Source organism: Trichosurus vulpecula, chromosome 2, assembly GCF_011100635.1.
Source record: "Trichosurus vulpecula isolate mTriVul1 chromosome 2, mTriVul1.pri, whole genome shotgun sequence".
NCBI classification, from domain to species: domain Eukaryota; kingdom Metazoa; phylum Chordata; class Mammalia; order Diprotodontia; family Phalangeridae; genus Trichosurus; species Trichosurus vulpecula.
In genome coordinates, this window is record NC_050574.1 from 249,625,083 (window position 1) to 249,840,062 (window position 214,980).

General features: G+C 38.6%; 2 protein-coding genes across 3 annotated transcripts; one reads left to right on the forward strand and one right to left on the reverse strand.

Moving 5' to 3' along the window:
- The first annotated feature begins 71,948 nt into the window (after positions 1–71,948).
- Positions 71,949–93,196, forward strand: C2H2orf88 (chromosome 2 C2orf88 homolog). 2 transcript variants are annotated; one of them, XM_036745574.1, is made up of 3 exons: positions 72,538–72,617; positions 83,048–83,113; positions 90,740–93,196. In XM_036745574.1, the coding sequence occupies exon 3, from the start codon at positions 90,918–90,920 to the stop codon at positions 91,185–91,187; it is 270 nt and encodes an 89-aa protein (XP_036601469.1). In that variant the 5' UTR covers positions 72,538–72,617; positions 83,048–83,113; positions 90,740–90,917; the 3' UTR covers positions 91,188–93,196. The 2 variants fall into 2 exon arrangements, with proteins under 2 accessions (XP_036601470.1, XP_036601469.1); XM_036745575.1 differs by lacking the exons at positions 72,538–72,617; positions 83,048–83,113 and adding an exon at positions 71,949–71,968.
- A 7,398-nt stretch (positions 93,197–100,594) lies between these two features.
- HIBCH (3-hydroxyisobutyryl-CoA hydrolase) lies at positions 100,595–206,443 on the reverse strand. Its single transcript, XM_036745573.1, has 14 exons — positions 206,215–206,443; positions 195,442–195,484; positions 182,561–182,701; positions 182,248–182,332; positions 166,180–166,260; positions 165,379–165,431; positions 142,496–142,574; positions 139,751–139,896; positions 129,356–129,442; positions 128,002–128,060; positions 126,361–126,442; positions 113,479–113,598; positions 112,678–112,711; positions 100,595–100,908 (listed from the first exon to the last, which is right to left on the reverse strand). The coding sequence occupies exons 1-14, from the start codon at positions 206,247–206,249 to the stop codon at positions 100,793–100,795; spliced, it is 1,161 nt and encodes a 386-aa protein (XP_036601468.1). The 5' UTR covers positions 206,250–206,443; the 3' UTR covers positions 100,595–100,792.
- Between the last annotated feature and the right edge of the window lie 8,537 nt (positions 206,444–214,980).

Sequence of the window (214,980 nt, forward strand, 5' to 3'; positions counted from 1 at the left end):
TTAAGGAGCAAGGAGGATGAGGGAGGTCAGGTGGTGGTGGCAAAGTCCCTAAGATGTCTTAGTTTTGGGTGTTCTCTCCTTGTATTATGGTGGTGATATTCATAGTGTTGGGACCAGTCAACGTCGTGCATCTTCTGGCTCACAAGGCCACACACACAGGGGTTACTAGTTCAGAAAACACAAAATGATGACATACTGGCCGGTCCAGTATAATGCTCTTTATTTGAATCACATCAGCTCAGAGTATTCCTGGTTTCCTTTTCTGCCCAAAGGTATCCCCACAAGAGCAGGCTGAGACCCCAGACTTCCCCCAGATTCTATTGAGTCCTAGGCACAATTGAGAATTAGACAGAGATGGTGAGAACATCACTGAAGTTAATGAAACTGAGGTGATAATAATAGCAAGAGATGACAAGATAAGCAACAATTCAGATTATCTGGCTTAAGTGATGACTACACTACTTAAATCAACACAAGTATTATTGTCAGAGATTAGATTCAACACCCAAAAGATTCAGTATTGATTTTGAATAGAAACAAAGTCAGACTGATTTTATTAGCACTTTCAACAAATTCTCTGAGCTTCTGAGATGAGTCAGTAGGTGGCAGCACTTTCTGCTGAGGTCCATCATTAGTTTGTCTTCCGAAATTATAGTTCTGCCAAAAGCTAGAAGTTGGAAATATGAGGTATGCTACATTGTGGACCAGGTACCTCCCATTGTGTCCAGGTATTCTATTAACAAAGGTCAATGGTAGGAGGTAAGATCAGAATAATTTATATATGACTCCTAATGTTCCATAAGGACTCTCTTTACCATGGTGTTAGAGAATTAGAAAGCATTCCTTCTAATTTAGAACACTATACAGCTATCTTCTTTGTACTTGCTTTCTAATTTACATTATAGCTCTCTGTTTACATACCTTTGCTTCTCTACACAACTGAAATCTCTTTGAAGTCAACGGGCCATGATTTGTGAACCCTTTTCTTTTTTTCAGCGGCATAGTGCCCTACACATAACAGGTGATAAATGCTTATCAAACTGAATTGACTTGAGTTTTATAGCAAGGGCAAATAATTGTGGCTACTAGAAGAGCAGAACTGCAGAATCTGGAAGTTAGAAAGGCCCTCAGAAGTCACTTATCCCAGCCCAAACATGAGCAGAATGCCTTAAAAGTGTCCATTCAGGATTCTATTGAAGGCACCACCTCTTAAAGACACCTATTTCATTTTTGGAAAACTCTAATTGCTTAAGAAAAATTACGTATAGCCTATTCCACCTTTTGCTTACAGTTCTGCATTCTGGAGTCAAGCATCATCACAATGATGGCCCTTTAAAGGCTAAAAACCCCCAGTTCATTATCCTCATATGGCATGGTTTTGAGGACATTCATCGACCTAGTCACTCTCTTCTACAATGTGTTCCATTTTGTCAATGTCCTTTCTAACATATAGCAGGACTGCTACAATCTCGATTATATCATTTATTATTATATTATTAGATATATTAGATTATATCATCAAATCTCAATATAATAATCTCAATTCAGAGTATAATAGGACAATCTCCTTTGTTCTGGACATAATGCTTCTGTTACTACCCCTTGAACGATGTTAGGGTTTTTTAACTACCCGCATCACAATATTAATTCATGTTGAGTTAGTTCACTAAAAGCCCCAAATGTTTTTCACATAAATTATTGTTTAGCCTTACTTATATCCTTTCTTTTCTTGTACTATTTTTAAAAATTCACTAATTTTTAAAATTCTGCTGTTTAATTAATAGAACTTTGAAGTCAAGTATGGGTTCTACTCTGAACTTTCATCAGAGAATGAAAGTGGCCCTGGATCCTTGAAGACTGTGCCAGCAGTGCTACAACCTCTACCAAACTTAAAAGACGCTGGTAACTACCCTGGTGACTGACCATGCCTACCATCCAAGGACAAGCCCAGCTAAGAATAGAGTGGCCAACCAGCAGGCTAGCACTAAGGTATTGAATTATTTGTCAATGGAAACCCAAGAAAAAAATACAAATGGAATGTAGTCCCCCCCTACTTCTGTAATGATGGTAGCAGAGGGGAGAAAAAGGGAACAGAGGGTACCGCCATCTTGAAACCATCTCTCAATGATAGTTTCACTGTTGGTTTTCTAAATAGGAGGCAGTTTTGCAAAGACCAGGAAGGTAATACGCTACTGGAGGAACCTACACTCGTGATATAAATGAAGCCAGAAGACACAAAGAAGTTTGAGAGGCAAATAAGGAGGTTGTTAGAATTGATTTCTTCATACCCCAAGGGTAACAAGAAATATCACATTGGATCCTTGGTCATCATGCTTTGTAGTGCTTATGGTGAACACAAGCAAAAAAGACCACCTTTGTGAAGATAATTGCAGGTAATGTGACAACATCTTGGCTTGGAGCATTTTGTCAAATTCTTCATAGAATAATGCTCCAAACCAAGTCAGCATATACCTTGATGACTTCATACTTGATGACTTCAATACAAAAGGTGGGCACAGGAGAAGACAGTGAAAAATATGTTGGAAAATATGATTCAGGATTTAGCAATGACAAAAGATCTAAAGCTTATAGACTTATCAGAAGCCTTACCCCTATATATCATGAATAGTTAATAAAGTAAAAAGTCATAAGGTTCTGGATATGGAGAAAATCAAATAACATCACACACAAAAACTTGATACAGGCATACTTTGGAGATATTACAGGTATGGTTCCAGACCACTGCAACAAAATGAATATTGCAATAAAGTAGTCACATGAATTTTTTGGTTTCTTAGTGCATATAAAATTATATTTATACTATGCTATAGTCTATTGAGTGTGCAATAGTATTATGTCTAAAAAATGTACATACCTTAATTAAAAATGTGTTATTGCTAAAAAAAATTAACCATCATCTGAACCTTCAGTGAGTTGTAATCTTTTGGCTGGTAGTGGGTCTGGCCTCAGTGTTGATACCTGCTGACTTAGAGTGGTGGGTGCTGAAGGTTGGAGGTGGCTGTGGCAATTTCTTAAAATAAGACAATGAAGTTTGCCAAATGGATAGACTCTTCCTTTCCCCTGAACACTTATAGGCCGTCGTAGGGTGATTAATTGACCTAATTTCAGTATTGTTGTGTCTCAGGGAATAGGGAGGCCTGAGAAGAGGGAGAGAGATGGGACTGGCCAGTTTGTGGAGTCAGAGCATTTATATCATTTATCAATTCAATTCACCATCTTATATGGGCATGGTTCTCCAAAACAATTGCATTAGTATTTTATCAAAGATGGCTGATCACAGATCACTATAACAGAATTAATAATAACAAAAAAACCTTGAAATATTGTGTTAATTACCAAAATGTGACAAAGAGACATGACATGAAAATATGATGTTGGAAAAATGCTACCAATAGACTTGATGGATTCAGGGTTGCCACAAACCTTCAATTTGTAAAAAGCACAATATTTGCAAAGCACAATAAAGTGAAGCACAATAAAACGAAGTAATCTCATGTTAATACTTAAAGAGAAAAGGGAAATGACTGATTACTCATGGGGGAAATAATTTGATATCACCTGTATGCAGTTTGGGAGTCAAATTAGTGAGAATAAAGATCAAAATCATTGCCAAAAAGTGACAAAATTTGTCATCAAATTTCAAGTTCCCCAATCATACTTAAACAATATTTAGATTTCTGCTTTCATTAGGAAGCATTCTAAGTCCCTGAAGTTGTCTCTGGTTTCATAGAACAAACTGACTCAATAGCTTATCATTTGACATTTTGCATCCAGCTAGCCTTTTCTTGTGATTATGTTCTTCAGATTCTATGATTCCTGAGAAAAAGTGCGTTATTTGATCTGTAAATATTTCATCATAAGTTTTATCACTTAGAGCAGTGGCCATTTGTTAATGAAAAAGGCATTTATTATTTTAAAATTCCACTGCTTGTCAGTGACAAAGAAGAAAAATGAATTAACTAAAACTCTTCTAAGTGACACAGACTATAAATCTAATATTTAGTCAACCATGATTTTCTTCCACCAAATCCATTATATAAAGGAAGTTCATAAAAATAACATGCAGGTTTATGATTCATAGCGCATATTAGTTTCTAATCATTGAGCCTAATCAGGGGCATTCTGTCCTTTTTCAGTTTTCTTTCAGGTGTTTACTGTCCTTTTTAAATAGCTCTTTGTTGTGATGAAGATCATGACATCAGAATCACTTGGGGAATAAGTACTCTTAATTCTTCCCACTACCAGTAAGTTCTTCCACCTCCCCTTTCCCCGCTTGTTATTCATTCCTGTGAAGAATGCTATCTAGTTGGTTAATATGCTTTAAAAATCTTATTTTTGAACCTTTCTAAAATGAGTTGCTTTGGTCATTAGTTATAAATATAGCAAGATCATATAATAAAAACATATCTATTAATAATTTTATAAAATGACTTTGTGAGGACAAATAAAATTCTGAATTGATAAAATTTCCACATTTTCTCTGTGTCCTCACACTCCTCTGATCTCTCCTCAGCATTTGACACTACTGTCAGGACACTTCGTAGAATTCCTTCCCTTAGGTTTCATACTATTCTCTTCTGGTTCTCCAGAACCAGCTCTATCTCTTACCATAGCTCTCCTTCCTCTTCCCACTCTTTAACTGGAGCTGTTCCGGAGATTAATTTACCAAATATCCCATTTTCATCATGTCACTGCCTTTATCAAAACACTTCGATGGCTCTCCATGGCGTATAGGACAAAGCTCAAACTCTCTAGCCTAATATTTAGTATCCTCCATAATCAGGCCTCAACTTCCATTTCTAGGCTCATCTTCACTGTCCCCTATGTGAACTCTACTGCATTAAGAAGAATCCATTCCTCGTCGCCTGAATGCTTTTCCTCTCATGCCTTCTACACTTTTGTTCCCACTAATTCTTTTTGCTGAAATGCCTGTCCCCTGCTTCTCTCTTCCTATTCAAATCATGCTCATCTTTCAAGGTCATCTCTCAAGTCTCACTCTAGTTCAGTTACCTCCCCCTCCCCTTACTATCTTAACTACTTATTTGGCCCTTAATTACATGCTACTTTGTGACATTTTCTGTGTTATTATCTTATGTTCTTGTTTAATTCTTGTTCTTTAATTTTTTACCTACCCATGTATGCCCTGTCTCTTAAATTAGCTTGTAAGCATATTGATGGCAGGGGTTATGTATCATATTTCTTGGTGTTCCATGAAAACACCTAACATAGTACTTTGTACATAATAAAAACAAAACTGACAATACTTTCTGATTTACAAAGTACTTTGCTCTCACACATTCTATGAGGTGGAGAATGTGAGTATTATTGTCATTCATATCTTATACATGTTGCTTGTGGACCAGCTAGCACTATCCCCCCATGTATTTGGATATATGTTTGTGGAGATATTTTCTGAGAAGTATGACTTAAGTTTCCAACTCAGGTCAAAACAGTGGACTTGTAAAGTCTAGAAAGCATAGCTCTCAATACTCATTAATTACTAGACTCATAGAAACCTTGGTTAACCAAAAACATAGAATTTGCAAAAGTATTTAATTGGAACAGAAAAGGATTTTTAAAAAATCAAATATTTGCAGCAACCATTCCTGAAAAAAGTGTTTTCCCTCTTACCATCATAGTTTGGAGAGAAAGCTTCCAGACACCATTCAGGTTCCCACTTTCAAAGTCAAGTCAACAAGCATTTGTCAAGCACTTGCTAGGTCTCTGTGAAGCACTGGGGAAACAAAGAGAGAAAAAGCAGTCCTTGCTTTCAAAGAGCACACGTTCTAGTGGGGAAAACAACGTGTAAATAACCATGTACAAACAAAATAGATAAAAGGTAAATTGGCAGTGTTCTTAGAGGAAAGGCACTAGTGGGGTTGGAGGAGGACTCACACAAGGTGGCCCTTGAGTCTAGTCTTGAAGGAAGCCAGAGAAGCCATGAGGGAGATCATTCCAGTCATTAGGGACAGCCAGTATTCCCAAGGAGGCCAGTGTCACTGGATTAAAGAGTATGTAGCAGGGAGTATGTGTAAGAGGACTGGAAAGGTTGGAAGAGGTTAGCTTTGAATGCCAAGCTGAGCTGGAGAAGAAAAAAATCTCTTAAATGTAAGAATGGTTTAAAGAAAAGTTATTGAACCCCTTTGTGTGGTGGGAACAACAGCCTGAGAACATGACCTATGGCATCACAGTTATTGTAAATTCCCACGGGAAATTTTACATGTACCCACCCATGTGACCATGAGCCATCTCTTGGCATGAAGGCTTCTTTGTTCTATTTCCATATAATATCTGGCCTGGCCTAAGTGTGGCATAGAGATCTACCAGTGTCCTGCTGCCACCCAGGATGGGCTTTGTGAGTGAGCTCCCCCCAATAAAACTACTCTACAACCATTATGGTGCAGGCTGTCCCTCTTTCTTTGTTATCTCAGTATTCTCTTGGAGGTGGGACTGTCCCTCTAGATGGTTTACATTGATACACTCTTCCATAAAAATTATTTAAAAGAGTCAACCATCTATCTTGAAAGGGTTAGACTTTTCCCTTTTGAAAAAAGGCAGAGCATGAGATCAAATAACTTCAAAAGATATCTTTCAGCCCCAAGTTCTTAAGAGTCTGTGTGTGTATAATGAGAATAAGCCTAATGTAACGCCCATGAAAATTACAAGTGCTATTTTAGAATATTTATTTTTATAAGAATGTAATATGGGGAAATTACTTCTAAATATAGACATCTGATTTGCCTACCCAGGCCTGTGTAGCTTAATGAATAACAGTTATATGTCCATACATCACAATCTAGTGAGATATATCTCACTTATCGGACTTAAGTAAAAAGAAGTAGCATTGAAAAATGATGTAATAAAAGAGAGTTACCATATTTTAATATTCAGTGGATTAAAGTTACAAGAGGAGAACAACACAGTGGCCAGAAAGTCTCAGTTAGTAGTTAGAGATCACAGACAGCATGGGGGAAGGATAGTAATAATTATAAATAATGTTGGCTAGTATTTTTATAGTTTTTAAGATTTTCAGAGTGCTTTATATAGGCTATCTCATTTGATCCTCACAACATCCCTATGAGGTTAGTGCTAAAGACATTATTATTCGCATTTTATAGATGAATAAACTAAAGCAAAAAGATAGATAAAAATTAAAGGCAACTGTTTTAACCTTATGATAAATTTAGCCATCTACCATATCATTTAAAAATAACTGGATATTCTAATATGGAAAATGTCATCAGTGACAGTGGCAGTCACTCTTCACTCAACAACTTGTAAAACTTAAACTCTATCCAACTCTATCCATGGCATGGAAATACTATAACAGGCATGGTCATTTCAATATAAAAATTTTCCAATGTGCATCTTACTGTTTCATTTCAGTAATTTACATCAGGTTATATGAGGTTTTTCTTTTAAAAAAGATAATAGAAATTATAGGAAGAATGGACATCACATTACATACTTATGGCAGTTTCTATGCTGATTATTGATAGGGGACTTTTCAGATTAATTACAAGGTGTTCCTAAAGTCTGGACACACAGGCAAAAATGCATATTTTGAAATATTTGGAATATTAACAGACCTTAGCCCCTTGACTTCTTTTTCTTGGGTATGCTAAAGGAGAAGGTGTACTCAATGAAAATCACAGATGCAACACACTTGACTGAATGCAGTGAGTGAATGTGCTAAAACTGATGGCAATGTGGAGTTATTGCATCAAGTTCACATGAATCTTGCAAAGCGCATCAACCTTTGCATCACAAATGATGGAAATCATATTGAAGATGTTATTCGTTAATATTCCAATTAAGTAAAATGTTGTTGAAAATTTCATTCATTTCATTTCTTGAAAATATGCATTTTTGCCTATGTGTCCAGACTTTAGAAACACCCTATACTAGTAACTGACCACATGCATGGTTTGGTGGAACTAGGAAGAAGGGAGAGTGTTTGAATATCTCAGGCATTTGTCTGAGTAACTTAAGTGCTTTTCCCATACGTAAGATTTTTTCTATATTGAACTGATAAGCTTAGATCTATAAAACTTCCAATATTGAAGAAATTAATGATTTCTCTTTATTTCTGCTCTTTGATGGAGGAGGACTAAAATAACTCAATAAACAACTTACTTGTAAAGGACAGAGACTGAAGGGAAGGGTCATGTACTGTATACTTTAGTAATTTGGAAAGCTTTTATGAAATATGATTTATATAATAAAGTTATGGCTTGGCTTTTACTCCACTTTGAGCAATGTAGTTTAATCATTAAATGATCAATGAATGTATAAATGTTCTGGACTCTGTCCCAAGAGAAGCTTGAAAACCATTGCATAATAACAAGAGACTAAGCCATTACAACTTCACGGTTAGTGTAAATGGTGGGAAAACTTGCAAATGATTTCAGGATGTTCAGTTTTATTGAAGTTTTCATGTTTCCTTCACTGAAAATGTCAATGAATCTACAAAAGAAAGAGCTGGCTTTTGGATGGGTAAAAATTGATCTTCAAAAGAACATCAGGCTGAGGTAGAGAGGGTGGTATATGTAAAGAAGACAGATGCAAACTTCTTAGGGTTATTGATTTTATCTAAGTTTTTCTGCTTTACTGGAGGGAGGAGGGGAGGACATTGAGTTGACTTATGGGCCTGGTCCCACAAAACACACATAGGACTGCTCTACCTACTTCCAGTCAACCATGTGGGAGCTTTGGTGGTCATGTATAAAAAGACTGTCCCCACCTTCAGGTCCCTTTTCCTTTTTAGCTTTGGATCCTGTCAAGACAGTTTTGAGCCACTTTTTTCAAGGAGTTGGGGGAGTATAAGTTTGACCCCATCTCCCACCCTCATCATCATGAGGCTGTGAACTAATATCAACGAAAGCATATATCTTGCTTAAGCAAGCCTAATCTTGGGTTTGGATGGCTTTTCTGTGTTTATTTTTCCTGATGGTAGACAATACATCTTGAGGTTAGTATATCCAGTTTTGGAGGTGACCTTGTGAGTTTAAGAAGTCAAGATGTCCTGAGTCCCATCAGATTTGACTGAATGTCGACAAAAGGAGGAGCCCAGCAACTGCTCCAACCCTCTTGGAAATGATGACCACTTACAACAGGGTTGTACCAAACCTGGCCTGTTTTACTAGATGACATACACCAGGAGTCATTTAAACAATACAGAAATGAGATGAAATATGAATATAAAATGTCTAATCAGCAGTCCTGGAAACTGCCTTATGATCTTAAAGGTTTGAATATCAGCCTCCTAAGTGAGTATAATGCAGTTATAAATTGTTATGAATCCTGTTTTAAGTTGTTCTATCAATGGGCACTGTGAATATTTTGTGTCTATTCACATTTATTTTGTCTATAGCAATTAACTACCCCTCCCCTACATATCTGATTTATGTTGTACATTAGTACCTTTCTATTCTCACCTTTGGGAAAACACAGTTATGAGCCAAAACCTAATCCCTAAAAAATGTGTCCCTATGATGTCATGGTGGGGCTTCAGTGAGCAAAAAAAGTGTGAGAAAGGGAGCCTAACCCGACTGCCATGAAAGGCCAGGCTCCCATAGGATTGTACTCAGTATGGACTACATGCATGGGTCCCTTAGAGAAAGGGACTTGGTAGAGAGAATCAGTGCCTAGCAGTAATTCCTTACCATAATGTGATTTCATTTCCTATATTTCAAAGTGCCATCTCCATTTTAAAACTTCATAAAAACCAAGGCATGACCCAGGTTTTGCCACCCCAAGCCGACTTGCTCTGACTTTATCAGTGTCAATTTGGGGCAATCTTTAGCTTTGTTTTTATTCTGTGTTACGAGTTCAGCTCAGATCAAATTGTGATCTTTTCTGAATATGTTTTTGATAGATAATTTTCCAAAATGCTATGCTTAAATGTCTTCCCTTCAACTGTAACTTTGACATTTGTTCAAGAAGATAAATCAGGTTTTTCTAGTCCAATTCACTCTAGATACTTTTAGTAATTGTACCAATGATAACCATTCTCACATTATTCTTTTGTATTCTTAGTGCTATATTTACTGACATAAAAAAATAAGTTTAAAAAAATTGACATGGGGGGTGGAGCCAAGATGGTGGCTGGAAAGCAGGGACTTGCTTGAGCTCTCCCCCAGGTCCCTCCAAACACCTATAAAAATGGCTCTGAACAAATTCTGGAGCTGTGGAACCCATGTAATAACAGAGGGAAGAAGGGCTCCAGCCCAGGAAAGCCTGGATGGTCGCAGGGAAGTGTCTACTGCACAGAGCTGGGAGCAGAGCAGAGCCCAGCATGGGCTGCGCCAGGACCAACCAGACTGGGAGCCAGACAGAACAGGCATAGCACCCTGAATCAGTGAATTGTGGCAGTTACCAGACTTCTCAACCCACAAATGCCAAAGACAACAAAGAAGGTTAGTGGGTAGAACTGAGTGAAAGGAGTGTGCAGTTGGCCCCAGCCCTGGGGGCACAGAAGTGTTGCAGCTCTGGGGCTGCTTCCAGCTGCAGGTGCTTCTGGCCCCAGGCACTCCAGGTGGGAGGAATTAAGTGGCAGATCAGAGCAGGAGTGCAGAGCCTGCTTGGATCTTAGTCGTGGTCTGGGTTGGCAGTTCTTGAGGGAGGAGGAGAGCTGGTGTGGGAGAGCTTGCTGTGTAGAAATAGCTCTGAAAACAACAGCGCAGCCCCTCAAGCTTGGGACAAAGTACTCTTTGCTCTACAATCAGTCATACCTTTACAAAAAGCTCAAGGGTCAAGTAGTTGGCTGGGAACATGAACAGGCAGCAAAAACAGACCCAAATTCAGAATCAGACTTTGGAATCTTTTTTGGTGACCAAGTAGACCAAAACATACAGCCAGAAGAAGTCAACAAGGTCAAAGAGCCTACATCAAAAGCCTCCAAGAAAAATATGAATTGGTTTCAGGCCAAGGAAGAGCTCAAAAAGGATTTGGAAAAGTAAGTTAGAGAAGCAGAGGAAAAATTTAGAAGAATAATGAGAATGATACAAGAAAATCATGAAAAAAGTCAATGACTTGCTAAAGGAGACCCAAAAAATACTGAAAAAATAACACCTTAAAAAATAGACCAACTCAAATGGCAAAAGAACTCCAAAAAGCCAATGAGGAGAAGAATGCCTTGAAAGGCAGAATTAGCAAAATGAAAAGGAGGTCCAAAAGACCACTGAAGAAAATACTACTTTAAAAATTAGATTGGAGCAAGTGGAAGCTAGTAACTTTATGAGAAATCAAGATATTATAAAACAGAACCAAAGGAATGAAAAAATGGAAGACAATGTGAAATATCTCATTGGAAAAATCACTGACCTGGAAAATAGATCCAGGAGATATAATTTAACAATTATTGGACTACCTGAAAGCCATGATCAAAAAAAGAGCCTAGATATCATCTTTCAAGAAATTATCAAGGAGAACTGCCCAGATATTCTAGATCCAGAGGGTAAAATAGAAATTGAAAGGATCCACTAATCACCTCCTGAAAAAGATCACCAAAAGAAAACTAGGAATATTGTTGCCAAATTCCAGAGCTCCCAGATCAAGGAAAAAATACTGCAAGCAGCCAGAAAGAAACAATTTGGGTATTGTGGAAACATAATCAGTATAATACAAGATCTAGCAGCTTCTACATTAAGGGATCAAAGGGCTTGGAATATGATATTCTGGAGATCAATGGAGCTACGATTAAAACCAAGAATCACCTACCCAGCAAAACTGAGTATAATGCTCCAAGTAAAAATATGGATTTTCAATAAAATAGAGGACTTTCAAGCTTTCTCAGTGAAAAGATCAGAGTTGAATAGAAAATTTGACTTTCAAACACAAGAATCAAGAGAAGCATGAAAAAGTAAACAAGAAAGAGAAATCATAAGGGACTTACTAAAGTTTAACTGTTTTGTTTACATTCCTACATGGAAAGATGATGTGTGTAATTCAGGAGACCTCAGTATTAGGGGAGCTGAAGGAAATATATATATAGATAGATAGATAGATATAGATATATACACATATAGATATAGATATACACATAGACAGAGGGCATGGGGTGAGTTGAATATGAAGGGATGATATCTAAAAAAATCAAATTAAGGGAAGAGAGAAGAATATATTGAGAGAGGGAGAAAGGGAGAGATAGAATGGGGTAAATTATCTTACATAAAAAGTGGCAAGAAAAAGCAGTTCTGTTGGAAGGGAAGAGGGGGCAGGTAATGGGGAATGAATGAATCTTGCTCTCATTGGATTTGACTTGAGGAGGGATTACCATACACACTCAATTTGGTATCTTACCCCACAGGAAAGTAGGGGGAAGGGGATAAAAAGGGGAGCAATGGAAAGGAGGGCAGAAAGGGGGAAGAAGTAATCAAAAGTAAACACTTTTGAAAAGGGACAGGGTCAAGGGAGAAAGTTGAATAAAGGGGGACAGGATAGAAGGGAGGGAAGTATAGTTAGTCTTTCACAACATGACTATTTATGGGACTGTTTTGCATAATGATATATGTGTGGCCTGTGTTGAATTGCTTGCTTTCTTAGGGAGAGTGGGTGGGGAGGGAGGAGGGAAGAGAATTTGGAACTCAAAGTTTTAAAAACAGATGCTCAAAAAAAAGGTTGTTTTTGCATGCAATGGGAAAATAACATATACAGGCAATTGGGGCATAGAAATCTATCTTGCCCTACAAGAAAGTAAGGGGAAAAGGGATGGGGGGGAATGCGAAGGGGGCTGATAGAAGGGAGGGCTGACTGGGGAACAAGGCAATCAGAATATATGCCATCTTGGAGTGGCGGCGGAGGGTAGAAATGGGGAGAAAATTTGTAACTCAAAATCTTGTGTGGAAATAAATGCTGCAAACTAAAAAATATCAAATTTCAAAATTTCAAAATTAAAAAATATTGACATCATATTTGTTCCAAATAAATCTAGTTATCTTTTATCCGAAATGCTAGCATAGTAACCACAGTGGGAAATTCCTACTGCAACAACCCCCTTCTCGACTCACCTGACCAGCTCACTCAACTACTGTCACACCAGGTCTCCAGAGGGATGGCTCTTACTACTGCTAGCACTCTAGCACTAACCCTGTAGGTGTCTATCCTGCTAAATGAAAGCTCATGAGCCCCATCAGGGCACTTCCCCTTACTTGGTTAGTTCTTTAGCAAAAGCATTTGCTCAAACAATAAGGATAGTAATTACAAAGCATTTTCCCCAAACATCAGGTGAATCCTTTCTCACAGACACACTTGGAGTTCGTTCAGGAGTGGAGTATTGAGGAACATGTATAGTGTACACGTGGGACTGAGGCAATTCACAACTCTGGTACTGTGGGGCCTCAATATCCTTTCTCTCCAGGGTCTTTATCAAGCTCACTATGAATTCTTCTGTGGTACAGCTGGGTTGGTTCTTTACAAGGCACAGTATCTCCACTGGATCAACATCTCAGCTGGGCTGTACCTCTGAGGGTGCATTTAGTGGCTGTGCTGGCTCCTTACCAGAATGCCCTACTACTCAGGCCAGGATGGCTCTTCAGCCACTGTTGTCTTCTTAAAATGCAGCATCTCTACTGGACAGATTGATCTTCACATCTCCTGGATCTGATCTTTGGTAGGCCTCTGTTGTCTTTTTTTGCTGGGGAATACCAGGCTCTTGTCAGCAGGAGTGCGACAAAGCTCTTTCATCTAGGACAAAGACCTTTAGCTTAGCTTTGAATCACCAGAAGCATCTTCCCTTAGACTCCCTCAGAGACTGAACTGGGAGGTTCGTGGCAGGAAGGAGATCACCTTTCCTTGGAACAAATTTTTCCTAGCTCAGAAATCCCTTCCTTCCTTAAACCACTACAGGTTTCCATAGAGTAATTAATTTCAGTTCAGTTGTTTTTACCTCAAAGATGGGGGATACAGTCTAGGGCCAGGAGGCACATTCATGGTCTTGCTAGCTCTTTCACGTGCAATTAAGATATTCATTCCTCCCACCTTTTCTAGGGTAGGGCATGTCTGTTTTCCATTTGAAAGCTTTGCCCTTTACCTTGGAATGTCTTCTAGCCTCTGCAGACCTTCAGCTTTTATTGCTGTCTCCTGGGACACCCATTCCCCACCCCGCCCCATACTTTATGGTATTCCTCAAACTTTCTGTATTTCACTGTATTCTTTAATCTGATTTTCTCAACCACTTGACCTGATCTCTCAGCTGCCTTCACTTCTGTCACCTTTTTATTAGGTATATGCTTAAAAATTTATTCAAGATTTCATTTATACTTAAAATGCTGATTTTTAGTACCCAAAAGCCATCGATTACCATATTTATACTGTTTATAACATTTCTCAATCTTTTTTAGCAGAAAGTACTTTTCTTCAATGTTTGCATTCCACCTCCAAGACAGCCTGTGAAATATGTGCCTTTACTGCTCTTGAGCCTTCTTTTTCCAGTAAAGACAGTTTGGATATCCTGCATGCAGCCCTAAATGCGCTCTTTATAATTCCTGTGAAAGATAAGAATAAACAGAATCTCCTTTTAAATTATGGTCTCTTGGGATTTTCTGACCTCCTGCCACATTCTGCATGTTAATACTTACTGAGTACATTCTCAGAAAATTTCTTAATCCCCTACATTTGCACTTTGTATCTGCTTCCCAGAGCCAGGTTGGGGGAAGGTGGAATGTTTCTATGGGTGTACCATTCTGGATTCTTATGAGCAAAAATATTTCCCACTTGGGCCAGACTGTTTCATTGGGTCTTTGTGTCAGTTTGCCCTGAACACCCTTTGTCACTAACCAGGGACACCTGTTTAGGGCTTAGAAGAACATCTCTTTTGTTCTGCTTCTTTCCAGAGTCTGCTTCCCGAGTGGAATTTAATCAGTTTCCTCTCCATTCTTGATTACCAAACACTAAGGTATGGTCCTCAGAATATTGGGTTTTCCTCCTTCCCCAACCTGAATCTTTTGTTCTTCCTTTTTTCCTGTTACAGTGTCTTACTTTCTTCTCTACATAGAAATTAAAATCCCCATAGTTCTGGGAGTGGGAAAAGCTTAGTTCTGCTCCTTATCAAGGGCTCTTTCCCCCAGCACTGATATCCCCAGATCATCCTGTTCAGGGTCCCGTTTTCTCATCCTTACATCTGCTCCAAGAAACCCCGTTTTGTTCCTTCTGAACACCTTTGAAACCTAGTATAACCAGAACCAAAGCTAGGATGAGCAAAAAGGGCTTTGCTCCAGGCTCCACTTCCTCCTCCCAGTCCCCATGCCACCAGCCTCTGCTCCCAGGGGAGCTACTGGCAAAGGCAACCTCAGGGGAGGGCAAAAGGGCAGTTACCAGGTGTCAAAGTTGGGGGACAGAGGGAACAATTTTCCCCTTCTCCCACCACTGCTTTACTCTAATAGGAATGTTTAGGGACTACTTGCCTTTTCCTTATCTTTAAAAAGCCCCTTTCTCTCGGTCTCTATGGTTTCTCCTTACACATCCCTATTCAGTTTAGACTTATTTCTTTTCCCTATCCTCCATTTTCCTTGCCCACTGTGGCCTCTGCATTCTTTATCTATTGTTAAACTCTCCTTCAACTTAGATTTTCTTCTTCTTACATTTCTTCTATTTCATGGAGCCCCCTGAAACTTAGCTTTCTCTTGAAAACACCACACCTTTTGACACCCTTTCCAAGGTTGACTGCTCCTTCTTTCATACTAACTGACAACCAAGATTCTCTCTATCTTCCCTTCACATCTCTCCTCACTTTCTATGTTAGGTCACCTCCTACCCAAGGTTGTTCAATGCAGGCTGGACCCTACTTCAGTATATTTTTGGTGTTACCCAAATTATCTATCCCTGTTGAAAAGCAACTTGGGAAGTTTGGTGGGAAGCCCATCTCATGATGGGCTGATATGTAGCTTCGAAATAAATATTTCGGAGAAAAAAATACACAGGAGAAAAATCTCTTCCCATGGGTTCACAAGAAAACCATTTCCTTTCTCCCCTCCCCCAATTGGTATGACTAGTGACATGGGGTGGAGAGCAGAGAGCAGAAAGGGAATGAATCATCAAGAAAGGTGTCTCGAGTAACTAGATCACTGATTGCAAATATGATCCCTTGTATACTGCTTCAGAAATAAACTTATGAGTTACTTGATAGATTGACCCTTCAAATCATGCTATTTTTCAGGAACAAACCCTCAACTTCTTATCAGTTTAATATTGTAAAAAAATGAAATATTGAAAAAATGTAGTTTCACTTGGAACTTCACAGAACCATTTAAGTACACCTAAGGAATACATGATACCATCAATATGGGTACTCCTATTGGTAAAATCTAGAAGACCATCTGAACCTTCCCATCCTGTGTGATTCTTGTTCGTGTTTTCCCATATCCTGCATAGAGAATCTACTCACCATGTTGAACGCTCTACCCAATATGATGGACACCTTCCTATAAGGTGTTTTTTTTAATCCCTCCTTTCTCTACCTGACTAGCCCACCTTGATTTACAATTATACATTTCTTAGATGATATCTAGTGTATAGGCTATCTTTGGAAATATACAGCAACGTATCACCTGCAATTTTAGTTCTTTATAGAGAGTGTAGTGTTCTAGGATTCACAATCCTACTGCATCATCAGGAAAAAAATTTTGCTAAAAAGGTTGGGTTTTATCTTAGGGAGGAGCTGTAATTGTTGAAATACTGCATAATTTCCCAAATATAATCTGTTTTTCTCACCTACCTGTTCAGTGTTGAGGCCAGCACATTGTATATCTGGAGTGCCTAGCCTGATACAATAATATGTAACTTTATAGACGAGCCATCTGACTGTGTCATATTATTGCCAATAAGGATTCTTCATCCTTTGCTTTTTCCTGTGTGGATTTTTAGACTGATTTGTTTTATGTAGTCATGTATCTCATTGTTGACGGCATGGGGACTTGATCCAATCAGTACCATATTATGATGAAAAATGGTTTTGGATAATCTCCCTAATAACAGAGAATTCACTTTTCATTTAGTCCTTGCATAGGACATTTTCTATAACAATGGCAAGTGCCTTTAGTGAACATAAGTCTGGTGTATGCCTTGATTGACATTAATAATTAAAAAAACTTTTTCTCTGTGGTTTCATTTTTTCATTCTAAAATTTGAATAAAGTTACTAATTTTCCAGTCGATTAAAATCTGCCCCTCACTCTTCCCCACAAAAATTGAACAGTTTCCCTCCCCCATCAAATAAAATCTTTTTAAACATGCATATTCCAACCAAAAAATAATCCCCACTTTGACCATGCCCAAAAATGCCTTGTCTCTTTCTGCATTTCAAGTTCATCTCCTTTCCAGCCAGAAGTGAGTGGAATATTACATCTTCATTCTTTTGGACTCATGGTTTATCATTGCTTTGGTCAGAATTCTAAAGTCTTTCAAAGTTGTTTTTCTCTATAATGTTGTTGTCTTGTATAAATTAATTTCCTAGTTTAGCTCTCTTTGTTTTATAGAGATCTTTCCAATATCCTCTGAAACTGCCTATTTTGTTGTTTCTTATGAAATGATAACATTCTGTTACATTAATATACTATAATTTATTTAGCTATTCCCCAATAGGAAGAAATGCCCTTTGTTTCCAATTTGTGAGTAATTTGAAAAGAGCTGCTACAAATATTTTTGTACATATAGGTCCTCTTTCTTTTTCTTTGGTTGCTTTAGGAAATAGGCCTAGAAGTGGTATTACTGAGTCAAAAACTAAATGCAGTTTAGGAATTTGAAGGCATAGTTCAAAATTGCTTTCCAAAAGAGTTGGACCAATTCATAGCTCTACCAACTTTAGTAGGCATATTTTCCAGTAACCACTCCAACAATTATTATTTTCCTCTGTTGTCATCTTTTCTAGTCTTATGAGTGAAGGTATGACCTCAAATTTGCTTTAATTTGCATTTCTATAGTTATTAATTATTTAGAACATTTTTTCATATGGTTGTTCATAGTTTGGATTTCCTACTTTGAAGACTGCCTATTGTTATCCTTTGATGCTACTACAGAAGGCAAAGGAGCTAAGATTACAACCAATAATAATCTACCCAGCAAAACTGAATATAATCCTTCAGGGGCAGGGAAATGTATATTTAATGAAATAGAGGGATTTCAAGAATTCCTGATGAAAATACCAGGGCTGAATAGAAAATTTGACTTTCAAGTACAACAGTCAAGAAGAACATAAAAAGGCAAAATGAAAGATAAATCATAAAGGACTTAATAAGGTTAAACTGTTTTCATTCCTATATGGGAAGATAATACATGTAACTCCTAAGAATTTTATTATTATTAGGACAGTTAGAAGAAATATACATAGACACAGGGCAGAGACGTGAATCAATTATGTTGGAATGATCTCAAAAAAAAACAAAGTGTGAGAAAGAGAGATGCACTGGGAGAAGGGAGAAGGGAGAGAAAGAATAGGAAAAGTTATCATATAAAAAGGCAGAAGAGGAGAGCATTTACAGTGGTGGGGAAGGGGAGAGCACAACATTTGAACCTCACATCAGAATTAGTTCAAATAGGGAAGAATACACACACACACACACACACACACACACACACACACACACACACACTCAGGTATAGAAATCTATCTTACCCAACAGGGAAGGGGATATGAGAAGGGGAATGGTGATAAAAATATTTTCTTTCTCTGATTTGCCTGTCCCCGGTTTAGGCATAAGATCATGTTTGTATCATAAAAAGAGATTAGAAGGGTGCCTTTCTTTCTTGTTGTTGCACACAACTTATATAATATTGGAATTAATATTTGATAGATTTCACTTGTCCTGAAGCTTTTTGAGGGAGTTCATTTATGGCTCTTTCCATTTATTTTTCTGATATTAGATTATCTGAGTATCATTAACATAAGTATTTTATATTTTTGTAAGTATTCATCTCTAACTTATTAGTTTTGTTGTCATATGATTGGGCAAAATAGCTTCTGATAACTTCTTTTATTTCCTCTTCAATTATTATAATTCTTTTTCATTTTTGATATAAACTATCTGATTTTCCTCTCACTTCTTAAAAAAATCAGATTGATTATATATTTGTTTTGTTTGTTCAGAAAGCTGGCTCCTAATTTTATTTATCAATTCAATGACCTTTTCGCCTTCCAGTTTTATAATTCTCTATTTTAATTTCAATATTTCTACCCTGTTATTTAGTTGATATTTTTTATTTGTTGTTCAATTTTTGTCTGTGTGTTCAATTCATTGATTTGTTCTTTTTTTCTTGCTTATGAAATTGTACAGAAACATAAATTTTAACCTAATGTATTATTTAGTTGTATCCCATAAGTTTCTTTATGTTGCTCAGTATTATCATTTTCTTTTATGCAATTTAGTATTTTTCTGTTAATTGTTCTTTTACCCACAAGTTCTTTAGAATTGTGTTACATTGTCTCCAAATACTTGCTTGATCTTTCCTTAAGCATCCTTTAATGAACTTATTTTTAATTGAATTTTGATCCATAAATGGTATGTTTAGAATTTTTGCTTTTCTACATTTTTGGTAAGATCATTATGCTGCAATACATGGTCGGTTTTTGTAAAAGTGGCGTGTACAAGTACGAAGTATATAAATTGCTTTCTATTCCCATTCAGTAATTGCCAGAGATCCATCATTTCTATTTTTTCTAAAGTTCTATTCAGGTCCTTAACTTCTTTCTTGTTATCGTTTGGTTAGAATTGTCTAAGTCTGAAGAAAGTACAAGGTCTCCCACTATTCTAATTTGACTATCTATTTCTCCCTCTAATTTGATTAACTTTTCCTTTAAGTACTTAGATGCTATGCCATTTGGCACACACACACACACACACATGCACACATACATACACACACACAAATAGTTCCTGTAATCATAATATACTTTCCCTGCTTATTTTTTATCATGTCTATATTTACTATAGCTTTATCTGAAATTATGATTGCTAGCCTCACTTCTTTTAGTCCCCCTGAAGAATAATTTATTTTTTCCAACTCCTTTTTTAAATTATGAAAATCTTGTGTTTCTTATCAACATTTTGTCAGATTCTATTTTCTAATCAATTCTGCTGTCCTCTTTTGTTTGGGAGGTAAATTCATTCCATTCATCCCATCACATTCTGGGTTATTATTGTTGAATATGTTTTCCCTCTATCTCATTCTCTTGTACTTCTTCTCTTTGATACTATTCCCCTCTTTACAAACAAGTAGAAAGTGATAAAAGAGGAGTTTGCCTGACACTTGTGATTTATACATAAAATGGCCTTTTTCTCTCTATTGCAGTTCTTCTCTTCTCCTTGTCCTTACTTTGATCACAAATAATTAAAAAGTAAAGAGTAAACTTTTTTCTTTTGTTTAATTCCCTTGTCATGTTCTTCTCTCCAAGATAAAAATTTGTCTTGCTTATGAATATTCCATTAATTATACTAACCTTATGTTTCCCCTTTGAGTCCCATGTATTTATCTCTATGTGTATAGGGAGTGGGGGGATTGGAGGGGTGGGTGAGTGTTAAGTTCAATCTTCTTTATCCAGTTCAGATAAAAGTAAGGTTCATAAATGTCCATTACCTCTGCCCCTTCTTCCATGATTAAATACTCCTTTTCTTATGTACCTTTATTATCTGAAAGTGGTTTCCATCATCTCACTCTTCCTTTCTCCCCCAATATAGTTTCTTGCTCTTCCCATTTTTGTCTTCATGTAAGACCACCAAAACAGGACAAATCACCTATAGACCCTCTGTCATTTTTATCTTTTTCTATGATCTAAGAAGGCATCTGCTTCTTATCTCTATGTTAGCATCTAAACAGTTCATCCTCACATATTCCATTCTAATTTAACAACTATGCGAACCTTTTCGTTTTTCATTTGATGCCTGCATTTCCACTTCAAAATACAACTCAGTTATGGCCTTTTTCATCATGAATGTTTGGAAATCCTCTATTCTGTTAAAGATACATTTCTCTCTGTAGGATTGTGCCTAGCTTTTTCTACATTTGGAAAAATCTGCATGGCTCTGGAGGAGAATGTGAAGCTGGTGACCTAAAACAGCCCTCCCTCACTCAAATCAAAGTCAACTGCAAGTCATATCATCATCTCCCTGATGTCATGGTCCTGTTCAATAAATTGCTCTGCAAAGTGAATCAATCAGTATACAACTTCAACAATAGAACATTAGTGTCTCAATTTTCTCACATTCTCTATAAAATTTGTCCTTTTCCTTTTCTGTCATAGTAGCCAATTTGATAGGTGTGAGGAGATACCTCAGAATTGCTTGCATTTGCATTTATTTTTCTAATCAATAGCAATTTAGAGCATTTTCTTATATATTGCTTTGATTACTCCATATGATAATTGCCAATTCATATTCTTTAACCATTTATCAATTGAGGAACGGCTCTTATTTCTATGAATCTGACTCAGTTCTCTATATATTTGAGAAATGAGGTTTATCAGAGAAATTTGCTGTACATTTTTTTCAGTTTGATTTCTATGTATTTCCCTCAATCCTATTTCCCCATTTATCATTCTCTCTCTCTCTCTCTCTCTCTCTCTCTCTCTCTCTCTCTCTCTCTCTTTCTCCCCCCTCCTTTTTCTCTCCCTCTCTCTCTCTCCTTTTACTCTGTGCATTCTCATGCATTCTCAAAAGTGTTTTGCTTCTTACTTGTACCTCCCCCAACCTTCCCTTTCTTCTATCAGTGCCCCCCCCATATACACACACTTTTATCCCCTTCCCCATCCTACTTTCTTGTATGGTAAGGTAGACTTTTATGCTCAACTGAGTGTGTATATTATTCCCTCTTTGAACCAATTCCAATAAGAGTAAAGTTCACATGCTACCCTCAACTCCCCCATTTCCCCCTCCACTGTAAAAACTCTTTTATACCTCTTTTATGTCAAATAATTTACCCCATTCTACCTCTCCCTTTTCCCCTCTCTCAGTACATTCCTCTTTCTGACCCCTTAATTTTATTTTTTTAGATGATCCTCCCATCATATTCAACTCACACCCTTTTTGCCCTCTCACTATGTATACTCCTTTTAACTGCTCTTATAATGAAAAAATTCTTAGGAGTTACAAGTATCATTTTCCCAAACAGAAAGGTAAACAGTTTAACCTTATTGAATCCCTTATAATTTCTTTTTCTTGTTTGGCTTTTTCTGCTTAAGTCTTGTATTTGAAAGTCAAATTTTCTACTCAGTTCTGGTCTTTTCATCAGGAATGCTTGAAATTCCTTTATTTCATTTGAATAGCCATTTTTCCTAATTTTTTTTCTTAATAGGTTATCCTTCAGTATCACCCTTTATTTTTTGCCTTTTGGAATGTAGTATTCCCAGATCTTCTCTTTAAAATGGCAGTGGTCAAGACTTATGTGATCTTTACTGTGACTCCTTGGTACTTGAATTTTTCTGGCTGTTTCTATTTTTTCTTTGAACTGAAAGATCTGGATTTTGGCTATGGCATTCCTGGGAGTTTCATTTTGAAATTTCTATCAGGCATGACTAATAGAAGAACAACAAACATTTTTCCATTTTCACTTTGCTCTCTGGTTCTAAGAATCCTAGGCAGTTTTCTCTTTTTTCTTTCCAAATTTCAGCTCACTTTTTAAACATACTGTATCATAATAAATATATTTACTATGATATATAAAAAGATATTTCAAAACATTCAAAAGTGTAATATAGGCTTTATTTTCATTCTCACTGAGAAATATTATACTATATAAACAACTCAAAATGCATAAAGTTTATTGTTTGATGTACTTATATCTGAAACTATATTGTATGGCTATTTAGTGGTAGCATCACCACCAATTTTTAAAACCTAGCTGGTCTTCATCCCCCTGTATATTATAATAATTTTTAAAGCTCTTTCCAAATTAATAAGTTTTGTTTATGTGAGCAATCCTTAAATCTTTTACCTTTTGACACCATGATGTTATTGAATAAAAAGCTAGCTGATTCATCACAAATGGAAAAAGATCTTTAGTGGCCTCTTTTGGTGACTATTTCTATCTCATATTATTCAGCAAATTTTTATTTCATCCATAGGAAAGGTTTCATATAGACTATAGTAAAAACAAAATCCCAACAGTATTTTCTTACCCTCAGTCTGGAGCTTGGTCTTACCAAGAATCATGGTCTATAACAAACTACCATCTAAGCATAAATTCTTTATATTTTTCCATCAAGATGTGATCAGTTAATATCAAATGAATAATATCAAATGGGAATTAAATCATTCAGAGAATTCAGGGTAGCTGATATTAATTTTACTCTCAGATATTTTGATTCACAGATATTGTCATAAACTATTCACCTAAGATCTATAAGTCATCATTTCAAGAAATCTTTGCTTAAAATGCCACAAAAGGCATAAACTCTGTAATTTGATTGCTGTTCAATTCAGTTCAGTTCAGTTGTTTAATTTTCAGGTGAGGTTTGTATGGAGAAAACTGTGTTCTTCTGCTTACCCATTTCGTAATTTATACTTTCAATACTTGTGATTCCATCCACCCCACAACTAAGATCCATTGATTTACATTTGGTGTCTTTTTTCTTCCTAAAAAGAAGTAAACAAAATGACTGTTTTTGGGAGCACCTTCTTGATGGAAGGCAAGTAGAAGACTGATATTCTTGATCTGAATCCATTCACCAATGCAAACTCCTTTCTGGAATACACATTGCAATTAAATCAGAATCATTGTTTACACTCAACACAAATCATTTTTATGGTAAATCATTGTTCTTGTCTTTACATTATGATTTGATTATGATGTCAGATAATCCTTCTTGGTTCCTTGCTGAAGGGTCTTCACAATGGTTTAATTTCCAAGCAATTATTCTTATAGATATTCAAAGGTATTTGCCACTGTTAAGGAGTATGTCTAGCACAGAGTCCTCATGTAAAAGAATTCCTTATTTCCCCCTCTGGGGCAGCTAGGTGGTGCAGTTGATAGAGTGCTAGGCCTGGAGTCAAGAAGACTCATTTTTGTGAATTCAAACTTGGCCTCAGACACTTACTAGCTCTGTGACCCTGGGCAAGTCACATAACCCTGTTTGTCTCTGTTCCTTATCTGTAAAAATGAGCTGGAGAAGAAAACGGGAAACCACTTCAGTATCTTTGCCAAGAAAACACCAAGTGGGATCACAAAGAATCAGACATGACTGAAAAATGACTGACCCACAATTTCCCCTCCAAACAGAGGTCCTTTTTATATATGTTGCTGTTTGCATGTGCCATTGTCCTAATTAAACCCCAAATTAAGCCCCCAAACACCCAAGACACCTTGGAGCCTTCCTGCAACTCCAGACTGAGGGTAAGAAAATACTGTTGGGATTTTTTTTTACTATAGACTATATGAAACCTTTCCTATGGATGAAATAAAAATTTGCTGAATAATATGAGATAAAAATAGTCACCAAAGAATGTCAGCTGGATGCTGCTGCTGCTCTTGGATCTCATTCCCCTCCCACCCCGGTGAGACAGACCTTTCCTGTTGTGCTGGTAAGCTGTTTGCCTGCTCCTAGATCAATTCTGAGGTGATTTTCTAATTGTTTGGAAGGTGATTTGGGAGGGCTTCAGAGGGTTCCTTCCTCACCCTGCCATCTTGGCACCAGAAGTCCTCAGACAGATAATTCTTTAGTTTATCTCTCATTGACCTATTTTCCAGGTCAGTATATGTAGATATAGACCTAGTTATAGATATAGATATATCTAGATCTACATATAGAAATTTATCAATATACATACTATATATATGTGTATATATATATATATATATATTCCTTCTGGTTTTTTTCAATCTTTTGATTTTGTTTCAATATTCCTCATTGTCTTATTGAGTTGTTTCTGTCTGGCCCATTCTAATTTTCAGGGCATTCAGTTCTTGGGTGAGATTTTCCATCATATGTCCCAAGGTAGTGAGTTCTCCTTGTCATTTTCTTCTCCCCAGCTAGTCTATTTTGTACCTCTTCTTTCATTTCTTCCAAACAATATTATAATCCTTGTGGCCAGGATACTTTTTTTTCTGTGAGGCTCTACCTGGCCTTGTGGAGTTGTTATCCTCTTTGGAGGACACTCACAGGGTATTTCATCATGTTATTAAGTTTTACTTGTTTGTTTATCTCACTGGCCTTAGTGTCTAGGTTAGAGGCTTGTGCTTGGGAAAAGCTCCGTGACTTAATGTCACGGGCAGGGTCCTTCTGGCTCTGAGCATGGTGGACCAAACTAGTTCCCTTTTTCAAGGGACTCAGGGGCTGCTCCTGTGCTAGGTTCTTCTTGGGTTTTTTCTTGCAGATCTCTGAAGTTCACTGGGCTCCTGCCAGCCTTCAGAGACTCCAGGGCTGTACTATGCCTAGGGCCTTTCCTCTGCCACTGGTACCATTTGGATCCTTGCTGGAGCTCCTTATGCCCTGAAGGTGAGACTTCCATTGCCCTGGACTTAAGAGATACCTTAGGCTGGACTTGGGCCTCTGGACACCAGTGTAACCCTCCTGGAATCCTAGGGGCTTCCTTGTACTCCACTTTCCACCAAATCCAGCTTGTCTTTTTCAAGGTTCTGTAGGATTCAGGGGTCTTCTGTGGGTCCCTGGGCTTGATTGTAGAGTCTATAGGTGACTCATTTCTTTATAAACTGATGTGTTTCTAAGCTCCACAGGATCTTTGCAGATGATCTAAGCTCTTCCTTGGCCTAGGCTGCCATCTTTCCACAGTCTCCCAGTGGTTGTACTTAAAGGAACCTTATATGAGCTTAACATATACATGAGAAACTCTTTGTTATAGAAGAGTCTTTGAAGCTGTATTTTGTCTAACTGGTCAATTTATTTTTAAAAAGTCATTCAACAAATTGTATTCTCTGTACCTTTCAGTTAATTTGTGAGCTCAAAAATGTGGTCTGTTGTAAGAAATTGTATGCAAAAGTCTGTTTGTTCTTTTTCCTATTTCACCAAGAATACTCTCAATATATTATGCATAGATCATTCTCATAAAGACTTATAACATCAGAAAAAAGTCACATGAGAAGATAATAGTTTTTTAATGTCATCTTAATTACATTTCTTAGTGTTAATATCTATGATAGTTTCCATTCTTTTGGTATCTTCCCCTTCCCTGAGAAATCTTTTTAAACTGAACCCTACATGTTTTCAAATTGCGTTGTCTGAAACATGGATTTTTCTAGGTCTGGTCCAGCCTCTCTTCCTCACTTTGTCTTCTTAAGTGTCATTTTGACTTTCACATATAGTGCTTAGGTGACTCACATATGAAGAGTCCAAATTTGTCAGTTCTACTATATATACCCTTTTGGGGTACCTTGATAATACTCTTCTATTTCCCTTCTATTTTTTTGTTCTCCAAAGAATTTTATCTGTAAATATTCTTGAGACGATTTGGCTTGAGGCTTACGCCAAGGTTTCTGCAGACTTTTCTATTTCCTTTAGTTTTTATGGATATCTTTTCTTTTTATATCATCTTCATTTCTAAATATTTTCCTTCCCCATTCTCCATCCAGAAGAATGTTTTAACAGTTCTTAAAAGCTGACCAACGTATCAAACATGTCTAATAACATATGCAGCACTCTACTTCCATAGTCTCCCAAGTCTGCAAGAAATGAGAGAGATATGTTTTCTCCTCTCTTCTCTAGGCTAAGCTTGACCGTTTGTAGGCTTGTTTCCAGGTCCACTGCTTTTTGCTATTTCATAAGGTTATAGGATTTTGTTCCTTCATGGTGATTTACAAAAGAAATTCAGTCTAAACCAATTTGCTCTTGGCTGCCACATCTCACCTCTTGGCAAGATCAGGTGTATGGATGCTGGCTGTGGTGATTTCCAGCCTCCTTTTCTTCATGGTCAATACTTAATATCAAACTTCTAAAGGAAATGGTGAAGGTCAAGTTCAATATTTGACTTTTTCCATTTCCCATTTATCAGCTTTGGTAGCTTATTTGAAAAAAGTCAGATTGAAGCTACTATAATTGTATGCTGTGTTTTCTCACCTTTATCTTCTCCCATCTCCCTGCACTTCCTGATAGAATGTAAAGTCCTTGCAATCAAGGAATATCTAATTTTCATCTTTGTGTCTGGGGACTTTCTCCAGTCGTCCTAATCTATATCTTGCCACTGGACCCAAATGGCCCTGGAGGAGAAAGTGAGACTGGTGACTTTGCACAGCCCTCCCTCACTTAAATCCAATTCACTTGCAAGTCATGGCATCACCTTGCTAGTGTCATGGTCTCTTCGAGAAGGAAGTACAAATAACAACTACAACAACAATCTTTGCATCCCCTGTGCCTAATACAGTGCCTGGCATATAATGATTCCTTAATATAAATGATTGATTGGTTGACTGATTTGGGAGTTGATTCATAATCATTGGTCTCCCTAGTCAATAGTCTGATTATATACAGAGAATTTATTCTGATGTTATCCATATCAGTAACTCATTTATTGTCAGTTAAGATACAGTCAATCTGCAGCTAGGTGGCATAGTGGATAGAGTGTCTGGCCTGGAGTCAATAAGACTCACCTTTGTCAGTTCAAATCTGCCTCAAGATGGTTACCAGCTGTGTGACCTTGGGCAAGTCACTTAGCCCTGTTTGCCTCAGTTTCTTCATCTGTAAAAGGAGACAGAGAAGAAAATGGCAAACCACTCCAGTATCTTTGCCAAGAAAACCTCAAATAGGGTCGCAAAGAGTTGGACACGACTGAAATGATTCAACACCAACAAATTTAGGGTCAATAGATTGTAAGCCTGTGGCCTCTTTTGCTTATTAAGCCTAAATCATATTTTTTGTTTCAACTATGAAAAAAGAGAAGTATCATTATTCAGTTTAAGATTTTATTTAGTTTATTACTTAGTTTGAAAGGAATAACATGTCTCTATAACAGATTAAATAAATGTTAAGTAAAAATAAGACATATTGTCATTAAATGAAATAGTCATTTAAAATGCCTCACTGGATAATGTCCTTTTGGCCCAGCAATAGAAAATCCCTAAATGATGCCTTGTTCCCACGTTTAAGGAAATTCCATGATAGAGTTTTTTTCATCAAGAAACCATTTTGCCTCAGCATTCTAAATATGTCCTGAAAGAAGGGTAGCTCAAGTTTTTGATGCAGAATTCCTCTTATTCTCTAGTGATCAAATATCTCCCCACAATATTTAATATTGTTTTATTGTTCACTAAAATATCTATTTGCTATTTTTAAAAAACTATGAAACTTTTTGAATGAAACATCATTTGAAATGAACTATTTGAAACCAGTTCTTACAATCCAGCTAAATCAGTGCTTGAGATAAGGACCCTGGGATCTTAGAGTTAGAGCTCAGAAGAGATCAAAAAGGTCCTCTACTCCAGGGGCATCAAACAAGGCCAGGCCCACAGCACTACCAAGTGGGGCCTGAACCAGATCAAAATGTCATTGGGGAATATTTAACAAAATCAATAAAATTACAATAAAACATGGATAACATTAGAGTTTAAAACTAAGTCAAGACGCTCCTCACAAGGATCCTCATGTACAGGTTAGTGCCCTCCATTTCTCTTTGTGTTTGACACCACTGTGGTACACCCAATCCTGTTATAGATAAGGAAACTGAGGAGCAGCAGCTCGCCCAAGATTCTGGAAAATAATAGCAAGACTAGGATTCTACCAGCTTCTCTGGCTTCAAACTCAAAGTACTTCCCACTGCACCACTCTGGCCCCCAGGGACGGGAAAGGAAAGAGACTGTAGTCCACCCACCTATGGACTCAGGAAGGCTAAGAGAGAGAGGAAGGAAAAGTAGGAGGAAGGCTTCACATCTACTTAGAAGTAGGGAATCTAAAATGAAAACTGTCCTCTAAATAAGAGGGGATGTGGCTCAGCAGTGTTGGACTTGGAATCAGGGAGACCTGGATTGGAATCCTGACATTTGTTGTTCCATTTAGCCTCAGTTGTTCATGTTTTAAATGTTGATAGTAATTGAGGTACCTACATCGCAAGGTTGTTGTGAGGATTAAATGAAATGATTGTAAAGTGCTTTGCAAAACTTTAAATACCTCTCTCTTACTCTCTCTCTGTCTCTGTCACTCTCTTTCTCTGTCCCTGTCCCTCTCTGTCTCTCTGTCTCAGTCTCTGTCTCGGTCTCTCTCTCTGCCTCTGTCTCTGTCTCTGTCTCTGTCTCTCTCTCTGTCTCTCTCTCTCTGTCTCTCTCTGTCTCTCTCTTCTCTCTCTCTGTCTCTCTCTCTCTCTCTCTCTCTCTCTGTCTCTCTCTCTCTCTGCTATTATTCCCTCCCACTGCCTGACTTCCTGAAAGCAGTTTCGTGAGGTGTAAAATGAGGGGGCTGGAGTAAATGATCTTTGTTGTCCCTTCTAGCTCTAACATCCCATGTTTCCAAGGCACTGAGCACAAAGTGATGAATTTAGAGAATAGTGTGATATTAGATATTTATTCTTGTCAAAGAAGTGTTTGACTGTGGAAGCTTCTGTGATGGTGCTGATTTGAGAGCAGATGGTTGGAGAGAAGCATTAAGGCTTGAGATATTATTTCTGGGTGTTAGAAACCATAAAACCAAATTCTGCATGTAAACCAAAAGCACTCCCAAGTTTATTAGTATCTTGAGGATTGCATGAAAAAGTAGCACTCATGAATGGAGCTACAGAACATTATATATGAGCTTGAGTAATTTACAAAGTTAAACCTGAACAAGCATACTGTTATACTAATAATACCATACTCAATCTCACTGGACTTATTTTTTAAATATCTTATATATTCGAGAGGCACCCAGAACATACATTAGATGATTCATTGAGTACATTACTGTATTGCTTTATAAATATATTTTTACTTCCCACATATAACTGCTGGAATGTTTCTAATACAGCAAAATTTGAACAGTAACATGGATATTTTTCCTTTTCTTCTACATTTTGAGCAATATCTATTTTCAGGGTGGGTTTATAAATAAATTGCCTTATTCAAATGTATTTCTGGCTTTGTACAAGCCCTGGCAGGAAGAATTGTATCAACCTTTAATATCTTCTCTAGATAGAAGAAATATCTTAAATAATTTTCTTCTAAAACAACCAATTAAACCCACAACTATTTGTGCAATGAAAAATGGATTTCTAAGGAAGGTGACAGTGCAAAGTAATGCATGTATGCATGGTATGTTCTAAATATAGTACTACTCAGTTGGGTGCAACATCTGTCCGAGTCGAAAACAAAAACAGCAATGTTAGTCAGGGGTCTGAGTTAATAGGAAAGAAGTAGAAAGAAGTAAAGCAGCGATCATTCACCAGATTCCAGAGGGATGATACCTTAGCACATACTGTAGTATAGTGAGATAGGGTAACCAACCAACTGCATAAACTGGCTCATAAATATACCTGCAGGAGAAGTGGCTGAGGGGACCCAGAAATTAGAAGTAGCCTTTGGCACAGCAGTCAATTAGACACAGTTTGTTTTTCAGGGCCCTATTTCAATGTTTCGCTCAACCTATATTTATATTGTGTTTCTTCCCATCCACTCCAACTGACCTACTGGTCATCTTTTGTGATAATCCCTGATTGTCCAGAATCCCTGGGTAGTACTCTGTGAGGTAGAGTTCTCTCTCTATAACCTCCCCCATACCCCTGAATGCCAACTGAAACCTGCTTTCAGCTAGCAGGTAAATAGAAAGAGTCCCACAAATTAACCCAAAATGTTCATTTCAATTGAAATTTTTTTAAACATTTACTGTGTACTAAGGCACTGTGCTAAGCACTGAATATAGAAAAAATTGAAACAGTCTCTGCCCTTGTAGAGCTTACATTCTAGGGGCTTTGGTGTGTGGGAGGATGCAACATGAAGACAGAAAAGAGAGCATAAGGTAACTTGATGAGGCAGAGAGACCCCTAAACAATAGGAGATTGGGATGAGGGAAGTCTTTATAAGGAAGGTGGCACCCGAGAGGATGAGCACTAAAAGATAATAAGGATTCTCAGAAGTCAAGATGATGAGGTTATTCATTACAGAATGCAGAAAACTGTTGTACAAATGCATAGAGGTAGGAATAGTGTTGGCGAACTGGGGAAATTAGGGAATTGGGGAAACAGACTGGAACATAGGGCTAGTGAAGGGAAGAAGTAATATGGAATAAGTCTCAAAAGAGTTGAGAGGCAAATTACGGAGAGGTTTAACCCACCAGACTGATGCATTTGTATTTTGTCCTAGAAGCAATGGGGAGTCACAGAAGGTTTATGAGGAGGGAAGGCATATGGTCAGGACTTTGCCTCCAAAAGATTATTTTAGAAGCTGGGTGTAGGGTGAGTTAAAGATGGGAGAGAATGGAAGCAGGGAGAGCAGTAGAAGGCTACTATAATGGTACAGGTGAGAAATGAAATGTCCTGAATTAAGATAATGATTATGTGAAGGGGAGACAGATATAACAGACATTGTGGAAGGAGAATTGATAAGAACATCAACTGATTGGATAAGGAAGTGAAGAAGAGAGAGGAGTCAAGGATAGGTTTGAGGTTACAAACCAGAGAACTGGAAGGATAGTGTCAATAATAACTGATTTACACTATTGATTAGAGAAATGCAAATTAAAACAACTCTAAGATACCACCTCACACCTATCAGATTGGTTAATATGACAAAAAAAGGAAAGCGATAGATTTTGGAGAGGATGTGGGAAAACTGAGACATTGATGCACTGTTGGTGGAGTCATGAACTGATCCAGCCATTCTGGAGAGCAATTTGGAGCTATGCCCAAAGGACTATAAAACTGTGCATACCCTTTGATCCAGCAATACCACTGCTAGGTCTGTATCCCAAAGATATAAAAAAGGGGCGGAGGGGGGGAAGGACCTCTATGTACAAAATATTTATAGCAGCTCTTTTTGTGATGGCTAAGAATTGGAAATCAAAGTGATGCTCAATTGGGGAATGGCTAAACAAACCATGGTATATGATTGTAATGGAATGTTATTTTGCTATAAGAAATGAAAAGTGGGGCAGCTAGGTGGTGCAGTGAGTAGAGCAGGCCCTAGAGTCAGGAGGACCTGAGTTCAAATCCGGCCTCAGACATTTGACATGTGTACTAGCTGTGCGACCTTGGGCAAGTCACTTAACCCCAATTGCCCTGCCAAAAAAACAAAAAACACAAAGAAATGAAAAGCAAGATGATTTCAGAAAAACTTGGAAAGACTTACATGAACTGATGCAAAATGAAGTGAACAGAACCAGGAGAATGTTATACATAGTAGCAGCAATATTGCTCAATGTAGAATTGTGAATGACTTGGCTATTTTCAGCAATACAATGATCCAAGAAAACCCCAAAGGACTAATGACAAAGCATTCTATCCACCTCCAGAGAAAGAACCGAGATTGTTCGAATATAAACTGAAGCATGCTATTTTTCACTTTCTTTCATTCTTTTTCTTTTGAGTCTTCTTGTACATGATTTTAATATGATTGTACATGTATAACCTATTTTTATATATGATTTATATGATTGCACGTATATAGCCTATATATGATTGCTTACCATCTTGGGGAGGAAGGAGGCAAGAAAGGGAGGGAAGGAAAGATAAAAATTTGGAACTCAAAACTTTTTTTAAAAAAAGCCAAATGTTAAAAAATTGTTTTAACATGTAATTGGGGGGAAAATAAAATATATTTTTGAAAAATATTTTTCTTTCTGAGGCAGAAATAGAAATTTAACAGAAATTAATATTGTTTAACAGAAATAACATGCTTTGGATATATATTCTTGGAAAGTCATGTAATTCTATGATTTGTCATTAAACTACTAATCTTGAAGTAAAAAAAAAGAATAATTGATGTAAGATGTGGCATTTTTTCATAGAGACAGTTTAAGCCCATCATGATTGCTGTTTTTCTTGTTCAGGCATTTTTCATTCACGTCCAACTCTTCGTGACCCCATTTGAGATTTTATTGGCAAAGACACTGGAGCAGTTTGCCATTTCCTTTTCCAGCTCATTTTTATAGATGAGGAAACTGAGGCAAACAGGATTAAGTGACTTGCCCAGGACTTGCCACAGCTATTACTTGTCAGAGGCCATATTTGAACTCAGGTCTTCCTGACCCCGGTCTGACACTACCCACTGTGCTTCCTGTCCTCAAATTATTTTATATCAACTTATCTGTCTACATGTTTTAGCCCAAAGTGACACATAGGCTTCTTAAAGACAAAGACTTTGTTGGCATTGTTTCTATACGGCAATGCCTTACACAGAGTAGGCATTTAATAAGTATTTATTGGATGGGATTGTTGAATTGACAAAAATAGGGAATTCGGGAAGCAGAGCTATCTCATAGGAAAAGTTTGTTTGGGGAACTGTTGAATTTGAGGTGATCAGACACCAGAAATGATACTCAGTAAACAGTTTAAAAAGCTTGATGTGGAAGGGAACAGTACATTTCTTATTCCTTTTTTGGTTCTTATATCCTACCATATCAATGAGTATGAATAAGTTTTATAATTTCACAAATATCCATTAAGTATAAGCTAATTTTCCCAAAATTAGAGTAATATGGATTTTCCTCCTGTGGTGGATAAATGACTAATTGTTTGTAATATTTCAGAACATCAGCTTTGTCTGAAATGGATACTGGGGACAAAAACAAAAAGTCTTCAAAGTTGTAGAATGAAGATATCCGTTAGCTCTTTTCAAATATTCTAAAGAGCTATTATCTCTATATATTAACCACGAAAGACACTTGAAATGACATGTAACAATGGGCCTTTGTGAGTCAGCAAGGGAACTGGGAATAGAATATGAGTCTTACATCCACTGTTCTGCCTTCGAAGCAACACTTATACTCAGCATGAGAAGACAAGATTTATTGAGTTAAAACTTTACTAAAATAGTGATAGGCTTATAGAAGTCAAGGATCATCTCTTCTCTGGCTGGGAAATAGCTGAACACAATGCAGTGTTCCTGAGAGCCCTAAGTAACTATTGTTTGATGCTGACAAAGAAATTTCTTTCCTTTGAATGAGACTGGAAAAGAAACCTCGCCTGAGTAGTGGAACACACACTATCATAATACCTATCATTGAGTGAAAATGCATTTGTGAGCAAATCTGGTCCTGCCTGGCAACCGTTTCTAGGCAAAAGGTGGCAGACAGCCAGCTGCTGCTGATGTCTCACAGTGGGCTTTCATCTTCAATTGAACGACCCATATAGGATTGATATCTTCTTTGGATTATTTGGATCCCATTGCATAAGGTAAAATATCTTTTAACAGCTGTTAGATACTAAATTATTTCTCTTTTATTGATTGGTGCAATAAAAAAGAGAATTTTATTGCTTTTTGCTCCTAGCTATGAGTGTACCATAACTAAGTATTTCTAACTACATGAGATACAATGGCTTAATGTTTTAAAAATCTAACATGTACATCCCTCTCTTTCAAGACTGGAAGCACATTCTTTAAAAAAATCACCAATCTCCTAGTACCCCAAGACTTAGTGATTACCAGATCACATTAGTAGAATAACACTTTTTAACTCAGAACCTGCAAGTATACATTGTGCCTCCTTATATGACTGTCCTTGACCTATATTCCACTCCTCACTCCTGTTCCTTTCTTTCCCCTTATATTTCCAATCCCTTGACCCAGCTCTGCCCTCCCCCCCGACACACACACACGTACCAGTGCTGACAGTAGCCTAACAAAAGATGCCAGAGAAAAAGATACAGGAACCATGCCAGAGTGAAAAGCAGAGAGGTCCTATTGTGGGTGACTGGAGTCAGGGTCAGACCAGGACAAATGACACTCATGAACTTTGGTGAATGTGATGGACAATACCTCCTAATACCAGCTGGCATCAACCCCATTTTTTTTCTCCTGAAAAAATAAAGCACTATTTTTCTATGGTTATATCTTGTAAAATATTTGTGTGTATATGTAAATATGTACACACATCCATTTATATAGAGAGAATCAATGTACTATAGTGGATAGAGTGTTGGGCCTGGAAGACCTAGGTCCAAATCCCAACTCTAACACTTCCTAGGCACTACCTGTGACCCTGAATAAGTCACAAGCTCCTTATACCTCAGGCTACTCCCTAGGGGTTACCTACCAAGTCATAGACAGCTTAGTGGAAGAAATTGTCACACTGGTAGGCTCCTCCACTGATGAAATCACAGATCCTTTGCATTTTCATATGTAAATAGCGAACATGGTCAAAGCACATATGATTTTATCATCCTTGAACACAGAGTCAAAAACCCTGGGGATTACCTAGTATGTAGTTGTCAGCAAAATATACATGATTTATTCATACAGGCTGTATCTATAAATGTCTACATGTGTGACCATGGGCAAAGCACATATGATCTCCATGGGCAAATTAAGGTTCAGACACACATCTAAAATCACTGCTCTGTGCTGAACCTTTTACAAATGTTTCTCATTTAGAAATAGATATTAAATCTTCAAAGAATAATAATTCTATCCAGCTTTCAGTATTTCCCATTTGCTTCCTTTGCAATGAGCCTATCTTTTGTACTTTGTAAAGTTCAGAACTTTAATTTAGTCCACTTAAAATTATAATTTAGTCAACTTAAAAGAGGACTTGATTTTAATTTGTGGAAATTCCCTCATTCTCTGTTAATATGAGTAAAAACTTCATAAGGCTAAAAACCATGTAGGCTATAAATGTTATGTCATTCATGTGTATAATTATGTGGATGTACACAGACATATGTGGGTAGTATGCATACTTGTCAAGATCTGAGAGTATGTTGCATTGTTATAGTCTATGTAAATTACTATTAAAAATAAGTGTTTTACTATGGATGGTAAGAGTACTATTTACTTATTGAAAACGTATAAAAACTGACTTTCTCTTACCCTGTTTGTAGTTTACACTGAATTCAGAAACTTTTTTTCTTTAAAATCTGCAAAGAATGTAGGACATTGAATTGTCTGTATTTTCAGTGAAAAATTTCATTCTTATTTGATTTAGTTCCTCCCGATAGAAGCCTTTGATTTCTGAGGAGAAACCAATGCCCTCGGCTCTGTTTTTGTGTTGGTCTTTGATGAACAGACACCTACTCTTAGGACTTTGCTTATCCAATAGCATCACATAAAATAAAAGCATGTGACAGTAACCCCTAGAACATCACCCTAGAGAAAAAACTCAATCTAAGGGGAAAAAAAGGCTTAATTCTCCAACTCAGAAATGAGACTACTAGCTTACATATGACAGAGGAAAAAAAGTCAAGTCCAATAATGCAAGAATGAATAAAAGTTGGAGATGCAATAAATAGTTCTGACCAGCCAGCGCTGTATATATCCAAGGTTCTGAACTAACACTTGCGCTGCTTCCTTTGTCTCTAACAACAATTCCATTCACATTGCATAAATTGTTCCTCCATTTCCCAGTTGATGGGAACTAACACCCTTAGTTTGCAGGTCTTTGCCACTATAAAGAACAGATAATGTTTGTACGTATAGGTCCTTTTCCTCTTTCTTCCATTGCTTTAAAAAATAAGCCATGTCGTGGTTATTACTTTAAGGTTTGCAAAGTGTTTTACAAACATCTCATTTCTTCAACAGCCCTGGGAGGTAGGTGCTATTATTATCCACATTTTACAGATGAGGAAACTGAGGCTGCTAGTAAGTGTCTGAGGTAAGATTTGAATTCAGGTCTTCCTGATTCCAGGTCTAGCACTCTATCCACTAAACCATAAAAATAGAGTATATTTTTATGAATCAATGTCACATTGCCAACTGGGTGGCAGTGGATAGAGCACCTGACCTGAAGTCAGGACCTGAGTTCAAATGTGAGCTCAGACACAATAGCTGGGCTACCCCTCTGTTTGCCTCTGTTTCCTCATCTGTAAAATGCAGATAATAGCCCCTATGTCCCAGGGTTCTTATAAGGGTCAAATAAGAAAATAATTTTAAAATGCTTAGCACAGTGCCTGGTATGTGGTAAATCCTATAAAACTATATAGTTTTAATCTATATAGTATATAGTATATACTATACAGTATATAATCTATATAGTAAAATCCTATAAAAATATTTTATTATCTTTGCAGAAATTTTATTTGTAATCCCCAGTACAATTTATTTACTGAATTCTTAAGGCTATTATCAAATTTTCATTTGTATTACAAGAATTTTCATCTGCTAATTTTAGGGGACAGAGAGCTTCTGGTATATGATCCTAGATGCCTGATCATGTCTTCCTTTGTGTCTGGTAGGTGCTAAATTTGTCTTACCAGCAATGACACATTGAATAGTTTCTACTCTATCATTATGAGCTGCATCAATCAATAAGAGCTCCTTGGTTGATGTTCTGTATATGTCTGTTGGCAATGACCTAATCTTGTATCATTATCATGAACCTCTGTTTCTATACATGAATTTATATGGTAGCCTTTTGTTCAATGTTTCTTTGTTGACATATTGTTGGTTAAGTTAATGTAGATGTCACTCATAGAATGCCTCTTGATTCCACTCTTGGATCTTAACCATTACATAGGTTTTGTTCAAGGATAAATCACTTTTAATTATACTCAATAAATTCAGTGGCCTACAGCTAAGACTTACTATTGCTTTGTGACATGAAATGCTTAATTTTTCATCTGTTTATCATGGGCTCTGAGAGCATCTGTCAATCTTCTTCCTTGTTGATGTGGCCATCTTTCTGTAGCTGCTTGCCATGACAAACCTGGTGTTTCTTAACATCAGGTCCCATTTGTCGGCCACTTTGCCATACCAAATTATACCTTTCAATTGGTATTGTATAGCTGTTAATGGCTCTAATGTGTTCTTCCATTAAGCTTTGACTTCAGGGTTCCGGGTAGCCTTTTAGTACACACAGCCTCAGCTGTGGAAGCTTTCATGCTCAGTAGGTCTTGTCTAGAGAAGAGCAAGTTATTTGTAAGTATTACCTTCATTCCTTGGTTCAATTTGTTGTCCAGCTTCCAGAGCAAATCCTTCCTTGGAACACATTAAAATTTTACACTTTCCAAGTCCAAATGACACTTTAGAGACATAGCATTGTAGAAGCTCCTGTGAAATGAGGCATAGTAAACTGTTTGATGTGTTTTTCAGTATATCCTTAACTAGATGTTATATATGTATGTTAAATGTAGTGCTTAAAATAGTGTTTTTGGTAAGATTCTCTCTTTGCCTTGCAAGTCACATTCAGTTCTATTCAGGAGGGATGCTAATGATGTTAAGGCCAGGCTAGGCATAACCATAGCAAACTTTAACTATCCCTGGTAGATGCCATGTTTTCAATTCCATTGGCCAGCTAATTACAATCCGATAGCCAGATACTAGCCACTGCCTATTTTTGCACAGGTAACAAATAAGAATGCTTTTTACATTTTTAAATACAATAAAATTTTATTTTAACATGTAAAAATTATTCTTAGCTTATAGGCATACAAAAATAGGTGGTAGGCCACATGTGGTCTGCAGGTTTCTATTTTATATCAATTGCTTTTGATGGTATTATGTTGTGGTGTGTTTTAAATAGTGAACAGAATTCCATGGGAATATCAAATATTCTAGTGTTCTCACTATGCTTGTATCTCCAATATTTTATATATATATTTGCAGTATATGGCTAAGCCATGAGTGAGGAAATTTGGCAAAAGCTTTGTGATAATCAATAAAAGTGGTATAAATATTATGGTATTTTGCATTGGCTAATTAAAAAATTATTGAATCTGTTATAGTTGCTCTATATGCCTCTTTCTGATCAACCTTTTTGTTCCTCAGCCAATACACTGTTTTCCTTTGTTTGTAGACTTTATAAATAATACAAACTGTGAATTATTTGTATAAAGTATATAAAAATGTAATTAGCCTGTGTTCAGAGGTGTCACTGGTGTTCTCATATTTTGGTAACAAATATGTGATACCTTCTGCTAAGAAAAATGGAATGAGACTTGCATCAGAGAAAGCAGGTGCAAATAATCCATGTGCTACTATGAAGCATTTGAGCCAATGATTAAGGATTTTTTCTGTTCTGCCACTTTCTAGTTTTGCAGGAAAACCAAAATTTCAATAACTTCCCCTTATGTAACCATACTGTTTCTTATTACTTTCAAGTTCCCCAAGCTTTTTGTTTCATGTTTAATCCAATTCCTGTTTTCGTTTCTACTGAACTTCTTTTACCAATTAGAAATTTCCTGCTTTTTCCTTCTTAGGGAGTTCTCTCTCTCCTCTAGTTTCTTTGAGTCTCAAGTTCCGTAGTTTAGCTTTCATATCTATATTACAGCGTAGATTGATACTGAATTTTTTATCTCATTCTTTGGGCTTCTTGAACTCCTCCTATCACCTTGAGCTTTCAGCTTTTGCCCCCAGTTGGTGACAGAGACAGCTAAGTGGCTTGGTAGATGAGTGCTGGCCTTAGTGTCTGGAACACAGCCTGCCTCAGACATTTGCTGACATTGTGACAGTGAGCAAGTCTTAACTGCCCTGTTCCTCAGTTTCCTCATTTGCAAAATGAAGATATCAATAGTACCTACCTCACAGGGTTGTCATAAAGATCAAATGAGATTATATATTTAGAGGGGTACACAAAGGTTAGTTATTATTGTTATTGATTAAGGGTATCAAGAATTTCTGATTTATATTTATTTTCTGGATTCCATCCTCCTAATTTGTTTCTCAATACATTAAATTAGGCAATGATACTGTGTTCAAGTTTTCTACTGTGCATAATGAGTAGGTACTGAGATAGTTTTATGTTTCCACCTATGGTCCTTACTGTGGCAATGGGCAGAGAATATACTTTTATCTGAAGGTAATTAAATATTTTACACTTTGTCAAATACTATGGAAGAACATATTCATTCATGATATTTATAGCATATACCATCTTTTATGTATTACCCTGTTTTAGTATATTTGGTTTCTTTGTTAGATTCATGCCTTCAAACTAAAAGGGATGTTTTTTGCCATTCCGTTCAAAGCGGAAAGGTGATGAAGTCAGAATACGTGAGGCTGCTTTTATTTTTGGGACATGATCAATGTGAGGATTTCTTTTGGTTGATTATGCATATTTGTTATGAGTTTTGTTTTTCCTTGTTGTTATTCTTTTTCTAATGGGAAAGGAGGTGGGAAGGAGAAATTTTTGTTCATTAAAAAATAAAATTTAATTTAAAAAAGAAATTCTAGTCAAAAGTATGCCTATCTTCTTTTCAAAATCATTTGAGACAGCAGCATTAGTTTCAATCATCCATTTCATTCTTAGGGAGAATTTTTGGAATTTATCTTATGCAGATTTTTAATGCCTTCAGCTTCTTCTATTTTTTCTTCAGATTTAAATAACTTCTCAGTTTCCATTCTTATGTCATCTAATCTGGATTTAGAAATAAATATTTCTTACAATTGATCCTTAATTAATATATATGGTATCCCAAAAGTCTAAATGCAGTTTTAAGCTATTAAAAATGCATGAAGACTTTTGGAATATTGTTGTGTAACTTGCAACTCAAAATAGCATTAAAAAAAGTAATGTGAAGTTCTTACAAAGACTTATTTCCAATTTTGTTATAATGTAATCCTGGTGTATAATAAAAACATATCTTCAGTCTATTTCATGTTTACTTCTGATCATTTTAATGGTTAAAGCCATTTGTGCCAAAGCATTTCCAGGTATTTGGTATTTCTTAATATATCTTAATCTTAATAAATATCTTAATCTAGTAAAATAAATTTGCTCCAGCTAATGGTATTTTTTAAATGTTCTAAATCTCTCCCTACTGTGGTCAATCCTCCATTCAACTATCAAATTCATCTTGCTAAAAGGCAGATCTGACCATGTCACCACCCCCACACCCCAATTCAACAAACTCCAGTGGCTCCTTATTGCCTCCAAGATCAAATACAAAATCTTCTGTTTGGTTTTTAAAGCCCTTTATAACCTGGTTGTTTCCTGCCTTTCTAATCTTCTTACATCTTTACTCCTTCCTGTGTGTGGTACAGTCAGATGAACAGGCCTCCTTGATTTCTCTCATACATAATACTCCATCTCCTATATGCGCACATTTTTTTCTGGCTGTCTCACACACCTGGTGTCATCTCACTCTTCCTCTGCTTCTCTGGCTTCCTTCAAGTGCCAGCTAAAATCTTACCTTCTATAATAAACTTTTCCCAATTCCTGTTAATGCTGGTGCCTTGCCTCTGTTGCTTATCAACCATCTATTCTGTATGTAACTTGTTCATTCATAGTTGTTTATGTGTTGTCCCCACCATTTGACTGTGGGCTCCTTGAAAGCAAGGACTTTTTTTGTACATCTTTGTATCCCCAGTACTTAGCACAGTGCCTGGGACATAGTAGGTCTTATAATGCTTACTGATTTGACTTCTCTTCCAAGGTACTTGTGATAATTTTCTTGTGATAACGACTCAGCTGTCTTCTGTGTCAAGCTAATTATCATCATAGTTCCAAAGAGGATTAGCCTGCAACCCTATCCTATCCCACTCCCTTCTATTTCCTAGATTCATAGGACCATTCACACCCTCCAGGGTGCTAACTCAATCAGTGACATTGTCAGAGCCCAAATGATCTATTTTTCATAGCTCCCACCAAGTCTTCACAGCTACCATGGCAGTCTCAGGATGCACAGAGTCCCCATTATTAATCACCAGAGCTGGCATTTCCTTATTTTGTTGTCATGCTCCCCAGCCACAGCCTCATGGGTTGATGACGGGGTGGATTTTAGGAGAATTTTGAATATGACCTAATGGAATCTCTGAACCACAATGAAGATTTGGGGATTTCCAACTCATCATGAAGAGAGAAAGATGCCTTTCTTCTTGTCATTCCAGCTTTTCTCCCCTTTCCCTCTGACTGTCTCCCTGTACAGACTTGGACTGGAAAAATAAGTCACTGTGGTTTGGCTTTGAGTTTCCCAAACACTGTTCGGGCTGGTGCACTTGATCTTTGCTGAAGTAATTGTGGGAGAGAGCTGGACTGTGTTCTTTCCTCCTATTCCACCATCTTTGTTTGTCTGTTCCCATATTTCTCCATTCTTATTTTACTGCTGGATCCTGAATGTCAGGTAGGTGGGCAAGGCCCTTGACCATAGCTTTGTGATAAGTTTCCTTAAGCATTTACTCCCATAAGATAAGATGCTCCATTGTCTTGGATTAGGTTTTCTTCATAAACAAGGTTCAAAGATAGGAATTGGGGAGGAAACAGCTGCTTATGTGAAATTAAATGATATATTTAGATGTATGTAAAGCCAGGAGCTCAGGGCAAAAGAGCTGATTTCCTGGACTACATGGTATGCTTTGTTAAGGGAAGTACATCAGACTGAAGTAGAATATTGTGTGAATAAATTTGTATTTGCTGTAATATCCATGCCATTTCTGCCACCTGATCAAATCTAGTGCTTCAAAATCTAAAAGCATTCTCATTCTCATTGCTCTTGACCCCAATGTCCACCATACCTCAGAGGTTCTTCCCAATTCCCATCTGTCCATAGTTCTTCCCAATTGACATCTGTATTACTTAAATAATTGTGTAAAAAGTGGTTTGGAGAAGGGAGAAATTGGAAGCAGGTAGGCTAGATAAGAAGCTATTACATTAGTATCATCAAGAAGTAATAAAGGACTGAACTAAAGTGATGTCTACAGGAATAGATAAAATGAATGGGTGTGAACTATGTTGTGGGTATGGAGTCTATAAGATTTGATTGAATGGTATAGGAAGGCACTAAGAGAAGAGTCTAAAATGATTCTCAGGAACTGGGAGAAGTAAGGAATAGGAACTTTGTAGGAGGGGCTAGTTTCAAGGGAAAGAAAATGAGTTCTGTTTTGGACAGGTCAAGTTTGAGATGCCAATGGTATATCCAGGAGGGAATGTCCAGGAAGGAGTTAATGATGTGCGACTGGAGTTCAAATGAATTGTATCTATACATCTATCTGCATACAGCTGATACTTGAACCTGCTGGAAGCTGATGAGATCACTAAGGGATAAAGTGTGGAAAGAAAGCTGGCCAAGAAAGAGCCCTGGGAGACACTACTGGGGCAGGCAATGGATGATGATCAAAAGCATAATAGCAAGAAGCAAGTACTCAGATAGGTAGGAAGAGAATCAGGAGAGAGCAGGGCCATGGCAGGCAAGGAAGGAGAGAGTACACAGGGAGAGGGAGGTATGGAGAAGAGAGCAGTATTGGTAAACAATATCAAGAACTGCAGAGGGTTCAAGGAGTAGCAATACAGAGGGAGAAATGGATGGGTAAAGGATCATGATGAGGGGAATTTCTGAGTTTAAGATCATGGAGGTGGCCTTTTTGTGGGTAGAACTTCATAGGGTGTTGCGAGGCTCAAATGAGATTGTGTTTGTACAACATTCTGCAAATCTTAAAATCCTATGTAAATGTCAGTTGGTGTTACTCTATTTTGTAAGTTGAAAGAGAGGATTCTTAGAAAGAAATGCTCTTCTTGTGGATTATGTGCAGAAGGAAAATTCATAAAGAAAAAAGAGAACTTTGACGATGTCCTTGTATCACAACCAACAAGAGCAGGGCTAAACAGAATGACAGAAACAATATTTAAATGACATTAATTTGTATCCCCGTTACTGGGTTTCCTTCTACTCAGGTAAAGGCCCTTAGCCATTCCGTACCTTCACATGCCCAGGCATAAGCTAGGAAAGTCTTCTAAAGCACTTGCCAAGATGTCATTAGGACAATTGATTTTATCAGAGAGATTTGGAAGACACTTCAATTACCCACCCATCTGCTGAAGCTCCTGCTGCCAAAAAACAGAGTAGCTAATAGCTTCTTGATTTGCCTTAATGATAATTTAATTCTTCAGTGGTTGGAGGAACCAAAAAATGGGGAATTATATTCTGGATCTTATTCTTGGTAAAATGGAAGAACTGGTTGCTTAGGGCTTTGGGGACTAAGGAGGCAACAATACACTGGTTCAGACCACACCTGAATATTGTGTTCAATTCTTTATGCCACAATTTTGGAAGGACAATGATCAGCTGGGAAAAGGCAACCTGAATAGTGAAAAGGCTTTTTTTTAATCCCATGGCACGTGAGATATGTTGGAAGAATGGGGGATGTTTAGCCTGGAGAAGAGAAGATGCAAGGGGGACATGAGGGCTGTCTTCAAGTATTTGAAGGGCTGCCATTTGGGAAACAGATGTGTGATTTGTTCTGTTTGGCTGAACTGGATAGAATAAAGAATGAAGAATGAAGGAATAAGCTTCAAATAGGAATGAGAAATGAAGGAATAAGCTTCAAATGTAAACATTTAGGGTTTAGGGTCTGGAGAAACTTTTTAATTTCAGTTGTTCAGGAATGGAATGAACTGACTCAGCAGAAGAGTAGTTTAAGCAAAGGCTGAATGTTGACTTGTTGGGTATATTCAGTGGGTATTCTTTTTGTCGTGGGAAGCTCCTCTCAGCTTTGAGATTTTGTGGTTATTTGTTTTATAAATAGAAGCCAAACTGTGTCTTTAGTAGAGAGATACAGTAAGATCTCAACTATTTGGAACTGTTAGGAAACATCATTTCGGATGACTAGATTTTCCAGATAGCTGAGGATTGATCTATTGGGTGCTGGAGCTTTTATTTAATGAAAAATCACTCTAAAATGTACTATAAACTTTCAAACCTTGAAGAGTTGGTCAGTCAGTTAATAAGCATTTATTAAGTGCCTGCTATGTGCACGAGCACTCAAAGAAAGAGGCAGTCTCTGCTCTCAAGCAATTCATAGTCCATAGTGAGGGAGATAATATACAAACAACTATGTACAAAGAAGCTATATTTAAGATAAATTGGAGATGATCAATGGAGGGAAGGTACTAGAATTAAGGGGGATCAGGAAAGGCTTCTCATAGAAGATGGGATGTTATTTGAGATTTGAAAAAAGCCAGGAGGCAGAGATGAGGAGGTAGAGCCTTCCAGGCAAGGGGAACAGCCAGAGAAAATGCCCAGAGCTGGGAGATGGAGGGTCTTGGATGCCAGTGTCACTGGGCCAAAGAGTATGTGGGGGTGAGTGAGGTGTAAGAAGACTGGAAAGGTAGGAGGAGGTCAGGTTATGAAGAGGTGTGAATGCTAAACAGAGCATTTTGCTTTATCCTAGGGGTATTAGGGAAGCACTGGAGTTTAATAAAGCAGAGGGTGGTATGGTCAGATCTGCTCTTTAGAAAAAGATAGTATGCAACATACTGCAATGTTTTCTTCATGGGTTGGGGTCATTGTTATGATATGCAGGAGTTATCGTGGGAATGCAGATGTTGAAGGGACATAGGGATGTGTACCGTCAATGACTTTGGAACTTCCTTAGAAGTTTCTATTCCAGCCTTTTTGTTGTTGCTGCTATCATTTGCCTCTTCCCCATCATAGGACCATTTTTATACTTGAGAAGGGGAGGAGATAAGCTACAATCAATAACAATCTAGGTAATTTCCTCTGTAATCTGTCTTAACACAACAGCAACCCTCCAAGAGCCATCCCCCGAACTCTTCTGCTTCCTCCTGCTCCCTTTTTATATATGCTCTCAATCTCTAATTAGATTGTTAAGTCCTCTAAGTCACAGGATGAGTATATTTTATACTTCCTTGTGTTCCTCTCAGGTCCAGACACATGAATTCAAATTTATTAGGGTTTTTGTATTTGTTTGTTTGGTCAAGACCTGGGACCTTCATGCAGACAAGCAGCCTGTTTGTAATTTACACAGAAAATTAAGTGACTTATCCATGATGTGGGTCAGAGGCAGAGCTTGAGCCTTATGTCTTCCTGATTCCAGGACCTAGTTCTCGATCATTATGCCACACTGTCATAAAAGTAGGTTACCAGTACATGTTTGATTGATTGATCCTAATATTGACTAATATTAATCACTCTAATCACTAATCACTTTAAGGCTTGCAAAACACTTTCTTCATAACAACCCTGTGATGTATAATGCCAGTATTATCTCCATCTTACAGGCGAGGAAACTGAGGTCAGAGTGATTTGTTCAAAGTCACTTCAATCTAGTTAAGTGGCAGAACAGTAATTCAAAGCCAGGGTTTCCTTCTCCAAGGCTGGTGCACACTAGTTCCCTTTGACCAGATTCCTATGTTTATATTTAGGGCACCCTCTTCTTGGTATCAGGATACCTTGTAAACCAAATTAGAGATCAGGTTGCTTAATGAGTATGGAATCAGAGCCAGGGACAGTAGATAATTTTAAGAGAGATTTCAGCCCTGCCCTACCATGGCTGAATATTCATGTTTTCCAGATGTAGTATGTTACTCCCCCTAGACTGTGCTTGAGAAACGTTGACAGGTTATCATTCCCCAACCCTCCTTTTTCTCTAGACAACTTGAACTACCATCTCCTATTTGTACTTTTTCTCTAACCTTTAACTTACTTTCATAACATGTTACAATTTCCAAGTTTATAGATTAATTCTCATTGATTACATTTTAGGCAGCCTGCTCTCTAGGAATCATGGGAAGAAGTGACCACTTTGTCATAGAATGTTTAATAAAAACAAAGAAGCCTGGGAATAGTGGGACATATACCCTAGGTTCTGAAAGAAAAGATTTCAAAGAAAGGGGAAAGGATTCCATTGTCTAAAATTCTAAAAGTGAATTCAGCTACAGTGGATGGGAAGTTCTCAAGAATGAAACTCTAAAGACATAAAGAGAAACAATCAGGAAAGAAAAAAAGAGAATTACCTAAAGAGACTAACGTAGATGCTCAGGGAACATAGATTGTAAAAACAAATGTACAAAGTGTGGAAGTAAGGTTGGCTAATGGAGGATGTATATGTGTGTATATACACATGTATGTATGTATATGTATATATAATGTACATTATATATGTATGTGTGTACACACACACACACACACACACACACACACACACATACAACCCCACTCTTGAAACAGTCCTGCAAGAAGACAGTCAGGAGGGCTCTGCCTCAGAATGAGCTGAAGACAAGAAAAGCTAAAGGAAACAAAAGATGGTGGTGTTTGCTGTTTGGTTGTGTTCTGTCATTCTAAAAGTGATAAGAGGAGAAGAGGAAGAATAAAGAAGGCATGAGACTGATGGTCAGTGTATGGATGGGACAAAGATAACTGATGATGGAGAGAAAACAAGACAGCTCAAGAGTTATTTTGCTTCTGTTTTCTTTGCCAAGGAGAATGACCTTTGCACTGGAAAGGATAGAACAAAAATGGCTGAGAGGGAATTGATACCTCAAATAAGTAAGGAGACAGTAAGAGAACACCTAAGCGCTCTTCATGAGTTCAAGGCACCAACCCAGATGAACTATATATCCTCAGACTGAAAGACCTAATAGATGTGATACTGAGCCACTGTGAAAGATGATGGAGAATGAGAGAAATATAGCAGAACAGGACAAGGGCAAATGTCTGGATGTTCAAAAATAGGAAGGTGGTGGAGTCTTCAAACTATAAGACAGTGAGCTTGATTTCAATTCCTGAAAAGACTGTGCAATATATTATTAAAGGAGTAACTAGTGCACATTTAGAGGAGGAAGCGATAGTCACAAAGATCCAGCCTGGTTTTATCAGTGACAGGTCAATACACTAGCCTGCCTTCCTTCATTCCTTCCTTCCTTGCGTCCTTCCTTCCTTCCTTCCTTCCTTCCTTCCTTCCCTTCTTCCTTCCCTCCTTCTTTCCCTCCTTCCTTGCGTCCTTCCTTTCTTCCTTCCTTCCTTTCTTGCTTACTTTCATCAAGGTTATTCATCTAACAGATCAGGTGGATACTGTTAATATAGATTGTCTAGATTTTAGCAAGGCAAAAAAAGCAGCTAGGTGCCTCAGTGGATAGAGCATTGAGCCTATATAGTCAAGAAGACCTGAGTTCAAATCTGAACTTACTTTACTAGCTATGTGAATCTGGGCAAGTCACTTAACCATTATCTAACTCTTCAACAATATAATGGGGATAATAATAGCACCTACCTCCCGGGGTTATTGTTAAGGATCAAATGAGATAATATTTGCAAAGCACTTAATACAGCACCTGGCACATAGTAGGTGCTTAATAAATGCTTGTTTATTTCCTCCCAAGGCAGTTGACAAAACCTCTCATGATATTCTTGTGGAAAAGATGGAGATTAATGGTTTGATAACAGTTAGGTAGAATCCTCCAGGGATCAGTACCTGGCTCTATGCTATTTAACATTTTTATCAAAAACATATTAACATATATAACAACTCTGGGTGAAAAACATGTACAGGATTTGTATTGTTAACATTTTCTCTATCACTTTCTTGAGCCTAGACAGTCATCAAAACAAAGAATTGAACCCTGATCTTGGCCATGTGGCCATACCCCTGGACTTGGATTAAAAAAAATGGCATGTTTATCAGATCTGCAAATGATGTGAAGCTAAGAGGAATAGTGAATACATTTGATGACATCAGGATTCCAGAAGATCTTGATGAGCTAGAACAATGAGTTAAATTTAAGCTAAAATTTAATCCAGAAAAATGTAAGGTCTTATTTGAGTTAAAAAAACAAAACAGTACAAGATAAGAGCCGTGATGGTCGAACTGCAGTTTGAAAGGGATGGGGGTGGGGAGGGGAGGGTTAAGAGATTCCAAGCAACATTCTGTGAAGCAATAGTGCGCCATGGCCAGCAAGCAAGCTAATGCGATACTATTGCGCAGCATGAAGAGAGGAAGATAGGGACCCAGCCCACTGTATTCTATCTGTGAGACCACATCTGGAGCAGCGAGTTCCAATCCAGATGCCACAGTTCAGAAAGGACACTGATGATCTGGAGGATGTTCACAGGGGAGCACCCAGAGTAGGGAAGGGTATCAAGTCCGTGACATATGAGGCAGAATTAAAGGAACTGAGTGGGGGGAGGGAGGGCGCGGCTTGGGCTGACGAAGAGTGTTAGGTAACTTGGGAGGTACTCGATTGCTGTCTTCGGGGCTATCATTGTGAAAGAAAAAGCATACTTGTTCTGTTTGGCTACAGAGGACAGAACCAGGAGCCATGAGTGGAAGTTGCGAAGAGAAAATTTTAGCTTTGATGTAAAGAAAAACTCCTTAACAATCAGAATTAGTCAAAAGTAAAATGGTATGCCTTGGGAAATCAGGTTGGGGCGGGGGAGAGGTGGGGGAGGTGGCGGTGTCACTTTCACATGCATTCTCTAATCAGAGACTGGATGACCACTCTTCAGGTGCGTTGAGGAGGAGAGGAAAACCTTTCCCAGGTCTGGGTTTGACTAGATACCACCAGGATCCCTTTCCAGTCTGAAATCCTAGGGTACTGTAGCATATAGCATGACACCTTAAATTTATCAGTAAGTACTTTCTGCAGCTAGGGGACATAGTGGATAGAGTGCCTGGCCTATAGTCAGGAAAACCTGAGTTCAAATTTGGCCTCAGACACTTAATAGCTGTGCACCTTTGGGAAAGTCTCTTAGCTTCTGTTTAACTCAGTTTCCTCAATTGTAAGATGGGGATAATAGCAGTACCTTCCTGGCAGGGTTATTTTGAGGATCAAATGAGATAATTGTTTTTTTAAAAAATGTACTTAGCATAATATCTGCCACATGGTTGTGGTTATTCAGTTGTTTCAGCCATGTTCGACTCTTCATGACTCCATTTGGGATTTTCTTAGCAAAGATACTGGAGTGAGTTGCTATTTCCTTCTCCAGGTGATTTTACAGATGAAGAAACTGAGGCAAACAGGGTTAAGTGACTTGCCTAGGGTCACACAGCTAGTAAATGTCTGAGGCTAGATTTGAACTCATGTCTTCCTGACTCTAGGCCCTCTAGAGTACTTCTATCCACTCTGCCATCTAGCTGCTACATAGCAGGTATTATATAAATGTTTATTCTCTCCACTTTCCCCCCACCCCTCTCCATATCTCATTGTGGGATAGGTTATTTTGAATCATAGACTTATAAAACTCAAAGAGATTTTAAAAGGCATTCACTCTAATCCTCTCATTCTATCAATAAGGAAGCTAGTGCTCCTAGAAGGAAATTGGTCCAAGGTGACAGAGATCCAAGAAGATTGCAACTCCATCCATCTGTAATATATGAATTCATGTGAGCATCATTCAGTGAAGATGACACTTGTTGACTTTGTGCCTAGGTTTGGGAGTCCATTTTGTCTTTTGGACTAAAGACCTCAGTCCATTAATTACACGGGCCATTCTAAGATTTTAGCAAGCTTCCTTCAAGATTTAGCTCACACTGACCTACCATTCCCCACCCCGCATGGGCACATGCCCCCATGGTGTTATTTTCACCATCAGGCCCCTCTCCTGAGTCCCACACCTTTACACATGCACACATCATTGTATCAACCCAACACCATCTGTCTGAAGTAGACCAGGGTGCCACAGAGAACCAACTGTGTGATCACCAGATTTGCTGCTACAATTCCTAGTAACAGAACAGTGCTGTGAGTTTGAGAAGGGCTAAAACTAAGAATTACTCTTTAGTGATGATTAGAGGTCTGAGTTAGAGCCTAAGGGCCTACCTAGCTTTAATACAGGGTCTTTTGTGATAGATATTTTGATTGCTCAGAGGCTTTTTTCACGTGGTTCCAGGTCCAGGTCTGTGTTCTGGCTGGTTGATGTTATTGGAATTTTGACCCGTAAATTAGTGAGATGTTGCCATAATCACTTTGGTTAATTATTCACTTAACCTTTCCTGGTAAACACCTTTAAATTAATAATAAATCAGAACTTGGCGTGCTGTTATAAAAAATTCGTTCTGGAATGAATAGAACAGGACTAAAGAATTTGGAAAAAGACTTAAGCCTTTACTTATAAAAGTCGGAGTTGGAGATATGAGATAGAAATACAGAGATCCAAAGTCAAGTCTATTATCTATTGAAATAGAATGAACTTTTTAAAAATGTGTTTTTCTATTATTTCTATCTATTTCTTTAAAAACTACAATGTTCTTTCCCTCCTCGACTTATCCTGTATCTACATATCTGTGTGTATATTATGTTGCTGTTGTTGCTGTCATCATTCAGTGGTTTCGGTCGTGTCCAACCCTTTGTGACCCTATTTGGCGTTTTCTTGGCAAAGATAATGGAGTGGCTTGCCATTTCCTTCTCCAGCTCATTTTACAGATGAGGAAACTGAGGCAAACAGGGTTAAGTGACTTGCCTGGGTCACACAGTCAGCAGGTTCTGAGGCTGGATTTGAACTCAGGTCTTCCTGACTCCAGGCCCAGCACTCCATCTCCTGTGCCACCTAGCTGCCTCCATATGTGTGGTACCCCATCATTTTTTTGTTTTTGTATCCCCAGCACCCAAAATAGTGTCTCACATGTGGCAGGTGCTCGATAAATGTTAAATTGCATTCAAGGTGTAATTGACTCCACTGCCCTTGTCCAACCTCATCATGACTTTGCCCATCTGATACTTAACACACATGTGGTCATATCCTATAAAGGTTGCTTTGAGTGAGTTGTTAAACTAAGACAAGGAAGAGAAGTCAGTGGGGGGTAAAGGTAAAGTGAGGGTGCAAAGGTGGAAGCTAATTAATGGATTGGTGTTAGAGAGACAGCCTGGGGAAACTGGAGCACGGAAATGGGAATAGAGTGGTTCAAGCTTGATGGAGTTAAGAACCTGCTTTGGGAGTCTCTTTCCTCATAGCTGGCCTGCTTCCCTTGTGTAAGTAGGTCCTTTTTGTCAGCTATATTGATTGGGAAAGGAAAGTAGGGAGGTGGGGGAGGGGGGCAGGGCGTGGTATCATAGAGGAAGTGACTAGCAAAAAGGCCTCAAAAGGTGGTGGGGGTGGGGGGAATGGGGCGATTTGTAAGCATATATTCAATGGAAACTGTCTGTGTCTCCTTTTTTATGAACTACATATGCATAATTAATAGGTACTTTATCATTTTGTACCAAAATCAATTTCCCATTTACTTGAAATCATCACACTAAATGTATTAGTGGTGCCATTATAAGTCTCAAGAGTTATAAATCACTGAAAAAGAAAGAGATAGAAAGTAGCCAGCAAGAGAAGCACCAAGAAAACACAGAAAAACTTAGGAAAGAGAATAGACTAGACAGGCGATTGAATAGGCTTATGAATGAGAATAATGGTCTGCAAAACCTCTTTTATACTAATCCTCCTCCATTTCCAGACTCACTAACTTTATCTAAGCCATTCTCATCTTGCCTTTAGGTTATTAATGCAGCTCCTCTGTCTCTCTGCCTTGAGGCACCCCCATCCCCATTCATTATTCACAGAACAATCAAATTCCTCCTTTTCGGACATGATTTTTATTTATCAGATGAAGACTAGTCAGTGGCTCCCTATTGCCTCTACCTTGCTTTTGAAATCTAAGCTCTCCAGTCTGGCATTCAAAAAGAGTATTCTTTCCTCCTTTCTGTGATAATAAATAGTATGACATCTTAAACTCATCAGTAAGCACTTTCTCTAGATAGGTGGCACAATGGATAGACTCACTCTCATGACACCAAATTATCCTGGTTTTCCTCCTCCCTGACTTATTATTTCTTCTCCATAGCCTTTGATGGGTCAGTATCCATCCTCTGAACCTTCAACATGGGGATCCCCCAAGGCTCAGTCCTGGGACCTCTTCTTTTCTTTCTATCCTCTTCTTTGATGGTTTCATCAGTCATCATATAGATAATTCCCTCATATGCCCAATGCTATAACCTCTCCTGTATCACCAAATGCCTCCTGGATATCTCCACCTGGATGTTCCATAGGCATCTCAAATGCAGCATGTATATAACAGGGACTCATCTTCCCTTTAGGACCTTGGGTAGTACAGTAAATAGGGAGCATAAGACTTGGAGTTAAGAAGACCTGAGTTCAAGTCTTTCCTTAGATATTTAATTAACTGTGTGACCCTGAGCAACTCAACCCATCTGCCTCAACTCCTTTATCTGTTCATTGGATATAATAATAGCACCTCCCTCCCAATATTGTTGTGTGGATAAGAGGAGATTTTGTGAAGCGTAAACCTTAAAGTGCTTTATAAATTCTATTATTATCCTCAACCCTTCACATACACTCACTCTACATATCCAATCTATTGTCAAATCGTATCATCTCTGCCTTCATGACACCTATGTCTGATGTGTCCTCTCCACTCACATAGCTACAACCCTAATGACAGCCCTCACTGCTTCTCAGCTGGATTAACCTCCTACTTGTTCTCCATTCTTCCAGTCTCTCCTTTCTCTAAACTTACCCCACACACAGGCAACAAAGTAATCTTCCTGAAGGACAGGACTGATTTCACTCTCCCTGCTCCAAAAATTTCAGTAGTTCCTTATTGTTCTGAGAAGAAAATAGAAGCTTCTGGTCTTGGCATTTAAAGTCCTCTCTATACTCCAGTCCTATTTCATGTTACTCCCCTTCACATACTTTATATTCTAGCCAAGAGAAATTACTTACTAGCTGTTCCCTAAACCTGACATTCTCCTAACACCATGCATTCATACAAGTTTGGAATGTCCCATCCTGAATGGGGCCTATTTTCCTCATTACCACCAGCAACAACTGCTGATCACCTGCCACCCTACAGTCATAGGAGCCCTAAACATGGCAGCACCTCCCCTACCAGTCCTAATTCCACAGCCCAACTCTCAGAGCCAACATCCCAGAAGGCAACTCGGGTGGACAAGGGGCCAGCCAGCCACCCCCATTAACTGCCGACCAAACACCTGTCACACATGGGGCAGGCAAGCTTCCTTATCTGAAGGCTCAAGGCACCCTGAGGGAGAGCCAGGAGGAGGCAGGTGCCAGGCAAGCCAAACCACCACCTTGACTACTGTCTATCCTTTGACTCTAGTGGAGAGAGTCCTAGGACCCTGAACCCAAAAGCCTTGGAAATAACAATGCTTCCAGCCCGGTGCTCTCAGCCATCATCCTGGGAAGCCGCCCCAGGGAAGATGAAACCTGGCAACTGCTCCTGCAGCCACAGCTGCTGAAGACTTGGAAAAGCAAGTTCTTGCCACCAAAATCTTGGGCTCTCTTCAACAGTTCAACGTCGTAAGCTTGGTATAATTTTATCAGTAGAAATGGCATTAAAGAAGGAGCATTAACAGCTGCTTGGCCACTGTGCCCTAAGGCCCATCTGACTTGCAGCTGAAACCTTTCGTATGCATTGTCTCCCTTCTTAGAACATGAACTTGAGAGGGGCGGCTGTCTTACTTTCCTATTTGTATCCCCAGCACTTTGCACGTAGTGCTTAATAAATGCTTTACTCGTTCACTCATTCCTCGGAATCCTTATTTTCCTTCAATGTGCTACCTCCACTCATTTCTCCCAGTTTTCCCAGTTCTTAGTGCCTTTTCCCTCTTCAAGTTTCCCTGTATATTGAATCTGTGTGCATGTTTCTGTATCCCCAGCACCCAGACTACTAGCCTTAGTATAGCGGGTGCTTGATAAATGTTCCATTGAATTGCATTTCAGCTACTCTGTCACCGACTCCACTGCCCCCTTTTCACCTCTATCCTCCCTTTGCCCATCTTGTTAGTGTAGATGTGGTCTCATCCCAAAATGATCCATGTGCTTATGGTTCTGTGTCGCCGCTCTACAACATTCTGACCATCTTGTCCTCTCTACTGACCTTTGGACTTCTAATGTTTAGGAGGCTTATTGAAGACACTCTGCCTGCCCTTGGCCAAAATCTTTCTCCCACTGACCTGTCACACTCATTTCAATACCTTAAGGACCCATTCTTTTGTTAATGCGGGTTCTCAATCCATTGGAGTGGATTACAGCCCCTCTACAATTTAAGTGACACTTTTCGAGAATTGTTGTGGATCACAAAAAGTCATCACCTTGAGGCCAATTTGGTAATGAGCCTTTCTCGGCTTAGCTAGGAGAGTCCTTGCATAGACAGGTTCTGTTGCTGGGCCCATGTTCAAAACCCCAGCTTGCTATGACCTGCTGAGCCTTCATTCCACTGAAAGTCTTCAGAAATGCAGACCAGGAGGCACAGAGTAGGACTTCAAATGGACTTGTCACACAGCCTGAAATTTCTACCTTAGACCAGCTGACAAAGGAAAGGAAGCTGACCTTGGAGTTGGGAGACTTGGGTTTGCAACTACAGTTTGTGGCTTTGGGTAGCTCTCTTGATTCTCCACCCCCCCCAATCTGTAAAAGGAGGGTAATAGTACCTAGCATGTCCACCTCACAGAGCTGTGGAAACGATCAACTAGGAAATTGTATCTGAAGGGCTCTGTACACTGTTAAAGGACTCAGACATGTGGCCTGTCTTTTTGATGACCCTCCTTGCCCATCCCACAAATCTGGGGGTAGGAGGAAGCAAGAGGGTGTAGAGGCCACTGCCAGGGCAGGGGGTTTAAAAGAAGGACTGAGTTCTAAAGCAAAGCAATGAGATTGGGTTAAGGTTTGCCTAGGCCTTTCCCTTCTCTGGCTGCCTTGGGGAATATGTGATACCCAGGCAGCTTGGAATCATGGAGGGAAGCCCTTCAGACTCGCCCAGCATTAAAGGTACAGAAACCAAACTAAGTGCATATGCCTGGAGACCAGAGAAAGAGGGCTGGAGGGGTACAGCTCCATGCTCACCTGGAAGCAAAATCACACCATGACCAACAGGATGCTCCAAGTTCCTACACTGGAAGCTGCTCTTCACTGCAGATTTGGGAGAGGGAGGAACCTTGGGTGAAAATCTGCCTAGGAATGATGGGGAAATGATCTCGTCCTATCTTCTGCCTTGGTTGTTGTGGGAAACAGAAAGGAAGCAAGTGCAGTCTGGGAAAGTACATACTGGGCTTTCTAATATCAGCTTGCTTTGATTTATTTTTACCACATTTAAATCTTTCTACAGTATGTCTTGTAAGTGACCCTTAAATGAGACACCATAGGAACAGGATAAAGAGGGAGGGAGCCAGTGGGAGGAGGACCTGAACTGTGAGACTGAGACTGAGACTGGATTGGATATTGCCGGCACAACCCTGCCCAGACCAGTGCAGAGTGTAGACAAATGGGAACCAAGCCAGGGGCTCTGGGAGGGGGCTTCAGATACCCCAACCCACCCCCTGAAGCCAGCCAGACACTGCACATCCCATGATCACCACTAAATTAGAGAAGGACATGCCTTTGAGTAAACCACATCTCTTTGAGGGTTAACATATCAAATATACTAGCCATTATCATACTTTAGTGTTAATTAGCTTACTTGTCTGCATTTCTTCTCAGAGTTGAGATCAATCCACTAAGGGACTAGAACTGATGGGGAGGGAGGAGGTTGGGAGAAGCAACTGCAAATGTGGTTCAGTGAGGCCAAGCTTTGGGCGGGGCACTGGGCATTGTGACAGACCGCCCTCCTTCTCCCTGGCCTTTCCATTCCTATTTAAACCTGGAGGAAAAGGGCTTATCAAAGCAGCCTGGAGTGCAGCATTAAGGCAAAATGAAACAGGTAGGCAGGCTCTCAGTGACCAGAGCGCCTATATTGGGAGGTGGATCTGGAAGGGACCTTACAGGTCATCTAGTGGACTCAATCCTTGTTTAGCCCACTCGTTGTGGGTTAAATGATGAGAGAGAATGTGATTTGCAGAGTCGCACAGGTAACAAAGGTGGGATTTGAATTTAGACTAGATGGTTCCAAGTACAGTACTCTTATATCTACCCCTTCCTGCCTCTTATAGAGTAAGACTTTTGCCTGGGCCTAAGCCCACCCAGTTCAGGGCAAGGTGGGTGATGCCCCGCCTTCCCCACCTTCCATTGGACTCAGCCTACACATAACTGCTGATCTTATTTTCCTTAATCACAACTCTGTCCGTGTCATACTCTCTTCAACAGGCCCTTGGGAATCCTGATCGCCTGCCTTGAGGCAAAATAGAAATTTCTCTGGCTGACTTTTATAGCTCTCAATAATTTGTCTCCTCATCATACACTACTGCTCTTGCTCTCAGCTAGGGTCCAGTGGAATTGGCCATCTCTTCACATGTGGTTCCCCATCTCCCACCTCCATGCTTTTGCACTTAATATCTCCCATTCCTGAAGTGTTCTCTCTCCTCACCTCTGCCTCATTGAATGCTCCCCTTTCCTCAAGATGCAATTCAAGTACCACCTTTTAAAAGAAACCTGCCCTGTTCCCCCCAACTACTCCCTCTCTACTTTGTATTTATTTGTATATATATGTCTGTGTGTGTGTGTACATGCTATTTCCTCCAATATGTGTAAGCTCCTTGAGAATTATTTCAATTTTTTTCTTTGTACAGTGCCAGATACATAGGAAGCACTTGATTTTTTGCTTGTTGATTGATTCAGCAGGCAGTTGAAAATTCAGAATTAGATCTTAGGGAATTTAGAGATAGATATTTGGGAGTCATTTATATAGAGCTAATAATTGAAATCATAAAAGTAAATAAGACTCTTAAGAGAAGGAAGGGCCCAAGACAAAGCCTTGGGGTCCTCTTACATTTCCTCAAGAAAAAGAAAGGCTAAAAAAGTATCGTGGGAGAGGTAGAAGAACCACCATGACAGAGCAGTATCATAGACACTGAGTGCCCAGAGAGGATCCTATGGATGGAAAGGGCCCACAGTGTCAAATGATGCCCAGAGATTGAGGTGGACACAATCCTGAGAAGAGGCCATTGGAGTCTTTCCATGTTAATAAAAGAGCAATTCCCGTAGATTGGATATTGAGTCCAAATTTGTCTTCCTATTATTTCCACACACTCTTGAGTTTTGCCTTTGGCAGCCCCATTGAACAACTCTCCCACATGATGATCCTCCAAATAACATGTCAGGATGATGGAAAGAGCATCAGAAAAAGGAGTTCTGAGCTCAGCTCAGCCCCTGACAAGCCCCATGACTTCAAACAGTTAGCTCACCTCTCACTTACAAAAAAATACCACATTATGTTATTACTGTGATTTCACTTCCTAACTGTAACGCTCTATGAGAAGGGAGCTACTGCTAGTCTTTTCCTTTCTAAATTAAAATCTCCAATTCCTTGAACTGACGAGGATGTCACCTATCCCCCCAAATGACTAGTGACATAACTTTAAAATGCCTATAAAAAACACATTGTGGCCCAGGGAGAAAAAAAAGTAGAAATTAGGTTTTATGACAAGATGAACTTTAATAAAATTATTTTATCTACTGGAAAATCATGAAACAATGGAAAATGAGTCAGAAGAAGGGGAGTATCTGAAGTGTCACATATGTAGGAATAAAAAGAGGCTATGTAGTACTATGTTCTCTTTCAGTACAGCTTCCATGTAGGAAATCATTCTTCCCCCCACACTCTGCATTAATAAATATGTTTTTAAACTATTATTTCTAGGTTGGTGACCACACCGAAAATGATATGGAAAATTAGAGTAGGGAGACAAAGATGAGTAAAAAGGGGGAAACTTTTCTTATCAGCAAAAATTAAAGGGATTGAGAATTGTTTATAAGAAACAAAGAGAACTCTGAGGAGTGGTTTGATTGCATCTTCAAAATGATGCACTTTTATAAGGCACATTTTTATGTACCAATTAATTATTCTCCATGACTATAAAAGGGCAGCTAGGTGGCACAATGGATAGAGTGCCAGGCCTGGAGTCAGGAAGACCTGAGTTCAGATCCAACCTCAGATATGTGCTGGCTGTGTGACCCTGGGCAAGTCATTTTACCCTGTTTGTCTCAGTTTCCTCATCTGTAAAATGAGCTGGAGAAGGAAGTGACAAACCACTTCAGTACCTTTACCAAGAAAATCCTAAATGGAGTCATGAAGAGTCAGACGTGACTGAAAAACAGCAACAATAAAAATGTTTATAGAAATCTGATTAGAAGAAAAATGTTGAATTAAAATAAGAAAAAAATTAGTTTTGGCATAAGAAATCTTCTTGACCCATTATGGTAGGTAATGAAATCTTAGAATAGACTAAACTGTGTTTATAGGTCTTCACCAAGAAAGCAGACATTCACCTGCCTGACAGTAAGCAGTTAATGAAATAATGGCTCAAGATCCCTTCTAAGAGTCTACAAAAATTAGTTTAATACAATAGGTCTTTCATAGAAACAGCTCTAAAACTATAAAGACCACTAAAACAGGCCAACAGTGCCTTGGGAGTCAGGAAGACCTGAGTTTGAATATCTCCTCAAACACATACTACCTTCTTGGCTCTAGCAAACCACTTAACTCCCTCATCCTCAGTCAAATGATGATACCAGTGAACAAGTGGGATGAGAAGGATGGGGGGTAGAGAGAGAGTTTGTGGATCAGAGAAGTAGAATTTCCCATACCTTTAACCCATTTACCCCCAAGTTGAGTTGAGTACTCTGGGTGACCAAGAAAGTTGGCTCACAAATAGATTTAAGTACTAGACAGGGGAAGAACCCAATCATTTCTATTCCTGATCCATTCAGGTTTGGAACTCTGAAGGCCCATTTTGTGACCTTACAGTGAATCAGACTTGGTCATTTTTAAAGTTCCTTCCAACTCTTAAGAATTTATGAATCATGAAAATTTGTTCATCCTGCTCTGAAGAAGTATTTGAATCTGTCAGCAAAATCTGACAATGTAACTCTTTTTCTTTAATATGAATAATATACAAACTGGAGCAATTAGTAATTACAGGAAAATAGCATTATCTTCCAGTAGATGTGAAGTGATAAGCATTTTGGGCAGGCTGATAAATTCTTATATTAGAAATCTAATCTACCTGTGATAATGGTGCATTTTAAGAAGAGAAAGGCTGAATTTCTAATAAGTGCATCTAACTAGAAAATATTGAAAATATTCACCTGCATATCTTAACTGTTTCAATATTGTGAAAAATGAAAATATCAAAGTTTTTTCATATTTATTGTGGTTATAGGTTCAAATTCTGCCCTGCCACTTAGTGACTGACTGAACATTGGCAAATCGAGACTCACTCTAGACATGCTACCTGTAATGGGACTATAACCTTCCCACTCCTAATGTGGACCTCGTCCCTGGATCCTTCCACCACGATGGGTTTGCCTGGACCCAGGCCTTCACTTCCAGTCAGTTCCACACCACATCAACCACCTGTTTGACTCCTTTCCTCTCTCCAGAACCTCTTTATGTGTTGTCCTCTTCCATTAGAATATAAACTCCTTGCGGGCAGGGACTATCTTATTGCTTGTAATTGTATCCCCAGGGTTTAGCAACCACAGTTGACACATAGTCATTTAACATTTACATAGCCCTTGAAGGTTTGCATGTGGCATCTCATTTGATCCTTACCACAACCATATGAACCAGGGGCTATTGTCGTCGTTTTACTGAGGCTGAGGGAGTTAAGTGATTTGCTAGAGTCACACAACTGCTATATGTTTGAGGCAAGATTCAAATTCGGGTCTTCCTGGCTCCCAATCCAGCCCTCCATCCACTAAGCCACCTCACTGCCCTGTAATGGTTGTGTGGCTCCCAGCAGTGTTCCAAATCTCAGGACCAGGAAAAGAGAATGTGGATAGTGGGAATACCCCAGGGTTAGGGTTTAGAAACATGAGCAGCAACAGGATGACTTAACTGCTCTCAACCTCAATTTCCTAATCTGTGCCATGCAAATCACAAAGATGATAATTAATAATAATAATAATACCTGAGGTATTACAGGGTTGTTGTCAAGCTCAAATGAGATGGTATATTTAAAGCATTGGATAAACCATTATTATCTATCTCCTAATATATATATGTGTGTGTGTGTGTGTGTGTGTGTGTGTGTGTGTGTGTGTATATATATATATATGTTGTTATTTAGTGCTTTTCAGTCATGTCTGACTGTGACCACTCAGGGGGTTTTCTTGGCAAATATACTGGAGTGGCTTGCCATTTCTTCCTCCAGCTCACTTTACAGATGAGGAAAACTGAAGCAAACAGGGTTAAGTGACTTGCCAAGGGACACACAGTTAGTAAGTGTCTGAGGCCAAATTTGAACTCAGGTCTCCCTGATTCCAGACCCAGCACTCAAGTCACTGTGCCACCTACCTGCCCCTGTGTGTGTGTGTGTGTGTGTGTGCGTGTGTGTGTGTGTAAGACCTTGAAATTTATGCTCTTCAGATTATCACAATGTAGCATCTAGGTGCCACTGATGCCAAGCACTAGAAGGTAACCCGGACCATCTAGCATGGTGGGTGGAGTTCCAAGATTATGGTTGTTGAAATATCATTGAAATATACTACTGCACTCTGGTCCATAAGGTCTTGAAATACTGAATTCTGAGGATGATGCCCAAACCAAAAGCATAAGTCAATCGAAAGCACACAGGTCAGGCTGGAAAATAGCCTTCCATTAATAGCCTTCCATGCTTGGATCATGTTGTATACCCCTAGGAGTATAATTTGGTGAATATCACTGTCACTGCCAATTAACCCAGTTTGATCAAGTATTGAGTACCCCAGATGTGAATGATATTTAGGTGCTTTGAGCATGGCAGAGACAGAACTCCTTGCTCCTCACAACAAAACTCCCTAGCACTTTTATGAGAAGTGCAGGACTGGACAAACCATTCTGCTGGTTCTTTTTAAGAAATAAAAAACACATCAATGCAGAACCCCAGTCTCAAGCCTAATCAGTAAGCAGATTCCTGGCTGGTTTTGGTGCTGCTGGGAATAGGCTAATCCCATAATCATAATGAGATGGTAGCTTTTCTACCTTGATAGTGCTAAAAACATCCTGACAGCCTCACTTCTGATGGGGGAACTCTGAACTGGGGTCTGGCAGGAGATCAAAGCTGGTTATAACATGTTTTTTTTTTTCCTCTGGCAGTGCTCAGTGTGGAACGTGAACTGCCTTGAGTCTTACACTTATTATCCAAAACCAACCAACAGATCCCTAGTACCACTTGGAAGAGGGGGGAGCAGGTAATATTCAGACTTAACATTTCACAATGTTTTACCACATATTTGGTCAAACAGGTTCAGTGTCCTGGCTCACAGGTCCAGACTGAACTAGGTGCCTATCTATTGTTTCTATTGACATTTGGATGTATGGGATTATAGGACGACTGACTCATGCCAGGAAAAGACTAAGTTTCTAAATTTCTCAGAAGCCTCAGACTCCATCAAAGCTGTGACTTGTAATACCTGCTGCTTTGGAAGGTCAATTTCAAGGGTCAGGAATAGGTAAACTGAGGCAGGCTGTTAGGATGGATAATTCTGGACAGATTTCAGTGTAGGCTGATCTGTGGATGGCCGAAAATCACAGTGATATTCGAGCAGGCTTCAGGCATGAGCCAAACCTGGTACCCCCTAAACGCAAAGGCTCCCCTCAACCATGTATTGAACCAAGAGGTAGACCAGAATAGTGAGAGATGATGAATGATGATTATCTCATGGCTTCAGATTTGATTGAATGCAGCTTGGTTTGGGGTATTTTTTTTTAATTTCCATAATAAGTATATATCAATGCAACATTTTTGCAGTCGGGCTGACATAGGGGGTCTTCATTTTGCAACCTTTCTTCTCCAACTACCTTCCTCATTTCCAAAAGAAGGTGAGAATACCCAGAAGTAAAAAAAAAGGGGGGGATTGTAACTCAACCTCTCTTTCCCTCCCTCCTTTCCTCCCTCTTCCTCCCTCTCACTTTCTTTCTTTCCTTTTCCCTCTCCCTCTCTTTCTTCCTCTCTCTCTCTCTCTCTCTCTCTCCTCCCCCTCCTTCCTTCCCTGTCTCTCTGTCTCTCTCTGTCCCCCTCCCTACCCCCTCCATTGCCTTCTGTGACACTGCTCTCTCCATCCAGGTCTTTTGTTCCTACCTATCTGACTGTTCCTTCTAATTCTCTTTTGTTTGTTCATTATCCATCTCCCACTGCCTGAACCTGGTGCCTTATTCTGGGCCATCTTTCATTTCCTCTCTTCATTCTTTCTCTTACAGATCTCACCTATTTGGTTTATTTATCTCCTCTTCTCAGATGACTCCCAAATCTATATCTCCAGTCCTAATCTCTCTACCCCAGTCCTCTACTGACAATTGATTGCTGGACATCTCCAGTGAACATCCCATTAGCATCTCCAATTCAAACATGCCCCCAAAAGAACCTCATTATTTTCTCTCCTAAAACCATCTCCTCCTCTAACACTATCTTCCCAACCAGCCAAGTTTGTAACCTCAGAGTCATCCCTTATTCTTACCTCTTCCTCATTCCCAACCTCTCATAACCAGTCATTTAAATAATTTGCCAAGAATTGTCGATTCTGCCTCCACATCTTTTGCATCCCCTTCCTTTCTCTCCTCATACACATTTGCCACTATAGTTCAGGCCCTCTTCACCTCTTACCTAGACCATTTCATAGCGTTTTTATCTTCTTTCAAGGTACGGTTCAGCTCCATCTCCAAGCAGCCTTCTTTGAGCCCTACCTCCAATTCACGTTATCTCCCAGTGATTTACTTATCTGTGTGCATGTAGTACTCCCCCAATAGAATATAAGCTCCCTGAGGGCAGGGATGATTTATATTTTATCTTCTTTTATCCAATTCCTAGGACAGTATCTTGCACATCTAAAGGTCTCAGTGAATGTTTGCTGAATTGGATTGTTTCTGGGGAGTTCCCAAAGGTAGAGTTTCACAAACAATTTGCATTAGTCCAGAAATATCAGGAGATTCTCTGCCTGTAGGATGAATGAATCTGAGTAATTAATCATGTGCTTGAGACCAAGGTAGCTGGATGTACCCACTTCCAGAGCAGCTTATTTTCTGCAAGGCTTCAAATTCACCCCTGTACATAGCAGAATGTTAGCGTCTGGCCCCACTGCTGCTAAGGCAATGAGGCCTTTAGGAATTTGGCCATTGTCTCAGTGGAAGGTTATAGGGTCAAAGATTTGGAGCTGGAAGACCTTAGCAGTAATCCAGTCCACCCCAATCATTTCACAGATGAGGAAACCGAGGCCCAAAGGGGTTAAGTGATTTGTATAAGATTATACAGATAGTAAACAACAGAGCCAGGTCCTTTGACTTCAAAGTGGGTACTCTTTCCAGTACACCAAGATGGAGGAGCAGAGTTTGTTTTGGTTTGGCATGAGATACCCTTGAACTCCACCCCTAAGGGCCCTGGATGTGTGGATGATTTAGGAGCAGTATCGTGGTTCTGAGGAAAAGACCCTCTCCTAGAAAAGCGGGACTGGGGCCCCAGTTGTGAACCAGTTGGGATTCCATAGCCAATCAAACCAGACTTCCTAAAGCAAGCACTCACAGGTGTTAGTCAGAAGGTCAGTGAAGAGTTTTTAGCAGGATCTAAATCTGGGAAAGCTGGCACTGAGTAGGCTTGGGAGAACATATGAGAACTCACTTTGAAAGAGGAAAGGTGAGGTCAGTGAAATGATGGTTTGTCTGACACAGTATACTTTTAAGGGAGCAGCTCGTGGGGCACGGTGTTCTGATGCACTGGTATTGCTGGGGACCCAAGCCCTCCCTTCTCTCTCCTTTGCCTGTCAGCTTCCTCTTTGAACAATGCATCAGGTCTGAACATCCTCAAAAGGTAACTGCCTCTGGAATCGGAGGACCTGAGTTCAGATTCTGCCTTGGTTCCTCAGTAGCTGCATAATCTGCATCAAGTCACTTAACTCCTCTGGGCCTCCGTTTCTTCATCTATGAAATGAGGTGGGATATATATATACACACACACACACTAGATTGTCCCTATACTAGATTATCCCTAAGGTCTTCCATCTCTCTGAATTCCATGTTTTTAATATGGGGCATTGGATTTCATTGAGGCAGGCACAAGTGAACATCTCACACGGTCTTATTACTTGGTCCTTGGCCAGCTCAGGATGATACAGCTTGCAACAAATGTCTCTCCTAACAGAGTCATACACTTATTTCACCAGGTATCTTGTCCCAAATCATCAGCTTTATTTTTTCCCTCTTAATAGTATTTTTTCCAATTACATGTAAAGATAGTTTTCAACATTCATTTTTGCAAGATTTTGAGATCCAAATTTTTCTCCTTTCCCTCCTCCCTCCCCAAGACAGCAAACAATCTAGTATAGGTTATACATGTACAATCATGTTAAACATATTTCCACATTAGTCATGTTGTGAAAGAACAATCAGAACTAAAGGGAAAAACCATGAGGAAGATAAAACAGACAAAAAAAGTGAAAATAGCATGTTTTGATCTGCATTCAGAGTCCATAGTTCTTTCTCTGGATATGGATAGCATTTTCCATCATGAGTCTTTTGGAATTGTCTTAGATCATTGTCTTGATGAGAAGAGCTAAGTCTATCAGAGCTGATCATGGCACAATGTTACTGTTACTGTGTAGAATGTTCTCCTGGTTCTGCTCCCCTCACTCAGCATCAGTTCATATGAGTCTTTTTTTCTTCTGAAGTCTGCCTGCTCATCATTTCTTATGGAATAATAGTATTCCATTACATTTATATACCACAACTTGTTCAGCCATTCTCCAGTTGATGGGCATCCCCTTAATTTCCAATTCTTTGCCACAACAAAAAGAGCTGCTATAAATATTTTTGTACATGGGTCTTTTTCCCCTTTTTTTGATCTCTTTGGGATATAGACCCAGTAGCGATCATCAGCTTTCTTTATTCAATTGTTCATGAAACAAATATTATTATTATAATTAATTATGCAATCATTAAATTATTAAGCACATATGATGTGCTGGATGCTGGGGGGAAGGAATTTTAATTTTTGTTGTTTAGTTGTGTCTGACTCTTCGTGGCCCCATACTGTCCATGAGGTTGTCTTGGCAGAGATATTAGAGTAATTTGCTATTTCCTTCTCCAGAGGATTAAGGCAAACAGAGGTTAAGTGACTTGCCCAGGGTCACACAGCTGGTATCTGAGACCAGATTTGAACTTCCTGACTCCAGACCCTATCCACTGAGCCAGCCAGCTGCCCTGGGTATTTTAATACGTCAGTGGATTTATGATCTCATCACAGTGGGGCGATCAGAACCTATCTCAGATTTTTTTATCCTTGGTGATCTTGTCCACATCCTCCCATAACTTTTATAGATTGTCTAACCCAAGGATGGGGAACCTGCAGCCTTAAGGTCACATGGGGCCTTTTAGTTCCTCGGTTGTGGCCTTTTGACTGAGTCCAAGTTTTACAGAATAAATCCTTTTATTTGTTCTGTGAAGTTTGGATTCAGTCAAAGGCCTACACTTGAGGATCTAGAGGTCACAGGTTCCCCACCCCTGGCCTAACCCAACGTAGTGGAGACCTTCCTCCAGGTCTTTGGCCATTGTCCATGTAGTCATGCATTACTCAGAATGCCCATCTGTTATCCCTAGTGCTCTCTACATTACTGGCCTTTTCTGATCATACATCTCCTGAGTGATATAGTTTATGTCACTTCTTGCACATATGTCAATCATAAATAATGTCACAGCCTATTGAAATTTTTCTATTATCCTTCAGGTCATCTGTAGTTTTGAAATTTTGGAGATTGTTTTCCAAAATTTAAACCAATAAAGCTTCACCTGAAGGAAGTCCATAGAGTTTCAGCACAATGGTTATAGCGTTTAAACAATATTTTTATCTTCCAGAGGTCAGCTTGAAAGATATAAGAATAAGTCCTGGGGTGGGCTGGAGCCAACTTGAACAGTTTGAGGGGTCAATTGTTAAATTTTCAGTGTGGACATTTATACACCTCAGAAATTGGAAAATTTGGCAAATTAGGGCTTAATTTATTGTTTTATTGATTGTCCAGACGTAAGAAAGTGATGGAGACAATGTTAATAACTCAGATTACATTTGAAAAGTGTATTGTCAGTACTTGTATTTTTGCTTGTCTTGTTTTGGTTTTAGAGAGAGGATTGTTAAAACATTTATCAACATTCCCCTGATAAGTACAATGGTACCTTTTAGGGGAACTAGAGCTATTACCATATTGCTTATCATTTATCTCCCTCTTGGAAGGGAGATGCCCCAACTTCTACTTAGGGAGGCATTGTGCTAGAGTGGGAATGCAGTTAGATGGACAATCTATAGAATTCATTTGCCCATACATGTATATTTGGACCAACAGTGGAAATGCACAAGGAAACGCTTGCACTGTTAAACTGAAGAGGGACAATGAGCCGGATTAACTCTGGAAAATTGCAAAGCTTCTTTAATGATCCCAAGCTTCTCAAAGACAAAGACTCATAATTTTAATATCCTACCAGCAGTGTTTAGATGGTTTAGACTATGATCTCCAAAGAATTAAAAATGAGTATCACTCGGAAGGCAACGGAAAGATGTATGGTGGGTGCAAGCAGCTTGGGACATATAACAAATATAGAAAGATCCTCTTTCCAAAGAAGATAGTTGTACAAGATTAGTCATGTGTTGAAAGTGGGAGTAACCAGCACATAGGCCATGGGTTCGATTGATAACCCTCTGGTGTCAAGAGAAAGCAAGTAAGAAGCCTGATGGCAAATTTGTGGGAGGATATGGCCAAAAAGTTCTTAGGCTAGGCAGGCATGGATGGGCTTCAATTGGCAACTAAGCAAGGAACATCTTCATTGAGATTACAGATCCATTTGAGTAATTTGAGTCTTAAAGAAATATTCAATTTCTGAAATAGATATACATAGGTCATCTATTTTTTAAACTTTGTTCATCTAGGCTTAAGAAAACAATATGAAGAAAGTTCCTATCATGAATCATAAAATAAAACAATACTATTATTCTTTCTAAACATAGGAGGAAGAGGTTTTGTTGTCGTTCAGTTATTTCAGTTGTATCCAATTCTCCATGACCCGATTTGGGGTTCTCTTGGTAAAAAATACTGGAGTGGTTTGCCATTTCTTTCTCCAGCTCATTTTACAGATAAGGAAACTGAGGTAAACAGGCTTAAGTGACTTGCCCAGCGTCACACAGCTAATAAGTGTCTGAGACTGGATTTGAACTCAGGAAGATGAGCCTTCCTGACTCCAGGCCCAGTGCTCTACCCCGTGCCACCTTGCTGCCCTCAGTTATAAACTACTTGAGGGCTAATTACCCAGTAATTCCTCGACCATTCTAGAGATCTGGTTTCCCTAGTTCTCTACCTTAAGTTTGTTCTGCTCTCCAATATGAATGACTGGGCAGGGGAAAAGCCATGGTTTCTTCTATCTGCCTAACCATATTCTGGCCCTTTCATGTTGAAGTGCACCCTTTTGTCACCAACAAGGTAAATTCCAAGACCAGACTGAACATTGTGAAGCCTGCTTTTATCTTTTCCTGTTGTTTATTCCTATAACTCACCTCAGTTTTCTCATCTGTAAAAGAGGGTGGTTAGGCTAGATAATTGCTAAGGTTCCTTCCAACTGATTCTCTGGCTACTAATCAATCCATTATAGGGTGCTAAGATTGAACATTTCAAAGAACATTCTTGGGGTTTTAGCCATTTGCCCTTGTTAAAGTGACAATGGTTTTCTCAGAACAGTCCTTGCGAGGTAAGTAGTGCACCTAATAATATATTCATTTTACACATGAGGAAACTGAAACACAGAAAGGTTGTGTCACATGGCTGGAAAACATTAGAGACGGGATGGGGACCTGGAGTTGGAAGACCCAGGGCTTCCCAATCGCAACCACCTTTCCCCTGCTCCTCCCACCACGCTAGGCTGGCACTGTGAAGGGAAAGGCTTGCTACATCATAGTGAGCTCCTTAGCTCTCTGGTGCCAGAGGAGCAGAAGAGGCATCTAGTTCAAGATGTGAGGACTCTTGCCCTTCTTTTATAACTGACTGTGAAGAATGCCAGTGAGGCCAAATTTCTGTAATGCTTTCTGATCATTGCAAATAATTCTTAGAATGAGGGGGAAGGGTGGCATTAGTTCTGTTGACCTTTGATTTTTTTTGAGAATGAGAATGTAAATGTCAAATGTCTCAAATGGAAAATGTATTTCAATCCTTTTTAACAAGAGGGAGGACAAGATAAATTAATTTTCTCAAGTGTTTAAACCCTGCAGATGAGAGCACATATGCTTTGTTTACTTGCAGTGAGAGTCAAGCTAAATCTTGCGGTCAAATCCCAAGCCGCAGGGCCCCTCCTTGTTGCATCACTGGAGTAGTACAAAAGTTTGAGGTTTTCAGCCAGATGACTTGTCTGCCGACCTCTGTTACACACATTGGGAAGGAAGTGTTGCTTAAAAAAATAATGCATTGCCATGGCTATTAGACGTAAAGGATTGGTGCTGGGCAGAAAGGAGAAAAAAGATAGATCCTCTTCTAATATGACCCTAAATCAGTTGGTGTTCCCACTGGACTGACTCCTTGGGAGCAGGGGCTAGTTTCTTTGTGTTTGTATCTCTAGCACCTGGCACAATGCCAGGCACAAAGTGGGTGACCAATAATTGCTTGTTGGTTGACTTATACTGGATAGTTTGACTTAGAAGAGGTATAGCCTCTCCTTAGTGCTCTAGAACTCTGGCATATGAGAAAAGGAGAAGTGGACAGTGAGGGCAGGAGAAAGAAAGAAAACACTGGGGGTCGCAGGGAGGAGAGGATTGAGAAACAGATGGCATATATAGCACTTAAAGGTTTGCAAAGTACATGTTTACAAAGGGAGGCAAGTGCTATTTTCTTATTTGGTGGTGGTGTTCAATTGTGTCTGACTCTTCATGACTCCATTTGGGGTTTTCTTGGCAGAGATACTGGAATGATTTCAATTTCCTTCTCCAGCTCATTTTTACAGATGAGGAAACTGAGATAAACAGGGTTAAGTGACTTAGCCAAGGTCACACAGCTAGGAATTGTCTAAAGCCAGATATGAACTGATATGAACCAGATATGAAGCCACCCATATCTGAGTTTTACAGAGGACGAATTAATCGATGCCGAGGGATTAATTGACTTGCCTAGTCTCATAAAGCTACTAAGTGTTTGCGGCAGGATTCAAACTTGAACCTTCCTGATACTATGCCATGCTGCCTCTTAGAGAAAGAGAATGGTTCAGTTACAGTGGCCCTAAAAACCTCCCTGGCTTGGCTCCAGGTCATCCAGATCAATTCTGGAAGCACAGATTTCCTCCAGGGTTGAACTTAGCTGTGTTTTGTCCTGATTGTCGTCCTCGATATCATGGATGGCCTGATATCAACCTGGAGCTGCCCTGGCCTGGATCCCAACCTGCAAAATGGAATCAAAGGGCCCTCCTCTGCTTATCCACCTCTGTCCTATTCTGTATTGTCCCATTCCAAACTATTGTTCCAGTTACATAGCAAGCAATGCTACAACCTGGTGATATAAAGAAGATAGATACTTAAGATGGCCCTGTCACCAGGTAGGTTTAAGATTTCTGATATTTTGTTGTGTGGGGATAAGTGTGGTGGAGGAGGAGTTGAGAGGGAAACTTGTCCTTTGTTTGCCCATGGTGAAAATACAGTAATGTTTATCATTAATATAAAATCCACTCAGAATTCTGAGAAAACCATTTTTTTCCTAGTGTCTGCCATTTCTTTGCCATGGCATATGATCCTTCCATACCTCTTCTGCCTTCTCTTCCAGCATTGGACTTAGGATATTACACTATCATTATATACCCCAGTCATCCAGCCTTAGAATCATCTTGGACCCCTACTTCATCCTTAACACCTTCCCCTCATACCCCTGCTGAGGAGTCACCCAATTCTATTGATTTGCAGCATGTTTCAAAGCCAGCTCTGCTTCCATCCCAGCCACTCCAGCAGCCTGCCTCCAGTATCTCTTTCAAATCTGCCTTTCATACTGATATCCAAGTAATCTCCCTAACAGTGCTCTGATCAGATCATCTTCTACTCAAAAACCGTCAGTAATTTAACACTTCCTATCCAATAAAGTTTAAATGTCCTTAGCACAGTGCTTGGCACATAGTAAGGACTTAATAAATGTTTCTCACTACATTCCAGCCTTAACTTTTGAAGCACCTGACAGTCTAGTTCCAACCTGCCATGGCATCTTACCAGGGAATGAATGCTGGATTCGAGTCAGAGGAAACAGGTTGGCATCACTGTGGTACCAAAGCTTGGAGTGTGTGACGTTTGGCAAGTCACTTTGAGTCTGTTTCATCCTCTGTTACATGAAGGAGGTGGGGGGGGTCATACTAGATGACCTTCCAAGGTCCCTTCCAGCTCTAAATCTCTGATTCTACCTTTCTATCTTTATTCATTTGTTCCCAACTGAACCATTCTCTACAGTTCTTGTCAGACCTTCTGGCACCTTTACTTAGGTGTCTTCCATGTCAAGAATGCCCCTCTCCATTGGCTTGTCTGTTGCCTCTCCCAAGGCCAAGATCAACTCTTCCCACGGAGCAGATCTTTGTGGCCCTGTTCCCCCATCCTTCTCAAAAGGGAGGTGATCTCTCCTTCCTCACATTTGTCAGAGTACTTTATCTGGAGCTTTGTCCGTTCTCCTTTTTATTAGTCATTTGTTTGAGCTCCCTGTCCCCTGCACCCCATTAGATGATAAATTTCTTGAGAGTGGTAGGGGTTGTGTTGTTTTTTTTTTCATTTTTATATCAAAAGTTTGTAAATCGAGAGCTCAAAGAGACCTTAGGGGTTACCCCATTTCACACATACAGAAACTTGGTCCCAGAAAAATTGTGTCCCAGGCCCTCTAACTCCAGGTCTAGCTCTTTGCACCACCAACCCCACCCCCTCACCCCCACTGCCGCACCACGTTCTGCCTCAACACCTTGCACGTAGTAGGTGTTTAATAAACGTGTTGAATTGAATCTAACTGAACAATAGCACACTCCACACCCCCAAGATTAGTCCTCTGCTGTGCCTCCTTGCTTTCCTCCTGAGGTCACCCTCTGCAGCTGGGTTCCTTCCAGGACGGGCTTGGCAGTGGTAACAATAACTAGCCTTTACATAGCTCTTTCATGTTTATAAAGGGTTTCACGTGCTCTCTCATCTGATCCGCACAACAACCGGGTGAAGTAGGTGCTATTATTAGCTATTACAGACGAGGAAACAGACTGAGAGAGTTAAGTGCTATGTCAGGGTCACACAGCCAGTAAGTGTCTGAGTCAGGATTCGAACTCGGGTTTTCCTGAGCTCCTTGCTTTATCCGTGATACCACCAGACGTGTATCTTCCAAAGGCTCACACCTGTTGCAGTGAGTGTGGGTGGGACGAGGATGCGGGATGCCAGGTGGTTTGGATGGAGATGTTCTCGAATTCTGCGGTCAGCTGCCTCTGCAGGGGGGGGGACGTGGCCCAGGCAAGGGCAGCGAGCCGGGGCAGGGGCAGTGGCAGCATCGCCTCTGGCGCCCGGGGCTCGCTGCGGGCTCCGCGAGCTTCGACCCTGCCCTCCGCGGCCCAGCAGGGGGCGCTGCAGAGCCTCGGCTGGCCCGGGCGCTCCAGGAGCGCACAGAGCGGGAGCCACCTGCGCTGGCCGGCCGCTGCGGCTTGCGCCGGCCAAGAGCCGGGGAGGAGAGCGGGCTGGGCTGGAGGCGGCGCCCGAGCGGGCAGAAGGACGCCCCGTCCTCCAGACGCAGCCCCCGTCTGAGCCCGGGGCGGCTCCATCAGCGGCTGCTGCAGCTTCGCCCGCTCCCTGCCCACCTGCCCAGCCGGGCGCCCCCTCCCTCCTCTCCGCCCGTGACGCCGACAGAACCTTGGCCCCAGCTGGGATCCGGAGCTGCTCGGCCCGGGGGCCCGGCCCGGCCCGACCCAGCGCTATGAACACAGCCCGCCGCAGACGGGGCTCCCCGGGCCTGGCCCGAGCCCCCCGTGTGCCCCCGCAGCAGCTGTCCGGGCCGCGGGCGAGTAAGTGAACATCTGGAGTGCACGCGCGTGTGTGTGTCTGTGTGTCCGTGGCCGCCGTCCGTCCGTCTTCACCAACTTGGCACTGATCTGCCCGGGGCCGGGAGCCAGGCAGGTGGTGCGGAGGGCCGGGTGCACGGGCCCCGGGTGGTTCCGAGCCCCCCAGACACTGGCACTAGAGGGTGGTTATGCCCTACTCTGCAGATGCCCCTTCTTCTTCCCCTCCGGTGGTAACTGATCCTGTAAGGAGGCATCTGACATCTACAAAGCTTTAGATACTAAAAACATCTTATCCGTGTGGCAGGGCTGCTGTTGAGGATTGCACTGAATGCGCTGGGTGGGATACGGGCAGTTTGTTCCATGAGGACGGTGATCAGACAGATCCAGCAAGCAGTTACGAGGCAGATGTGAAGGAAAACTGAGGCCGATCTAGCCGATTCATCAGCCTTTGAGGGTGGTCCCGGGAAATGCCAGCATCCTATGCATCGAACATACAGTGGAAGTTCGGGAGCTGTTTCCATTGCATTCATCCTTTCAGTATGTCACGTTTGTTAGAAACTGATGCATAGAATGCTTGCCATAGTGCATGTTTCAATTTAGTGTAGTACCAAGGCGTGAAAAATCGACTTTTAAGATAATGAAGTATAAACCAGAACCTCATTACTTGTTTCTTTCTTCTTTCTTTTGGGTTAACTTTAAAGTGCTGTACAATAAGCTTTCATCAGGAGAAAATGGAAGATTAAGTAAGACCAAGTCTTGGGGAAAATCTGTGAAACACAATTAAAAATAAACCATTATTTCATTTTCCTGATCTTCCCTGATGCAAAAATTACTTATCCAAACTGTCACACAATACAGAAATCCTTTCTATAACATTACCGACTGGTGACCAGCCACTCAGTTTTTGTTTGAACACCTTCTAGGATGGGCCGCTCATTTCGTTTTGGCAACCCGTCTCATTTATTTTGGACAGTTACTAGTAAATTTTTTTTACATTAAGCTGAACTCTTCCTTCCTGTCCTTCCACTCATTGATCCAATTGGAGGAACATAAAATAAATTTAATCCCTCTTCCATATTATAGTCATTCAAATACTTAAAAAATGATAATCATACCGTCTCTTCAATTGTTGATATCTCTGGATGAGCTTGTCAGTGTCTCTTTAAAAGTGGCTACACATGACTGAATTTACTACTCCACACATGGTCTTAGCTTTTTTAGTAGCTACATCTCGCTGTTGTCTCTCAGAGAGCTTTTATTCAACTACAGCCCTCAAGGCTTTTTAATATGAACTTCTTCTTCTGCTAAGTCTGCTCTTTCCTCTACTTACAGAATTTGTTTTTTAAACTTAAACATATTTCCCCATCCCACTTAAATTTCATCTTGCTAGTTTTGGCTAATTGTCTCCAACTTGCCAACTTCTAAAGTCTTAATTCTCTCATTTACCCTCTACAGAGCCACTAGCTCTGTCATCCAAGATCTGATCATTTCTTTCTCTTCATCAGCATTTATGAAAATGTTGAACAGCATAGGGCATAGACTCCTCAGGCCTCCTTCTAGACTGGCATAAATCGATTAAGCAGCTCTTTGAATAGGGTGTTCAAGTCTGAATCTTTTGTTGTTCAGTCATGATGGACTCTTTGTGACCCCATTTAGGGCTTTCTCTGCAAAGATAGTGGAGTAGTTTGCCATTTCCTTCCCCAGCTCATTTTATAGATGAGCAACTGAAGCAAACAGGGTTAAGTGACTTGCCCAGGGTCTCACACCTAGTAAGTGTCTGAGGATGAGTCTTCCTGAATCCAGAACTGGCACTCTATTGACCATGCCACCTAACTGCCAAGTCTGAATCTATCTCCCTCTTATTTCAAACAATACCACAAAACACTGTAAAATCCCTTGCTAAAATCAATCACATGCTTAAAAAAAGGAAAGGAATGTAGTTTGTTCTTGGTACATTCATAGTGGTTGCTATTGATCACATCTTTTCAGAGTGCTCACAAATCATTTGTTTAATAATCCATTTAGACTTCTGGAAGAGTGGTTTTCTGCGGGTCCATTCTTTTTTGAAAATTGGGAGGTAGGGTGGGTAGAGAGGATTTGCCTTTTTCCAGGGTTTTGACAAGTTTTCCTTTCTCCACGATTTAAAAAAAAAAGATTACTGATCATACTTCTATTATCACAGCTGCAAGTTCTTTCTGTACCTAAAGGTATAATTTGTCTGAGCCTCAGGATATGAAGTGATTGTAAGTGGCTAGGTGCTGGCTTCTCTGTTCATTGTCTCACCTGTCTTGCATACCTTGTTGGATAAGGGTTACAAGTAAGTCAGTCTTTGCTGTGGTGGTTCTACCTGCTTCCAGTCTGAAGATCACTCTCCTTGAGAAAAACAGGGTGGTATAGTAGAAAGAATACTGGATTTGAAATCAGGAGAGTCTTTGGTTCAAACTCCAATTCTGAGACTTTTGAACTATGCTATGGACATCTCATAGTGGTTTGAATTCATTGCACAGCACTCTGCCCCGCAACTGGGCTCTATGTTTTGGCCCTCAGTCCCAGAAGTGAGAGACCTGTTCTCTGGAAATTGAACCCAGTCACTAAACCTTGCTTTTTCCAGCTGTAAATGGGGATAATAATGCATGTAATATCTCGCCCCAGGCTTGTTGGGAGGAACAAATGAAAAAAGGTACACAAAGCACTTTTTAACTTAAAAATCCTCTGTAAGTGACAGCTATTTGGTGATGGTGATAATGATGAAGATGAAAAAGATGGAAAGAAAATAGTTCATCATAGATTTTGAGTTGGAAGGGATTTTAGAGATTATCTAATCCAGGGGCAGGGAATCTAGGGGCTGGAAACGCAAACACAAATATAAGATAGTCATCATTCCCCCTCATTTCTCCCACTTAAAGAGCTTATGTGCTCCTGGAGAGATACAACATGTACAAAGATAAGTAAATGCAAGATAATTTGAAGGTGGAGAGAACATTTGTGACTAGTGGATAAGAAAAGGTTTCTCATAGAAGGTGGAACCTGGAAAGAGACTAAAAATTCTAGGAAGTGAGTTGAGGAAGTGAATTCCAGACACAGAGAACAGTGTGTTCAATAGCATAGAGCCTGGAGATGGAGTGGGGAATCTGAGGACCGATGGGCAGTATGGTGGGAACATAGACTACATGAAGGGAGAGGGAAGAATAATGTGAAATAAGGCTGGAAAGGTAAGTTGGAGCCAGGCTGAGGCATGTGGCTTTTATCCTAGAGGAAATAGAGAGTTGATGAAAATTTTTGAGCAGGAGAAGGACATGTTTAGACCAGTTACTAGGAGGTATATTTTGGGAGATGTATATGAAGCATGGGTTGGAAAATGGAAGAGACCAGAAAGCAGGGAGGCTGATAAGGAGGTAACCATAATGATCCAGGTGAGAGATGCTGAAGGACTCAACTAGAATAGTGGTTACGTGAGTAGAGAGAAGGGAAAGGATGCTGGAGATATTGTGGAAGCAGAATTGCCGATCCTTAGCAACAGATTAACTATAGGGGTTGTGGAAGGAAAGGAAAGAGTCAAGAATGAGTGCAAGTGCCTGGAGAATGGCTGGTGGTGTTTACAACAAAGTAGAAGGTCATGTAGCACAAAGACAAAGAAATGGCCATGTGGCATTTATCAGTTAAGATTCATATTACTAACCTCAGAGCAAGTTCATTTGACGACTGGGGTCCCATACCAGACTGTGAAGGGTTGAGAAATGAGGATGAGTGGTGAGGAAATGGAAGCAGCAGACTTTTTCTAGGAATTTGGCTGTGAAAGGGGAAAGAAATGTAGGGTGACAGCTTAGGAGGATGCCGGGGAATGGGTGCAAGTTTAAGGATGAAAATGTGTGCATGAGATCAAGTGGTTATTATCCTGGATGGGATGGGATCATGGGCATGAATAGGGGGTTTGGCCTCACCGGGAAAGAAAGCCACTTCTTTCCTCAGAAACCAGAGTAGTAGAGGAGAATTGTGGGGGCAATGGACAGGGGCTTTGGGGTTTGAAGCAGGACAGAAGAGGACGCTCATGAAAGCCTTGATTTTCTAAGTGCAGGGAAGGCAAAGCACTCTATGGAGAAAGGGTGGGTTGGGGGATCAGAGCGGTCTAAGGGGCTTGTGAGGAGGGAAGAAAAAGTTTAAAAGAGACACTTGAGGAAGTATGAAAGGACTGCCATATAACAGGGAGGACCCATTTGAGTTTAAGTTACCCAGGCTAACCTGGCAGTATGGCTTTCTCCAGTGAAATGCAGCAGCACAGTAGGAGGGGAGAACAGGAATGAAGGGCTTAACCCACGGTTGGGACTTGCTAAGGCATGACAAGTGATAGGACAAGGAATCTAAGATTAAATAAGTATTAAATAAGAAACTAAGCCTACTAGTGCTGTTTGGGGCTTCGTGGATTTTGAAACAACTATTGGCAGTAACTTGGTGTGGGGATGGCTTTTAATTTTTATTAATCAATTTCAGCAACCCAGTAAGCATTAAGTATGAAATTCTTAAAAGTAATGAGATATACTGTTGTTGGTCTTGTGGTGTTTATGGCTTAATCAAAGAAATGACGCTGGCATATAAAACAACTTTTGTTGTTTTTCAGTCAGATCTGACTCTTTGTGAGCCCATTTGGGATTTTCTTGGCAGAGATCCTGGAGTGGTTTGTCATTTCCTTGCCCAGCTCATTTTACAGATGAGGAAACTGAGGTAAAGAAGGTTAAGTGACTTATCCAAGGTCACACAGTTAGTAAGCATCTGAGGTTAGATTTGAACTCTGCCCTTCCTGGCTCTCTGCCTAGTGCTCCATCCACTGTATCCAACTACTTTCCAGCTAAATTAGTTTATTGGACAGTATGTTGCAGCATTTCAGAGGCAGAAGCACTAGGCTGCTTGCATCATTGATCTGACTCAGTGAAGAAGTTTTTAAGATCTCACTCAGGAGATCTTAACCTAGGGTCTGCAAACTTTTTTTTAATTGTTATCGATATCTTAGTAAAACTGGTTTCCTTTGCAATCTTATGCATTTTATTTTATGCATTAAAAAACATCATTCGGAGAAGGGGCCTACAGGCTTTGCTAGCCCATGGTCACAGAGATCTAGGACACGCAAAAAAGAAGTATCCCCTTCCTCGGTGTTTTCCAGACATATACTCTCATCTTCACCAATTGCTGCCCCCTCATTGGCAAAGGCATGTTTCTGCTGAATTGCTGAGACACCCCCATACAAATTAGGCTTGGTTTATTTTTTCCCTATTAATACATGGTATATTTTATCCTGACAGTCTTTTCAACAGATACCCCTCCTCCCTTCTCATAAATCAAGGCAGTCATAGCCTCCTCATAGAGCATGGGAGCTGATAGTACGTGTCACTTCCTGTTTCTTTACTTTATCATTTATTAACAGAAGGATATATGCTTTAGATTTAGTGATTGGGACCCACCCTTGTCTCCTATATTTGAACTGGGTCTTGTTGCATTAGGTTGTGCTTTGCCTGTAGGCTGAGATTTTTAAAGCCGAAATGCCAGTTGTGAAACCAAGACGGCAAAAGTGTGTTTGTCTGTGACTACTTCTGAGAACAGTTGCCTTCATTTATGGTATGTGGAGCATGATGAGGTCTCAGGGGCGGGGAGGGGTGAGGGATACTGATTTCATGCTGTGGGCCTGCCAGTTGCAGAGGAAACGAGGATTTATTCCCAAGGCTGCTGTTACAGCCTCTTTCATCTTGGCATTTCTCTTAAACAAGGAGCACTATCCACTCATCTGAGATGTCAAGAGAAAAGAATGGGACAAAAAAACTTATAGGATTATAGAGATAACCTCCGCACCCTTCCAGAATCTGTCTGTGCCTCAATTTCCTTACCTTCCAAATGGAGCAAACAGTACCTTACCTCCGTACCCCAGGGGAGGGTCAAGAGGATCAGCTAAGTTAATAATGTATGTGAAAGTGCTGGTAAACTGCCAAGCCTATAAAGCCATAAGGTGGTAATAGGGAACTGAATAAAGCTTTTCTTTGTCATAAGGAGGAAATTTGAACATGCGTCCCTGGACTGTTTGTGTTTGGGGACTCTAAAGTTTTAAGGTAGCATTGTGAATGGGGTGGGGGGTGGGATCTGTGCCAGTTCTGATCCCAGTTCTGACTCATGCCCAGGCTCAGCTTCAGCTACGGATCAAAAGAATGGCTCATTTGTATCCCACTAAACAATGATGACCATGTTCTGACACGGCCCCCTTGCTCCTATATGTCTGCTCCTTGAAGGCACAGCCCTTACATAAGCGCTTTTCAGTATGTGGAGCAAAGATCAGCTGTTTCATATACCAGACACCGTATTATCATTTAGCCAGAACATCAGTAACACATAATGTCGCCATGTGGGACATAGAGTCCCAAGAAACGTTCTTAGTCAGGGGTCCAAGTCCTTTTGGGGAAGAGCAGCTACTTTTTATTTCCTGAATTTCAGGAAGGAGAGGGGGTGAGCTAAGTCATTGATTTAGAGCTGGGAGGAACTTCAGAGGTCATTCAGCCCAATCCCTTCTTTTTCTAGATGTGGCAGCCAAGGCCTGGAAAAGTTGTTAGAGGCAGCTTAGGGGGTGAAGTAAAGAGTGCTGCACTTAAAGTCAGGAAGACCAGAGTTCAGATTTAGCCTAAGACATTCACCAGCTGTGGGACCCTGGGCAAGTCATTAAATCTGCTTCAGTTTTTTCATCTGTAAAATGGGTGTGATAATAGCGCCTCCTTCTCGAGGTTGTTGTGTGAGGTATCTGTAAAGGGCTTTGCAAACCTTAAGGTGCAATATAAATGCTAGCTATTAACATTGCTGTTCCTCCTGTTACTAGTGTTAAGTTAGATACCCAAGGTCACACAGATCTAAGGCCAGGATTAGAGCCTAGGTTTCCTGACTCCAAATCCAGTACCCTCCTCCAAAATAATTGAAAGCTGTGGGGGAGGGGAGATTGTGTAGATCAATGAGTAGTTAAGTCCCTGAGCCAGCTTGGGGGTGGGGGTGGGGAGAGGAGGTGGCAACAGACAGCCTGGATCAAGGATTTCTGCATTATAAGCGGTTAAAAAAATCTGGCTTTTATGACTTGAAGTTGAGAGAGGAAGGGGTCGGGTGCTCCTTCTCGTTGTTATCTCACCTACTAGAAATCCCAGTGAATTTAGGAGAAAGTAGGATGTGGCAGTGACTTGGTCCATCAGGTAAAGCTTACATGGGGTAGGTCACCATGTAGGATTCAAATGCCAGGTGTTTTTAGGTTGCAAGCTGGGGGTGGGGGTGGGGGTGGGGGGAGAGATTAAATCTTGTAATATAAGAACAAAGACATTTATAAGATCACTTGGAAGTGAATGGACCTTGGTTTAAGTCCCGATTCTATGTATCACTCTCTGCATTACTTTGGGCAAGATATGCCCTTCTCTGAATCTTTTAATTTCCACATTTGTAAAATGAAGTAGAATAATTTGTTACACAGGATATATCTCTGGAAGGAGGGAAACGGGGAAATTTTAAGCAACGTGGAAACAAAACATAGCATAATTTTTTTAAATGTAGTTGGACCAGATATCTCTTAAGTGTCTACCATCTCTACAACCTTTGTCTGAGTATTAGACTAGTGGATGTTTCCATGAATATTAGGTGATTTAGGCAAAAATCTGGTAGGAGTAAAGAGATGGAAAAACTCTGCCCTCCCTCTTTGCCACCAATGGGCACTTGGAAAAAATTTATCTTAACGCCCCAACTATGAGCAATTGCACATGTCCTCTTTGTTTTGGAAGGAAAAGCTGAGAAGTCTCTGCTGTGATGTACCGTTTGTGACTCTCAGATAACCATAATGTACACTACATTTTTAGCTGTGTGTATTTTTTCCAGGAAGCAGGGGAGAAGGAAACTTCTTTCTAGTAGCTGAAAGTATGAGTTTATTCTTATTTGACATAGTCCAGATATGTGAAAACTTCCCATGATGTTAGTCTATGCATGGGCCAAGCCCCCATGACATTTTCTTAAAAGTGTTAGCTGAATAGAAGACCTGATGTGTGCTTATAGGACTTTCAGTAACCCAATGCAATTCCATTGACCAACCCCTCCATTCTTAGCCCTGCTATGCACCTATTGTTCAGTCCAGTTGGTTTAGTATATAAGGTGCTTTGCAAACCTGCTTTATTTTGCAGACTATGGGGTAAAGGACAAAGGACAAGAGATAGGTACCAGTCTCCAAAATATATTTGAATAAGATTCTTAATCATGTACTTTATAGAGAACTAGTTATTTTTACATGTCTAGAGCTCCCCCTTCCTGTTGGAGTCTGGCATGATTTAGGCCTAGTTTATGTCCAGGTACTTTTGCAGTGGGTCCTGAGGCCAACTTTTCCCCTTGAATCTGGTTATGAGCCAAGAAGGCTTAGTGGAAGGTCACATCTCCAGAAACAGTTTACCTTATCGCCTGTTTATTTGCTTCCTTTAAGGACCTGGTGAAGGAAGATTATTTTGCTGGCTCTGTGGCCTAGAGAGTGCTCCGTCCTCCCTCTCTACAACTGAAGATGCTGTTTGTGGCTTAGCATTTAATGTTCTTACTGTTCAGGAGTGTTCAGTGCCTTTACAGAGCACCTTAAAAAAATCTTTGAAAAGAAGAATTCTTTTCCCATCCCACCTCACACATGGAGAGGGAGCCACTTTTAGTATTTTGGCAAGTGCAAAAGACCATTTAATCTGGAGAAAAACAAAGCATGGGCCCTTTGTAGGCATGTGAACTACTGGAAGTAGGATAACCTTAATTATGCAGTTTATCATGATTCCCAAATGCAGCACGATTTTCATTATATCATGCTCTGTAAATGTTAGTTTTTAGTGGTAAGGGGATCTTTTAACTTTTAGTTCTTTAAAGGGTCTGAGGAGGGGCAGCTAGGTGGTGCAGTGAGTAGAGTACTGGCTCTGGAGGACCTGAGTTCAAATCCAGCCTCAGACACTTACTAGTCGTGTGACCTTGGGCAAGTCACTTAGCCCCAATTGCCCTGCCTTCCCTCCTCCAAAAAAAAAAGACTAAAAATAATAATAATAATAAATAAATAAAGGGTCTGAGGAGTAGCCCTGAAGTCATATGAAGCTTATAAAAATGGGTTTTAATTTTTTGTTGTTAACTACATATATGCCAGTTTCATTCTATTTTTTCAAGGGAACTAAAAGGCCATGAACCCAGCCTTTAGCGTATTAGTACTTAAAACATGATGCACTCAACCACTTTGTCCCCTTTTAACAAGATGAACACAGAATACCTAGAAACTGAACCGTCTCACGTGTATTTAGCACATACTGTCCTAGGAATCAAATGGATAACCTGTTGGACTGTTGACTTAGATTAATGGTTAGCACTTTTCTTGGAGTCTTTTCCTGCCATGTGAAATACTATAAAAACTAACAGCAACAACAAACCCCTTCACGTACAATAAGCCAGCCTCTTACTGAGCGGATTAATGGTTATAAAGCACAGCTGGTCTTCAGTGAGATATAAGTTTAGATTATAATCACCTTTTAAAATAATAAGCCACTCAGTATTTATTAGGCACTGGCCAAGTATTCCACACTGAGTTAGGCACAGTGGTACACCATTTGTGGTGGAGAACTTCTAGACCCTAACTATGTTTCGAGGATTTTAAATTTTTCATTAATGAGGAAAAGCCAAAGGAGTCTGTGCTTAGAGGCTGCAGAATCTCTACAATAATAGCTAGCATTTAAATACATTTTAAAGGTTTACAAAGCACTTTCCATAACTTATCTCATTTACTCCTTACAACAGCCCTGTGAGGTAGGTGCTATTCTTATCCCCATTTTCTAGGCTGTGGCTTGCCGGGGTCACATATCAATTAAGGTAAGATTTGAATTCAATTCTTCCTAACTCCCAAGTCCAACAGTCTCTACATTGCATTACCTAGCCACCTTCACCTAAAAGTTTTGAGCAGCTTGCCAATCACAACGTTTTTAGTTCTGTCCCCTCACCTCAGAACTGCCTTGATAACGTGTAGCATGGGGATGGCCATTTTTGGCTGCATGCGTTATCTTTAGGCAATTACTGGTCTAGTTTGCTGCTGTTAGTACACAGCAGTGACCTCTGCCCAAGCTACTACAAAACGGCTGTGACAAGAACGTACAAATGTGATGATGTCTAGGGCCAGTTTTGGGGGGAGTAGTTTGGGGAGGCCTCCAGCACCATCTCTACTTTCTAGGGGTTGGTGAAGGCAAACATCAGATTCACAGCTGGTCAAGGGGAAGGGCCCATGAACTGAAAGTAGAACATTTATTTATAGCTTGTGCTTACCAGTATACTGATAGTGCTAGCATATGCTTTCTGTGTTGACATGAGGAATGCCAGGCGTGGGAAGGCTCCTCCCACCCCTCTTTTTGCTTCTTTGAATTTCCTTCTGTTTGTTGCAGGTAGTCTGCTAAACGGCAGTAATATCAGAGTGATACAGAAGGTGAGGAAGGAGCCCCATTCTGTGGGTACGTAGCACCCTTACTGCTTTGTTGTGGCCCTGTGTGTGGTACTGTGGTTCAGATCTGAGGTCATGGAAGTAACTCTCTGAAGGATCGGATTTTAATCTGCATGTTTTGGTGCTACCTATGCACCCAGCCTCAGGGCCATCAACGTCCCTGAGACGTGGACTCCCATTTGGGGTATGACTGTGATAGAATTAAGGTTTGGATGGAGTCACTCAGGGAAAATGTCACCCACAGATATTTGTGTGCAGAGGTTGTGGCAGGGTCTATGGGTAAGATTTTCACTCTCAATGGTACTTAACATTTATGTAACGCCAAAGGTATAAACTCAGTGCAGCATATGGAGCTCAGTGTCCAAAGGACTGCTGACCAGCATAATCGTGCATGGGGTGGAGGGGCCTCTGGCCATTTAGGCAAGAAGTGGCTTTACCGTCAGACAGTAGCAGGCCCTTTTAGAGACCTGAGTCCACAAGCAGGAGAGAAGAATTACAGTAGGAATATAAAGTAGGGAACCATAATATGGTTTCCCTAAAAGTAGAGAATGAGGGCAGTAACAAAAACAGGACTTTTAAACTGAAACTACCAAAAGAGATCATTAAGGAGCTGCAACTTGCAAGGTGGGCAAGATGTAATCATAGAACGGCCTTCAGGATGTGGTCATTGAGATGATTAAGACCCACCTGTCCATGCTTTGGTCCAAGAGTTCTGCATTATCAAAACAACTTGTTTTGTGACCAGTGGAAAGGCATCGTGGTTCTTAGGGGTTGCAAGGAAAATTCTGCTTTTTTTAATGACTCCTTTAGGTACCATGCTGGTAACAAGGAAGGGAGATTACACTGGTTAGTCACTACGGGGAGTAATTCTACTTTGCTTTTCCTGAGACAGTATCCATCAGTTCATTTGTGCCTTTTAAACAATGGCGTCAACATACTTTTGGTCATTTTGGCCTTTAATGCCTCAAAGCAGAAATACTACTTATGCTTGGTGAAATCGTAGCCAGGTCCTTTATACTGCCAAGGCCTGTGTGCCTTGTTTGTATCAGGCCTCCCAGACCGCTCCACCCCTTGGCTCCAGGCCTGCCCTCTAGAACTAGACAGTTCAATCTGCTCCACCATCTACAGGAGTGGGCTCCAGACTTTTGTCTGATTGTACATCCTTATCTCATATGCCTTGTGTTCCTTTAAATTCTACCTGGTTAATAAATCAATCCCATTAGATAATACTTCTTACCCCAAATAGCTGTAATAGTTTTGCCAAGTAGCTGTAATAGTTTTATCTCCTATTTGGTGATTTATTGGTTCCTATTTTTAATGCGGCTCTAGATGGAGGCTTAAAGTCTAAAGAAAAACAGAAACAAAAAACACTATGCCTTGTGTAGTTCTTGCTGGTAAAAATATACAGCCAAGCAACATGTAAAGGCCACAAAAATCTCCTTACAGAGTTGGAAGCTCTTACGTATCTCCTTTTGCCTTGTTAGGTCACAATACTGCCCTAGAACTTGGATTTCTTCCGGTGGCCCTCCCTCTAATTCCCCAGATGTGGTGACAGTGGTTTTTCACCTGTCACTGAACTTCATGAATTCTAGTTATTCACTTACCCCCAAAAGCTACACAAAATAGGTCTAATCCTTCTTTCCACCTGACAGCCTGTAACAGCAAGCACCCTGACATACCCAGGATGGCCTGCTAGCACAGGTTCTTAGATCAGCTTTTCTAGGAAGGACTGCTCAAAAAGGGGTTATCAATCCTACTTTTAGTTACATTCACTAGTTTAGGGGGAAAAGTCAGCACCCTGAAGGTCAGAGAAAATACAAGCAGAGAAATTGGCACAAAGACCAACAGACAGGCCTCCTAACTGCCTGAACCAAAGCAATATTGCTATACACTTTACATATACCACTGGATAGAGAAAGCCTTTACATTTGAGTAGTTGGGGCGGCGGTGGGGGGGGGGGGTCTGAACACATGGCTAATCAGAGTCTCAACCAGGGAAACACAAGGTCCTTCTTATAAGCGAGCGCCCCAAGCAAAATATCAACTCAGAGCATATGTACACTTCTCAGAGCCAGAAGGCATCACAACCTTGACTCAGTACCTAATTAGAAATAAGCAGAAAGTGTGAAAACCTTCCTACAAGCAAGCCTCCCCTAAGTAAGCTTCCCTTAATGGGCTCCACATGAGCCTGTAAATGGGTGGAGAAGATCTTCATATCCCATTAATATTACACAGCCCTAGCATTTGAAGCCTGCTGAAAAATATGAAATGATAGGGTTAGGCCAGCTGATCTTCTAAGGTCCCTTCCAGGTCTAAATCTATGATGCTATGATTCCCCCCAAGGCTTGTCTCCTGCAGGCTGTAAACATCCTGCAACCAACCTTCCTCTGATATAGTTAGTTGTCTCCCCCGTGTACCATGTCCAGTGATCAGGCAGCCCATTCTGCTGTTTCAGTAACTTTGGTTGTTGGAAGGTTTTTCCCTAGGTTGAGCTGAAATCAGCTTCCTTGTAACTGCCAATCATTTCCTTTCAGGAAAAGACCTTGGGCTGCTTATGGAACAGAGCCACCTGCTTAGCTAACAGCATATGGAAAGAAGATTATTTATTGCACTTTTAAGTGATAATATTAACTCATTCAGAATGATACTTTGTTCTCTAAAATGGATTTCTTCCTCTAAGTTCTGGCCCAGATCCCATGAGATAATTTCACAGTACTGGAAATAGTGGTGTGCTGGTAGATGTTTAAGAATTGGCTCTCAAAAAAAAGCACACGTATATTTGTCTATAATTGACCTGCATTCTTAAATCTAGACAATCAACAAAATAAATCAAACCCCAATTTCAAGGGTTTACGATTTCTGAGGTGTAAATGCTCATACTGAAAATTTAACAATCAGCTCTTTTGGGTGTGTATGAACTGGCTTCAGGATACTTCTGATTGGAAGGGACCTTAGAGATAGTAAATTTAGTCCAATTTTCCAGTGCAGGAGTCTGACGGGTAATTAATTATCTAACTGGGAATGCTTCCAATGATGAGGAAGCCCATTCATTTTTTTCAACTGCTCCATTAGAAACTTCTTCCTCATATTGACATTTTATTAATGAGGTAAGATTTGCAGATCACAGAGCTGGGAGGGACCTTCTTCAATCCCTTCATTTTACAGTTTTAGAGACTGAGGCCCAGGCAGGGCCCAATGTTGGAATTCAGAGCCAGGTCCCTTTAACTTCCAAGTCCTGTGCCCTGTCAGCTGTATCACTCTGCCCCGCTCTGACTTCCCCTTATTGGGCTTGGTTCTGCTTTCTGATATTACACAGATTAATTCTACTCCATCTTCTACAGCCGTGCTCTCCAAACCTTTGGGGTCATGCACATCTACAGTAAAAAGTGTTTAAGCATTCACTACACAACGTGTCAATTTACTGATTTATAAATTTACATACATGTACTACTGTACTAGTAATTGTATACTTCATAATTTGATGCAAAAAGATAAATTTTAAACCGATGAGATAAAGATATTTGATCCTAGGTCCTGGAGGCAACAGGAGTTTGAGAAGGAGAGGGACATGGTCAGTCGGCCCTATAGAGGGGATGATTTGGAGTGGGAAGAGACTTGTGTCAAGGAAACCAACTCCAAGAGTGTTGAAATTACCTAGACGTGATAATGGCCTGAACTAGGGTGGTAATGGTGCCATGTAGAGAAGAGGGGACACACGCAAGAAACGAAGAGATGGAAATGGCTAGATTTGACAACCGATATGTGGTGGGGTAGGCCTTTGTGGGGAAAGATAATGCTCACAACCCATCCATGCCTGCTCACTCTGTCCCACCAAAAATGGGAGGGGGAAGGGGCTACTCACTGGCCTCTGCTACAACCACAAGGTGATCTTAGGGGGGATGGGGAAGCAGAGTGAGGAAGTGTTGTGGGACAATGGGTAGAGGTCATGATACTGGAAATGTTTATGATTGCCTATTGTGGGATGTCACTGATATTCCTTTTCATTGATCCACATACCCTTTGGGGTCATGCAGTTGGCATCCACTTTGGATCGTACTGTTCTCTACAGGCTACTCTCCCATAAACATGTCAGATATTTTTTTTCTTTTCCAAGCTAAAAATTCCACATTCCTTCAAAAGCCCAGGATGACAGCTTTTGATACATCCTTTTGATAATATTTGAAGATAAGCGACACCTTGGGTTTTTAGCAGCAACTTCATTTTAAGTTTGTGAAACAAATTGTGTTTCTTTCAGCATAACTCACTAAAAAGAATCCTTATGTAGGAAACAAGCCCAAAAGGGAATAATTTACTATAATTGAGTACAGTTAACATATTTAGTAAAATGATAAGGAGAATTTAGCAACTCCTGTGGCTCACTTTAAAAATCTGAAGTTAGAGCATTACACAAAGTGTGAACCTGTTAGGGCTTAGTCATTAGACAGACACACACAAACGTGTGCTTAGCTTGTTGTATTGTGTCATATGTTCTCTCTGTCAGCTTTTACCTTTGGGTTTTGAGGGGGGGTGGTGGATGGGAATGGGAAGCCAACTGAGTTTTTCCCAATATACATTTTTAAAGCTATCAGATAGGTTCTGAGTCATGACTCGTGTTGTAGGCAATAGATTACCATTAAGTTTCTTTTCCTTGAATCTTTGCCCAAGATTTAGATATTCAGAAGAATATTAGAAAATTGAGAATAGGGGCAGTTAGGTGGCACAGAGAGTAGAGCACCAGCCCTGGAGTCAGGAGGACCTGAGTTCAAATCCGACCTCAGACTATAGACACATTTACTGGCTGTGTGACCTTGGGCAAGTCACTTAACCCCAATTGCCCTGCCTTTTCCCCCCTCCAAAAAACAAACAAAAAAAGAAAATTGAGAATAATGCCAAATGAAATCAATTTAGTGATCAGAATCTGAGTTGGAAGGGACCTTCGAGGTCATCCAGCCCAAGCACCCTGAAACATAAATCCCCAGTATAAATTCCTGAAGGTCAACCCAGCCTCCACTTACAGGTCTCCCATGACATGGAACAGAAGCTGCATACCAGAAAATGACCTTTTGGGGCAGCCCAATCCATTTTGTGACAGTTTGAATTTCTCAATTTTTCCTCCTCTAAGGCCCCAATCTTCTTCTGCAGTGTTCACCTACAGCTCCTGTTCTGCCCTCCAGCGCCATGTAAACACGGTAGATTTGAACTTAGAAACACTAGATTTGTACTTAGAAAATATGAGTTCAAATTCCAGCTCTTTTATTTCCTACCTTTTCACCTCAGCCCAAACACTTCCCCTCAGTTTCCTCATCTGAAATTTCTGGAGCCAGATGGTGTGACCTCTAAAGAAAGACCTTCCCAGATCTGAGTCCTATGATCCTAATTCTCATCCCCTTCCATACCTGAAGATCCATGGGCCCCCCACCCCCAACTGTTAGTCCTCTCTCTTGTGGGCTGTCACTGCAGTTTGAAAGCTCAGGAGGACAAAGGCCTTAAATCAACCTCACACATGAGAGAAAGAAGGATTTTAGGCTACAGAAACAGAGACGGCTAACTCTGAGAAGGAAGGAGGTCATGCTGGGCTCCTTCCTCGGCCCTAGTCAGACCACACCTACAGTATTGCTCGGTTCTGCACAGCACATTTTTTACAGACATCACTAAGCTTTGAGTTCATGTTGTAGCAATCTCGCAAGCCTTTATTAAATGCCTCTTCTGGGCCAAGCTTTGGGTATACAAAAACAAATGAAAGAGTCCCTGTCCTCAAGAAGCTTATAACCTATCCGTATGAGGATTCATTGAAAGAACAGAGGCTTTACAGCCTAAAGAGAAAGCTTGACTTGAGAGAGGAGCTGCGGGGGAGGGGAAGGGAGACATGACAACTGTCTTCAACTATCTCAAGGGCTATCTTTTGGAAGAGGGATTAGATGGGATTTTTGTTTTGTTCTTTGGGGTTTTTTGCCTCAGAAAAAAACTTACACTTAAGAGTTCTTCAGGCATGAATTAGACCAGATGGCCACTGAGGCTTTTTTTTTCAAGTCTGAAATTCTGTAAACATATCATCTATGTTAAATTTTGCCTGCTGAACAAACATGAAAGATGGCATGGCTTACTGCAGTGGTTCTCAAATTTTTTGGTTTCGGGATACCTTTACAATCATAAAAACTGAGGACCCCAAAGGACTTTTTGTTTACGTGGGTTAAATCTGTCAATAGGTATCATATTAGAACTTCATTCAATATTTAAAACTAGTTATTAATTTTTAAAAATAACAACCCATTACATGTTGATATAAATAACATTTTCATAGAAAACTATTTTTGTCAAACAAAAAAATTAAGAAGAAGAGTGCCATTGTTTTATAATATTTGCCAATTTCTCTAATGTTGGGCTCAGTAGCATACACGTTCTCATATTCATTAGGGGTGGCCAAATGACTATGTGAATAGAGTGCTAGGCCTGGAGTCTAAGTTCAAATCCAGTCTCACATACTTATTAGATGTGTGACCCTGGGCAAATCATTTGATCTCTGCCTGCCTCAGTTTCAACTGTTAGATGGGGATAATAACAGCACCTAATTTGCAGGGTTGTTGCGAGGTCCAAATGAGATATTTGTGAAGCACTTAGCGTAGTACTTGGCACATGGTAGGCATTTTATAAATGTTTGCTATTATTACTATTTTTGCATTATCTTTTATGATGTGTTGTTTTGGTTGAAGGATATGGAGAATATCTGACCCAATGCAGATATATAGATGGAAAAGAGATGAATATTTTAATAGGCATATAATGTCTCGGTATTATTATAAAATAGTTTTGACCTCAAAGACTCCCTGAAAAGGGTCTTGGGAACTACACTTTGAAAAGTACTGATTAATGAATAGAGTGCTATCTGGGAGTCAGAACCTGGATTCATGACTCTGGGCTAGTAAATTTTACCTCTTGGTGCCTCTGGAACTAAGACTGCATAGACAGGTGAGTGTCAAGCAGAATCCAGTGATTCTGCTAAGCCAGTAGTTTCCTCCTTCACATAAATCAAAGGTCTGTGCCTCCCTTCCAAAAATCTAAACACTAAAACAACTACCAGTTAAAAACACTGGGAGGAGGGGAATCCCTTACATTTTCTCCACAAAATTATCAAAAATAAAAAACCCCAACACTGTCAGAAGTAGCCAATGCTTGTTGTCTTTTAATACCTAGCTTGCATGCATGCTGTGCTTTATAGGATATGATCAGTAAAGAAAAACACAAAAACGTCAAACGTTTAATAGAAAAAAGCTGCATTCCTCCTAGTTGCAGACAAGGATTAAAGAGTTAAATTTTGGGGTCTATAAATCAAGAACCTTCTTTTTCCCTCACTAGCATCAATAGCTTCCCAACAGCTAAAAATCATCCAGTTCTGCTTAATGGAAAAAGGAGAAACAACAACGAGCCCATAATTAAAACTCAATGTCTTTGCTATCTTGACAGATACATTTTTCAAAAATTTTAATCCCAACTCTTAGGTGAACTTTCCTTCTATCTGCAAAATAAGTAATTTCTGTATCTTGTATCAACTCTTCATTGTAAAAGTAATACAGGTGTTAGAGAACCAGATGTTCTGTCATCAAGGATTCTGTAACCTCAAACCCTTGTTCTTTTGACAGATAAACCATAAATGAGAAGAGTGGTGAAAGGAGTTTTCGATTCCTGCTCCTAGGAGGAAAAACGCTGCTTTATCAATCACGCTGGTTTATCAGTCACATTACCTATCAGAGTATTCCAAAGATGCTGCTAAAGTAGCCGTGGACATCTCCCTCCTCCTCGGACTGATTCCTGATTACTATGGGCTGCATAAAGTCAAAGCAAACTTTCCCTTTTCCAAACACAATCTCTGAGAAGAGACAAGACAGTGAGGAGAGATTTCTAACCGAAAAGCCTTCGATGATTTCTGTCAGAACAGAGGTTGTGAAGGATTCTTCCACCAGGGTGGTGGTGTTGGAGTATGCCCATCGTCTGTCCCAGGAAATCATGGATGAAGCGGTGAAGCAGTGGGCGGCCAATGACAGCAGGTATGGGGACATCCCATACATTGAGAGTGAGGCGGTGCCCTGAGGCTGCCTGGCTCACTCTAGAATGGATGACTCCACGAAACTATAGGTTTAAAACAGTGTACACTGGTGCTAGTTCAAATACAGAAGAAAGCAAAAACTGATGTGATTACGTACATAGAACTCCAGCTGTATGTAAAATATCTTATGTTGCTTTGATGGGAGAGTAGGTACTAAAATGAAACATCTGCTATGATCAGCACTAGGTCAAGAATAATTGTTTTCTTCTTTGTTTGCCTTGGATTATAGTCTGATATAGCTTAAATGGCCTCATGGGGTCCTGTAGCACTGATGCATTTAACTGGCTATTCTCCTGCAATCATGCGACAAGCCTCTCACTTCATGCAACATCGCCAAAGAATGAAAAACATCACTATTCATGGCCATTGTTTTTTAAGTATATGCTTTTAGCTCCACTATCTAATGATGCCTGACTGTTGCACAGGCAAAGATCATCAGTATGAAAGGGAAGGTTCTCATAAAAACACCACATTTGGGGCTGGTTAGAGCAAGAATGCCCCTTTTCCTATTCATGGGCAGCCTTTGCTCCAGAAATAGATGGCTAAAGAGAACCTATGTGCTTTTTATCATGAGAAAATAGTGGTGTTTGCATTTTTGAAGAGGCCCTTAAGGATTTCCCTTAACAAAACTCATCAAATACATTAAAGAAAAGCACTTATCAATTAACTTTTGAGTGGCAGGGTTAGACTACCACATTCCTTAGGATGCACACAGTCCACCACCCCATCGCCAGGTCATCAAGTCACTCAGACTCTCCCTATGTATAAACCACTCATTTCAAATCTTAAATGTTGGAAAATACCAAATCTTAAGGTGATGGTAAATGCTAAAATTGAATGAGCAGGTGGTTATACCACCCCAAGCTGGAAGGCACCAGTCTTGACATTGAATTTGCATTGAGTTTTCAATGCCTGCCGAGGCAGGCAGACTTCCTTCTTCTTCCCCCAGAGCCCTGCCTAATTGCTGTTCTAGCAGCTTCTGTTGAGTCTAGAAATCAAGAAAACTCCCAAAAGGATTATGGTGGGCTAGTGTAATAAATGAGATGTTAAGCCTTAAGAGCTTAAATCTTTAAAAACAACAACAAAAAATCCATTAAGCTGTTGCTTCCTCACTACCCTGCCTACAAAGCTAACCTGGCTGTATGCCAAGTGGGCCCAGTAGCTTGTCTTAGAGAAGCTATGAGTTTATCTTATGGGATGTGTCAGCATCAATGAACATGTTTCCCTACTTAGAAGAGTAGTGTATGGAGGACTTAAGAGACATAAGCCTAAGCTGATGTGGTATGTTTGGGTGCCTTGCAACTGTTTCCTTCTGTCACTTTCACAGACCTGGTTCTGAAAACTAAAATGCTGATGAGTGAGCACCTTATGGCAATACCCTCGAAGACTTTTCCAAGGGAGCAGCTACCAAAAACTTAACAAGAAAACTTCGGAATGAATCATTTATTTGTATGGTCATACCCATGGAGTCTAAGCTGGAGCCAACTCCAGCGTTTGGAGTACTAGCTTCTTAGCAAGTTTATTCCCTGTTCAGTTTCATGGGGATGGGGGAGGGCATGGATGGTCTCTTTAAAGCACACCCTTTCCAGGTCATCTGTTTAAAGCGTTGTAATAAAAACTGGGTATGAATTATAGGACTAACCATAGAGGAATAGATAAGGGCCATGCTTCACTGCAATCTAGCACTGAAATGAGCCACCGCAGACTTCCGTTAGCGCTCCTGCTTTTTCCGTTCTCCTCATCCAAGTCTAAAGAGAAGGGAAAGGGGGATATAGCACGTAAATAAGATGTATGTATCCTGCACAGCAAAGCGGCTGGAAAAAAAGATACCTCTACTCACTTAAAAAAAAACTACTTTTAAACACAAGAGAATCCTACCTAGCACACTTCTTTAAAAATGAGTGCTAAGTCACCTTTATTAGTGATGTTATCTTGTGTGTTCAGTCCAATTTGCATTTTGGACCCATGATCAATAAAAAGTACTCCACCTAGGCCCCTTTTTAAGGAGTGTATGATTCTTTACATTCCGTTTTCCCTACTACAGCTACAATCAAGGGAAATGTAGACGATTCCTGTTCATGGAAGGGAATGGTTTGTGGGTCTGATGCTAAATGGAACATCTCTCAGCTCCAGCTGATAACAATATTTCCAATGGTGGCAAATTCCTGGTGAAAAGGTCAGGAAGTTTATAAATGCTTAAAGTCGGACCAAAGCCTCGGAGTTACTGCTTTTAATTAATGTTATACCTGAAACTCAGAACACATTTCGTTTTTGCACATCATCCTTTCATTTTCCCACAATGCCCTTGAAGGTTTAAGAATGTCAAGCAATTGATAAAATTTGGTTTCCAGTTCTAGTCTAAGAAATGGGTTAAAAATATATATCTGTGTGTGTGTGTATACACACCCCTATAATATGCACAAGTGTGTATATATATGTATATGTATTTATGTATATATAGATATATAGAGATAGCTATATGAGGATTGGGGCAACCAAGGCTATTTAATGACCTTTCATACCTCCTATACACAACAGAAGCCCTCCCCACAGTATCTGTCCATCTGGACTTTGGGTCCACCTATGTGATCTCACAGTTTCACAACTATTACATTTATTTCAGTCCCCTGGTTTTTGGTGGGTGAGTAAAGAAATTAGGAACTAGGATGATAAATGAGCAACAGGCAGGGATGTCTGTCCAAGACAAGAATTATCCAAAAATCCAATCCCTGTCCTTAGCCCTGAACTGTATTTCAGTACAGTGTGAGAGAGCTTCCTCCTAGGTGTTTTTCACAATAGGCATGAACTGACCCCAGTGGGGCTCTTGTCCACAGGCCAGAGGCTTTTAGAGCTCATTCTAGGCCACCCTTCATTTTTACAGATGAAGAAGCTAAACCCAGGGAACTGTAGTAATTTGTGCAAGGACACAGAGGTAGAAAGGAGGAGAGCCAGGATTGAAATCTAGATGTCCTGACTAAAGACAGGGCTCTCTGCTTTAACCATACTGCCTCTCCAATATTAGTCATGTTCCATGTCCCAAGAGAGGGGCTAGGGAAGCTCTGACAAGCGGCTTTGAGAGACCTGAGCTCCAGGGGAATCTGGGGTACGTAAACGAGGTTGTATTGTCTGTTGCTCAGTTACTGTTCATTTATGTGTAACACACACATTGCTGTTGGCCAGCATATGTGTGCATGTATACACGCAACTAAATAATAGACAACGCAACCTTATTTATGCACCTCATATTCCTCTGGCTCTTGGGGTTCTCAAGGCTAATTTTTCCTAGAAGCTTCTCTAGGCCACCTCCCATGAAATATAACATGGATAGAGGCAGCTAGGTAGGGCAGTGAGTAGAGCACCGGCCCTGCAGTCAGGAGGACCTGAGTTCAAATCCAGCCTCAGACACTTGTGACACACTAGCAGTGTGACCTTGGGCAAGTCACTTAACCCCAATTGCCCTGCCTTCCCCCCTCCAAAAAGAAAAGAAATATAACATGGATAATATGGCTTAGTTATAAGATGGATCAATCATCTCTGCCACAGGCTTGTCTTTTCACCCTATTTGGTTTCTTTCATACCTTCATACTGGACTGCTGTCCTTCATTGGTTCTCTCAGGCAATATGGTGGGGGCAAATCTGGGGCCCAAGGACCCACATGTCAATCCTGGCTCATCACCCAAGGGACCTCAGGCAAGTCTCTTCACCCTTCTAGGCTGTGGTTCCCTCATTTGTGAAACAAACACCTCAGACTAGACATTCTTTTTTCTAAGGCTTCTTCCAACTCTAGATCCTATGAGGTCAGCCAGAAACATGATTGGAGACCAACAGCAGCCTATCTTAGAAGTCAGGTTCATGTGTCCTTTGAGAAGGAAACAGACGTACAGGAGGAGGCCATGTGAATGAGACTGCTTAAAAGGAAGAGCCTTAATTCAGGCTTGGGACATTATTACAAGGAAAACAGTGATGAAATTGGAAGAGGATGGGATGGGGCAGGAAGGGGTACAGATACTACAGTCTGGCTGAAGATGAAGCTATAAATGAAGGTAGTAAATTCAGGACACGGAATAGCATTTCTTTTCTTCCATCTCCCAAGCCCTTGTCACTTATAAAACTTCTACTTTAATAGAACTTAGGTTTGGAATGAACTTACTCAGAAAAATCCAGGCATGGCAGTGTATGTCAAAGGAAGGCAGAGCCATATCAAGTTGATAAAAACAACTAAGTGACTGTTCTGGGAACAGCATAGTGCCCAAAGAAATATGGTAATTCCTCAATTACCCAACCTACTATGTGTCTGCCAATTCAACATGCTCATTTTCCTGCCTTTCAGATCACTTACCTAAGACTCCAAGGTCCTTGATTCCCAACTGCCTTAGCACCTCCTTACAAACTGCCCCTGGTTTATTAGCACTAAAAGCACAATTTTGGAGGGGAGGAAAAGTGAAAGGAGGCTATTATCTCCCCCAAAAGAATTCTATAAGGATAATTAGTCATAAATGGCATTGTTATTTTAAGTAGTGTGAAAAATAAATGAAATAGCATGATACTCCTATCATATGATACTAACAATTTGCTGGGATTAGATCTGAGACAACAAAATGTTATTATATATACATATATGTATATATATATATATTGTTTTTAGAAATAGACATGCCAGAGACACTTTATAAATGAAATTTGCTACCCAAAAAATCAGTTCCTACATAACTTTCTTCTCTCTCATAATTAAATAGAAGCAATACCATTTGTCCTTGGCTGTAGTTGTGTGCCTGAGGAGGATCCCTATTTACTGAAGCCTGAACTGGCTCACAAGCATTGGCTGCTTTTTACCTTGTAAAACTAGTGTTTTGTTGGCAAGTTCCTTCATTTCCCCATGACTGAAGCACATATGATAGTATATTTTTACAGGTATTTTTGTGAAAACATTTTCTTTGAAACTGTACAATAAAATTCAGTTGCCATTAACTAGTTGCAAACTTTTATTCAATTAAAATAAGCAATCAATCTAGGCATGTGCTTGGCATTTGTTTTTAACATAAGAGGACTTCACATTTCTTTCAGGAATGCAGAAATGACCCCATCTCCCCCTTCCCTCACAAAAAAGTGAGTATAAATCAGCTTCACTGTTCTGAAAATAATTTCTAAGATCATTTAAAGGACCACTATAAGAACTTCTAAATAAAAATTTAAGCATGTGCCAATAAATTTATCTATTAGTATGATATTTGAGCCTATTTTCCACATCATTGCTATGAATCTTTAGGGGGAATATGCTGGAAAATGGAAGGAACTGGAATAGATGATCCCTATAGTCCCCTTCTGGTCCATCGTTCTCTGAATCTCAGCTCTAATGCTTTCTAAAAATCTGAAATTTATCATGAAGGAGGGGATAGTTTAACCTGTTAACAAAATGAAGAAAAATAACATATATCACCTGTATCACACACACACACAAATATCTCATTTGAGCCTAACAACAATCTTGGGAGGTAGGTGCTGTTATGATCTCCATTTTACAGATGAGGAAACTGAGGCAAGCAGAGGTTGACTTGCCCAAGGTCATACAGCTAGTAAGTGTCTGAGGCTGGATTTGAACTCAAGTCTATCCACTGTGCTCCCTAGCAGAACTGACCTCTGATCATGAAGCTGCAGTGTTCTGAATCAAGCCTCTCCAGTCTGGCAGTGGAACTTACCATTCATTCCATCCTTTCTCACCTTCAGAAATAGTTTTTACAGCTTTAGTTTCTCTTCCATCAATGCCAGTCATGCAAAGGCCTATTTGAAACAAAAGCACTCTTGTTTTCATCTGACTTCATCTTCTGGATTTGATCCTTCTATAGGGACAAAGGCTGCATGTGACATCAGCCCATGTTCCTGGGATCAACCAGAAATACCACCAGGGTCAGCCTTGATGCTAAACTGTGAACAACCAAAAGGGGCTGGGTCTCCCAACCTCAGAGCCTGAGATCAGAAGAAACAGCTTGTCTCACAGTATTCCCACCATCTGCAGGTGCTCGTTTCATAGCCCCAGTTTTGGATTAAAAGAACCACACAAAATCTGTCATAGCTCTAGTAGTCACTAGTTTTAGGGAAATGGATTAGGAAAAAACAAAGTTATCTCAACTACTGTATTTCCCTCTTCTGTTTGGCTAACCAAAGTTAAGCCACCCCCTTAGAGGATGATGTCTAGGGCAAAGGCTTTCTCTTTCAGGTTTTAGCCGAGCTCAGGCATTTTTCTGGGTCACTGATTTGATATGAAATCCATCCTGAGAACCTGTTACTGGCTGTCCCCTTGAAATGCACTGAAATTCTCAATGCTGCTCTTTTTAAAAAAATAAGTGGCTAAGAAAAAACAAATCAAAAGACAATGTGTGATGAGAAAGAGTTTTTAAACATTTCATCCTAGCTGAAAGGTTTAGCTTTCTAAAACGAATAGGTAAATAGAATCACTATAGATAGATAGTACTCCATCACATTTACTTAATTTAAATTAAAGGGAGAAGCAGGAGTGATGTTATGGGAAGATAGAATAAAGGAAATTCCAAAAATATAACTTCAAGTGCAAAGGGAGAGTTGACAGGTACAATGATTTTTAACATAACTTCAAAATACTCCATAAGTCTACAAATTAAAAATCAATCACAAAACCTAGGAAAGAGCCAGTAATAAAATGCAATGGTCTCAAATGTCATATACAAATTCAGAGACTTTAAGTAAAGAACAAGGTGAGTTATTTGATTTCATTAAGTGTCATTAAGGTTTGGTAAGATACATACAGCCTATGACTGGAATGTGATGCTGAAAGGGCATACCTCATTTGGAAGGAAAAAGATAGGTAAAAAGATGTTGGACAGAAGAGCACTGTACATTTGAAAGATTTGCTCACATGAGGAAATCTAAGAATCAGAGAAGGAATCTGGGAGCATTTGAATATCAATATTATATCAAATAATATCAAATATCAAATAATATTATCAGACTAGGGACCTCTTGGACAGAAAAAGGAAGGAGATGAGGAGTTGGGAAAATATCATAATCATAGAGACATGATATAGAAATAACATACGTAGGATTGGTGATTTTGCCTTCATGACAGAGTCCGATATCCAAATACCAATGTTCCCTTAGTATAGTAATTTATCTATCAGTACAAATCCCCTTTGTTTTAGTGGTTAAATTCTAGGGAGTTGCCAATGGCACATAATGATTAAGTGACTTGCCCAAGATCACACATTTAATGTCACAGATGGGACAAAGAATGTCTAAAGGAGGGGAATCAGGCCAGCAAAGGGCCTTGAGATCTCATCGTGAGAAGACTGATTAAAGAAAACAGGGCTGTTTCATCTGGATAATTAGGGAGAATATGATAATTTTCTTTGAAAAGAAGAAGGACCACTATGTAGGAAATGGATTAGACTACTTGTGTTTAACTCCAAAGAGCAAAACACAGAGCAATGGGTTGGGGAGAAGTTACAGAGCGGCTTAGACTTGATGAAAGGAAATGCTTCCTAAAACTCAGAGCTATGCAAAAGGATGAGATACCTTGAGAAATCTCAGAGGTCATCTAGTTCAATCTCCTCATTTTACAGAAGAAACTGAAACCCTCTCAGAGAGGTGAGGACACTTGCCCAGTGTCACATGGCTACCAAGTAGAGAGTTGGGATTTGAGCCCAAGTTCTTTATCTCCATATATGCTCTCTCTCAAGTGAAGTATGGTATAACTTAAAAAGAATCTTCTCTATGGATTTGATTAGATGGCCTATGAGGCCCCTCCCTACTCCGACTTAGTGATTCTGTGAAGGAAAATCACAACTGAGATCCTTTAAAATAAGTGCAATGCAACAAGACCTATCGAGAGATTTAGAGTGACCAAAGAACATCTTGTTTATAGAGTTTTTATTTTGATTTCTGTTTAAAGCATGCCCACACTTCTTTAAGGTAGCTTTTACTTCATAAATCATTACTTTATAAACATCCTTTTATCAATTAAAAAGCCTTTATTAAATAGCTACTATGCACTACACATTATGTTAGGTATTGAGGACATAGAGCAAAAATGAAACAATCCCTGCTCTCAAGGATTTTATACTCTGCTGGTGTTAAAAACAAAATTTTAAAAAAACCCGCATATACCCCACATAAATACTATACATATGTATGTATATGTACACACACACACACACACACACACACAGCAACTAAGAGTGGCAGGGATAAAAAAAGGTTTCATGCAGGACAGGCATCAGTGAACTTCAGCATGCCAGATACGGTCCTTGGGCCATAATCTGCCACCCCTTGATGTAGAAGGTAGCACGTAAGCTGAACTTTCACAGAACATCAGAATTCTATGAGGTGGAGGTGAGGAGAAAGTGCATTCCAGGAAGAGGACACCAAGAAGGAACACTGTGTACAGGACTGTCCAGTTTGACCAGAACATAGAGTGCATGAAAAGGGAGTTATATATAATGATTAGGAAAGGTCAGCTGGAGCCAAAGTATGAAGGTCTTTAAATGGCAGAGACATTTGCATTTTCTCCTGTAGGGAGCAGCAGGGAGCCACCACCAGAGGCCTTTGAGCACAAAACTACATGCTCAGATCTTGGCTTCAGAATATAGCTTTGATAGTTATGTGGAAGATGAACTGGAGAGGAAGAGACTTGAGAGAGACCAATTAGGAAGTTATTTTAATAGTCCAGGTGAGAGGTGAAGGGGACCTAAAATAGGGTAGTGGGGAAGGGAAGGGACTTGTAACTGATTAGATATGAGTGTTGGCAAGTAGAGAATCAAAGATGATGCTGAGGTTGAAACCCTGAGTGGTCAGAAGGATGATGGTACCCTAAACAGAACAGGAAAATTAGGAAGAGGGATTGGGTTTAAGATGTCTACCTGTTATCCACTTAGAAGCATCCAACAGGCAGTTGTGATGTGGGACTGGAACTCAGAAGAAAGTGTATGGTTGGATAGAGACCTGATAGTCCTCTGCATCGCAATGATTATTGGTCCCATAGGAGCTGATGAAATCACTGAGATGGTTCAGAGGGAAAGAAAAGGAGATCCAGGAAAGAGACTTGAGGTACCTCCCAACACAGAAGGGAGGACCTTGATAATGATCTAGTAAAAGAAATTAAGGAGTGGCCAGACAGGCACAAGGACAACTAAGAGGGAAAGGTGTCACAAGAACCCAGAGGGGAGAAAATGTCCAGGAAGACAAAGCTGCAAGAGTGTCACTGCAGCAGAGAGGTCAAGAATTACCAAGAATATCATACGATAGTGTTAAAAGTTTTATCCCTCAAATATTTTTAATTTGAAGCATGACAAGATGCAATAATTTTACCCTTACTTGAAGCAAAAACTGAGAAATACCATCAAACCACAATCAAAAGATCACAATCCTTTAAAAAAATCTTTATTCAATATTGTCTATATATAATACTATATAAGATAATCAATGAATAGATTATCATGTAATCATGGGGAAAAAGACCTGCCATGTCAAATTGAGCTGATTTTCCAATCCAGAGTGTCTACTTTCCATTTTTCTTACTTGTCTGCTCATAATAAGCTCTGAGAAAGGTCAGTCATTGCAGTTAAAATCTGAGATCATCATTGCCCAAAGACTTAAAGCAGTCATTCAGAAATTCATCAGTTACTTCTTCTAATTTGGCCGGCTTCCACTTAGGGTTCTGGTCTTTGTCAACCAAAACTGCCAAGAAAAAAAAGAAAATATAAGTAAATCTTTACATATCCATGCCAGACTTTACCAAAGATGTAGAAACCACTCATCTTTTTACGGTATCTCTTTTCCTAAAAAAGTATACATTGATTGTGTTTACTTATAATTCATTTTCTAGGTTGAACTCTGAAAGGCCTTGTCATTCTCAATTTCTGAGTGCTGGTTGACAGAACATTTGGAGCATGTTTTTAATCCTCTCAAGCCAAAGGTTTAACCCATCTAAAGCCATAAGGAAATTGTGCACTTCCCAGTAACTACTTGAGTCAATGGTACCGACATCAGAATTTATCCTTCTTGAAGGGTAAAAAGGGAACATATCAGAATTAATGAAGTCTTTGTTTTGGAGAGTAGTTACTATACTTTTAATTAGTTTAATAAAGTTAAGAATCATTAGTTACAATTTGTGTTAGAAACAATATAAAATGTTATCTGTGTCACTGAAGAGATAGATGGAAACATAACTATTTATGTTGAATATGACAAGTATTAATATATTCTCTACTAAATAGAGATTTATATATGTTCTAAGCATCTTTGGCTATCTCCATACCATGCTGTCTACACTTTGGCCATTATTCCCTTATTCCCCCAATCAGCAGATTAGCCTCATGTCCCTGAGATGCCAGGCTCTCACAGGTGATCTTTCACCTTATCTTACCCAGAACCAGATCTCCATATCACTTCCTGGTCACCATTTCCAAAGCAGGCCACCCCGCATGATTTGCACCCTGCCCTTCCAGTAACTTTCCAGCTCCCCTTTATATGTTGATTATAAGCTCCTTGAGAACGGAAGCTGTGTTGCTTGTTTGTATTTGTAGCCCCAACAATGGGACCCCCAGATAATGGGTTCATTTCGCTGAACTCTCTGAAATGTGCTCTCTTAAAGTCTAGAGTGTATATCTAATTATGCTTGGCATCTCCCTCCTTAGATATCACAAGCTCTAGCATAACATGGTAATTTTTGTTCCCAAAGTTCTAGCTACTCCTACTTTAACAACTAGTTCCTCTCATTCCCCAGAATAAGATCTAGGGTAGCAGCAGTTATGCTGCTGTTGTGCACATCAGTTCCTCTAATTTAAAAGAAACCAGAATGTAAGCCAGGTCATCACTGTAGTATCTTAAGACATTCTAGAAAGCCCAATATTTTTTGATGCCCTCTATGCAATCAGCTATTCATTTCTTTATCCTCCTCAGGCCTCCAAAGTTCTCAACTCCACCTGGAAGAAATAACAAAAACACATGTGCCCCTCATTGGATCAATTTTCTCCCCCAGATTTCACAGTCACCAGAGATACTAAGTGACAAGAGCAGTTCTGTGTACTCTTAATCGACAAGTTACCAACCACCACTCCCATCTTTCTCCCAAGGCCGGCAATGGCTTTCTTCACACCCGCTGCTACTTGTAGATCCTTCTTAATTCTATGCAGCAGTGGCTGCTCTCCTTTCCTAAGTCAATCCAAATGTACTCCCTGTGTGAAGGGCCTCATATCTGTCACAGACTGGCAGTGGTATGGAGCTAATTCTCTTTCCTCTTTGCTGTCATGTTTTTATACTCTCCAAACTCTTGTCCTCTATTCCAATTTTCCTGTAGCCCCTCAGAATTTTTTCTTCTTTGCTTACTTCTTCTAACCTAACAACTCACAGATCTATAGAATATTTTAGATGAAAGACCTTGGTCTGCCATGAGATAACTGTGCCCCCTGGCAATTAGCTTAATTTTTCTGTTTCCTCACCTACAAAATGAGGAGTTGGACTATATGTTCTCTAAGGCCCTAATGTCTAGGAATATAGGGGGAACAATATTACAGCAAAGGACATTTGAGGGTGGACATAGCAGCTTTGGAAGCTGGAGGACAGCAACAGAGTACTGGGTACTTGGGGAGCAATCCTAAGAAGAAGAGAATAGGGAGATATAGAGAGATATGTGTATGTGTGTGTATGTACATATACAGACACAGAAACATCAGGAAACCAATTATCTATTGACCTACCAACCTTTTCTTTGGCTGACCTTCATGCCTAGACTGTCCTCTCCCCTTTTCATCTCTATCTCCTTCCTGGCTTCCCTGGTTTTCTTCAAGACTCAGCTCAAATCAATCTTCTGTAGGATGCCCTTCCTTTTCTGGTCATCCTCCTCTTTCCTCTTCCTACCTCCCAAACCCCTGACCCTGCTCCTGGATAATGCCTTCCCTCTAAGATTACCTCCAATTTATCCTGTATGTATCTTGTATGTACATAGCTTGCTTTTTGTCTACCCCATTAGAATATGAGCTCCTTGAGGACAGAGGCTATTGGTTTTCACCTTTCTTTGTATCACTAGCATTTAGGTAGCGTCTCAATAAATGCTAACAGATTTACTTTGCAATCTTGTTTAAAGCATTAATGGCCACCTGGCAACTTCTGCCATTGAGAATCATCTCACCTTTTATTTTAATGACTGTTGAACCCAATGGGCTCAGTTTGTTGGTGACCAGATCTACTCTATACCATATAAAAATGAGAAAAGAAAGTACTAGTTCTGAAATGCTAATAAAGGAAAATAAGTGAAAAAAGAGGAAAAAAAAGTATTGTTAGGGGAAAAAAGCTACTAGGCCAGAATGTGTTTACAGGGAATTGCTATATAATTTTTAATGTATATGATGAAGTTCATTATTTTTTAAAGAATAGCTAATTAATCATGTTAGAATATGCAAGGAACTTATAAAAGTCTGGTATCTATGATAAATAATGAACTGACAAATATATGACCAAGATCAATAGATTAAGTGGTCAAAAGTCATGAGGAAAAGAAAAACTAAAACTATAAATAACCTTATGAAAAAATGTTCCAAATAACTAAGTGAAAATGTAAACTAAAATGTGAGGTTTCATCTTGCATTCTTCCTAATTCCCAGGCTGAAGAGAACTCTTATTATAAGAAATCACACAACTGTTCTGACTGGGTACATTATACATTTATGTTATTCAACTTCAACTGGGCTGTCACTGCATCGGGGAGATCTTTTATTCCTCATAAATTGATTCTCTATCTCACTCTCCCCACATAATCTATTTAAAACCTTTTTTTCCCTCCCAAACTCTATTGTCTTCTCTCAGCTAAGGATTTTGACTCTGAGACAACTGAGGCCCCTTATCCCATTCTCTTCATCTGTCTGGCAATGAAGTGGTCTTTTCTTTTTGCCAAGGCCAACTGCTCTTGCCACGATCCCATCTCCTCCCACCTTCTTTTGTAGATTACAGCTTCAAACATCCCATCTCTCCCCAATCTTCAACCTCTCCCTACCTACGGGCTCCTTCCCTACTGCCCTCAACAATGCCCAAGCCTCTTCACAAAACCTTCAGTTGACCCTACCATCCCCTCAAGCTGTTAATTCTCGCCTTCCTTTTTCTATTATACTCCTAAAAGAAAAGCTTTCTACACTCCCTGCCTCTTTCTCTCCTTTCATCCTCCTCTGTACCCTCTGCAATCTGGCTTCCAACCTTATCATTTGACTTAAACTGCTCTCTCCAAAGATACCAGTGATATCATAATCACCCAATCTAATGGTCCTTTCTCAGTTCTCACCATTCTTGATTTATATGCTGCATTTGACACTTACCCAAACCCTCCTCCTAGATATACTCTCCTTTCTGTGTTTTCATGATGCTATACTCCTACTCTCCTGGTTTTCTTCCCACTCCACCACTCTCTCTCCATGTCCTTTCTTGGCTCATCATTCTTAACACACAACCCCCTTACTGTGGATGTTCTCCAAGGCTCTTTCCTAGGCTCTCTTCTGCCTCTGTCTCTGTCTCTCTCCTGTTACCTCATCAGCTCTTACGGGTTTAATTATCTCCCCCATTAGACTCTGAGTTCCTTTAGAGAAGGAATTGTTATTTGACTTTCTCTGTAACTCCAGCACTTAGCACAGTGCTTCGTACATCATAGGTACTTAATAAATGCTTACTGACAAACTGGCTTGTTGACTGGTCAACTGACTAACATGGAGAAATAACTGGGGCAGGGGGAGGAGGGAGGGATGGGAATATAGGCACAATGATGCACTATTGGTAGAACTGTGAATTGGTCCAACACTAATGAAAAATATTTTGGAATTATCTGATAAAAGTTATTAAACTGTTCATACCCAACATACCTCACTAATTAGAATCTATCCCAAGGAAGAAATGACAGAAAAGTAGAGGTGTATGTGCATAGGTGTCTAAGTCTGTCACCCCAAAATCTCCTAAACAGACATGGCACTTTCTATGATAGAATAAAATTGAAAACAAAGTTGGAGGTCAAATGACAAATAGTTGAACAAACTGTTATGACAATAAGACAAAATATCACTGTACTCTAAGAAATGACAAATATGAGGAATTCAAAGAAACATGGCAAGATTTGTATAAACTAATGCAAAGCAAAGATAGCAGAATCTGGAAAACAATATGCACAATGAGGATGTTTTCCATGGAAAGGGGAAGAACAAACTGAATGCTGGGTAATTTGGGGGCAGCTAGGTGGCACAGTGGAGAGAGAGCTGGGCATGGAGTCTGGAAGACCTGACTTTAAATCTGGCCTCAGACATTTACTGGAGTGTGACCATGGAAAGTCGTTTCACCTCTGTCTGCCTCATTTTCCTCAACTGTTTGATGGGCATAAGAATAATACTTACCTCCCAGGTTTGCTGTAATTATATTTCTTAAAGCACTTACCACAATGTCTGACAAATAGTAGGCACTTAATAAGCACTTGATCTCTTCCCTTTCTTTCCTTCCCTAATTACAATAACCAAGTTTGGCCCCCAAAAGGTGAGAAAATGTACTTCCCTCCATTCTCTGCAGAGCATGTGTAGAACATGGTATATAATGTCAGACTCTTAATGGGTCATTTAATTTTGCTGAACTCCTTTTTTTCCTCTCCCTTTATATTCTTTGTTACAAGAGAAGGTTATTTTGGGAGCAGGGCAGAGGAGATATTTGGAAATGAAGGTGTTATGAAGAAAAAAGAAAGCCGAAATAGAAGAATAATGTACATAATGACAATGAAATAAATGAAAACAACACTAAGAAGTACTAAGAGGCAGGTGACCTCAGATTAAATGCAATGGCCAACAGAGTTAGAAGACAGATAAAATATACCTCCTTCCTCTAGGTAGTGGGTAAGGAGAATTTATTACTAGAGTAGATTGTTTATGCTGTCACAGTCACAATCTGTTTTGCTCAATCCTTTTTTCTTTGTTACAAGGGAAGGTTCTATTACAGGGGAGGAACTTTTTTTTAAAAAAGTGGCCTATTTATTGTGGTAGAATATGAATAGGAAAGAATGAACTTCCTAAGTAATTAGGGCTCTTACAAGATTTTAAAAAATAATATACAGCAAGAGATTTCCAGTGATGAAATACAATAAAAATGTTGATTTAACAGAAATCCCTACCAAAAATTGAAAAATGCTTTACCTAAACCCATTTTGAATTTGGAATGCAAAGGAAGAAGCTCAAGGTTGAGGTGAGTGCTCATTACCTTTAAAATAAACCAGCACAATAATTTCCACATTGAAAAGAAAGAAGTTTACAAAATTAGGGCTTCCTTTAGATTAGCCCCTTTGGGGGATGCGGAAAGCTGCCGTGCTGCATCAGACTACAAGGTAACCACAGCTTTCATCAGTTCATAAAAACTTGCAGGGAGAGGAATGTTCAGATATATACATTGAGCTTCCTGCTCTGCACTTTCAGAAAAGCAACTGCCATCCCAAGGAAATCATATCCTGGCTACCCTGTGCATAATCAAATGGGATGAATGCCTTCCCTAAAAAGTGAGTCCTGCAGCTCACTCTCAGTTCTCTGTCTCTACCATTTCTCCTATTTCACTACAGTCATCACTCAGCGTGGCCACATACTATCCCCTCCAGGGACTGTAGACCGAGGCAGTCCTCTTATTATCTCTGCAAGGAGAAGTAGGAGAACAGGAGGCGGGTATGTGCCCAGCATTAATATTGTGAGGAATTTTAACAATCCTGAAAAAAGGCAAATGTCGCAATTCAAAACTGTTCCCTTAGGAGTCTCATGTTTCAGTTGGACAGTTTGAGATTCTTCTTTATGAAAAGAAAAACATATATAAGATATGTATGCGCATGTATATATGTCATATACATGCGCATACATATATATATGCATATGTGTATGTTTTATATACATGTGTGTGCACGTGTGTGTGTATGTGTGTGTATCCCTTCCCCCAAACCTAAGTAAGCACACAAATGCAGCTACTTCCTAGGGAATGAAGGGAAGGAAAGACAGAAAGAAGGAATAAAGGTAAAACAGAACAATGTTGAATATCTTCTTTTCTACTTTGAAATTTCCCCAGTAAGAGTGTTGGATAATCTCATTATTTTCCTAAGATTATGCTGAGTTTCAAAACATTGTAATAAAGTAACTGGTACAAATTATTTTCATGTTTTTCAACGCATAAAACCAAAAGGGCAAAATTCACCAGGTTTTGGCTCTCCCCTTTCTTTAGCTTAAATAGCAGCATCTATATTCCCTATGATCAATTCCTCACCTATAGACTAGGCTTTTGGAGAGTATCTCATAAGTTGCCTATCAGGTCATATTCCATTACGAAACATGTGCTGGCTTACCAGTTCTGCTGACATGACCTGCTTTTGTTTTTTATTTTTTGCAACCAGGGATAAGAGGGCTATTCTGTACAGCACGGCCAGAACAGTGCCTTTATTTTATAAAACTGTATTAAGGAAGGAGCTTCTGTGCAGTATAAATAGGTCAGAATGTTCCTCTTAGTACAACTGAGGTAGTAAATGGACTCTCTCAAAATCATGACAAACTTCTATAAAAGAAGTAAAAGAGTAAACACAGACATAACCAGCAAGTTCAGCACCTGGGGCAACTGGCACCAAACTGATTAAGTAGAATGATAGGTGTCCTCAAACTGACTCAGTAGCTCAGAAGGTGCAAATAATACCAGGAGCGACTAAGATATAGTAATTACTATAGTGGCTTAGGGAGTACAATCACAGAGTTGTAAGAGACCTCAGAAAGTCTAATCAAGTTATAGGATTTGCAGTCCTATAGTCCTTCTACTTCAAAAGAGACTCAGTGATGCTTCTTCCCTGAAACACCAATGCTGCTTGCAGCTGCTGTGAAGGTATAAGGCCAACACCACCAGCACACAGGAGGGCTGCTAGCACAGGTTATTTGATCTGCTTTTCTAAGGAAAGCAACTTTTAGGGGTTTACAATCTCACTTTAAACATACATATATTGTTCGCTTAGTTCAGGGGGAAAAGTTAGCACCCTGAACTTCAGAGAAAACACAAACAGAAATTACAAGCAGAAATTATATAAACAGAGCAAATAACACAAATCAGCAGACAAGGCTTTTAACTGTCTGTCCATAGCAATACATACATAGTTACCAGAGAAAGAAGCACCAACATCTGGGTTTTCAAAGCCGAGGGGCTCCTTAACAGCTACCCAGAGTCTCTACATGAACACCTCCAATGAAGAGCCCCTGAAGCAAAATGCTAACCTCCAAGTATATATGCTTCTTCAAGGTCAGAGGGCGCACAACCATGTGACTCAAACTCATGTGACTTAGGCTTTCTTGTGACTTAAGGACAGCATAAAAGACTCTTGGTTCAGTCAAAGACTCTTGATTGAAACAAAGGCGAAACTCAAAGGCACTTGATTGCCCTGGTGCTGAGAAACACTCCAAAAGAAAAAACAGCAAAAAGTCCCACTTTGCTTGCCCTTCCATTCCCTTATGAGAGGGAAATGACTATAAGACGATTACACTCACTTGGGGGAAATGCTGCTGCTGTGCTTGTGGAGGAAGTACAGGAGAGAGGGAAGATGGAAGGAAAAACCCTAGCAAAGGAACACGGTAGACTGGAAATTGCTTTATGAAACAGAGGGAGAAGAGAAGGGGTAAAAAGGCCTTGTGCTGCTAAAAGTCACCCCTGCTCAGTCAGCATCAGAGCTTGAAGCCTCCACATGTTCAATTCTACTCTACTGAAGATGTGCTAAATTCTTGTACCCTCTAAAATTGCCACACTGGGTCAAAGCCCTAGTAGACCAGGGCTTGTTCCAACTCGGCCTTTAAAGTCTCACCATGATGCCCAATCTTGGCCTGCAGGTACTCCTGGATTTTCCAAGATTATGCCCTGGAAGCATGAGTGCCAGTGGGTCTTACATACTAAAGCGTGCTTGTCACCTGAGGCCTGTCCTACCTCACTGAAGACAGTCTGCCTGTAGTCTCCATTAAGCAGAATTTTTAGCCAGAACAATTTATGAGAACTCTTAACTAATGTGTGGAGAGTTGTGGTTGAGCCAAGAGAGACAATCCCCACACCAATGAAATCATGACTCTTTCAAAGTATTAAAGTAGAGGAATAAAGAATGATGATTTTACTTGGTTTCAGTATATGTAGTAGATGTTCAAGATAAGAAAAGCTACAAGACTACTTTTCTGTTTTAACCAATTTGTCATGAGGAGATGCTTTGTTTTCTCTGTTTTTCTTTTAAAAGAAATGAGCATTTTTTTTGATTTTACTCTGAAGTGAATTACAAACAAAGCTAGACTTTGGAGAGGGGGAGATTCACAAGGACAGCTGGCATAGTACATCTGTTCATCCAGCCCTACATTTTAACTCAGTGCCATTGTCTTTCTGCTCTACACCAGAAATATGAGAGAACTCTAAAGGAGTAGTGAATCATTGTTTACCATTTACATGCCAAAGCCTGGTGTTTTAGGAATTTAGATGCTTTAAATTCCTTTCAGGTCAATACAAATATTTCCAGGCCTGGACTAGAATCTAAGGAGCTACAAAGTTATTGATTAATGAGTTTATGTATGAAAATAATTAGGCTTATAAAACATATGTTATTACATATCCCTATTTTCTAAATGGTTCTCATTTTCTAAAATATTGGCAAATGACATCACTTGTTAAGATAAATAAAGATGGCTGAGTTAGCATACAGAGAGGCACTATCAAAGCCATTTGTTTCATTTATTCAAGTTTAAAAGGTGCCTAAAGTTTCTATTGTTTCTGAATTTCCTCTTCTGGATGGAAGCTAGAAATAAAATTAATATTATAGAGTACAGGTATTGCCCATTTTAACAGTCTAGGGCAGATTCAACATAATTTCAATGTTTATAAAGGTAGCCTCAAAATATACCCAATCTCACCACACAGAACACACCCCCACCCCCATCTCTTTCCTTTTCTGGAAAGAAAGGAATGAACAGCACTCTTCTCTTCCTTCCCTTCCTGTTTCTCCATTCATCCCTCATCTGCTCATGTCCTAGTTCCTGCTTTCTTCCTCCTGCTCTTCCCTTCACTATTCCATGTTTTCTCTACTTTTATTCCTTTTCCTCCTTTCATTTCCATTTTCTCTTTTTTGTCCCCCTCTGACTTTTAATACAATAGCTTCCCTACTATCTTTATGATTCTTTCCTCTTTTATTCATTCTGTTAATGCAAACATTTATTAACTGCCAATTATGTACCAAGCCCTGGAGATGATAAAGACAAAAATGAAATAACTCCTTTTTTTAAAGTGATTATTTTCTCTCAGGGGCAAATATGTATGCAGAAAATCAAATAGAAAATGCATAATGTAATTTCTAATGGAGAGAGCAGTAGCGACAGAAGGGCATTGAGACATGTTTCCTACAGGAGATGGTACTTAAGCTGAGTTTTGAAGGAAGTAGGGGATTCTAAGAGGTGAAGGTGGGGAGGGAGTACAATGAGCATATACAAACACAAAGATAAGAATATAAGGTTATGTATGAGAAACAACAAGTTAATCCAGTTTGGCTGGAACACAGTGTATATGAAATAGGACTAAAAGACAGGCCACAGTCAGATTGCATAGGCTTTTAAAGGACAAAGGAGTCTGTGTTTTATCCTAGAACAGGTGTTCTTACCTGTTGTCCTTGGGGATCCAAGAACTTGGATGAGCAACAAAAATAAATAAAATTACATTTTTACTTTCATTGTTGTTGTTATTATTCAGTCCTATCAGTTGTGTCTAACTTTTCATGACCCTATTTGAGGTTTTCTTGGCAAAGACACTAGAGTGGTTTGCCATTTCCTTCTCCAGCTCATTTCACAGGTAAGAAACTGAGGCAAACAGGATCAGGTAACTTGCCCACGGTCCCATAGCTAGTAAGTATCTAAAGACAGATTTGAACTCAGAAAAATGAATCTTCCTAATACCAGGCCTGGCAGTCAATCCACTGTGCCACCTACCTGCACACTGCTTTCATTAACTTCTAACTAAAATTGAGCATTTCCTTCCATTTTGATTTTTCAAAAAAAAACATTACTCTGCGAAGGAGTCCATAAACTTTGCCAGACTGCCAAAGTGGTCTGTGACACTAAAAAGGTTAGGAACCCCTGGACTAGAAGAAAGAAGGACCTGAAACTTCCTGAGCAGGGGAACTGATTTCTAGGCCAGCATCCCCAGTCTTTCTTTTGTAGTAAAATACTACTTTTTATTTCCCCAAAGCCTTGAAATCACTGGGAAGAAGGAAGACAATGCAGTCATGGATAGTTAAGGGTAGGGGATGGGGAAGAGAAAATGGAGTAGAAGAAGGTGTGTGCCTCAAAGCTTCAGGTCCAAGGCATGTTGGTGACCTTTGGCTACATCCTCTATTGGACCTGTCCCTCCAAGAACAGTGAGGGCATAAAAGAGGTGATGAGCAACTGGCTAATAGCTCTATTCTGGACTGTATGTGAAAGAATAAAGAAAAATAAGGATTCTACCTTTAAGCCTGTGCCCACACACCTACACAGTCACCTTTTATAGCTCCTAGGATGATGGACAGCAGTGAAATGAGTAAGTGTAATGAGCTCATATTGCTCCTAACAGAGGCAGGGCACTAGGCCCTAAGAGCAGGTTTAGCCTTCTTAACATCAACCATAGCAGTTACCAGGTGAGCTATATTTCTTAAACACTTTCAATACCGGAAAATGAGTCCTCCCTTAAGCTATCTGATGGGTAATACCGACGAAGTACTTTGCTACCCTGAGAAAAGATAAACTGCCACTGACAAACTATCACACCTCTGACCAAAGCACATGTTACCAGCCTAACCCCCATCTTACTCTCATATATCCATCAAGAAGGAAAAATAAATGCCCTTTCCCCCAAGATGGCACCAAAGGTGAAAAAGTAAGCTGCTGTTGTCCCCCGCCCCCCACCCCCCACCCCAAGAAAGAAGCGAAGTCCAAAGCCTTGAAGGCCAAGAAGGTGGTATTGAAGGTGTCCACAGCCACAAAAAGAAGATCCAAGGATCCTCCACCTTCCGGCGACCCAAGACACTGAGACTTCAGAGGCAGCCCGAGTACCCTCGGAAAAGCGCCCCTCGGAGAAACAAGCTTGATCACTCTGCCATCATTAAGTTCCCCTTGACTGCTGAGTCTGCTATGAAGAAGACTGAGGACAACAGCTCCTTAGTCTTCATTGTGGACACCAAGGCCAACAAGCATCAGATCAAGCAGATGGTAAAGAAGCCATGTGACATCGACGTGGCCAAGGTCGACATGCTGATCTGGCCCGATGGAGAGAAGAAGGCCGATGTCCGACTGGCTCCAGACTGTGATGCTTTAGATGTTGCCAACAAAATTAGAATCATCTAAACTGTGTCCAGCTGTCTCACTCCACCTACAATAAGAAGTTTTCCAGCAAAAAAAAAAAAAAAGAAATAAATAAAAATAATTGTTTTCTCACCTGCTCGAACACCTTCATAAAAGTCATGGCCTCTCTGAAAGTTAAAGAAATACAGATGAACTTAGGTAATATCATGGACATTTTGAGACACATAAAATTTTCAAGACACAGTTAATATTATCTTGTTTCTGATTAAATGAAAGACAAAAATATTCCCTTTAGCCATGAACTGGCTAAATTGTTGGCAGAGAAGAGGAAAACAAACTGGTTATTGTTTGTTGTCAATTAAATTCTTAATCCCACCCCCCCAGTGGTTACTTTGTTTGTTTTGGGGGTGGGATGGGGTTATATTTTAACAGTACATTTCTTTTTGCTGATAATCACAAATCTCCAAAAAGTGACTGATCCGTTCCTTTTACAGCAAAATATTCATTCAACAGGCACTGTGCACAACACAGAAAGAGAGACAGGATCCTCCTGCCTGTCAGGATCTTGTGGGAGGCATGACAGCAAGATACTTAAACATGCAAATGTGGGTCTTGTTTTAAAAAAATAAACAGGCCAACAAGAAACATGGCATGTATGATTATGCTATCTACTTTTGAAATATATTCAGAATAGTATTTTTCAATAATAAAAACAATGCTATTAACCCTTTGTTCCCAGGTAATATAGACTTGCTATTGCATGAGAACATAACTGCTTGATATAAAGTCATGAACAGCAGCACTAAGAACAGTCTCTCCCCGTAGCCAAAGCCAGTCACTCTTATGGGCAAGCACACAGTAGGTGCTTAATAAATGTCTACTGACTGTTGACCATGTTGTGCTTCCAAGTGCCCAGGCGCTAAGAAATTCTTACCATGCATGCTTGACTCAGCCTATATTCCATAATTAACACTTCTGGTAAGCTCTTTGAAGACCCTTCCATTATCTGTCTTAATGTGATCTTTAAGGAGGCTGGAGACATTTTTTTAAGTATCTGTTGAGACAAAGGGTTAAATACATATTTATAGTCTCTTTACCACCTCTATTAACTCAACATAATCTTTATCTGCACATAGCCTTTATTTGCAGCAAAATGGCTTAATGGATGGTGCTAGACTTGGAGCTAGGAAGACCCAAGTTCGAATTTTACTTAAGATATTTTTTTAGTTGCATGACCGTAGGTAAGTCACTCTCCACCTCAGGTTCCTCTTCTGTATACTGGAAATAATATCAGCAACTACCTCACATAGTCGTGAGAATAAAATGAAAGAACATGAAAAGTGTTTTACAAACCTTAAAGCACCTGTATAAGTGCTAGCTATAATATCTTCAAATACTCAATACAATAAAAATTATAGACATGATGACATAATTGTAAGGCTTCCATTTCCTTTCCTATTTGTAGAAGCTGTTGGTGGTGTTACTACACGTGGCCTCACAGCCTCAGTTTCCTCATCTGGATAATGGAGAAAATATTGCTCCTACTGCATGTGGTCAAGTGAGATAATACATGTCTACAAAGAGTAAAGTGCTACATAAATAAATGTCTTCTATTACTATTACTGTTATAAAAAGACTAACCAGGAGCTCTAACAAACTTGATAAATATTAAGATCAACCTTTGATTTGCAGCTGCAACATAGATATGTATGTATATGTGTGTATGTATACATGTGTGTATGTATGTATATATAAAGTTTTCATAGCCTGCTAATGAATGACCACAAGAAATTTTGGTGATGATTTTTTAGCTCACTAAGTTGAAGGAATTTCCCACTAAGTCCAGAAATGGAAAATTCTAATTAGAGATTGCAGGTCTCAGTTGCATTCTCAAGTTCAACTACATAAAGAAATACTGTACCCATAAAAAAGACTAACTGGGTAGAGGACAATACGTTATTTATAAGCTACCAGAGCTCAGATCCCAGTTTTTCTAACACAGTCTCGATGACATTTACTGAACTTTTTCTGTATCCAACCATTACACAAAGTCCATTTGTGGAACTTTAGTCGCTGATCAAAATTACCTTGTTGGTGGTAAATTCTCTTAGTGATCTTTTAATAATGTAACATTTGTTTATCATATTAGAGAGATTTTCCCTTGGCTTGCTTGGGTTTTTTTGTACTTTCTTTATCTGTATATTATTCTTACTGTAGAAATTTCTAATATGATTTCCTCTACAGCGAAGTGATACAGACTCAGAGCACATATTGAGACACATATTTTTTTAGACAATGCCAAAGTGAGAATTTATTTTGCTTGACTACACATTTGTTACAAGGATATTGTTTTTCTTTATTTTTTCAATGCAGGAAGGGAGGGAGGTTAGAGAGAAGTAGATTTTCACTAATTGAAGAAAATTTAACTAAAAAAAATTATGGTACTTGACTGATTACAGCTCTTAGGTTATTTAACTTTAAATAATTTTTTCTTTATATTTCAGGTCATTTTAATCTATCCATGAAGGAGGAGGCATAATTGAGGAATTGAGTTATTCCCTGACCTCTCATTCTACCATCTTTCTGTAAGTCCACTATATCTTTACCAAAGACTTTTACAGCAATAGTGTCCTTGTGAATTACGTGAAAGTAAAGAGAGAACTAGTTATTCAGCGAGCTGGAGGCTCAGCATACCTGCTTTAGGGAAACCTATGAAAATTGCTTATTAACTATTCAGAAAATTGTTAAAATTACTAAACTAGAACTGCTCAGGATTAGTACTTCATATCTGATCGGTTCATAAAAACCTTTTGAAAACTATTAAATCTTGATGAAACTAACATGCTGATTTGAAAAAAATTAAAAATTAGTCATGACTTGACCTTTTCCCAATTCATAAATGCTTAATGAAGTAATAATCTGCCTGTCTTGCTCCATGGTGATGTTCTTCTTGCTTTCTCTTTGTTTGGAATATACCTCTGTATATGCATGCATACATACAGGCAATTTAGTTTTTGATAGATCCTGAAAGGTTCTCTGCGGGAAAAATTGTCAAGTCGGGATTTCCAATGGTTACTACAAAGAACCACAGGTTTAAATTTAGCCCAGGTATCATGATCACTGTAATAAGCTATCAGTTCACAAAGTTTTTTCATCAGATTCAACAAACTATAATTAAGGAGTATGGTTTTTGAATGAATTCAGAATAGTCACAAAGTAACAAATAAAAGTAATCAATCTTATACATAAATACACATATATATGAATGCCTATAATTACATAAAGATCTGTAACATAATTACATATATATATACACACATAAATACGTAATTCTGTTATACAAATATTCAGACTGATAGCTAGTCTCAGTAAAAGACTAATAGGGAAAAACTAAAACCCATCTGTTGAAAAATACTGCATTATGGAAATATAAAATTTTACTTTTACCCTTTTGGAAGGAGGGTACAGAGATTACACAAAAAGTCTACCTTTTCATTACAGATGACAAAAATACTTTTCATTTAAGCAAATACTATTCTTTCTCCCATTTTATCCAAGGAACTTCAGAGCAGACAGCATGTCATTTAACTTGTGATAATAGCTCACCATCTACTACAGAGCTTTCACTTCAAGTCAATAAGCACTTATTAAGTACCAACTATGTGCTAGACACAGGAATAGTAAGACCAAAAAGACCAAAAACAAAACCAAAAAAAAAACCCAGTCCTTGCTCTCAAAGATATTCCTTGTAAAAAGTAAGCACTTATTAAATTTCTTTTGAATTAGTATCTCCTGTTAAATGTGCTTTTCTACTGATATAAAAAGTTATTTACAAAAAAAATACAGAAAAAAGTTATCGTTATTTAAATAAAACGCAAAGATTGTATTCTAAGACTGCAATGGCTGCTATTTAATGATATTCAGAAAGTCCCATGAATAGTTTAAAATTTTAAAAGCAGATGACTGGAAAAATTGCTACTTCTTTCTCTTAGAAATTTCAGGTAACTATCAACAGCATGCAGTCACATTCTATGCTGGACTCCTTAATTGCTGCATTTTAGCTTAAATATGCATCATAATTACCCTTTTTCTAGAGACACATTATGTCCTCTGGAACTGCTATTAAATGAAATTGTTCTTATTTACAGCAATAACCAACAAAGATTAATGGGCACCTTCAGCAAAATCATAGCACGCTTTTGAATATGAAATTTCTTTCTTTTTTTTTTTTTTGTAAAACCCTTTGGTATCTTTCACTTTCCCTTTAAAAGGTACATTAAATGAAGTTGTCTTACAGGAAGGTGAGCTAATCTTCACAAGTTTTATTCCACAAAATCAAAGTATTAGGTCTTCAAAGGTCATCTAGTCCAACCCATACAAGCATAAGCATCCTCTCTCCAACAACCCTGACAAGGAGTCATCCAGTCTCTACCTGGGAACCTCTAGTGCCAGGGAATCCATTGTCTCCCAAGGCAGCCTGTTATACTTTTGGGACAGCTAATTGTTATGATGTGTCTCATTATACTGAGACGAAATCAGCTGCTTCTGCAACTTCTACCCACTGCTCCTCAATCTGTATCCAGGGCCAAACAAAACAAAGCTAATCTCTATTCGCTACGAAAATCCTTCAAAGCTTTGGAGACAGCTATCACATCTCAACAAATATTCTCTTCCCCAAACTAAACATCCCCAGTCCTTTCCTTTAACTGAATCTCGTGTGTCTAGGTCACAGTTTCTAGCCTTTCTAGCTATCCCGGTGGCCTTCTTCTTCTTCTATATCCTAACATAAATAATGGCCTTCCTAAACTGTGCCATCTATAACCCAACACAGTACTCCAGATATAGCCTGACCAGTTAAGAGGGATAGTAGAGCTATTACAATCCTCATTCGGTCATGACATTAGGCCTTTATCAATGTGGTTTAAGTTCACTTTCCATTTTCTTGCTACATTTTTCTCTCTGACAAATATGCATCATGATCTTGCACTCAGCACTTCAATTTTCCCTACTTTTATGTATTTAAGCCCTTTGCAGAATCTATCCACGTCCTTATTGTAGAGTACCCACCCCTAAAAGCCTTCTTGCAGCCTAAGTTTCAAGGCAGAAAATCTGATCTCATAAGTCTAAGACTTGGTGAGACCACTAAGACTTGGTGGGATGGGATGCTTGACTAGAATAAGGCTGTGAAAAAGGTATGCTTTATTTAAAAGGAAAAGTATGGCTAAGGTATTGTATAGTAAGAAAGCCAGATTTTTTGTAGAAGTAGGGAATATGGTCACGGGACATAAAAATGTCAGACTTTTTCTCAATCTGTTTTGCTGAACTGGTTTTTTTAAGGAAAGGTACATGATATAAAAACAAAAGATATCAGTAATTTATTTTGAGAAAAAGAAGAAAACTAGAGCACCTTCAGGGAGAAGCATAGTAGAGATCATTTAAGTGCAGATCAATCGAGAGTGAAAAAAGTAGTAAAATGGGGGGAATGTATTACAGGGCAACTGGACAGGAGGAAATAGATAAGAGATTTGGGAAGTGGATCACCTTGCACAGAGAGATGACATAATAAAATTGATACAGATGATTTCGACCACACAGACATCTTGCTGAGACTCCCTTTCTGCCAAAATCAGAATAAGCAAATCTACCTTTGAATTGTACTGATCACAATTTATCCTTCAAGAGGTAAATGAAGCAAAGAGGGCAACTGCTATTCTGGACATGAATCTTACCAACAAGAAGGAAGTGACTGCTGAAGCAGAAATGACAGGAACACTGGAGACAAGTGGCCACTCCATCTTAGAATTCCTAACAGAGACAAAGGAGAGCAAAACATAATCTGACAAGCTATATTCTGAGAGAACAGATTTTGAAGCTTCAGAGAAAGGAAAGGTAGGAGCCAAAGGGGGAAGTTAAATCATGAAGGATAGGAATCTCTCAGGCCTGAAATTCTTAAAAAAAAATAACTTCGGACAAAATAAAAATGATAATATGTCTAAGGAGATCAAGGTAGATATAAAATGAACTCAGATTTTTAGAATGCAAGTTTAGAAGACAGAAGCAATGACAGCTAACAGAAGATGAATACAGAGTAACAGTCTTGGAGGAATGTCAGGAGGCCCAAAGCTAAGGACTAACTGAGGCTGGCAATAAATACCATGGCCAACAGAAGTAGTCTTTTAGCTATTTTGGAGGCAAGAGAAAGCTCAAAGAAGGAACAGGATCACTACATGAGATAGATGAAACACTAATAATACACAACAGAGAAAAGGCAGGGCTACTCAACTGTCATTTTGCTTCTACTTCTTCTCCCAAAGATAATGAACTTTGGATATAAGGAATTAAAATCTAAGACAAGTGAGGCATTAGTAGAGACCACTTCCATAACTGAAATCATTTCACCTGAGGCAGGGCCAAAAGTGATATAGAGAACAGTTGTAGGGCATAATATCAGCACAAACAACTATGGCAGGAAGAGGGAACAGTCCCATGAAAGGGAAGAGGTACTACAATGGCACAGAGGACTGTCCAACCAGAGATGCCATTGCTCTGGAAGAATAAGTACTCCATTTCCATCAGAGACCTACCTGCACCTCTTCAAGCATTTTCTTTTTTTGAGGGGAGGGGCAGGAGAGGGAAGCAAATTGAATGAGAGGGGAGTGTCACAGTGATGGGACCATAAGGTAGAAACCAAACAAGGGTATAGCCTCACACTGTGCAGTACAAGGGCAGTGATCTCTGAACTGCTTGCTATAGGGAAGATGCAAATGCCCCTAAGGAGTAAGTGTAGTCCATGGAAGTTAGCACTCTTCAGCACACTCCTAGCAGGCCCTGGTTACAGCCCTGCACTTAGCTGAGTTCAAGTAAGTAGGCACTGCTAAACTATATCCTAAGGCAGGGCTGTGTCCAAAATGTGGCTGGCAGGCCGCATGTAGCCCACAGTGCAATTTATGTGGTCCTGCCTACAGGCATAGAAATTTACATAAATGCTTTAGTAAACAAAGTCGAACTACTGCAGAGCTCTCACTAAAATGGCAAATCAAAATATATTGTCTACTGTTTCAATAAAAGCCTAGGTTGGACAGCCCTGTCCTAAGGTACTAAAAGAACAGTTAAATGTGAATGGTGAAACACCTTCGGTGGTCTCTAAAATCCTGTGCAGAATTGGAAACATGTTGCAGTATTATAGAAAAGCAAATGGCCTCATTTTCAATAAAAGGAAGAGGGAACCTACAGACTATAGACCAATGAGTTTAACTTTTATTCCTGGAGAAGTTCTGGATTGTGTTATTATAATTGAGTGACATTAGGAAAGGAAACAGTGATAACCTAAGGGCCAGAAATGGTTCAAGTATAAGTCATGCCAAGCTAACCTTATTTCTTTTTTTAGACAGAGCATCAAGATCAGAAGGATTCTATAGACATGGTAAACCTAGAATCTGTCAAAGCATTTCACACATTCTCTCATGCCATCCTTGTAGAGAAGATGGAGAATGGAGACTAGATGATAGTATAGGTAGAAAGATTCAGAACTGGTTGACTCTGAGAGTCAAAGAGTGGTGTAGGATGGCCTAGACACCTTGCTAGAGTACCCCAAGAACCTACCCTTGCCCTATGCTTTTTAACCTTTTTATGGATGACTTGGGTGATGGCATAAATGGTATGCTCACCAAATTTGCAAATGACATAATATTGGGAGCAATAGCTAACAATGGATAAGTTAGGATTCAAAAAAGATATAAAATAGGGTAAAATAATGTAGCAAATCTATATAAGATGAAACCCAATAGGAATAAATGTAAAGTTTTACACTTGAGCTAGAAAAATAAATTTAACTAGTGCAAGTTAGAGGAGGCCTGGCTAGACAACAGATTATGTGAAAAAAGATCTGGGGGTATTATTGCAGTCAACTCAAAATGAGACAAGAGTGTCAAAGAATCCCCCCAAAATGTTATCCTAAATCATATGGAGAAACATAATATTCAGTTCTAATAGTCCTGTTATCCTCTGCAATACTCATTTCTGGATGCCACATTTTAGAAGGAAGGTAAGGAAATAAAAAATAATTATAATAACAGGCAAGTTTGGCCTTGAGTACAAAATGAAGCAGAGCACAGACTAACAGAGCTTTGTCAAGATAACTTGCTTTTTTCAACACTCTTTTTCAACAATCCAAAAAGTGATTCTAAACATGGACATCACCACATGGTCAATATCAAAATCAAATTTATTATATACTTTGCAGCCAAAAATGGAGAAGCTCTATACAGTCGGTTATGGCTCAGATCAAGAGCTTCTTCTTATTGCAAGATTCAGACTTAAATTGAAGAAAATAGGGAAAGCCATCAGACCATACACTATGACCTAAATAACATCCCTTATGAACATGAAATGGGAGTGATGAATAGATTAAAGATATTAGATCTGGTAGATAGAGTGCCTGAAGAACTGTAAGGTTCACAATATTGTGCAGGAGGCAACAATCAAAATAAAAATTCAAAGAAAAAGAGCAAGAAAGCAAAATGGCTGTCTGATGAGGCTTTACAAATAGCTTAGGTAAGAAGAAAAGCAAAAGGGAAAGATATATCCAACTGAATGAAGACTTCTAGAGAATAGCAAGGAGAGATAAGAAAATCTTCTTAAATGAGTAAGGCAAAGACAAGATCTCTTCAAGAAAATCAGAGGTACCAAGGGAACATTTCATACAAAAATGGGCATGATAAAAGACTAAAGTTGTAGGAAATTAACAGAAATAGAAGAAATTAAGAAGAGATGGCTTGTGTTTGTTCTTCATTTTCAAAGAGGACCATGGCATCAGGGAAATGATAACATGAGTTGCAATTGACTTTGATTTCAATGAGGGAGAGCTGTGCAAGATCACCAGCCTCACTTTCTTCTCCAGAGCCATCTGGATCCAGAGGCCAGTTATTCATCAGGATGACTGGAGGTGACCCAGGATGCAATGGGAGACCCTGGCCCATTTAGGCTAAGGCCTTTTGATCCACTCACTTTGAGTGAGGTAATGCCCAGGCAGTGAACAGGCCTCTTTAAGAAATGAATCAAGGGATAGACCCTTTAACTAGAAAAAAAATCAAGCTGGAAAGGTTGACTCTCAGAGTTACTGTTCCAATCCGGTTCATTCTGAAGAAGTGGCAAGAATACAAAGGAGAACTATACAAGAAAGAAGTAAATATCACTGATAGTCACGATCTAGAGCCAGAACTCTTGGAGAATGAAGTTAAGTGGGCCTTAGGAAGTATTGCTAACAATAAGGCTAGAGGAGGTGAAGAAATCCAAATGAGCTATTTGAAATCCTAAAAGATGATGCTTTTAAAGTACTGTACTCAGTATGCCAGCAATTTTGGAAAACTCAACAATGGCCACTGGATTAGAAAAGATCAGTTTATATCCTAATCCTAAAGAAGGGTAGTGGCAAAGTATGTTCAAATTACTGAACAATTGTACTGCACTTATTTCACACACCAGCAAGATTATGCTTAAGATTCTGTAAGACAAACTTCAGCAATATGTGAACCAAGAATTACCAGAAGTGGTTTGGTTTTCAAAAAGGCAGAGGAACTAGAGACCAAATTGCCAATGTTTGTTGGATTATGGAGAAAACAGGGAAGTTCCAAAAAATCTACTTCTGCTTTACTGATGACACTAAAGCCTTTGACTGTATGGATTGAAACAAAATGTGGCAAGTTCTCAAAACGATGAGAGTACCATATCTCATTTGTCTCCTGAGGAACCTGTATGTGGGTCAAGAAGCAACAGTTAGAACTAAACATGGAACAACTGATTGGTTTAAGACTGGAAAAGGAGTATGACGAAGCTGTATGCTGTATTTAACTTATGTGCAGAGTACATCATACGAAATGCCAGGCTGGACAAATTAAATGCCAGAATTAATGTTACCAGGAGAAACATCAACCAGGTATGCAAATGACACCACTCTGATGGCAGAAAGTGAAAAGAATCAAAAAGCCTCTTGATGAGGATGAAAGAGGAGAGTAGAAAAGCTGGCTTGAAGCCTAACATAAAAAAATGAAGATCTTGGCAACTGGTCCTATTAAGCAGTGTTGGATTTTATATTCTTGGGCTCAAAGACCACTGCAGGTAGCAACTTCAGCCATGAAATTAAAAGAGGCTTGCTTCATTTGGAACTATGCCCAAGGGGCTCTAGAACTATGCATGTCCTTTGATCCAACAGTACCACTACTGGGTCTGTATCCCAAAGAAATGATAACAAAGGAAAAGGACCCATATGTATAAGGGTATTTATGACAGCTCTTTTGTGGTGGCAAAGAGTTAGAAATTGAGGGGATGTGCGTCAGTCGGGTAATGGCTGAAGAAATTGTGGTGTATGGATGTAATGGAGTACTATTGTTCTATAAGAACTGATGAGCAGGCGGATTTCAGAGAGACCTAGAAAGACTTATGTGGGCTGATATTGAGTGAGGTGAGCAGAGCCAGGAGAACACTGTGCATAGTAACAGCAACACTGTGTGATGACTAACTTTGACAGAGTTAGCTCTTCTCAGCAATGCAGTGATCTAAGATGGTTCAAGGGACTCATGATGGAAAATGCTATCCACATCCAGAGAAAAAAAAACTATGGAGTCTTAATGCATATTGAAGCACACTATTTTCTCTATCTTTTTTTTTGTTTTTTCTTTCTTGTGGTTTTCCCCTTTTCTGATTCTTCTTTCACAACATGACTAATGTGGAAATATGTTTAATTGTACATGTATAGCCTATATCAGCATATATAGAGCATGCTGTCTTGGGGAGGGGGAAGGGAAGGGAGGGAGAAAAAAATTTTGAACTCAAAGTTTATAAAAATGAATGCTGAAAACTATCTTTACATGTAATTGGAAAAAATAAAATACTATTAAGTGGAATTTTTTATGGTCGTGAAAAGTCAGACACAACTGAACAACAACAATTAATGAAATGACAGAACCTCTCCAGGTGGGTGGCCAGTATGGAGACAGGGGCTCAAGATCAGACCATAAAAGAACTGATTCATAAAACTGAGGATGTTTAACCTGGAATAGGGACATAAATGCAGTTTCTGAATGTCTGAAGTACCATTGTATGGAAAAGGATTAGACTTATTCTGACTAGCCCAAAAGAATGTAACTAGGAGAAATGGGTAGAAGTTGCAAAGTTGCAGATTTTAGTTCAAGATTAGGAATTCTTAACAATTACATCAACACAGAAACAGAATTAAAATCCCCCTCAGTAGAGATATTCAAGTGGAAGCTGGATAACCAATAACTGGAAACACAATGGAGATTTCTTTTTAGGTGGTTACATACATTCATTTGTTCATTTATTGTACAAAGATTTATTGAGCACCTATGATGTGCCAAGCACTGTCTAGGAATTAGGAATACAAAGACAAAAATAAAATGGTCTCTCACTTCAAGGAACTTAACTTCCATTCTATTTGATATATGTAGTTCTCTGATAGCTCAGGACAAAAAAAAAGATACTTTTAAAATCAACTAAATCCCTAAATCTTACACTGGCAAAGAAGAAGAAATTTCTTAAAGTATTATAATTAACTGAACCCTTGTATAATACCTGTTCAGAGATGTAAATTGACTGTCTTTTACTCAAGGGATCATTTTCTGTCTAAAGAGCTTTTTCTGTGTCTCTGTTTAGCATGCCTGAAGGAGGGAATTCTGACTCTAAAGGCTAGGGCATAGCACAAGTCAACAGGACTTATGAGGAATTTATTTCACCTCTGCACTAGGCAGTTCCTACCATTATTTAACAGCAGCAGATAATGTATCTCATCCCTTTCTTATAACGGGCTAGCTTTTACTCACTGTATTTCAAGAGCAGGTGAATAAAAGCCCATCAGGAAGAGGTTCATAGATTCAGATGTGGAAGGGGTTTTATAGCTCATCTAGTCCAACTCCCTCACTTTACAGATGAACAAAATGAAGCCTAGAGAGGTTATGTGACTTGTTTGAACACACGGGTGGCAGAATTGGGATCTAAACCAAAATCATCTGATTCCAAAACTCCTTCCACTGCATCATGCTGCTTCCCTATTTTGACTGTCTGCTAGCTTTCCAAGACTTTCTCTCTCTTAATGAAGGATACCAAAGCACTAAAAAGGCTGTTTGATTCATTCTGCACACTTTAAGGTTAACCAGTTCTGCTTAATCAAATGTAGTTAGGTTTAAAGATTAGAGACAGATTACCTCGGTTCAAATCTCAGGCCTGCCATTTATCTCAGGCCTCAGTAAACTTTGATAAGCTATTTAACTTCTCTAAACCTTAATTTTTTCATCTGTAAAATGGGGATATTAATATCTGTGCTATCTTTCTGAAGGGGTTATTTTGAGGAAAGCACTTTATAAAGCTTAAAAACCAATTAAAAATAGGTCATTATTATCTGTTCCATTTTTTAAGTGACTTCCTATTTTCTATCAGGCTTACCTGTTGTTAAATGAAATGGCTAGTTGTATTGCTTACATTTTCACTATTTCTGGATAAGCAATAATTACATTAGCTAGTACAGTCCTCTGGAAAGACAGAAGGCACTCAATAAATCTTAGTCTTACAGAATGACTAAGAGGCAGATTTAACTAAAAATAGTCATTTACATTTAGGCAACAGTTTTAACTTGAGGCTTCCCTTTCAAAGAGGTAGAAGCAACAATGACTTTTTTTGCATTTTCACAGGTTATTTTGTACTTGTATACAAAAATTCTGGGCAGCTAAAATATTGGTATATTTTATGGCTAAAAAAATGAAAAAAAATCAAATTCAAGTATTTTTTAATAGTACAAGGAAGGATATTCCCACTCTCGTCTTTTGAAATGCTATGTTGAAATACTGTGATATTCCATCATACTTGAGGCAGGTTTGAGTAGGATAAGTACACAATGTATGGTCAATTACATAAAAGCAGTTTTTCTTCCACTTAAATAGGCTGTAGAGCCATCATTAATAGACGATTATACTAAAGGAAGCATTAGAGTATACCTAATATTAACACATGTACAAGTATTTGTCCAAGACTGCTAGACTACAGATGGATTCTCTTGCTACTGGTCAAATGCTAAAATCAGTCAGAGAAAAGTGAAGTACAAATTGGACCTACAAAGTAGCCACAAAATAAATCAGTATCAACAATTTATCATCACGATTCAAAGTATGAGACTAAAATATACTTTAAAAATGAATGTGTTCAGAGCTTGTTTTAAAAGAAGCATGTTTTAAGGTCATTATTCTTCACATTTAAGATCATTATTCTTCACAAGAAGTTATTATATCCAAAGTCCATCACTGTCATTAAAAGTAAGCACTGTAATCATTTACCAAATAACAAATTTTTGCAAAATCATTGATGACATTTTTATATACCAAAATTTGCTTAAATTTGGTCTGTTTTGCTTATTTTTTATTGGTTAAACTTCCCTATCAATCCTACTTTTATCCTTGGTTAAAGGGCTTCTATTAGTCTGTTGCATAGTGATAGACTCTATAGTAAAATGCTATAATTGTCACATATCATTCATTTTCTCCTACTAGTTCATATCTGTTTCTACAAGACATGGAAAATAGTAAAGACGAGTCCTCCTCTTTTAGGTCTCCTTTCTACTTGAATTTGTTCTTATCATCCAGCAATTAAGTGAGGAATCTGGGTTCCCAAGAGTTTTGCAGAGGTGATATCAGAGGTTCTCTCACCCAGGATCCACAAAGAAAAGTGAGATGATGATACAATTCAGAAGCTTTTAATGTCATAATATAGGTCTTACCACAATAATATTATATCGGTGATATGCATACATTACCTTCAATTGCTCAAGTGCAAAAGGTGAACCATCTTCTTGTAAATTCTGAACAATTTGTTCCACAGTGCGTGCTGAAAAACACCTATGGAGAGGAAAATTTATTGTATCGCCAATTAGTGACCTATTTTCCATTTCTGAACTATCAGTGAGTTTGAATTGGAAACTGGGGAAAGCATGATTTTTTTCCCTCTCTACAGTAAAAATATAATTTTTCCAGCCTAATTTTAAATAGCAAGGAACAGACTAGATCCTCTGGGAAACTATTTGTGACCAATTTTCACTAATGGGAATAAGCCTAACTTCCTTCGCTTTATTATATTCTTTCACTTTACTTACTATGATTATTTCTGGGTTGTTTTGTTGTTGTTTGGGAGGGTGGGGCTGGATCTATGATTTTACTAATAAAGGGCTCTCTTCCCACCTTCCAAGAAACTCCCTCTACCAAGGTAGATCAGTAGTCTTAGAGGGAAGCCTGGGGAACATCAAGATTAAATAACTGACTCTGAATTACAAAACCAGCCTATGCCAGAGGCAGGGCATGAACCTCATTCAATCTTCCAGACTCCAATGCCAGACCTATATCCACTACACCACACTGTCTTTTAGTACATTCATCAAAATTAATAGATATGCCAATATTCTCAGATGTAAAAATAAGTCTATATATGCTTAACATACAATTATTCAGCTTTTTCTCTGTCTTACTTGGTTTTTTCATGATTTAACTACATAAAATATTTTATTTGATACCTTCAACAAATGACTGTAAAGAATTTATTAGTTCACAGAGATTTTCATTTTGGTCAGTCCCTTCTGCCCAGTCAAGGTACCTTGTCCTAAAATATAATGACTAGTATTCCTGTTTCTCTATCCCAATCACTGTTACTACCCTGGAGAAACGGAGTAACTACTTTCAAAGATGAGTGAGAATGAAAGCAATGTGAATCTAAATTAGAATTATATAGTTACTGTGTAGCTTTTAAACTTCCTATTATTGCACTGTTAGCAAATTCAAATGAAGATATTCTTCTCATAGGAATACCTACACATAAAAATTGCTGCTCAATAATTGCTAATACTGATGAAGAGGAGGGTTTCAGAAAAACCTGGGAAGATCTGTATGAACTGATATAAAGTGAAGAAAGTAAAACCAGAAAGAGAATCTGCACAGTAACAGACATATTTTAAAGATAATCAGCTGTGAAAGACTTAGTACCCTGATCAAAACAAGGATCTACTACAATTCAAAGGACTCAAGATGAAATGTGTTACCTACCCTTAGAAAGAGAACTGATGAATTCAGCGTACATATTGAAGCATAATTTTTTCTTTCTTTTACTTGCTTTTTTTTGGGGTAGGTGCAAGGGACAGAGCTAGTATAGGAATTTGTTTTGCATGATTATATGTGTGTATACAATATACGTCTGTATACACACACGCATATTTGTAACAGGTCTTGTTTTTCTTGCCTTCTCCATGGGTAGGGGAAGGGGAATTTGGAACTGAAAAAAAATCAATAAAAAACTCTATCCTCTAAAAAACCAAATAAATGCTGTAAACAGATGCTACAAATACATGAGAAAATAAATGACTAAATAAATGGGAAATAAAAGAAAAGCACTGAAGATCTGAAAAAAATACCTGTTAATAGTGTCCATATGTTTCTCAAGTATGAAAGGTTTATCTTGATCAATTTTGGACTGTACAAAAAGAGGTGACAAAAATTTTGTCTTGGTTAATTGAGGGAATTAATATGGAAATTATAAAACTGCTATGACAACAAATTTAATAATAATAATTATAGATTAATATCAGATAATAATAAAACGTAGATCTATTAAGAAACAACATTGTCATACTTAGGCAAATTAAATCTACAATGGTAGATAAAATACATAATTTACTACCATGTTCAAAATCCAGATAGTATTATAAGGATAACTTATATAGCACCTTTAAGGTTTATAAAGCCCTTCACATAGATTGTCTCATTTTAGAATATTAAAAATGCTTTGTTATGGACTCAGAATTATTTTAGACATTTTCAGGCTTTTTGTCAGTATTCACAAAAGATTAACAAATCTACTCATGTATCATGCTTGGTGCTAATAGTTTTAAATCTACAACTTTTTGGCTTATGTGAGAGAATGTAGATTCAGATAATCTCTAAGGAAAGCACTGGAATATTGCAATATACTTTATTATAAGATGGATGTTCACTAGAGGCTAATATATACTGCTGGAGTAAAACCTCATATGGCATGAGACCCTTTCAGGCCCTCTCTATGGTTTTTGTGTTGTCTTTTTGACAATGTCATCCTGCTCACTAAAATGTAAACAAATGAGAATCAAGCTTCTGGAGTGGAACCTCTAAAACACTGTGCTACACATTTCAACCCACAACATAGGTTTTACATGACAAACTGTTCACTTGTGGAAGAGGCACTGAAGAAGCAAAGTTGTGACAAACCTTATTAGAATAATATGTAGGCTATCAAAGGTAGAAAAGCCCTTCAAGGACATCTAATGCAATCCACACTCGAGTATGAATTCTTTATGTAACATCAGTAACAAGTGGCAACCCAGCCTCCTTGTGAAGACTTCCATAAGAAACTCACTACTTCTAAAGGCAGTACATAAAGCCCTTCTTTACACTGAACCCCAAACTCAAATCTACCCTTTCAGATTCCATCCATGGTTCCCAATTCTACCTTTAGACCCAAACAGAACAAGTTCGACCCTTCTTTCATACCATTCTGTTATGTTCCCCGGGCCTCTCGGTAGGCATCTATTCTTTAGGAGGAACATGGAAGTAATCTCAGCTTAGACAATCTAGAACTCTGAGCCCTCAAGCAAAGACTCACAGCTAGCCTCTTTCTTTCTGTGTCTCTCAACTTAAAACTCATATATATGAGTGACTATTACATTTATATGGTAATATCTTAGTAGAGTTCCTTTAATTAAAACCCGAGGTTAAAAGTATCAAATGGATTACCTTCTTCTGGTAAGCATCCAAGATTTCTGCCACATTTTCTTTTGAAGGAGATTTCAGAGCCAACAAATCTTTCTCCAGCATAGTCAACTAAAGAGTAGAATTAAAGAAAAATTGAAATCTCACAGAAAAAAAATGTACAATTTAAAAAACACTTTAAAAAAACCCAAGATAATCTGAGTTAGACATGATGTTACTTATTCTTACTGAATCAATTATTTGATTATTCCTCCACATAGGAAGGCACATTCCTATATTAATATAAGTAATATTACTTGGGGGGAGGACAAGAAGGTGGAAGAGAAACTGAGCAAGGAGAAATTACACCACCTAGCTTTGTCTATTCCCCCTAGTCTCCCAGCCAGTTGTATCTTATTAAGCCATTTCTTTTTACTCTTTCTCAAGATAAAAAAGATAGCAGCAATCAGCCTTTATAGCTATTACTAAGAATTATATCTAGCTTCCTAAGAAGTACTTTACAGAGGTCTTGTTTTAAGGAGTTGAAGCAAACAAAGGAATGGAAACATTTCCTTTGTGCTCATAAACTATATGGGAAAACTGATACTAGCTTGAAAGGGTAACTTTTTACTTATTTTAATTTAAGGGTACATTCACATTTGTCTCGGACTGATTTCTGTACATGCAGCATTTACAGCAAGCTCACCAATCTACAAAAGTTCTACATTCTTTAAATCATAACTATATGGTCAAGTCTTGTAAAACACTTCACATCTTACACAATGTCAGTGGACAAGTTAGGTATTTGCATGACTTTGAGAAGATCCAATAGGAGATAGAGCCAAGATGAAAGGGTACCCAGCGGAACTCTCCCAACACTACCCTCCAAAAAACTTTTTAAAAATTCCTCAAATCAAATATTGGAGCAGCAGAGCCAACAAGAGGTCAGAGTGAGATATTTTTCCAGCCTAAGACAATTCAGAAGGTCAGCAGTAGAGGTCTGTGACACCTGAGTTGGAGCCAGCCTGGAGCATGGTAGGGACATCAATGGCGGCCATGACAGCAGCAGCAGCAGCTTCAGGAACTCTCAGCTCAGAGACAGTAATGGGTGGGAGGAGGTCAGATAATTGGTCAGAAAGAGATTACAAGGGATGATCCATGGCTTGCAGTGGGTGCTGGTGCTGATTGGTGACTCTATTGCCCATAAGCAGTTCTGAGATGCAATTCCAAGGTAAAGAGGAGCATTTGTGGTGGGGTCACAAGGGAGCAAGGACCCTGGTCACAGTTGCAAGGCAGAGAGGAGCACTAACACTTGCAGCTGCAGGGAGGCAGGGGCCCTTCATAGATGAAGACCATAGTGCACACCATGAGAGCAGCAATCACACTTCTTCCCAGATCACACCACCTTGAAAGGACCAAAATCTTGCAGACCTCCCAGAACTAGCTCTGAAAACAGCAACACAAAAAAGTCTGAAACTTGGGACATTGCCTCCTCATCACCAAGTGAGCAGAGGCAAACTTTAGCATAAAGTTCAAAGTCAAGAAGGCTGGAAAAATGAGCAAACAACAAAAACAAAACAAAAAAAACCTGACCACAAAAAGCTACTATGGTGGCAAAAAAGATCAAAACATAAACTCAGAAGAAGACAACAATGTAGAAACAGCTACAAGTAAAGCCTCAAAGACAGCAAGAAGGGACTGGACACAAGCCCAACAACAATACCTGGAAGAGTTAAAGAAAGAGATAAGAGGAATAGAGGGAAAATTGGGAAAAGAAGTGAGTGATGCAATAAACCTCTGAAAAGAAAATTAACAGCTTGGTAAAAGAGGCACAAAAAAGTACTGAAAAAAAACCAAAATATCTTAAAGAGCAAAATTGTCCTAATGGTAAAAGAGACACAAAAATTCACTGAAGAAAAGAACTTAAAAAGTAGGATAAGCAAAATGGAAAAGGAGCTACAAAAGATCACTTAAGAAAATAATTCCTTAAAAGTTAGAATTGGGTAAGTGAAAGCTAATAACTCCATGAGGCATCAAGAAACAATAAAAACAAAATCAAAAGAATGAAAAAAAGAAGAAAATGTGAATACCTCATCAGAAAAACAATTGACCTGGAAAATAGATCAAGGAGAGATAATTTAAGATTTGATGGAACACCTGGAAGCCACAATCAAAAAAAGTCTAGACATCATATTTCAAGAACTTATCAAGGAAAATTGCTCCAGTATCTTAGATCCAGACGGTAAAATAGAAACTGAAAGAATCCCACCAATCACTTCCTGAGAGAAGTCCCAAAATGAAAACTTCCAAGAATATTATAGCCAAATTCCAAAGTTCCCAAGTTTAGGAGAAAATATTGCAAACAGCCAGAAAGAAACAATTCAAATATCGTGGAGTTAGGATTACACAAGATTTAGCAGTTTTTTTTTAAAATTTAAATTTATTTATTTAACATATTTGGTTTTCAGCATTGATTTTCACAACAGTTTGAATTACAAATTTTCTCCCCATTTCTACCCTCCCCCCCCACTCCAAGATGGCTTATATTCTGGTTGCCCTGTTCCCCAGTCAGCCCTCCCCTCTATCACCCCCCTCCCCTCTCATCCCCTTTTCCCTTCCTTTCTTGTAGGGCAAGATAAATTTCTACGCCCCATTGCCTTGTGTATCTTATTTTCTAGTTGCATGCAAAAACATTTTTGTTTTTGAACATCTGATTTTAAAACTTTGAGTTCCAAATTCTCTCCCCTCTTCCCTTCCCACCCACCCTCCCTAAGAAGTCGAGCAATTCAACCTAGGCCACACATGTATCATTATGTATAACCCTTCCACAATACTCATGTTGTGAAAGGCTAACTACATTTTGCTCCTTCCCAACCCATCCCGCTTTATTGAATTTTCTCCCTTGACCCTGTCCCCTTTCCAAAGTGTTTGTTTTGATTACCTCCACCCCCATCTGCCCTCCCCTCCATCATCCCCCCCCCCTGTTATTTTTTTTATCTTCCTCCTCTTCTTTCCTGTGGGGTAAGATACCCAACTGAGTATGTATGGTATTCCCCCTCAGGCCAAATCTGATGAGAGCAAGGTTCACTCATTCCCCCCTCACCAGCCCTCTCCCCTCCTCCCACACAACTGCTTCCTCTTGCCACCTTTACGCGAGATAATCCACCCCATTCTATCTCTCCCTATCTCCCTCTCTCAGTATGTTGCTCTCTCATCCCTTAATTTCATTTTATTTCTTTTAGATATCTTCCCTTCATCTTCAACTCACCCTGTGTCTGCTCTCTCTTTTACACACACACACATATATATATATATATATATATATACACATATACACATACATGCATATACACATAGATATATACATACATACACATTCACTTATATATATATGTAAACATATATATATATGCATATTCCCTTCAACTACCCTAATACTGATGTCTCATGAATCATACACATCATCTTTCCATGTAGGAATGTAAACAAAACAGTTCAACTTTAGTAAGTCCCTTGCAGTTTCCGTTTCTTGATTACCTTTTCATGCTTCTCTTGATTCTTGTGTTTGAAAGTCAAATTTTCTATTCAGTTCTGGTCTTTTCACTGAGAAAGCTTGAAAGTCCTCTATTTTATTGAAAATCCATATTTTGCCTTGGAACATGATACTCAGTTTTGCTGGGTAGGTGATTCTAGGTTTTAATCCTAGCTCCATTGACCTCCGGAATATCGCATTCCAAGCCCTTCGATCTCTTAATGTAGAAACTGCCAGATCTTGGGTTATTCTGATTGGGTTTCCACAATACTCAAATTGTTTCTTTCTGGCTGCTTGCAATATTTTCTCCTTGATCTGGGAGCTCTGGAATTTGGCGACAATATTCCTAGGAGATTTCTTTTTGGGATCTATTTGAGGAGGCAATCGATGCAACAGCCTGCTGAAGATCTAAGCCCAGTCTGGACTGGGGGTTTTTGGGGAAGGAGTAGTGCGGGTCTGACAGAGCTGGCACCTCCCCCCCCAAACGTGGAACATAGAACTCTCTAGTCTACAAGCAGTCATACCCCACTGAAAAACTCAACAGTCAAGTTAGTTGGTTGGGAATATGGCCAGGCAGCGAAAACACACCCAGATTCAGTCTCAGACTTTGCATTCTTTCTTTGGTGACAAAGAAGACCAAAACATACAGCCTAAAGAAGACAACAAAGTCATAGAGCCTACAACCAAAGCCTCCAAGAAAAACATGAACTGGCCCCAGGCCATAGAAGAACTCAAAAAGGATTTGGAAAAGCAAGTTAGAGAAGTAGAGGAAAAATTGGGAAGAGAAATGAGAAGGATGCGAGAAAACCATGAAAAACAAGTCAATGACTTGCTAAAGGAGACCCAAAAAAATACCGAAAAATACACTGAAGAAAACAACACCTTAAAAAACAGACTAACTCAAATGGCAAAAGAGCTACAAAAGGCCAATGAGGAGAAGAATGCCTTGAAAGGCAGAATTAGCCAAATGGAAAAGGAGGTCCAAAAGACCACTGAAGAAAATACTACTTTAAAAATTAGATTGGAGCAAGTGGAAGCTAGTGACTTTATGAGAAATCAGGATATTATAAAACAGAACCAAAGGAATGAAAAAATGTTAGACAATGTGAAATATCTCCTTGGAAAAACCACTGACCTGAAAAATAGATCCAGGAGAGATAATTTAAAAATTATTGGACTACCTGAAAGCCATGATCAAAAAAAGAGCCTAGATACCATCTTTCAAGAAATTATCAAGGAGAACTGCCCTGATATTCTAGAGCCACAGGGCAAAATAGAAATTGAAAGATTTAGCAGTTTAAATGAGCAGAGAGTGTAGAATATAATATTCCAGAAGGCAAAGGAGCTAGGATTACAACCAAGAATAACCTACCAGCAAAACTGAGGATGATCCTTTGGGAAAAAAATTGATGTTTAATAAAATAGAGGACTTTCAAGCATCGATGAGGGAAAGACCAGAACTGACTAGAAAATCTGACATTCAAACACATTACTAAAGAGAAGCATAAAAAGGTAAACATGAAAGGAAAATCATAAGGGACTTAATAAAGTTAAACTGTTTAAATTCCTATATGGGAATATTATGCATGTAACTCCTAAGAATTTTATCATCGTTAGGGTGGTTAGAAATAGTCTACATAGAGAGCATGAGTATAAGATGGTTATATTGGGATAATCTCAAAAAAAATTAAAAAGTGAGAAAGAGGGATGCACTGGGAGAAGTAGAGAGAAGACAGAGGTAGAATGGGGAAATTTTTTCACATAAAAGAGGTTTGCAAGAAAGAGCTTTTACAGTGGAAAGGGTGGCAGTCAATGCTTGAACATCATTCTCATTAGAATCAGTTCAAAGTGGGAAGAATATAATACACACTCAGGTGGGCATAGAAATCTATCTCACCCAAAAGGGAAATAAATGGGAAAGGGGATAAGAGATATGGTGAGGGGGATGATAAAAGGGAGGGCAAATTAAGGGATGCAGTGGTCAGAAGCAAAATAGACTTTTGAGGAGGGACTGAATAAAAAGAGAGATAAAAAGATAAATAGGAGAAAATAGAATGGAGGGAAATATAGTCAGTAATAATAACAGTGATTGTGAATGGAATGAGCTTACTCATAAAACAGAAGTAGATGGCACAATGGATTGGAAACCAGAATCCAACGATATGTTGTTTACAAGACACACGCTTGAAACAGGAAGATACACAGAGAACTAAAATAAAAGGCTGGATTAGAATTATTATGCTTCAGCTGAAATAAAAAAAAGGCAGGGGGAGCAACAGACAAAGCAAAAGCAAAAATAGACCTAACTAAAAGAGATAATCAGGGAAACTACATTTTGCTAAAAGGTACCAAAGACAAAGAAATAATATCAAAAAATTTTTCAACAAGTTCTCTAACAAAGTCCTCATCTCTCAATATATATAGAATTGAGTCAAATATATAAAAATAAGAGCCATTCCCCAATTGATAAGTGGTCATAGGATACGAACAGACAGTTTTCAGAAGAAAAAAATCAAAGATGTCTATTGTTGTTGTTCAGCCCTTTCAGTCAAGGCCAACACTTCATGATCCCAGAGGCCAGGTTTGAACTCAACACAATGCCTCTGCCTGACTTCAGGCCTGGCATTTTGTCTGCTGCATCTCCTAGCTATCATATAAACTATCTACAGTCATATGAAAAAATGCTCTAAATCATTATTGAGTACAGAAATGCAAATTAAAACAAATCTGAGATGCCACCTCATAACATCCATAAATGACATATGCTGGAGGGGATGATGAAAAACAGGCACACTAATAAATGTCAGTGGAAGTGTGAATTGATCCAACCATTCTGGAGAACAATTTGGAACTATGCCTAAAGGGCTATATAACTCTGCATACCCTTTCACCTAGCAATATCACTACTAGGTCTATACCCTGAAGAGAACAAAGAAAAAGGGAAAGAACCTGTATGTACAAAAATATTTATAGTAGTTCTTCTGTGGTGGTAAAGAATTGGAAACTGAGTCATCAATTAGGTAATGACTGAACAAGTTATGGCATATAATTGTGATGGAGTACTATTGTGTTATAAGAAATGATGAAGAGGGTAGTTTCAGAAAAAAACAGCATGGAAGATCTATATGAACTGATGAAAAAGGGAAGTAAGAAGAACCATGAGATCATTATGCATAGTAACAGCAATGTTGTAATGATGATCAATTGTGAAAAACTTGGCTACTCTGATTAATATAATGATCCAAGACAATTCCAAATGACTCATGATGAAAAAATGTTATCTACCTCCAAAGAAAGAACTGATGAACTATGAGTGCAAACTGAAATATAATTTTCTCACTTCATTTTTTTTTTGCTTTGTTGTGATATGGATAATATGGAAATATGTTTTGCATGATTTTACATGTATAATTTATTGATATTATTTTGGTTGCCTTCTCAGTGGGTGGGGGAGGGGTGGGAGGGAGGGAATTTGAAACTGAAAATTTAAAAAGAAAAGAATGTGAAAAATAATATATTTTTTAAAAATAGAAAAAAGATGATTCAACATGTGAGCCTTAACTCATAAAAACTACCAATCAGAATGATTATTCAATTTACAAAAGGCTTTGATCCAGGTTTCCTTTAAATATGAGCTCCTGAAAAGTTATTTGTATAATTTATTTTTATAAAATAAATTCTATTTCCCCATTGACATTTATCATCATTCTGAAGAAGTATTTATATGCAAAGTGTAACAGATAACACAAATAAAAATTCATTCTTCCTGGAATGGTATGTCGGTAAGAAGCAGGCATTTCAAGTTCAATCCTTTTCCCTTAACTAATGCTTTTAGGAAAGGGCAGAAACTTCAATTCCAAATATAAGGATCACTTATAGTACTAGTATCAAAATTTACTGACATCTCAGAACACTTGCTTGGCATATCTCTGGTTGGATACCTGAAGCTAGAAGGGGCATTAAGAAACTTAAGTCACTGCTTACAGTGTTCACTGAGAAGTAGGAAGACTTGCTACCCATCAAAACAATGAGGAAATTCTGATGATACACACAAAAGTAACCTTGTCCCATAACCACCTTTCAGTTACTCTAAACATTTATAAATCAAGATATCCTGGCACAGAAAATTCATTACAAAGCTATATTGTCCTATTTGTAGAATTAAATCTCCACACAGCACATCTTCATAAAGAAGGGCTCAACTGTAATTTAACAGTGTGATAAGGTGGAAGGATGCATAAAAACATGATTTAAAGTATTAGGAATAATGGGTAAACAATGGTAAATAAGAAATTGGGATTAACTATCTCTGAAATATTAATGTCATTTAAAAATCAAGAATAAAATATACTTCACAAAAAGTATGTAGTCTTGTGTAATTTTACATACATATTTATTATATAAAGTGAGATATATTGTATATACCATACATATATGCATATATGTGTGTATATACCATAAATATTTTGAAAACATTTAAAATGGCTCTTTATAGCTTTATATTTGAAATAGTCTCTTTATAATAAGCCTTGGTTGACACTTGAGAATTCTTTTAATTGGCTATCAAAACTTACAATAAAATGAAAGGAAAGCTCAGAGCCTTTAGAAAATATATCAAAATTGCCCTTAACTTTTTCTTTCCCTCAGTAGAACTTTTATAATACCAGATGTGATATTGTGTGACCTTGAATAAATCACTTTACCATTGCAGGCCTCTGTCTACTCAAGTACAGGAGAGGACAGCCCTGGTTGACCAATAAGATACCTTCCACCCCAACATTCTATGATTCTGTAGGTATGGCTTTCTAAATCTGACAGGCCAGACTCAGGAATTTTGAAGAGGTTACCTTTCACAGTCAATGAGTATAATACAGCTGCCAACTAATTTAAACTAAACCAATTATCAACTGAGAGGAAACAATTCAATATCTATAATTATATGAAAGGAATTTTCTTGAAAAGCAGTAACTGTAGACATTCCAAACTATTTTACCCAAAACAAAAGTGTCTCTATAGGTCAGGCTTCTACCGGCTTCTACAAGCTTCAATAAGTGGCCTTTAAATATATATTAGACAAACATTATTTTTTTTAAAATAAGAGAACAAAAAAATACCTCACTAGAGAAATCTAAACAGTTTTAAAATGGGATATGAATCCACTTAATACTCTAAGTCAAAGAAGTTCACCAGTTACTAAGAGAGGAAAATTATCAATGCAATTACCAAAAAAGTAAAAACCCATGAAAATTCTTAAGTTCTTGAAAAGCATTAAAAACTACAGGTAAAAACTCACAAAAAAAAAACTATTCCAAAGAGAAGTGATAGGCAACAAAAATAGGCCTGAATGGTAAGTAACTTGTTTAAAAAGGTATAACCCTGGAGGACAAATGGTTTTGTTGAAATTCTTGTTTCAGTACTGGAATTGTACCATGTATGCATAATGGAGCTGAGAGTTCTGTCAAGGGAAAAGCTCTTCATACTTCATTTTGGGAAAAAAAAAGCAATTACCCTTCTACTTCCCTCATTCTTCCTTACTTTAAACATCTCAAGCAAGCCACCAAGAAAATACAGCCAAAAATCTCAGCCCAAAACACCAAACAATTCAGAAACCTGACAAGAAAAACATTTCCTTCTTTCCCTCTACTCTGACAGCTTTCTCTCAATTTGCTACAGAAATGCTGGCTACCAGTTCTGTTTTACTTGTAAATTCTTTAAACTGAGAATGGTATTTCTGGTTATGTATGCATCATCACACAATTCCCTTTAAACAATGCTTATTTGAAGGTCCATTTCCCATTATAATGGAACTTAACCTGTAAACTGCATCTGTATGAAATGAGGAATCAATTTTATTTGTTCCAGGACCCTTCGAAGGGCTAACATTTGTATTCCTGTAGAAGGTATACAGAGAAAGTTCCATCAGTAATCACACATTGGTGTCCTCTCCTGCTTAGCAACAAATACCATGCACTGGCAACATGGGGAGAGTATGAGGATGAATCACTGAAAGTCACTGGTTGTAATTAACTGTTCTGTAAGTACTATAACATCTGGCTTCAGCATTAAAAGCAGAAACTGTATTAGCTCTGTCAGGAAGACATGTGGATAAAAGACTGCCCTATCTTGCATATGTGAGGGTAGTTTAAAAGGGAAACACACTGTTATCAAAAGCAATAAATATACTCTGCTATGTTAGAAGAGCAAAGGTCACAAGAAAATGCTTCTGTCTGAGGAAAAGAGGCCAATTACTTAAATAAAAGTCAGAGCATTATAGGTGGTCCAGGCTTTCTGCAAAAGATATATTCCAAATAAATTATACAGGAGTCAAATTTTTCAAAACAATTATTCCCAGTCCTTGGACTGGAATGTGTCATGATCATGCCCCTAGAAACCTCATCACCAGGAAACTAATCATCCTGTGAAACTACACCAGGTATGGTACTCACACCTGGTTAGAATCCTCAGTACCTCTGCCACTCTGATTCCAGGGCTGAAGGGTGGCACAAAGAACTCCTCCCAAAGCCTCCAGTGCCCAGGCCAGCCATCTTTTCATTTCCTACCAGCTGTACTCCTTGGACTGGACTCTACCAGGTGTCCTTGCTGGGTATCTTCTCCCTACCCGCCTTTCGTCTTCCCCATTAGATTTTAAGTTCCTCAAGGGAGAGGACTTAGCAGTACCTGGCACACAGAAGACCCTTAATAAATGTTTGTTTATTGACTGGTTTTAAAAGCATTGAGGGAGTTTACCACTTAGAGAACTCTGTAGAATTTTTCCATAGAGCAAAATAATTTATCTTTTATTTAGTTCCTATAGCTAGAGTTTTACAAACTCAATTTTTTAAAGTCAGTCACACCTCTAATTTCAAGTTATCTCAGAATGAAAAATGGAATTATACAAAATTCCTAACCTTGTCAGAGTCTACAAAGTGCGTAGCAATTCCTCCTTTTTGTACATCTCTACCTTTCAATCTGAATCCTGTGAGTGCAAGGAGGTAACCAAGTTTTCCTGGAAGCCGTGGTAGAAAATAACCTCCACCCACATCAGGGAAAAGTCCTGAAATTTAAGAAAATTTTTAAAAATGAAAAGCAGTAGGACTGGTTCAAATGAAACAGATGAGGAGCACTCATCCACATGATTAAATATTATACTTTAATCAGTGCTATAAGTCACAGTAGAGTTAAACTGGAAATGATTAAAATATCTATGTATGATAGCTACAGAATTAAATCTCATTAGATTGAACAAATGCAACATATGAAATTAAATTTAACTATTAGTTCACACATGAAAACACACACATATACAGGATTTTTCATGAGATAAATAAGAAGGCACACAATTCCAAACTCTAAATTTGTTAGTTGTGGTCTATTTCCAAACCACAGATCTGACTGACCATGCTACTCTCCTTCTCAAGAAACTCCAGTGGCTCCCAAATAGCTCTAGAATAAGACCTCCAACTCCTTGGTTTAGAATTTAAAGCCCTCAACCTGGCTCCACCTAACCTTTGCTGTCTAACCCAACTAGCCTACTTGCTATCCCCTGGAAAGTACATTCAGTCTCTTATCTCTGTGCCCTTGCCCAAGCTATCCTGCACCAAGCACTCCTTTCTCAATGCTGCCTCTCAAGACCTCTCACTGAAACAACTTTGCGTATACTTTGCATATATTGTATTTGTGTATATTTTGTATTGACTTACTGATGTTCATGTTATTTACTCCCAATGGAATGCAAATTACTTGAGGGCAGGGATTCCCCTTTTGTATTTGTATCTCAGCACCTAGCATAATGCTTGGCATCCAATAGGTGCTTATTTTATTAAATACATGGTCAATGAATGAATGAGTATGAAAATGCAAAAACTGAGTTTGTGTATCAACAGTGGACAGAGTAAAAGAAGTAAGGAAGACCTAATTTCAAATCCCAGGTGAGTCATTTAACCTCTGACTCAGTAAAATGGGCGTAATGATAGCATCTATCCCGCAGAGATGTTATAAGGATCAAATGAGATGATAAATGTAAAACTATTTTAAACCTTACAGTGTTATATAAATGTTTAAAAAATTCCAAAATTCCATCATTAATTTTTATATATTATTTACAAATTGGTGTTAAAATGGTTCATTGTGGCTTCCTTATTTACATTTAACCAAGTCTTTATACTTCACATTTTCCATAACTCAATTACAATCTAAAAAAAAAATCTCTTGGCCATTGCCCAGTAATAAATTGAAATAGCCCACTTGCAAATTATGCTAGTGATCACTGTAAGCACTTGTTTTGTGGTGCTTAGTTATACAATGAATAAATCAGGGTTCATTAGCTTTGTATAACTATCACCATGTCCTCATTCAGGAGACTCATAGTAAGCATGTTTGTAAGCACTCAAATGATTTTTGGCTATCTCTGTATGATAGTTTTAAATGTACATGGACAAATACGAACTGACTTAAAAATCTCTGACTCTTTCAGGTTGGCAGATATTGATTGCTCCAAACAGTTACAAAATTTGATATTCACATTCATTGTTTTTTTTAACACAGCAAACTAAGGTAAAATAAGTTATCTTATATCAAACAGTACTTATTCACAAATGAAATTATTACATTGGTTAGATAGTAGAGATCAAATATGAGAATCTCAAAAGGTGAAAAGAACTTGTGAGAACACTTAGTCCAAAATGAAATGAGCATTATATGCAACAACAGCCATAAGTCTTCAGTCAAGTTAAATAAATAATTCTCATAACATCCAGCATATCATACTTCAATATATATCCAACTACAGTAAGTCCAGAGTATGCAACATTTAAATTATCAGTTATTTAATTATCAGTTATATTTCTTCCAGGTAGCTGTAACTGATTACATGTTCATCATAATGGCTCTTAGACATCGCAAAGCCCTAAAGTAACATTGACTCAGATTAACAAAGCCTTAAAGTTTACAAGCTGATTTCCTCACAACAGCAAGGTGAGGTAGGTAACATAAGTGTTAGTATTCCATTTTACAGATTTACAAACTGAAGTTAGTTAAGTATCAAGTTGCAATTCAAACCCAAATCTCCTAACTTCAAGCCTAGTACAATTTTTACTAACCAATACAGAGTGGGTAGCAAATTTGATTTATACAAAAATCAAATGAACTTCATTATAACTTTATGCTAATTGTACTGTTTTCTAAATCTCTGAATATTGACAATGTACGTCAGTTTTACATGGCAACTCTTTACTACCCAGAATATTTGAACAACCAGAAGACCAAGTTCTTCAAATATTTTGTATAATTCAAGGACCAAGCTCTTCATCTACTTGTTCCTGAATTCTGTGCCTGACAATGAAAAGCTGTCCTCCTTTTAATTCATAACAATGTTTACTACTAATAATCTTTTATCTTAGATGTTTAGCAGTATATTTGTGCCTGAATACCATTAAGATTTACTTTATTGTCTGCACAAATTATGTATTTAATCAGGAAACACAGGAAATCACTTAAATATTTTCATTTGGTTTTATTTTAAATCGTTTTCAACTCTTCTTTCATTTCTTCTACCTCACATAAGATTCCTGCCAATTATTTCAAAAATTTTCATGTAATTTGAAACACATTAAGACAAGGCAATATCAGAAGGTAAAACTGAGAATAATCCTTACCTATTGCTGTTTCTGGCATAGCAAAAAGCGTTTTCTCTGTAGCCACTCGGAAATGCCCATGAACTGAGATACCAACACCCTGAAAAAAAGCACAAAATATTATTATGCTTTAAAATGAATCATATTAAAAACAAAAACAACTAAGAACACATGATTATATTAATAAGTTCAGAAAAATCTTTGAAAAATCCAGTATTCATTTATGCTAAAACTATTATTATAGCTATTCTCTTATGATAGAACCTCCACAAAAAGCATAGCATAGAAAGGTCTTACGATCTAAAAATATTTTTCTAAATATTCAGGCTAGCAATACTTGGCAATGGAAAAATAGTGGAAACTTTTCTCATTAATATAGAAATAGACAACAATGCCTTTGCTTTGCTATTTATAAAATAAAATATTATTTGACTTATTCCTAGAAATATTAGTTACAGTAACAAGCCAAGGAAAAACAATTAAAGACATAAACACTGGCAAAATGAAACAAAACCATAGCTATTTCCAGAAAAGATAGTTTAATTATAAAGCCCTAGAGAATCAGCAAAGAAACTGAGACAACAGCTTCAATAAATTAGCAAGATATGAACTATATCCACAAAAATTATCAACATTTCTAGAAAGCAATAATAAAAGACAAGAGGGAATTATATTAAAAGAAATCTGATTCAAAACAGGCATAAATTACATAAAATATCTGGAAATTAATCTACTAAGACACTCAAAAACCATAAAAACACCCTTTGCAGAGCTAAAGGAAGGCATATAATTTTAGGGATATAATAACTTACTTAGGAGGCTAAGCTACTCCAAAATAAAAATGATAATACCTAAATTAACTTACAGATTTAGTGCTATGCCAATCAAAACTACAAACGGGTTACTTTATAGAATTAGAAAAATAACAAAATTCATATTGAGGAGGGAAAGGTTTAGATTCTCAAGGGAAATAATTTTTAAAAATAGGAATTAAGTGGGCCTATAACTTCTAGCCCTTATCCTATATTATAAAGCAGTAATTATCAAATCTATTTGGTACAAATTAAATAACATTAAAGTAGATACGCAGAACTAGATAAATTATCAGAAATAAGTGAACTTAATAGCTCTGTAGTCTATAAAGCCAAGGACAAAATACTTAGAAAAGGACTCTGTTTGAGAAGAACTTATAGAAAAACTGCAAATCAGTTAACCAAAAAATAGATTTAGACAAGCATCTTATATGATACACAACACTAAATTTCAAATGTACACTCACCATAAAAATAAAAGTTTACAGAAGGAAATGGAAAAAGGTACTTTTATAACTATAGCTAGGAAGAGAATTCTTAATCCAACAATGGATAGAGGAGTTCATAAAGATAGAATAAATAATTTTGATTACATGAACCTGAACAGCTTTCACATGAACAAAATCAATGTAGCAAGTAAGGAGTGAAAGGGGAAAATATTTAGGATAAAAAGAAGTTTGTTGCTTATGGAACAGACATCCCAAGGGCATAGTGGAAGGGATGGGTAGCATTTGTTTTGGGGAAGGAGGGATGGAAATAAGGAATTGAGTAGTGGAGGATAGAGAACAGGGTTTGGATAATGACCTACAGTGTTTCAGAATTACTGGAATATACAGGAGATGCTCAGTTCCTATATAAAAAATAGTCCCATTAAGTCCAAATTTGGCATTTTTGCTAGATGAGTCCTCCTCTCATCAATCCTTGGGCTAGATCTCAAAGATTTCTTCTGAAGGTCATTCAGCTCCTCAGGGCATTGATGCTGAACTGGCTGCAAAGCCAGGATGCTGGGAGGCCAGGAAGTCTGGAAGCTTGTTCTCCTGACCGAAACTCATAAGGTTAGAGTCTACAAACCCCTTCCTAAAAATAGAAAATAACGAAAGGTACGGCACCAGGACCAAGGCCCATTTTCACAGAGGCACATGTAGCCTCATCTCCAATCAGGCCCAGTATCTCTCCCATTATTGCACTGTCTCTCAGATGCTCATCAGCAAAGCAGTCAAATCAAGACTGTGTAGCCAAAGAAAATGAGGACCGCAGATTCGGTTACTAATTCTTTTTTGAATACCTCTGCAACCAATTGAAGAATAATGTTTTTAAATCCATAAGATAAAATATATAGGAAAGGAATATATATTATATATGGTTAAAAGTACTTTTTAAAAGTTCACAGACCCCAATAACTCCTGACTTAAGATATCTTCAATCAAGTACACCAAGGAACAGATTGGCATATGATTCAATCAAGCAAGCATTCACTAAGCGCCTACTACATTCCAGGAACTACACTAAGCATTTGGGGATATAAAAACAAAGAGAAACAGTCCTTTCTTTCAAGGAGCTTATATCCTAATGGAGAAGGCAGCACAGACATACAGAAGTACACACAGAACATATATATATATATATATATATATATATATATATATATATATATATACACATACATGTATATGTATGTATATATATATGTATGTATATATACAAATAAAACGAATACAGAGCAGTTTGAGGAAGGCGGGTACTAGTAGCTGATGGGATCAGGAAAGGCTTCATGTAGAAGACGAACTGAGCTCGGAATGAATCGAAGGATTCTAAGAGGTAAAAGTGAGAAGGGAGAACATTCCAGACTCAGGCAAATGGAATACCAAGTGTTTTGCGGAAGAACAGGAAGGAGGGCAATATGGCTGGAATTTGGGTGCATAGAGGAAAGTAATGGGTAAGAAGACTGGAAATCTAGGAAGGGGTAGGTTGTGAAGAGCTTTAAATGCCTAATAGAGAATAACTTACCATACTACATGAGTAATCTACCCAGCAGCTGGATGGGAGGTGTCACAGGAATCAGGGCTGTAGCCTTAATCCATCTAGGATGGATAGAGGAACTTTATTCAATAGAATGCTCTGCTGTATATTTACCTGCTAAATTATCTCTGTAGTGTGTTTGGGGTGGGTAGCAATGGAAGAGAAGCTCTTGCAACAGGGTTTCCATGCATATAATCACCAAACTGTTACCTTCTATACCATTACTAAACCTAGAAACTGATATGTCTCTCTCACACACACACACACCCCCACACCATACCATATTTGGGGCTACTTCACTTGTGATCTGGTCATAGAAAAAAAGGTGTTATTAATTGCTTTTTTTTTAAAGTGATGACAATAGCCAATAAAACAGCCAGTGTGTCAACTGTACAAAATCAGTATTCACCTCCCAAAAGGTCATATGCCTACATATAAGCACATATGTTCACTGAAAGCAAGATCACATGCAATGGCTCAAGTAGCAGCTTTATTATGGTACCAGAAAGCACTCAACAGTAAGCACTCTGTGTCAATTAGGAATACAGAGAGTACCTAGAAATTAAGCTCCTGTGTTCAGTGAAAAATGCAAATATTCGTTATTTCATGTAATAAAAGCACCAATATTAATCCTTAGGTTTTGATGCTTAAGGTTAACTAAAAAAACAAGCCTAACTTTGGAATCGCTGTCAGTCCCAGATACCACATTGCTGGCCTTTACACCTACTCATGGGCTGAGGAACAAAGCATCTCTCCTTCAACATTGTCAGCACCCTGTTACTAGCCCTCATCACTTCATACCTGGACTACTGAAATAGCCTGCTCGTTGATCTCCTTGCCAGCTGGGTGATTCAATGGACAGAATACCAGGTCAGTTCAAATTCTCCCTCAGACTAGCTGTGTGATCTTGAGCAAGTCACTTAACCTCTGCCTACCTCAGTTTCCTCAACTGTAAAATGGAGATAATAATAACACTTACTTCCCACAACTGTTGTGAGAATCAGATGGGATATGTGTTAAGTATTTAGTAAGTATCCGATACTTGGTAGGTATTTAATACATGCTTTTCTTTTTCCTTTATACTTTTCTCCTCGAGATTCCTCTTCAGTCTGTTCTCTCCTCAGCTGTCAAAGCAATTTTAATAAAGCAAAGGTCTGACCACATCACCCTCTCTACTCAGTAAACTCCATTGGTTCCTATCACTTTCAGTCGTCTTCTACCTTCAAATCCCAGCTAAAACCCCACATTCTATAGAATTCCCCCTTAATTCATCCCTAATTCCCAACCTCCCCCAATTCCAGTGTCTTCCCTCTTTTGATTTTTCCAATTCATCCTTTTATATAGTCTGACTGTACATGGTTGTTTGCATGCAGTCTTCCTCATTTGACTGTGAGCTCCTTGAGAGCAGAGACTGTCTTTTACCATTCTTTGTATCCCCGGTGCTTAGCACAGTGCCTGACACACAGTAGAAACTTAATAAATGTTTCCTGATGGACTGATATGCATACTACCAAATAAACTTTATACTTTACTCATAATCTGGGCAGTAGTCTTTATCCACTTGGTTTTTCCTCTGTGGATGGTCTGGCCAAACTCTTTTGAATGATTATAGATCTCTTCCAGGAAAAGAATTTCCATGTTCCAGTATTTGATGCAATCAGCACAAAGTTATCCAAAACCAGGAATATCTGGAAGCTCTCACTATCCACAGGGACTTGCTCTTCCACTTAAACTTTGTGCCATCACAATGATGATACTTTAGTTGTACACACTGTTATATGCTTCACCTGATATTTGTGTGTAGAGGGTCAATGAACAAATTTCTCTATGTTGTTATTATATGTTTCAAGGATTCTTGAGTGAGTTTTATGTACGGATGGGAGACATCTTTATTGGAACAAAGTCTTCAAAGGCAGAGTTTTATTCTATTGAATGTCTGTTTTGTTTTTTAAATAAGAAACCATCCTGTACTCTTTACATCTTTAAGTCAGTTGGTTGATAGTAAAGATATGCTTAGTGGTGTTATACAATTTCTGAAAGCTTGTCTACTCCCTACTAATATACTCATGGAAGATACTCTTTTTTCTTTTTCCTTCTTTCTCTTTTTTTTTTTTTTGGCAAGGCAATTGGGGTTAAGTGACTTATCCTGCTAGGAAGTGGCAAGTGCCTGAGGCCAAATTTGAACTCAGGTCCTCCTGACTCAAAGGCCAGTGCTCTATCTACTGAGCCACCTAGCTGCCTCCCCGCCCCCCTTTTTTTGGAAGATACTCTTGATGCATATGAAAATGATTCTCAGAGGACCAACCCTGACATACTGCGCTTCTTTCAGCAACCTAAAGGGGCAAGGACAATTCCAGGGGACTCACGATGGAGAATGCTATCTTCATTCAGAGAAAAAACTGAGAAGTTTGAATACAGACTGAGGCACACTACATGCTCGCCTTTTCTGCTTCTCTTTTGTTTTTGTTTTTGGGTTTTTTTTTTTTGGTTCTGTTTCTTCTTTCTCGTGATTCATTCCATTGGTCAAAATTCTTCTCCACGACTTGACTAGAGCATAAATTAATTCAATGCGAAGTTATACATGACAGTTATATGAGACTTCATGCCGTCTTGGGGAGGGAGGGGGGAGGGAGGGGAGAAAAACTGGAACTCAAAACTATGTAGAACCGTGTGTGGTAAACTAAAAATAAATAAAACACCTTTAAAAAAAAAAAAAAAGAAAATGATTCTCAGAAAAAAAAAATTTGTGGAGATGGAGGAGTAAGCCTTTAAGTCAACAGTTGTTCTTTGAGTGATCTTTTTTCAAAGTATGAGTTTTTTTAACATAGGAGATTTATTTTTACATCCATTTGGTGGATGCTCCTTCACATATATTATGAATTAATCCCTCAACACCCTCACAACTATGACCTTTTCACACAAGATGTCTGGCCTAATCTGGCTGCATTTCCCATCTTTGCTCTCTTTATTGTCACTGCTACCTCCTCTATAACACAACTCCTGTATTACAGTTGACTGTAAATGTGGCAGCTCTACCATCCTTGATGGTGAAAACAGCTCATTATTTAAAACAAAACAAAACTTTGTGGCTCTTTTCCAGTCTTCTGTTCGTTGTCCCATTTCTATCTTTAAATGACCTCAGGATAGCTTTGCTTTACTTGGTCTCTTACCAAGCTTTCTTTAAATTGGTTTTAACTTCTATTGCTTCTCTTTTAAGAGGCAATGGTGCTTATAACCTACAATAAAGAAATAACAGATCTTTTGGATATTAAAGTATTTCAATCACTCACCTTGCAGCTGACACCAAAGACCATGCCCTGGAAGAACTTGAACCCTAGGGTCCTGTACTTCTGGCTGGTGACTGCCTTTCTTGGAACGCTACCTTCAGGGAAGCCCCCAGTCATCCATCACTTCTCCCCCCTACCATCAAGCCACATCCTCCACAACCTGCACAATAATGTAATGGTAATTAAGATGGGACTTTTTTTTTTTACTGTTTTCTTTTTTAGAATGATAAAGTAATCAAGTGCCTTTGATTAAGTTTTGCTAGGTGAAAAGCCCTAGCTTTGGCCTAGCAAAGGCCCACACCCTTTTGCTAACTAGATGTGAAGCCCTAGACCCACACCCTTTTACTGATTAGGTGTGGAGCCCTCAGGACCTAAGAAGGGTATGTAAACTCAGAGGTTAGCATTTTGTTTGGGGTTCTCATTCACTGAAAGAGTATCATGTGATTTGACTAGACAAGCCTCTTCTAGCCATTGTTAAGAGCCCCCAGATTTGGAAAACCCAGATGTTGGTGCTTCTCTGGTAACTATGTATATTGTGATTTGGTTAGACAGAAATGTTGATCTGTTTATATTGTCTCTGTTTGTAATTTCTGTTTGTATTTGCTCTGACGTTCAGGGTGCTGGCTTTTCCCCCTGAACTATGTGAATGATATATGCATGTTGATTAAAGTGAGACTGTTAACCCCTTAAAGTTGCTTTCCTTAAAAAAGCAGATCAAAGAACCTGTGCTAATAGCCCTTCTGTGTGCTGGTGTTGTCGGTCTTTCATCCCCACAGCAGCTGCTAGCAACATTGTTGTTACAAATAACCATCTCCCTAACCATAATCTCCTTTTCCTGCTCCACTTTCCAGTTCTTAGAACCATGAACCATGACCAAATCAACTATGGATATCACCTATCAATCTATTCCCTTATGACACCAGTCACCATCCCTGTGATTTTTCAGGCCAAACTGCTTCTCCTTTGCCACCAATCTTCTGTGTACTGTTTCCCCCATTAGATTACAAACTCCTTAAGAGCTGGGACTATCTTTTGCCTCTTTTGGTATCTCCAGCACTTTGCATAGTGCCTGGCACGTAGTAGGCACTTTAATAAATGTTTATGGAATGAATGATTTGCTCTTTCCTTCCTTTCCATTTCTGACCTAAAAAGTGACCAAGGAAGAGAACATGGAAGCACTGGGTCCTGGTCTAGTGCAATCCATAATCATCTAATTAATCTTTGGGATCTTCTTGTTCATTAATTAAGAACAGGAACTTATTGTGTTAACCAGAAATCTGTCACAAAGTTAATTGAAACAGAGATCTAAAATTGCTCAGTTTCTTCTAAAATTCCTTACACTTCACCCCCCAATGGCATGAACTATTAGATCTTTTAATAAAGATAAAACCACATGATGGCACTACTTGCCATTTCAAAGCAGGAAAAAAATGAGAAGGGGAAAGGACACTGAGGCAAAAAAAAAAGCTTTCAATTTTTGTCATAATGTCTTGGTATGTTAAATACTCTAGTGATAATGGAGAATGAGAACATCAACTTACTTGGATTTAAGAAATGAAAAAAAATATCTGCCTCAAGATACATATTGAAGAGAAGTAAATATTTTCTATTATAGACTTCAAATAGGTAAAATGATTACCTACTTCAATGAAACTTCATTGATCTTTGAAAAAAGTAGACGAGACATTAAACAATTTGATCTTTGTTTTCCCTTCTACTACTGTTCTCTTACATTGGGAAAAAGTCAAAGGAAAAAACTGGTTATAGATTACATGGGACTATGCCTTCCCAATATATGCTGGGTGCTACAAAAATCAGTGATCCATGCATTATGGTCCATACTTTCCCCACCCCAACATCACTTCATAGGAGAAGCAGGAGAGAGTCTCTAAAGGCCCTACAGCCCTGGCTTTAGAGACCAGGAGCTTTATTTTCTTCATCTACCACCCACTACTCTTTACATTACAATAGGTAAAGAAAAGAAGCAAATCTAGCTAGCATTCACAGGAATTATTTTGATACCACAGCTGCTCTTCAGAGGCATGATACCTCTGAAAAGTTCAAATAACTGCTTCCAGTAGCATGGCTGAAGTAAAAGATAGAAAAGGTACAATATATTTTCACCAAAGATACCAAAATGTTGTAGGTTTGTACTTATTTTAAGAATAAGAGTTTTGTTTTAATTATGAGATTCAAGGTATCCATTGCAGCTAGAGGTCAATCACATTGGCTGAAAAATGTCAAGTGATGTGGCTTTCCTTTAAAAAAAAAAAGCTTAGAAAACTGAATATGGAGTTGAAAAGGACCTCAAAGACCACCTAATTCTATTTGCTCATTTCATAGAGAAAAACAATAATAAGTGTCAGCATTTATGTAGCACTTTAAGATTTGCAAAGCATTTTTTAGGGAAAGAAGAAAATTGAGGCCTAATGGGAGTGATGTATCTGAGTTCACAATCTACTTAGTTGTAGACTAGAACACCAGTTCTTCTCTCAAATTCTTATAAAATCATAATTCATTTTCCTGAATTTGCTAACCACAGTGTGTTAGAATGAGCTACTCAAATGACTAAATAAAATAATTTAGGTTTCCCAGTCTATTAAAGCTGGAGTGGGAAACTTCTCGCCCACAAACCAGATCCAGTCCTTAGCTTAATCTCATGTGATTTCTGCCAACTTTTATAAAATGAGGTATCTATTGGTTGTCCCTGCTGCCTGTAGTTAAGAGCAACAGAATTATACAAATATTGTAAAGATTCTATTTGCACAATTTATTCTCATCTGGCAATCTGAGAGAGAGAAGGCAACAGGCAGTTAGTGCCAAATAGGCTGAGGCTTCTAGGAGCTGATACAGGTGATCAGCTGAGAGCATTAGAAGTGCAGCTCCTGATCCCTGGATCTAGGCCAATGAAGAGCTAGGTTTTAACCAACGAAGAAGGTATAGAGGGGAAGAATCTCTGCCAAGATTAGATGCCAGAAAACTGGTTAGAGAGCCAAGTTTTTACATTAGCCTAAAAGTCATCAATAATGCACTTCTACATCACAAGGTTTGGAGAAAAACTCTATAAACCTGAAATCACTATATAAATGAGAGTTATTATTACTATTACACTACCCAACAGTTATACATGGCACACATGAAGGTACCTGAGTTTATACCTCAAAGCCCAAGAAAGCCTGCAAATTTCCAGTGGAAAGAATGACGATAAAGGAAGATAAGAAAGACAGCATGGCATAGTTGAAGGCCTTCCTTGGAGTCAAGGGCACTTGAGTTCGAATCCTGCCTCTGATTCATATTAGTTCTATGATAAGTCACTTAACGCCTCCAGTGGGCATCAGGCAATTACCCAGATAGATAAAACACTCATTAAGTGTTACTAGAGCTAGGCGCTGGCCTAAGCGGTGGGCACACAATAAAGTGTGAGCAAAAAAGACAGTCCCTACCCTCAGGGAGCTTACATTTTAAAAAAATACACGGGGCGAGAAGGGCAGTTATGAGTTATAAGCCTTTAAGTTATGAAGGCATCGCCAGTTTGCATGAGTGGTGGGAAGGTCTACATCAAGAGTTTCCCATACCAATGAAATTGAAGCAGAGAGAGGCAGAAATTAAGAAAGACAGACATAGAACAACACATAAAGCAGGCAGGGCGGAGGGGTGGTGCAGATAGACAAATTAACTTCTGCAATTGTTCCCAGAGACAATCACTTATATGACTGAAAATTAAAGGAAAAAAACGAAGAGGTGAACTGAACTGGCAGCAGCTAAGCGGTTGTCAGTAAGGTGGATTTTAGTGTGTGAAAAGTGGATTTTTGTTATTATTTCTTAGAGTTCGGTTTCCCAGGATCCATGGCCATAACAATCTTTGTTTCCCAGGTATTAGATATGAATTCTCAGGCTCATGGTTCAAAACATCTCCACCACGCTTGTGCAGCATTATATAAGGATAAATAATACAAACATGTATGCTGAAACTGTAAACATCCATTGCGACTGCACAGTGAGATACAGGGATGAGGTGATGTAAACTTGTGAGGCTACTGCTGGCAATATGCCTTCTTTGTCTCATGCCCTATAAAACAGGTGGTCAGAAGTTAGTGAGTTGGGGAAACTTTATGGTTGAATGCACAAGCTGGAATGTTGTGTACCTTGACTTGCCCCCATCAAGGCCTAGGAGGGGGGATTCTGTGTTTGCCGCAACTGGCCCCCATTGAGGCTTGAGGGGGTTTAGGGGAACCCTTTAGGGTTGAATGAACAAGTTGTACCTGTCTCGATTGACTCCATCGAGAAGTAGGTGTCGTTGCCCCGCCTCCTTGTAGGCCCCTGCGAGAAGGGTGACTAGAGAATGCTGTACGAGTTGTGCTTCCATTATCAGCAATACTGTGTTAGAGAAGACTAGACTTAGAATAAAGCTCATTATTAACCCCTTTGAAACTGTCTTTCCTGTCTGACAAGATCAAGGGTGAACCTGTTAGACTCAGTGAGGATGATATAATAGGGATCCAGACCCTTTATTAGGGGAAAAAGAAAATGCCATATCTGAAGTTCTAAACGATGCACATGATCCTTTTCCATTGAAAGTACAAATTTCCCTGACTGGGGAAGCAAATCAATAACTCATGGGGAAATGTTTCCCATGTTTCCTTGAGGCCTGTTGGAGCTAAGATCCAAAGTATTGGAAAAGGAATAGTCTAAATTAGAATTTGAACTCTGAACAACAGAACACAAAAAGGGGTATTTTAAATATGGAACTGAATGTCCATTTTCTATGGCCCTTTTTTAAGTATGTAAATAAATTATACATATTATTGCTAAAAAAAAAAAAGGAGTGAACCTGTCAGAGGCTGGAATCTGAAACCTCCAGTGCCCCCTCCGTCTAACAATGGTGCAATGGATAGAACCCAGGTTAGACTCAAGAAGACTTGAATCCAAAATCTGAGACTGGCCAAGGCACTTAACCTCTAATTGCCTCCATTTCCTCAACTATAAAATCACAGAAACAGAAATAGCCATAGCGTGCCCCATTCCCTTGCTCTAATTTCTTGTAGCCTTGAGAAGCAACCTTAAAATGCTTCAAGATACTAATATAATGATTGAGCTCCTAAATTGTATTAAAGGAGTAGGTAAAATAGCAAGCTGACATAATTATATTTCCACAAGATAATTACTAACTTTAAGCTGTACACCCATTATGTGCAATTATTTGACTTTTTTTTTGAGAAACACTCCCTTTTTTACAACACAGTTTTCTAACGTATCCTTTTAATGCTTTTAGTGTTAAATGAAGAGATGGCACATTAAGAATTCTTTTTTCTTCTATAATAAAGTACTGGTTTGTTCTTTAATTGCCTCAGATGATAATGAAACTTGACAGCTTATGACAAAGAAAGAAGCAATTCTATAAACTAAATCAGAACTAAGGTTTAGAGGACCTTTTAAATTCAGTCAAAGATGCTGCCATGAACGTAGACTTTATTTTAATAATTAACCTAGGCAGTACACAAGCATCCAGGGGATACAGTGCATAGAGTATTATAATCAAGAAGACTTGAGCTCAATTCTGCCCCAGACAGTTGCCATCTGTGTGACCCTGGGCAAATCACTTAATCCCTCTCTACTTCAGTTTGCTCATCCATAAATGGGTAGGAGCAGGTTCCTGGCATCGTTGCTGTGAAAGTCAAATGAGATAACATTTGTAAAGCACTTTGAAAACCTTAAAGCACCATGTTAATGCTAGCCATTATTATATTTACATTAGACTTTACAATCATTGAAGTCATTCACCTCGAGGAGATGGTCCATCCCATTTTTCAGAAAAGGTAAACAAGAAAATTGCATATGGTCACATAATGATAACAATAAGAAATCATCATCATCATCATCATCATCTGGATATAGCATTGATTGATAAAACCTGAAGAACAACATTTTTACCTGATATCACCATACAAATAAATATTCATGCAATTTCCAAGCTAGATAGAATGCTATGCTTTCAAAACAGAGATCTTAAAAAAGAGATCAAAATCATGTAGAAACAAGATGAGGTACACATCATCCCCACTGTCTTATTACTTGAATTGTAGCGAGGGTGCTTTTTGTGAGCCTATTTTTATTTAACTACAAAAAGCGATTATTTTATCCACCTGCACAACAGCCAGCAGAACATTAAATATAAAACAACAGTGATTGTTCCAAGACCATTTCTACCTGCACTCCATTGAAAGAGATTAGAAACTTACCAATATAATAACATGCCAGTTCTACCACAGCTAATTTATAATTTTAACGCCACATGTCAATCAAATTATCAAAGGTATACTTTATAGAACTTGATAAGGTAATTAAATTCATTTGGAAAAAGAAAAGGGCAAGAATATCAAGGGAAATGATGAAAGGAGGCTGGGATAGAAGAGAAATAGCATCACCAGATTTCAAATTACATTTAAAGCATCAGTCATCAAGGCTATCTGGCATTGGTTAAAAAAACAGAGAGGCAGAACAATGGAACAGACTGGACAAAGGAGAATCACAAACAACAGAACTCAATAACCCAGTGTGCGGCAAACTAGAAAACATAAATTACTTAGGAAAGAACTCTCTATCTGACTAAAAAAAAACTACTGGGAAAACTGTAAAACAATGTGGCAGAAATTAGGTTTAGACCAGTATCTTATACCATATTCCACAATATTCTAAATGAATACATGACCTTGATATTAAAGATCACACTATTAAAAATATTATAAAAATCAGAAGAAAAGCAGATCACAAACCTCTTACAGAAAGGACAGAGAGAATTCCAAAATAAAATAGATAACTACAATTACATGAAACTGAAAAGCTTTTGCAGACAAAATGCATTTGGAATAAAAAGGGGAAAAAATCTGTTTCAAATTTCTCTGAAGAGGATTTGATATCCAAGATACATAAACAATTAAAAGAGAGAAAGAGAGACAGACACACATATACGTGTATGGATACACACAAGTGTGTGTGTGTATGTATTATACATACACACATGACCAAAAACCATTCCCCAAAAGATAAGTGTTCAAAGGACATGAATTAATGGTTCTTTAAAGAATAATTGACAGCTATTAACAACCACACGAAAGAATGCTCCAAATCACTAATAAGAGAAATGCAAATGAAAACTTCACCTTCCCCTGCAAATTGGCAAAAATGACAAAAGGTGGCAATAATCAATGCAGGAGGGGTCCTGGGAAGCTAAGCACTGGTGCTTATTATAGCATATGTTATCAGAGGCAGCAAGGTGGCACACCGAATACAGCACTGGGCCTAGAGGAGTCAGGCAGACTTGAGTTCAAATCCAATCAGATATTTACCAGCTGTGCAGCCTCAGATCAATCATTTAACCATTCTGCCCTCACTTTTCTTATCTATAAAATGGTGACAATTAATAGCACCTACTCCCTGGGACTGTTGTAAGGATCAAATGAGATAATATTTATAAAGCATTTAGCACAGTCCTGGCACACAGTAGGTGCTATATAAAGGCTACTACTGTTATTCTTGTTATTATTACTATCATTAGTACATTATTGATGGAGCTATGAATTGATACAGCCATTTTGGAATGCAATTTGGAATAATGCAAAGAAAAGAACTAAAATGTCCATGCTATCTGATCCAGAAAAAGAAGGGAGAGAAAAGGGAAAGAGCTCAAGGCAGCAGAGGAGACTGGAGAGCAGGGGAACAAGAGATGAGGAAAGGAGTCTCAGGGTGCCACTGGGAAAGTGAGGGGAGCAGGAAGGAAGGGCAGCAGCCACAGCGTCTTGCTGCTCTTATTCCCCAGGATTCCATTCCTGGGCTTTTAATCCAAGAAGACCATTGATAAGAAGAAAATCTCCATATACACCAAAATAGCTATAGCAGCACTTTTTGTGACCGCAAAGAACTGGCCACAAAATAGACGCCCATCAATTGGGGAATGGCTAAACAAATGCGGTACATGAAAATAATGGGATACTACTGTGCCCTCTACAGTCTTTGACATGGTTGACCACTCTCCTCCTTGATATTCTCTAAGTTTTCAGGACACTATTCTCTCCTGGTTCTCCTCCTACCTATTTGACCCCTCCTTCTCTATTGCCTATGCTGGATCCTCCTACAGAACATGCCCTCTAACTGTGTCACTTAAAATTTTATCCCATGCCTTTTTAAAACTCTTCTCCTTCTCTGCCACTTCACTTGGGGATCTCATCAGTTCCCATGGATTTAATAACTTGTTTATGCTGTTGTTTGTCCTCCATTTTCAAAGAGGGCCAATGACATCCTTGGGTAATGTCTTGACTCGTGTGTGAATTAGATTTAGGTGAGGCAGAGTTGCAAGTCGTTAGCCTCACTCTCTTTCCAGAGTCATCAAAGTCCAGTGGCAAGACAAAAGTCAAGACAACTGGCCATGGCCCAAGATGCAGCTCCACAGTCCCTGCTTTAGCCGCCTTCATGGCCATTGGAACAAAATGTTCTCATCTACCCATTCCACTAGGGGAAGTCTTCACATGCTTGAGGTAGACACCCTCATAACGGTTTACAATCAACTCAGCCCATCAGCTGAGATGGTTTACTGGGATAGGGCCACTACACATGCTACAGCTTCTTAGAGCCACAAGTGAGAGTTGAGTGCCAGGTAGACACCAAAGGTGGATAAGCAGCCCTGAAAAGCACTCAGCAAGTCCTCACACCAGAGGTGCTTGTCCTCCTTGAAAACCTCATACAACCTGTCTTTATGCTGATGATTCTCAAATCTACCTATTCTGCCCCAATCTCTCTGCTGATCTCCAATTGCCTTTCGGACATCTCAACATATTTTGTAAAATGTAATATAACAAGAAATTACAAACCAAAATCAGTTTTACAAATCAATCTCAATTCTCGAAGACAGAATAAAATCTTGCATAGCCAAAATTAAGCTCTATGGCCCCATCTACTGGATCACTCACATTATCCTAATAGTAAACAACCTATTTCTAATTTTCATTAGGCCTTTCATTTATCTTTATCTTATTGATTCAAATCCAGGTTAAGATAAAAACAGAATTATATCTACAGTGAATTCCAAAATAGGTTCAGTATGCTTTTTCCTTGGAAAGATTAGTCCTCTCTCATATCACCAGTCTTCCTTCTTCAGAGGGAATAAATAAGAGATTTACATTAAATGATTATAGTTCAAAAATCCTGCTTAGGGAAAAAAAACCATGGACATTTTGATTAACAGAATGGTAGCACGTAAGTCAAAACTACATTTTTACAATCTAGCCCTTTAAGCTATTAAGCTCAACTGTTAGCTCATCAAGAGCAAGGGCTGCTTCTTTTTTCTTTGTATCTCTAAAGCCTCACATAGTGTCTGGCTCACAGTAGGGACTAAATAAATGCCTGCTGATTAATTAAAAGCATTAAGTTCCTTGAATTAGATTCTCAAATAAAATATGATAAAGTCTCCCAAAAATACATATTTAAGTTATATGTTAAAAAAAATTTATTACCAAACATCAAGGCCACCTAAGGAAGAATCAGGATAGGGCAAGTACTGGGCAAGTCAAACTACCACTTCCACCTTAACTACTACCTCCCCTCAGATCTCACTGGAGATAGTTCGGGAATAACAATACCTCCTTGATCCCTCACCCAGCTTCCAGCCTGGGCCTCACAGCCATCAGAGGGGTGCTCTGGCTTTGGAGAAGGAACCTAACAATTTCTTCACCACCACCACCACCACCACCACCACCACCACCACCACCACCACCAGCTGATCAACTGTTTTCAACAGGCAGGTAAAGCCCAGGTACCACCCCTCCCCCCCAGACCACCAGTCCTGCTTCCAACTCAGCCCCCACAGCCATCATCCCAGGAAGCAATTCTCACGCAGGTGCAGTCTGGTAACTGCACAAGTCCTAAAGACCAAAAAAAAATAATAATCATTTAGCACTGTCAAATGTCTCACTATCAAAAAGTAGTATGATTTTATCAGTGTAAATGACATTAAAGAAGCTGTATTACAATTTGCTTTGCTACTGCACCCTAAGGACCACAGGATCCTCCCATCTGACTTACCGCTAAAACCTCCTAGTCCTGACTAGCTTACATTTTTATCTGTATCATCAGTATTTAATACAATGCTATGAACACAGTAAATACCTAATGCTTTTCCTTTTTCATTCATTCAAACTCTTTACAACTGAGAGAGAGGGACTGCCTACACTGACTAAACCGCAGATTCTTGAAGAATTGAAGCATTGTTACCTCAATCTCAGAAGAATTAAAACTACAAGTGACAGAAAGGACACAATGTATGGTGCATGTGGGTAGGAAGTCTGTGACTTATTACAAATAATGATCTGCTTTCAAGAAATGGCATAAAAGATATCAAGGATAATGAAGTAACAACAGTTCTTCAGGAATATACCGTTACATATTAAATATTAAAAGAGGGCCTCCAGTTCGTTTGGCTTATCTTCGACGGGAGATTTTTAGAAATGGAGGACAAGAACTGCCCCGAATAAAAAGTCATGGAGGAATTAACGATCTTTTCAAAAGGAGAAAATACCTACATCAACCAACTGATTGATCATCATCAACATGGATTCTCTAAATCCAGACTTATAAATATCTTTCTAAAAGAAATTCAAGATAAAAAGGGAATGTCTGTTGTGTGCAAGTTGCTGTATTCAGTACTACTGGAGACTGAAAGATACACAAGGCAGCATCTTCCTATCAAGCACCTTAATTCACTTGCAATTTACAACGTGAATAAAAAGTTGTGGAATTAGATAAGGCAGACACAAGTAGAAAAAAATCATATGTCTACATATAAATAATGTAAGATTAAGTGTTAAATACAGACATTAAGAACTATAAGAATATGGTTAACAAGCAAGATGGCAAATTAGTCACTTTCCCTAAACCACTTCAACTCTCCAAAAAAGGGGAATTAAATACCAGATCTAGAGCACTTATAGTTAGATACACCAAAAAAAAAATCAGAACTCCCATGAGGTAAAATCCTTAATACAATTAATAGCAGAGAATGCTGATTCTTAAAGTGCTCACCCAGTACCTCTCTCCTACCAGCCTCCACCCACAGGAGCACAGACATATTGCAGGTTTCTGCAAGGGTCCATCAGGGGATAGCATATTTCTGCAGAGACTCTGCTGGAATACTTTCCCCCACAACTCCTCCTACCCCTCAAGGAGTGACAGACACTGACTCTGCACAATCAGGGGTGGCTGAAATGGAAGGGGGAGGGTGTTGGGGACTTAAAACGTGACGCTTTTTGACTGGAGCCCAGGCCTAGGTTAAGGACTACTAAAGCTGCAGAAATGCTGTTGAGAACTCTCTCCCCATCCTCCCCCTCAAAAAAAAACCCCAACAGATTCCAATTCAGCCCTGACATAGAAATAAAAGGAAACCCAAAGAAGGAATCATCAGAGTACCAGTGTATCCAGCTGTGCAGAGGACAATCCTATCCTCCCCTTCTCCAGGGTACTCTGGGCCAGGACCGAGGAACTCTATATCCTCCAATATAAGAAGGTTAAGGTAGCCTGGTTGTCTAGTCTGAGGGATTATTCTGAGTCAGGAAAGATTCAGGCTAGTTCAGAGGTTAAGGTCCAGGATCAAAATGAAATGAGTTATTCACAGACCATATAAGATTTAACAAAGAAAAGTTTACTTAATAGCAAGGAAAGGATATTCAGCAAAGAGGAAACAGACAGCCTTGACTTTATCAATAAATAGGAGAGTTCCTCAGTTCAGAGCATGGGGGGCAGGGGAAGTAAGATGTAGAGAGATTGGGAAAAGAGGAGAAGGCTTAGATGGCCACTGTAGAGATGGAGAGCTAATTAGGTAATTTTAAAAGGACCGTTGTACAACAGCTTGATTGAGATTAGAAAACATAATTTAGTAGTGAAGTTGTGGCTTCCTCCAGCATCCTGGGAATAGGAGTGTATGATGAGGATAACTCAGAGTTTGGCAAGACATGAATAGGAATAAACTAAGAAAGCATGGGAATTAAGAGGAGAAAACAGTGTACACATAAAGTGATCAACCACAGGACCAACAAAATGAAGGCACAAAAGTAAAGAAACACAGCAATCACAGACTGGGAATAGAGGGAAAGAAGTCACACTGAGCAAATAAAACAAGTGTTCTACATATAATACTCAATGATTACTTCTGAATTGAAGACCATGGCTAGAGCTCAGAGTGTAGAAGACATGAAACTAGGAGCCTACATTTGGTATACAAAGCAATCTGCTAAGGCATGTAAGTCTGCCATTTGTCCTATCTAAATTCTACAAAATCCCAAAAGCCACCTTTTTTTTGGCTGGGCCTCATGTAGTACAACTACTTGATTCTCTATGATATTTGAGTTATTATAACATTTCTTTTTTGAAAGAACTTTTGGGGAGGTAGAGCCAAGATGGTAGATAAAAGGCAGAGACTCGCATGAGCACTCCCCAAGTTGCTCCAAATACCTTTAAATAATGCCTCAAAACAAATTCTAGAGTGGCAGAATTCACAAACAGATGGAGTGAAACAATTTTCCAGCCCAAGACAATTTAGAAAGTCAGCTGGAACTGAGTGAGAGTGGAATGCAGTCCAGCACAGGGGCTGCACCAGCACAAACCAGGCCCTTATTTTCCTTACCCAAATCCACCCTGAATTTTTCTGGAAGAACTCTAGGGATGTTTTCAAGTAGTCCACCTTCAGTAATATGGGCAAAGGCCTTAACATGCCCTGAACGAAGAACAGGTAACAATGTTAGGCTATAGATTTCTGCAAACCAGGAGCAGGCCTTAGGGGTGACTGAATCGGTGGCAGCAGAGGTTTCCAGACTTCTCAACCCACAGACAGTAAGGGGGTCAGACAGCTGGTCAGAAGGAGATTACAGGAGTGCCTTTGCTGGCACTGGGAGGCGGGACTCTGTCACATTGTCCATACTTAGATATGAGTTGCAGTCCTGGGTCTCAGTTCCAGAACAAAGAGGAGCACTAGCACACCAGAGCTTGTGGCTGCAGGGGAGCAGGGACCCTGGTCAAAGCCCCAAGGTGGAAACGAGTGCTTATAGTCACTTGCAAACCAAAGCGCAGGCCAGGAGAGTAGTAAATACACCTCTCTCTAGATCATACCACCTTGCAAGAACCAAAAACCTACAGGTCCCCAGAATGACCTCTGAAAATAGCTGCACAAAAAAAAACTCTGAAGCTTGAGATGGTGCCCCCTCCACTATGGAAGCAGAACCCTACTTTAGCATAGAGTTAAAAGTCAAGAAATAGGCTTGGAAATAAGTAAACAAGCAGAAAAAGATCCTGACTATGGAAAGTTACTATGTTGACAGGGAAGATCAAAACACAAACTCAGAAGAGGACAACAAAGTCAAAACTACCATATAAAGCCTCAGTGAAAAATATAAACTGGCCTCAAGCCATGGAAGAGCTCAAAAAGGATTTCAAAAATCAAGTAAGAGAGGTAGAAGAAAAACTGGAAAGAGAAATGAGAATGCTGCAAGAAAATAATGAAAAAATAATAGCTTGTAAAGGAGGCACAAAAAATACTGAATAAAATAACACCTTAAAAAAAACAGAATAGGCCAAATGGTAAAAGAGGTACAAAAATCCAATGAGGAGAATAATGCCTTGAAAAGCAGAATTGGCCAAATGGAAAAAGATATACAAAAATTCACTGAAGAAAAGAACTCATTAAAAATTAGAATTGGCCAAAAAAAAGTAGGTACAAAAGCTCACTGAAGAAAATAATTCCTTAAAAATTAGAATTGAGCAAATAGAAGCTAATGATTTATAAGATCAAGAAACAAGATCAAAAGAATGAAAAAATAGAAGAAAATGTGCAATATCTCATTGCAAAAACAACTGACCTAGAAAAGAGATCCAGGAGACATGATTTAAGAATTACTGGACTACCTGAAAGCCATGATCAAAAAAAAAAAACCGTAGACATCATCTTTCAAGAAATTATCAAGGAGAACTGCCTTGATATTCTAGAACCAGAGGGTAAAACAGAAATTGAAAGAATCTACCAATCACTTCCTATAAGAGATCCCCAAATGAAAAGTCTCCAGAATATTATAGCCAAATTCCAGAGCTCTCAGGTCAAGGAGAAAATATTGCAAGCATCCAAAAGAAACAATTCAAATATTGTGGAGCCACAGTCAGGATAACACAAGATTTAGCGGTTTCTACATTAAGGGCTTGGAATGTGATGTTCTGGAGGGCAAAAGAGCTAGGATTACAACCAAGAATCACCTACCCAGCAAAACTCAGTAGAATACTTCAGGGGGAAAAATGGGCATTCAATGAAATGGAGGACTTTCAGGCATTCCTGATGAAAAGAGCAGAGTTAAATAGAAAATTTGACCTACAAGACTCAAAAGAAGCATAAAAAAGTAAACAAGATAGAGAAATCATAAAGGATTTCCTACATGGGAAAATGACACTTGTAACTCCTAAAAACTTTCTCATTATTAGAGCAGTTAAAAGGAGTATACATAGACATAGAGTACAGGTGTGAGTTGAGTGTGATTGTATGATTATCTAAAAAATAAAATTAAGGGGTAAGAAGAATGCATTGAGAGAAGGGGAAAGGGAGAGGTAGAATGGGGTAAATTATCTGATATAAAAGAGATTTTACATGGAGAAGAAGATAAGGGAAGTGGTGGGAGGTGGAGAGGAGAGGAGTAGGAGGGGCGAGCACATGAACCTTACTCTTATCAGAAATGGCTCAAAGGGAAAATAACATACACACTCAGTTGGGTGTAGAAATCTACCTTACCATACAGGAAAGCACAAGGAGAAGGGGAAAAAATAAAGGGGGGCCTGATAGAAGGGCGGGCAGATTGGGGGAAGTAAACATCCAAAGCAAAACACTTTTGAGAATGGACAGGGTGAAAGGAAAGAGAGAGCAGGATAAACAGGGGGGAAATAGGATGAAGGGAAATATATAGTTGGTAATCATTACTGCAAAAAAAAAAATTTACAGCCAGTTTCTCCAATAAAGACCTCATTTCTCAAATACATAGAGAACTGAGTCAAATTTATAGAAAAAAAGAGCCACTCCTCAATTGATAAATGATCAAAGGATATGAACAGGTAGTTTTTAAGCAAAGTAATCAAATCTATCTAAAGGCATATGAAAAAATGCTCTAAATCACTATTGATTAGAGAAATGCAAATTAAAACAACTCTTGAGCTGCCACTACACACCTCTCATATCGGCTAATATGACAGAAAAGGAAAATGACAAATGTTGGAGGAGACATGGGAAGATTAAAACACTGTTGTGTTTCAATTTTTTTGTTTGTGTTTTAATGCACTGTTGGTGAAGTTTTATACTGATTTAACCATTCTGGAGAGCAATTTGGAACTGTGCCCAAAGGGCTATAAAATCATGCATACCCTTTGACCAAGCATATTACTACTAGGTCTGTATCCCAAAGAGATAAAAAACAAAAAAGGAAAAGGACTTGTATGTACAAAAATATTTATAGCAGAAATGATGAACAGGCAGACTTCAGAAAAACCTGGAAAGACTTATATGAACTGATGCTGAGTAAAGTGGGCAGAACCAGAACATTGTACACAGTAATAGCCACAGTGTGCCATGAATGACTTTGATAGACTTAGCTCTTCTCAGAAATGCAAGGCCCTATAACAGTTTCAAAAGACTCATGATGTAAAATGCCATCCACATCCAGAAAAAGAGATATGGAGTCTAAATGCAGATCAAAGCAAACTATCTTCTTTTTTTGTTTTGTTTTATGTTTTCCTTTCTCATGGTTACTCCCATTCATTCTAATTCTTCTTTTCAACGTGATTAATGTGAAAATATGTTTAATAGCAATGTATATGTAGAGCCTATATGGGATTGCATGCTGTCTTGGGGAGGGGGAGGAAATTTAAAACTTATGGAAGCAAATTTTGAAAACTAAAAATAAATAAATTTATTTTAAAAAATATTTATAGCAGCTCTTTCAGTGGTGGCAAAGAAGTGGAAATTAAAGGGATGCCCATCAATTGGGGAATGGCTAAACAAGTTGTGACTGAATACTCTTGTGCCATAAGAAATGATGAGCAGGGGTAGCTAAGTGGCGCAGTGAGTAGAGCACCGGCCCTGGAGTCAGGAGGACCTGAGTTCAAATCCGGCCTCAGACACTTGACACATGTACTAGTTGTGTGACCTTGGGCAAGTCACTTAACCCCAATTGCCCTGCCCCCCCCAAAAAGAAACGATGAGCAGTATGCCCTCCTAAAAACACATATATGGACTGATGCAAAGGGAAATGAGCAGAACCAGGAGAATATGGTACACAGTAACTGCGATACTGTATGATGATCTACTGTGAACAACTTAGCTATTCTCAGCAATACAATGACCCAAGAAAATTCTGAAAGACCTTATGATGAAAAGTGCTATGCATCTCCAGAGAAACTACTGATGGAGGCTGAATACAGACCAAAGATACTTTTTCTTCATTTTTCTTGGAGTTTTTTTTGTCTGTGTTTTCTTCCATAGCATGACTTACTTACATGAAAAGGTGTTTTGCATGACTACACATGAATAACCTATGTCATATTGCTTGCTTTCTCAATGAGGAGGGGATAGAGGGAAAAAATTTGAAACTCAAAATTTGAAAAAAGAATGTTAACAGGGAAAAACTATTAAATTAAAAAGAAAAAAAAACTTTTGTATTGGCTTTGGCATATAATAAAAATCCATGTCTCAATAACTGCAATAAAACATTTTACTTACTCCACCCATTGTAACTCCATGAATAAGTGCAACATAAGGCTTCTGACAAGTACCTACAAGAAATATATCTATAATTAATTTCAATACTTGAAAGCTTCAGTTTTTTGACAAAACACATAGAAATATATTTAAAGCACAAATATTTGCCATATAAATGGAGAAAATTAGAGAAGTAGTCAACAAGAGTGGTTTGAAAAATATGGATGTTATCAATCAATCCATGTTATTTCATAAAAAAAATAATTAGCAGTACACTACTTACTATTCTCTTTGTTAACATCTACTAATCACTGTAAGGTCAATATACAATGGAAATTCTTTATAATGATGGATTGGATAACCATGACCACCATTCACTTTCTCTATAGGTTAACAGTGTTCTTTCTATCTATGCTAGTTGAATTGACTTCTATAAGGCATTTTACCTGCATATGTATGTTTCAGCAGAGCAAGATGTGTGCATGTGTGCAGCTTCCTCATCATGTCAAAATGGGAATAATGATGCTCGTCCTTAATAAAGTTTAAGGCCCTATAAAAATGCAAGTTATTCTTATGTTCCATGGAAAGAGACTTCAGTTTTTACCTGCTTGCTTGCACTATCCAACTAAATACAGTTATTAATAATTCTCAGTGCAGTATATTGAGCCAGATACTTCCAAGAGAACAAGTTAGTCTTTTAATAAAATACTAGCCAATGTACAATAAGGATTTATTAAATACTATATCATACTTTAATTTTTTTATGTTAGATATGCACCTTACTTCTCAATTCTGCTTTATGACAATACACAGCACACATACCAATGGCATGGTTCAGGGTATACTCTTCTCTGAAGAAGACCTGAGTCAATTTCTGTTTTGCCTTCCCTGCCTCTGACATGACTGGAAAAGAAAAAGAGTAAAATCTCAAACAGAATAGGGTGAAAGTTTTTTAACACCAAATGTTCAAAAGTTATATGATTTTGTCATAATCACTGGTAAAAAAATCTCTAAAAGGGCTATCCACATACTCTTAAAAACTATAAGATGGCTTAGATGTCATCTAGTTGAACCTCAGCATTTTATAAAGAAAATGTAAAGGATCATAGGATTTGGAAGTGGAATGTTCCTTAATCATCTTTCATTTCAGAGATAAGGAAACTGCGGATCTAAGAGAGTAAGTGAATTCCCCAAAGTCACAAAGACAGTAAGTTACAAGAGGCCTGATTTAAACCCCAGTGCTCTGAATCCAAATTCACAACTATTGACCACCATACCATACCACTTCCAGACAGATAGGGCTAGTTAGAGTAAGTCACTTGCCCCAAGTCACATAGCTAATCAGTGGCAGAGCCAGGACTAGAACTCAGGTCTCTGAGCTTCCAGTCTAGTGGTCTTTCCACTACACCATGTAGTTCTCATCCCTGAATCTATTGTCTTAGTTAGGCTCTGTTCATTTTTCTTTTAAACTTTTAATTTCTCCCACTAGGAACTACCTATTTCCTACATGATTTTATCTCCATGCAACCTTTAATAATGAGATTTTAATTTATTTGAATCCCACCACTGGTTATAGGCAAGAAATAAGTGCTAGTCTGCATATAAAAATATTCATATAATAACGTTATTTGTGATAACAAAAAGATAGAAACAAACCACGTACCTAACTACTGAAAAGTGTTCAATTAGACTGTGGAATACAAATGTAATAGAGTACTATATATATGGAATGAAGAATTCAAAGAATTATGGGAATATATACAAAATAATCAGAGTGAAGAAAGCGAAAGCAAAAGAATAACACATTCACTGCAAATATGTAATAAAAGCATTAAAACAGCAATAAGACTATTACTTAATGCAATGGACACAAATGGTACATCCTTTTAAGATTAGTACAGTTTTTCATTCTTCTGCAAGCAAATAACAAAAATGAATCATCACAAATACAATTTGCAATCAGTTTTATGCATTGTCTTAATGGTTTTATTATATTTTATTTGTTTTGTTAAGACAAAATTCATCATTCTGAAAAATAATATTGTTGGTTATTCATTACTACTTTCTTGTTAATCCTCTAGAATTTGTTTCTGTCTTCTTTCAAAATATGCCAACTCTTGATTCCCTCTAAGCTTTAAAATGAAATTTGACATCTGCTTCTTTCATCTTACCTTTCTTTGATCAGTCTGAAAGCATTTTATCCATCTGCTCCCTTTTGAATCAACCCTACTGCTGCTTCTCTTATTCAAAAACAGGTATGATTCTAAATAAAAGTTCTGTTCAAACAAGCCATTTCTGTACTCTAAACAAGTTTGCTTTGAGCCTTCATTGTAATATTTCCCAAATTAGTATATAGATATAATGTAACATCAAAAGATAAATAGGGTATTTCACACATATAGATTTTTTTCAAGGTACTAGGAAAAATAAGTAGGTCAAAAATATCAAGGGGAAAAATAAAAGGAAACTTGCCATGCCAGATTTTAAAACATAAAGATACAGAAACAGAACAAAAAGTATATAGTTTGTGCCTGAAAAACCCAAGATTATGACAATGACTCATTTATACAATACTTCAGGGTTTACAAAGCTCTTTCCCTACAACAGTCCTGTAAAGAAGGAAATGCAAGTATTACCATTACTATTCCATACCTGAGGGAAGTTAAATGGCTCACCAAGGATCATTGCCCATTCAAGAGCTGAACCTAAGTCCTCCTAATTTTTATCATACTACAATGCTTTCCTAAGACACTATGAAAAACTTTGGAAAAAAGAACCATGTTTTAATAAAAGTTTTAAGGAAAACTAAATAGTAGTATGATGAAAAGTTAGTTTTTAGAACCATCCTTCTACCCACATATTATTTTTAAAAAATCTAACTGATTGATGATTCAATAATTTTTGAACATTCAAAATCTGAGGTGATTCTATTATTCCTTTTTTCTACCAAATGAAGAAAATAATAATTTTTTATCAAACAAATAAGACATCACTGGAAACAAAATGGATTCTTCTATTTGAAAAAAAATAGTACAAGAAAAAAACAATGTACCCAGAATAAAAATAAAAGGATTGAGTAAATATAATTAGGATACATATATGTGATAAAAAGCTGAATCTCATCTAGCAGAGTGGCGCAGTGGAAGTGCACCCAGAGGTCAATGGATCAAAATCATCCTCTGCTCGTAAGCCGCACTGGGGCTGCTAGGTAGCACAGTGAGTAGAGCACTGGCCCTGGAATCAAGAGGACCTGCATTCAAATCCGGCCTCAGACACTTGACACATGTACTAGCTGTGTGACCTTGGGCAAGTCACTTAACCCCAATTGCCCTGCCTTCCTCCCTTCAAAAAAAAAAAGCTGAATCTCTAAGAAACTTACATGAATTTACAAAAAAAATACCCATTGTCCTCGGGAGAAGTGCTGGAAATATATCAACATGCTATTACTAGGCACATAATCCAAGGAGATCAAACGCACAGGGAAAAGTCCAAAATATACAGACTTATTTATTCAAGCACATTTTGTAGTAGCAAATAACTGGAAGCAAAATGGGTACCTATCAACTAAGGAAAGGCTAAACAAATTGCTCTATATGGATGTGAAGTACTGCTGTGCTGTAAGAAACAATAATAAGAATTCAGAAAAACTTGGTAAGACTTTTATGAACAGACACAAAACAAAGTAGACAGAACGAGGACAACTATTTATATGATGAGCACAATAGCGTCAAAGAAAAAAATACTGAAAAATATCAGACTGATCAGTGCAGTGACCAGTTGTGACTTAAAAGGGCTGTTGAAGTATATCTCACACTTCTCAATATAACAGTGTCTTCTGACACTGCCATCACCATGCCACAGGCCCTCATCACCTCATGCCTGCACTACCATAACAGCTTGCTGGTTGGTTTCCCTGGCACAAGTCTCTCCTCACTCCAATTCATCCTCCACTCAGCTGTCAAATTAACCTTCCTAAAGCACAGATCTGACCAAGTAATTCCCCTATTCAATAAACTCCAAGGGCTCCCTATCACCTCCAAATATAAAATCCCCTCTTCAGTGTTTTAAGCCCTTCATAACCTGTCCCCTTCCTACCTCCTAGTCTTCTTACACCTTACTCCCTTCAACATATTATGTGATCTATTAATACTGCCCTCCTTCCTGTAAGAGGCTCCACCTCTCAACTCTGCGTTTCACCTGTTTTTCCCCATGCCTGGAATTCTCTCCCTCTTCATCTTCTTATTTCTTTGGCTTCCCTCAAGTCCTAGGGACTAAAATCCCACCTTCTGCCAGAAGCCTTTCCAGATCCCCCTGAATGTTACTGCCTTCCCTCTATTGATTATTTCCAATTTACTATTTATATTATACATATATACACAGCCACATATAATATATATGTATGCTTGAGTATGTGTGTGTTTAACTTGTACAAATCTGTTTCACGATGTCTAATCCATTAGACTGTGAGCTCCTTGAGACCAGTGACTGTCTTTTGCCACTCTTTGTATCCCTAAGGGTTTAGCATAGTATCTGGAACATAATAGGTGACTAATAAATGCTTACTGACTTATCTGCATTTGATAATAAAAAGTTTTGCAAGGAGCTCTGATCTGAAATTTTATGTTTTATCCCATTTAAACTAGAGATTATATTTGAAGGATCCCAGAAAAGAGGTTAATATATGTTATCTGAGCCTACAACCTAACTGGCAGTTGAATCAAGAAGGAACATAGCAGAGACAGGCTGTGACCGCACTGATATATCACTGTAGGCCACAGACAGATGGCATTAAAAATCAAAGCTCTGGGGAGAAGGGTTTAGTTTAAAAAAAAAGTCAGCTCCCTAACAGGCCAAATATCTCTTGCCTCATGACATAACAGACTTCCCACTGACTTGCTACCAACAAATAAATAGGTACAGGAGCTCGCCATCACAACCAGGCCTGGTTCAAGCCCAACCTCGCAGTCTTCATCTGGGAAAGCAATTCCTATGGAAAATGGGCCAGCAATCCCTACCAAGTGCCAATCAAATCCCACACAAAGGGCAGAGAGACCTGCCTAGAAGAAATAGCAAGGCACCCTAAGAGAGAAACAGGAGGCAACAAGTGCCAAACAAGTCAAAGCACCATCACCACCTTGACTATCATCTCCCCCTAGTCCCATACCTACTTCCAGCCCAATCCTCACAGCCATCCATTCAGGGAACCAACTTCTGTGAGAAGGGGTGAGCCAAATGTCAATCACACACAGAGCAAGGCACCCTAATAGGGACAGGACGCAGCATGTGTCAAGTAAGTAAAATCACCTTCACCATTTTCTTTCAGATCCTAAAGGAGAAAGCCCATTACCCTAAATCTAAGAGCCTTGGGAAGAATAATGCTTCCAGCTCAGTGTGCTAAGCCATCATCCTGGGAAACAACTCCAGGGAAGAGGCAGCCTGGCAACTGTTCCTACAGGGGCTGCAGCCAGAGCTACTGAAGATCTAAAAAAGAAAGCTCTAGCCACCAAGTTTCTCAACACTGTCAAACAGTTCAACATCAAAAACTGATATGATATTATCAGTGGAAATGACATTAAATAAGCTAAATACCATCTATTTTGCCAATGTACCCTAAGGACTTCGGGGCATCTCCATCTGACTTGCAGTTGAAACATGCATATGTTTTCTCCCCATTAGAATGTGAGTTCTTTGAGAGAAGGGACTGTCTTAATTTTCTACTTGTATCTCCATTGGTTTGCACATAGTAAGCTCTTAATAAATGCTTTATTCAGTTATTCATTCAATCATTCACCCTGAAATTCTGCTACCACAACTAGTTTCTTGCCTCTATCTCAATTTCCTGAATTTTTGAACTCCCAAAGACACTTAGTACTTACTGACTGCCTGGTCTCCTGATTTAGGAGGGCTTGGATCCTGATTCAGACCCTACCCCTCTTTCCTAACAATAGTTTGCCCCTCCACAGGCCTAGTATTCACCCTAATAATTAGCATGTGCCAGCCTTCTCCCAGTAGGAAATAATAATGTCATGAACATTAAAAGGAAATACAAAATTCAGTTTAGTAAATATAGATTTCATATGGTAATATATAGAGAATATTTCAACATATAAATTATTCAGTTATTCTTTTCTACTGGAGGGCCCTGGAAAGTCAAAATCAGAAAGCTTACAAGCAATATCTACCAATATCAATCACCAACAGTTGACAATATAACAAGTTCTCTAATCTCAGAAGAAAACTTATAGTTAAACTAGGGAAGTTTGTTAAGATAGTCCTTTCTGGCTAAACTGTTTACATCCCTACATGTGAAGGTAATACTTTTAATTCTTAAGCATTGTATCACTATTAGTGCAGTTAAAATGTGTATACATAGACAAAGGGTGTGGGTAAGTGACTTTGAGGGGATGATATAAAAAAATTAAGGGGTAAGAAAGAGTATTACATTGGGAGCAGAAGAGAGGAAGTGGTTGAATGGGATAAATTATCTCACATGAAGAGGCACAAATACAGAACAAAACTATACTAGTGGAGGACCTCAACTTTCCCATCTCAATGCTAGAAAAATCCAATCACAAAATAAACCCAAAAAAGTTAAGAAGGTGAATGGAATTTTAGAAAAGTTAGATATGACAGACCTCTGGAGAAAACTGAATGGGGATAGAAAAGAATATACCTTTTTCTCAGTGGTACATGGCACCTACACAAAATTTGATCATGTATTCGAGCATACAAACATCAAAATCCAGTGCAGAAAGTCAGAAATATTAAACGCATCCTTTTCAGATCATGATGCAATAAAAGATATGTGTAATAAAGGGCAATGAAAAGATAAACTAAAAATTAACTGGAAACTAAATAATTTAATTCTAAAGAACGAGTGGGACAAAGAAGAAATCAGAGAAACAATCAATAACTGCATAAAAGAGAATGACGATAATGAGAAAACATACCAAAATTTGTAGGATGAAGCCAAAGCAGTTCTTAGGGGAAATTTTATATCTCTAAATGCTTACATGAATGAAATAGAGAAAGAAAAGATCAATGAACTGGGCATGCAACTAAAAAAAGCTAGAAAAAGAACAAATTAAAAATCCCCAATTAAATACCAAATTAGAAATTCTGAAAATCAAAGGAGAGATTAATAAAATTGAAATTAAGAAAACTATAGAATTCTAAGAGTTGGTTTCATGAAAAAACCAATAAAATAGATAAACCTTTGCTTAATTTGATTTTAAAAAAAAGAAAACCAAATTGCCAGTATCAAAAATGAAAAGGGTGAATTCACTACCAATGAAGAGGAAATTAAAACAATAATTAGGAGCTATTTTGCCCAGCTGTATGACAATAAATCTAACAATCCAAGTAAAATGGATAAATGCTCAAAAAAATATAAATTGTCCAGATTGATAAAAGAGGAAATAAAATACTTAACCCCATTTCAGAAAAAGAAATTGAACAAGCTATCAATGAACTCCCCAAGAAAAATATCACCAGGGCCAAATGGATTTGCAAGTGAATTCTACCAAATGTTTAAAGAACAATTAATTCCAATACCATGTAAACTATTTGGAAAACCTCAAAATCAAATGTAGAAAGGCAGAAATATTACATACATCATTATCAGAGTATAACGAAATAAAAATTACATTCAATAAAGGGAAGTGAAAAAACAGAAAAAATTAATTGGAAACTAAATAATCTAGTCCTAAAAAATAAATGAGTCAAAGAACAAATCATAGAAACAATCAATAATTTCACGAAGGAGAATGACAATGATGAGACAACATACTAAAATTGATAGGCGTGTGGGATGAAAGACCTTCACCAATTAAAAGTTAATTTATAATAAGGAGACATCTCAGGGTGTGAACAGAAATAAATTTTATTCCATTCTCGAGAACAGGGCATCCTCTGCTAGCACAGAGCAGAACCAGCAAAGGAGGCAAAGTACAAGAGGCAAAGCACCAATAATTATACCTAACATGAGAGAATTCCCGCCCACCTCTGACCCTTCTCACCATTGGCTGGGAGGCGGGCTTACAATCTGAGCACAAAAGCTAGACAAAGAACTGGGAAATCAAGGCACAGACACTCCAATTCCCATTCCCTTAGTTAATGATTACAACTGAGGTGACATCTATAAATCTAAAGAAGGAGAACAGGATAAGGGGAGGGGGAGACCCTCTCCATTCTTTTACAGTACTTTTACAGTAAAGGAAAGCAGGTCACATTGACCCTATTCTTACTGAGCAAATCTTTAAACCAGAACCATAAGAAAGAACAAAAAGTTTCAGGACAAACTTTCCCAGAGGCTGAGCCATCAGACTCTCATGGCCTCAGAATTCTTCCACTTCCCTATTTCTTGATTTTTAAACATTTCTTAGTATAGATACAGATACATATATTTATACATATCTTCCCTGTGAAGTCTTCACATTTTATTTACCTCACACAATAGGATACAGCTGAAGGAGTAGTTAAGGGAAAATTTATTTCTCTAAATTCTTACATCAATAAAACAGAGAAAAGAGCAGATCAATGAATTGGGAATGCAACTAAAAAAAAAAGAAAAAGGACAAATTAAAAATTCATAATTGAGCACCAAGTTGGAAATCCTGAAAACCAAAGGTGAGATTAATAAAACTGAAAGTAAGAAAACTATTGCACTAATAAATAAAACCAGGAGCTGGCTTTATGAAAAAAACCACAACAAAAAATCAAATAAGATACATAAACCATTGTTTTATTTGATTTGAAAAAAAACACCAAATTTCCAGTATCAAAATTGAAAAGGATGAATTCACCACCAATGAAGAAGAAATTAAAGCAATCATTAGCAAATATTTTGTCCAATTATATTATTGCCAATAAATCTGACAATCTAAGCAAAACCAATAAATATTATAAAAATATAATTTGCCCCATTAACAGAAGAGGAAATAGGAAACTTAAATAGCCCCAGTTTGAACAAGCCATCAATGAACTCCCTAAGAAAAAATCCCCAGGGCTAGAAGGATTTACGAGTGAATTCTACCAAACATTTAAAGAACAATTAATTCCAATGCTGCATAAACTATTTGGAAAAACAGGCAAAAGAGTCCTACCAAGTTGATTTTATGACACAAATATGGCGCTGATATCTAATCCAGGAAGAGCCAAAACAGAGAAAGAAAATTATAAACCAATTTCCCTAATGAATGTTGAAGCAAAAAAAATTTTAGATAAAATATTAACAAGGAGATTGCAGTAATATATCACAAGGAGTATACACTATGACCAGGTGGGATTTATAAATAGTAACTGTTTCTCTTTTGAACAGGAACCCTGAGGGTCTTCCCCTCCCAATTTGATTTTTTTTTTAATTTTTGATTAAAGGGGTCATCCCTTGATTAACTTCTTAAAGAGGCCTATTCACTGAATAGGTGTTACCTCACTCAAAATGAGAACCTGAAAAGACCTTAGCCTGAAAGGGCCAGGGTCTCTTAATTCATCCTGAGCCATCTCCAGTCATTCCAGTGAATATCAGGCCACTGGGCCCAGACGGCTCTAGAGGAGAAAGTGAGGCTGGTGACCTTACACAGACTTCTCTCACTCAAATCAAAGACAACTGCAAGTCACGTCATCATTTTCCTGATGTCATGGTCCTCTTCGAAAATAAAGGACAAACACAATAATACCAGGAATGCAGGGCTGTTTCAACATTAGGAAAACTATCAGCATAACGTTGACCATATCAACAACAAAAACAACCCAAATCATATGATAATCTCAATAGAAGGAGAAAAAGCTTTCAACAAAATATAACACCCATTCCTATTAAAAAACACAAGAGAGCATAGGAATATATGAAGCTCTCCTTAAAATGGTAAGTAGTATCTATCTAAAACCATCAGTAAGTTTTATCTGTAATGGAGATAAGCTAGAAGTCTTTCCAGTAAGACTGGGGTGAAGCAAGGATGCCTATTATCACCACTGTTATTCAATATTGTACTAGGAATGTTAGGTATAGCTGTAAGAAAAATAAATTGAAATTAGAATAGGCAATGAAGAAATAAAACTATCACTCTTTGAATATATGATGGTATACTTAGAGAATCCTAAAAAATCAACTAAAAAACTACTTGAATTAATTAGCAACTTTAGTAGTTGCTGTCATCAGCATTTCTATATGTTACCAACAAAGCCCAGCAGCAAGAGATAGAGAAAGAAACTCCATATAAAATAACTGGAGACAATTACTTGGGAGTCTATCTGCCAAGACAAACCCAGGAACTACAGAAACACAATTATAAACATAATTATAAAACAACTTGCACACAAAGTCAGATCTAAAACATGGGAAAAATAGCAATTATTCATGAGTAGGCCAAGCCAATATAATAAAAATGTCAATTCTGCCTAAATTAATTTACTTATTCAGTGCTATACCAATCAAACTAACAAAAAATTATTTTATAGAGCCAGAAAAAATAACAACAAAATTCATCTGGAAGAACAAAAGGTAGAGAACATCAAGGGAATTAATGAAAAAAATGCAAAGAAAGTAGCCTAGCCATACCAGATCTCAAACTATATTATAAAGTGGTAACCATCAAAACTATCTAGTACTGGCTAAGAAACAGAGTGGAGGATAAAGGGAATAAATTAGGTATACAAGACACAGTTGTAAATGACCATAGTAACCTAGAATTTGATAAACCCAAAGACCCCAGCTTCTGGTATAAGAACTCACTATTTGACAAAAACTGCTGGGAAAACTAGAAAACAACATGAGAGAAACTGAGTATAGACTAACATCTTATACTATATACCAAGATAAGGTCAAAATGGGTACATGATTTAGACATAAAGGGTAATACCATAAGCAAATCAGGAGAGAGTAAAGAATAATTTTCCTGTCAGATCTATGGAGAAGGGAAGAATTTATGACCAAACAAGAGATAAAGAGCATTACAAAATGTAAAATAGATTATTTTGATTACATTAAATTAAAAAGGTTTTGCAGAAACAAAACTAATGCAACCAACATTAGAAGGAAAGAAGAAAGCTGGGAAACAATTTTTACAGCAAGTGTCTCTAACAGAGGACTCATTTATCAAATACATAGAGAACTGAGTCAAACTTATAAGACTACAAATCATTCCCCAATTGAAAAATGGTCAAAGAATATGAACAGGCAGTTTTCAGACAAAGAAATCAAAGCCATCTATAGTCATATTAATAAATGCTCTAAATCACTATTGATGAGAGAAATACAGATTACAAACAACTCTGAGGTACCACCTCACACCTAACATATTGGCTAATATAATAGGAAAGGAAAATGATAAATATTGGAGAGGACATGGAAAAATTGGGCCACTAATGCACTGCTGGTGAAGTAGTGAACTGATCCAACTATTGTGGAGAGCAGTTGGGAACTATGCCCAAAGGGATATAAAACTGTGCATACCCTTTGATCCAACAATACCATTACTAAGTCTGTATATGAGGAAGAGAGAGAAAGAAAGAGAAAGAAAAGGAGAAAGAGAGAGAGAGAGAGGATCTATTTTACAAAAATACTTGTAGCAGCTCTTTTGGTAGTAGCAAAGAATTAGAAATTGAGGGAATGTTCATCAATTAGGAAATGGCTGAACAAGTTGTCGTATATGATTGTAATGGAATACTATTGTGCTATAAGAAATAATGAGCAGAATGTTTTCAGAAACACCTGAAAAGACTTACACAAACTGATGCCAAGTGAAGTGAGCAGAACCAGGACAACACTGTACACAGTAACAGCAATAATGTATGATGATCAACTGTGGATGACTTAGCTATTTTCAGAAATACAATAATCCAAGACAAGTGCAAAAGACTCATGATGCTATCAATATCCAGAGAATGAACTAATGAAGTCTGAATGCAATCAAAGCATACTATTTTCACTTTATTTTTTTAATGGTCCTTTTCTTTTGGCCTGTTTCTCCTTTCATAACACAACTAATATGGAAATATTTTTATATGCTTACATATACATAATCTATATTAAATTGCTTACTGTCTTAGGGTGTAATGGTGAGGGAGGGAGGGAGATAAACTGGTACTCAAAATTTTTTTAAATGAATGTTAAAAACTGTCTTCACATGTAATTGGAAGAATAAAATTCTGTAACTAAATAAATAAGTGAATGGATTAATAAATAAAAAGGCCTTTCTGAATACCAAAAAAGTTAAGAGATGGAGGTAGAGCCAAGATCGCGGCTGGAAAGCAGGGACTTGCATGAGCTCCCTGCCAGGTCCCTTCAAAAACCTATGAAAAATGGCTCTGAAAAAATTCTAGAACTGCAGAACCCACAAAACAGGAGAGAAAAGCAGGGCTCCAGCCCAGGACAGCCTGTATGGTCGCTGGGTGAGGTCTATCGCGAACAAAGCTGGGAGTGGAATGGAGCAGAGCCCAGCGTGGGTGGCGGCAGGACCAACCAGACCAGGAGCCAGGCGGAACAGGCCCTAGCGCCCTGAATCAGTGAGCTGTGGCAGTTACCAGACTTCTCAACCCACAAACACCAAAGACAACAGAGAAGGTTAGTGCGAAAAGCTGCTGGGACAGAGTGGAAGGAGTTCGCAGTTTGGCCACCACCCCAGGGACAGCGGGGGAAGTGCACCTACAGAACTACCTCTGCAGTTGCTTTCAGCCCCAGGCCCACCTGGTGGGAGGAATTAAGTAGCAGATCAGAGCTGTAGTGCAGAGCCTACTTAAGATCTGAGTCAGGTCCAGGTTGGTGGTTCTTGGGGGAGAAGGAATGCTGGTGTGGCAGAGCTGGCTGTATAGAAATAGCTCTGAAAACAACAGCGCATCCCCTCAAACTTGGAACAAAGTACCCCTTACTCTACATGCAGTCATACCCTGCTGGAAAACTCAAGGGTCAAGTTAGTTGGCTGGGAACATGGTCAGGCAGCAAAAATGCACTCAGATTCAGTCTCAGACTTTGGAATCTTTCTTTGGTGACAAAGAAGACCAAAACACACAACCAGAAGAAGTCAACAAAGTCAATACCCTACATCAAAAGCCTCCAAGAAAAACATGAACTGGTCTAAGGCCATGGAAGAGCTCAAAAAGGATTGGAAAAGCAAGTTAGAGAAGTAGAGGAAAAATTGGGAAGAGAAATGAGAAGGATGAGAGAAAACCATGAAAAACAAGTCAATGACTTGCTAAAGGAGACCCCAAAAAATACTGAAAAAAATACTGAAGAAAACAACACCTTAAAAATAGACTAACTCAAATGGCAAAAGAGTTCCAAAAAGCCAATGAGGAGAAGAATGCCTTGAAAGGCAGAATCAGTCAAATGGAAAAGGAGGTCCAAAAGACCACTGAAGAAAATATCAACTTAAAAATTAGATTGGAGCAAGTGGAAGCTAGTGACTTTCTGAGAAATCAAGATATTATAAAACAGAACCAAAGGAATGAAAAAGTGAAAGACAATGTGAAATATCTCATTGGAAAAACCACTGACCTGGAAAATAGATCCAGTAGAATTTAAAAATTAGTGGACTACCTGAAAGCCATGATCAAAAAAAAGAGCCTAGATATCATCTTTCAAGAAATTATCAAGGAGAACTGCCCTGATATTCTAGAGCCAGAGGGTAAAATAGAAATTAAAAGAATCCACCAATCGCCTCCTCAAAAAGATCCCAAAAAGAAAACTCCTAGGAATATTGTTGCCAAATTCCAGAGCTCCCAGATCAAGGAGAAAATACTGCAAGCAGCTAGAAAGAAACAATTTGAGTATTGTGGAAACATAATCAGAATAACACAAGATCTAGCAGCTTCTACATTAAGGGATTGAAGGGCTTGGAATACGATATTCCGGAGGTCAATGGAGCTAGGATTAAAACCAAGAACCACCTACCCAGCAAAACTGAGTATCATGCTCCAAGGCAAAATATGGACTTTCAATAAAATAGAGGACTTTCAAGCTTTCTCAGTGAAAAGAACAGAGCTGAATAGAAAATTTGACTTTCAAACACAAGAATCAAGAGAAGCATGAAAAGGTAAACAAGAAAGAGAAATCACAAGGGACTTACTAAAGTTGAACTGTTTTGTTTACATTCCTACATGGAAAGATGATGTGTATAATTTATGAGACCTCAGTATTAGGGTAGCTGAAGGGAATATATATGTGTGTGTGTGTGTGTGTGTGTGCGCGTGTGTACATATATATGTATATATATATATGTGTGTGTATGTATGTATGTGTATATATAGACAGAGGGCACAGTGTGAGCTGAATATGAAAGGATGATATCTAAAAAAATAAAATCAAATTAAGGGATGAGAGAGGAATATATTGAGAGAGGGAGAAAGGGAGAGATGGAATGGGGTAAATTATCTTCCATAAAAGTGACAAGAAAAAGCAGTTCTGTAGGAAGAGAAGAGGGGGCAGGTGAGGGGGAATGAGTGAATCTTGCTCTCATCAGATTTGACCTGAGGAGGGAATACCATACACACTCAATTGGGTATCTTACTCCACAGGAAAGAAGGAGGAAGAAGATAAAAAAGGGCGGACAATAGAAGGGAGAACAGATAGGGGGAGAAGGTAATCAAAAGAAACACTTTTGAAAAGGGACAGGGTCAAGGCAGAAAATTCAATAAAGGGGGATGGGTTAGGAAGGAGCAAAATACAGTTAGTCTTTCACAACATGAGTATTGTGGAAGGGTTTTACATAATGATATGCATGTGGCTTATGTTGAATTGCTTGCCTTTTTAGGGAAGGTGGGTGTGGAGGGAAGAGGGGAGAGAATTTGGAACTCAAAGTTTTAAAAACAGTTGTTCAAAAACAAAAAATAAAAGTTTTTGCATGCAACTAGGAAATAAGATACACAGGCAATGGGGCATAGAAGTTTATCTTGCCCTCCAAGAAAGTAAGGGAAAAGGGGATGGGAGGGGAGTGGGGTGACAGAAGGGAGGGCTGACTGGGGAACGGGGCAACCAGAATATATGCCATCTTGGAGTGGGCGGGAGGGTAGAAATGAGGAGAAAATTCGTAATTCAAACTCTTGTGAAAATCAATGCTGAAAACTAAGTATATTAAATAAATTAATTAATTAAAAAAAAGAAAGAACACAGAAGGAAACACCAAAAAGTGCAAAGGGAAACACAGATTAGGAAATTTTGTTACGATGTTAATATTTATAATATACTTTAAAAAACAAACAAAATATGATGGAAATTCACAATCCAATATAATGATCCTCTTTTTAAATTCTTTGTATACTGGAATATTCATATTTGATGACTAATTTCATAATTAAAAATTTAAGCTTTCAAAAAAAAGTTAAGGGACAATTATTCTTTTCATATTTTTAATGTCCTTAAAAGTTATCAATTCTGAGGCAAATCTGAATTTCCCTTAACAACAGGAATTAATGAAGTGGAGGGGCATAAATAAAGAAATTACTTATATATGTAGAATCACCTTAGTAATTTCAAAATAATTTATGGCATTATATATTCTGTTGAATCAAAAAGGTATGGCTGGTCTTAAATATCTCATTTTAATATAAGTGCTGTAATTTCAGATGTGATTCTGTTTTCTATGATTCAACTATACCTGCTCATACTAAATATTATCTTATTTAACCAAAAAAGAAACATGATCAAATGTCGATTAGCAAATATTAAATCCTTACCCCCATGTTCCCAAACTATGTGCACAGGGGTGGCACATGGCGTTTCAAATTTTCAAGGGAAACAGTGATACTCAACATCTGTGAGACACCTTGAGAACTACCACCTAGAGGTAGTTCACAGATCCAACACTAGATCAACCTACATTGGTATCAATGACATTCTCAAATATTTAATATACACTGTTATTTACTGATACTTTCAGCTATGACAGTAACTTCTTGAGGTCTGCAAAGCCGAGTTTGCATCTGCTGCTATTAAGGGAAAAAAAGTACCTTGTGGAAATCACCACAGAAAATGAAATGAGGAAGGCAATTTCATATCTGATTCCAAGGTTTAAGAACTTGTACAATGCCCAATAGGTGCATACATCCCATTCATAAGTAATTGTGGTTGTTTAAGAATGAAACAAAAATATTTTTTCGTTGAATTTATGTGTATTATTTTTTCAAATGACTACTAAGTTGTTAGGACATATTAAGTTAGTAGGACCTAACTAGTTAGTAAACTGAGCTATTAACTATTTATTTTAACCTAGTGGTCACTATGAAAAAATTACTGAGATGATAAAGTCACCATAAAAAAATTTAAGAATCTCTGACTGACCTCACTATAAATTTATCAAACTCTAAAATCATATTTATAATTACAGAATACCATATCTTGAACTTTTAAATGACTACTTTCATTTTAATAAAATTTTAGTGAGTTATAAACCCAATTTTGTAGACTTTAACTAGAGGAATTCAAATATACTCAGTATACAGTAGTATACAATCATATATTAATTTCAAGGTTATAGCCAATGTAACTCTGAATTGGCTTTGAAATCATTTCATACCCAATTTACTGAGGAAATGTAACATATTCACAATAGCAGTTCTTTCCCATTATCTGAAAAAAAAATGACAAAACGACACATTAACAATACTGCCTGAATGCCATGTCCACAAAAGTCAAGGATTGTAGCTCAAATATCTTCTCTGACAGCTCTCTTCTATAATCCTCTTCCCCATCTCTACATAGCACTAAGTGCACACACTGGACAGTTGAGACTTTAAATCAAAAAGGCACATTTTTTAAAAAGTGTTTCAGCTTACATATCAGACATATGATTAAAACTTAACTACTGCTCAAACTATAAAGCACAATTATATCTATTACTATTTAAAAATGTCAGTTACATTAAAAAAATGTTTTGAAGTAAAGAACAAATTTTTTACCTTTGATATCACCTCCAGCACAGAAAGCCTTTTCTCCAGCTCCCTTTATAATTATCAAAGAAGTTTCTGGTTCTTGTTCCCATTTCTATTCAAATACAAAAGAAGAAGCTAAGAATAGCAACTGACATTCATCTAGTACTTTAAAGTTTCTCTTTTCTGTGTACAAGTATTATTTTCCCAGCAGAGCATAAAGTTTTTGAAGGCAAAGTCTATTTGATTTTCTCTGGTACAAAGAATGGTATTAAGGGAGGACAAGTATATTTATATTTTAAAAAATAAATACAATTTTTAAAAAAATAAAAGACCTACAAACCTTTAACTGTGAATACATCTGTTGTACCATGGAGAGAGTCAATGTGTTCAGAGCCTTTGGTCTGTTTAATGTTATCACTCCTGCACAGCCTTTTCTTTCCAAGAACACCTCTGGTTCTGAGTTTGTGTGCTTAGACATTCCCTTTATGGGCAAAAGACAAAAATTTTATAATAGTGTTAGGTTGGGTTTTTTTTTTTTAGTTTTGGTACATATGACAATATAATTATTTTATTTCCTAGAACTTTACTGGCTGTCATAATTAAGTAGAATTAGGTGTACTATATTTCACAAACTTTTCCTGAAATCTTCTGAATACTTATGTTCTACAAATAAATTATTTTTCTAAAGCAAGCTATATATGGTGTAATATCTTTAAAAGTTCAATAGGATGAACCTATTGATTTATAGTATTGTATGCAATTAGGATAGTATTTGCTCCCTGGATTCAGACAAACACTGAAGTATTTACCCAACTGTCTACTGCCTTAAAGCCTTACAATTTGATTGTCATTTTTCACTGCTCAGCAAGAGTATAACACTGTTAGGATTACAATGTGTGAACTATAAGTCCAGAACTTTGCTATGTTCAACTGCATGATTCATGGCACATTTTAACACACTCAACACATTCCTTCTTCGAATTGCAAGAGTTACCAATATTACATGGAAAGGAATTACAGCACATGATTGAAATGAGCTTTTAAAATTCAATACTGGATTGCTAATGAAAACTACAAAGAGACAGCAAAGCCACACACCAAGAAACCTAGACAAAAGGTCAATATCATATAAAACTAAGAAATAGACTAATAATTTCTTTAAAATGTGGTTGGATAGTTTATTTATTGAAAAGGGTTTTTTAAATCCACTTTGCAGAGAAAATTGTAAGAGGGAATGGAAGGTGTTAGTGATTGCCCCAAAAAAGAAAAGAATAACAGTGAAACATTTAAAAGCGCACAAAAGAGTGCAGCAGGTTATTTGAAAAGGATACAGATAAGCAGAGCAGGCATAGTATTACCATATTAAATTTATTTTGTACTTTTAAAAGAATATTCTGTACATTATGTAGATTCAGGATTTCATACATTAAGAAATCCAAAATCAGTCCCTAACTAATGAAAATTGTCATTTGTGTTGGTAAGCAAAATGGCCTTTGTTTTCTTTGAGTAATTCAGTGTATTTCATTAAGCCTTACTAAGTGCTGGGCCCCAGGCCCAGAGCCCTGTTAGGTGTGGAACCTATGTGGGTGTGGATTGGTGACTGGGGTGGGGCCCAAGGTGGGGCTGGCTAAGGGGAGGTGTTAACTCCAGAGCCATGCCCTATTGGCTGTTAACCTAATCTATGTGGATGTGAACCTCCCAGGGTCCTAAGGGGAGGGGCCAACTCAAGAACCAATCACCAGAGCCTGGGCTCTGGTCATTCAGATGACGCTTGATGATGTCAAAAACTCTATAAGAGGAGAGAAGACAGCCTGAAGATCCTTTTCTGTTGGAGCCAGAGACAGCTACAGCTGAAGCTAAAGATAAAGCCGAAGCAGGAGCTGCCGGTAGCAGAGCCGACCCACGTGTGGTGTGGACCGAGGAGTGCTGAGCAAGGACTTGAGGCCAGTGGGTAATCTTCTTACCGGAGAGGGGAAGCATGTATGTGATTTTGTTTAATACCATCATGCTTCTCTGTGGCCTCCTGGTTACTCTTGTGAGGTGGACTTATTGGGCCTGGAAGCTTTTGATCAAAATATCAAAATGGGGATGCTGGTTGGTGGGTCTGTTACTTTGGAGCTTGAGTAAATGCTTTAATTCTTCTGCCTTCTACTTAGAGAATTCCTTATATCCTGCAGTTCTGAACCATTCAGACATATATATGATTCTCTTTGAAATCATAAATTCTGCCTTCATACTATATCTGGTGATGATGTGGATGGGATCGCTAGGTATAAGATCTCTATTTAGAAGCAGAAGAACTTCAGAGGAAGAGATGAATATCCCAGGGTGGAAGGATCCATTTTATTCCTCCCTAGCAAAGGAATTGGCTAAAAGAGCTGGACCCTGTGAAAACTGGGAACCAAGGCTACAGAAAGGAGATCCTAGGGATTTGGAAAGGTGTTTACAAGAGGTTGGAATTCAGTCAGGGGCATCACTATCTAGGCAAAGCTGGATAGTGTTATCAGCCTACCAGCTAGTATATGAAAGATTGAGATTAAGTCAAAGAGATGGGGGCACTCCTACCCCTCAGCAAGAAGGAGAATCTCAGATAGGAGGAGAACAAACTGCTGCTCAAGAATCTACTGACTCAAATGAGAACTTTTCTATTAATGTGGCTAGGAGCAACAGGAGGCCAAATAAGCCAAGAGTGCATTCCAACTCAGCCCAGACCGAGCCTGACTGCCTGCTTTGTCCTTGCCATGGTGGCAGGGGAAGGGAGTGGAGAGAAAATGAGACAATGTTAGGGGCTGAGGCACAAAACGCTACTAGGGTTCAGGACGTCCCTCGCATAGAGAATGAGAGATGATTAAATATTCAGACAGACGTTCATCCCATACAAAGGAGGAAGACAGAAACCCAAGGTGACAATTCAGTTACGAGGGAAATTCAGGAAGATTTTTCACAGCAAGAGGTCACAGACATTTTGAGTAGATTCAGCCAAAGAATAGGAGAACCAGTAATATCTTGGATGGTAAGACTCAGTGATCAAGGGGCCAGTGGAATATTAGTAGATAGGATGGACTGTATGAAATTCATAGGTATCAGCCACGATCCTTTAGTTAAGCAAGCTTTTAGGGAACATCATCAGCAAGGAGACAGTGCTAGCAGGACTACTCTGTTGGCGTTAGCCACTGAGGGATGCAATAAGAGATATACTACTGATTCTATGTGGCCCACTGAGTATAGTCCCTGGTATTCACTTAGAGATTGTATCACGAGACTAAAGGAGGAGGTAATGAAGACTGCTGTCATGACAGGAACTGCAGACAAATATTATGATGATCCCAAGGGAATCCCTCATAGGAATTTAATAATTAGGACAGCTTATAAACACCTAATTTTGAATCTGTTACTTGGGGAAGTAGGGAGCCATCTTACAGTGGTGATAGATAAGATTTTACAGTTACATGACTTAGGAGACTGGGGAAGGGATAGATCTCCTCAAGAGAGAAGGGTGAATAGCCAGCAAATTTGGCGCCAAAATAGAGTGACAAGAAAAGAAATGTTCACTGCTCTATTGAGAGCAGGGGTAGGCTTTGAAATGATAGATGGCATTCCAACCAATGAATTGTACAAAATGTATCGAGATAAAGGACTCAAAACAGAAGAAACAGGGAAATAATAACTGCTCCTGCAGATGCTACAGATGTTGAACCTTCATACCCAAGTGAATCACATGTTAGGGAATACTAGGAAACAGGCTGAGCCCCAGCCCAAATTAAGGAAATGCACAGGCTGGATTGCAGACCTCACATTAACTTGACCACATATTGGAAAAATGGGTCAAGTATGGTAACTAAGGCATTAATAGATACTGGAGCGGGGGCCACCCTTATCTATGGAAATCCAGACAAGTTCAGCCATGGAACTATTACCAACACATCATTACAATTCAAAAAGTCATTAAGAGTAATAGGCTATGCTTAACATCACAGTATGTATAATATGCATGTCTTGAAAAACTATGTTTATAGTTTCTACCCTATATGTCTTATAAGAATTTTCTTTGTGGCCACCTCAGGAAAAAAAACACACTACAAATAAAAATATTTAAAACAGTAAGAAAGTCACAAACATTTACATATCTCAAAATGAGGTTTGATATTGCGACACAGACACAATCAAAAGGCACATTTGCTGACTGAAAAAAAAAGCAAATATAAATACAGATATGATTCAGAGTACTATAATTTGCAGCAATAAATGGAATAGTATTTGTGACACAACTGTGAAAGAATAATCTTTGGCATTAAGTGTGTTCCAATTTAATTAACAAGGTTTACAAAATCAAGGTAAGTACCGGATATGGCCTTTCTTTGCTCAAAGTGTTAAAAATGAAAACAAGCACAGACAAGTATAACCCAGAAAGGGTGTGTGTGTGTGTGTGTGTGCGCGCGTGTGTGTGTACACCACCACCTCACCACCCTACAGCAAGTAACCTACTGTAAACCCTGCCTTAGACCTCAGGAAAAGCAAAACCAGCAATACCTCCTTTTCCACTAGGAGTCCTACATGTCCCCTACCTCTGAGAAGCTTTCCACAAGGCTAAATGCCTACCAGCTAAACAGGGCTCACCCACACCAATCAGGGCACTAGGAGTATCCAATTATCACTCCAGAACATGACCAAAGCACCCCACACTAATTTGAAGCAGTAGCTCAAACTCACACTTTGGCCACAACTGCCAGAACCTCCCTGTGTACAAGTCTCTTCTCTGAAAAGAAAATTCAGTAGTAAAGTTGTTGTTGGTGTTGCTGAATGCAATCCAAAGAATTTCTGTAGCATAAAAGACTATGGGATGAAATCCTTCAGAAGTCTAAGCAGAAGCATCAAAGACAAGACAGAAGTACTAAAGGAAAAACTAAGTTGAATAATGTGTTAAAGGAATATATTAAGAAAGACAGTATTCTCATAGTGAAGAGCCAACCTTGGTTTCAGAAAAAGCAGGGTTCAAGTCTCACCTATAATACATACTGAACACATTGCTTAATTGTGTACCTCCCCTGGCTACTCAACCCTCTAACCTTCTTATTACTAGCCTCTTTGAGATTTGAACATAGAAGCTCTCAGTCAGAGGGTATGGACATTTTAATCACTTTGTTTGCGTGATTCTAAACTGCTTTCCAAAAATGATTGTACTGATTCACAGCTCTGCCAATAATACATTAGTGTTCTTGTCTTCCTATGACCACTCCAATATTGTCTATTCTAATTATTTTGACATCTTTGTTAATTTTCAAGGTGTGAGGTGGATCCTAAGGGTTATTTGTTGAGCATTTCTCTTATTATAAGTGATTCAGAGCATTTGTTTTAGGTACCAAACCTTCATCAGAGAAATCTGACACAGAGTTCTGTTTCCCTCCCATGACCTCCCACCATTCAACTGCTTTCCTTCTTATCCTATGTGTACGAATGTTATTTTTTTCAGAAGCTTTTCACTTTCATATTGTCAAAGTCATCCATTTAACTTTTGCAATTTCCCCTATCCCTTGTTTGGTTAAGAAAATATGCCCCTACTATAAAATTGTGCATACCCTTTGACCCAGCAATACCACTTCTAGGTCTATATGCCAAAGAGATCAGAAAAATGAGAAAAGGACTCAGATGTACAAAAATATTTATAGCAGCCCTTTTTGTGGTGGCCAAGAATTGGAAATTGAGGATACGCCCATCAATTAGCGAATGGCCAAACAAGTCGTGGCATATGAATGTCATAGAATACTATTGTGCTATGAGAAATGACGAGCAGGTGGACTTCAGAAAACCTGGAAAGACTGATATGAGCTGATGCTGAGTGAAGCGAGCAGAACCAGGACAAGAGTGTACACAGCAACAGTCACATTGTATGATGACTAACTTTGATAGACTTAGCTCTTCTCAACAATGCAAGGATCTAAGACAACTTCAAAAGACTCATGATGGAAAATGCTATCCAGAGGCAGAGAAAGAACTCTGGAGTCTGAATGCAGATGGAAGCATACTATTTGTTCTTTTTTTGTTGTTTTGTTTTGTTTCTTCTTTCTCATGGTTCCTCCCCTTGGTTTTAATTCTTCTTTACAACATGACTAATGTGAAAACATGTTTAATATGAAAAAAAGAAAATATGCTTTACCTGTAACTGTGAAGGGTATATGATCTTATCTTCTAATTTTAATAAGATGATCTTTAAAATCAAGATTATATATATATATATATATATATATATACACACACACACACACATACATACATATACATTTAGAATGTATTGTGGAATACGTTGTAAAGTGTTAGTTTAATTCTAATTTCTGTCAAACTGCATTCTAATTTTACCAGAAGTTTTATGAAACAGGAGTTATTTACTTAAATAATTTATGTTTCCTGGTTTATCAAACACTGGATTATTGAATTTCATTGTTTCTGATTCTCCCTTGTCTAATACGGTCCATTGACGGCTCAGAGTGAATCTGTTTTGGCCACAAATCCTGAGGGTCTTCCCCTGCCAGACTGATTTTTTTAATTAAGTAAAAGATGGCATTTTGGGCCTCATTTCTTACGTAGCCTTAATCACTGGATGGGCACTGCCTCAGACAGACTGAGACCTGGGAAAGACCTTAGCCTCAAAAAGTCAAGGTCTCCCACTGAATCTGGGGCCATTTCCAGTAATCCTGATCTATATCTTGCCACTGGACCCAGATGCTTCTGAGGAGAAAGTGAGGCTGGTGACTTTGCATAGCCCTCCTCACTTAAATCCAGGTCCTCTTCAAGAATAAAAGACAAACAACAACAAGAATCCTCTAAGACTAAAAACTGTAGGTGTCTATTGGTAGAGGGAGCTTCCTCAATAAGAGTTCCTTACACCAGTGATGTCAAATTCAAATAAAAACAGAGGTCACTAAATTGTAAAGAAGGATCCTTACAGACTGCATACTGACTTAGAAAAAAAAAACAACATTAACAGTATCTAACATTATCAGCACCTAGCACAGAGCCTGACACGTAGTAGGTGATTAATAAACGTTTACTGATTGACTGCTCTATGTTCTAAGAGCAGTCAATTTTACCAAATATTTCCCAGTTACATTTTAATCTGGTTCAGGCTGTGCTTGGGAGTATAGCAGGCCAAACATCTGACACTGCCTTACAGCAATGAAACAGTAGAAATAAAATGTGGTAGAAACCATAAACATAGTTTTTCAAGCCATGCTCATGAATAATGTTCTATAAATTACAATCTATTACTCTTTCAGTGCCTTTCATAGATCCAGCCCCCTCTCACGTTAAAGAAAAAAAGCAAGATTCTAAATAATTTCAAAAACTGAACATACAAATACGAGCAGTGAAGAAACAATCAGGGAAATAATGAAACACAAGAACTGAAATCATTGGTATAGAAACTACAAACAGCAGAATAAAAGAAATTAAGCAAAGACCAGTAGTTAAAAACAAAACTAAAGAACAAGCCAAGGAATAAACAACCAGAAAAGCAACTAAAAGATACTCAGGAAAAAATGGCCAGATTACAGAAGAAAAGGCAATAAGTACAAACATTTGATGAATTAGGTTCCCAGAAGATAATGAAAAATGCAAGTTAAACAATATATTTAAGTACCTAACCAGGAAAAAAAAAACCAACCTTTTTTTCCTAGAGCAGACAAGACTGTGAGTAGAAATACACAACATACAAGAAGGAAAAGACCCTAACTATGAATGACAAGAATATCTATTTATTAAGCTACAGATTATAAAGACAAAAAATTTTCAAATTGGAAAATAATTATATTTATTTAAAAAACAATTAGGATAACAGTGAACTTTTCCCAAAAAGGGGAAACATTAAAGTGTGATAAAAATACAGATGTAAAAAAGTAAATGTATTAAAAAGGACTGGAGCCCTAAAATTATAAACTATGAATATGAGTTGAAATCATATTTCTTGAAAACATTAAACTGTACTTCAAGACCTGTAAGAAGTTATCCAAAAAAAATTTAAAAGCCACCATTATCAAAGAGATTCCTATATAAGCAGACAAGGAGGAAAGCCAAAGTTACTAAACATAAGTGAATGACAAAAATAATATACTTTAAGCTGATTATAATTTAGAGTTAAGTGATATATATGGTTATAAAGAACAAAATCTTTTCTAACTTTTAAAGACCTCAAGCTTGGTATAAAAATGTGTATTGTGATAAACATAAAAGGGTTAAAATAAACAAACATCCCTAAAATATATATATTTTTCTTAATAAAAAGGAATTTAACACAGATGAGAAACAACAAAATAAAACAGCTGAGAAATCAAAAGGTAAAACTCTGCTTTCTATCATTTAAAAGTGTGTTAAACCTCAGAAGAAAGTTAACATGGCATAGTGGATAAAAGGCTAGTCTTAGAGAGAAGATCTAGGATCAAGTCCTATCTATAATAAATACTAGCTGTTTGACCATGGGTAAATCTCAGTGCACTAGGCCGGAGGTTTCAAGCACATGGCTGGCCCACATTTTGGCAGCCCTCTCAAGTGTGGCCTGAACCAGGTTAAAATATAATGGGGAAATATTTAACAAAACAAATAAAAATATATGAAAATATAGAAAATGCTAACATGTGGTTTTCTAAGTCAATATGGGGCTTGCAGGGAACCTTATGTACAATTTAGTGGTTCTATATCTAATCACATTTGACACCACCTGTCCTAAGCAACTCCCAGGCTACAAATTACAGAGGAGTTGCCCATCTTCATAAGTATAGGAAATTTTCACACTTGTAGTTCCTACAATAATTAAATCACAAGTCCAGAAACCCCTCACCTCAACCCACCTCCTCCCCAAAAAAGAACTCAGGGAAATATAACTAATAGGATCAATTTGTCTGTCTTATTTACTTAATAGTTCAAGTAGATATAGAAAATTAAGACAGATTTTAGTCTCTGTCAACCATAACTTTTTTATGATGGGATTCTTTTTTTTTTTGCTCATTCTTCCAATCTTCCTGATTTTTGACTTTATGTTAGGGCCACACAATGCATAATTCTGGAAGGAATGAGTGGGCCACATTTGGCCCTATTTGCAAGGGACTTGAAAGCTTTCAGTGTGCACAAAGTGGTCTGATACATGATGAAATCTGAGCACTGCCCTCTTAGTCTGAGTTATGGAAGTTCTTGAAGTAGGATTGGTTGGATCTGAGCAACACAGTTGTGGGCTCACCCCTGGTTGGAACTCCAGTAGACAGCTGCTAGACTCAGCCACCATCAGCTAGACAGAAAATTCTGCTGGTTCAGAATGAAATGGAGGAACTATGGACTCCCCTCTAGTCTGGACTTCCTGCCCTGGCTATTTTGCTGCAGGCTTCAGATTGGACTGAACCTGAGACCCAGCTCCACTCCCAAGCTCAAAGATACACGGCTACTGCTTGCTTCTGTACTTGCTCCTGAGTGCGGAGTCCAGGGACTAACCATTCCTTACCCTAGGCCACCACTCTTAGGCACAAGTCCTTTCCCCAGTCCACACTGGATCTGTGACCCAGCACTGAGCACTGAACCACAGAGCTGGAAAGTGGCACCTGTTCCTTTTCCCTATTGTGTCCGGTTCCTCTGTGCGGGATCTGGGATCTTTCCTTGCTCTGGTGCATAGCCTCAGGAAGGTCCTCATTCAGACTCTGGGCTAGAATGTTTCTTGTCTGCGAACACCTCTCCCTCCTGAAGCCAATCTGAGCTAGAAAAAATGACTGTGTGATTTTTTTCTTGGATTTTTCAATCGAGATATACTCTAGCGATTTTCTAGATCTCTGTGGAAAGCAATTTGGATCTATGGCCAGAGGGCTATAAATCCACACATACCCTTTGACCTAGCAATACCACTACTGGATCTGTATCCCAAAGAGATCATAAAAAAGGGAAACGGGGGGCAGCTAGGTGGTACAGTGAGTAGAGCACTGGCCCTGGAGTCAGGAGGACCTGAGTTCAAATCTGGTCTCAGACACCTGACACACTTACTAGCTGTGTGACCTTGGGCAAGTCACTTAACCCCAACTGCGCCACCTTCCCCCACCCCAAAAAAAGTAAAAAAAAAATTAAAAAGGGAAAAGGAGCTACATGTCACAAAAATACGTATAGCAGCTCTTTTTGTGGTGCCAAAGAATTGGAAGTTGAGGGGATGCCCATAATTGGGGAAAAACCTGAGAAGACCTATATGAACTGATGCAAAAAGTGAGAAGAACCAAGAAAACACTGTACACAGTAACAGCAATACTGTACAATGATCAACTCTGACAAATTTAGCTACTATAATCTTTACAATGATCCAAAACAACTCCAAAGAACTCAAGATGAAAAATGCCATCCACCTCTAGAGAGAGAACTGCTAAATGGTGAGAGCAAACTGAAGCATAACTTTTTTTACTTTCCTTATTTTTTCTTGCTTTTGGGGGGAACATAACTAATATGGAAATAAGTTTTGCATGATTTCACAAATAAAACTGATACATTGTTTGCCTTTTCAATGGGTGGGGGGGCTGGAGAGAAACAATTTAGAATTAAAAATTTTTTAAATTAAAATTTAAAAAAATAAATAGTAGAATGACCAAGATTTATATGCTTCCGGTTTCCCAATGGCTTTGATTCCTGACTTATTGTAATAGCAATTTAGATTTGAAGATCCTTCCCACCCATTAATAGACCATGTGACCTGCTTACGTCACAGGAAGCCTAAGTCACATGTGGTGGAAGGAGCTTCCTGCGAGGAAAAGGTAAGTGTGTCACAGGAAATGCTGAGAGAGCAGTTAAGAGCAGATGTGCTGTGGTGTCTGTGAGTGTGTTTGCGGGAAGACCCCAGCAGGGGGCAGATGGTTTGGGGATGGAGCGGTTCTCTGCTGTGGTATTATGTACTGAATCATTTGCTGCTGTGATGGATTGGGCGTATTGGTTTCAGGATCTGCTCCCCTGGTATCTGAATAAATGGTTTACTTCTTCTACCTTCTATGTGGAGAATCTCTTATATTTTGTGATACGGAACCATGTAGGCATTTTGACAATTATCATCTATATTGTGATTATTGCCTTGCGATACATTTACCCATTCATTTGTCCAATTTAACTTTATCTCCTTTTTATATCTACTCCTTCCTTCTCCCCTGAATGTTATTTCTAGCTACCTCCCCAGCTCTCTGCTTAATCCAGTCGATCTCCTAGGGATGACATTGCACATACTAGTTTCCATACCAATTGTCATTCAGCCTAGCCATTTATCTCTTGACTCCTTCTACTATGTGTCATCGAGGCTGTGAAAGGGGTTTCTGGAGCTATGGCAGACATTTTACCACTTCATACTATGGTCTAGGCATTTTCCTGGTGTTGATTCACTAATAGGGAATGGGTAGAGCAATGTGTGCAGCATTTCTATGTCACCTGTCATTGGATAGCTAAGTTATTGATCAATAAACATCCAGACAGCAACAGAATAACAATTAAAACCATAACTGGCTGACCCAAAGCTAAGGCCAGGAGTGACAACCAGAGCGAGAGAGAGAGAGAGAGAGAGAGAGAGAGAAAACCTAGAAAAAAAAAGTATCAAGGAAAGAATAGTATCACAGGCTGCAGAGAGGTCAAAGAGAATAAGGACTGAAAAAAGGCCACAGGATTTGGCAACTAAGAGATCATTAGTCACTTTGGAGACAGAGGTTTCAGTGGAATGATTCATCTAAGAAAATTGTCCTGCTTTCCACAAGTGAACCTTATAAGTAGTAAAACTTGGTGGGATTTGACTCATGAATGGAATATGGTAATAGAAAGATATGTATTTATTCACATGGAATATATTAGACAAAAAATAGTGGTGGAAGTAAAATAGTATAAAAGAAATACTCTTCTTAGGAAATCTACTCACTAGAGAGAGTACCTAGATAAGCGATCAATGGAAAAAAAATGATACTATGGCAGGAGAATACTAAAGACAGTGGAGCAAGAAGAATGATGATTTCAAGAATAATCATTCTTCTTGCTCCATTGTCTTTAATATTGAAGAAATATATCATAAACCTTGTATGGAAGCATGATATTTCAAGAATTTCAACTATGTGAATATCTGTTGGAGCTCTTAAAACTGCTAAGCTAAGAAATTCCTAACTTGCCTCAATAATAATTTCATTCTTCAAAATATGGAACAATGATGGTAACTGCTTCTCTGGATCGATTCTAACAAGGAGAAATGGTCACAAAAGTAGATAGGGAGAGGACTGTTAAGTGGAAGTAACCAAGCTATCACATAATACAATAGATAGAAGATCAGACTTCAAAGAGTTCAGAGATAAAATAGGTAGGATGGTTTCTAGAAGGATAATATGCTTCCAAGAACAACATGCTGGGATAACATGAACAAACAATTCTGAAGAGAAAGAAGTGAGGAGTTATTTGAAGAGATTGAGATAAATGTAGCTACATTAACCAACTTTAGATTTTAAAAAAATATATAAGATATAGTATATAATTATATATAATAATAATCACAATAGCTGGTCTTTAATGTAGTAAAATATGCAAGGTGCTTTACATACCTTATTTCTTACTATAGCTATTCCTTACCACATTGCTAAAGGTTCTGAGATTGAATCTGACATTAAATTTTTTTTAAAAATTATAAAATATAAATGGCACCAAAGGAGAACACTCCACCAGAAATTCTGACAGCATGACTATAGCATTCAGCAACCAGAAAACATTCAGTAAACATTACTGATGTACTTCTTAAAGAAGTCCTTGAAAACTCTAGATTTTGTCAGCTAACTACTCTATGGGCAAGCAAAGACCACTAATCAAAATACTTGTTATTTACAAAACATGTTATTTACAAAATACTGTATCAAACTGCCTACAAATTCATCAGTTTTGCTTCTAAAGTACTTCACTAGATACGTTTTCATGCAAGATACACTTTAAGTCCCATTGGTATCCTCTACTTTAAAAAAAAGAAGATTGGTTGGGCTTGAAAATTTTATCCATGACAAGACAAAATCTTGCACCTTAAACATTTAAATACCACTTAGCTAAAACAAAACAAAAACCACATGAAAGAAAATAAAGGAAAAATTGCTTTAACAGGTATGGATCTACCCAGTTGCCGTTCATCTAGTTTCCCCCTCTAAGACGGCCCAGTTCTAAAAACAGCAAATACATATTATGATAAATGAGGTTTTAAAAGTCAGTACTTACTAAATGTTGCAGTATAATCTGTGTCCTCTTGAAAGAACTGAACCTGAAACACAAAATATCAATAATAATAAACTGTTCATTAGTTTCATTTAGTTGGTGGTTACTTTATCCTATGAATTCCTTTTTCTCATCTCTAACACAAGAATAAAACTTTGTGTTGTAAGAATAAATCCAGCTCTCAAACTAAACCTTGTAATAAAAATTCTCCTTAAAGAAATATGGACTATGGGAAAATGATTAACAGCTTTACTGTTTGTAAAAGGCAGAACAGTAGAAAGAACACTGGCTCTAGAGTCAGAAAGCCTGGGTTCAAAATCACCTCTGATAGTACCAGTGTGATCTTGAGAAAGTCAAAATCTCCTGGGGTCTCAGTTTCCTCATACGTAAAATGAGGGGGTTGGACTAGATGGCCTTAAAGGTCTTTTCAGCCCTAGATCAGAATGCTAAGACAATTAAACTATATACCTAAAATACAAGTGTATGAAGAATATTATTGCAATGGTAGCCATGTTGAGCTGTGCTGTAACTCACTTCAAGAGCCACTGATTCCTGTGCATCTTTTTGGCTAGAAGTGTATTTGTTTCTGTTTGTCCTTCGTTTTCAAAGAGGACCAATGGCATCACAGGGTGACATCACAGTCTTGAATTAGATTTAAGTGAGGCAGAGCTACACAAAGTTGTCAGCTTCACTCTATCTTCCAGAGTCACTGAAGTCCAGCGGCAAGACAAAAGTTAAGATGACTGGCGATGGCCTGGGATACAATGGATGACCTTGGCATCTTTGATGTCTGACCAAGCTCCAAGCACTCCATAGCACCTGCTTCAGCTGCCTTCATGGCTGTTGGAACAAAGTGTTCTCATCTGCTGATTCCAACAAAGGAAGTCCTCACATGCTTGGGGTAGCCACCCCCCAATTCACCAACAGGCGTGTGGCCCATTGGTTACCCTCAACCTAGTCTGGCCTAGCCTGTCAGCCAAGACAGTTTACTGCGGTGTGGCTGCTGTGCATGCTACAGCTTCTTGGAGCCACAGGTGAAAGCTGAGTGCAGGTAGACACCAAAGAAGGATGAGCAGTTCTGAAAAGAGCTCAGCAAGCCCTCACACCAAAGGTGCTAGTCCTTGAACATCCATACAGCCCCGCAAGTTTATTTACAGCCTATAAAAATATTTTTTTAAGTTATCATATGATTATTTCTGATGTTTTCCTTCTATCTTTAACTTAGTATATAATTTCCAGACTTGGGAGAAGAGAAAAACAACTCCCTCTCCAGGCACTCTGATGCCTTTTGCAATCCACTACAGCTCTCAGAGGCAGCACACTGTATATGGTACAAAAGCTGGAAAGAGCACTGGGTTTGGGGTTGTTAGAGACCCAAGTTTGAATCCTACTTCTCACACTTTCCAGCACAAAGACCAAAAGCATGTCCCTTAACCTTGCTGAGCTTCAATTTCCGCAACAGTAACACAAGGATAGTAATAGCTGTGATACCTGAGTTGTACTCTTCAGCGGCTGTGAAAAATAAAAAAATTGCATACATGTAAAAGCTTTGTTAACATATATATAAATGTTCTATATAATAAATGCCCTACATAAATATCAACTATAAAAATGTTATCTATTAGCTTGAAATTTGCACCTACTCAATTCTTGGTACAGATAATAAGGCATTTTCAATGCTTCCCTTAAAAAAAAAGTCTGAAATCAAACTGGTGAAAGCTTGAGGCTTAAAAAAAAAAAAGCCTACTCTTTCAGCATCTCAAGAGGTTCATTTCACAGTATGAAAGAACCTAAGTGAATTTTTTAAAAATATAACTATTTCTCTCAAAATTGCAAAATTTATTTCTATGAAACTAGACCACTAATCAGACTCTGGGCTTGTGGCCTATAATCGTGAAATGTCAGTATTTCTTGCTTGCCAAAAACTCTGCACAGCAAAAAAAAAAGTAACAATAATATTGTTCTTTCAAAAACACACACAAAATTTGGTTAAAATTAGTTCCTTGAGGGCAGTGACTTACTTTTATCTCTGTATTCCCAGCACCGTTTTTCAATGTACTGTAGATTTATTGAATTGAACAGAATTTGGCCAGAATACAGTTGTAAAAAAGTTACAGGGGAATTTTTTTGTTTTGTTTTGTTTCTGCATCATTTTACAAAAGGGAAAAAAAAAACCCCTTCTGTTTTAGAAAATAACAAAGATAAAATTTTGGCTTAGAAGGCTTTTACATGCAGAAATTCATATACTTTGAAATACTGGTATACTGTCACTAAATTTTCATAAATCAATTTATGACAATAAATTAAAAGCCTCAAAATATAACAGTATATAATAATATTAAATGAAATCAGTAGAGGGCAGTATATTCCTAACCAGTATGAGTATGTGTAAGTGTAAGTAAGGTAACAAGAATGACAGGAGAGAGGTCCTGATTACCTGGGAATCCTCTCTCCGGATCCTCTTTGATTAAAAAAAAAAAAAAAGATTATAGTGGACATTTTACCAGGGGGGGGGCAGATAAATAGAAGGGTCTAAAATGAGGGGCTAGATTGAAGTTGCAAAATTGCTTATTTTTTATAATGACTTCAAAATTTAAATTTGCTAAATGAGGCAAAAGCACTATATATTCCAAAAGTTGTGTATTTCTATTGCTGTTGCTACTTTAAATTACTTTGTGACTAAGTTTATATGGACTTTCATAATCTGATTTTACACCATTTACAACTTCTCTATTTTCAAGTGAGAGAACAAAAAACTAAGCTCAATTTCTTCTTGTTGTGTAACTTTGGGTTCATGTAACTTGTAAGCCTCAGTTTCTTTATCTGTAAAATGAGGATATTTGCCTTTTATCACAGGATGAAAAAATTAACATCATATGCATGTTAAAGTGCTTTGGAAAATGTTAAGTGCTAGGATCTGAAAATTCAAGAACTAAACTTCAGAATTTCTCCCTATCAGAATGATTACAGTACTGTGGATAGGAAGTCCTCCTAGCTGCCAGAACCAGGGTTCAATTCTTGCCTCTGACATACATCGTGACTACATACCTCTGGGCAAGTCATTTAACGTTTTAGTGCTTTAGGTGGCTCTCTAAATCTGTAAGTTACAGAGAGGGTAGTGATCTTTATTAGTAGAAGGAGTTTTCTCACTTGGGAATTCCTTATACCAATGGAATCATAGATCTAGTCCCTACCCCTATCTCTGTCTCCCAGAAAGATCTTGAGTTTTTCAGTGTGACTTATCCAGACTCACTAAGTGCAAAGAGACCACCAATACCTGACTAGGGAATCTTATGTACTATATTTCTAGATTATGTTTAATAAAAATGACCAAATTTTTAAGTAAAAATCCATCCTTAAGTGATGTAACAGCCAGCATTTATAAAGGGCGTAAGTCTGTAGGCACTTTATATACATTATCTCATTTGAGTTTCACAACACAATAAACACTGTAAGTACAGGTATTATCATCTCTATTTTACTAATAATCCAACTGAGTTTCAGAGAGGGTGACTTGCCCATAGCTACGTAACCAATAAATGTCAGAGATGAGAAACGGACCCAGGTACTCCTGATTCCAAGTTTGGCATTCTATCCATTATGCCATGCTACTGCCCTATACAATCACGTATCAAATAGCTGAGCCTTTCCTCCTTTTTCCCTCCCCCCACCCCTTCAACTCCTCAAAGGGACAGAGGAAAGAGGAAGGAGAACAAATGCTCTTTCAGCGATTCTGTGGATTCAGGTGGCGTAAAAAAGCAACCAGAAGGATTGTTAAAAGAATCACAAGGAAGAAGAAAGCTGGTTGTGGAAGATGGCAGTCATAAGCAAAGGCACAGGCCAGTCTCAAAGACACAGCTTAAAAACTGGCATTGAGAAGTACCTGAGGCAGTGACAGCAGCAAAGGTCAAATCAAGACTGAAGTTACTAGGACACTGCCTACTAATGTTCTGAACCTTTTTCGAGGTCTATTGAGATGCAAGGAAGGAACCTGCAAGTTGAGCATGGGAAGAATGCTGCCTACAATCATTCTCTATATGCCTTGTAAAAAAAATTGCTTGAAGTCCAAATGCCTTGACAGACTTGCAGATGCATGAGTGTCTTGCAAAAGAAAAGTGAATAACCCATACCCCAAAAGCAGAGTTAAAAAAAAGCGAAATTTAGATATTCTTAGGGAAAACCCTGAAGGTGTCCAAGCGTATGATTACTGATAGGAACTGAGGCAGTTAGGTGGTGAAGTGGATACAGAGCCAAACTTGGAATCAGGAAGATCTACGTTCAAAAGTACCCTCAGATACTTACTAACTATAACCCTGAGCAAGCCAGTTATCCTGTCTACCTCAATTTCCTCAACTGGAAAATGGAGACAATCACAGTACCTATTTCACAGGGTTTTTGTGAGGATAAAATATCTGTAAAGCACTTAGCACAGTACCTGGCATACAGTAGATGCTAAATCAATGTTTGCTCCCTCCTTCCCTTGTGAGTCCAAAGCATTTGGGGCTATAGGTTACAATAATTACAACTCACATTTGTACATCCCTTTAAGGCTTGCACAATGTTTTGCTGACAACACTGTAAGGTAAGAAGCATAAATATTATTAACTCCATTTTACAGATAAAGAAATTGAGGCTCTGAGAGGTTAAGTGATTTGCTTAACTACTCACTCACCTCTACTAATCAGATTCATTCTCATGACTTCAATTAACTAAGCAGATGGCGTTCAAATCTTCTGGAAGTTCTAGCAACTAAATCTCCTTGAATAAGGGTCAAGCAAGACTCTATTAATACTGAATCCTGAGCTACAGCATATGCCATATGACATACCACATTACACCGAGGTGCCAATATATTGCTGGTCAGTCATTTTGGTCATGTCTGACTCTCTGTGACCTCATTTAGGGTTTTCTTGGCAAAAATACTGGAGTGGTTTGCCATTTCCTACTCCAGGTCATTTTACAGATGAGGAAACTGAGGTAAACATGGTTAAGTGACTTGCCCAGGGTCATATACCTAGTAAGTGTCTGAGGCCACATTTGAACTCAGGAAGATAAGTCTTCCTGACTCCAGGCCCAGCACGCTATCCACTAGCTACCCTACCTGTATATTAACGATCCACAATATAACACTTTTTTGAAGAAACTTGTTTAACTATGTAAACCTATGTTTTGCTTAAAACTGTATGGAAATAAGAATCTAGAAAAGTTGATTTATATCATGATGGGGGGGGAGGGGGAAGGGGAGAGAAAATAGACCTAAGTGAGGTAAGTAGGAATACTAGAGGAGACAGTGCTATAGAAAATGGTGACTATATTTTCCAAACCAAAAATCAAGACACAACGGTTTGACAAAGAATTTTATTATTTGAGCCCACTGCCACAAAAATTGTTCAGTCTTTTGTAACAGCGCATACAGAGTACGGTTTGTGGGCATATACTGCTAAAAACACATAATCCAAGCATATCTGCAAGAGTTTTTGTAATTTTCATGTTTCTTCAACCACTTCTCTATTATATGGTCCCTAAATATATTTTATCACATTTATTGACTTGACTTATTCCACTATTATTTGCTAAAATATTAAATTCTGATGGTTCATGGGGCTAATAGTCCAAAATATTAAACTGAAATTCTGCAGTTAACAGAATGTATGTAACTTCTATTTAAAAAGCAGTTCAGACCCCTATTAGAACATACTAAGGCTGATCAAGCTTAGAGCCTAAGAGTAACAGTGTACATAGGGTAAAAAGGTTTGGAAAAATAAGACTGGGAAGAGTTTATGCCAATAAAACTTAAGAGGGTTTGGAGTCATTTAAGGATAGAATAAATAACTGGTCTTGAAGTAACAAAAAGGTGCCAAAACCCTTCCCTGAATCTCTCCAGAGATGGAATAAATCCCTCCTTTCTGCACTTCTCATGCTCATCAGTACAAAGTAACATTTGAACCTAGAAATCATTTCCTGATGCTTGTTCATTATGTTTATATTTCTTGGTAAACAGAAAATAAACTGAATTACCCTAAATTTTATTGCTCAACAATTATATTTTGATTTTAGTAAAAAAGACAAATTAAGACAGAGGTAGTTTTCCTCACATAATCATGAATTAAGTCTACTGAAGTAGTAGCACTAATTAAGTTATTAAGCACCTACCAGGTGCCAGGCACTATGCTACACCCAGAGGACATAAAGGCAAAAGACAGTCCCCGATCTAAAGGAGCTCACAATCTGATGAAAGAAAGAACATGCAAACAACTATTTGCAAAGAAGAGATAAACAAGACAAATTAGACTGAATTCACAATAGAGGGAAGGGACTTGAATTAAGGGGAATCAGGAAAGGCTTCTTGTAAAAGACACAATTTTTAGCTAAGGAAGGAAGGAAGAGAATTCCAGGTATTGTAAACAGGCAAGAAAAATTTACAGAGTGAGGAGAGGGAATGTCTTATGTGAGGAACAGCAAGGAGCCAGCGTCTTTGGATCACAGAATACATGGAGAGGGCTAATATTTAAGAAGACTGGAAAGGTGGGAGGGGTCCTGGATATGAAGGTTCTGAATGCCAAACAGAGTATTTCATATTTGATCCTGGATGTCATACAGAGCCATTAGAATTTATTAAACAGGAGGGTGACATGGTCAAACCTGCATTTTAAGGATATCGATTCGACTGTTAGGTAGAACATGAAATGGAGTGGGTAGAGATTTGAGGAAGGCAGACCAAACAAAAGACTACTATAATAGTCCAAGCATGAGGTGATGAGGGCCTGTACCAGGATGCCAAAAGAGAGGAGGTGTATATGAGATGTTACAACGGCAGAAACAGGACCTGACAACTGATTGAATATGGGAAGAGAGAAAGAGTGAGAAGCTAAGTTTGACACCTGGGTCTTGAGCCTGGATGACAGAAGAGGGTGGTGCCCTCCACGGTAATAGGAAATTCAGGAAAAGGGGACAGTTTGGAGGAAATGATAATGAGTTCATTTCTAGACATGTTGAGTTTATGATGTCTATGGGACATTCAGTTCGACATATCCAATAAGTAGCTGGAGAAATGAGTCTGGAAGTCAGGAAAAAGGTGGATGAGTAGATCTGAGAATCTTCAGCCTAAAGATCATAATTGAATCCATGGGAGATGATGTAATCACAAAGCAAAATGGTATAGTGAGAAAAGAGGGTCCATGACTGAGCCTTGGGAGATATCCACCATGACCAGATATGATCAGGCTGATCTAGCAAAGAAGACTGAGGAGTCTGCCAGGTAGGAAGACAAGAATAAAGTAAGTGTCACAGAAAGCTAGAGAGAAGAGAGTACAGAGAAGACAATACTTAATAATGTCAAGGAGGTCAGAGAGGTCAAGAAGGCTGAGGACTGGGAAATGGCCATTAGATAAGGTGCTTAAGAGATCAATGGTGACTTTAAAGAGAAGTTTCAGTTGAATGATAAAGTCAGAAGCCAAACTGTAGAGAGTTAAAAAGAAAGTAAAAATTAAAAAAAGGAAGCATAGGAAGTAGTTATAGAGGGCCTTCTGAAGGACTTCAGAAGTAACAGAAGGGAAAAGAGTTATGGGACGTCCAACTTGTTGAGCTGAAAAGTTCCAAGTGAGGATTGCTCACTTGGCAACAACTATTAGAGGTGATGGCAAACTACTTGGACAGTGTTTAAAGATCATTCTAGGACTGGTCCTGAAACAACTCCTTTTAAATAACAAATGTCACTACATTTTTTTTCTGTCAAAAAAAAAACACAGCTACTATGTGTTAAACACTACACAGATCATGAAATATAAGATATAGCTCCTGCCCTCCAGGTTACTTAACCAATTTAGTTCATCACCTTAAATTAAAAAAAAAGATTACTAGCAATGTTTCTAATTAATTCTGCATATGTATAAACATGCACGACGAAAAATATATTTGTGCATTTTTTTTTTTGCAAAACCCAGCTAACCTAGTTTCTAAGGATTAGCCTATTTCTGAATATGTTAACTTTGACCTAATGTCTTTGCTACCCCAAGTTACTGCTCAGGATTAAATACAAAGCATCCCTTCAAGGCCCAACCAAAGGCAAGATATTTGTGGCTCCAAAATCATCCTAGTTAGAATTAGAAGTCTTAGGGATAGGGACTACCTTGTGATTTCATTGCTATAATGTACTTCTTAGATAAGAAAACTCTATCAATGCAAATTAAGAGTCTTAGGAGTTTCCTAGTGAACTGGGAGGTTAAGTGATTTGCCCAGGGTCACAGTCAGTATGAGTCAGAAGAAGGACTTAAACAAGCCAGGTTTTCCTGAAACTGACACCAGGTCTCTACCATTCTGCCTCTCAGATTCCACCTTATCAGGGAATTTCCTTCTAGGGACCTGGATTGACATCAAAGGATCTAGGGCTATAGGGCAATTAATCCTTCTCCAAGTCACCAACTACCTCTATTGACTCATAATCAGTCCTTCTATTTTGTTGTTTGTGTAGTGAGGTTATCTTCCCACAACTTTAAAAAACATTTGAGGCAAGAGATCATTGGAACAAGTATTTCACTTTAATGAAATCTATGTTAGTTCAGATGGAGGGATAACTCAACCAACTTGGAATGACAAAAAAATACTATAGTAACCCTCCAGATTGGCCTTCTAACCAAAAGAATGCCACCTCTCCACCCATCAAGAAAGGACTCTCACCTATGACCCAATTAGTCTCTCAAAGTTTTGCTGACTAATGCTTCTCATTTCAAATGTGTATGCATAGTAGCAATTTATAAATTTTCCAGAAAAGACTGAAGATTAATACAATCCAGATATTTAGCTCAGGCTACTAGAGATGACAGACACCTTTATAAAAACCCCTTCCTCTGAGGAACTCAAATTTTCTTCATTAAAAAATGTGAACGTCAGGCACTTTTAAAGTATTTTTAAACAGAACAGCATTAAGATTCCTCCCATTTTTTTCCATATTTCAAAACTGTTTTGCTGTTTACAAATCCCCATCAAATTTCTATTCACCTGAAAGTAACAGTCCGCAGTAATTGCAGTTCACTGTGATCCGGTGAAGAGAAAGTTGGATTTCAAGTCTTGATTACCTTCATTCAGGTCCCAGCTCTGCCATTTACTTGTATGACTTTGGGCAACTCAGGTGGCTTTTCCAGGCCTTAAGTTCCTCAAAAAGTGAGGGAGTTAGTCTAGATCCCTAGATACACCTTTAGGTCTATGATCTTGTTAGAATAAGCAACAGATTAATTTATTTTAACGGGTGATGCAATCATGTTGTCAAACTAGTTCTACAGTCTATAAAGATTTTGGAAATGATCTCTAGATGTGCTCTCATCTACTATTCTCCTTTGCTAATTTCATGTATTCCCATGGCTTTAACTGTTACTTCTAAACAGATGGCTCCCAAACCCTTATCTCCAGCCCTTGCCTACCTGCTGAGTTCTAATCCTGCATTTTGATCTCCCCGGTGAAACTCTCCACTTCGATGTTACAACCACCCCTGAAATTCAATGAGTCCCAAACTGATCATTTTCCCTGCCAACTGCCCATCCTCCTACCTTTCCTATTTCTACTAAAGGTGATGCCATTTCTCAATCACCCAGACACAAAAATCTAATTTTCCCAACTCCCGCACACACCATTGTTTATTCTTTCCTCTACATTCTTACTGCCACCACTCGTTAACCTGGAATACTATAGGGGCCTCTTAATTGGTCTCCCTGCTCCTAGTCTTTTCTCCTTCCAATTCATCCTTCACACAATTTCCATTTTTTTCCTCAATACGAAAGTATAACAATGTCATTCCCCGGTTCAAAGACCTTAAGCGGCTTCCCCACTGTATATAGAATAAAGTACAAACTCCCTAATCTGGCATTCTACTTTGTCTGGATTTCCACAACCTCATCTCCTTTACCACATTCTACCAAATAGCATATTTATTTGTGTAAACATCTTATCTCCTTCCATTAGATTCTAAGCCTCTAAAGAACGGGAACTGTTTTTTTTTTCATCTTTGCATCCCCAGGGACTAATACGTCATAGGTAGCTAATGTTTGATGAATAGCTGCGAATATCTGAGTGGGTCTGCAATAACAAATTAAGTACATAGAACTTCGACCAGTTAGAAAAGTTTCTTCTGAAAGGCAGGGATTTAAGAACTGCTGGGGCAATGTCTTATATAAACTTTGCACTCCACCCGCACCTGGCAGGGTGTTCTACAAACAGTAGGTAGTTAAATGTTTGTTGAATTCGGTAATTTATATAAGTATTCATTTTGGGTTTTCCTTGACTTGCCCTCTATTTTGTCTTCACTTGGCTCTGAAATTATGCGTAACTTTCTGGTAGGAAGGGGGTGAAGAGAAGGTCTGGCTGCCAAGGGAGAACAGTGATTAAAACGCTGAAAATTAAGGTGCCAGGAGAGGGCTAGGGATGGAGAGACTGAAGGGGGAGAAGAGAGAGGATGGGATGGGAGTAAGAGAGGAAACAAGAGAAGGAGGGATAGGAAGGGGGAAGAAGGAGGAGGGAAGAAAAGAGGGGAGAAAGGAGATGCAGGGGAGGGTGAGGATGGGGGAGGGAAAAGAGGGGAAGAAACAGGTGGAAGGAAGAAGAAGGGAAGGGGGAGGAAAAGGGAAAGGGTGGCGAGGGTGGAGCAAAGAAGGGAGTGGAGGACAGGGGTCTCGGGAATAAAGTGGTACTGGTCCGTAAGACCAGGCCGAAGGCAGTAAAGTGTCCAGGCCGGACAATGCCGCCCGCCCTTCTTCAGCTCTTGGGGCACGTGGCTCGGCCACTCACCTGGACACCGGCCTGAGCACCTCCGAAAGCCCCATGCCGAGGACGGTTACCCGCTACACTCAGAGCCCCGAACGCGCTAAGTGACACTTCACCCAGAGACGCTGGAGAAGCGTAAGGCAATGGAGAAGCGTAAGGCAATAGAGAAGCCTGGTCCTCCACGAAGCCTAGAGCGGCCCTCCGCGAGCTCTTCTGCCTTAGGTGCCCGAGGAGAAGTGGGAAGAGGGCCCCAAGTCAGAGGAAATGCGTGCAGGAGGGGGAGGGGCAGGTGTTCTGTAAGGGTGGGCGGAGGAAGGGAGGGGGGAACGTGGGTGTGACGTCATGAGGGGAGGGGAGGGGTTTGGCTTGGTTGGGTGAAACCTGGCTGAGTTTTTTTGGGAATTAGATCTCCAGGATCCTGGAAGCGCTTTGAAAATCTTATTGCGTGATTTGCGGCAGGACTGAAATACCAGAGACAGACCCCTCTCCCCCGCTTCCCCCCAGTGCAGTGTAGACTCTGCCTCCATATTCAGTTTTCTTGCAAGAGTCCCACATCCCCAAATATTTATCTTCGGCTTTCAAAATGTCAAAGTAGTGTAATTGCTGTTGCTTTTTTAATAACTCTTTGCTTATAATATTAATCCCAAAAATTAAAATGATATTCATAAAACAAACATTAAGTGCCTACTTTGTAACAAACAGTGTGTTAATCTTCGGGAGTATAATAACAAAAATTAAACAGTTCCTGCCTTCAAAGAGCTTGCATTCTTGTTAGAGGGAAAATAATATATATTAGGAAAATGAAATACATAATACTTCCAAAGTAATCTTTTGAGAAAGGGCAGTAGCAACCAGGGGCTCAGGATAGGATTGCTTTAGGAAGGTAGTACTTGAGCTGAGCTGTCTTATTTGACATGAAAATAGTAAGTCAATTTATATGAGACTATGTGGGGGGTGTTATAATAGTGGTGATGATGATGATGATGATGACCACAACGACTAAGAAAATGTCAACTTTACCAAAATACACTTTTTTGGTTGAGCGTCTCAAGGTCTTTCTAGTCAGTCAAATTTGCAATCTCGGATTCACACTCAACACTCTTTTGTTAGGAAGATGCAAAGTTCCATGGATTGTTTTCTCCACAACACCCTACATCCACAGTCTTCTCAGGAATCATAGGTCCACCACCATTATTCAGTTACTCATCCACTCTGCCTAAGACTATAGCAACAGCTCCCTGACTGGTTTCCCCATTTCCAGTCTCTCTTCTATTAAATTTATCCTCCACACAGCTGCCAAATTAATTGTCCTAAAATAAAGATCTGATCATGTCACCCCTCAAAAAGAAGAGATTGGCTCAGATGACCCCTAAAGTCTTTTCTTGTTGTAAATCTACAATCCTATTCAAAATCTTCCGTGGTTCCCTAGTTCCTCAAGGATAAAATAAAAATAACTAACATTGGCTTTTAAAATAGATACTTTTTCTTATTATTTCTTGGAGTCCTTATAAACTCTGAGAGTCCTTATACCAATTCCCACTTGGACTGATGAGTCAGGTGGGTTCCCCAGAGAAAGGCTACATCTCCCCTTAAGGATTCTAGAGACACCTACACCTACCTGTGTTCAAATTGAAAGGCTACATCTCCCCTTCAGGATTCTAGGGGCACCTACACCCACCTGTGTTCAAATATAGCCTCAGACCTTTACTAGTTCTAGGACCCTGGGCAAGTCACTTAACCTCTCTTTGCCTCAGTTTCCTCATTTGTAAGTTGGAGATAATAATAGTACCTACCTCTCAAGGTTCTTGTGAGGATCAAATGATATAACAATTTTAAAGTGCTTAGCACAGTTTCTGACACATCAAAAGCTCTATGTAAATGGTAACTACTATTCTGGAGGTACCCCTCAGAGGTTATGGTTCTTCTCTAAAAGAATCAGCTTGAGGCTCCATTCCAGTATGTTCATTCCAATAACAATCTCCAGTTATAGTTAATATCTCCTTGACATCATTGATCGACACAAAGATTAGTGTCATAGTATCACTTAACACCAATTAGTTTTTACAAAGGCATATTTACCAAGAAGATATAGCAAGAATAGAAATACAAACATTCCCCCAACATCAAAGAGGCCACTCTCTCCTATACTATCTCAGTTCTTGGGGAGAATAGGTTCAAACTTAAAATAGTTGCAACAAAACATTGACCCCCACCAGATTCTTTTCTGAATGTAGCTTGACTGATGGGCAGAGTCCATTCCGTGCTTATAGGACCAAGCATCTTGGCTTAGGGGGCCAATCCCTTGCTAGACTAGATTGCTTCTCACTGGGGCTGTAGGGGACTGGGCTTAGTCTGAAAATTCTGTCATAGATTGAAGTTCCTGGACCTCTATTGGCTCAAAGCTTTCAAAGCTCACAAGGTCACAGCTTAATCCATTCTATCTCCAACACTCCTTCACCTAGAGCAGGAAAGAATAGGCACAACATAAACAGAAGCAATAGCAGGAACATGTATTGATGTATTGTGACTCCAAATAGACTTGGAGTGGGCCAGTGGTGCCAGTGCTACCTCTATCAGCAATGGCAGAGATACCCTCAGACTTTATGCCAGCTACAGATGAAAGCCTAAGGCCTCCCCCTTGCTTAGAGACCCACAGCAGCTTGTCACTCTCACCAGACAAAAAAAAAAAGGCTGAGTGGCCACCTTGGAGGGTATTTTTTTTTGCACTGTCAGTTCCAGCTCAACAAGCCAATCTGAAATCCATTTCTTTACCACATGGTTAACAAGCCAGAAAGAGTCATATCTGAGTATGGTCTGAGGTAGAGAGCAAAAATCTCCACCACATATCATGCATTTTCAGAAGCGAGCTCATCAAGCTGCCCCATGTGGGGCAGAGAATGCTCTGAAGACACGGCTGCCATTGGCCAGTCTCCCATTACGTAACCCAGTCATTTCCAAACATAATCCCCATCACCTGTCTGCCTGTACCTCTCTCAGCTAGCATTCAAAGTCTTTCACGATCTGATTCCATCTTTCCAGATTTATTTCCCTTTCACACACAATCTACAATACACAGAGGCAGCAATGGAGTCAAGAAGACCTGGTTTCAAATCTTTCCTCTTACACTCACTAGCTATGTGACCTTGGTTATCACTTAATCTCTCTGAGCCTCAGTGTCCTCATCTGTAAAATGAGGAGTTGGACTCAATGACCTCTGGGATCCTTCTGAGCTCTAAATCAATGAGCCTGTCATCTGAATACCAGTCAAAATGTCCTATTTTGTTGCCAGAATTTGTAGATTCTTCTCCCTATGTACCTTCGCATAGAATGTCCCACATTCTTGGCCTATGGTTTTCTCTTATTCTGCCTCTTAGAATCCTTAGCTTCCTTCAATGCTTGGCTCAGCTGCCACTCACAGAAAACATTTTCAGATTCTCCTAGTTCTTAATACTTTCTCCTTCCCTCCTCACACTATCATTGTAAAGAAGCAAAGGAGGCAGCAGGCACTCCTACATGTAGCATGATCATGTGTAATAAAGTACAGGGTACCTAGAAGAGCTATGATGGATAGCCCCAATTCTGTGCAGCACAATTACCCTGCAGGCAACTGGTATTGCTGGGGTCAGCTCAGATTTCTCTGAGAATTTATCTTAGGTCTAGGGATATGTATATGCAATTAAAACTCTTACCTTACAGCTTCTGTTTATGGAAACTTGTACTTACTTATGGGTGTGATATTAGTATGCTTCCCTTGCTTATGGGACTTCCATACAGGAGCAGCCTCTGTTCTTCCTTCCCCTCTATCTGTGATGAAGCAGAAATGTGTCTCCTATCAGTCAGTCTGGAGACACTAAAAAAAGCAAAAACAGTTCTTCCTCTCTAGGAACTGAGATCTAAAGGAGATGGAATGCAAACAACCACGTACAAACAAGATATATACAGGATAAATTGAAGATAAAACAAGGAAAGGCTCTAGCATTAAGGGGGGTTGGGAAAGGCTTCTTGTAGGAGACAGGATTTTAGCTGGCACTTGAAGGAATCCAGGGAAGCCTGGAGGAAGAGTATTGCAGGCATGGGCAACAGTCAGTGAAAATGCTCAGAGTCTAGAGATGACATGTCTTATTTGGAGAATAGCAAAGAGGCCATTCTCCTGTCTTTCCTAGGGATCAGAACCTCTTCCTGAGTCTATACCAGCCACCATCATTAATCACAACAAAAAGGGATTTGGTGGCTGCTTGATTTTCTTTGTTTATAATATAGCACCCATTCTAATGCTCTAACTCCTCTTCTGCTTCTCCCAGAAGCCTCTAAAGCCAAGTTCAAAGACATTGCCAAACTGGTCGGTTCTGCCATACCATCTGCTTGAGGTTCCCAACTCAATCTGGTCTGGCTAGACTGTGAACTGAGAGTTATACAATGCATAGCCTTGAGAGTTTACAGGTTGCATGCCCAGTAAAATGTAGGCTCCTCGAGGACAAGGACTATGTTTTTTTAGTTTTTGAATCCCCAATGCCTCTTCATATTTGGCTCTTTAATTAATATTTTATTAAATTAGCTCTAAATCCATTTATTGTTATGTTTGAAACTTAATTATCCCCAGAACAATACTTGACCATTTCACTCTGGACCACCCCTTAGCAGAGGAATGTTCTATCTACATCCAAAATCCACCCACCAGAAACAAACTTTCCAACTATCCTTCTTACAATGCAAAGGTCATTATGTTACCAGGAAAAAGTTGTTCAATGAACAATTTCCATGGCATGGAAAGCCAATTAAGTTTAAGTGGGTTCTTTTCTCCCTGGCTAACAATTTAAAGATTTTTTCCCCAGATTTTTACATTAGTCATCTAAATCAAAGCTTATTTTTCTGACCAGTGTCTTATATGGTAGCCCAATACCCAGTGAATTAAAGATGAAAAAAAGATAGCATCAGACCAAAACCACACATTTCAATTGTTCTCTAACTATTTCACATTTCTTAGTTTTCTTCCTCTTTCCCCCAAGTAAATTACAAACTCTTTTGGGACAAGAATCATGTCTAATAATGTGTGTGTTTCCTAATGCATTGCTCATTGTGATTATTCAATAAATATTTGCTTATTGATTGACTGACTGGTTAGAATATGGGTTTAGAAAGCAGTGACTCATTCCACCTGCCCTCCCCTCCACCCCTTGGGCAGAAATTTGTCATTTGTACAGATGTATGTGCTCATAAGATTAACTTACAGAGGACCAGTGTGGAGTAGTAGAAAGATTGGTAGCTTGAAAGTCAGAAGAATGTGTTCAAATCCTAGCTCTGGCAATTACTAGCTGAGCTCTACTCACAAAGTAAATGTTTAAGACAAAGAAAGCTAAATATGTTTTCAAGACATAATTTCCCTTGCCTAGAGGTAAGGTTTTGGGTTCCCCTGAGGACATCTAAGAAGAAAAAGGAAATAGAGAATTGTACCTAGGGACTGTAGTCTGGGGCTTGTCTAGCAACAAAGCATCCATATACACCTAGTATCATTGGCCCACACAGCCTTCCTCCCAAGTGTCTGCATCTGATACTCATGATAGCTGCCTCTAAAAGGACTCCCATTCTTCCAGATCAATGACTTCTCACAGCTCTCTTCCTCCAGTTCCATGTCTTTTACAGCATCTCATTAGGAGCTGGGTGCCTCCTCAAGTCCCCAGGAGACTAGTATGTTGGGGGTCATCTGGGGACCACCCAGGGCACGGCAGACAGCCCCCCAGCCAATAGCCAGTTCCCCTTACAATTCAGAGAGCTCTTTCATATTTGGTAAAGGGATGACAGGGTATAGGTAAATCTTTGTACTTTATCATCATATTAATATCTCTATTATCTGCCTCTTACTTTCTGTTATTACATCAGTTAGATGGCAGGGGTGAGAACCAAATCTCCCCCAAGTCATTGAAGAACTTTCCAGAATATGGATTCTGCAACAAAAAAAAGCCTCTCTTTTGTACTACCCTTCTCCCAGTTAAATCTTTGCTATTCCCAGCAAAGGGGAGACTTTTTGGAAAAATCCATATTCTTAATCCTGGAAAGTTCTCCAATGACATGGGGTTAGGGAAGGCCCAGACATTGTTCTTATGTTTTCTCGATTACCTTATACTGAAAAGTCTAAGCAAACTCTATGTAGAAATCTTTTTTTTCTTTTAAACAATCTAGAAATTTACATTCTTCCATGAGGGTCCAGACCTATTACAACTGATAGGGCTAAAGACTATACCCATCACCAAAATCAATTTAACAGACATACTTTCATAACTTTCTCATAGGTAACTACAACTTGTCCAAAAACTTCCAAAGGCCTATGTCAGCATGTGGGGCTATGTCAGCTATGTGGAGCAGGATCCCATATAGGGTCATGAAACTGAATGTGGGGGTTGCAAAAGATTTGGCAAAAATAAAAGGTTTCTGAGTATGTGATGACCAAAACTTAATTCAAAATCAAACACATAACGAATCCAAGGTGTTTGTGGCAGCGCTTGCTTGTGTCACCTGTGTTGCATCATTGCAGCCTTGGTTCTGAACACACATGTGCACTTTGCACTGCCCACACCGTCACACCATGCAACACCAATGAACACTGCCAGAAACATCTCAGCTCAGATTCGAGACCTTTGAATGTTATGAATTGCAGTGTTTTTACTGTATATATAAAATTGTTAAATGAATTTTGACTTGGAATTAGGACAGAATTTCCAGAAATTTCTGAAATGTCCCTAAACATACTTCTGCCATTTAGTATTACATATTCATGCAAAGCAGCATTCTCAACATTGTCGATTATAAAATCAAAATATTGACCAACACTGGAAAATGCTGGAGATGCTCTGCGTCCTGCAGTATAAAATATTTCACCAAGATTTAATTCTTTATGTAAAAATAAACAATGTGGCCCTCAAAGTTTTAAATGTTAAAAAGTTGTTTATACATGCAACTGGGAAACAAGATACACAGGCAATGGGGTATAGAAATCTATCTTGCCCTACAGGAAAAAATAAGGGAAGGGATAAGAGAAGGAGGGGGTAATAGAAGGGAGGGCAGATTGGGGGAAGGGGTAATTAGAATGCACCCTGTCTTGGGGTGGGGGAAAAATTTGGAACTCAAAATCTTGTGGAAGTGAAAGTTGAAAACTAAAAATAAATTCATTAATTATTGGGGTGGGGCAGAAATAATGTCAGGAGAGAGGATTTGGCTTATTCTCAAGAGATCTGGGGCCTTTTACCACAGAGGCTATGGAAGTAGGACTCTGAGTCAGAGACACCATAGTACCTTGACCCAGGGAAGTCATTCTGGTGGCAGTAGTACGACATATCACATGAAGACTGAAAGGCATGCTACAAAGATAGCTTTCACTATGTTACCAGGGAAGGGCAGAACTACCTCCTCCCAAGATGTTGGCTTCCTAAAACATAGATCTGCCTGACCAACACTAGTTGAGGAGCTATGTATAATAACATTTATTTAGGATTATGGATCTACAGTAAAAAGAGTCCTCCAAAGTTTGTAGTCAAATGCCTTCATTTTATAAATGAAGAGATTGAGATGGAGAAAGGCTAAGTGACCTACCCCCAAGAAATACAGTATTTGGGGGCCCATGAATTAAAATAAAATGCTTTCAAAGGGAAAAGACAAATAAATAAACAAGCAATCTATCTCATTAGTATGCAAATTTGCTTTTGTCTTTAATAAATGGTAAAATTATATGTATGCCAAAGAATTGTTTTAAAATAAATTTCTTTATTATTTATTATAAGCAAAAGTTTGATTTGTTTACCTATTCTATATACCTACATACCCAGGGTTGTGTAAAAATTTCTTGGGCAAAAAGGGGTTGTGAGTGGAAAAAGTTTAAGAAGCCCTAGCCTGTCTAACCCAAGAACAATAAATAAAAGAAAATGGAGGGGAAAAAATCAAGCTTCCCCCAGAGGAAAGTCTGGTACCAGTGGGGCTCCCAACTGGTGATAGGGGATCTCAGGTTAAGGGCAAGAAAGCCAACTATCCTGGGTCAAAGTTCCTCAGGATTCTTACAACATCTAGAGCAGAGGTGGAAAACTTGGGGCCTTGAGGCTACATGTGGCCCTCTAGATGCTCAAGAGCAGCCCTTTGACTGAAGCAAGAACTGCACTTGAGGACCTAGAGAGACACAGATGGCCTTGATGCCTCAAGTTCCCCACCCCTGAAAGCATCTCAGATTCTCTAGAATAGATCCTTGCAACACACAGGGTAATATAAATAGAAGTTGGAATTCACCCCTAATTAAGACCGGCGAGCTAGCTTAAAAAAGAAAACAAATTCAGAAAACACCCCAAAGTGATGTAAGGCTCCAAAAAGAGATTAAATATTTGGAGCTGATTGTTCATCATTTCTTCTTCTAGCTTCCATGGGAAAAGATGATGGGAGAAGGAGAGGGAGAAAAGAGAAGGAAATTGGGTGACTTACAGGGTTTAGTCTAGTGAAGGAGATCCAAAATTGAGTTTGAGGAGAAAACATTTAGCAAAATTTGATAGATATTGAAGAAATTTGAAGAATAATCTCTAAGGAGAAAGAGAAAGTAGTTGGCAAGACAAAGTGAGGCAAGGGAAAGTGAGAAAAGACAAGTAGAACCAACAGAGGGCTAAGCAAATTGATAAGTGAATTGGTGTGTGGGGCAAATTGGTTATTTTAAAAAGTTTTAACTTTTAAAATTACCAATTGGCTGTAAAAAGTTTTAACTAGGTATTCAATGTTGATATGTAACTAACACCTACAAGTGGAAACTGCAAACATTATGGA

What these genes read in the sequence shown, in the direction of transcription:
- C2H2orf88 (XM_036745575.1), top strand. Translation starts at nt 90,918, where the DNA reads ATGGGCTGCATAAAGTCAAAGCAAACTTTCCCTTTTCCAAACACAATC.
- HIBCH (XM_036745573.1), bottom strand. Translation starts at nt 206,249, where the DNA reads ATGGGGCTTTCGGAGGTGCTCAGGCCGGTGTCCAG. An exon ending in CATATGGACACTATTAACAG is followed by an intron (nt 126,443 to 128,001) that starts GTATTTTTTTCA and finishes TCCTCTCCATAG; the next exon opens with GTGTTTTTCAGCACGCACTG. An exon ending in TTGCACTTGAGCAATTGAAG is followed by an intron (nt 113,599 to 126,360) that starts GTAATGTATGCA and finishes TTGTCTCAACAG; the next exon opens with ATACTTAAAAAAATGTCTCC.